Source organism: Anas platyrhynchos, chromosome 13 (assembly GCF_047663525.1).
Source record: "Anas platyrhynchos isolate ZD024472 breed Pekin duck chromosome 13, IASCAAS_PekinDuck_T2T, whole genome shotgun sequence".
Taxonomy (NCBI): domain Eukaryota; kingdom Metazoa; phylum Chordata; class Aves; order Anseriformes; family Anatidae; genus Anas; species Anas platyrhynchos.
In genome coordinates this window covers 12194790-12434525 of record NC_092599.1, presented here as the reverse complement: position 1 = coordinate 12434525, position 239736 = coordinate 12194790, and the positions used below count along the sequence as shown (strand labels likewise).

General features: G+C 57.0%; 12 protein-coding genes across 32 annotated transcripts in view; 10 read left to right on the top strand and 2 right to left on the bottom strand.

Moving 5' to 3' along the window:
• Positions 1-2289: 2289 nt before the first annotated feature.
• On the top strand, positions 2290-12760 carry ABHD6 (abhydrolase domain containing 6, acylglycerol lipase). Of its 3 annotated transcripts, XM_072044625.1 has the most exons (11): positions 2290-2422; positions 4751-4826; positions 5662-5728; positions 6438-6581; positions 8062-8218; positions 8616-8729; positions 8986-9118; positions 9726-9883; positions 10514-10568; positions 10890-10990; positions 11447-12760. In XM_072044625.1, the coding sequence occupies exons 4-11, from the start codon at positions 6463-6465 to the stop codon at positions 11621-11623; spliced, it is 1014 nt and encodes a 337-aa protein (XP_071900726.1). In that variant the 5' UTR covers positions 2290-2422; positions 4751-4826; positions 5662-5728; positions 6438-6462; the 3' UTR covers positions 11624-12760. The 3 variants fall into 3 exon arrangements, with proteins under 3 accessions (XP_071900726.1, XP_027323180.1, XP_027323181.1); XM_027467379.3 differs by lacking the exon at positions 5662-5728 and having other exon boundaries at positions 2291-2422; XM_027467380.3 differs by lacking the exons at positions 2290-2422; positions 4751-4826 and having other exon boundaries at positions 5662-5797.
• Positions 12761-29921: 17161 nt separating this feature from the next.
• IP6K2 (inositol hexakisphosphate kinase 2) lies at positions 29922-49912 on the top strand. Its single transcript, XM_027467522.3, has 6 exons — positions 29922-30076; positions 42858-43142; positions 45249-45471; positions 46133-46308; positions 47584-47759; positions 49128-49912. The coding sequence occupies exons 2-6, from the start codon at positions 42941-42943 to the stop codon at positions 49623-49625; spliced, it is 1275 nt and encodes a 424-aa protein (XP_027323323.1). The 5' UTR covers positions 29922-30076; positions 42858-42940; the 3' UTR covers positions 49626-49912.
• A 7308-nt stretch (positions 49913-57220) lies between these two features.
• On the top strand, positions 57221-103368 carry NCKIPSD (NCK interacting protein with SH3 domain). Of its 4 annotated transcripts, XM_027467518.3 has the most exons (14): positions 57361-57495; positions 69553-69736; positions 75390-75502; positions 76253-76454; positions 80123-80210; positions 81942-82570; positions 88889-89059; positions 90094-90180; positions 90987-91125; positions 96089-96169; positions 97455-97583; positions 99487-99579; positions 101052-101224; positions 101770-103368. In XM_027467518.3, the coding sequence occupies exons 2-14, from the start codon at positions 69698-69700 to the stop codon at positions 101971-101973; spliced, it is 2148 nt and encodes a 715-aa protein (XP_027323319.2). In that variant the 5' UTR covers positions 57361-57495; positions 69553-69697; the 3' UTR covers positions 101974-103368. The 4 variants fall into 4 exon arrangements, with proteins under 4 accessions (XP_027323318.2, XP_027323319.2, XP_021131018.2 ...); XM_027467517.3 differs by lacking the exon at positions 69553-69736 and having other exon boundaries at positions 57221-57495; XM_021275343.4 differs by lacking the exons at positions 57361-57495; positions 69553-69736 and adding an exon at positions 69369-69491.
• Positions 103369-104801: 1433 nt separating this feature from the next.
• Positions 104802-130055, top strand: CELSR3 (cadherin EGF LAG seven-pass G-type receptor 3). Of its 3 annotated transcripts, XM_072044605.1 has the most exons (36): positions 104805-108038; positions 111859-112491; positions 113395-113617; positions 113741-113856; positions 114099-114187; positions 114387-114544; positions 114743-114906; positions 115062-115187; positions 115277-115446; positions 115645-115830; positions 115905-116015; positions 116160-116328; positions 116585-116726; positions 116887-117007; positions 117279-117462; positions 117555-117656; positions 118161-118175; positions 119462-119556; positions 119760-119969; positions 120374-120557; positions 120689-120838; positions 121118-121298; positions 121482-121649; positions 121985-122111; positions 122265-122471; positions 122557-122731; positions 122933-123045; positions 123307-123386; positions 124010-124136; positions 124709-124822; positions 124944-125080; positions 125177-125283; positions 125978-126151; positions 126277-126477; positions 126656-127736; positions 128130-130055. In XM_072044605.1, the coding sequence occupies exons 1-36, from the start codon at positions 104957-104959 to the stop codon at positions 128155-128157; spliced, it is 9450 nt and encodes a 3149-aa protein (XP_071900706.1). In that variant the 5' UTR covers positions 104805-104956; the 3' UTR covers positions 128158-130055. The 3 variants fall into 3 exon arrangements, 2 of the variants coding, with proteins under 2 accessions (XP_071900706.1, XP_038041853.2); XR_011812623.1 differs by lacking the exon at positions 124010-124136 and having other exon boundaries at positions 104802-108038; XM_038185925.2 differs by lacking the exon at positions 118161-118175.
• A 363-nt stretch (positions 130056-130418) lies between these two features.
• On the top strand, positions 130419-137517 carry SLC26A6 (solute carrier family 26 member 6). 5 transcript variants are annotated; one of them, XM_072044607.1, is made up of 20 exons: positions 130419-130451; positions 132113-132267; positions 132358-132497; positions 132602-132712; positions 132992-133167; positions 133267-133431; positions 133585-133737; positions 133947-134029; positions 134127-134274; positions 134367-134480; positions 134555-134632; positions 134742-134837; positions 134943-135049; positions 135163-135232; positions 135397-135489; positions 135656-135760; positions 136350-136535; positions 136629-136683; positions 136991-137112; positions 137188-137517. In XM_072044607.1, the coding sequence occupies exons 1-20, from the start codon at positions 130434-130436 to the stop codon at positions 137218-137220; spliced, it is 2208 nt and encodes a 735-aa protein (XP_071900708.1). In that variant the 5' UTR covers positions 130419-130433; the 3' UTR covers positions 137221-137517. The 5 variants fall into 5 exon arrangements, with proteins under 5 accessions (XP_071900708.1, XP_071900711.1, XP_071900710.1 ...); XM_072044610.1 differs by lacking the exon at positions 130419-130451 and adding an exon at positions 131239-131255; XM_072044609.1 differs by lacking the exon at positions 130419-130451 and adding an exon at positions 131393-131535.
• A 519-nt stretch (positions 137518-138036) lies between these two features.
• Positions 138037-146246, top strand: UQCRC1 (ubiquinol-cytochrome c reductase core protein 1). Its single transcript, XM_027467521.3, has 13 exons — positions 138037-138196; positions 138523-138663; positions 139143-139229; positions 140224-140353; positions 140836-141034; positions 141490-141569; positions 141672-141787; positions 142168-142311; positions 143032-143192; positions 144224-144309; positions 144794-144882; positions 145120-145195; positions 146012-146246. The coding sequence occupies exons 1-13, from the start codon at positions 138044-138046 to the stop codon at positions 146074-146076; spliced, it is 1527 nt and encodes a 508-aa protein (XP_027323322.1). The 5' UTR covers positions 138037-138043; the 3' UTR covers positions 146077-146246.
• A 9512-nt stretch (positions 146247-155758) lies between these two features.
• Positions 155759-181841, top strand: COL7A1 (collagen type VII alpha 1 chain). 8 transcript variants are annotated; one of them, XM_072044627.1, is made up of 121 exons: positions 155759-155935; positions 156667-156748; positions 156902-157082; positions 157166-157325; positions 157407-157500; positions 157600-157758; positions 157890-158053; positions 158128-158257; positions 158373-158492; positions 158833-158982; positions 159607-159726; positions 159821-159967; positions 160068-160184; positions 160264-160413; positions 160570-160698; positions 160792-160938; positions 161043-161168; positions 161240-161383; positions 161467-161592; positions 161670-161816; positions 161895-162023; positions 162097-162243; positions 162354-162473; positions 162587-162733; positions 162817-162953; positions 163205-163331; positions 163431-163574; positions 163669-163829; positions 163930-163971; positions 164088-164114; positions 164221-164256; positions 164355-164447; positions 164679-164750; positions 165063-165098; positions 165178-165231; positions 165447-165515; positions 165645-165758; positions 165915-165941; positions 166048-166101; positions 166196-166258; positions 166348-166407; positions 166487-166522; positions 166664-166708; positions 166895-166930; positions 167025-167069; positions 167168-167203; positions 167280-167315; positions 167405-167437; positions 167599-167670; positions 167799-167858; positions 167972-168007; positions 168173-168253; positions 168388-168423; positions 168506-168550; positions 168640-168711; positions 168867-168911; positions 169005-169031; positions 169108-169149; positions 169250-169330; positions 169404-169439; positions 169535-169570; positions 169667-169747; positions 169885-169920; positions 170028-170099; positions 170217-170261; positions 170418-170453; positions 170577-170612; positions 170703-170807; positions 170926-170961; positions 171076-171111; positions 171275-171313; positions 171413-171448; positions 171557-171688; positions 171844-172053; positions 172138-172173; positions 172347-172391; positions 172528-172599; positions 172767-172811; positions 173060-173122; positions 173509-173553; positions 173679-173714; positions 173846-173881; positions 174073-174108; positions 174240-174284; positions 174511-174543; positions 174666-174728; positions 174817-174852; positions 174958-175038; positions 175113-175181; positions 175272-175307; positions 175398-175439; positions 175544-175588; positions 175699-175743; positions 175873-175908; positions 176000-176059; positions 176198-176323; positions 176444-176515; positions 176636-176671; positions 176828-176887; positions 176990-177034; positions 177115-177150; positions 177247-177282; positions 177362-177418; positions 177502-177573; positions 177662-177733; positions 177837-177872; positions 177955-178035; positions 178122-178175; positions 178331-178384; positions 178460-178522; positions 178642-178704; positions 178968-179084; positions 179195-179272; positions 179348-179401; positions 179609-179657; positions 179766-179813; positions 180035-180124; positions 180337-180432; positions 180579-180701; positions 180788-180967; positions 181045-181841. In XM_072044627.1, the coding sequence occupies exons 1-121, from the start codon at positions 155762-155764 to the stop codon at positions 181074-181076; spliced, it is 9297 nt and encodes a 3098-aa protein (XP_071900728.1). In that variant the 5' UTR covers positions 155759-155761; the 3' UTR covers positions 181077-181841. The 8 variants fall into 8 exon arrangements, with proteins under 8 accessions (XP_071900728.1, XP_038041693.2, XP_038041692.2 ...); XM_038185765.2 differs by having other exon boundaries at positions 162584-162733; XM_038185764.2 differs by having other exon boundaries at positions 159818-159967.
• Positions 181842-183758: 1917 nt separating this feature from the next.
• On the top strand, positions 183759-204782 carry COPG1 (COPI coat complex subunit gamma 1). 3 transcript variants are annotated; one of them, XM_072044628.1, is made up of 25 exons: positions 183816-183858; positions 185180-185269; positions 187292-187344; positions 187502-187582; positions 188332-188403; positions 188829-188908; positions 189199-189274; positions 189411-189503; positions 190719-190805; positions 190904-191061; positions 191645-191778; positions 191986-192053; positions 192488-192676; positions 193174-193269; positions 194739-194982; positions 195363-195438; positions 197832-197935; positions 198040-198165; positions 198573-198641; positions 199017-199159; positions 200161-200332; positions 201299-201396; positions 202715-202853; positions 203809-203907; positions 204489-204782. In XM_072044628.1, the coding sequence occupies exons 1-25, from the start codon at positions 183831-183833 to the stop codon at positions 204617-204619; spliced, it is 2706 nt and encodes a 901-aa protein (XP_071900729.1). In that variant the 5' UTR covers positions 183816-183830; the 3' UTR covers positions 204620-204782. The 3 variants fall into 3 exon arrangements, with proteins under 3 accessions (XP_038041698.1, XP_071900729.1, XP_038041697.1); XM_038185770.2 differs by lacking the exon at positions 185180-185269 and having other exon boundaries at positions 183759-183858; XM_038185769.2 differs by lacking the exons at positions 183816-183858; positions 185180-185269 and adding an exon at positions 184894-185035.
• Positions 204783-205123: 341 nt separating this feature from the next.
• Positions 205124-209629, top strand: HMCES (5-hydroxymethylcytosine binding, ES cell specific). Its single transcript, XM_005023921.6, has 6 exons — positions 205124-205404; positions 206832-206975; positions 207136-207255; positions 207787-207947; positions 208050-208242; positions 208658-209629. Exons 1-6 carry the CDS (start codon positions 205222-205224, stop codon positions 208862-208864), a joined length of 1008 nt encoding a protein of 335 aa, XP_005023978.2. The 5' UTR covers positions 205124-205221; the 3' UTR covers positions 208865-209629.
• Positions 209630-210852: 1223 nt separating this feature from the next.
• LOC101801533 (histone H2A type 2-B) lies at positions 210853-213280 on the top strand. The gene is made up of 2 exons (XM_027467653.3): positions 210853-210955; positions 211067-213280. Exon 2 carries the CDS (start codon positions 211127-211129, stop codon positions 211505-211507), a length of 381 nt encoding a protein of 126 aa, XP_027323454.3. The 5' UTR covers positions 210853-210955; positions 211067-211126; the 3' UTR covers positions 211508-213280.
• Positions 213281-215901: 2621 nt separating this feature from the next.
• On the bottom strand, positions 215902-216851 carry H1-10 (H1.10 linker histone). The gene has a single exon (XM_027467651.3). The coding sequence runs from the start codon at positions 216706-216708 to the stop codon at positions 216037-216039; it is 672 nt and encodes a 223-aa protein (XP_027323452.3). The 5' UTR covers positions 216709-216851; the 3' UTR covers positions 215902-216036.
• Positions 216852-224007: 7156 nt separating this feature from the next.
• The window catches only part of RAB7A (RAB7A, member RAS oncogene family), a 16113-nt gene continuing 384 nt past the window's right edge, over positions 224008-239736 (bottom strand). The window contains exons 2-6 of the mRNA XM_027467612.3: positions 228030-228090; positions 226858-226984; positions 225899-226117; positions 225146-225274; positions 224008-224958 (exon numbers count right to left, since the gene is read on the bottom strand). Coding sequence (XP_027323413.1) covers positions 224863-224958; positions 225146-225274; positions 225899-226117; positions 226858-226984; positions 228030-228082 — 624 coding nt within the window. The 5' untranslated portion in view covers positions 228083-228090 and the 3' untranslated portion in view covers positions 224008-224862. The remainder of the gene's footprint in view (positions 224959-225145; positions 225275-225898; positions 226118-226857; positions 226985-228029; positions 228091-239736) is intronic.

Below are 239736 nucleotides of genomic sequence, written 5' to 3'. Positions count from 1 at the left end.
CGCTGTGGAAGCCAGGTACGCTTGTTGCCGTGCTCCCTGGTGGTGCGATGAAGGTGCTGGGGGCTGAGCCGGGAGCCTGCCCCTGCCTCTGGGCTGCATTTTGGCCGCTTGTCATTACAGGCTGCCAGCAGCAGGTCCTGGGGTGTCCCTGGGGCTGCTGGCAGCACCGTGCGGTGAGTGGGATCAGGCAGGGAGGATTCATCCTGGGAAGGTGACTCACATCGCCGGAGCAGCGTGCGGTTGCTTGTTGTGGTTGCAAGTAATCGCGCTGTGCTCTCTGCGGATGCGTGACCCAGCGGTGGAAAATAGCGTGGAAGCCTTTTATCTGGTGAAGGCAGTGCTGCTCTCCAGCTTGGTGAAGCCAGAGCTTTGGTTATCCGTAGCTCCCCAGGCCTGGGTACAGCCAGAGTTTCCACTTTCCTATGGGAAACAAGATGGTTTGTGGTTGTCCTGCTGCCTCCTTTCTGAGGGCAAAGGCCAGCCAACTCTGATTTATTTTTTTCCTGGCTGCAATCCTGTGGCTATTCTGATTTAGAAATGTGTTTTTGTTTCTGACTACTCGCTAAGTCATCTGCCCCTCTCCTCACAACATCACAGTCGTGCTCCTGCCCCGGTGGGGTGCACCGCTCCTGACGCTGGGACCAGGAATGAGGAATTTTGGCTGAGGGAGGGGGTGGCCAGCACCTGGCTACGAAACACCACCACCAGCCATGGGGTGAGATGGGGGTGACCCCATCCTGTTCAGCTGCCAAAATAGGCTGTGTCTGTGCTGAGAGGAGACACCAGGCATACAGGGCAGGTTAGTGCACACACCAGTCCTCAACGTGAGCACCAGTGCTGGGATTGCTGGAGCAGGCCAGAACAGGGTAGGTGGGCTCCCAGCTAGCTCCCACCATGATTCAGCACAAAACCATTGCAAGTTTCTGTTTCAGCTTCTCTATTTAAGTGTGGCGGTTCATCACGGCTGTTTGCGGGGGGTTCCTGCCAGGTGACTTGCACCAAACACCCCCTTTGTAACTCACTGCCCGCACGTGTCCTGCGGGAGGTGCCTCGGGCTGCTCCAGCCCCGTGCCTGGCACAGCAGGCGTGGACAAACAAATATGATGCAAACAGCGCTGAGAAACTCATGAAATGACTCACGTCTGCTTAGGTCACCTTAGTTGGAGCTCTTCTTTGCTTAGCCTCACTTGGCTGGGAATTCCTTTAAATGAAACCCCTAAAACAGCTGTGCCTTGGCTTCACCAGCCCAGCTGGAAACCAGGATTTTGGTTACTGACACCATCCTGAGCTGGCAGCACAGCTGGATCATGTCTGCTTTAACTTGCCTGTACTTGGTTCGATGAATGTCTTCTGACAGCTCATGGTATCAAAAGCTTTGGGTTATTGGAGTAAACTCTGACCCGTAAGGCTGTGTGCGCCAGTTCTTGCAGCTTTTCCAGCCAGGCAGGCCAAAGGGACATGCTTTATCAAAGCACAGATACGGTGAGAATTTGATGCGCTGTGCTTGCAGGAGCTGGTGTTATTTCCAATTTAATTATCTCATATTTTTGGGCCTGGTGCAAGAGGGCAGTGCCGCCTCTGTTTAGGGTGCAGCACTGGATTTTGCCCTTGTATCCCTGCAGCTGCTATACTGCATCCCATTGACATCCCTGATGTAACCCATTGCATCCACCTCTGTACGTGCTTGTTGTAACCCTGTTGCAGCCACACCACATCCCCTCCTATAGCCCTATTGCAACCCGTCTATCTCTACTGCATCCTCGCTGCACCCCCCTTGCACCCCAGCTGTATTTACTTTGTATACCTCCATATGTCCCCAGCATGCCTCCCTTGCACCGTACCCACTGCAGGCTCATTGCAGCCCCCTCCCACCCCATTGCAGCCCCCCTGGGAGCCCCTTTGCAACCTGTTGTAACCCCGCTGCCCTCCCATTGCATCACCTCGCGCGCTCCCATTGCAGTACCCCTTGTACCCCCATGGAAGCCCCGTGATGTTGCATCCCTACTGCATCCCTATTGCATGGCCCCTTGCACCACGCTTACAATCCCATTGCAACTCCACTATATCCTCCCCTTTCACCCCATTGTATCCCCCGGAGACCCCCCCTGCAACCCAATCGCACCCCCTCCAAACAACTCAATTGAAGCGCCACTGCATCCCCCCTTGCACCCCTAATACATCCCCTCCTTGCACCCCATTTCACCCCATTCCCACCCCACCTGAACCCCTTTCCTCTCCCACTGCAGCTCCTTTTGCACCTCCCCGTTGCATCGCCCCCCCCCCGCCTCTCCATCACCGCCGGTGCGCTCCGCTGCGCCCCCGCGGAGCCTCGCCGGTACCGGCGCGGAAGGGAGGGCGCAGCGCAGCGCAGCCGCCTCGTTTCGCCCGGCGCTGCCATTGCAGCACGGCTCGGCTCGGCACGGTAAGCGGAGGGGGGGCCAGGAGCTGATGGAGGCAATGCTGGGGCCGGGGGGCACCGTTCCGCCGTCTGCCCCCCCCCCTCTCCCCCTCTCCAACCTCCCTCCCCGGTGCCTCCCGGCCCTGGTGTTGAGGGAGGCGGGGAGGGAGGAGGAGACTGGGGGAGAAGGCGAAAGGCCTTGGTTGGGAGGCGAGAGGCAATTTTTAACGATTTATTTGAAAATCGTAAGGGATTTGCTTTCAAATTAAAATAATAATACTAATAATCGGGAAGCAGGGCACGAAGGGGAGGAGAGCGGTGATGCTGCTCGGGCACCGCTGCCCAGAGGATGCCGTCATTGTGCTGGGGCAGGTTTCGGGTGTGTGGAGATGTAGGGGGGGGCTGTGTGCCAGCAGGGGGGTCCAGGAGGTGGCCCCCAACACCCCAACCCCATCCCTGGGGGGGGCTGAGTTTGGGCACACTCGTGACATGAGCAGTGCCGAGCATCCGCGTGTGCAGCGGGATGGGGACGGTGGCAGGGTCTGGTGTGGGGACAGACCCGTTATGGGTTCCTGAGCCAGCAGCTGGCTGGTGGCACGGCTCCGGCTGTCCCCAGGTCGCTGGTGGTGACGCCGATGGCTCGTCCCCGGGTGCAGCACGGGGGCCGGGGGCTCTCCCACGCACGTTGGCGAGCCGCGCCGTGCAGATGCAAGTGGGTCAGAGATGGGCGCTTTATGAAGCAGCGCTGCAGAAATAATGATCTCATTCCTGCCGTCTATAAATAAGTGAAGGTGAAAGGGCACATTTCCTATTCCCAGCCCTCCGGAGACTGGATTAAGACAGAGAGCTGGCTGATGGACAGAGATCATACAAATACCAACAGATCTGAAATTATATTTGCACCCTGACTGGTGTCCGAAAGGTCACGCTGTGAAATGTCCCTCTGAGGAGCTGTAATGTTAGGGGTGTCACAGATTATGATCAGTGGTGTTTTGCTGGGTGTTGAGGCTGGCAAGGGGGAGGTGGTTTCCAAGGGAAATGTTCATTTGCATGCTGCTGGGTTTTCCTACCTGGGTAGTGGTGTGCCAGGGCTCCTGGGGCATTGTTTCAGCTGCTGAGGCCCACCAAAGCCCCCTGTTTCTGCAGTGGGAACTTGAAATTGCTTGATGTTTGCTCTTCAAGCAAAAATTAGAGCAGGCTTAAACGTGCTGCTTGTCTTTTGGATGTTTGGAGATTTAAAATTGGTTGGTCTGCAGGTCAGAAACCAGCAGCTGTGGGCACGGGGAGCAGCGTGCAGGGGAGCAGCCCTGCGTGCGCGGCACAGACCCGTAACCTTTACACTTGGATGTTGACACATCTGATTAGTGAGTGTGCACAGGGGATTTCTCCGGGTGAAAATTCTCCCCAGCCTTACACACAGTGCGGTGCATCCCTTCCCAGCCAGAGCCTGCTGAACCAGGCTGCACTGTGAGGCCACAGCCCCCCGGCACCCCCGTGCAGCCCCCCCAGCCCTCGTCCCATCAGAGAGGTTCTCCCTGTGCCTGTTGCAGCCGAGACCTGCTCCGTGAGCAGCACCGATCCTATTGCAAAGCCTCCTGGTCTCCCTGGGTAACGAGCTGAGCTGCTTTCACATTTGTGGGTTTGGGTGTTGTTTTTTTTTTTTTTTTCTTTTGAGCTAAATGCAGGTTTCTAATCCCACACACTGGCGTGTGCTGCTGCTGCGTCTTACACGGGGCTTGAAAAAAATCAATATGTCCATCTGAGCTGCACCGTTAGATCTTCTCCAGCCTCATTTGGTGATCCAACAGGCTTGAAAGAGAAAAAAATATTGATGGGGATTCCAACCTTGCCCACAGTAACTTGTCCCTTTGGCCAGTGGCCCTGGGGACTGTCACCAGCATCCATCAGTGGTCACCCCATTAGCTGCGGGGGCTTGGCGGGGTTGGGGGCGCCCCTCCAGCCTGCCTGGACCCCTGGCTCTGGAGCATCCCTCAGCCTGTTTCCAGAAGCTGTAGGATGCCGGGCCCTGTTTCAGCATCCTGTGCCCTGCCACGAGCTCAGCCTTATCACTGCCATCCTCTTGTGCCCCACACTTGCACTGCTCAGCTTTCCTTTTGGCTCCGCCGGCAGCTCGCACTTTGGTCCTGCTGGGAACGGGCGCCCTGATAGCGCCGTATTGCACAAAACACCCTATTTACACATACAGGGGAAAGGTTGGTCAGAAGGCAGCGATGATGTATCTGGAAGGGGAGCCGCTTCCTTAAATACCCTGAAGTGGCCGCCTTCCGTGCCTGCAGGGTCAGAAAGAAGGCAAGCAGGAGAGCTCCTAACCTGGTTTTCCTCTTCTGACAGTGCTTGCGGGCGCCGCCGACACCCACAGCAAGCGGGACCTGTGCCGAGAGGAGGAGCAGGAGGGGATCTCTGCAGAGTAAGCTGGGCTTTCCAACGCCTCTCCCCTTGGTGTTTTGCTTTCCAAGAGCTTCAGAGGTGGAGGAGCCGAGGTGGTGACCTGGGGGCAGTGGCCCCTGGCCTGTGCTCGGTCCCTGCACCAACCCTGCTGCGGGCTTCTTGTCCTTGTGGGTTGTTGTCTGCTTTCTGTGCCTCATTTCTTCCCTATTTTAGTGGTGTAGCCAAAGGCAACAAGTGCTCGCGGGTGGGTCTGGGTGCCACAGCCCTGCTCCCGGGCACAAGGTGGACCCGCTGCAGAAAATGTGGGCTTACGAGCAGGCTGCGCAGGGAACAAAGGTCTTTCTAGAAAATATTAATTAAACAAATAACGTGTGTTGTCGAGGCTTGAAGAAGTAACCGATGTTTGGTTTTGTTAAGGAGGTATCTAATGCAAATATTTACTGTATTCGCCAAATTTCCGTGACTCCCTTTTCTCTCTGGGGAAGAGGGATAATCTGGATTTTGCTACAGAGCTTCTCTAAACTTTATATCTCGGCCATATGCAATTTGTGTTTTTAATGTGACCCAGGGTTACGGTGTCGGTGTGGGAGAGGATATCACTGTGGTGTCTTGGTTCCTGTTTCACAGCGTAACACGACGGTTAAAGGAAGCAGAAATACCCTGCCTGCGCTGACGGGGGGAAACGTGGGGGGCAGGAGGAGAGGTGTGGGAGGGGAGATGAGGTGCTGGAAATGTTTTGTTTTGTAACTGTGACCAAAGAGCTAGCACCAAGGAAACGGACGAGGCATATGTTGGTCAGCAGCAGGAATTAAACGCTCTGTGTGTGTGTGTAATAGGGTTTAATCTCTTAATAGGAAAAATATGCCCATGCTGCCCGTGGTCAGGAGAGCGGAGCAAGGAGCTGCCTGAACGCTTGTCCTTGTGAGCGATACCTGCTGCAGACTTTGTCCTGAGGACACTCGGGAGCTGGGATGCGACCTGGGAATGGCAGCAAGGGCAAAATGCTTCTAGGGCAGGGGGAAGGACGGGGATATTTCGGTGCCGTATCAGGGACGGGGATGAATTTGTCTCAGATGAGGGCGGGTGGCCAAAGAGCACCCTGCCAGGTTTCTTCCATCACTTCCCCAGAGCACTAATAGGCTCTGCTCCCTTGATTAGTTGGTGGCTGTGCGGAGCGGTAATGAGTCTGGAGCCGAGCTCAAGCCGCCAATTCTAGGTCAGTGGTTGTGTGCCGGGGATTTGGGAGCGGGCAGGGGAGGGGGGTGGGAGCTGGGCGCCCTAAAGGAACGTGGAGCTGGCGTGGGGGCAGCCCTGTGGGGCCCCCAGCATCTCATGGGTGCGGGGCTGCGTTTGGTGGGTTTGCCAGGCGCTGCAAAACCTGAACCCCATCAACCCTGCCTTGGTCCGTGCCCATCTGGAGGCTTATTGCCCCCTTGGGATGGGCTCTCTGAGAGGATAACACTGCAGTAGACATCATTCAGGAGCCGGAAGAAATATTGAGCTTTAAAACTGAAAGGCACCTTGCTGCTCTGCTTTTTGCTCTCCTTTGCCTCTTGCGCTGCCACTTTCCTCTTCTCCTGGCTGCGGAGATGTCATTTAGGGCTGACTGACCCTCACTCGGTGCACGCAGGTAGGGCCGGGCCGTGAGGAGCAGCATGGACCTGGACGTGCTGAACATGTTCGTCATCGCCGGCGGCACCCTGGCCATCCCCATCCTGGCCTTCGTGGCCTCCTTCCTCCTCTGGCCCTCGGCGCTCATCCGGATCTACTACTGGTGAGTGAGTTACTCCGGCTGCTCGCATTTCAGCGCGGGGGCTCGGGCGTTTTAGGAAGGACGGGGCCATGGCTGGGCCAAGCATCGCTGTTCCTGCCCTCGGCCCCATCAGGCTGGGGGCCTCACAGCCTCCCCGAGGCCACCCGCTCCCTCCTGCTCTGGGATCTGCTCCGAGGGCAAGGCCTCTCCTTGCACCAGCAGTTATGGAGGGGGCTCTTCCCGTTCTCCCCTTCTCTTCTGGGCTGGTCCCGGTGTCTCGCCCGGCCTCCCTCATGGGCTGCCGGCACGTGCCGGTGGCAGATGGTGGCTCCTGCAGCCCTGCTCGCGGGTGTCCCCAACCAAAGCCACCTCCAGGCCGCTGTCCTGCCCCGCTGCTCGGCCATTCGGGCCATCTTCCTGAGCTCCCTCCACCAGCAGCACGTTGATCAAAGCGGCTGGGAGCTGTCCTTCAAGGGCTGAATGAGGGGAGAAAGCAGTGGCACATCCCGGGACACCTCTCCCTTCTCCCATCTCTCACTTTCCTCCCTCTCATTACCCCTGCAGCACACATCCTCAGCTGCCATGCCATGGGTCCACGCGGGGACCTCGGTGGCTGATCGTGGCCCCCCCGCCGCTAATGGGGGCTGGGAGGCACCCGGGGCCACCGGCCTCTGCTCCCCGCGGGGTTAATCGGTTTAGCTGCTGCCACTAAGCCTGTTAACACCTTGCAAGGGATCAGTTCAGCTTTGCGCAGATTATTTTGTCTTCTGCTGAATTGATCCATCGGGATCAGTTGCTAAAAATGTTATCATCTTGCCCATCGGTAGTTTACACCGGTGCCTTTGAGGCGAGCACCCTTAAGACACTTATTCAGGGAGAAATTCACTTCTCCTGGTAGGACCGGCACACGGCCACGATGCTGCCTAAGTCCCCCTAACTCCCTCAAAAAAGGGATTATGATAAAAGAGGATTGCGCTATGCATAAGCTTTGAGTGGGCAGAGAGCTAGGACAGCCCGGCGCAGTGTTGGTGACCTTGCTCTTGTGTCTCGTGTAAATTTTGATATCGTGTACAAAAGCATCTGGAAGCATCTTGGCAGCCAGGAGTCGCCCAGCAGCTGCCCTGATAAGGGTCACTTTTGGCCATAAGGGGAAATGCAGAGAAACCGTGCCTGCTCCTCAGTCCTGGACCGCACGTACACATCATGTGTCCAAAGTGTCACCGATAATCTCTGCCCAGGTCCCCTCTGGCTGGTAATTTCACTGCATCATCCTTCACCAGGCTGCAAGCCTGCTCTGCTGGGAGCTGTCTGCATCTGCTCTCAGAGAAACAGCCCCATTTTCCTTGGGGTCAGGCTGGTATCATCTGAGTAGGGATGGCTGCCTCTGATCTTTGTGTGGCTGTAAGCACGTTTTTAAAGATCATTGAGATAGCATATGGGGAAGAGGTCCTCGTGCCCTGGCCTTGCCTTGCTTCTGGAGTTATTTTCTCCTCGTTTCCAGGTACTGGCGTCGAGCGCTGGGTATGCAGGTCCGATACGTCAACTATGAAGACTACCAGTTTTGTTACTCCTACAGAGGGAGACCTGGCTACCGGCCGTCTATCCTGATGCTCCACGGCTTCTCAGCCCACAAGGACATGTGGCTGTCCATAGTCAAGGTGGGGTTCTGCTCCTCCTGTCACTGCGTAGGGAATCAGTGGTCCTGGGCTTGGGGGCAGTGCAGGGACCACACGGCTGCACGCATGCTGTGGGATGGTGTCTGTAAGGTGCCAGGAGTACCCCCAGCTCCGTGCTCAGTGTTTGTTGGATCCTTTGCATCCCTGTGACGTGCAGGGCAAGAGTGGTAGTGAGTCTTGCCTGTGTTTTCTCAGTGTTTCACCCCTGGCATGTGAGCTGATTTATTCTACAGCAAGAATAACCGAGGGCTGCTGGAAGGAAAAAAAAAAAAGAAAAAGAAAAAACCATTCCCACTGCAGTTACCAGCCCCCATCCTTCCCTCCGTGGTTTTCCCAGCAGTTCCCCAGCGGTGTAACCACCCCCGTTTTGTTCCGGCAGTTCCTCCCCAAGAACCTGCACTTGGTGTGCGTTGACATGCCTGGCCACGAGGGCACGACCCGCTCGGCCTTGGACGATTACTCCATTATGGGACAAGCAAAGAGGATCCACCAGGTAAAGCCCTGTCAGTGCCTGGTCTCACTCCTTGTGCCTGCCCTGTGATGTTCCGGCACTGATGCTCTCGGTGCTGTGTTCCTGCTGTGCCTGGCCTGAAGCCACTTGGGGACGTGAGGGATGTGAGGGATGCTGGTCCCTGCGTGGCCCTGCTCGCTGCCAGGACCACTGGCCTCAAGGTTTTGAGGTGAATTTCTCTAATGACCCCACAACTTTCTTCCCCTGCCCTAACTACGCTCCTTCTGCCCCCGTGCAGTTCGTGGAGTGCATCAAGCTGAACAAGAGGCCCTTCCACCTGGTCGGCACCTCCATGGGTGGGAACGTCGCCGGAGTTTACGCCGCGCAGTACCCAGAGGATATCTGCAGCCTGACTCTTATCTGCCCCGCGGGTACGTAACACGAGGAGGGGGAAAATGGAAGAGAGAGAGAGAGCAGGAGCTGGTGCAAAAGCCCAGAGCAGTGCTGAGGGCAAAGCAGACCTTGCCTGTTAGTGCAAAAATTTGGGGTATAATTAATACGTATAGTCTGAAATTCTCTGGCAGGGCACGCTGCCAGGGCACAGAGCACACAGGAGGCAATCCCAGCCCTGCCCAGATCGCTGCTCAAGGCTTTGGAGTTTGCCCTGCTGTGCCACACGGCTAGAGCTGAGCCGGGGGCAAATGGGTACAGGGCAGAGGGCTTCCACCAGGGGCTGTGCTGCAGCTGTGCTGCTCCAGCAGCTCCTTCCTGCACCGGATCCGCTCCAAGATGAGAAATCAGTAATGGAGCAAAGCAAAACATCACCAGGCCCCCACGAGCCCCACTCCTCCCTTCTCTGGAGGGGCTTTGGCTGATGCCTCCTGCGTTACTGGATGCGTGACCCCTCTGCGGTGTCTGCACTGCTGCCAGATTTCCAGCCCCTTGGGAATAGCCCTGGCAGAGGGGCTACACATCTCCTGTAGCACCAACCCGTCTCGTGTGGGTTTCAGCCTGTGCACCCCTTCTCCTTTGGCCCAGGTCTGCCGAGTACCAACGACAGCAAATTCATCAAGCAGCTCCGGGAGCTGCAGGAGTCTGAGTGCATCGACAGGATCCCTTTAATTCCCTCGACGCCCGAGGAGATGGCCGACATGCTGAAGCTCTGCTCCTACGTTCGCTTCAAGGTGCCGCAGCAGGTGAGGAGCAAGAAGGGGATTTTGGGGTGGGAGTGGGGTTGCTTCTGCCCAGCTCTGAGCTCGCTTCTCGCCCCGTCCTCAGGCAGCACCAGCTGAAATATCCCCACGTGAGGCACGCAGGAGCTTGGGCAGTGGGCTGGGCTGTACAAGTGTTTTTCAATAAATATGGCTGGCAGGAAGCGCTAAATAAATAAAGAAGAAGGCTATTGTCTGGCCCGGAGGGGGATTGTTTGTTGCTTTTTTAGCAGAAGCAATGGGGATGTTAATCATCACATTGTGAGGTGAGAGGAACTTGGCAAGGGGCTCGCTATTTAGCTGGTTTTCCTTAGGAAATCTGGGATGAGTAGATTGGAGAATAAGAAAAAAAAAACAGTAAGATAATGCCAAAACCAATTTTTTTGGCAAAAAAATAAAAGAAGGAAGAAAAGCAGAGTCATGGCTGAGACAGACAGCCTGCCAGCCATCGGAGGAAAAATGCCATTTTGCATCATAAAAGACCGAAATAGTTGGTGCTGAAAGGCGTGTTCCCTTAGTGCCCTGCGACAGCCGGGCGTGCTGGGGCTGAGCGATGCTCCTGGCCGCCTGCCCCGTGCCCGGCCCCACCGGCAGGTCTCTGTGCTCTCCCTGCAGATCCTCCAGGGCCTGGTTGACGTCCGCATCCCACACAACGATTTCTATCGGAAATGTAAGTGCGTGGTGAGAGCTGCGCCCCCGGGGCTGGTGCCCTGGCTCCATGTTCCTGTGCTGAGGGCCCTTGGGAACAAGGGGAGAGTGGATTTGGGGCTGCTGCTCTGCCCTCGTCCTCCCAGCTGGTCCAACTCCTAGCGGTGTCCGTGGGGAGGTGGGGTGGGAGGAGGATGACTCTGTCACACCTTTGCAAGGACAGCCCTTCAGGGCTCACCCCATCGCCCCTGCCCATGGGCTGGTTCCCACTGGTGTTACGGGGGCTCCCTGCAGCGTGTGCTTCCCACATAGGACTGACTCTCCCCCTGCCCACCCACCCTAGTGTTTTTAGAAATCGTGGATGAGAAATCCAGGCACTCCCTCCAGGAGAACATGGGCAAGATCAAAGCGCCGACGCAGGTCATCTGGGGCAAGCAGGACCAGGTACGTAGACACCTCTTGGCTTCGGGCTCTTGGGGACCGCATCTGCATCCCTGCCCACGTCAACGCTGCTGAGGCTGGTGCGGAATAACGAGCCAGCAGAGTTGTCTTGGCAACTGGGGAGAGATGTGCTGCTCTGTGCTGGTCCGTGGGTAGGCGGCGAGGGAAAAGTGTGGGGCTCCATCTCCTTGGGTGTCTGTGCAGTTACAGGGGGAGGAGCGAAGAGATTTGGAGGGTGGGGAAGGGGGCAAGACACTGGCATGTGAAGGAATGGGCTGGCACCCAGTGCTGAGCCCTGGAGAGGGGGGCAGAGCATGGCCCCAGCCCCCAAAGGCATTGCAAGGACCACGTTCCTGCCCAGCATCTCACCTGAGCTTGCAAGGCATCTCCAGCAGGGTTTCTACCATGACCAGTAAAGCCCAGCTCCGTGGCGGTGACATTTTTTAACCCAATGCCCAGGTCCTGGATGTTTCTGGTGCCCAGCTCTTAGCGAGCGCCATCCCGGACTGCCACGTGTCCATCCTGGAGAACTGCGGCCACTCGGTGGTGGTGGAGCGGCCGCGGAAGACGGCGAACCTCATGCTGGAGTTCCTGGCGCTGCTGCACAACGCGGGCAACAGCAAGAAGCAGGCGTGACGGGGCCGACGCCGTGCCTGGGAGTCGGAACCTACCGAAGCGTTGATGAGTTCTCAGGGATCTTGTACAAACCGTGGTGAACGTGCCAAAGTCCCTGAGGCAGGCAGAGCCACCGCTAACACGAACCTATAGCACTACCGACGCACTGATCTAGGACCTCTGAGCAACCTTCGTAGACGCAGGACCAGGACCCGCACCTTTTCTACTCCTAGGTAAAAGCGAGCTGAAATGACAAAACGCTAGCCATGCAGCGCGCTGAAGCTCCCTGTGCAGCCCACGTTATCCCGGTTACCTGCAGATAGCTGTTAATGACCTTCACCCGAGGATATAAAAGTGCAGAAAGGGGGGAAGCGCCCCGGGCCGAGACTCGCTGTGCCCCCTGCCCCCAGACCCCGCGTTGCATGCCGCCGTGCTGCGAGAAGCCGTGCTCCAGCGCAGCGCCCTCCTCGTCGTGTAGCTCCTCACCTCGTCGGTCACGCAGAACACAGGAGAAAAAGGCGTGGAAGGCAGACGGCTGCGTGTGCAAACCTGTTTACACTTCTGGCGAGCGGATTTTTTTCTCCAGTCCCCGAGCAGCTCCTGTGCATGTGTGATGCCTTAACAGCCCCCGGGCAGCCTCCGCGTGCGGCCAGCGCGGGGGCGAGCGCGTGTCTCGGCTCTTTTCTATCCCGTCGTGCTGCTGAACGCTCCAATGTAAATAATGAACTCCTTAATGAATTCCGTGAATTCTGTGAGTGGTGACGGTGCTGGAAACGTGTGGAAGAGGGGGAAGCGTGGTCGCACTAACGGGTGGCTCCAGCATGCCCGCGAGGCTCCCAGCGCTTGTATTTCTGAGCCATCTTCTCGCCGTCGCTCCGAGGTACTACGACCTGTACATATATTTGAAACTCCCCGGTGGTTTCTCTGCTCTTTTTGAGAGAAGAAACATTTGTTCTTTTAGAAAATTAGAAATTTGATGTTAATTGCTTGGTTATTGTTTCTACTACAGGAGTTGATTTAAAAAAAAAATAAATCATGGATAGTTTTATGTGGTAAAAGGCAGAAAAAAATGTTGGATCTCTATGGTTTCTCATATGCCACAGATTGCTGTATTCAGGGGATTTATATGGCTATTAAAATCTAGTAATTTAAAGAGTGCTCCATGCGGTGATTTCTTTTTCCTTTGGGCTCGCGTGGGATGGCAGCACCGGGGCCTTGCTTGTTTCCTTCTTTTCTCTCCACATTTCTGCAAGTTCCACATTTTGCCACGAGGATGCTTGGTAATATCAGGAGACAAACACTCAAGAAGCGCAATAAAACCTCAAAGGTCAGGAGATTTAGGCTTTAAGTGCAGAGATTGACTTTAAGACATGTCAAAAGCGTGCTCAGAGCAGCTCCTGGCTGTAGCTGGATGTCTCTGCAGGAGGAGCTGCAGGGAAAGGGGTTGGGGGCAGCAGGTCCCTGGGTGATAGAAACCCTTGGCCTCTAGGGGAGGGAGCTGGCAGCAGCTGAGCCCACTGATGAGCAGCAGGAAATGGAGCAGAAACACCTGGGAATGGGGTTTGCCCCTCATTTCCTGCTGGGAGCCAGCAAAGCCCAGCACTGCCCAACTTTTAGGGCTGCTCCAGCGTTTTCAGCTGCCCCTTGGCACTGGACTCCTCACCCCAAGGTAGGGCAGCGTCTCCACAATGGGGCTGGGGAAGGGGCAGGGGGGCTCCTGCTGCTCACCGGGGCTGTGGGAGCCCAGTGGGTCCCAGTAAGGGTGAGCCTGGGCAGTGGGAGGGGAGGATGGAGCTGGCAGTGGCTGCTCCTGGGTGTTCAGTTCGGGAAAAAAGGGGCATCCTGCTGCTGGCCTGGGCTGTTTGCAGGCCTCCCTACGCGGTGGATAAGCACGTGGGGCTGGGTGCTCAGCTCGAAGCCTTTGTAGCGCTCTGCAGGCTGTGTTTAAGAACACAACTTGGGGCTCTGCCAGCTGCTGGCCCCATCCCGTGGTGGGTGCTGTGGTTTGGGTGCTGCTGGCACCCGGGAGCAGGAGCGAGTGGCTCAGGGTGCCACTGGGGAGCTGCCCCGCTCCCCCCGAGTCCTTCACCCGGCTCTGCAAACAGGCCACTGAACCTTCCTCTGACTCAACGCGTTTCGCAACCTCCTTGGCCGCAAAATGTGTTTATCCCGGGGAAGCCGGGATGGGAGCACCCTGGGACACGGCCGTGTGCCCGTGTGGGACAGGGTGCCCGCGGAGAGGCACTGCGCCCTGCCAGCCCTACCCTGCTGCCCGGCTGAAACTGGCATGGAGGAACTCAAAGAAAACTCGTAGGATCTGTGTTTGGGTTGGTTTTGGGCTTTTTACAGTGTTTTTTGTTTGGTTGTTGGGTGTTTTATTTTTTTTGGTTGGTTTTGGTGTTTTTCCCCCTTCTGGCAGGCCCTTTTTGGGGCTGCCCAATATGTCCCGGGGGGCAGCAGCCGCCGTCTTTTTATTATTATGCTAGGGCACAGCAAATAGCTGTGAGATTGCTGCTCCGAAGGCAGTGGCGCTGCATTGAGCTGCTTCCTGGAAACCCTTGGTTTGCCCTGGAAAATGGGACCCACGCGCAGCCTTGACGTACTGCTCTATTGATTCTTTTATTATTATTTTTTTTAATGTGTATTCAGGGAAAAGCTGTGTGGGAGCACTGGGTGAGCCGTCGGATTTCTGCTCACAGAGCAGGGATTCGTGTTTTTTTTCCCAACTGTGCTGGCCGGCGCCGCGCTGCTCCCACCAGGGCAGCGTTTGCTTCTGATCAGTCGTCTTCCTCTCATGCAGAATTCAAATTAAGGATCGATAGGGTCAGTGGTGCCTTTTTTTTGCCAGGTACTCTTATTCCAAGTCTAGAGAAGTGACAAATGTGCTTTGTCCCAGCAAAGAGGACAGGCTGTGTTCTTTATCACACGGGGGCTGTGAGACCAAAGAGCCCCGAGGTCTGTCACCTTGGCATGGGCTGCCTGGGCGCAGGGTGACCGCATTCCTGGGGCACACAGCGTGAAGCCCTCGCGAGGCAGGACTCCAGGAGTGTCTTCATAGCTCCCCGCGGCTCCCTCTTGCATGTCTGCGGGACAAAATCTCCCCGACCCTGCACGCTCTGCCAGCTGCCCCTCATGTACCTGGCGGGGCGATGCACGGAGCTGGAACAAACCTGTTCCCAGTGGGGGACTCACTTCACCAGCATGCTAAGAACAAACGCACCAGCCAGCATGGTTTAAACTAAAACTCCTGACCAACACCCCAAGCCCCCCAAATGACATTGCTCAGCCGTGATTCACCCCCTGACAGTTCATCTTTTTCTGCAGTTTTGCTTTTGAGCCTTTGCGCAACTGGTTATTCATACTGAAGAACAGAGCTTCACCTTTGTTTTTCCAGAATTACCCCCCCTACACTTTCTTTTCCTCCTTTTTATGTTCTATTTGCCAGGATCCCGAGTCCCAGCACCTTTTGGATGGCTGCTGAGCTCCCTCCCACAGCTCAGGCAGGGATCTAAGTCCTGCTGGAGCTGCGAGATGTTGTGCGTCTCTGCGGGCTGGTGTAAGCTGGGGGTCCCTCCTTTTAATTGGGAATGAGGTTGTCCTGCATGATAAAAACACCACCAAAGCAATACTGCTCCTGTAGCTCTTTCTTTGCCCTGTTGCAAGAGGTTTATGAGCAACGTGGACAAATGCCCCCTGCTTTGGCCAGCTCCATGCGCAGCACTTGTGGTGTGGTGGCACCAGGTGGCAGCAAGTGACCGGCGTGGGGAGAGGCTGCAGCACCCGGGGGAGCAGGGGTGGCCTCGGGGCTCCTGCACCCGCTGCACCCTCAGCAGCAGGGCCCCCGGACCCCCCCCAAACACCCAGGCACCGTTTGTGGGTCCCCCTGGAGCCTGTTTGGTGTTTGGTCCTTGTTGCATGCCCCGGCTGGGCTGGCTCTTGGGGGCGCGTTTGCAGCGTGGAGGAAGCAACGTGATGTCAACAAGCAGATCTAAGATGTTGCCCAAATCTATTTTTGTAGGGGTCAGAAATATTTCCCTCTGGCCGGGGGAAGGCAGAGCACGTGTGTGCTTGGCGCTGTGCGTTGCTGCTGGGGAGGAGGAGCTGGCCCTGTCCCCGTGCCCACTCCCCACGCTCTCCTGGCTGGGTGCCGGTGCCCTACAAGAGCGCAGGGTCCGGCTGGGCTCTGCCAGGAGCTGGGTGCCCCATGGCAAAGCCCAGCTCCTGCCTCGCCTTCGAAGCTGTCTGCACTCGGGGTCAAATTCTGTCCTTCCACGAGACGTCCAGATTTTGAAGTTTAAGGACAAGTCAGCTCTGACAGGGGTTAACTCATTAACTTGTTGTGCAGAGACCGAAAGCAAATCCCTCGGTGCTCCTGGGGCACGAAGGCTGCTTCTCCAAGCTCTGGGTCAGGTGCAGGGCACCAGGATGGGTGGGAGGCTGTGAGCAGGGGGTGCTGGCCCAAAGCAAAATTTTGGCTTCAGCTTAACCCCAGACCTGGGCCGGCCCAGCTCTGGAGCATTTGTGCACAGAGCTGGCACGCGGCAAATGTGATCAACAGCCTCTTCCTGTTGTGCAACCACCGCCAGCAGCCCACGTAGAGAATTTTTGGGAGCTTTGTCAGGCCTTTTGTGCTTCCAGATAGTGTTTATTTGCCTGTTTCAGGTCTTGCTTTCAGAAGGGAGGGGATTCAAACAGCGCAGGCCGAGGCACGAAGCGCTGCTGTGAGCCCCGCCGCCCTCCTGGCCACGGTGTCCCCGCGCGTGGCTCTGTGCTCCTGCTGGCCCCGCGGCTGAGCTTTGGCACCAACGGTATTTACATTTTCACCAGGCAGCCTTCACGTGGTCCTGCCATTATATAAGAGTTTAACCTGGGATATGGGGCTGCTCAGCCATCCCTGCCCACGCTGGGGGACCCTGGGCTTTGGGACTGGCCCCCCACACCCCAGGTCCTGCGTGGCACTGCCGAGCTCGGGGTTGGGTGAGCTCTCAGCCTAGGGCAGGCTCTTTTTTGGAGTTCACACCTGTAGTAACCAGACCTTGCCCTCGTGCGGGGCACGTTGGAAACCCTGCGTTTGTCACTTGACTCCAGCGAGCAGCCGGGCACTGCTCCCGCTCGGTTTTCTTTTAATCGAGCCAAAGAGCTGCCTGCCAGCAGCGCGGCTGGGGCCACATCCAGCTCTCTGCTCTGCTGCCCGTGCCGGGGGCGCAGGGAGGACAGGACCTCCCGCCCGCCACCACCAGCACCACCACCCCGGGGAAAACAGCCTCACAAGCCTCTGTGCGGCTGCTTTTTGCCCATTATAAGGAGCACGGTTTCCTTGATAAGCGTGGCTGTAAATCAGAAGCTGAACCGCCACCAGGAGCTCTCCTGGGAGGTGTCCCCATGTCCCAGCCGGTGGGGACAGGAGGTGACACCGCACCAAGGCCAGGGCTGCTCCTGTCATTTGCGGGTGCCAGGAGCGGGGTGGCTCTGCTCCCCTTCCAGCCACCGGGAGTGATGAGTTTTTCACAGCTCCTGCTGGGCAGTGAGGGTTTATCCAAGATTTTATCACCCGGGGGTCATTTTCTGTGGCCGTGCCTGTGGTTGCAGCACCCCCCCCCCCCCTGCTTGCTGCTGGCTCCGTGCTTCCAGGCTCTGCACCGCTCCCGTCCTTCCTGAGCACAATGCACTTGCATAACGTGCCCGAAGGTTCATTGTCGCTGCCGTGGCCTTCCTGATCCTTCCCTAGGGTTCCTGCGAGCGTGCTCGAGCAGAGGGATCAAAGAGCTGGCGCTGAACCCCATGAGATCAGGTTTTGGCCATTAGAGCCCTTCTGAGCGCTCACAAACACAGCTGCTGCAGGCGGGACACGCTGGTGCCGTTGTTAGTAAAATTGCCCAGTGGTTCCTTTTAGGAAGCTCAGCTCTCAGCTGCTCATTTTATACATGGTCCTGGCCATGTGGGCTGATGTTTTATGTGACCCGTGGCCTGCCTGGGGTGGCTGTTACTGAAGATATTGTTAATTCCCAATGTCACAAAGGTCCCCGCAGTGTGGGTTTGGGCTCCAGGGGAAGGGACCGGGCTCATCCTGCCCCATCCTCAGGCACGGTGCCAGCTCGGGCCATGCCCTGCCTCTGTCCCCTGTCCCAGAGCCCGGCCATGCCCCGGCAGGTAGGACAGAGCCTGCCTGAGCCAGCAGAGCATGTTGCCCTGCACCTAAAAATAACCTGGTTATCTCCCACTTCATCCAAATCAACACCAGCCCAAGCTATAAATAGCCTCGTCTGTGCTGACCGGGATTGCTGCTGGGAGGGGGCCTGTCTGGGGGGGATTCAGGGGTGGGATGTGGGGGACCCTCTGTGGGACAGCACCCAGGTGTCCCCCCAGTGGTCGTCCACCCCAGACCTGCATCGAGGTGAGGGCTGGTTGGGGTGGGAAGGATGCTCCTCGCGGTGAACACATGTGGACGGCGTGAGGGGGGGCTGTCCCCTTGCAAAACAGCTGCCAAAAATAGTCTGGGTAAATAACGCCCCGCATGCCCTTGCTGACTCAGGGCCTTGTGCAAGTCTTCACCTGAACCCCTCCACGCTGTTCGGGCTGTGGGACCCTGCGTGGGTCTGAGCTGGTGTCGTCCTGCCCGTGCTGTGCCATCCTGTGCCAGCCAGGGCTTGCTGCAGGCCCTGCTTTAACACCTGCACCCCCGTCTGGCTGCTCCCCCGGGTCGGTGGGTGAGCACGGGTGGGAAGTAAACACGCTCAGGAAACGGGAATGTGAGGCAGCGCCGGTTCCCCGCAGGTTAAATAGGAATTACTGCACCCGCTAATCCCTTGGCTCGGCCACCAGGAACAGCCCAGGCAGGACAAATCCTGCATTTCACAACCCTGTGTGTGTGCTGGAAATAGGTTGTGTTTTCCCCCTGTCCATGCAGCCACCCCTCCTGGTCCCCCGTGCTTGGGATCTGCACCTTGTGCCTGTTCCAGGGTCTGGTTTCTCATGGCCGTGGTGTCTCCTGCTGGGCCAGGCTGCTCCGCATGGAAAGTCCCCAAAGCTGGGAAACGAAACAGAAATGGCTCTGGAGCAGAGTCACAAAGGGACAGAAGGGCAGGAGGGGTGTTAGGCACCCCGGTACCACTCCTACAGGTTTGGAGATGGTGCTCCAAGCACTGGTGCTCGCTCTGGTGCCTTTGGGGCATTTTCCTGGTGGCTGCTGCCCGTGGAAGCCCCCAGCCAGGGCGGTTTTGGAGCTTGGAGGCACGTGTGGCCCTGGCAGCGGTGCCCAGGCAGGGCTGGCAGCATCGGGTGTCCCCGGTGCCCTGCGCTGGGCCCTGGCCAGTGCCCTTGGGATCACTCATCTGAGAAGTAAAATTAGCCACGACATGAAAGCGGGGAGGAAAAAAAAAAAAAAGAAAGAGAGAGACTTTGTTTACTTTAATCAAAAATAATTTGCGGCAATGCATCTTCTTCCAAAGCAAACAGAGCAGGAGCCCGTCCTTACTAATTTGGGAAGCTGAAAGGGAGTTAAAAAAAAAACCCGGACCTGTGACAGGGAAATGACCAGTCTGCCGCGCGGAAATAGAGCCGCAGGAGCCAGGCAGCTTGGCCGGGGGAGCGGGCAGGGCAGGGGAAGGGGAGAGCCAGGAGGGAGGTGCGGCCGCGCTCCAGCATCGGGCATGAAATGACAATAACATGGGGCCCCCTGTGCCAGGAGCCCAGGGCAGGGCGCCTGACTTGTGCTTGTGTACGAGGGCAATACACAATGTGTGGTACTAAAACGTGTGGCTGTGTTTAGGTGTGATCACACACCTAAAACCTCGCAGCTGGCACTGGAAGGAGGCTAGAGGAGCATGGAGGAGTGTGTGATGGGCACTGCAGCTGTCTGCTGGATATGCTGAGCCATTTTGCTCCGTGAGGGATGGGGCTGGGGACGAGCTTGTCCCCCTGCCCCATGCTGAATCCCCTCCGTGTGCTGCAGGTGGGTGACAAACCATCATTTTGGGTGCCGTGGCTGAGGTTGGGGATGTTCCCCTTGCCCGCAGGATGGGAGCCGGGCCAGGCAGCGTGCTGGGCTGCAGAGCTGAGCACCGAGGAAAACAAGCACAAGGGCAAACCCCACAGCAAACGCGAACACCCAGAGCACCCACACCCTAATGACAGGGCGGGCTCCCTGCCGCCGCGGCCGCCTCTCAAAGACAAAGCCATGCACGTCTGCCCCGGCTGGCTGCTTGAAATGGATGGATAGAAAGTGGCTTTGAGGCAGGGAGCCCGAAACAAAAGCAGTTTTCCCTGTGGTTTGGTCCCCAGCGGAGGGCTCTGTACGAGCGGCACAGCCCTGCGTGCAGAGGTGCAGAATTGCCCCATCGGTATCGCCACTGGAAAAGGCGTTTTGCAATGCTGGCGGCCTGAAAAAACAACCAGCTCCCACGGCTGCCCGTGCCAGCCCGACTTTCTCACCCGGGGTGAATGCAGGCTGATAGCATCTCCGGTGATACAACGTGTTTTTTCCCCCGAGGGCATTTCTTTAATTGGAAAATTGGGCAGAGGAGAGCCCTTCCACCGGGCGCAGGTGATCGCTGACAGTAGCAGGCGTTTTGCTGGGTGCCAGCCCTGACTCAGGGTAATCCGGCACTCCCCACCCAGCCAGCTAAATTGGCAACACTAAAAGAAAATAGAATAAATAAAATAGCTGGAGTGTTCATAAGGGCCTCGCCGCAGCAATGCTTGGCAGAGCCTCTTGAGAGCTGGGTCACAGCCGGCCCCATGGGGACGGGTGCCCCCGGCCGGGTGCCAGCCCTGTGAGCATCTCCCTCGGGTTGTCCCCGTGTCCCTGCTCCTCGTGTCCCCACCCCAGGGCTCACTTCTGGGGTTTCTCTCCATCACGCTGACAGATTTTGGCCAATTCTGCTTGCGGCCCCCCAAGCAGTGTGTAGCCACAGGGGAGAGGAGGGCTTGTATCATCTTCCTCTCTGAATTTCAGTCTGCTTTTTCAGCAGGCTGAGGGTTTGGATGGCTGAAAGCAGCACAGCCGGACACAGAAATGTCCCCCAGCACTGTGGGAGCCCTGCTTGGTGCCCCCACCTCTGCCTGTAGCTCATTCAGAGACCCCTGGGGGCTGGCAAATGGCCATAATCACGGGACAGAAGTTGTGGCAGCTAACTGGAGGCTCTTTGATTATTTTAACCTTTATTTTTATATTTTTTCTGGGCCCTGTGAAGACCCTGGGGACTGATCCGCCCCACCTCTCCCGGGTTAATTTCCTCGGGCAGGTTATGATCTGTTAATTCAGTAAGAGACACCATGGGTGAGGTTTGGGTTTCACAGCCGGGAGGCCAAGCGAAGGTCGGGCTCTTGGCTCGTCCCCAGCCTGGTGGCTCCCCATGGCCACCGCTCTGCAGCATCTCAGCGGCGTGGGGCTGGGTGCCGGAGGGGGCATTTTGGGGGGTTTTGGTGGAGCTGATTGTGGTCTGTATGCACGGCTGACACCTCAGGGGCTGGTGGCCTGACTGGGGACCCCAATGAGCAGGTCCTGGGGTCCCTGGACACCCAACCATTATAGGGGATTCTCCTTGGGGACAGTTCTCCTTCAGGAGGTCACTCTGTGCCCGAGCCACAGGATGGCGGGGGGCTGCCCCTCCGTGCTCCCCAGCTCTGCTGCAAGCAGGCCTCTCCCCTCCTCCCCCTTTTATTCCAGCACTTTGATGTCCTTATAATTTATTTTTTGCAGCCCAGTTGTTTTCATGATAAAATGGAAATGCTTCCCGTGGGCGGCTTTAAAACGAAAGGCTGAGTGAAGAGGCTAAAAATAAGCCCGGGGAGCCGCTGGCTGCCAGAGCTGCTGGGCCTTGAGCTCCTGGGGAGGGGACCTGGTGGCACAGTCACCAGGCCGGGGAGGGGACCCTCACCAACATTTAACCCTGGAGCTTGCAGGCTGGTCCCAGAGCCAAGCTCTGGTCTGCTTTCCCCTGGAGCTTAGGCTTGGGAAGGCCTCATTTTGGGCAGAGGTGTCCCCACCATGACGGCTGGTGGCCCTTGGTGGGGTGAGGACATGAGTGGTCCCCACAGGACCGTGGGTGACAGCGTGTCACGGGGGTGCTCTGCGCCCCCCATGCTGCCTGAGGCAAGGTTGGAGGTGGTGAGCAGGGGCTGGTGGTCACCGTGGCGGGGTGGTCACCGTGAGTTGGGCACAGAGGCAGGACGGGGCTGGCAGCCGCCATTTTCTGGAAGTGGCGGTGCTGGCAGTGGCACAGGCCCCAGCTCTGCGTGAAACAACTGCCCCCTTAGTGGGAACGCTCAGCCCTGCTGACGCATCACCTTCCCTCCCATATTCTCTCAGATGTAGCTCATTATATGGGCTATAAATAGGTTTTTCTCCTCATGGCCCTGCTGTCACCGTCCCCCTCGTCCCCATGACGTGAGCTCCTGGCGGGGAATCAAGTGGCGGTGGGTGAGTGGCCCTGTCTGGGGCTGCCGCCTCTTTGCCTTATTTTGGGTGATTTCTTGGCAACGGCCTCCCCCTGACATGTCTGAATGTCCCTGGGTCACCCCTTCCTGCAACATCCTGAGCCCTGGTGACAGGCGCTTGGTGATCTCAGGGAACTCTGCTGGGGTGGCCATGCAGGAGGAGCCAAGCAGGAGCCCGTGCCTTGTGTATCTCCAGCCCCAGGCTTCTACGGGTTTGGTTTCCAGTGCTGGGTGCCAACGGCAGATTTTTAGGGCCAAGAAGAACAATGGTCCCCATTTAGTGCCATCTCCTCCGTAACAGGGACCATTGTGACTCTGACATTCCTTGGCAGCCCTTTGCGCGGTTAATTACCCTTGCTCTTAAGCAAAGGGGTAATTGTGCCTTGCTGAGGGGTGGAGGCTGCTGACAGAAGAGGTTGGGTGCTGGAGCTGCTTCCACCTTGAGGAGCCCAACTCTGTGAGCCCAGACAGCTTTGGGATGAATTTTGGTGTGTTATGAGTTGACCATTTAGTGGATTGAGGGGAATGTGAGGGCACCACCCAGGAGCTGTCAAAGAGCTGCCATCAGAAGGGAGAGACAGCCTGGGACCTCCAAAATGGGTCCTGTCCCAGGGGAGGCAGCTGGGGACCTCTGCAAAGAGGTGTGGGCACGACTCAGCCCAATTTCCAGAGCCTGTGCTGCCCTCAGACGACTCCTGGTGTCTGCCTGCAGACTCACAAAGACCTTCTTGCCCCAATTACTGCCGTGCCCTGGTGTCTAGGTGCTCCTTGCATTAATGGCCGGGGACATAATGGTTTTAAAGTCAGGGCTGAGATGCTGGAAGCTGAGGAGCCCATCACGGCAAGGCTGTGCCAGCTCTGTGATGACCCCAGCTCTTACCGAGCAGCACGGAGCTCGTTCCTGCGGGATGACGGAGGTAACGGCTAATGATAATAATAACTGTAATAATAATCCCTCCCAGCTCTCAGCAGGGGTGCTCTGCGTGCTTCATGGGCAGGGAGGAACTAAGCCTCTTGTCGCCTTCGCAAGGACGGGAAACCCAAAGCGAGCCCGGGTGCGTGCCCGGCTCTGGCCTTGCGCCTCCCCGTGACGCCAGTCTGCCCACGGCGAGGGAACCAGAACGCTGCGGCCAGCAGGATTTTGCAGGCTTTTTCATTAACCTTGGCCCAGATAGTTTGCTCGAATAATCCCTGCATGCATTGCCCAGATCAGGGCAACGTCTGCCTCATCTCTGAGATGAGAGAGAATCACTGGGAATATTTTTATTAAAAAAAAACAAAACAAAACAAAAAAAAACACCAGCACCGTGCCCCTGCTGGCAGATTGGGACCAAGAAGGGGGCAGCAGCACTTGCTCCGTTCCAGGTAAAGCTGCCACATTCTTCCCTGGCTTTGCTCACGAGCCTGCCCTGCTCCAGATCAGCCCACAGCATCTTTTATTTTGAGGTCAGTGGCAGCTGCTGGCACGCCTGGCCTTGCTCCCTGTTTACTTTTTAAGCAGCTCAATGCAAATACAAAATTAACCGCTTCTTTGGGGCGCTTTAACCGTTTCATTATTCCCCTGGAGGAATTGAGGACGACTTAACATGGTGCTGGTGGCCTCTGCGCAGCTGTGTCCGTTTGCACCGGATGAGGCTTTGGTCCTTCTGCTTAATCCCGGGCTTGGTCATTGAGCCCTCGCTAATCGCTGCCTTGCCCTGTGCTCACGTACAACCTGCAGCGTGACTCTGCCTTTGCTTTCCTCCGGAGGATGGAGGAGAAGGGGAGAGGGGTCTGTGCAGCTCTCCGGTGACCGTCTGCATCCTCTGACCCCTCAGGGACTTGGGGGGGGCCCTAGAGGAGGCGTTTGTCCCCCAGCCCCCCGCCACGGCCCTGCAGGGACAACAGCCAGGAGTGGCGGGCGGCCAGCAAGACGTCATCTGTGTGCTGGGAGCACACGCTGTTCCCTTTCTGCAAGTGACTCGGGAGGAAGGAATTTAATGCAGAATTTCCTCCTTAAGGGCTCTGGCCCTCATTCTGGGTACAGTCTCCCAGGGGAAGGATTTTGGCCGGCTGGGAGGCAGGGGGCCAGGGGGGCTGTGTGGGATGCTGCTGAGGGGCCATGCAGGGGTCCCCCAGTTTTCCCCTTTCTGCTGATCTCTCCTTCAGAGCTTTCAGTAATTAGCAGGGGAGGCTGGAAGATGGGGCAGCTGGGAGCAGTGCAATGGTGGTGACAATGCCAGACACACCGAGGGCTCGCTGCCCTGCACATGGCAAGCCTGTGGCAGGCTCGCAGCCGAGCCACGTGGCCGGCCAGCACGTGAACTGCTCTCACCCAAAAGCAAGAGCCTCTCGCCAGGCTGGAAATCGTGAGCTCTTTGCAGGAGCAGCGCTCTGTTACGTGCCCTGCAGCCGTGATATTTGGCTTTCGCTCCCCGCTGTTTTGTCCCCGCAGTGGTCAGGGTGCTGGGAATGGGCAGCAGCAGCGCTTGCAGTGCCACCCACTTGTCACGGGCACCGAAGCCCTTTGCAAATTCCCCTTTAAGAAGTAGGTCAGCATCAAATCTCTCTTTGGAAAGAGGAGAAGCGGAGACGATTAATTAACGTGCTTGGTATCTCACAGCCAGGCCATAGCGATGCTGCCAGAAAGCATCCCCTGGTGCCAGGGGGAGCTGGGCTCTTTCGGTGGGCACTGCTCGGGGTGCCAGCAGCATGGGGGTGCTCCTTGCTTCTTCTTCTTCCCCGGTGGGTGCAGCCTGGTCACCTTCCAGCTGCTGTCACGGCAGCAATGCGGCTTGCTGGAGCTGATGCCTGGATGTTCGCAGCCAGCTCCTGTTTAAAAGCAGTACGGCTGGCGGTGATGTAACCCAGCACCAAAAATAGCTGCAGGAAGAGTCCCTGGAGCAGCAGGAGAAGCTGCCAGGGAGGGCGATATGGGCAGGCTGGATCCACAAGAAATGACATTTCCAATCAGCGCTGCTTCGCCCTGACCCTTTGGCATTGCCAGTCCTGCCTCCTCCCCGATGGCTGCATCTTAGGGCAGGCAAGAGAAAATAACAGGAGGAAAAATGCATAAACAGGAGGAGAAAATGGGGGCTGCCTCCGGGGAAAGTTGGCTAAAGGGAGGAGGACAGAGGGGCTTTGGTCCCTGCTGCAGCAGGTTAGTGCCTGCACACCCTTGGCATGAGCCCCGTGGTTATTCGGTCGCTGCAGGTTTGGCTGGCAAGGAGAGGAGCTGCCGGCGAGCCTGATGAGCAGGAGTCATGCTGAATTTCTGCAGGGAAGCAGAAATTCATGTAGCACTCGGCCCATCTGCAGCAAGAGCGATGAGCGAGGAGTCACAAGCCCTTTTCTTCCTGGCTTGGCTGCACAAAGGCACCCTGTGATGTGTGAAATACAGACAGTCTCCTCTGAACCGCTATTTTTGCCAGCGTTTCTTTCTCTCGGTTGATTTACTTGTGCAGAACCTTGCGAGCATTATATGGGCTTGAATGGGGACGAGAAGTTCTCTGCAAAACTGGTTCTTCACCGGGGTGGCTCAGTGAGGGACATCTGCAGCTCTGACCTCCTCTCGCTTAAAGGCAGGGTCTGCTGGGACCCTGGTCCCGCAGAAACGCAAGGGGAGCAGAATTTGGGGGGCGCATCTCCGAGTAAAACCCGGCTGTGCAGAGCAGTTGCAGAGAAGCTGGTAATTGGAGGGTGCGGATGGCAAGCTGGCAGTGGTTGAAGGACGAGCTCTCTCATTTTGATTGATATTTTTTATCTGAAGTGGCTTTTCCCTGCCCTAAATAGCCCGCACGGCTGAGCTCATCCAAGCAGTGACGGTGATGTCTGTGTGGGGAGCGTGGCACATTGACCAAACCCCGGTGTCAGCCGGTGTGGGAGGTTCTCAAATGTCACCCCAAGGAGCTTCACCTCCCAGCCGTGCTCCTCCGCACCCCTGGGAGCTGGGCTTTGCTGGGGTGAGACCACGGCAGGGTGAATGCTCAGAGGGCAGAGAGCCGCTTGGCACAGGCTGGGTGCTGAGGTGGCCTTTGTGCCACTGCCTGTCCCCACTGGGATGCGGAGACGAGCAGAAGAGCAGGGATTAATTCACTGAGAAACGTCTGAGGGAGGCTCAGAAAAAGCAGAAATAGAAAGTGAGGTTGCAGGAGGGCGTACAGAGGGGGCTGGAGCTGCCTGAGCAGAGAAGCGAGAAGAGGAAACCAAAACCACCGGTGCTTTCCTGTCGGGACGGCCACCCTGCACCGAAACAGCTGAGCTCGCCCACGGTAATGCACCCCTGTGCTAGGGCTGCAAGCCCCGGCAAGGTGGCACGCACAGGACTGCAGGCACTAGAAAACAGAAAAATTGCAAGGAAAAAAATTCTTCTGGCCTGCCCTAACCTTTGGGCTGTCTACACATTGTTCTGCTCGTGTGTTTTTTGACAAGTAATGGTTTTATCTTGTGAGAGCGCAGAGGAATTGTGCTGTGCCAGCAGCTCACTAGGGAAGAGAGAGTCCTGCTGGAGACGTGCAGCTTCAAGAGACATGGTTGATAAAGGCTGGGGAAGGAGAGGCACGGCAGTAGCTCGTGGCATGTTATCAGGAGCCCAAGCTGGATCTGTGTAACACCCAGATCTCTGAAGGGGGCACGCATCTCTGCGGGAAGAGGCAGGGAGCAGTGTGCCCGTATTACTGGCTCACAGCTCTTTTCCTGGTCACTCTCCTGCTGCTTTCCCAGGCACAAGCAGGTCCCAGCAGGACCCTGGCACACACACGTAGGGCACACGAGGCTTTGCAGGCCATGGAGAGGCACAGCGGGGTCGGTGAATACAGCTGCGCTGTGCCGCTCGGTGCCCGCTCTGCCTGGCCGGGCACTGGTGCTGCTCACGGCTTCAGCACTGCCGTGTCCTCCCCGCTCGCCTGCAGCCAGCAAACCGAGCCCGTAAACCATAAGCTACAGATGTTTTTTCCTTGTGGTGCCTGGATCTGATCAAATCGGTTAAAAGGAACTTGGAGGGGAGAATAAAAAACATTCCATTAATCACAGCCTCCTGCAGGAAAGCGCGGATCCATCACCTGCGACCCCTCGCGCCCTGGCTCATCAGGCAGTGGCTGTCAGCTCCCCATCCCCGCGGCTCTTGAGAAATCCCAGAGCAGAGCTTCCACCCTGGTAAACAGAGCCCGGCCGTGTTTCTGCGGTGTTTATCCCCTCTGCCTCAGCCTGTATCTGCTCAGGGGTGACAGAAGGTGCTTGGCAAGGCCGGCAGCAGAGCTGCCGAGGCTCTGGCAACCAGCTCTGCTGCCCACGCACAGAAATCCCCCCATCGCTAGCATTCTCCTTCCAGCTCCGTTCTCCTAATATTATTATTTTTGACCCCGCCAGGACTGAGGAGAGAGCATGGAATCTATTTCCGTGCAAGGCATCTTTAAAGCATGACATTTCCCATCTTCCTTATTAAATTAAGTGCTGTCCTCCTTTAGTGGCCTGGCTTTTTGTGCACTGAATCAGACACAGCATCTGATGAAATGTTTTGCAAGTAAGTAATGAGAACCATGTGCATTAATTTGAACTAATGGAGGCACAACAAAAATGGCACAGACCACAGGCTGAAGACTGAGTGTCAGGATTGTGCAGTGGGAAGAACACTGTTGGAACTGGGCAGATCTGGTGAGAAGTGACTGCATTTTTTTGGCTTACATCTTCTGATTCAGGGTCTCAGTTTTCAGTTATATAATAAAATTTTCAGCCTTTACCCTGGCAAAGGTCGTATTGAACCGTGGAATTTCAGAGCATTCCTCCGCCGCTCCCTGTAAAAGGAACTGGTCCTTGGTCAAGACAACAAAAATAAACATGCATGAACTTTATGTTCAGGGTTTTTTTTCTCTGGGTCGTGGATTTGACACAGCCCGGCAAAAAGGAGTTTTCTCTGCTGCTTCCTATATTGTACGAGTCCTGTTAATAAAGGGAAGCTCTTGTTCCTTTAAACTGTCAGCCTGGTGCTTTGCAAAGGCTCTTTAAAAATGCGAGCATAGATATACACGCACACACAAGGGAGAGGAGGGTGTTTAGGGAAGCAGGATGTTTATTGCCTATTTACTTTGTGCAGGGTTTTGGCAGTGTGACAGGCACCTTTCCACTGCCTGCCTGAGCAGATCCCTAAAGGCTCCAGTGCGGCACCTCTGCTGTCTCTGCGAGAGGCTCCGGGACCTTGGGGTGCGATGTTCCCAAGCTGTTCCCAAGCAGCTCGGTGCTGGGCAGCCCCGGGATCAGCCCCGTGTCTGTTTCTGGGAGTGGGGCTGGCTGCAGGCTGGTGGCAGGGAAGTGACCGTGAGCCACGTGCGGTCAGGGGCAGCGGAGGAACGAAAGGGGCAGTGAGAGCTGAGCAACAACACAGCCCTGCCAAGCCACGCTCGGTGTCAATGTCTTCTCGTTACAGGCATGACCCGGATCGGGGAAGCTGATCGCAGGGAGGCAGGGGATGTCTGAGTGACTCGCGTAGCCTGGAATTGCTCCCTGGCTAATTAAGAGGGACGGAAAGAAGAGTGGCAAGAAGCAAGGCTTGAGGAAACCTAATGCTTCCGTGATCCCGTGGGAACATCCCAGCGCTTGGAAGGACTGTGCTGCCACACAACGGGACCATAAATCAGGCAGGAGCTGGGACCGGCTCTGGGCTGTTGGTAGTACTCCTGGGCTTGCAAACACAGATTAAAACTGGTAGCGTGTAGTGATAACCTCCAGCCGTAACTGCCAATGTCTTGAGTCAATTACTGACCTGGTCACTCATGGCCAGCTCCAGCCCAAAGAGATTGGACTTAAAACCTTTAAAAACCCAAGGAAGGTCACCAATTGTGAATGGTGAGATGCATAAGGAAATGCGTTTTGAAATTAAGATAATTCTGATAGCAACAACCAGACAAATCAGAAACCTGTCAACAGGAAGCCCTGCTTGGCTTCAACTGTTACCCGAGCGAGACTGATGTATTTTAAGCAGTAAGAACCAGCATATGTCATCATATCTTATAGAAAAATGTACACATGATAGTGTTTTGGTACAAGGAGAAACCAGAGACCCCCTGTCCTCTGAATCTCTCTCATGAACCTAGGCTCAGACCTCTGGACCGAGCAGCATTCCCAGGCCCTGTGGAAAGTGTTTGCACCCCAAACCCGTGCTCGGCGGTGGGAGCTGTGCAGGGTGCGTGTCCCCGGGGACACGCTGTGCTCCCAGCCCCGCAGCTGCTCGCCAGAAATGCCAGCCTGCCCCCGCAGACAAAGGCTGCCTTTTGCTGAGCGTTGTGCAAAGCAGAGCTGTGGCGGCTTGCGCAGCTTTTAGCTCTCTGACCTTTGTTTAAATGAAACGCGGAGTAATTTGTATCTGAGAGGAGTTGTTCTGTCTCATTAACGTGATTAAATAGATGGCAGGGCGTCACTAAGTTCATTGCCAGAGAGACTGTCGCTTAGTAATTTCAACCGCAGCGATCCCATTATTCAGCCTTTTTCCTTCCCAAGCCTGCGTTGTCACAGGCCCTCGAGCAGGCTGGGTGCCACAGCGGCACCACCAAACCCCTCAGGGCGAACTGGGGCAGGGTCTCCCCTATAAGACCTGTGCAACCCTACAGACGTTTAGGGGCAGATATTTAGGGTGAGCCTGACACACACAGCCCCATGGGCCTGTGTGGCCTCAGGGCTGGGGCTCCTCCTTGATGGGGAGGCCGGGGAGCCACCGAGGGGGCATTATTTGAGTGTATTTGGCCACTTTCACTGATTTTGGGCAACAAACAGGGGCAGGACCCCATCCACCTCAGCGGGGCCCTGAGGGAGCCGAACCCCCGCCCCCCCCCCCCGTCCTTCCCGCCCCGCTCCCCTAGCAACAGCGGCAGCTGGCGGCCGCCCAATCAGCGCGCGGCGTCGCGGGCGGAGCCAATGGCGAGGCGAGCCCGGGGGAGGGGCGGGGCCTCGGGCCGGGGTGGGGATGGGAGCGGGGAGCCGGGAGGGGGAGCCCGGCCCCGCGCCGCCATTTTGGCGTGTGAGAAACAAAAGAGGCGAAGCCGCCGCCGGCGCCGGCCCTGACAGCAGGTAACGGCCCGGCCGCCGCTCCTCGGCCCTCTTCTGGCTCCGTGCCTTCCTCAGAGTCCCGGGGGTGGGCTCTGAGGGGTGTGTGGGGGTCCCCTTTTAACCCTCTGGGGTGTGTGGTGGGGGCTGGGGCTGGCTGTGGGGTGAGGGTGGGATGGGATGAGGTGAGGTGAGGATGGGATGGGATGGGATGGGGTGAGTGGGATGGGATGGGATGGGATGGGAGGGGGTGAGTGGGGTGGGATGGGATGGGATGGGAGGGGGTGAGTGGGTGGGATGTAATGGGATGGGAGGGGGGTTCCTGCCCTGGTGTCACCCTATTTATGCCCTGCGCTGAGCTTTCAGCCTCATTCAGCCCCGTCCCACCTCGTCCTGCCTCGTAGTGCCCTGTCCTGCCTCATCCTGCATCGCTGCCCCCACCGGTGCAGGGCTTGTGGAGTGGGAGGCCGCGGTGGTGTGGGTGTAGGTGTTGGTCTGGCTCACGGAGCCCCTAAGGTCAGAAATTCCCCCCCTGACACGGTCTGGTGTTGGTTTGTGAGGTGTCATCCCTGTGTGGGACGTGCTGCAGGTTTGGGGGCCGCTGTAGGAAATTGCGGCATGACAAAACGGCAGGTTGGGGAGCGTTGCGTAACGGGATGCGCCGCTCAGCAACGCCGCCGCGCCAAGCGGGAAGCGCTCGGGGCTGGCTGGCGGTGTGGGGGCCCTCGGCCCCAGCAAAAACACCGGGGTTGGGGCTCTGGATGTCGGCGTTCAGCTAAAGGAAATAAACGTTATCGCTGTTGATGGAATAACAGCCTCTCGGTAGCTACGCCCTGATACGTCCTTGGCCTGAATTGCACCGTGAAAAAGTACACATGTTGGAGGCAGATACCTTCCCCGATAGCAGCTGGAGCCTAATTGCCCTTACTTCTAGGCGGTCGGCTTTTATTTTTTTGCCGTGGTGCCTTCTGTGTCCCATAGCTGCTCAGATATTTAAAAAATGCATCCAGTGTGTGTGTGTTTCTTGTCCTCATGGACGTCTACGGGGCTCTTCTGTGCTAAGTAATGAAATGGGAATTTTAGTATTTAGCTCTGGAATGGTTAAGCTAATGCTGATCTGAGTTGAGCTAATGCAGCTCTGAGTTCCTCTAACTTTTGAGTTAGTTGCCGTGGGATATGTTACTGGTGTTCAACATGTGAAATTAACTGGGAATAGTACAGATCCAATTTGATCCTTGAGAATAAAAAGATCAGGGTTATTTTGGCTTTTAAATGGCTCAAACAGTTGGTATCCATGCTCATAGCTTTGTTTATGTCAGATGAGTTAATTTGTAACATTTAAAATTGCCTTTCAGTTGTATTTGGGTATTTTCAGGATATATAATATCCTGGAATGGAAACTTCTTTTGTATACACATGCAGGAGCACAGCAGTATGTGTGCTTTAAAATGGGTTTGCTACCTAACGCTTGCTTCTGTTTGGGTCCTTGAGCATCTTCCAGACAGTTGATGTAATTTGTGAATGGAGGGGGGGAGGGAGAACAACAGGGAGAAACCATTGAACAGTAAACATCCAGGATTGTTTCTTCTCCTAAAATAATCTCAAGTGACCAGAAATGTAGCCTGGTTAAGCCTTGCAGGAGGGATTTCAGGGAAGGACTGTAAGATGTTGGCAAGGATTATAGCCATTCATGTATACTTCTTTCTAAAAAATTAGAACCTTAAATGGGGCCAAGTAGCTTTTCATAAATTCAGATTCATTAATGTAATTGAAAGGCTCTTTTTCTCTCTCTTCTGCGTTTGCTGTTTATAGCTTTCTGGAGTAATCTGTTAACTTGTCTGCAGTACTTTGGTTGTACAAATAACATAAAATTTATTTTGCTATCTCTTCTCGAAACAAGGTAGATCGGAACCAGCATAATGGTGTGCCACAGAAACTTGGGATGGAGCTGGAAAGCTGGATAGCGGTCAGGCATGTGAACGCGAGGCTGTGCTCTCTGAAAAATTCCTTCCCTACCAGTTGCTTGCAAAGAATACTTCAGATTTGTCGGGCGTGAGGTTTTGTAAAAGCAGGATGAGAAAAGATGTTAAAGAAAGAAACTCTCAGCCTCCTGTCAGCGGTTGGGACCGCAGCCAGATCAGCGGTGTGGTGACACTTTCTAATTGTCCTCTGACCAGCTGGGGGGTGAGAGAGGATGTTTTCGGGATGACATTTTTTCTTCTGAAGGGTGGGGAGAGCAGGCATGCCTTGTCATGAGGGAGAGTGCCTCGGTCTGTCAGCAGCGTTGCTGTGGTCACAGATGTCTGCCTAGGTTAGGGAAAGGTGGTGGCACAGGGTGTGCTGTCGGGCTGATGGTGAAAGACCCACTGGTGATAGAGACTCCACAAAGAAATCTCACCTAAAGGGATGAATTAAACAGTAGTCACTCTTAATCTTTAAATCTTCACTGTCTAAATTCAGGGAACTCAGGTAAAGGTTGGGAATTTGGGGCTGGCTGGTGTTAAATGTCACTTATGTTGTGATCCTCTTCTGAGGGCGTTTGGAAATCAGGAGAGCCGGGTGAGCTGGTGCTTCCCTGAGCTCTGGAGCTGCTCCAGACCCACAGCATGTGAAGTAAGTGCCTCTGTGGTGTCCCTTTGATGCTGCCCTGCCTGGGGGAGCCGCGCTTCGCATGGGAGAGACGTGGGGCAGCCGTGGCCAAGGCGGGGGTTTGGAGCGAGGCATGGTTTGATGTGGCTTGTGATGCTGAGCCAAGGTGCAGCTTCCTCCTTTTGAAGCCGTCGGTTGTTTTCCTTCATATTTCTGTGCTGGTGAACACAAACTAGACACAAACGGACACAAACTAGAGGCACAGCAGCAGGGCAGGCAGGTATCTCTCTCTGGGGAGGACAAACTCGCTGCCTCCACGCTCTGGATGTGCTGACGCTCGGCTCGGCCCCGTTGGCAGGCGGCTGCGCTCGGTGCCTAGGCAACGCGGGTCCGGCCGAGCATCCCCGTGCCTCGCTCCCAGAGCTGAAAATTTTCCATTGCAGGGGAGAGGATTTTTCCTCTGTCTCTAATTCTTTTATCTGGCTTTCCGTCGTGCCCAAGGTGAATGTATCTTTGAAACGGTATAGGGATGGTTTTCAGGTATTAAGAAGCCACACTATGTGGTTTTAAGGTATAATTGTAGGTGGACATTTCTCTAGCTTTTCTTAGAAATGCCTCATACAATGTTATCCGTGGGCTTTTCATAATAACGATTTGGTTTCAAAATAATTCTTTTTCTTCCCCTTTGCAAAAAGCCCTGTGACACGACATAACGAGCTGGAAGCAGCCAGAATATTTCTGTCCCTGCAAAGCCTGAAATTCTGCTGATGCAGTGGAAGCAAAATTGTTCAAATGAAGGTTGCTTGCTGATGGTTAATCAAGTGTTTAGGAGCTCAGAACCATGACTGGGTCCTCTTGACTTGTGTAGGGCTAAGTCTCTGAGGTCCTGAGCCTGCCTCTGAAAGCCAGGGTGTGTTGGAATAGGGTAGTGATAACCTTCATAATGGGTACAGAAAGTACTCTCGCTGTGCTGGCCATCAGGTTCTTAAATTATCTTTGATGACTCCGCACCTGGATTGCTGGTGCGGATGGAAGGTCTTTTTCTGGAGGTAGCTGGAGCCAGCGAGTGCCCGGGTTTGCGTTGTTTTACTGGAAAAAGTCAAGGTTTGCCCATAAAATGGCTTGGGTCTCTGAGAGCCCTGCTGGGACTAGCTGCGTGATGGATGGTTGGGAGGCAGTGCACGAGCTGGGGTTGGTTTGGGGCTGTGATGTGCTGATCGGCCAATTAGTAGGCCCCACAGAACCGCTAATTAGTGACCTCACACAGCAGCCTTTTGGGGTGCTGCAAGCCTTGGTCCCTGTGTTCTCACCCTGCTGTGCTGACAGAGCTGGAAGGAGCTGCCGAGATGGGGACGACTCGCTGAAACTGATGGTGCCCCGGGTTGTGGATGGGGCAAGCAACCCCAAGGGCAGCAGATCCAATTACGGGGGCTGTCCTTCCTCGGAAGATGGCATTAGGAAGAAGGAAGGGTTTGGGGGCTTTATGCCAGAACGAGACTGGGATCACAAGTCCCGTCGAGTCCGTGATAGAACAGGCACAGCAGAAATGTTGATTTTCTTCCTGAGGCACAGATGGCTCTGACGACAGTACCCAAATAGCAGCGCGGTGCTGTGATGCAGAAAACTTCAACAGTGCCTGAAAGCCTATCAGGGATTGTGGGTGCTGCCTAATTTTATGCTTATGGAGGATGGCAGCTTCCTTCTAACGATTGCTCTTTTGCTTTTCACATATTTTTCCAGAAGAACAGCACATTAGCTGTCTTGTGCCTTGGATATACGTTAAGAACATGATGGCAAATTACCCTTTTAATCTGACGTCAGCCTACAGATGATTATTTAGTACCTTATCCTGAAGTGGAACTGCGGGCACAATAGGCACCGTTTGGTATCTCTGAGGTGTTAGCTCTTTCAGAAGGTTGGTTCCATTCAACTAAAGGTTTGAGGTTAAATTTGGGGGATGTGTTCGTACTGAAATAATCAGCTTTGCAACAGGGAATAATGCAGGTAAGCAAATGAGGAAAAATTGGGTTTAGCTCAATATAATTAGCTGGTTTTATGGAGAGAAGCCTGTGAACATTAAACCAAAGAGAAAGTTCTAGATGAGGGAACAATGTGTTGCAGAATCACTTCAGAATTCACAGAATTAAGTAGTCTCCCAAGGATGAGGGGTAAATTGAATAAAGGCTGATGGAGGCACAGCAAGCGGAGTGGTGAGAGGAGGGCTGGCTGAGGCTCGTTCAGTTGAAACAAAGCCTTGTACGTATTTAACTGTAAATGCCTAATGGTGGTTTCTTGTGTTGAAGAGTGAATAATGATCTAACATCACGGCACAGTTTGATTTGAAAAAAAAAAAAAGGTCTATCGTGAGCTTGATTTTTCCCTGACACGTTTTTTTCTGACAGTAGGCTGTTTCTCGGAAATGCAGAATTGGAACATGAGCACAGCATGGATGGTGGTGCAGTATTGCAGGGTTTTGAAGAGAAAATAGTTTTTTGGCAGTCATTCGGTCTGAGCCTCCCCTTTTGGGTTCGTGATGGTCTCTTTTTGAAGGCACTTGTGCCAATCATGCTTACTCATGCTCTAAAAATTTCCTGTAAAGCAGCAAAGGTCTTTGAGGGCGTAAAAATTATCCTTGTTGTGTCCCAGGCTAATAAAATTTGCTCTCTTTTTTGCATTATTGAATGTATTTCAGCCTGCTGAGGCATGAGAGCAGGGCAGCCAAGCTCCTGTGAAAAAGCTTTCTTTTGTGGATTACTGAAATTGATAAGATTGTTTTCAAGTGTTTCTGTAGGGCTGTTTGCGTATGTAAACTGTGCGAGATGAGGATGGATTAATTCTTTGACAGTAATTAGTATGGTGAGCCTGTAATTGGTCCCAGATGGTGTATTGGGAGATCGCTGAAAGATGAAAAACATAAATATTTTTTTAAAGAAACATTTTTTTAATGTTAGCGGGCATACTTGTACAAAAGGCCCTTGTCCCTTTTTATACTGTAAATAAAATATTATTGTGGTTTTACTGTGCTGTGTTGGAGTCCTTCTTGTAAGACTCCTGTCCTGTCCTTACCTGCTAGTGTCCAATCTATACTTGAGCAAGAAGCGTGGTGAAATCACTCTTCTTGTGTTCTGGAATTAAATTTCTGTAGTGCTTGGGCATCCTGGAAGGAGCTCATGTTCAAGGTCTTAGGACCTAGTTTATTTCGTTATCCCTTCAAGCAGCATGGAAAGGGGAAGAAGAGCGTGTAAAATTGCTGAATCATGTATCACCTCCCTTTGGGAGGCTGTTAGTTGGTTAGGGATGTGTTTTCAGTAGCTTGAAGTGTTTTGAAACAAAGGCAGTTTCAAAAGATCTGTGAAATGCATCTCGTGAACTTCAGCTGCTGGGAAGAGAAAACTCCATCTGTCATGAGCACCAGAAGTAACGCCTCAAAGCCAACACTTGGGGAACCATGGCCGGAACTGTGGATGAGCATTTCGGGTCTGCTTCCTGGCTCTGTCTGGGTTGTTTCTGACCAGTTTCTTCTACAACAGGTTCCTTTTTTTTGACCAGTTTCTCCAAAAAGGGACTAAACGTTGTTTGGAGTATGTTGATGGTAGCAATGAGTATGTGTATAATTAGGAGGCATGAAATAGGTAACTGTAGGTTGTTGGCACCATTCTCCTTGTACTTTATTTATAGATTATCGTTGTTTGGCATGGCATTCCTGGAAATTTTGGCTCAAGGAGTTGGACTGGATTTGGGCATGGAAGCTTGAGTTTTGCAGCCTTATCCACTTGTCAGGCGCATGGCTTGAATATTAGGGGCTGGGATTTCTGGAGGGCATGCAGACAGAAAATCCTTTCTGTAGGTAAGCAGGTAAGACCTTTGGAAGGGACTTGATAGCTGCACTTCAGAGCAATTCTCATTTAGGGCGACTTGGTCACAGCTTCAAGGGCCAGCCCGAAAGGTGCCGTGTCCTTTGGTGGAGGGGTTGGAAACACAGCTACCAGGCTGCTGGCTTCATGGCAGTGAGAAAGGTGTGGACGTGAATTTATTTTAACTTCAGTGCTTGAATTTTGCTTTCTTTTGTGTCTTGAATAACACTTTCACAAGTGCAATCCGTGCAATTTAGCTCTTGCTGTCATATTTTCGGAAGATTAAAGGCCGAATGCTATTCTGGCTTCTCCATTACAAAGGGCAGCATTGTCTTGTTATAGCAACTGGTGTTTTTAGCCACTGGTGCCAGAATGCTGTTTTAAGATGGATCAGTTTCTAAATAGGAAGTTTAAGTAGCTTAGCTTTGGTGGTTCGGGTTTCTTAGTTTCCATGGCATTTTTTACTTGGAAAAGAGGCTAGTTGTTAAATTACACAATCCCTGGAAAAACTGCACGGGTCAGAATTGTGTGTTCTTTTCTGGCTGGGTATGCTTAGTAACCTGTAACTTGGCTCTATTTTAGTTTTAGGGAGATAAAATAGCTTTGAGGAGTAAATCTGGCATTTCTCTGCAGCTTTGTGTCTGTGGTTGTTAAGCTTGCAGATTACAAAGGGTGTAGGGAAAGCCAAAAGTGTTGCTTTTGGGTACTTTGTACTCTTTGCTCAGAAAATCCTCATTGAGGTTGGAGAAACTGCCTCCCTGGCTGAGTGGCTACCCTACCTGCTCCTGGTAATGAGAAGCCAGAAGCTCTTGGAGGCTGCCTTGGTTACGGCCTCGCTTTCTAAGACAAAATGTAGGGGAACTGGGCTCTCCTAGAGGTGTAGGGCTGGTTTAAGGGAGGGATGATGCTCCTGCATGAGGAGCAGTGCTGGAACATGATGCATGTCGGGCTGTTGTGTTTGTTTGGTGAGGTTGTGTTCAGAAGTCCTGTTGAGAGCTGCCACAAGACATGGTCTGCAGCTGTGGGGTTACATTCATGGATGTGAATGACTCTTAATTTGTGGGGCAGCGGCTTTCTCTCGTCATAAATATTGCTGGGATTGGGGTATATTTAAAGGAAAACATCAGAACTCCGTGTTTAGAGAATAAAAGGAGATAGTAAAAATATTGATGGTTTTTATTTAAAAAGTCCATTATATGCTGAAAATGTACTTCTTTCTGTATGTTTGTCAATACTGGAATGCTTCATCTTTTATTTGCATGTTACAGGTGAACCTGGTGTTGGCCAGGAAGGGCCCGGCGCTCTCCCTGCAGAAGGGGCTCTCTGTAAGAGGTGCTGGCTTTCTCCTGGCTGTGGGTATTTCAGGGGGTTCTCCTGCACATCCGAGTTGTTTGAAACACCCCTGAACTTCTTTGATTTGTTCAGCACTAATTTTGCAGAGCTGTAAAACTGGTAAAGGCTTAAAAAAAAATGGCGAAACTTTTTTAGAACTAACTGCTTCCAGCTGTGTTTTGCTTGTCATGTGCCAGTGATGGATGAGCCCTGGCACAGAGCACAGGATTTTCTTAAAAGCTGCTGCCAGTGGGTGTGTTCCAGGATTTGTTGCTGTGTTCCTCCAATAGCCCAGCAGGAAAAGTGTACACAGCTTGGAATGGGAGTGCCTGTAACCGTGTGGAGGAGGGCTGCTGCCGCTGTAGTTTGTTGAGCTGCTGAGCAGGTACTTTCCACCTGATCATAAGTCTGCTTTTTTTGTTGGTGGGAGTCTTTTGTTTGTCTAAAGTTAAAAACAGGATGGGATTTCTGCCTCAGTGGGCCAAGATTGGTAGCTGGTTGGTTCTGTCATCTTCCCAGAAGGGCTTTGCAAGCTTCTTTTGTGTAAACTGTGTTCCAGAATTCCTGACTAATTCTGGCTCCCTAGGTCCATCTATTTCGTGTGATTTAGTAAACAGCTTCAAGGAATCTTTTTTCTTTTCCTGGTGATTTTTTTTTCATTGTTCCTACCTACCTCAGTGTGCCACTGCAATCACCACCTGTTTGATAAGGACAGGTTAGAAGAAAATACATCCTGTGTCAGTACTTCTAAGAAGACTTTCTTCTCTTGGCCTGCCCCAAGCACCTTGCTCTCCACAAGCACGATTTGCTTTTTTGGATTTTTTTTGGTGGGGATGAGCCCGTCATTGCAGTGCCTGACTCCCAGTGCCCTTGTGGCTTCGTGGCAAAGGATAGAGCAGAAATATTTCTGCCTGGGGAATGAGCACACTCCTCGCTGTGGAGGAGTTGATAGCTCACTCCTTGAAGTGTTCCTGTTTTTTTACAAAGCCTCATCCTTGCTCATCTCTGAGTACATGTCCTGGAGACAACGTAATTGTCCTTAGATTGATGAATTTGCTGCAGAGGAGCTGAAGTAACTTGGCTTGCATAGAAACTTGTGGCTCAGCTTTTTTTTTTTAGTGGGTTCAATACGTGGTGTAGTGAGAAGCATCACAGTCTCTTGGCCCAACGCTGCACTTAACAAAAAGTTTTTTTTTCCAAAGTAATCTTTGTTTAAAAGAGAGCTCAGCTGAGAAGTTCTCTGGAATATAGGGTGGAGTATTGGGATATGCTGTCCAAATTTGTGTCTTTGCTCCTGTGTTTAGGAAAAACAAAATGAGAACTAGGAAGCAGTATGCTCGCCTGTCGGGTCTCCCCCTCCTAATTCTGTGGCTCTTCCCCCAGTGCTGGAAGCAACATTAAATCTGCTGTGCTCCACTTGCGTTCCTGCTCTTTGGGGAAGGGCTTTTTGTTTACAGCGAGAAACATTTTTGGAGACTTTACAGTGCTAGCACACACATGTAGTGAAGATGACCTTTTCCCTAAAAATCAGTTACCAGAATAAGCGATTGCTTTCTGTAAGCACGCAGGATGTCAGGCTGGGCTCAGCACTTCTATCCTAACGAGAAAAAAATGCCAGAAAGTAGCTTTTACTGTTTAACCTTAATTACTTTGTTGTTATTCAAGATGGGAAAGGTTTCAAAAGCATGCTGCGGGTCTGTTTTTACCTTATTTAGAGGTATAATGATCCTGAGAGCTAGGAATCTGGTAAAACAGTTGTGATAAAAGAATGCAGAAGGTTGTTTTTTTGCATCGAGACACAGTCAGCTGTGCAGGGCTTGGTTCCTATTCTGTGTGCAGCTTATTTCTAAACGTTTTGTGTTTCTGATACTGTGCTAAGGTAGCTGGAGGGTTGGGGTATCCCCGTTCCTGTCTTAAGGTCTCGTGGAGTAAAACACAGCAGAGCAGCTTCAGTTCATGAGCCAAGCAGCGAGTGAAGTGAATGTTAGAAGCAGTTCTTCACTGCTCCTGGATTGGGTACGTGTGCTAGTAGATAAAATAGTGCTGTGTGGAGGAACAGCACTGGTTTCCGTCACGATGAGCCACAAGTTGAGCAGGAACTTTGAGCCTGGGCCCATTTAACCAGCCTCATGGCTCTGATATCCCACCGCCGGGTGCCCCGTGCTGTTTGGTTCACGTCCCTCACTGCTGGTGACAGAGCAGGAGAGGAGGCTGGCCGCCTGTGCTACACAGGGACTTGTAGCATGCCCGTAAGCACTGCAGCTCGTTAGGGATGTGGTAGCTCGTTAGGGATGTGGTAGGTTCTTGGTGTGCTTGTTTCAGCTGTGAAGGGTCGTTCTCTCTGGGCACTGCCGTGACTTAGCATCAAGATCTGAGGTATCATCCCAGCCCTGTGCACAAGGCAGGTGTTGGTCTCACCAGCTCTCTGTAACTCTCCAACACTGATATTTGCATGTTCCTCCATCCCTTTTCAGCTGGCATTCATTTCTTTGAGTATTCTTCAAGTTGAGCCAGCTTTGGCTGCTTTATTGGGCCATGGATTTTCCTTTTCTGTGGCTGGCTGTGTGATTTGCTCTTTCCTCAGAACCACGGTGGCTCAGCAGGGCTATCACATCGTGCAGAAGCTGTGCCGTGCACCAGCTGTCAGCTCCCCCTTTGCACTGCCCAGCGAGCTGTGGGAAGGCAGGCAGAAAGCTGCCTTGCTGCAGAGCTGACTCGAGTCTCTTGGGAGCTGCGGGTGGCCACCTGACGTAGAAGTCTGCATTTGGGGAACCAAATTCAAGCAGACTGCTTCGGAGGGCAGCTCTGCATCAGAAAGCCTGCTGTCACAGGGGCTGGGGGAAGAAAGGAGGTTGTTTTTGTGAGCTGGTTGTGCAGGGAGCAGTCGCTGCCTAATTGAGAGCTGCGCTCTCCAGAGGCTGCCCTCGTTAACGCAATCCCATGCGGGACGCCGTGGAGAATCTGTAAGGCCACGAAATACCTGCCAAAGGATCACCTGGGATCAATTTTAATTTTTAAAACTCTGCAAGGATGAGTTCATCGTGGTGTTCTGCCGCTGGTTGCCTGTCATGCGAGGATGGGAATAAGATGTCATCACACAGCACTCTTGTTTTATAGATTGGGGTTTGTAACATCTTTTGCTGCTTACTGTGAGAATGGCATTGCTCAAGCTATTGTTGTGTCTAGACAAGTTTGTTTGCCTCCTCCGAGTTACGTCAGGTTTTTCTTAAAATGCTCGACGCTTGTGAAGGAATTGCACATCTGTTTGTTTTTTTTCTTTCCCCCGATGTGTTTTTCTGAACAAAAGGCTCCATCAAAGGCGCTTTAAAGCGTGTGGTGGCGGGGTAAAGGGCAGAGTACACCGAGCCTGAGTGTAGCGTCTGGGAAAATGCTGGAAAACAGCTGGTCTGTGCGCTTTTTGCTCTGAAGAGCGTTGAAAACAAGCTGGGTATAGAATCAGGGGATGTACTACAAGACTCTAGGATATCATTTGAGAGTTGTGCTGTGTTTCTGGAAGACAAACCCAGCAGGGCTCGTTAATGCAGGCACAGTGAAGCTGTCTTTTCTGATGAGATTTCCCTGCTTCCTCTCGGTATTCCCGTTTGCCTTGTGGTCACGCAGCCCAAGCACTCTGTGTTTGACTGGTGTAGATGTTTCTAACATTTCTCGAAGCCTGCCTAAATATTGCGTAACGGCTATTTTTGTAATATCAGAACTATAAATAGCCCTCGCTTCGCGGGCCCTTGAATGGGAGCCAGGTCCGGGTCTTTCAGGAAAGCGAAGTGGTGCGAGCAGTCGGGCTGTGCTCCGGGAGCCCATGGGGTGAGGGTGGTGCACACAGCGAGGGATGTTGTCCATGCTGCTTGGGCACCTGTTAAAACAAACACCCTGAGCTGCTGCTAATGAGCTCCCTGAAGACGTGTTGGGTAAACCAGGTGCCGGAGGTGCTTTTTGCCAGGACAGGGGTGTTGCAAGCTGCTTTCTAGGTCTGAGCAGGTGCCAGTCGGTGTCTGTACCCCGGGGTAAGCAGGAAGGTGGCCTCAGGATCAGGGGCCACGTGCTGCGGTGCTGGTGCTGTTACAGTCACGGCTGTGCCGGTGTGAGGCTCCCTCTGCACAGGGTCTCGCCGTGAGTGCCTAGCATCCAAACTCCCGAGTCCTAAAATCACTGCTGTGTTACACAAGCACAGACACACAGCAGTTCCCTGGCAGCACGTAGCAGGGCCTGCCCCTCTCCCTGCTTCTCACGGGCACTTCAGGCTGTAGCCAGACGGTTTTGGCAGTGGCAGGTGTTTGGGGTGAGGCTGGGGGGCTTTCCCTGCCCGCTGCTTGGTGTTTGGGGTGAGGGTGCCCTGGGAGGAGCTGCACGGGATGAAAAACACCAGGAAAGCAGCTGGGGAGGGAGGGGAGGATTTCGCTGGTTTGGTGCTGTTTTTAAGGGCCTTAAAAATAAAGGGCGAGGAAAAAAAAAAACAACTAGCGGGTGTGTAGTAAGCCGCTATCGATCCGCGACCTGTGGGCAAACATTCCGGGAGCTGCGCTGATCGATGAGCTTCCCCGAGCAGCTGCTGGTTTCCAGTAACACCCCCGTAGACCTGCAGGCTGTGCTGCTAGCGGGTCTGCTGCAGCCCTGCGGCCTCTGCTCCCCACCCTGGGAGGCCGAGCAGTGCCCTGCGAGCTGGGCGATACCCACGGGGTAGGGGGCGATACCCGGGGGTACCCCCGGGTATCGCCCCCTACCCCGTGGGTATCGCCCCATATCCCATGGGTATGGCCCCGCAGCCCCATAGCCCGGGGGCAGTGCCCACGTGGCCACGCCCCCTCTCTCTGGCCACGCCCCCTCCATCGCCATAACCACGCCCCCCCTTATTTACATAACCCCGCCCTCCTACTCTCAAACCGCGCTCCCCATTGGCTGGCGGGCGGTGGGCGGGGCCAGCCGTGGCGCCCTTCTGGGCGCTCCCCCCGGTGCGGCCGCAGTGGTGCGGCGGTGCGCGGGGCTGAGCGGGCGCCCTGTGCTTTGCTCCACAGCCGGCCGCGCTGCAGCCAACTCCTCGCCACCGCCACCGCCACCGCAGCCGCCGTCCCCTGCCTCTGTCTAATGCGCTACAAGGATGAGCCCAGCGTTCGGAGCCATGGAAGTGGAGCACTATTCCAAGGGAGTGTTGCTCGAGCCCTTTGTCCACCAGGTCGGGGGCCACTCCTGCGTCCTGCGGTTTAACGACAAGACCATCTGCAAGCCCCTCATCCAGCGGGAGCACCAGTTCTATGAGACCCTCCCGACGGAAATGCGTAAATTCACTCCGCAGTACGAGGGTAAGTCGGCGGCGCAGGGCTGGGCGCTTCTTCCTGTAACTGCGAGCGTGCCGGGCTCTCTGTTGGCTCTGAAGTCTCTTCTGCAGGAAGAGATTTTAGGGTTCTCTTTTCATGTATTTTGATGTTGTCTGAGGCAGGGTGGAAATGCTTGCCAAGTTGGTGTTTGGGCTGACTAACAGCATTAGAGTAGAGCAGCTCTGCTGGTGATAGCCCATATATCTCCCTTAGGCACAGGTAAGTAGCTAACAGCTTGTAAATGTTCTCAGTAATCCTCTGCCGCTTTTCTTGTGGATTCATATTTTTTTTTGCCACTTGTTTAATGTCTGTTTACAGGGATTTAATAAGATCGGTTGCTGGTGTTTTGTGTGAGCTTAGTTGTGGTCTCTCTTATTTTTGGATGTGTCCTCTCTCTCTCTCTCATTTTGATCACAATAAATAAATGTCGGTAAAGTGTCTTGTTAAATGTGTGCAGTGTTGTTTCTGCCATTAAGGAAATGAAAATTCATGGCATTGAGGTAGGCAAGGATCAAGTAGCCGTGATGAGGCTGAGTCAGATGTTATGTAGGAGTGGAAATTCCAGTTCTCCTGAGCGTTGCGCTAGTTAACAGAAATACTTCTCTTTCCCTGTGGTATTCCATCCACTGCTGCCCAGTGATTAATAAATAATGACCGAAGCATTTTTTAAACGGAGTTGCTTTTTAAAGCACACTGACTTGAACAGCTGTTAAGGGTGACCGAGTTTTGCATACTGTTTGTAAAACTGGTGGAAGACTTCAGAGGAGATGTTGCACAGTTATGCTCCCTGCGTGCTTACAGAGACGTTTTGGCACTACATGTTCTGTTGGACTGGAAGAAAATGTGGTCATTGAATGATACTTTTCACCATGTAATAGAACAATTGTACCAGTGTGTGTGGCTTTTGGGGGAGTGTGGGGAGGGATAAGGGGCCTCACTTGGTCCTTCTCTGTTATTTTTTTTCCAGGATAAAGCCAAAGGCCACTTGCTGGCTGGTTTTTCCCCCTTTTTTTCCTGTTGCCCTTTCCTTTGTGGCAGCAGGACTATCAGTCAGAGCTTCTGCGCTCCCTGCCCCAGCTACTGTAGGTCTCAGAGCCGCCTGCCCAGCTCAGAAGTGCCAATCTCTCGCCGAGACCTCTCCCCTCTGGCCTAGTGATGAGCTGCAAGAACTGTGCAGATTGATTGATTTGAGAATAAAGAGAGAGGACTGAAAAATAAAATTAACAGACAATTCAATCGTTCTGGCTCCTTTGCTAAGCGTTGAAATGTGCTAATGTGGCACTAAGGGCATCTGTCAGAGCGCTCTGCTAAGACTCCTAAGACGCAGTGTAGTGCTCTAGAGACTCTTGAGAGGGAGGGTGAGTGAGAAGTGCTCTCAAGGTTCACCTTGTTTCTGTGTACCACAGTCAGATTTGTTCTGTATTGCATTCTGTTATTTATTTCACGAGACTGCTGCGTTACCAGTATCAATAAAATATATTCCAAAACAGAGGGGAAAATGTATAATTAAAGATGGTGGTTCTAAGGGGGGAGCGTTTGGACTAGTTTCTTTTGTAATGCGATGTTTTCTTGTGTTGTTACTCTGCTTGCAAGTCTTTCCTGTCCCCTGGGGTTCAATTAACCAGATCTTGTTTGGATAAGTGTTCTTTGTTTTGCTGCCATGCAAAACTTGCAGCTTTTGGTGTTTTTTTTTTGTGCAGGTCACTTCTCATTGCAAGATGTTAACACATGCTTTACATCTCACTTAGGGTCAGACCAGTCAGGTTTTTCAAATTAATAAAAGCTTTTATTAATTGAAATTGTCTCCTGTTATTATTTGGTTCTTAATTCTGTATCAGAGAGAGAAAAGAACCTTTTGTATTGTTGTCTTGTTAATGTGATGAATTGTCTTTTGTGGGGTGTTATTTTTGTCTAGGTCTTTTGATATTTGTTAGGTTGGCCGATGAGGTTTGGCCTGTGGCAAGATAGAAACTAAGGATGAGGGTAAGAGAAACCAAAAGTTGCTCTATTCTCAGTGTAACATTGTGTTATAACAGGCTCGCTTATCACTTCAGCAGTTGACAGCTTCTTTTGTTTTCTCTCTCTCTTCAGGTGTGGTGTCAGTGAGCTTTGAAGAGGATGAAGATGGAAACTTATGTCTAATAGCATATCCGTTAAATGGGGACCACGATAACTTGGAAAACTTAGATAATTCTGACTGTGAACCCAAAAGTAAGCTGTTGCGATGGACTAACAAAAAGACAATGTTGTTAGAAAACGAAAAGATATCTAAGGAATGGGTACGACAGCACAGGAAAGAGGAAAAAATGAAAAGGTAGGTTTGCTGAGGAGAACCGGACTGCAAAGTGTTAGAGCAAAACATATTTTTCCTGCCAAACTGGGATGCGATCTCCAGAACTCTAGAGAATTCTCCAGACCTCTAGCTTTCAGTTTCTTTTCTCGTGTTGTTTTTCCTGATCTCAGTGTGGTCAGGTTCAGTAGTGAAACTACTTTGTGCTCAGCCTGTGTAGCATATTGAGTCCTTTTCGCTGCAATCAGTTGAGAAAGGCTTTCCAGTGTTGGACAACATCTATGACAAACAAGCCACCACATTTCAGCTCTGCTGAGGGACCCTGTTAGTGATGTATTCCTGTTGTGATGCATTGTGCTAAACCACTGTCCTTAGCAAAGGGTAGACCTCAGAGTATTGCTTATTTCTGCTGAAGTAACTCAGGTGAAGAATGTACAAATAGAATTACTAAATGTTCTGTAACGTGACTCGGCTGTATGCTAATCTGTACTAATTTGGAAGTAGCTTTACAAAGGTTGATACATTACTGATTTGGAAGTTGTCCAGTTGTCCGTAAAGCAAAACAAAACTTAGGCTAGCTGGTGGTGAAGGTGAGCAAAATAGATGGAAAAGTTGAACCCACTGATGAACCTTTCAAGGAGCTTGTTTTGGGATTTGACTCTAATTTGCTGCTTCTGTTTTCTAGTCACAAATTGGAAGAAGAATTTGAGTGGCTGAAGAAGTCTGAAGTTTTATATTATACTGTAGAGAAAAAAGGAAATGTCAGTTCACAGTTTAAACTCCATAATCCTTGGAGCATGAAATGTCATCAGCAACAGTTACAACGGATGAAGGAAAATGCAAAACATCGGAATCAGTATAGTATCCTTTCCTGAAAAGACCTCATGACAATGGAATGAGAAGGGCTCTGCTTTTTATTTCTTGGATGTGACAGATAAAAAACTCAGCGCAGGCTTAACTGTAATCCAGAGAGACTCTGTGAAGCAGGCGTTTACTTGGTGACTTTGAAGGGATTGCCAGCTCCAGAACACAGTCTCTTGCAGCATGTAGTAAAGTAGCTAGGCTACAAAATCCAAATAACTTGACTTAAATCTACATACTGTGCATTAATGGAAAGGCTTTATAGTATGCTGTGTTTGGGATCTTCCACAAAACCAGTTTATTAGTGTAAGCTTTCAAGGGAGAAGGGGAGTGCTGTGGCTTTTTTTCATTGGCAAGAACCACGAATATTTGTGTGTGGTATTGGTGATCTTAAAAACTAGCTTCCTCTCTGCCTTTTCAGCAACTTCTCAGTGTTGCTTTAAATATAAGGGGTAGGATGTTCTGATGCAAGGAGTCATCTGCCTCTAGTAGTCTCTTCATAGTGAGACTTTTTGATAAAGAAAAGCTGGATATAAACTGTCAGGATGGGAGTAAAGAAAGAAGTGACAATGTGCAAAACCTGAAGCACATGTCCGGGCTCTGCAGCTGTAGGTAAACATCTCCCCCCCGTGCATTCTTGGGGGTTATTGCATGCAAGCCTGCATACAGCAACGAGTAAATCCTGCAAAAATATTAGTATCTATATGCTGTGGTAAGCAAATTTCCCTGTGTGAGGAGTTCTGGTGAATGAATTACCAGAACAGCTCGGTGACTAAAACTGTTCAGAATGGTAGAAGGTACTTGATGGCTGATATCGTCATGGCTTCACTGTCGGTGATTATTGAATTATCTAAGTACTAGTGTGTAATGTCTCTGAAGCATATCTCAAATGTTCTGAAGTACTTTTGAACTTTGGCATTTCAGATGTGGAAATGCTTCAGCATTTTTTCAGTGGGAACTGAAGCACATGCAATCTTAATTTCCCACAAAGGAAGAGAGGTCTTCTCTTAAGTAGGCAGTACTTCATAATTCTGAGTCTGGCTCTTCTGCCAGATCATGTTGCTGTGTGACCTAGTTACATTTTTCCCACTTAATGTAGAAAATCATTTGTCTTCTCTAGAGACCATTGTTACTGGGAATAGATATCCACTGTGATACCAAGTGTTACCAAAGTTTTGGTAGGCTACTGGGTATGCTTAGAATGAAGATTGTGACGCTAAAATCTGTCTCTGCTAAGCTGTATTCTGCTGTGAGTGTTGTTCCTTAACTAGCCAGAATTCATTTTGCTGGAAAACCTGACATCTCGATATGAAGTACCATGCGTGTTGGACCTTAAAATGGGAACCCGACAGCACGGAGATGATGCATCAGAGGAGAAGAAGGCCAATCAGATTCGCAAATGTCAGCAGAGTACATCGGCTGTTATTGGAGTCCGAGTTTGTGGCATGCAGGTGAGAGGAATTACATGCAAGGGGACAGGCTTGCATCTGTTTCTCTTGGTGTTTTTTTGGCTTGTGTAGTAATCCTGTGCTTCATTTCCTTCTATGAGGGCAGTGAAGCTTTTGAGTATCACTTAGCAGTTGGTGGCAGCAGCTGCAGGAGCAGCCTGTAACACCTTCTGCATCCCAGTGGTTGTGTTCTGTGAGCAAGGAAACAGACCCCTGCTCCATAACAGTAACTGAAAAATGTGTAGTAAAATTATCGATGTGATTAACATCTTAGGAGAGCATAAGAAACAATCAAAGGTCTGTTGGCACACGTGTTTTAAATAAAATGTGGAAATTTGCCAAAATATTAACTAGCAGTCAGGTCTGTCTGGCAGACTTCGCAAAGCCATGGGTCTTTCACTGCTTAAAGTGGAGCTGTTGTGAAGTGTTGACAAGAAGAGGATTAATAAGCATGGTAGGACTATTGGTCAAACAAGATAGTTGCGTGGACTTTCACCCGAGTTGTTTACTTGTTTCTGTATTCCTAGAGTGACAAGTGGGAAACAACTTGTTTGTTTTTGAGGCTTTTCCGAAGCCTCTCTCCTCCCATCCAGTAGATTCCAGGAATGCCGGCAGTGTTTGCTAGGACTTGTTCCCCAGCATGACTCTTGGCATGGTTGGTGTTCAGCTCCCTGTTTCAATTCGGAGAAAAGCACGAGGCAAAAACAGAAGTGTGGGAGCTGCATTCCTAACCACAGCGCTGGGATTTGAGCAGGGCTGGCTTGTCAGTTCGTTTTCCAGTATAGACCTGTGGAGGAAAACAGAGGCACCTGCAATCCTTACGTGATGCAGATCCTTTGGCATTACTGAGCTGTGTGATGTATGGAACACTCCCCTGTAGGAAGGAATCTTCCTGCAGGAGCAATTCTGACTTCTTTGAAATTCAGAGGATTAAGGGGCACACCTTGTCTTGTGAAGAGCTGGGTGCTGTCACTTAGAGCCCAGCGTTCTGGGCCTCGTGGTGTGCCCCTGAGCTGGGGCAGGTAACGAGCTGAGCGAGTGGCTGTGGTACAAGCCAGAGCTTGACTTTGGAGATCTTGGCCACAGCTTTCCTAATCTCACTTAACCTCCCCACTCTTACATTCCAAGTGGAAAAGCTCAAATCTAAACTGAAGGAATTTTCCACTTCCTCTGTGCTTCCAAGCTCCACAGACACGGCTGGATCTGTTGTTGCTAACAGTTTCTGTAACTACAAGAGCAGTTTTAAGAGCAGTACATTGCCTTGTAAGAGCTTTGCATAGCATTGTCTCCCACACCTTGCCCCCATGTCTTCGCCTCAGTGTCGCCAACAATTTTAACTCTTCTTTTCTCTTGTGTCCTTGAAACTTGCAGGTCTACCAGGCAGGCACTGGCCAGCTGATGTTCATGAATAAATACCATGGAAGAAAACTCTCAGTCCAAGGATTTAAAGAAGCACTTTACCAGTTCTTTCATAACGGCAAATACCTGCGCAGGGAACTCTTTGAGTCTGTTATTAAAAAACTGACTGAACTCAAGTCTGTCCTGGAGAAACAGGAGTCGTACCGCTTCTATTCGAGCTCCTTGCTGATCATTTACGATGGGAAGGAAAGGCAGGAAGTCGCTGTTGACTCAGACCCAGAGGACTTAGAGGACCTTTCAGAGGAGTCTTCGGATGAGTCAGCGGGAGCATATGCCTACAAACCCACCGCTAGTACTGTTGATGTTCGCATGATAGACTTTGCCCACACAACCTGCAAGTACTATGGAGAAGATAGCGTGGTACATGAGGGCCAAGACACGGGTTATGTTTTTGGACTTCAGAATTTAATAGATATTATTAAAGAAATAAGAGACGAAAGTAGCGAATAAACAGTGTGAATGCACAGCGGTAGAAAGCACTATTGTGACTCTTTGTATTCCAAAATTATTGGCCACTTTCTGGTGGTAGGAATCCTTACAGGCTCTGCAGGGATGGTCCCATCAGAGTCAGACTTGTTCGGAGGGCATTTACTTACATTGGTGCTGGACCTAGCACTGGCAAAACTTGGTATCCTTATTTATTTTAACTTTCTTAAACATTCCATATTTGATTACTCAGATACCTCTGTTATCCCTGTGTGTATACGTTCCAATAAAATTCTTTTTGGTCATTGTAAGCACTGCTTCTGTCCTTGCTGCTAGCTGAGGAAGAGGTGAAGTTCCGAGACCTTCTTGGGTGCGTAATGCAAAGGCAGTGTAAGAGCAGCACCTGGCTCGTTACGCTGCGTGTGGAATAACATCGCTGCTGGGCTTCCTCTCAAGAGCCACGAGCAAGTCCAGTGGAGAGCTGCCAGCCTGGCTGGGGGCCGGAGCACCTGCCTTTGAGGAGAGGCCAAGGAACAGGGCCTCTGTAGGTCAGGGAAAAAGAGACAGCTCAGAGCAACCAAATGCACAAAGGCTGGATGGAGACCTCCAGAGGTCTCCTGGCCAGAAAAAAAAATGTGACTTCAAGTGAGAACTTGTCTTTTAAAATAGCCAACAAGCTGTTTCCAATTTCAGGACCTTGTAAACTGAATCCCCTGCTGTGTAACCCGTTTCTATATACATTTTCTTAATCTAGGCTGAGCCAAGACATACGTAAAAGACTCCTACAGGATTAGCTGTTACAGCAGCTCCCAGGGCAGGGCTGCAGAGCCTGAAAGTTACCCTAAGTAGCTTAAAATCTTACTCGGGACAAATAGGTGGGAAGAAGTGTCAAAAGGTGAGAAAACAGCAAATAATGGGAAGAAAGATAAGAATAACTCCACTTTTTCTTTTGGAAGAGGCCTGTTTATTTACCTAGGTGTTATTTATCTGGCCCTTTTTCGCTGGCTGACTTCTCCCCTTGGGCAGCTTGCAAGTCATCGTGATGGGGCAAGTGGGAAGCGAGCTGTGAGCACAGGAGCACAGGAACGCTGCTGCTCATTGCAGCTGTCCGGGATAAAGCGGCGAGGGCACGCAGAAATGAAGGGGCTGGGGATGTGGGTGCTGCTGGGGTCCTCTCCCCAGCCCATCCTCTGCCCACAGGTGTGCCGAGGCAGGGGGACACGGGGAAAGCTGCAGGTACAGAGCAGCGAGGTCGCCCTCCTGAGCCCCTGGGTACCCCTCAGTGTCTGCAGGGAGCATGTGATCGGCGGGGCGACGGCCTGGCTGTTGCTATCAGCTTCTGTTCAAAGTCTGCCTGCTGCCTGTCCTGTGCTCTTTTGTACTTTTCTGAGAGGTTTTTTACCTTTACTCTTGCAACATGAGTCGGTGGCGGTTGCTTTTCTTGTTTGTTCCATAGTGTCCGTGCCCAATCTGGTGTCAGTACTAAACATTTTTTTTTTACGTTCTGCGGTCACCCTGCTGTTCCGTGGCCACGCTTGGAGGTGGGCGGATTCCACATGAGCCAGGTTTGTCCATCACCCACTTGCCATTTTGTGCTTCGTGGGGCTTAATGCTCAGCCCCGCTAAGCTGCTCCTGCCCCGAGCTGTGAAAATACCCAGGGAGGCGCTGGGTCCGTGGGCTCCGGGCATTTTGGTTGCAAAATACTTTGGGCAGTGATCAGCAAAACTTCCTGCTGGCTCTCCACGCTGTGCCCAGGTGTGAGTCAGTGCCGGGAAGCAGGAGGAGGATCGCTGGCAGCAACGTGACGTTTCCCTTCGGGTTCTGCGGTGCCCTCTGCTAACGCCGAGCTCCTGGCAGGCGCTGCAGCCACCCAGCACCGCTGCAGAATATAAATAAGCCCGCCTGTGCGGATCCATCCGATACACGGTTTGACTTTGTAGTCTGAAATTAGCAGGGATAAAGTCCTCTAATGCACTCGCGTTACGTCTGAACTCGGGAGGGAACTCATCAAATCCGATGAGAACAATCGCATTTGCTCTGATGCAAGCTGCCTCCGCAACAAGCCCTCTTTGTTCTGCTGCTCGCAGGCAGGGCTCTGCCCGGGAGGGCGGCGTGACGGGGCTGCAGACTGCTCCGAGCCCCATGGAGCAGTTGGGGTGTGCGATGGCAATTATTGGGGTGCAGCGGGTGCGTGAGAACGGGGGGAGACAGAGCTCACTTCTGTTACCCCGCTTAAATCCTTTTGCCACCCATTTTGCTTGCCAGAGCAGCAAAAGCACAGTCAGGGAGCGGGACAGGGCGAGCAGGGACAGCGCAGGGACAGCTCTTCTTTTAGATGCTTTAAAAGGAGCAAGATCAAAGCGTTGGGAGGAGGACATCCCTCGCCGGCCCGTGATCTAAGCCCCTTCTGGTGCTGGCGCTTGGCCCAGCCCGCGTCCTGCAGGGTTAAGGCGGGGGCGACCCAGCCAGCGAGCGGCTCTGAATGGAACATTATCCTGCAAAGTTCAAGAGCAGGGCTCTTTGCCTTCCATGCTGCTCTGCACAAATCCCTCCGAGCGGTTCCTTGTGTTTGTGGAAAGGGAATTACGTAAAGCCGGGCCTCGGCACGGCACCGGCGGGGCTCCTGCTGGCACCCCTGGGTGCGGGGCTGCCCTGCCTTCCCCTGGGGCCGTGCACGCAGGACACTTGTCCTGCCTTGCTCCCTTGGGACCTCTGCCCTGGGGCTGTGTGTTTGTGCGAGGCTTTTCTTCCAATACTCCTGTTTTGCTCCTGTTTTGCTCCTGTTTTTCCACCAGCAGCGCAGGGTCGATGCTGGCAGGCAGCAGCAGGCTGACCTTGTGCTCCGGAGATGTCCCCTCCTGGCCGGAGGGACACCCGCGGGTCACTGCAGGTACCGGGGAGGAAACCTAAAGCAGAACAACCCCTTCCCGTGGCTGTAGGGCACGGAGAGCTGCAGATCGAGCTCTACTTTGGCTGAGGGTGATGCTGAGCGCACGTCCCTGCTCCCCTGACCCCTTCCTCGTGGCGCCGCCGGCTCCCCGGTGTCTGGTCCCCTCCCCGGCCGCTTCCTGACGCTCGGAGGGGACCCACCTTTTCCTGCCAGCCCTCCTGAGCACCCCGCCTTCCCTCCGTGATGGCATTTCGAGGGGAAAAGCAAGGTGCAGCGCCCAGTCCGGGAGCTGGGCACCCGCAGCCCTTCTGCCTCCCAGCACGATGCTGCGCCGGGCTCACGGGGACCTCTCGTTACACAAATAGCTCACTTTTAGCCCAAAAACTGGGGCAGGAGGCGGCTGCTGGGACTCTCCACGGGGTGGCTGGATGGAGATGAATCGCATTCCTGTGGCCGGAGCTGCAAACTGAGCCCCGCTTTGACGGCAGGGACCTGCCAGCAGCGTGTCCCTGGCACTCGTGGCCTGAGGAGAGCCTGGCGGGTCCCCGGGCTGCGGAGGAGGTCCCTTGGCACAGGGCAGCCCCGGGGATGAGCTGGGGCATCACGGCTGCGTGTGGCAAGCCCTGAGGGAATCCACGAGCACCCACAGCCACAGTGGGACTGGGGTGTCCGTCTGTCCCACACAAATCTGTCTGTGGCACTGGGAGCCGAGGGTCCTGTGCTGGTGCTTGCCCAGAGTCCCCGGGGCTGGGTGGGGAGGACACGGAGCAGCGCGTGGTGTCCCGGGCCAGGCCGGGAGCTGCCAGGAGGCGAAGCCGCCTTCCCTGCATTGTATGGAAATGAGGGCGAGGCCAGCGGCCTCCCGCAGCCTTCGGCCTCCCGCAGCCTTCCCTCGCGGCCTGCGGCTCGGCGGAGGCAGCACGAGGCCCACAGCGAGGCCTGGCAGCCGCCACGCCGGGCTGACAGCTCCTGGTGGGCCCGTGGGCTCCGTCCCACCGCCCTTTTTTCCATCTGGGACTCAGCTGCACGGAGCCGAGGGGTTGTTTTTTTCCGAGCGGAGCCGCCCGTCGCAAAACCCACGGCGTGTCCGCGCGTGCAGGCAGAGCCCCCGGCTGTCCGCGCCCGCCGCGCTCCCTCCACCCGTCCGACCTTCTGTCTTGGTCGTTTCTAGGAACTGCAGCTGTTGACAGCAGCTGGATGTTCCTTCCCCACAGCCGAAGGAGGGGCCCTGGGTCCCGGCCAGGCTGTCCATAGGCTCCATGCACCAGCGTTGCGCAAGGCAGCCCCGGCCGCTCGGCTCCTTGCTGCTGCTTCCCATTTGGGGCCCCCCAGCTGCCTCACACAGCCCCAGTCTGGCTGTTCCCTGCTGCTGGCCGTGTTTGGGGGCTTCTCTTTGCCCTGATTTAGGGGAGCAGGGTCCCACGGGGCACACAATGGGGATAGTGGCAAGAGCCAGGTGTCCCTGGTGGCTGTCCCCCTCCTGCCATCCCCTCCGGGGTGCCCACCAACAATGTGGCCTGGACCAGGGAGTGTTGAGCCTCCTGCTCCCAATGCTAATGATTTTTTTTTTCCACGAGGACAGGTACTTGAGATGCCATCAAACACCAGGCTGGCAGAGCAGCCTCCCAGGTGCCACCTCCCGGTGCCATCCACGGCCACCCCGCTTCCCGGTGGCCTCGCCCGGTTTCCGGAGCCCGGGGTCCCCACGGAGCCTCCCTCCCTTCCTGACTTTTCACCCGGAGAGGCCCCGCGGGAGCACAATAATATTTGCACACCTAAAAGTGGCAGGATCGATCCCGCTGCCGTTTCGCAACGTGTTGACGACGCGGAGCCGTAGGAGCGTGGGCAGCGCCCGCGCGGTTGCCCTGCGATCCTATAAGCGCCCTTGGGCCTCTGCGCAGCACCAAACCCCTGCCGGAGCAGCCCTCTGCCCTTGTTAGGGGCTCTGGGGGTGCTGCAGAGGGGGTTGAAGGCCTCGTGCCTCCTCCCTGCTCCACGTCCAGGCCTGGGAAGTGTTTTTTCACGGTGGCGGATGGCGGTGCTGTTATCGGGGGGGGGCTGAAGGTCACCTCCCGAGTGACGCAGCGGGATCCGTACTCGCTGCCCCTAGATAAATCACCTGCGGCTCGTAATTAAGAGCCGGTTCCTCACAGCCACGGGCAGCAGGCGCTCGCCCCGCTCTCGGGATGCCATCAGGGGCTTTATGGGGCGGGCAGAGCAGTGCCTCGGCTTCCCCACCCCGGGGGAGGAAATCCAGGCCCCTTCCTTGTGCGCCAAGCACAGGGAGCTCCCGTGGTGCCACGAGGCTCGTGCGGGAGGTGGAGGCCTCCACGTCCTGGTGCTGATCCAGAGGTTCCAGCACTCCTCACCCTGCCCTGAACCCCAAATACCCGCACCCCTGTGCCCCCGGGTGTTGGGCATTCGCTGCCCGGCCCCTTGGGGCTAACTGCAGGGCTGCAGCGAGCGGCGGTGCTGTGGGGCTCCTGGAGGGGCTCAGGAGGAACACCCAGAGCTCGAATATTGTCCAGAGCAAGGAAACCTCACCCTGCAATCCCGCTAATCTCTACGGAAACACCAAACCACTCCTGTTTCGGAGCGCTGCCTCTCCACCTATTCTTTCCGTGCCCTCGGCTGGCGCCGGGTGATTTCCATGCCCCCCCCCCCCCCCCCCCCCAGCCGGGCAGTGACCTGTGTCCTGGGGGAGCACGGCCCCGCTGGGACCCCGTGGGGTCAGGGCAGCCCCAGCTGTGTCCCGGCAAGGTGCTGCTTTTCCAGACACGTCCTAATCACCTTCCCAAACATCCGTCCTCGAACTCGGGTTGGAAACCGCCCCGAGGGTGGCTCTGCAGCACCAGGGTGCTCTCATGCTCTCACACCTGGGTGTCCCCGTGCTTTGGGACAACGCACGCAGCAGAGGGTTTTTTTTTGGGGTGTCGCATGCCGGAGGGCACCGTGCATGCCCTGGGGTCAGGTAGAAGCACCCCATAGCCGTGCTGCGTGGCCTCCCCAGCCGGCGGTGCTGCAGGGGGGTGCTGAGGGCTGTGGGTGCTGCAGTGCCCGGCCCTGCAGCCCTCGCAGCGCTGCTGCATGCAAATCTGCAGCCGAAATGCGGCCGGGTGGATTCGCGAGCCATTGGTGCCCTCTGCTGAGCAGCTGCCTGCTGGGGAGCACCTGCACCGGGCACCTGCAAACTGCAAATTGCTGCACCCCTGCACCCTGCATTTATATCCTGCACCCTGCAACCCTAAACTCTATATCACTGCACCCCTGCACTTATATCCTACACCCTGCACCCCTGAACCCTCCATCCTGCACTTTGCAGCCTGTATCACTGCACCCCAGCCCCGCACTCTACATCTGTACCTGCATCCCACACCCTATGTCCCTGCACCCTGCAGCCTCGCATCCCCACCCCTGCTCCCCCAAATCCTCACCCTGCACCCTGAAATCCTCACTCTGCACCCCCAAACCCAACCCCTGCACCCCCAAATCCTCACCCCGTACCCCAAATCCCCAACCTGTACCCCCAAATCCCACTCCTGAACCCCCAAATCCCCACCCTGTACCCCCAAATCCCCACCCAGTATCCCCAAATCCCCTTGTACCCCCAAATCGTCACCCTGCACCCCCAAATCCCCACCCTGTACCCCAAACCCAACTCCTGCATGCCCAAATCCCCACCCCGTACCCCCAAACCTCACCCCTGTACCCACAAATCCCCATCCCAGTACCCCCAAATCCCCACCCTGCACCCCAAATCCCCACCCCGTACCCCAAATCCCCACTCTGCACACCCAAATCCCCACCTCGTACCCCAAATCCCCACCCCAGTACTCCCAAATCCCCTTGTACCCCCAAATCGTCACCCTGCACCCCCAAATCCCCACCCTGTACCCCCAAACCTCACCCCTGTACCCCCAAATCCCCAACCTGTACCCCCCAAATCGTCATCCTGCACCCGCAAATCTTTACCCCGTACCCCCAAATCCCCACCCCGTACCCCAAATCCCCACCCCAGTACCCCCAAATCCCCACCCAGTACCCCCAAATCCCCACCCCATACCCCCAAACCCAACCCCTGCACCCCCAAATCCCCACTCCATACCCCCAAACCTCACCCCTGTACCCCCAAATTCTCACCCCTATACCCCCAAATCCCCACCCAGTACCCCCAAATCGTCACCCTGCACCCTGAAATCCTCACTCTGCACCCCAAACCCAACCCCTTCACCCCCAAATCCTCACCCCGTACCCCAAATTCCCACCCTGCACACCCAAATCCTCACTCTGTACCCAAATCCCCACCCTGCACCCCGAAATCCCCACCCTGTACCCCCAAACCTCACCCTACACCCCAAATCCTTACCCTATACCCCCAAATCCTCACCCAGTACCCCCAAATCCCCTTGTACCCCCAAATCGTCACCCTGCACCCCCAAACCTCACCCTGTGCCCCAAACCCAACCCCTGCACCCCAAAATCCTCACCCCGTACCCCAAAATCCCCACCCCAATACCCCCAAATCCCCAGCACCCTCCCCGTGCCCTCCGTGCCGCCAGGGGGCGCTGCAGCACGGCCCCGCGCGGGGAGGGGGCGTGGCCTCCACCAGAGTGGGCGTGGCCACAAGGGGCTGCGACAATGGGCGTGACCTCGGAGGGGGCGTGTCCTCTAAGGGGGGGGGGGGGGGGCGTGGCCTCTGAGGGGGCGTGGCCTCAGTGAGGGGGCGTGGCCTCGCGGTGACGCGCGGTGGGCGTGGCGCGTGGGGGCGCGCGCGCGCGGCGGTGGTGGCGGGAGGGCGGCGCGGCGCGGTGCGGGAGCGCGGCGGTGTCGCCATGTACCGGGCCCTGTACAGCTTCCGCTCCGCCGAGCCCAACTCGCTGCCCTTCGCCGCCGGGGAGACCTTCCTGCTGCTGGAGCGCAGCAACCAGCACTGGTGGCTCGTCACCCGGGCGGGCTCCGGGGAGACGGGCTACGCGCCGGCCTCCTACCTCCAGCGGCTGCAGGTGGGCAGAGGGAGAGGGGCACCGGGGGTGGGAACCGGGGTGGGGGGCACCGGGATGGGAACCGGGACGGGCACCGGGAACAGGACCGGGAGCAGCACCGGGAACGGCACCGGCACCGGGAGTGTAACCGGGAGCCACCGGGACTGGGACCGGGAACGGCACCGGCACCGGCGGTGGGACCGGGAACGGCACCGGGAACGGGACCCACCAGGACCGGGAACGGGGCTGGGACCGGGACCCACCGGGACTGGAACCGGCACCGCCACGGGGAGCGGCTCGGGGCACCGGGACCCACCGTGGGGACCTCCCCGCGCTGCGGTCGGGCCCCGGGGTCCAGCCCCGTCCCCTCCTGGTGGGGCTCTGCAGGGCTGAGCCCCGGTATCCCGGTGGGATGGTGCTGGTGGTGCTGGTGCTGGTCCCTGGGGCGCTGCCCCAGCCCGTGCAGACCCAGCAGCCCCCCCGCAAAAAGCCAGGCGATCCCTGGCCTCTGCTGCACCGCAGGTCAGGCAGCCAGGAGGGGCCATCCCTGGGTAAATAAGCCCTTAAGCTCCTTACGGGGGCTGTTTGCTTGCAGGGCACGGACCCTGTTAAACGCCAGGTCGTAAACCCCCGCGGTGGCATTGCTGCTCTGCAGCCCCCTCTCTGCAGCCCCCGCTCCGTTTGTGTGCCGTGACGCCTTCCAACTGCTGTGGGTGCGGGAGGCTTCTCCCTCGCAGCAGCTCTTTTTGGAGCAGCCTCCCCTGTGTCGTCCTGGTTGCAAAATCTTACAGGAGAAGTGTGTTTTGCTGAGCTTGCAGTCATTTTAATGTGCTTAACGTTAACGCTTCGAGTGCTCCGAGGTCGCTTGCAGCGTGCCGTGGGTAACTCCTGCCAGTCGGTTGCTTCCCTGCTGTAGGATTGCTGGTGACTCCGTGGGCGCTCTCCTCTCGTGCAGATGCAACTTTCCCAAATGCCCTTGGACCTGGTGGCAGGAAGCAGAAGAGCCTTTCCTGCATCCTCCTATCATGTTTTGGTGGTTAGGTTTCCGGAGCTAGAACTGGTGCGTGAGGCAGCGCAGGACCTCGTTTGCTGCTCTGCAGCTGCAGTCGTGCCCGGCGTGCCAGGCTGCTTCCCGCTGTAGCATCCTGCTGGCTCTGAAATCAGAACCTGCTTTTATTTGTGGTAAGCCAGCAGGCCCAGCCTGGGAGCCAGCATCTTCTACCTGAAAGCTTGCTTGTGTCCATCCGAGTGTCCGGATGGGAGTACAAGCAATTTGTCACCCAGCCTTGCTTTAAAAAGGACACCGATACCAATTAGCAACAGTGATTTGGGAGGCAATTAGCGCTGCCCCATACATCACAGGAAAAGCAGGGATAACGAGGACTGTTAGCATGCTTAGCAGGGAGAGCGAGTGGCCAACAGGAGTCACCATTGTAAAGGTAAGCCCAGGGCTCGTTAGCAGTGCAGTCAGGTTTCAGGTAAGCACCAGGTTGTGCAGCAGTCGCATGCAGCAGCAAATCTCCCGAAAGCCCCTCGCAGCAGCCTGCCCAAGTGGTGCTCGTGGGAGAGGATTGGGCTGCTCTCGCTGCTGCCATCCTCTATTAGGGGCATTAGCTTTCTTCCAGGCTCCTCTCAATTTTCAGGTTTTTTGCTCAGCTTTCATAGAGATAGGTAACTCATGCCGTGGCGTTTCTAGAGGAAAAAATAATTCTCGTTTATTATTGAAAGCTTATCCTTGGCTGGTGTCTTCTCGTCACAAATGCCGCAGAAGTTTGTGCTGAAATTCTTGTGGCTCAGCAGTGCTGCTATTCAGAGAGCTGTATGGGAAGAAAACCAGACCCTCCAGAAGCACATAATGCCTCTAAGAAGCGAGTTGGGCCCCAGCCAGGGCACGTGGAGCTGCAGATGATGCGACGTTAATTGTGGTCAATTAGGAAGGCCCAGCTTCAGCCGGTATTCCTGCTGATCTTACTCTTCCGTGGTTTGCTTTTGGCTGTGTTATTAAGAGTCGTTTCAAGTCGAGCGTGGCTCCGGGGATAAATACTGAAGGCACTGAGCAGCACGAGGGGAGGATCAGGCCGTGGGCTGCTGCGTGAGGGTGGCATGTGAATGAAAAGCAGAGAGGTGCCTGCCCAGAGCAAGCTGGGTGCTGTGGAGAGGTGTCTGTCTGCACGAGGTTGGTCTGGAGTCTCCGACTGTGTGCTGGTGCTTATGTGATGGATGGTGGAAAAATGGGGAGGTTAAAACGGAGCTCGGGGTTCCTCTGGAGTCAGAAAGTCTCCAGGGGATGGACCTTATGGTGCTTTGTGGGAGGCAGTAAAAGGTTCGGCTCAGGAAGCTTCCTTAGGAGCAGGGGGTGACTCAGTGTCAGGATGGGGGGAATGCCAAGCCTAGCAAGTTAGGGTCCTGTGACTGGCTTAAATAGTACATACATTACCATGATTATAGTGAGCCATGTAATTTCATAACAGGAATCAGGATTACTCCAGCTTCGGCTGAAAGCTGCAGCAGTTTGATCCTGGATATAGGATCCGCATGGGGAGCAGCGTCTGTGTTGGCCCTCATCTTCTCTACGTAACACAGCTGGTTTTGCCCTGGCCCAGGCTGTGTTCCCCCATCAACAGCAGTGTTGATATGACATACTGAGGGGTGGGACAGCAGCTGGAAACCACCAGGCTTTGTTGGTGTATGGTGGTGGTGCAAAAATAAGCGGCAAGCTGTGGGGCTGGTTTCACGTGCTGCCCGATGGAGGCAGGTCAGCTGCTCAGCTGTGCTGAACCGTTAGGAAATAGCTCTGAAATTATTAATAGCCTCTTCAAAATTCCGTAAAGTTTATTTGTAACAACTGAAAAATGGCTGGAAACGTTGATTCTCCCATTGGTTGAGGCCTTCTCGGAGCTCTTGCACATCCCCGTTGTAGCTCTGGAAGAGCAAGAAGGGAGCTGTCTAGGTAGGAAGGTGCTCGTGCTGGTTGCCAAGAAGCTTCGGACCATCTGGTTAGAAAATGGACACAGCCAAGAGTACAGCAAGCATTTTAAGGATGCCTCGGGTTGCTATTTGCTGTATCTTCTGCAAGAACAAACAGGCATGTGATAAAAATAAGAGGCTGCTTCCTGCAGCCTAGCAACAACCGAGAATCCCCCTGCAGCAGAAGCAGAGGCACAGCGCAGGTACTGCCGGCTGCTTTGATGGGCACAGGAGTGATTTCGCTTCCCGAGCCGCAGAGAGAAGCGAGGGTTTTGTCCAGGAGCGAGCCGTGAGCTCCATTTGCCTGCAGGAAACTCCTGATTCATTTTGTGGCGTTGACGCAACGCTCTGGGCTAATCTGGCTGCTTTTCTGCCGAGGTAGCGAACGCCGTGGTTCAGCAGCGAAGCAGCACGTGCTGCCCTGCTCAGATGCTCCGTTCGTAATGCTTCTTAGGAGGCAAATCCCCAGCCACTGGAAACCTGAGCTCTAGCAATTGTTCTTGGCTGTAAGGGCTCTACGTGGTAGAGCTGTGCTCCCTCATCTGCACCAACTCTGGTGCTGGCTGCTGGCAGGTTTCTGCCCTTGCTCCTGCACAGAAAACCCAAGTGCGGGGTGTTGTACCTACAGACCACCCCCTGCACTGCTCTGGAGCCTCAATCGCCATTTGTCATCTGTTTTGGATTTGACAGAGCTTTTAATGGGCGTGAGAGCTTAATCAGAGCGCTCGGATCCTGAATAAGCACTTAGACTAAAAATAAAGTTTTATTTTGGAGAATAAGCAGCTGGCAGTGCTTTGCAGCTGAGGCTGTGTTTCTTGACACACGTAAGAAACTGAAAGAATGAGTCTTTTTTTTTTCCCTGGGCTGTGGAAATAACAGAGATGCTATCGTATCGGAGCTGCTAATGCTTCGAGATCAAGTTTTGTTCTTGAAATGAAATTACCCAGTCAGGGGAATTATAACCATTTCTAATTACTGTAGCTAAAGACTGGAAATTTTAGCCAGAAGTTCGGCAATCTTCCGCAGCTCAGAATGATTAAAGTAGAAATGCGCTAATGATCTTCAGCTTTTGCTTCGCCACGAAGATACGTTCTTACTTAGGGTACTTTGACTAAAAATAATTGGGATAATTGGGCATTTTGGTATCAGATGCAGTCTGCCCCTGGGAGCTGGACTCCCCCATTTGAGCAGTAGGGGCAGGCTGTGCTTATGAGTGCCTAATAGTACTTTCCATCAGGAGGGGAAGGTTGAACTTTCTTGTTTACTCAAGGAAAATGACTGATTTGTCACCAAAAAAGGGAAGAACTGCTGGGTTTGGACAAAGACAAGAAGGGTCTGCTCAAAATGGCGGGCGAGGTGCTGAGCCCTGTGGGCAGAAAACGCAAACACCCTCCCTCTCACCCATTTGCAGGGAAAAGACTTCAGTAACAACTGAGTTGTGTACATTTATCGAGTGAGGTGCTTCTGTGATTAACATACGGGGTGCAGGAGCTGGTTTCTGCTTAAATCCCCCATCAACTCGCCGTGGGGCTTTCTCTGCCTGATCTCGATCCCCGGCCTGTAAGCGAGGAGGGAGGCGAGAGGCCGCAAGGCTGAAACGTAGTGGATGCAAATTGAAGGTGATTGACTCTGCTGTCAGCCCACGGGAAGGAAGGAGCTGTGAAGAGCAGGGAGAAGAAATGTGTATTGCTTTATCTTGAAGGAAAACCTGGAAACCAGCTGAATCTGCCTGCTAAGAGAGCTCTGTTGGAACAGGAACAGCCTCCTCTTCCTCGTTTAGCTCAGATGTGCATAAAAATAAACAGATTTTTTAAGAGCATCCAAGCTTTACTCCCTCATGGAGGATTTAAGTTTCGGCATTCCTGTTCAAGATCATTTATTCAGTGTTTGAACTGTCAGTCTGGGCCTTGGAAAAAGGGTAAAAAAATGCCAGAAAGGGTTTATAGGGAGAGAGGGACCAGTAGCCCTTGTGTGTGGCTGTAGCCTTAGATAGTCTGTAAGAAAATTGGGCTTCATGGATGCTGCCATCCTACGTGGTCAGTGCTATAACCAAAATTTTACAAGGCACAGATCTGACAGAGCTCTGCGTGCTGGCTCACAAGTCAGGCTTGACCTTTACTTGTTGAGCCTGATGTGCCTTGATCCTTATCACAGGGCAAAACCTCTGCTGTAAAAACAAACAAACAAAACAACCCTTTGAACCTGTCATAAGCGAAGTGGATCCGAGGACGTGATTCACAGCTCTGTTTCTCTCTGCTCCCCTGCAGCCTGCCGTTGCTTTCTTGCTGTGGGGACATGAAGAGCTGGTTTGGGCCAAGCTCCCTCGCCACTAGCAGAGGAGTGGAGTTGTCCCAAACACAAGATCTGCAAACCTGCAGCGAGAGAGGAAAAGGAGCTTCATTTCAGCTTCATCTCTGTGTTCAGGCCCTGCTGTGCCGAGCTGGCTTGGCAGAGCTGTGTGCTTTCCTTGCAAGGGAACAAAATACTTCTTCTCTTTTCGAGTAAGGCTCAGACAAGAAGGGGAAGTAAAACTCTGGCAGCGTGGGCTTTTTAGAATGGGATGGAAAGTTCCCGGCTTTGTGTTTCCTGGTTATTTGTTTGCCTGTGCGAGTTGTTTATAAGAAGCTGTCACTGCCTTCCTCCTTGGCAGCTAGGTGGCTTTGATTGCTTGCAGGCTGTCCCCGTCCTCCTGTCTGTCCGCAGCAGCTATGGAGCCAGTGGCACGCAGCTGTGAGCATATTGAACCCACACCCCAAGCTTGGGCTGGTGCCTTTTGTTCCAGCAACGTGAGTCCCATCTATACCACGTTGTCCCCGTGTCCTGCTCAGATTGCTGGGCTTGAGCTTGTGCGCATGAAAGCAGTCTGAGGCACTGACTTTTGTGCCCGGCATCTGGAAATGCCAACACACTGATATTTCACCTTGTTCATTCAGCTGCTCAAGAGGTTTAATTCAAAATAAAAATAAAAATAAAAATGAAGCTGTCGGACTAAGTGTGCTAGATAATTCCAGGCTGTAGGTTGTGTCTTGCTAAATCACTGGTTCCGTATTCAGATTAGATCCAAGCAATAGCTATTATTTCTCTTTATTTTTCTTCCCCTGGCACAAGTTGGGTAGCGCATTGCCAGATGGAAATCCAAGGGCAGGCCCCAGCTCCAAAGCTTTTATTATATTAGTTAAAAAAAGGTGAGGGGGAGATGTTGGCAAGACCTGCAAAAATAGTGACTTGCCTACGAGGAGAAAGGGCTCGGGTGGGGTGGACAGGAACGGCCCTCAGTGCCTGTCACGATCCTGTCTTTGTTCTTCAAAGCTGCTTCAGGACCTGGGGCTGCCTGGCTCAGTGAGTCACCTGCAGATGAGATCTGTGGTGCTTTTGTTGGAGCAAGGTCTCTGTCCATCCCACCAGCGACGGGCAGGAGGCTGAGCCAAGCCGCAGGGCTGCATCCTCCCACCTCTGGAGGAGGAGGAGGTAGGAAGGAAGCCTTGGCAGGCCAAGCAGGCGATTTTCATCCTCTTGCAAGTGGAAGATCAGAATTGTGGCTGACAGATTTTCAAAGTCAGTGCTGGTTGAGTTCAGCGCAGTGTCTGTGTGCTGAGAGCCACGGCAGCGCCTGGAAAAAGCAGATGGCTGCCTGAAGACATCAAACTGAAGCTCCCTACAAAGCAGACAAACGCAACCCTCCACAGCCTCTCGGTCTAATATGGTGACACTTCCATTTTGGGTGAACTCGGTGAGTTCTGGGGCTTTCCAGGCTGCTTGAAGTTCGCCTTTTTTCCTCCCCTCCCGAGGAAAGGATGTGTGTTTGCAAGAGGAAGAGGGGCTAATGCGATTTGACCATCTGAGACGAAGTGCGGTGTGCCCGGTGGATAAATCACAGGACCGTGGTCTGCTCCTTTTGGTCCTGCTCCCAAGGAGCATGTGGAAGAAGCAGGCAGCAGCTGTCGGGAGTCTTTGTGTCAAGTGCTGCTGTCAGTGGAAGCCCACGTTTGTTGACAAGTAAAAATAATCGCTGCACTCAAACCCGATACCTTAACTAGGAACAATAAGCATAAAAATTCTTTACATACTTAATGCATAAGCTTAGGGATTTCCCTGAGCCTTGCGGAATCAAAGTGTTTGTAGCTGAAGACTTTTTCCAGTTGACATCACGTCCCTTGAAGTGCTGTGTTCAAAGTGATGAAGTTTTTGTCTGCCCTAGAATCACCTTTATTGGCTTAGCCTAAAAAATTCATCCCCTCTAACTTGTTTTTGGAATTGATTTAGGGCGTCTGTCTTCAGTAGCTTGGTTACAAGAGAGAACTGCAATGAAATAATTAGTTATTATTAAAAGGCCTGTGCAATGTAATACATGTACTTTACATCAGGGGTGGAAAGAAACCCCTCCAGCAACCAGGAAAGCATCATCTTGCCTGTGGTCTCAGGCTCTCTTAGAAGCCTTCTCTTTGTGTTATGGGCTGGCATCTGAGACTTTGACCTACGTGAACCATGTTTGAACTGGGCGTACTCTTGAGCTCTCACACAGAGGCCTAAGGTCTCACGATGGTATTGAGCTCTGATTGCTTCAAAAGCTTTTAAATACACTATGCTATTAATGGCTGAGCAAAAAAATTCTCCTGACCAAACCGCTGTTGACAATGTTTGGTCTTGCATAGCTCCAGAGATGTGGAGGAACACCCGACCATCTGGCAGCTGGGCCATGGGGTCTGCAGAACCATCTAGGCTGGAAAAGACCTTCCAGAGCATCAAGTCCACCGCTAACCACCAGCTTGGCCTACTGAGTCCCATCACTAAATCATGAATATGTGAGGAAGAGCGGTCAGCTCAACCTGTAGGTGTTTGGAGGGCAAAAGAAGGGAGAAGCAGTCAGCGTGGGCTGCCCAAAGCACGCACATGAGAGCTCCTCTTGCCTCTTGCTTGCTATCAGGCAGCTTCCACCCATGTCTTGGGGTCTTGGGCAGCAGAGGGTCCTTCTCCAGGTCCCCCCATGTAGGGGCCACCAGCTGGCTCTTGGAGATGAGCTAAGTCCTGGCCATCTCCCTTCCCATGGGATTTGTTGTGCTGGAGATGGGCTGGAAAGGCTTCCTGCAACGTGTTTGTTTTAATTTGCTCTCGTGCTGTTGAGCAAAGTGGAAGCTGACAAGGGTGAACGGGGCATGTGAGAAGGTGGACGTGAGAAATCAATACTGTAATAAGGCAAATGAGTCGGGGTGAAAGTTTTGTGCCTGAGAAGTGAGCAGCGCAACAAATGTAGGTTTTTCTTATCCACTGCCTTGGGAAGTGAGGAAAACAGGATTATGGCTGTTCTGCTGCCTTTAGCACAATGTCCTAAGAGGACATTTCCCTCCTGTTCCAATTTCTTCGTGTTTTCTGGGGAGCCAGTGCCATTCGAAGCTGCAAAAGGAGATGGGATTATAACTTGCAGCTAGGGCAGGAGGCTATTTTTTTCCTGCAGATAGTGTGGGACACTAATGAATTGCTTTTCTTCCGTGACCCACCTCCTACTTCACTATGGGTGAAATGTCAGCAAATCTAGTTGAACCCTTTAATCTTCTCTATGGGGGGGGAGAAGAACACTAAACAACCCACGGATTTGTTCTTGAACTGGAGCTGACGATAACAGCAAGTTAGCCTCATTCCACTGATAAACATAGCTAAACTTGCAATTCTCAAGATACTTTTGTAGGTCAATGTGGAAACTGTCACTGTGTTTAAGCTTTGCAGCACAGAAAAATAGTGCATTGTCCACTCCCACCATCTGCCAGTCAAAAAGCAACTCACAAGGCTGCAGGGTCTTTATTTCACAGATTTCTGACTTTTTTTTGGCTTATGCTGTAAATTTATGGTCATGCACATAACAGTTCTAGTTGTAAAATGCAGCTATGGATCTTGACGGTGTCTTTGTTCCTTTTGGGGCAAGAGTTCACGTTAGATTTATCATTGTCCCAAGATAGCTCGATTGCGTCGACTCCCTGAATTTGGGTAGTGGCTCGGTGCTGATTGCTTCAGCAGAAGCATCCCCTTTACCAGGAATAAATGTGCTTGCAGCAGCAGCTCTTAACTAATAAGCATGTTGGCATACTTGGGATTTTTGTGTATGGCCAATTAACGTGATCCACCTCTTGACAATGCAGCCTGGGGCATATTTCAGCCCTTCCGATGCCTTTTCTCTCGCTGCCCTGCACCTGCACCCTCAATGGTCTTTAAATGGCTTTGCTATAATTAGCCAGCACGGTTAACTTCGGGTAGGTTTTGTGTGTATTGTGCTAATAAGGCAGTCGTGTGAGTAGCATCCCCTGCTGGGTAGTGCAGCTTGGAGTGTGCCAGTACATCTATTTGCCAGAGTCTGTGGTGATGGGGGAAAAGGGTGATGCCCATCGTCATTCAGGTGTTCCTAATGGCCCACCTGAGAGCAAATGAGCATTTGAGTCTGTACTGTAAGGTATCCTGGTCTCTCTCCTACTACTGATACTTCAGATACCTATGCCTGTGACCCAGGGAGGCTGCGGACAGTAAAGGCGTTGCTGGTGAGATCTGCGGTGAGGGAGCGTTATATAGAAATGAGCTGTGTTTTTTGGGGTACCTACTTTGGAAAAACTTCATAAGTGTGCTTGGTCTCCTGGGTCCCTGGCCTGAAATATCATTAGCAGGAGAAGCCCTCAAGGATCTCGGTCTACCTGATGTGCTCGGGGTTGTTAGAAAGGATGATGGTAAGAGGATTATTTACCATCCCTCTGCCTTGGAACAGAGCCTTGCTCCTTGGGAGGGTGGCACTGCTCTATCTGGGCATGGTGACACTGCAGGCCTGGCTTTTCTGGTTGCTGTTGCGTGGAGCAATTCCACTCCTCGTGACAAATGTTCAGGGATTTTTGCATGGTGTTTTGGGGGCTGTTCTATCTCACAGTATAGGTGTCATATCTGATCCCATTACCGCGATAAGCTGCACTTCCAAAAGGACGTGCAGGTATCCTGAAGACAAGAGGTGCTTGCTGCAGAGGAAAGTACTGGGGTTTCTGGGTGACGTAATGTGGTTTCTGATCCTACCCTACTGGCTTTCTTTTGATTTTTGGGGCTAGAAGGGGAAACCACATCCCTTCGCAGCAGAAGAGGCAGCTCTTGCTCTGCACACCGAGCCTGGGACGCTGGAAAATCGTTTTCTTGCCAGACTGCCAGCTGATCCTGCGGCAGGCAGGCTGCCTTTCATCCTCCCGACCAGAATAATTCTTGTTTGGGGAGAGCTTTGCGAGGCCTCTCTCAGGTCTGCTGCTGGTAACACGAGGCAGGTTCCCATCCTGCGGTGACAGCTTTGTGGGAAGGAGCTGCTAAAAAGATCCTGGGGACCGGTGTTTGGTTTATGATTTTGTGCAATTTGTACCTGTCTGGGAATAAACCGAGCTGAGGACTTCCCTGTGCTTGCCCCGTGAGGATGGCAACTCCTTTCCCTCGTTAGTGCCTTTATTAAAGTCCGTGTGGCTGTTTGTGCAGCAGGCACCCGAAAGCCGCTCTTGTTCTCTGCGTGACAGGCCTGAATTGTTCGAGCCCGAATCTGTCGGCTCTGTGTTGCCTCAGATCTGGAGCTGTCAGCCCTCCTCTCCCCGCTCCCTTCATCCCTGGCCAGCACTGCTGGCAGCCGCCGTGCCTCTGACTCCTCTGTCCGATGTTCCCCGCTGCTCCAGCGTGGGCTGCGAGGGCAGCTGGGCGCTCTGTCACAGCCCCCTCTTCTGCTCCATCGCTCAGAGGAGCTTCACACTCTGTCTGCCGTTTTGGCTTTTGGCAGTGCATTAATTATGCCCAGAGAGCAGCGTCGCTGCAGTTTGCCTCCTCCCTCTGCCATTCCACAGGAGAGGAAGGATTTTGGAAGAAAAGCTGGTAAATCAGAAATGGAGATGAACCACAAGTTATTATCTCCGTCTCACGGAGCTGTCTGAAATCTGTGTCAGGCTGGGGGATGCGGTAGGAAAGTCCCCTTCAGTTAACAGGCACGTACATGTTCTCCTCTCGCATCTGGCTTTATGCATCAGTGGCATCGACAACTTGTTTGCAGATTTTTGTGCTTGACCTCTGAAAACCTTGCTTAGTCGATTCTTGTGTGCTGGAAATGTACTCCATGGCAGAAACTTGGATTTCCTGGTCCTGCCTCTTGTACTACTGTTACCTTCCCAGCGTTTTGCTACGATCCCTTCTATAGAGACAGATTTTGAGAAAGCAGAACCTTCTTGAACGAGGAACCAGGAACTCATGTGGTTTCCCAGGCTTGTTTCTTCTGGGCTCCTTCTTTGCCTCTTGTCTAAGCAACACTTAGCAAACGTGATCAGCTGCAAAGAGCATTTCTGCACCTGGGTTTTTGACTCACATCTATGTCTTTGATCAAAATAAATATGGCCTGACACTTGTAGTCTGCCCTGCATGTCTCCAACGCTCTGGGAAGTCACGAATTAGTTGCATTTTTGATCATGCTTCATGTAGATTCTTCTTAATGCTCTTGCAATAACCGCATGCATATAATCTAGGAGCTGTACTGAATCTCCCTGAGAAACGAGGGGCATCTGCCGTGGGTATTTTTGGGCTACCAAACTGGAGACTAAAGATGACTGCGAAGAACTAGCACAACTGTTGTATATTTTTTTTCTTTTACTGCTAATATGTCAAAAGTCCTGGAATAGCTTCTTGCACTTCACTGCAGCAGCTTTCCTTCCACCTTTATATATCCTCGTTCGTAGTCCTGAACTTTCTGCAGCGTAGAGACTATATCTGCAGTTTTCTTTTTCAGTAAGTAGCAGATGGTAGCTCTAAAATATATATTAAATATATATATACACACACATATGTAAGTGGAAACATGTTTGCCTTGCACAGATGCAGTGATTGTTACTTGATCATGCCTGATATTTTCCCTTCTTGACAATTGTGTGCCAAAAGGATATTAAGCAGCTAAACCTTAAAGAGAGGGGGAGCTCTGTTGTCTGGCAGCTATTCGCCTGGGACAGAGACAGAGAAGTCCCCCAAAGCATTGGGAGCTGTAGGAATTAAGGCATCAGGGAATGGCAAGATATGTAAGTAAGTGTTGACTGCTTTGTTTTAAAAACCTGTGTCTCTGTGCTTTTATTCACTTAGCATGTTTTGGCTTAAGAGACGTGTTCTGGTTACTGGAGGGCACAGAATTGCAAAGGGAAGAAAGCAGGGGCTGATTCTGCTGATCAGCTGCACGGGATCATCGTGGCCAGTAAGCAGGGTCTGAGCATGGCTGGAGAGACTCTGGATGAAGCGTTGGCACCTTCGGAAGTGCACGTGTGCAGTGGTGGGTTGCATGCATTTCGTTGTCCCTCAGTGTCTCTGCCACCTTCTCTCTGACTGCAGAGTTGCCTGCTGCCGAGGGAGAAACCGGCCTCTGGCTGCAGACCAGTTGAAGCTTGGTTGCTGTGCATCCCTCTGCTGCCTCTGGGATTTTGTGTATTCCAAGTGCCACTTGTGCCTCTGCTGTCCCCAGTTAGTACATCTCCCTTGCCAGGGACTCTGGCTTCTGCTTTAGCATGATTTGCACAACTTAAGCCCTTTCCCCGGCTATCCTTTCTCTTCATTTCTCATTTGTGCACGCTGTCCGCTTCAGCAGCTGCTGTCAGCGTACAGCAGAAAACACTGATCTGGTAAAAACACCGATCAGTAAAACACTATGGCATGTATCAGCAGGAATTCAGGCTCCGTTTCTGGGCTGACTCTTTGTCAGAAGAGCTCAGCCATGCCTTTGTTTGCTCACTAGCTAGAAAGAGATGCTGCAGGTTATTTAGGAGCATTTCTCATGGTATTTGCTCAGTAACCAGGACAGTTGCCCATTGTTCCACTTGCATTTTTATCATGCGTTTTTAAGTGCTGCAAGGCACAGCATATTCATACCGATGAGAATAAGTTAATGCCTATCTCTTGGCCAACAGCCTTGGGACTAAAAATTCTGATTGGGGCTGTAAGAAGGGGAAGAGGAAAGAGCTGAATTTCCAGAAGTGATACAAATGAGCTGAGTTTTTGTTTTTTTTTTTATTTTTTTTTTTTGATGAGCTGTGTGTTTCAGAAGCAGGAACTCGTATTGGGTACATCCCTCTGTCACAGGCCTGGCAGAACAAAGGCTGGTTGATTTTTTTTGTAAATTGCTGCAGCGATCATGTAAATCTGGAAGGATTACAGTGTGCAGACAGTCGGGCGGTGACTGGGGACGAACTGTGCGTGACCTAAGAGGTGGTGTTTGTCCCTGATTTGAGCAACAAAGACCCAGTCTGTGCCTGTGTATGCTAGCGGGATAAATATCCTAATTTCAGCAGTAGTCCGTGTCAGTGCAGCTGCATGAAAACTGAGCTGTCACTGGAGACAAAACTTTGTCTGTCTTGTTATGAGAGCCGGAGCAATGACATGAAGGTAAAAATCAGCAGCCCTGCTTGGGCGCTGCTATTATGGCAAAAGCTGCTGCTGGCAGCTGCTGAAATGAGGGCACCGATTCCTGCACATGCTGAAGAGCAAGCGCCTTTGATCATGAAAAACTGGGGAGGCAAGGGAAGAAATTCTGTTTTCCTTGGATCAGCCTCCTGCAGAGGCAAAGAAAAGCCTGCCATACATTAATGGGCCACTTTCAGAAAATGTAGGAGTCTTGCATACGCAGGGTGGCTCAGCCTGTGTTTGCTGCGCTGATGCAGCTGTCAACCTGTTTGTCTAGAAAATGCTTTTCTGAAAGGTATGATTATTCTAGACTGCTGAGCAAGTTCTTCCATGTGACTGCATTTAAACAACACAGGTGCTGAGCCGGGCCATGCACGTGGAAGAAATCAAAACAAGGAGGGAGAGGGACGATGTTTTGGGTACCCTGGGGAGACCAGGGGAGGAGATGGTGCTACCTGCCTGGCCAGGACACTGGCGGTCTTGGTGTTTTCTGAATGGCTCAGTTTTCTCCTCAGCCTGTTCCTCTGCACACGGGGAAGGCAGAGGCATGTGAAGGAGGCATCCTGTGCACGTCTCCTCTCTGGGGAGGCTTCTCCTGAGGCAGTGTTTTTCCAGCGTGCGGAAGATGAAAGCAACACAAGCTGCAGGGCCAAACAGATCCTCACTCATACACATACATCCGCACCCTCAGCGTGGCTGTGCCCAGCATTGGTCACACTCAGGTACTGCAAAATGTGCTGGAAAGATGCTTTTTGAAAGCATCTGTGGTGCTGGGAGAGGCATCTGTCCCCTCCCGGCTGGGGAGCGGGGAGGGAGGCGCGAGGAGCTGAGGCCTGGTCCTGCCCCTCCTCACGTGGGGAGTCTCCTGTGGATGGGGGCAGAAGGAAATTGGCAGGCGGCTCTGGGGAGAGCCTCTGTTTGCTCATGTTATTAGCAAGGAGAGAGGAAATAATGATTTATTGATGCTGCTGTAATTCTTCTTCGCTGGGCTATGAAGGAAGAAATTCAGATTTCTCTGTGATATTCCTGGGTCTAATTGAGATGTAACTCCTTCCTGGAGGGGAGCTCACCTGCAGGGGGGAGCTGTTGGGTGCTGGAAGTGCCCTTGATTCTCTACCACAACTCGGGCTGTGTGCGAGGCATCCCATTAACCAGTCTAGCTGGTGATTGCTCTTCCTCAGCCCCATGGTATATCCAGACTGGCCTTGGCAGGCTGCTCATAGAGCCCAGGGTTTCTCTGCTGCAGCACGTTTGATGAGACCAGGGGTATCTCACAGCAGGGTGATGGCTGCTCCTCTGCAGAATTAGATGCAGTGGGAATGGCTCTTCAGAGGTATTGTTGCATCACCCAAATACCCCTCTCTTTTCACTTACTTTGGGCAGAAAAAAATCCTGCTGCTTCCAATCGCACAGATGTCTGTGCCACCCCTGCTGAACAAGAGCCTGCGGCTGCCACCACGCACCTTCATCCCATGTGGGCCTGCCCTTCAGACACTGTCCCCACAGGATCTCCGCTGCCTTGCCAACCCTGTGCCTTTTAGGGGATTTGTTAAGGTGTACAGTTAACAGCTAGCCTGATGCAGCGGCTGCTCAGGGCTCCTCCAGCCCCCATTACCAGCACACTACAATAAATCTGGCTGAATTCCTGGGCTTTGTGCGGCGTCTCCTCTGACAGCGTGCCATACAGCCGTGCCCTTTTCATCTGCTCCCGTCTGAGCCAGAGCTTAGCTTGCGATGAGCAGGGTTTCATCTCTGTGTATCCTCGAGTGCGGGAGGGGACAGGGCTGTTTGTAGTAAAGGACCCTGTGGGGACAGTGGTGTGAGTTTCCCTTGCATCAGCTTGCTGGCTCTGCTCCCTGTCCTTAGTGTCCATGTTCTGCAGGCCGTAGGGGGGTGACAAAGCCATAGGTCTCCAGAATGGCACATAAGTGTGCAAGGAGGTGCAGGAGTGCACTGTGTGACCAGGATCTGTGCCTGTGTGTGTCCAGTGAGCTCTGAGCTTCCTCAAGAGCGGGTGCCAGGCCCAGCAGGTGAGTGAGTCTCTGCTGGAGCTGGCAGTGTGGGGTCTCTGGTCCCCAGCCACTGCAGGAGAGTGCCCGTGAGCTGGTCACCCTACGAGCCCTCAGCAAAGGGAAGCAGTTGCTGAGGTGTTGGCAGACCTGGCTTTTACCTCCATGCACTCTGTGCTCCTTTTAACTGCAGTGGGCTTGTTTTTTCCACCCCCCATCCTCTTCAGACAAAGCAGTGCTGTTTTGGTTAACCTCCAGGAGCAAGTGGCTGACTCGTTCCTTCTAATTGCTGATTTATGCAGGATGTTGATTTGTATTTTTTTTGAGTTGATTAGCATAGTGCTGCATATCCCAAAAACCCCGAGTGTGAGTTGCGCCTGTGCTTGAAGATCTGCCATCTGAACAGACCAGCGGGCAAGGGAAAGGGACACAGTTTATGAGCAGCATGAACATCATCATAAAGTGCAAGTGGCAAGTTAATGCTGCTTTTTTATTCAATCCCTTTTTGACAGGGCTGCGTTAATAGAGGGTTGGGTGGTGAAAACAAAGGAAAGAGCACAGCGGCAAAAAGCCAGTTGTCACAGCACTGTTGCATCAGTGTGAAACTGCTGTGCTTTATCAGAAAAGAAGCACCGTCTCCGTAACAAATGGCATCACGCAGAGCGAGCAGCGGCACCAGCCTGCGGGTTTCTGTGGCTGTGGTGCCAGGGGCAGCTGTGTTATGGGTACGCCGAGTGCTGCCCTCGCTGATCTATGTGGGCTTTCAGTCAAGGGTGGGAAGTAGGGTTCGCTTAAACCATGGGGAAGTCAGCAAAAGCTGTGTAATAACGTGCCTTTCCTTCCAACACCCCTTTGAATGCACTGAAATGAGCTGTGCTGCATTTCCTTACTTAGAGCTGCAGTCAGAGGTGGTGAAATTCTCACCATGATGGGGCCGCTTGGAGGCTTTATCCTCAAGCTGAATTCACAGTGGTTTTTTGGCCTTGCTTAGATACCTTAATGAATTTCATAGGTTTATTTTAACATACCTGCTTTTTAAATTTATTTTAAGACTTCCCACATTGCTTTCTTCTTTCTTTCTTTCCTGGGGAAACAGCCAACAAAAATTGCTCCTAAATTTTTCATTTTCAAAGCTGAATATTGCAGAGAAGGCCTCTCATCCTCACCTTGTTTGGTTTGTTTTTTCTTTTCCACAGTCTGCAGTCGTTGTTAATTCACGTTTGGTTTAGTAATTAATCAGGATATAAATAATACATAGCGTATTTATCAGGAAGCTGCATGCCAGTGCTACGGAGGCAGGCACTTTTGGCCCCTGCAGGGAGGGGTTGCCTTCTGCTGCTCGGCAGCCCCCTAAGGCCAATTAAGGTGCATCCTTGATGAGATTCCAGCCGCTCCTTGGCTGGATAAATGGCTGCTGTGATGTGGGGAGGGGGGCACAGCAAGTGAAGATAAAGGGGATTTTGGCCTTCAAACAGCTGTGGCGGGTGTTGGAGCCCAAGCTCCCCCCTCTGCCCCTGCTCACCCCCTGTGTGCAGGGGCTGAGGCCATGAGAGGAGATGGCAGTGGAGAGGAGATGGCGCTGGTGGCCTGTGGCTCTGCTAAACACAGGGCAAAGGCCCAGTGGCACGTCCTTTGCCTTCAGCCTCTTTCTTGTAAAGGTCTTTTCTTCTGAAGAAGTGTCAACTGTTGTTAAAGCCTTGGAGAACATCCCAGGCACAGAAACCAGCTTCATACTCCCCTGCCCCTTCACCACAGCTCTCGCCCAGCCTCCCCCATAAGCTCGGGGAATGACGCCTTTTGGTATTTCTTGTTTCAAGGCTGGTGTTTATTTCGGCTGCAGCAACGAGTGCTAAGCTGGCTGGCAGGAGGAATAAATGTTGCTATGACAGTTTGGGTGGAGATTTGGAAAAGCCGCTTCAAGTTGCAAAACAACCGTCAAGAAAAACAGCAAGCAAAGATGCCAGCCCAGAGCCGGGTGGCTCTGAAGGCCACCAGCTTGTGGCTGGGCCTGTGATATTCATGGCTGCCTGTCTGCTCTAGCCGGGGCAGTGAGAGCAGCCAGAGCTGAGCTTGCAGTAATGGGGTCTCAAAGGCTTAATGGGGTCTCAAAGGCTCCCTGTAGCAGGCCGAGTACCCGGGGCTGCTGCGTGCTGCTGGAGCTCTGCCCTGGTTTTCCTGCAGTGATGGTGGCACTGCAGTGCCCGAGGGGTGAGGGAGACAGCAGGGCCGCGCTGTGCTTGCTGGAGCTCCACACAGGGACTTTACCCTCTCCAGGCTTATGGTTGAAAAGCAAACTCCGTAAGAAGCACGGAGTGATATATGCTCCCTGTGGAGGGAAGAGGGAGAAGTGAGTCCGTCACGAGATAGATTCAAACTCTGCCTGTTGACCTTTCGGCTCACGCGGTGTCTGGTCTGTGGGCTTTGTGTACTGCTCTCTCTCCTGCTATAATCTCTGATGCTCCCCCCAAAACAGTCACAGCCGAAGCAGTACAGTAACGTGCAGGATGTTGTGTTTCTCAGGTGCTGGAGCAAGATGTGGTTCTCCAGTCTATCGACCGTGCCATCGAGGCCGTGCACAATGCGGCTATGAAGAATGGAGGGAAGTACAACCTGGAGCAGAGGGATGTCCTTCAGTAAGTAGGACGGGAGTCTGGGTGAGGTGCAGGTGGACAGTGCTCACCGTGTGATGGGTGTTTTGTCTGTTCCTGGAGGAGAAGTTGGATATCACTGATCTGAGTCACTCTGCTGCAAAGTGCTGATGTGCTCTGAGCTGGCCAGTGTTTGAGCTGATGCTACTCCTGTTGCCCATGTCCAGTATAGCAGTGCTTTGGTCTTGCCACTCTCTCCCTGTACATATAAAGAAGAGGGAACGTTTAGCTGCACTGTAGGCTTAGAAGAGCAATCCAAAACCTCTCTGGCTATATTTTCTCTTCTCCACCAGCCAAGAATTGTGGAGGTTGTCGGCTATGTGGCACAGAGCCCTTAAAATGTTCTCAAATAATTGCTTGTGAGGAGAATTTTATTTTTTTCCTCCTCTGACACCTTGCACTCTGCACTGAGGCACACTGGTTTAATCTCAGTTGAACAGTGATTCTAAAGTGCAGGCAATTTCTGAAGCTTGCAATGCAATATGTGACTCTCCCTTGAGGAAGAAGCATTTTTCTCCTGTGAAGTGATGAATAAATCATAGGCTTCTTGCAAAGCCTCTTCCTTCCTCCCCCAAAAGTGCTTCCTTAGTTGTTAATGAAACTGGAGTCGGTACTCAGAGTAATATAACCCATTCTGGTATATATAACCCCAAAGCAATACATCATTTAAATGTTTCAGCACAGTCGCTCCCGTCCTTTAGCTTTGCTGTCCCTGATGTCGTCATTCCATTTCAGAAAACTGATCCATCACCGGAAGGAGACCGTGTCCCGCAAAAGTCACTCTCCCACCCCGCAGGGGATGGTTATGACACAGTCCTCCAGCGATCACCATCTGGATGTGGCACGGCAGCCCAACGGGGTGTGCCGGACGGGATACGAGCGACACCACAGTCTTCCGAACACAGAGTTCGAGGAGGAGGATGAAGGTCCCTACCAGGTAACAGCAGCTGGATACCTTCTAGGTCCCTCCTTCAGTGCTGTGATATTGCTTTTCTTGTTTAATAAAATGCCTTTGTAGCTGAAGTGTATCAGGTGTTGTGTTGCTTGCCTGGGGCTGTTGCAGTGTGTCCCTGGGTGCTCTAAATTGATCCTGTGCTCTATCCAAGAAGCCTGGAACAGTTCCTCCGTCGTTTACACTTGTAATGGCTTTTGGGATCCTTGATGAGATCCAGGATCTTTTGGTGATGTGCAAGTGCTGCTCTAGATTGCGTGACTGTTTCCTGATCACTTTTCTAAAAGAGTTGCAAGCTCCCCAGAGAATACTTTGCAAAACAGCTTTGATGTAAGCAAGCAGAACTCCCTCCAAGGACTGAGCACTGCTTTGTTTCCCCCTTGTTAAATCTGCACAATACCATCTTTGGTTCTTAAGTGTTTATCTGCTGTGGCTGCCAATGTTTACTACTTTTTTTTTTTTTTTTTTAAAAAAAAAAAAAAGATCCTTTGTCTGCATATTCCTTGTCATGCTGAATTAAAGATAAAATGCAGGGAATATGATTTAGAGCGGATTTTGTATTTTTAATCTAAGTGGTATACAATTCCAAGGTTACCGTGTGGCGTCAATGAGGCTTCAGAGAAATAGCCAAGGACGAGGATGGATGCAGCAGTTGTTCAGGAAGAATGATGGGGCAGATTATGCTCTGTGGGTACTGCTGGATGTTAGGGCTAAAGGCTAAGCAGGGATGAGCGCAAAGATTTTTTTTTTTCTCCTATAGATGATGATATACACCATAGTTTGTCTTCATCTCCACGCAGTTATCTTAAATGGGCAGTGTTTATAAGGTACTGATACACTGTCACTCCTAGCAGATGAGGCTTCTTTTACACATAAAGAATTGCAAGTTTACAGAGATGAAAGGTAGCTCTGCCTCGTGCAGAAGGCAGCGATCCCTACAAACCCTATTTTTCTTCTTAGTTTTCTTTTCTGGGCAGCCAAACCAGCTCTATTCTCAAGCCTCCGCATTCTAAGCTAAGAAAATGGAGCACCTTAAGGCCTATTCACTGTGCTGATTTTCCTTCTTTATCTGGCCTGTGGTTTGGTTGCTTGCCAAAAAGGAGCAAGGCTGACTCCTTGGCTAACAGAGCTGTTTCTGTCCGGGTGGCATTGAGGGTGCAGTCGTAGGGATCCTAGCTTTGCCCTGTGCTGAAAGGGCTCATTGATCTTATAACTGCTCGGTAGAGGAATTTCCTGTACGCTTTGAAAATACGAAAATGGAGGAAGCATCATAGCTTTCTTCCACTGTATCTGGTTATGCAGCTGCCTAAGAGACCTACCGAAATCTGCATTTTTATCAGTAACTCCAGAAAAGCAGAAGTCTCAGGATGTGCTTTTCGTTGCTTTGGATTTTCAGGTGCGTTTCATGTTTGCATATAAAAACTTGAGCAGGATTTTTGAAGTGCAAATTTCAGTGTTGGTAGCTTTGCTCCCCTGGGACTGAACTAGATAAAAGTCCTTGGTGATGGCACCCGTGCTGAGTCTCTCCTCTGCAGTTAGCATGGGGCAGCTCTACACCAGCTGCCAAAGGAGCAGGTTGGGCTCTTGGAATATTCTCCCTGCTCCCTTGGCAAGCTCCATCCTCTCTTCTCACCTCTGGACAGGAGACGTCAGAGCTGCAAGGACTCCTGTACGGCCACAGCAGCTGCACAGAGTGTGTTCTCTCCCCTTTCTTCCCCTTCCCTTGAGGATTTTGGTGTTGTACACCTCTGCTTGAACCCACTCGGTGGCTGGAGCATAGGGCCAAGGGAGCAGGCAGCCATCTGTCACCCCCCAACGCCTGTCCGTGCCACGGCTCGCAGCTTGGGCAGGCATTAATGCTGCGAAATTCACTTGATGCTTCACATTCCCATTGCAGCCGCTCGGGCTGCGGCACGGGGCTGGAGAGCTGCTGGCATGAGGCTATGTAGGGCTCTGAGCTAACAGCAGCCGTACATCTATTAATTTACACGCTAATCTGTAATAGTTGTGTTCAACTTGCGTGGTAAATTTGGAAGGGAGGCTGAAGCTGTGGAAATACTCCAGAATGACCCAGCCCTAGCAGTCTCCAAATAATGTCATGCTGCTGCTCTAAACTCCGCGCCCGCCTGCCTGCTAAATCCTGCTGCTTCTGGAATTGTGGCTGTGCTGTGCCAAGCAGCTCGGACACGTGCTGGTAGCTCTGCCCGTTGGGGGAGAGGGGTCTGCTTTTAGCACAGCTGAGCTTTCCAGATTTCGGACCAGCCTTCCAGCTGCAGGCTGCAGAGCCCCTCCTGATCAGTTTTGGTGCTCTCAGCTGTGCGGTCTCTTTTTTGGATGGCTTTTAAAAAGGCCAAGTACCTGCTTGCTGGATTCCATCTGGTTCTGTGTGCGAGTATCATATAGCACTTTGCCCAGATAACAGTGAGAGGTGGATTGACAATAACAGCAGAGCTCAGCCTGGGAGTTTGCAGCACTGTCTCGTTGTCATCTGCTGGCTAAAGGCACTTGTGAAGAAGTGCCTTGCTATGAGACGTAGTGAAAGGTTGGGTACGTTAGGTGTTAGGTGGGAGAAGGGGGTCACCAAACCCCTTTCTAAAGGTTCCTCTGTCCAGTTCACAGAAAGGCTTCTCTTTCAGGGCTAAAGAAACCTAGAAAACCATCAGTGTGTGATGGCAGATTCCAGCTGGTGCCAGCCTGGGCTGTCAGAGACGTTCACCCATCACCTCCTCTCCCTTCCCGTTCGGAGCCGAATGGTTTTGCTGCGGGCAGCAACCGCAATATCCCATAAAAACAGAGGCACGTTTCAGGCAGAAGTCCCTCGAGACCCAGATGTGCATCTCCTGACCCAGGGCACGAGGGTACTGATGCGATGTGCTTCTGCTTAGTTTGGCCGCTGTGTTCAGCTTCCTGCTGAGCAGAGGTTAAACCTGAGGTTGCAGCTCACCGGGGAAATTCGGAGAGAGGTGTCGGGGATCACGGCATCTGAATCAGAGCATGGGAACTTGCACATTCCTCTCTCCGCATTCCTAGCAGAGGAGACGTGCAGCAGGGACAGCAGCGTTAGTGCAGCTCCCCAGCAAAAGCCTCTCCCCGCGGGTTTTGTTCTAGGTAGTGTAGGATTGCACAGAGGGTCCAGCCCTGTTTTCTCCCTCCTGCGTGAGCCAGAATAGCAATGAAAGCATGGAAAAGGCATTTACACATCTCCAGCCCTTGGCTTTGTCTTTCTGCAAGGGTATTTGTAGCTGATGTAATGGATCTCTCCAGAAGAGTGTCTAAATACACGCGGTGTTTGCAGCCTCTGCGGAGCTATTGAGAGTAATGTAAAGTCACGGTGAGTGTGTGGGACTGCATTTGGAAGAAAGGAGGAGTAAATGCTTGACAGGTCTACACGACGTGTGTGCTGTGTGCTGCTGAACACAGCAATTAAACAAGGGCTGCTTTTCCCGTCACGGGGAGGGGATGAAGCAGGTTTGAGTCCTGCTTTGTTCTTCTAGGAAGCCGCCTATTAATATCTGTCCTCCCGAGGAAACTTCCCGGAATGATGAGAGAGATGTAAGGACAAATTTACACACGCACACAAGAAAGGAGGTTTCATAACAGAGAATGTCTTTATTGTCTGCCTCCTTTGATTGCTCTGAAATCTTCCCTTACAGATCCCACCGCAGCCTCGGCGCGCTGCTCCTATCACGCCCCCACCTCCAGAGAAACGCAAGAACGCCCAGCTTGCTGCGCCCGCCAAAAGTAAGGACAGCCTGCTGTGGGGATCGTGGGCAAGAAACAGGCACGGTGACCAGCTGCTATTGCTTTCTGCTTAGAAATACATCCTTCTGCTGCCAGCAGGATGGCTGGGGAATAAATTCCTACAGGTTTCAGCCCCAGAGGTGTCGAGCTGGTGGCCAGTGCTCCTCTGGGTGTCTTCTGGCTCAATGGGGGCCCTGGCAGCCTGGCACGGTGCTTTCTCCTGCTGGCTGCAGAGGGATGCCAGGTATGGTGTCCCCCTGGGACTCAGACCAGCCTTTCTGACTGCTCACCCAGCTGATCTGGCCAGTGCACTGCCTCGGGGTCCAGGAACCTGGTGGCTGTGTCTCTCCCGACGAGGCACTGGGACTTCTCCAGGCTGTGCTAAGTGCGGTGGTTCACCAGGGGGAGCTCACTGGTAGTGCTTTTGGGACAGGCTGAGGTCTGCTTTTGGCTCCCTGCCTGCCGGGTGCTTTCTTTGTGCAGCGGTCAGATGAGATTTTCACGAAATCAGCAGCCGGTCTCCATAAGAAGCAGCAGTAATGCCAAGGGCACGTGCGTGCTGCCAGCAGGCAGGGGGACCACGACTTGTGAACACTTCTGAGCAGAGCCAGACGTCAGGGCCAGCACAGGAGCTTCACCTTCAGCAGAAGGGGGCTGGCAGAGGGAAGGAGCCGTCCTTTTGGCAAGGAGCAGTCCTTTTGCTGAGATGCTGTCAGCTTGCCCAAGGGCTCTCCTGTGCTGTGATAGATACGCAGCTAGTGACACAGCTCGTTTCAAGCTCGCTCCCCTGCTGAGAAGCAGGGCAGATCTGTTGAGTTGTACGTAGATGATGGAAACTTGAGGCTGGCACCAGCTTCCGTAATGGTATTGAGCCATTTTCACCGTGGTAGTGGGAATTGGCAAAGGTCAGTTCCCTTGAACTCATTATCTTGATTTAATGAAACATCGTGGGAGCTGTAATTTGTGTGTGCTCCTCTGTGAAAGGGAGGAGGAGGAAGAAAGGGGTGATAACCCCCACTGTGGGAGGGAGGGGTCCATCCTTTCTGCATAGCTGGTGCTTAGCCATGAGATGGAGCCTTCCTACCGGTGGCTGGACAAGTGGAGGGCTTCCAGAAAAAAAGGGCAGGAGGACTGGGGTCAGGTCAGCAAAGGAGCAGCAAAGGGTGTGATTTGTGCTGGCCGTGAGACACACGGGAGGTGTTTCATGTGCCTGTCCCACAGGTCCCTCATCTGGTGCAGAAGAAGAATTTTTTGCCCGAAGGCAAGGACGAAAGCAGTTGTATCAAACCAAACAAACCCTGCAAGGTAGCAGGGATACTTGTGCAGGTGACATCCCTAAGCTCTAGGTGAAGATATTCCAGTGTTTGCCCAAGCGAGCGTCTGTTTTCATAGTTGGGGGGGGGGCAGACTTTTTCTGTCCCTTAGCCCTGTTTCTGCCTCCCTCCTTTCCCCTGCGTAAAACACTAAGCCCTTTGAAGGGTATTCATCTCAATAGGGTAGTTTTCCCCTTTCTAAAGAGGTGATTGTGCGGGAATGCTCCAGAGGGAACTTGATACAATTTTGCTTTGAGATAAGTGAGGCAGGAAGAGGAGTTAAACTGCTCTGGTAGCATGCACAATGAACCTTTTAATGGACCGCACTGTAGCAATTTGTTTTTTTCTTTCCTTTTTTTTAATTTTTTTTCCCTTTGATGCTGTTGCTAAGGCATTTTTAATCGTTTCCCTTTTTCAGACGCTGTTGAAATCATCCCCGGGTCAGCTTCTAGTGCCTCGTCCATGAGCACCACGTCCCTGGATACCTTGTACACCGCTTCCTCTGCCTCGGAGACCGCTCTGCCCACGGCTACCTCCAGCCCTGCCAACACGCCGCCCCCCGTGCCCAGCCGCAGCGTGCACACCACCATCACGCGCAATTTGGATGCCGGCTCCGTGACCCACTCCCGTTACGGGACCTCCTCGAAGGATGGGGCCAGCAAATCTCCCCAGAGCAAGCGGGCTGCCCCGGCTCCACCATCTGAAGGGGGCGTCCAGAGATCCCACACCGTGGACGGGGAGAAGGCCCCGCAGGGGAAGAAAGCCGCCCCGGCGGCCCCCGCAAGCCTGGATGCTTTCAGCTCCCTCTGCCTCGAGGATAAGAAGGCGGCTGCGGTGGAGCCGGTGCCACCAGAACCCAGTGGGCTGGTGGCATCCGTTCCCAAGACGATAGGAGCCGAGCTGATCGAGCTGGTCCGCAGGAACACCCACCTCAGCTACGAGCTGTCCCGCGTGGCCATCGGCGTGGTGATCGGCCACATCCAGAGCTCCGTGCCGGTAACCAGCGGCATCATGGAGCAGATTCTCATCTCCGTGGTGGAGAGTAAGGTAACGCATGCAGGGCGCTGCTCTGAAAGGCCACAGCACCCACAAGAGCTCAGGAGAAATTCTCTCCTGGAGAATGGAAGGCAGAGAGGTTTATTCCCCAAACGAGCTGCAGGTGTCCTGCTTAAACCTGGATTTGGAGCTGGGAGGTGGTGGTGGAGGGGTGGGTGCTTTGGAGGAGGGTACAGCAGGAGGAGAGGTGATGAGGTGGGCAGCAGTGAATTGAACCACATGAGTGCATCGCTGGGAGATGACAGCCTCCCAGGTCCCAAGGGCAGTGCTGGTGACCGAGCAGCCGTGGGGGGGATGCAGCAGGATTTGATGTGCTCTGAGAAAATGAGTAGGGTTTATTTGGGAGTGTTTTGTGATCTGATGGGAAGGGGAGATCATGAAGTCTGTGCTAAGCAGTCATGGTTGTTGTTAATGAGTGAAAGCTTGCAGAGGGACACTAAAGAACTCAAAAAATTAAAAGGGAAAAATAAATAAAATTGCAAGAGGCTTATTATCAAAGACCGGGGAAGAACCCAGTGAGGCTATGTTGAATGTTCAGCATTAAGTCACTGTACCTGTGCAGAAACAAGAAGGAGAGGAACTATTCCAGCATGTGGCTGTGGCAAAAAGATAGATGGGGACTGAAATAAATAAGCAAATTTACTCTTTTTGCTTCTCTTTTTACTCTGACGCATGTTGTTGACCGCTGATTGTGAAAGCTTACGGAGAGCAATTGTGGCAGCATAAAATCAGGGAGAAATTAACAGTGACTTTTTAAAGTATTTTCTGCTATGGATGCAACACATAGAAGCTGTGGAAAATGAAGCCATAGTATTAAGTGCTTTTTAGTAAAAGCCTTTAATAAAATAAGGCACTGTATAAAACTTCCTCTTCTTCTACTGTAGAAAAACTTTCTCTGCTTCTACTTATACTCTGCATAGATTCAGCATGCCTGTGTACAGTATAAATCCGTGTGGTTTTTGTCTCTCCTGACTGTGGAGTACCCAAAGCCTCTCTTTGTCTGGCTTGGTCTTTCATCAGAGTGATAAAAACTCGTTTTCCGCAGATGTGTACTTCACGTCTCTATTATTACATTAAAACATTCCTCAGCCCTATTTTTTTTCCCAAACAACTGCCAAAGAGTAGTTTTTCATCCACTGGAGGAAGAGAACTACCTTGACCTTGTTCTAAACCTTATACCAAATGATCACATCGTTCCTCCTTCCTCTGGTACAGACAGAAGGGGGAAATGAGAGTACTTCTTGCAGCAGTCGTTGAAACAGCAAAGCACATCTAGGCTGCTTTAGTTGAAGGGATAATAAGTTTTAGCTCCCACTTGTTAAATACAGCCCCAAGGAGTGCGTTCCCTATCAACATCTAAGATTGGAGTTCCATTGCTGATGGCAAAATTATAATGAACTGCTCGGAGGCATTTGAATATGAAAACTACTGGCATTCAAATTTCAGATCAAATCATGATCTAGTTAAACGTCTCCTGGAATAGTGTCCTGTAAGCAATCAGCAGCCCTCAGTTTGTGGCTATAACCCGATGGTTAATTGCTTCCTGCTTCAATAACAATGCAGGGTAATGTGTGGGCTAGATTCAGCAAAAAAAAAAAAAGAGCTGTTTCACACAAATGCTTTGGCTCTGACTCTGTTCCTAGGATCGCGGACAAGATGTGGATATTATTTTTATCTTTATTGTATCCTGAGAACAGGTGTTGAACGTAATGCCACAGAAGTCCCGTTGGGGAAGGTGTTGGTGTGCCAGGTTTCTGCAGCTGGGATTTGAGAATCTGCTCCATGGCCATCGCTGCAACCAGCTTGGAAGGCATGGGAAGAACTTCTGACGGTGGTGCAGGGGAGAGAATGGCTCTAAGAGACCTGATAGATAGGTCTCTTAGGACATCTGTGAGGCTTAAAAATGCCTGGCACATTCTGCCGGTATCTGCTGATGTCAATGTCGTGGTTAGGGTGTGCGTTTTTCCTGAGCATCCCACAGAGATGTCTCTGCTGAAGGACAGCAGCCTGGTACTGGGAGGGGTTACTCCTAGAGTAAAAGAGCAGCTCTAGCTGCAAGGTGGCTGTGCTGCTGTGGCTCCGAGCAGCCCAGGTTAATGGTATAAATCATTGCTGAAGACTTTGTGGTGTTCAGTATGCCAAATCATTCCACCATCTCAGGGGCTTCCGTGTAGATTTGTTGCTGAGTCGTCTGTTCTAGGTCAAGGGCGTTTTTTCTTTAATTTGTAACTTTTGAAATCCCTCTGCACCCCAATCCATGCAAATACGCTGTTGATATTTTTGCATATTTTCTCAAGGTTTTTTTTTTCTACCCCCGAAAACAAAGTGAGATTTTATCCTTGATTAAAACTTCATTGTGGTGATAGTAAATATACCTGTTTCAACCTCTTATATCACAGCCTTTAATTAGTTGTATCCTTTCTGCTCTTGTTCCAGTCTTAATTTGAAGTCAAATCACTGGTTTACTAAATCAATTTCAGGAATCCATTACCTCGCTCTTATTCCCAGTGCTCTCAGAAGGTTGAATCGTGGTGGCATTTCCCTTTTATTTACCTCGCTCCTCCTCGACCATGGAATCTGCACAACCCAGAAGTGGGTTTTATGGAGGGAGAAAAGACCTCTCTGCTGGGGCAACCTTGCACCCCAGCTCCTGGGTACTGCAGAGGTAGGCTGGGAAAACAGCTCAGGCAAGGAGAGCCCCGAGGGGCTCATTTCTTTTAAAAGAGATCTCAGAAATATGGGAAGCCTGGCCCATGGGAGCAGAAGTGCCCAATTGGCCTGGCCTTGGCAATGTCCCCTCCTCGTGAGCAGGGTGGTGGCTGGGCAAAATGAGCCAAGGGAGCTGACAGCTTCCTTTTCTTCCTTCTCTTTTCAAATGCATCGCCACAGCGACCGTGTAAGCGATAAAGTGGAGCTGGCTTTCATGGGAACTCTTTGAAATTTGGCTGTAGCTGAAGGTAGTGTAGATGCTGCCTGATTTCCAAGCATCTAGAGAATCGTTGGAATTAGTATGTATCGGCGATGTCTGATCGCGGTCGGCTCTGCAGAATTATCTCCCCTCTGAGAGGAGGGGAGAGCACCGCGGCTGTCTTGTCGAGGGAGGTCGATTTCGGGATTTGTTAAGCTGAGTGTGAGGCAAGAAGAATCGCCTAATAAGATAGCTACACCTTGAGTGAGCGTGCTTAGAAATCACTTCCCTGCTTTTTATTGAATTAGCGGTGCCGTGTGCCACTTGTGACTCAGCCATCTCTGGTTGCCTCCGATTGAAGCTCGGAAGCTGCTGACACAGCCCTGGCGTTCAGCTGGGGCTTGGAGATCTGCCCAGGCTGCTGGGTGAGGTCAAACGGCTCTTGGCCGTGCTGGAGACAGAGGAGCAAGGTAGGGGGTCAGGGTGGGAGGTGAGAGGGCTTCCCTTGCAGGGCTGGGCTGTGCCACATCACCGGTGTGTGCTCATGATCCAGCTGCTGGCCCCAATGAGTCGTGGCCGTGCTCCTCCAGCTCTGCCCCGAGTCTTCGCCGCCTCTCGCCTTCAGTTCCCCTTCTTAGTTCTTTGGCTTGGCTCTGTTTAAAGAAGAAATTGCTTTTAACGAGACACAAATGCTTCTCTGGGGTTTGGCTTTTCTCTGAGGGAGCCTTTGTCCCTTTGCTTCCCTGGGATAATGGGGAAGTCAGCGGGGTGAGTGCTTTCAAGGCTGACTCATCTGGCTGTGCTGTTAGCGTATCTAAGCAGGGCTCCTCCTCGGTGAGATATTGTAAGAAACGTGAATGTGGAGGGGGGAGGAATGCATTAGTGCTTAGGCAAGTCCTTTGCTCGCTAATTGCTAGAGGAGCAGCCTTCACAGGGCCCGTGCCAGCCTGCAGGCAGCCGTCTGCGCTCAGCGCTGGATGGGCTGCGGTCACCCGAAGAGAGACCAGAACATCTGCGGAGCAAACATTTGCTGGGCTGCAGATGGCACACCTGGAAAGCAAAGGCTGTGAAGACTTTACCAAAGCATGGCCAGCGTGGTGGGAGCCAGCCCAGCTCCCCTCTGTTCCCTTAGCACCTGTGTGTGGCAGCCGTGCAGCACCGCGTCCCGGCGGGGACCAGGTTTGCTGCCCCAGCGAAGGGAATTCCCAAAGCGGTCCCCCTCAAGTGTGGGGAGGACTCCACTTTTATACAGATTTGTCTCAGATCTGTATAAAAAGCTGCTGTACGACTTCATCGACTGCACGACTGTTCATCTCCTCTGAGTCCTGTAGGAGCTCGACGCTTGGTGGAGGTGTAAGGGCTGCAGGTGAGGGGTCGGAGGAACCAGGTTGGTGATACGAGGCTGAATCAAGCCTCTTATCACCAATTAAAACAGGTAATTGTGAAGTGCTCACCCCAAGACATCCCGGCAGTGGACCAGGAGGCGATGCTGCGGTGCTGCAGGTCCTCCTGCAGAGGGTGGTGGCAGGGCCAAGCGAGCCCTTAGCAAAACCTGCTCGGTGCTCAAACACCACTCAGCAGGGACTTGTCTGTGTTCCCTTCCTGAAATCTGTCTGTCCCATCTCGCTGCTGGCTGCCCGGTTAGCTGCTTGGCCATCCGCAGCTCCCCATTAGTTTAAGAAAGAGTTGTTAAAATTAAGGGAGATGTTTAAAATTAAACTTCTGTGTGTGTGCTCCTTCATTATCTGCTGGCAAAGATTATGTAATGAGCAGCCGCAACAAAAATATTTTCCTATTATATAATTGAGGCATTGAATCAAAGTCTTAATTAGTTCACACCCCAAATACCACGGAGCAAATTACTAACAATCCTGTCGCTAATAAAGCAGATTAAACGTTACAGTTAATAAACTTGGAGCCGTTCTCCCAAGAAGGCTGCAGGGCTGTGGATGCACGGGAGGGGTGCGTGCTCCTTCACTTGGCAGGCGCCTGCTGCTCTTATTTTGGGTGTGTGGCTGTTTGTTGTCCCTGACGGAGGACACAGGCTCGTTTTTTCTGTGCAAAGTCACTCTGCTGGTAACGTGAGGTCTGCTGAAAGCTCGCTGCCACCAGCTGTGCGGCCGACCTGCTGCAAGGAGCTGTGCCAGGGCAGGATTTAATCCGCTCTGGGTGTTAGGGGGGTGAAGATGCTTCGTGGCAGCGGGGTGCCCTGGCTGATAGCAGGGCAGGCCTCTTCACACCGAGTGCTCGTGACTTGTCACCGCGTGCTGCAAGACAGCTTCATCCCAAAATTGCTCAGGCTTTGGTCTCAGTGAGTTGGTTAGCCCCGTTGTCTGGATTTCTCAGCTCGTTTCTCCTCCACCTTGCTGATCTCCTGCTGTTTGTTGTCACTGCTGCCAAGCCCTTGTGTGTGTAATTTAGGTTCTTCTGCAAATTACTTCTTACCTCTCCTAATGCTGCCTAAGCTCATCATCTGTAATCAGCCCCATTCCCTGTGCTGGTTCCAGATCTTGCTCTGCTTTCAGGAAACCAGGTGGTTCTTATGATACCCTTACATCATTCAACATCTTGCTTGTTTTGCAGGGAATAACCCTGGGGCTCAGTGAGGTTGGGGTGCCTGATGCTCGTGGGGCACACTGAGCTGCTTTTGTGAAGCTGCAGCAATGTTTTGCTGCCCCGTGGGAATCAGGGTTTGGCTGGTGCTGGTGGTAGGGCCGTGGCCAAGTGTCTTGAATCTCCTTTTAAATGTTTAAAAACGTGCGGAGGGCTGTAGTCATCTGAGCTGGCTTCTTGCCTTCAGTTTGTCTTGTAGTACGTGGGCATTCCCTTTCGTGCAGCGTTCACCCCCTGCGCAGGGAGACGGCTGCTGCTGTTTCTGAGCACGCTGCCCTGCTGCTGAGGGAAGTGGGAAGTTTGTGGTGTGTGAGTGTCTGCTACGTTACCGTTTTGTCACCCAGAAAAGAGCTGGGAACGTTGGCATGACTGGCGTGGAGATAGGCTAATATGGGCAGTGAGGAAAAAAAGGGTGTGAGTGGTTTAAATGAAGCTTCTTGGATATCTCAGCATCCTTGGAAGCCAGCTAAAGCTCCAGCAGGGTGATGACAGCTTGGATTTAAAGACTTTGTGACCGTGCACCAGTCCTGGCACCTATTTAAAGGGCAGGAGTCCAATTTGGTTCACTGTCTGCGCTAGCTGTGCAAGGAAAGGAAGGGAAATAGACACCCCAAAAAGTAGGAAAGCTGAAATAATGGCCAGGTCTGAAATTCACTGCCTTTTGCTGCCAGTTCTTGACTGAATGAGGCCAACTGCCAGTCCTGAGACGAAGATTGCATGAAACAATCACCTGAACAACAGCTCTACCTGTCAGGACCCCAGTGACCACTGACTGTGTCCTCTTGCAGGATCTGAGCTCAGGGCTGCCCTCGGGACAGATCTGCCACGATGAGCAGCGGCTGGAGGTGATCTTCGCAGACCTGGCCAGGCACAAGGACGATGCTCAGCAGCGCAGCTGGGCTCTCTACGAGGACGAGAATGTCATCTGCTGCTACCTGGAGGAGCTGCTTCGCATCCTGGTGAGTAAATTGCTCTTTGTAGGCGTAGCACAGCAGACAGATGCTGGTGAAGTTCATTTTTTTCTGGTTTCCTTTGTCCTCGTATTGCCATCAGATTTGCTGTTTCAGGGAGTGTGGGCTTCTCGTGCGTCTCTTACAGTTGATGTGAAGCCTTGCCCCTTCTGCTGTAAGTCTTTATTTCTCAAATATACAGCGTGTCCAGGTAGACCAAGTTATTTTCTCCCTGCCTTTATTCATGCAAGTACTTGGAGGGTGCTTGCCCAGTAAATGCAGAGATGTGAAAGTTCTTCAGTTCTCATGAAAGAGAGCTTCAAAGCTGTTTCCGCGAGCAAGTATAAAACATTTATAAATGTATAAAACGTTTGTGTGTATGGGAGAGGTACATCCCTGCGGTGCACAGCAGGGGAAATGCTGTCCTGGTGCTGTCTCTAGCCCATATAAACCCACCTGTATATGGGGAGCTCAACTGTATGGGAGCTGACACTCAGTGCAGTGCCATGACCTGTGTTACAGGTGCCAGCACTGACTTTGCTGTGGCACCTTTTCCATATTCCTCTCTGCTTCTGACATAAGCAGAATAAATTATTATTTTTTTGCATAGTGAATGCTGTTGTCATTTAGCTCAAATCATCAGCTACCTTCTCACTGCGGGGCCTGCTTCTTTGTGTAATGATTTCCTCTAAATTTGTTGTGGGGGGAGGTAGAGTGCTTCTCAGTACAGGCCCAGCACTGGAGCTGCCATACAGAACTGCAGGATGCGCTCATCCAGGTACTGCTCGGGTCAAGGGGTTTTTAGATGTTTTCAGCCCAAGACGCGCTGTACGGCAGAGATGTTTCTTAAGAATTCGCTTTGATGCAGAATCTCCAGGGTGGCGGGTTTGGAGCTGTTTGTGCTCTAGCTTTGGTTGCTTTGTCAGGTGGTTGAGCTGGGGCTACTGAAATCCAAGAGCAGCTAGCCTGCCTGGAGCTCTCTGCAGCAGCTGCCTCGCTGCTTTGATGTGTCGCTGTGCTGACCAGTTCATTCCTGCTTCCAGACAGATGCAGACCCAGAAGTTTGCAAGAAGATGTGCAAGAAGAATGAGTTTGAATCCGTCCTGTCCCTTGTGGCATATTATCAGATGGTAAGGTGGCAGCGTGCATTGAATCTCTCTTCTTTTTGAGGCTTCCCTGAAGATGCAAAAGAGCAGGGTTGCTCTGATGAATGTATGAAACGCGTTCCCCCTGGATAGGGCAGTTCTGTGAACTTGTTGAAATTGTAGCACGTCTCTTCCCCGTGCTGGCAAATCTCGTGTTATGCATGCACGCTGCATGGAAGAGCAGAGGATGCTGCAGACTCCGAAGCGGAAGCTAGCCCTGTGAAGGGGAAAGCTTGCTGCTTTTATTAGCTCCGTTGAGGGACAGAATCACCATCTCTAATGTCTAGAGAATGGATATCCGAGGATGCCTTGGGTAAGCTGACAGGCTGTGACTGCTCCTCATTTAATTGATGCACTCCTGTGCATTAGTAAATGGCTTTGCTTAGGAAAGTAGGTTGTGAGCCGAAGCCTCGGGAGTGAGGAAGAAAATCAGTATTCACAGGAAGAATGGAAGTTTTGCCTTCGGTGGCTATGCAGCATTGCTTTGCCCCGCTCTTTCCTGGACCTTGCTGTCACAGGATGCTGCGGGGCTTGGAGGCTTCCCCCCATCCTGCCTGAGTCCCCAGCTACAGCACATCAAGCCTCGCTGCATTTAGCTTTCATCTGGCACAGCTGGATCTGAACCAGAGCTCAACACTGGGTTCAGTGTTACCCAGGGAGGAGCTGTAGCTTTCCCAGCAGCAGGAACTTCTGGCCAGTTATGTCTCTCACCTTTGGGTAAGCCCTCATCTGGGGCATGATTTGATCTAACAAATTGTGTTTTTTTTTTTGGTTTTTTTTTTTTTTTTCAGGAACACAGGGTGCCACTGCGGCTGCTGCTGCTGAAATGCTTTGGAGCCATGTGCAACTTGGATGCTGCAGTTATCTCAACACTTGTCAACTCCGTGCTGCCCATGGAGCTGGCCCGCGACATGCAGACTCACACGCAAGGTGAGCCACAGCTGCTGCGCTCGGCTCTCCAGGGACATCTTTCCATTAGATGGGTGGATTACAGCAGCACCAGTTGCCTGTCACTGCCTGACTGCTCTACATGCCCAGTGCTCTGGGGATAAGGGTGTCTGTTTTTACAGTTTTTCAGGTTATTACAGATGTAAGTGGAGAATGCATGGGAGAGGATGTTTCAGTCCAATGGTGCAAGGCCCTCTAGCTCTTGAACGTGCCACTGGTGATCCATGTCACTGCTTGTGCATGCATTGAGCTGTTCCAGTTTGATTCATGATGCTGACCAGAGACACCTGCAGACCTGGTGGTTGTGTTGCCAAATACTGCTATTGTCACCCAGAGCTTCTACTTATCTCGGTATCCTTTATCTCCCAGCAGCCAGGAGCTCAGGAAGAACTAAAGAGCAAGGTGAACGTGTGGTAATACTGCCATGACATTATGCTCCAGCCCCTTATGCATCCATGGTGCTGGGGAGTCACAACTTAGCTTCTCGTTTTGAAGTCAGTCTGTAGGCCACCAGTGCTGGCAGTATATACATTTTCCCTTAAGTGGATATTGAAAATGTGTTGTTTTAATTGTATTAAAGTAGCTGTGGAGTGACTGTGTGGCTCAAAGCAGAAGAATCTGAATATTGGGGTCTTGCTGCTTGTGCACTGATAGCAGCCTGCACCCTGTTGGCTTGCTGTGTGTCCTGGGGCCAATGGAGAAATGAAATTTGGAGATGAACCTGTAGGTTGATGGTTCTGCTCAGAACAGGACCATCACACTCATTTCATGTGAGCCAGGGAAATGTCCAAGATGACTGCATTGGACGTGTTGTCCCTGTCCCCAGCATGCTGCTACAGCCTGTGCCAAGCAGCCTCTGTGGTGGACAGGACTAACGGGGTTAATCTGGGGTCTGAATAGGGTATGGGGGGTGAAAGCCAAGCCGCAAGGCTTTGTGCTCACCTTTGCTTAGACGGAGTGCAGATCTTTCTCGTGTGGCGACTGACTGAAAAATCCTCTTTGAGCTGAGGGCTGCACAAAGCGCGCTGGGTTAGCGTGGAGAGGGACTGAGATCATTACGGCTGTGTTGGCTAAGCTTTCTCCTTGTGTTACCGCAGCATATCAATTATACGCAGTGAACCTGTCACACTGTTGGTGTTTTTTCTGAGTATATGTGTGAGAAGCCTCTTCCCTAGGCGGAGGTATTTCTGCCTGAGAAGCAAATAATACTCGGTTACAGAGCTCTGACTGTGCTTCTCTGACAACACCACTGATTTCGTGCTGCCAAAAATAAACTTTATTATGCACCTGTCACTAACTTGTAAAGATCGTCTCCAGGTGAACCTCTCCAGTGCCATGCAAGCAGCCTTCAGTCTTCTGCTCTGCTCCTTCAGTCTTCTGCTCTGTTCAGCTGATCCTGAGCTGTCTCAGAGCCCTTTATGTCCCACTGGGTCATGGTGTAGCTGTCCAGAACATTTTCCTAGGGGCTGCATCATCCCAAGTAGCAGAGCTACCTCTGTCTGTTGCTTGTGCTGGAGCACCAAGCTTTGGCATAGGTGACTTCTGTACACCCTTGCTGATCTACACGTGGTATTTCTGGCTGAATCAGGCCAGTCTCCTAGCAAGTGTGTGAGGCTCTGCTTTGGGGACCTAAAAGCATCGCAGTGGAAGCAAGTGGAAAGTGACTCTGCTGCGTCCCCAGGACTTCTAACCTGCAGCTGTGTGGTGTCCCTTCTCTCCTTACCTGTCTCAAGTGAGATGCTATTTGCCCTCCTCACTGTAATATGTAGGCAACACAGTTGAACAGTTAAAAGCTGCTCTTCTTTGGTTACAGGAGCCTTTCAAAGTGATGTCCTGAGGCTGTGCTGCCCTCCTTGTGCTAATGCTTGCAAGCATTTCGTCTGTGCAGCATCCAATCCTCCCAGCCTTCGCGGCAGGGCTGCAGCGAAGTAACCATCCTTGACCCAGACGTATCTGTCCTTCAGAGGTGACTCAGGGCATTAGTAGTTCCCTCCTGCCATTCTGGTGCTTACTGCTTCATGTCCTGCTGCCAAATGGCAAGCAGTGCCTCGTGTGAGCACACGACCTTGAATGCTGGAATGACTTGAGCGTATTTTGGTACTAGGAACTGGGGAATAGCAGCTGATCCGTGACATACCGTGCAATAGCTAATCCCTTCTGCGGATGGCAGGGGCTGGAGCAATCAGTGCCAGCACGGAGCCACCCGGGACCAGCAAACTGGCTGCAGCAGCTCCGTGGGATCCCTCCTGGCTTGTTACTGAAGAGCAGCCGAGGCCGAAGCTCTGCGCGGGGATGCTGGGTGCCTTTGATGAGAAGGAGCTTTACCCTGGGGTCGAGGCAGGCGTGTTGGCTGCTGGCCAGTTCTCCTGCCAGATGCTTGGGTCTTATTGCTTCTGGACAGCCACTTCCCTCTGATGCGCCTGGCCTGCACATCTATCAGTGTTAGAAGAGCTTATGATAAGACACAGCGAGGCAGAATTAGCCAGAACAATTCCATAGAAAGACGGGGATAATCCACTCAGTCATTGTGACTTTCTCCCCTGTTGCAGCTCAGTGTGCGTGCGAGTCAGCTGTCAGACTCCTTTTATTTGAGTTGTAGACAGCTGCGGCTGCTCCCAGTGCCTGGATTTGTGCTGCTGTGTTTAGAGGAGGAAGCCAAGGTCTTTGAAGGCCTCTGAGAAATTCCTGTCACACATTATAGCAGCTTTCTTGCCACTACCTCAGCAGGCTCAGGAGGTGCAGGCCGGTGAGTAAACAGCCACATCTCTGCCACCTTTCACGGCCACGTGAGTGACACTCATCAGCCTGACGTCAGCAGAGTCCCTCTGCTTCAGGAGAGTTGTGTTAATGCTATTTACGTGCTTGCAGCCACGCGTGCTGCTCTGGAAGGAAAAAAGGCTGTGCTTCGGCTGGCAATGACTCTGTTCTTCAGCACGTTGAAGGGCACAGCCTTGGATGAGGCTTGTCACAGCAGGAGCACTCCAAAAACTCGCAGAGTCTGTGGTGAGTGAGTGCACCAGGTTAATCCAGATTTGCTCTGAGTTCAGCTCTCAGACTGCTGTCATCACCCTTTCGTTCAGCATTCTTAGGCAAATCCAACAAGATTTGCTGCCTAGGAGTGAGTCTGCTGTCAGCCAAGATGAATGGACATTAGTTCATGGCAGATGGGCCAAGGACATGTGAAACCACCCTCCCCATCCACGTCTAATTAATCTCTGTGTTTTCTACAACTGAGTGTTTATCACTGGCTTCTAGTTCTCAGATCATCATTTTATTGGTCCTGATGTGATGAGAAAATGTTTTGATTGTGAAAAACTTATTAAAAACATGGGAACAGCAGGTCCCTGTATCTGCTGCAGCATCCCGCCTCTGGTACCAGCTCCAAATGTCTTGGAGGAAGGAGTGAAGAGACCATGTAGTGAAAAATTAGGAAAAAGTCACTCCCAAATGCGGTAACATGACCACAGTAACTGGTTGGTTATGCCTAGGAGCAGCTTTTAGCCGTCAGCTGTAACTGTGCAGGTTCCTGCTACCTTTGGTAGATTCTTTTCCTACTGCAGTGAGCTTTGGCACCACTGACACCTTATAGCTGGGAGGTCCTTATGTAAGCATGAAATATAGTTAACTTATTGGATGTCCTCCCTCTCTATTTAGCAGGAATAACCAGCAGTTCCCAGCTTTCTTTGCTGCCACGTGGTCCGGACTGCTCTCATACAAACTCTTAATCTCGTTAATGCATAAAGCCCCAAATGGTACGTTCTTACTGAAGTATTTGCTGTTTGAAACCTCGAGCATCTTGTGGAGCTTCAGCAAAGTCTGCACGTTCTTTATTTATAGCAACTCTGCTTATTGAGATGACTTCTCAGGATTATCAGGCAGATAGGATTTAATTTTTCCCCGTGTACTAACAGTGAGTCTGGATTGATCTGTGCACAGAGCAGTGCAATGTCTTAATGGGTGGGTGGGGGAACTGGAACCAGTATGTCTTGCAGGGGAAGATCAAACATCGAAAGGACTTTGTTTTCTGGTTTGATAAGGAGTACTCTTTTGGTCTTTTAATAACAAAACACATGCTTTTCTTGTAACAACTGCCTGTAGGCTATTTGGGCAGATGTACTGGCTAAATAAAGTTCAGCTACGTCTAGTAACCTGCTTTATACAAATAATACAACTTTTCCTATCATCTTCAGACTCGCTGAAATGGATGGAGGCTGCCTTTTGTTTTAACACAGATCGTGTTCTGTGACTTTTTTTCCCCTCCTGCAAATATCTACTGAGGTGTATCGGTTAATTAAAATTCTGGGAAGGCACCGGCTGTGGTTCTGTGGGATATTTACATATAGCTGCTGCCAGCAAAAAATTGTGTTGGACTAGCAGGCTGCAGGATGTGCTAGCGCTGGAGATGCGTGTGGCCTGGGCAGCGGGCAGATGCACAGCCGGAGTCGTGAGCGGGGATCTGGGCTCCCCAGAGACCTCTCGTACCTCCAGGCAGAGCTGAGGTAGCACAGGAGCAGTGCAGAGATGGTAACAAGCAGCACAGCGGTCCGGGGGTGGTGCTGCTTGGAACAGGCGGTGTTTGGAGGTGGCCAGATGGATGCTTTTTTGGGTTCAGTAATTGCATAACTATGGAACGCGTCCTGGGACTGTGCAGGGGAGGTTTTTAATTATTCAGCTCGAGTTTGCCCAGATCCTCGTACGTGGAGGGGGGAAAAAAAAATTGAGAATTTTGCTGTGATTATTTTTAAATTGATTTAGAAATTCATGGCACAGAAGGCATGAGCTTAAACAAGGGGAAAACACCCTTATAGTTCAATAAACACGGGAGCAAAGAGCGGTCTAATCAGTGTTAAATGTATGAAATGTGTGACTGTCCCTCTGCAGCTGGGGAGTAGCGTGTTACACCCGCAGAAGAATTAATGGCAGGGCCTCTGGGTTTGTCTTGCAGACCATCAGAAGATGTGCTACTCTGCCCTGGTGCTGGCGATGATATTCTCCATGGGGGAGCCCCTTCCGTATCATCACTACGGTAAGAGCAGCACGTGCTCGTGGCTGGGCAGGGTGGCAGAGCTGATGCTGGGATGTTTAGGGTACATCAGCAAGCACGGGGGAAGGAGCTTTTCTGGTGGCCAAAGCTAGGGGACAGCCAGGGGAGAGCTCAGCAACAGCGAGGCAAGAATTGGGTCTGCTTTTTACCACTAGAGCCTGCCTGCTGGAAACACTGAGCTGAGCTGACAGATTTTGAGAGAGAGCAGCACAAATCAGAGTTGGAGCAGCTGATGCCGTGCTGCAGAAGATGCAGCTTGGCTCATCACTACGGCTGAGTGGCATACTTACCCATACTTACCCAAATATTTTTTATTACTGCTGTCCTTCACGACAACACGCGCCTCATTTGTCTGAGACGTTCTGTCTGCTGATGAGGCTGAGTCCAGATTGTTCCACGAAAGCCCACTAAATCCATCAGCTGCATAACGTGGCCTCTCCCTGCTCTCCCTTGTAACACTGCGGTGCAGCCCTGCGAATTTCGAGCTCTTAGTGAGAGCAGAGATGATTGAGAGTATTGCAATCAATAGGGAAGTGCAAATGTTCCAGATCTGTTTTATCCGTTGTCCTTTCCTTCCAACCTTCAGCTACAAAGCGCTCTCTGCCTGTTTCTTTCCCTGGCCAAGTGTTGTTTTCCCAATACTTGGGAAGCTCTGGGCTCAGTTTTCCTATGGAAACACTGTAGAGATTTTCATAATCATCTCCTCAGCAGCTTCACCTTAACACCCCAATAAACACGTACAAGATTTAAGCCAGTGCAGCAGGGACTGAGGAGTGAGTCTCCACATCTCCTGCTTTTCTCTCCTGAAGAAACCCTGGCAATTATTTCCAGCAGGTGGACTTATTTGCATGAGCTCCTGAGCTTTCTTAATAGCTAAATTGAAAAATGGGTTATTACTAATGATCTGGATGATTATTCTTTTTTAAACAGAAGGATTAGACCAGTGGTCAAGAATACAAATCTCTTCCTATCTGAAGCCTTCATTGGTAGCAGTGATGCTGGAACAGCAGCTAAAGCAGAATTTGGCTTTTTATTTACTCCCCAAAATTGCCAGTGGGAGACCAACATTCAGCATTTGTCTGGACTGTGGGTAGTTCTCTGAGTCATTTGTCTCTTGCACAAAGACATTTGTTAATTCCCTGGTGGCTGACACTGGCACTCCACTAATGGTTTTAAGCTTAAAAGCACGGGGAAGTGGTTTCCATGGTCCCTTGTTGCTTGGTGTATTTTCACAGTGCTGTAAATGCCCATCTTTCTCCTTGTGCAGAACATCTCAACTCTCAGTTTGTGCAGTTCTTGCTGGACGTGATCGAGGACGGGCTGCCCTCAGACACCACTGACCAGCTGCCTGACTTGTTTGTCAACGTCCTTCTGGCCTTCAATCTCCACATTCCAGGTTGGTTTGGTGCTCTTCTGCCTTGGCAGCATTTCAGTGGTCTGGAGCAGCAAGGGGATGCAGAATGGGGATGCAGAATCTCCCTGGGACTTGAAGGTGCTGTGATAGCCTGTGCAGCTCCCACAGCCTCTGGCAGTACCCTGTTTCTCCCAAGGCTTTTGTCTTGTTAAATATTGTTCAAAACCTCATAGGAAAGAACAGCCTGAGAGCCCATGTCCAGCCAGCTGACCCTCTGAAGCCTGGTGGATTTCTGTCCATACTTGCAAGCTGGCTGGATCAAAGCAATTGCTGGCCTGTACTTGCAGAGCATGTGTGTGGCTAATTCAGGCACAGCTAATTTGGAGGAGAAGATGCTTCAATGAGCATTTCTTGGTATCAGTCCAATAAGAAAGTGGTCTGCTTTTTGTAGGTCTTTACAGACCTGCTCACCTCACTGCACCTCTTGCACTTCATTCAGTGCTCATGCACTGGGGCCAGGCTCTTCAACCTCAGCCTGAGCTGCACGCTCTCCTGGCTCCCCTCGTTCTCAATCCTCCCTTCCCTGCTGAGCTCCTTAACAGACAAAACCTCTGGTCCCCAGAGAAGGGCATTTGCCCTCTCCCTGCCAGGGCTGTCTGTGAGCTTCGGAGCCTGGTGTTGGAAGGCTGGGGTAGTGCCATGCCCTGGTAAGAGAGGCCACTTGTTCACCCTGAGCGTGTAAAACCTGTTTAATTATTTCCTCGTGGTCAGCTTCGTGCCTTTATCCTTGGCTTTGTGGAGAGAAGGGAGGATAAAGGAACAAGGACATGTCCAGTAATTTACCTGTTATCTTGAGTTGTGCTTCATTAATATTTGGGTGAAAGTTTCTAATTTCATGTGCAAGTTGATTGCACGGAGACTGATTAAGCACAGTGTCTGCTGCTCTCATTCATTACACCTTCTCACAGCTACCCATATACTTTCTGACTGCAGTAATTAGGCAATAATGCATGACAGGCGGTGTGTTTCTGGGGGATTACTGCCCACCTGGGGTGTAGCCGAGAGCAGTGACTTGTTCTCTGATGCTAAGGACATGTTAAATGATTTTCAGGTTGCTTATTAGTGGATGGAATTTTTATTCCTCTATCCATGAGGTTCATCTGTCTTGTATTTCAGTTGTGAAGAGTTAAGTTTTAAAAAAAAAAAAAAAAAACTTTCTAAAATGAATTATATTGATGCCTTTCAATGTGAAGGATCCTAAAGCCCTTCACAGCCCATGAAATATTATAGGGTCGCCCATCCTGACACAGGAGTAGCCACGCTGTGCTGTTTGGATGCTTCTCAGTGTGCACACTCATGTGCATGTGGTCTGCTGGGGTGAGTGTATTTTAGCTACGAGAAGTCGCCCCCAAAGCAGGCTGGGGACATCTCCTGGAGGAACTCTTCAACCCATCCTGTGGCACAGCCCAGTGCTGAGCATTGGGAAGTACTTTTCCCTTCTGGCATGATTCTAGGAGCTGGTCTTCACTTCTTGTGAGAGCTTGCAAGGCAATAAATTCCAGCAGGGCCCTGCTGATACAGAGTGTAAAGATGCTGGAGAGAGGAGCCCTTGGCTTCAGAGGGCTGTGAGCAGAGGCCACGTACCACAGTATAAAGCCTCTGCAAGGTATTTTGGCTTGCAGGACTGAAGCCTGCGTGTGAATCTGATACACACAAAGACCTCATTATCTAATGCATTGCTTCCAGACTTGTTTCACCTCTCCTATCAGTCCCTCTCCCTGCTTGCTCGTTCTGGGAGGCTGAAACTTTTCGGTTCAGGCTGGTTCCCCGTAGCTCCCCAGAGCAGCGGTATGAAGTAGGAGCCCTCTGCTGCTTTCTGTTGGTGGTGGTGTTACTGGGGTCTTGGCAAACAAAGGCATTGTGCTGAACGGGATTTCTTCCCTAGTTCCAGAGCACAGTGTGATCATGACTACCATCAGCAAGCACTCGAATGTCAAGACGTTCACGGAGAAGCTGCTGCTGCTGCTGAACAGGGGAGGTGAGTTTGTGGTGTTATTATGGGGCCGGTGCAGGGTGCAGCTAATGGTGACTCAGGGAGAGGAGCCCGGTGCTCCTGAAGGGCTGGGATGTGGCATGCGGGGAGCTGGGGAGCTGGAGGCTCGGGCAGGATGCTTTGCTTCCCGGTGGGTTTGTGAGGGTGACGCATTGCCGAGGACGGAGCTGTGTAAAGAATGAAGCGATGCTGACTGCAGCAGGGAAGGGAGGAGAGGCCTCTGGGGCAGCTTTTCCATGCAAACTGGTGTTCCTGTGTCAGACCAGCCCCGTCTCGCAGTGCAGCTGCCCCTAGGCAAGCTCTTGTCGGGAGGAAAGCTGGTGCTGGGCCACTGCTGTCCTCGGACAGACGGGGCTCCGTCAGCGCTGGCACACAACCCGCAGCGTGTGCTGGCAATCAGCTGCCCGGGGGGACAAATCCAGAGGGAGATCTTGCTTTCCAGCAGCCCGTTTAGAGTGAAACTTCCCAGCTCAAAATTACCAGCGGAGGGTTAGCTCCATGCCCGCTCCAGGCGTGGAGTGAAAGCCGCTGTATGTGCAGAGCCTTTTGCACGGCAGATTGCTGGAAAGCTGGAGGTCGCTGCAGGCAGAACAGTGCCAGGTATTTCTGCCTGTGCTGCATGCCACTATTGTGCTTTCTAATACCTCCTGGATCACCGGGGCTTTGCTGCCTGAGATTTGTTTTGTTGATTCGCTGGTAAATAACTCATCCTGTGATGCTTGCAGCTCACCTTACTCAGGCTTTAGTTCTCTTTGGGGTTGCAAATCAGTCTCCACGCTGTATCAGTGTGAGGACAGCCTTGCATCTCCGTGCTCCTCTGTCTGGCCTCATCCCAAAGCCTTTGTTTAGCCTTTTCCATGCCAGATTCCCTACAGGGATCACCTTACCGTGAGGGGCTGGGGGAAGAAAGAGGGGGGCAAAAACCTAATGAAGATGCTTCTCTTGTGCCCTCCTTCTGCTGGAGCCCCTCTTGGGGTCTGCAGGGGTGTGTTTTGGTGGAAAACAGGACATGACGGCTAATTTAAACTTGGAGGTGTTTCTTTTCCTGCTTCCTGGATGGTGTCAGCCTTGTCTCCATGGTGAAAGCTTGTCTCTGACACAGGCTCTGGTGGGCTTTTCAGAGGGGTCATTCGACCAGACTTAATAAACCAGGGAGAAAATGAGTGGTAGCTGTTGAGTGAGGAGGGGAAGCACTGGGAGGAGGTGGTGCACTAATGAGCTTTCACCTGGGATGTTAGGTGAAACATAAACAATGATTAATGCTAATGCTAATGAATTTGGACTCTGCTCGGTGCCCTGCAGAGCTGCCATCCTGATTACACAGCTTTGTGTGAGGCACCGAGGTCTGCCGGCACAAAAGCTAGCTCACAGAGGTCAGGGGCAGCCTCCTCCAAATCCTGGGGAAGGTGGAGGTGGGAGGAGTGCGTGCCTTAACGCGGTCTCTCTGCCACCTCCAGATGATCCGGTCTGTATCTTCAAGCATCAGCCTCAGCCGCCGCACTCAGTGCTGAAGTTTCTGCAGGACATCTTTGCCAGCAAGGATACAGCCAGCATCTTCTACCACACAGACATGATGGTCCTGATAGACATCCTGGTGCGGCAGATTGCTGATCTCTCCCCTGGAGACAAGGTGCTCACAGGCTTTGAGGAAGGGAGCACAGTCCCAAAGCAATAGCGTTTCTCCTTGCTCTCTCTGTGAGGTCTGCTGGTGCAGGCAGGAGTGGAGTCCTGGGGTGGGCACAACATTTCTGGGTGCCCAAATCTGTCTTGGGGTCTGAACGGGAGGAGGGGGGACTTATCTTGCCTGGCACACAGCTTTAGAAAGGTGTATTTGAAGAAACATCTGACAGGCTTCTGTCCAGCAACCTTTGGGCCCCTCTGTGAGTAGTAGAAGTAGGAGGGATCTCTTGGGTTTTGTTAGTAGAAGAGACAGGACATGTCTCTGTCTGAGTGGATCAAGAGCAATATTAGGGTGCTGTGGGAAAAGTGCAGTTTGCCATAGCTCCTAACGAGGCCTTAAGCAAAGCAGGTGCCTTTTGGAGTTGCTCTCTGGCTGGTCATGCAGCAGCAGCTGTTCCTGTGCTCATGCTGTAATGGAGGCTGGCACGCTTGTTTATCTCACTTTGAATCTTTCATTGTGCTCTCTGTTTTTTTTTCTCCCCTCCCACTTGGCAGCTGAGGATGGAGTATCTGTCTCTGATGCACGCCATCATCCGCTCCACGCCGTATCTGCAGCACCAGCACCGCCTCTCTGACCTGCAGGGCATCTTGCAGCGCATCCTAGGGGAGGAGGAGGAGGGGCAGCAGTGCCAGATGGACAAACTGATCATCTTGGAGATTTACAAGGAGTTCCCAGAAATCTCCCCTGGTACCAGCTAACTGCCCCTCGGCTCGGACTGGAGTTCGAACCGCTCGGATCAAAGACGTCTCTTGTTGACACTTTCTCCCCGTTTCCTTCCAGTACAGCTCATACCTTATATTCCTCCGTGCGAGGCCTAGGTTCGGACAGTGTTCACCGGCCCTTCAGAAACGCCAGCGGCAGAGAGGGGGAGGGCATGGGGTGCCCCGGGGCCTGGAGCTCCGGGAGGTTGGCGCTGGGCAGAGCGGGGTGGGGGCTGGCACGTGGTTTGCCTCCAGCACTCGGGCAGGAGGCGTTTAACGGGCACGAGGGGCAGAGAGCTCGAGAGGGACTTAGCCAGGGTGGCCAGTCCCGAAGCGAAAGGCCCTTGCCTTCGAGTATCACTTCTTTTCCATGTGCATCTCCCTGCAGTGTCCAAGTGGAGTCCGCTGGTGCTTGGAAGAAGCTTTCGTAACATCTGTTTTGTTCGCTGCTGCTAGTGCCAATGTGCTGCAGCCCTGCCACGGGAGGCAGCCTGCTCGCTGTCAAACGCCTTGTCTAGTGAGCCTTCCCCTCCCTCCCGGCCCTCAGCTTCGACTCGGGGTAGCAGTCCACGTAGGGTCATAGAGGTCTTATCGCAGCAGCTGCTTTTTTTCAACCTGCTTTCTCTAGCGATGTTTAAATCTGAATTTCTTGCCCACTTGTGGCAGCCTACAACTAACGGCCGCCTGGGCGACGCTGCTCTTAGGAAGCCTTTGGCGTGGACACAGTGCAAAGCCACGTCCTGCCAAGCAGAAGCTGCTGCTTGCTGCCTCTCTGGCATCGCTGCCCCGGGCAGAGGGGCTGCGTGTGGGCAGGGGCACTCTCTTCGTAAAGCCTGTGGATTTTCTTGCCTTGAGCTTCGTAGCAGCTCTGCCTCGCTGCCCTTCCTCTCCATGCGGCAGCGCTCAGAGGCAGCGTGAGCCTGGTGTCCAGTAGCTGTTTGTGACTATGCACGAGTGTGGGGAACCCTTATTTATATTTCCTCTATGTTTCTAGCAAATGGGATTAACCTGTTTCCCTGTTACAGATGGTCACACACACACTAACATGGGTCTCTTCAATATTCGTGTCTGCAGTCTGGTCACTCCCTGTCCCCAGCTGTTCCTTTGCAGTATCCCGGTAGGAGCTATTGGCATTTGGAACTGGAAGTACTGGGCATTGTGTTTTACAGCTTGAGGAGACAACACCTGGGCTCTGGGCACAGGGGCAGCGATGCTCAGGAACAGAGGGCTGAGGACCCCCTCAAGTCAGCCTGGGAATGCCCAAAGCTTAATAACCGCCCTCATAGAGAAACCTATTTTTCCCCTGTAAAAATGTATGAATGTCAGAAGGGATCCTGTATTTTCTTAAACACTACGTGTAACATGCAGAGGAATAAAATGTCTTAAACTGGACTTGTGTGAACGTAGCCCCGTCTGTCCCAGCGTGGTGTGGGTGAGCCCTGGTGCGTGGGGACCGAGGCAGGGTGGTGGCTGGGTGCCTGCTGCCTGGAAAACAAAGCACTGGCTGCTCACCCCAAATGGGAGTGGTGCCGCAGTCACTTTTCCTACACTTGGCTTCCAACACTGACACACGTGTTTCCATGAGCCATTTCAGGCCATTATTAGGGTGCTATCTCCTCTTATCAACGTCTTTGCGACAGCTCGGGGTGTTGGGGGGCTGGTGCAGCGGAAGCAATCTGCGACCTGCACCTCTGGTTTATTGTCTGGAATGATTCAATTACGCCTATTTTGTGGCAGTAATACCCCGATGACTTCCTCATCCTCCCGAGCTGTCAGCTGGGTAATTAGAGCAAATAAACTTAAAAGCTTTCATCTTTTTTTTTTTAAAGCGTCACCTCTCTTCTGATTGGGTTTCTTGATGGTAAATGCTGTGGTTAAGGAGCCACGATGCCTAAGGAGATGATGGCAGAGGCTGGCGTGAGGCCGGGACGTTCGGGTGGGGAGGTGACAGCGCCCGGGCAGCGGTGCTGGCCTGAGGGCTGTGGCACTTCCCCGAAGTAGGTCAGGCTGTCACCGGGCCGGGGCAGCTCTGCCACTTGCTGTTAGGCTAACGGGGCTGGTGGGGAATGTGAATCCCCCTGGGCACTGCACGCAGCTTGGTGCTGACACACAGCCTGGCCTGTTATAAGCTCACTTTCCAGCTTTTTGGGGGATTGGAAACCTGCACCCACCACATGCTGTCCTGAGGGCTGGTGGCCATGCTTGGTGTGCTAACAGGGGTTAGGGATGGGTCTGACAGTGGGGTTCTTGCTGCAGCAGCAGCACGGGGGGTGGCACAAGAGGTGCTGTGGCCCCGTCTACAGCTGCTATGGGGCTGCTGATCCCCCCCAAACCCCCAGGTGGCCCCCAGCCTGCTGTGCCCAGGGGCTGGCAGCGTCTCCTTGCCTTCCTCCAGGCGTGTCGCCCAGCTTGGCTGGGCTGTGCATGGAGGCACCGGGTGCACCCAGGGTGCTCCCTGCCCTGCTGTGCCCCCACGTCTCCCCACACACCTCCTATAATTACTCTCATTAATGTCTCCCTTTCTCCCCCACGGTGCCCCAAATCACCTCACCCCGGTGCTGGGCGCTATCGGCACCATAAAGCCCTGTTACCGGGCAGCCCATTACAAGCCGCAGCACCTCATGCCGCGCTGTTCGGCACCGAGATGAGGTGACAACGACAACACCGAGCGGCTTTCGCTTCGGCACAACCCGAGGGTAGCGAAGTGTGTGTGTGTGTGTGAGGAGGGGGGGGATGAAGAACCCGAAGCCGCCTCCCCGCCGCCCCCCGCCCTCCTCAAGATGGCGGCGGCGGGCGGAGCGGGGCGGGGCGGCGGGAGCCATGTTGGGGCTGCGGGAGGAGCCGCCGCCACCCCCGGCCGCGGCGGAGCGGAGCGGAGCGGAGCGGGGCGGGGGGCGCCCATCGCCGCCGCTAGGCGGGGGCGGCTCCGAGCCTCAGCCGCCGAGCGCCCGGCCCGGGCGGCGGCCGCCGAGCCAGCACCATGGCGGCGGAGCGGCAGCAACCGGCTGCTCCGAGCCGCCTCCAGCGGGGACTGCAGCCGCTTCTCCTCCTTCTCCTGCTGCTGCTGCTCCCTTTGTTCCCCCCCGGGCTCGGGGCCGCCGAGCCGCCGGGCAGCGGGGGGTGCCCCGCCGCCTCGCCCTGCTGGCTGGCGGGGGGTGCCGCCGCCGCTTCCCCACCCCCCGGGGGGCTGCCCCCGGGGCTCCGCCGCCGCTCCCCTCAGCGCTGCCCGCCCCGCAGCGCCCCGCCGCCGGCCCCGGTGTGGAGGGGGAGGCGAGCGGCCCCCAACCGGCACCCGCTGTTCCCGCAGTACAACTACCAGGCGGAGGTGGCCGAGAACCAGCCGGCGGGGACGGCGGTGGTGGCGGTGGCGGCGCAAGACCCCGACGGGGGCGAAGCGGGGCGCTTGGTGTACTCCATGGACGCCCTGATGAACAGCCGCTCGCGGGAGCTCTTCAGCATCGACCCGCGAGCCGGGCTCATCACCACCACCCAAGCCCTCGACCGGGAGAGCATGGAGCTGCATTACTTCCGAGTGACGGCCGCCGACCACGGGGCGCCGCGGTTGTCCGCCACCACCATGGTGGCCATCGCCGTGGCCGACCGCAACGATCACGACCCGGTGTTCGAGCAGGGCGAGTACCGGGAGACCATCCGGGAGAATGTGGAGGAAGGCTACCCCATCCTGCAGCTGCGGGCCACCGATGTTGACTCGCCGCCCAACGCCAACATCCGCTACCGCTTCGTCAACGAGCGGGCCGCCCACGCCGTCTTCGAGATCGACCCCCGCTCCGGCCTCATCACCACCAGCGGGCCGGTGGACAGGGAGAAGATGGAGAGGTACTCGCTGGTGGTGGAGGCCAACGACCAGGGGAGGGAGCCGGGGCCTCGCTCCGCCACCGTCAAGGTCTACATCACGGTGCTGGATGAGAACGACAACACCCCGCAGTTCAGCGAGAAGCGCTACATCGTCCAGGTGAGGGAGGACATACGGCCCCACACGGAAATCCTGCGCGTCACCGCCACCGACTTGGACAAGGACAACAACGCCCTCGTCCACTACAACATCATCAGCGGGAACAGCCGGGGCCAGTTCTCCATCGACAGCGTCACCGGGGAGATACAGGTGGTGGCCCCGCTGGATTTCGAGGTGGAGCGGGAGTACGCCCTGAGGATCCGGGCGCAGGACGCGGGGCGCCCTCCCCTCTCCAACAACACCGGCATGGCCAGCATCCAAGTGGTGGACATCAACGACCATGCCCCCATCTTCGTCAGCACCCCCTTCCAAATCTCCGTCCTGGAGAACGCCCCGCTCGGCCACTCCGTCATCCACATCCAGGCCGTGGACGCGGACTATGGCGAGAATGCGCGCCTGGAGTACAAACTGACGGGGGTCTCGGCCGACACCCCCTTCGTGGTGAACAGTGCCACGGGGTGGATCACGGTCAGCGGGCCCTTGGACCGGGAGTCGGTAGAGCACTATTTCTTTGGGGTAGAGGCTCGGGATCACGGCTCCCCGTCTTTGTCTGCGTCTGCCAGCGTCACCATCACGGTGATGGATGTCAACGACAACCGCCCCGAGTTCACCCAGAAGGAGTACTTCATCCGCCTGAACGAGGACGCGGCGGTGGGGACCAGCGTCCTCAGTGTCACAGCGATTGATCGGGACGTGAACAGCGCCATCACCTACCAGATCACGGGGGGCAACACGCGGAACCGCTTCTCCATCAGCACGCAGGGTGGGGTGGGGATCATCACTCTGTCCCTGCCGCTGGACTACAAGCAGGAGAGGCGCTACGTGCTCACCGTCACGGCCTCCGACCGCACCCTGCGTGACAACTGCCACGTTCACATCAACATCACCGATGCCAACACGCACCGGCCCGTCTTCCAGAGCGCCCACTACTCCGTGAGCATCAACGAGGACCGGCCTGTGGGCAGCACTGTGGTGGTGATCAGTGCCACGGATGATGATGTGGGGGAAAACGCCCGCATCACGTACTACCTAGAAGACAACGTCCCTCAGTTTCGCATCGATCCAGACTCCGGGGCCATCACTCTCCAGGCAGAACTGGACTACGAGGACCAGGTCACCTACACGTTGGCTATCACTGCCAAGGACAATGGGATCCCGCAGAAAGCAGACACTACCTACGTTGAAATCATGGTGAATGATGTTAATGACAACGCGCCCCAGTTCGTCAGCACTCATTACCAGGGCATGATCTCTGAGGACGCGCCTCCCTTCACCAGCGTGCTCCAGATCTCTGCCACCGACCGGGATGCCCACACCAACGGGCGAGTGCAGTACACCTTCCAGAACGGGGAGGACGGGGATGGAGACTTCACCATAGAGCCCACCTCAGGCATCATTCGCACCGTCCGCAGGCTGGACCGCGAGAACGTCCCCGTCTATGAGTTGACTGCGTACGCTGTGGACAGGGGCATCCCTCCGCAGCGAACTCCTGTCCATATCCAGGTTACCATTCAGGATGTGAATGACAATGCCCCTGTCTTCCCAGCCGAAGAGTTTGAGGTCTTGGTAAAGGAGAACAGCATCGTAGGCTCTGTCGTGGCCCAGATCACAGCCGTCGACCCGGATGAGGGACCCAACGCCCAAATCATGTACCAGATTGTGGAAGGCAACATCCCCGAGATCTTCCAGATGGACATCTTTTCTGGGGAGCTCACAGCCTTGATAGACCTGGATTACGAGACAAAACCAGAGTACGTGATTGTAGTGCAAGCCACCTCTGCCCCTTTGGTCAGCAGAGCCACGGTGCACATCAAACTCATTGACCAGAACGACAACAGCCCCGTTCTCAAGAACTTCCAGATCCTGTTCAATAACTACGTGTCCAATAAGTCCAACACCTTCCCCTCGGGGGTCATCGGGAAGGTCCCAGCCTATGACCCCGATGTGTCCGACCGCCTCTTCTACACCTTCGAACGGGGAAACGAGCTGCACTTGTTGATTGTGAATCAGTCGAGCGGGGAGCTGAGGCTGAGCCGCAAGCTGGACAACAACCGCCCGCTCGTGGCCTCCATGCTGGTGACCGTCACAGGTAGGCTGTGAAAATCTTTCCGTGCCTTGTTGCTCTGGGTTCGTTAACGCCTGCGGGCTTTGCGTGGTCCCCGTGGGCAGCCCCTTCCGCACCCGGGGTGTCGGGGACCGGCAGCGAGGTTCGGATGGGGACGTGCTCCAAACCGGGAAATCCCGGAGGGACTGGGAATGGTGGGAGGGGAGCCGTGCTGTATGAGAGCATTTTGTAAGGGGGGCTGAGATCGGTGGTGGTCTGTAAGAACAAAGCCTCGTTACTCGGCTGCGAGGATCTCACGCAGCTGCCAGTCAGGCGCCTTTGGAGGTGCTGTCACCAGCAAAGCCGTGCCGTGGGGCGCCGGCCGGGCGGGCAGTGGGTTTTTGGGGTGGCTGCTGCTCCCCGTGCCCCCAGCGGGTGTGCTTCCCTTCCTGGGAAGCCACGGGGCCGGGCTGCTGGAGGCTGCTGTTAACAAGCAGCTCGGGACTGGGTGCTGGCCGTGGTACCTAACGGTGGCTGGGGCTTCCAAAACGCGGCGCCGCCTTTCCAAAGCCAGCTCGGTGTTGCGGATGATGGCTGGAACAGACCTCAGGTGCCTAAAGCTCCCGCATCGTGTGTGTTGCTGGGCAAGCCGAACGCTCCCGGTAGCTCCCCGGGGTGGTTTGGGATGTGCTGGGGTTGCCTCCAGCCAAGCTGGGGATGGGGTGAAGATGGACAGGGCTGGGCTGCGCCTTGGAGCCCCCCGCTGCCCGAGCTCCGCCGGCACCACGGGCCTTTCTTTGCCTGCGGGTGCGTGATCTGAAATGGAGGCATCCAGCCCTCCATCCATCCCTCGCTGAACCGAGGAGGGCAGGAGCCCTTTTCGGAGCCACCAAGTGCCAAATTCCCAAGCGTGCCTGGGGAGGGAGCGGTGCGTTACATCGCGGTTCTCCCCTGGCCGCCAGCTGACACCCGCTCTCCACCCAGCTCATTCAGCAGGAGGAGGATTTCTTTCAGGAGACGGAGCGATGGAAGCAGAGCTGCTCGAGGCAATCCACCACGGCCAGCTCCATCCTTTCAGCGGGTCGGGGCAATTTGGGGACTAATTGTAGCCGCGGGGCTGGCTGGCACCGCGCGCCCTGCGCTGTGTGCGTGCGGGGTGCCGGAGGTGGGGGCTGCTTTTGACCTTTCCAGCTTCTTGCCCCGCTGTTTGCAGGAGCCCTGCCTCCTCGCGGGCTTAACCCCGCACAAAGGCAGGAGGAAATCACGTCCTGAAGTCCTGCGCCGAGCCGCCTGGCAGCGAGAGGGCCCCTGCAATTAGCGTGTCGTCATCTGCCAGCGGGAAGGGAGAGCCGGGAGAGGTGCGCCGGTGGAGGGGAAGAGCTGTGCCGGGGGGATGCGTGCAGCCAGGAAAAGCTGGCCTTTTGTTGGCTGTGCTGGAGCTGCGGGGGTCTGCCTTGGGTTTTTCCTTCCCTCCCAGCCGGCTGCCCCTTTGCTGTGGCTGCTCACAGGGGTGGGGGCTTGCAGAGAGGACCTGGCTGCATTGTCTGCCCGGCCAGCTCCTGCCTCTTGTGGGAAGGCGACAAAAGCACGTAGCTGGGTGCACCCCAAGGGGTTCAAGATTCGTAAAAGCAGGGGGCCACCAGAAATGGGCCCCTTTTTGGGGGACTGATGGGCTCAGAACTGCCCGCAGCTCCTCGCAGACCCGCGGGCACCGGTGTCTGCTCTAAAGGGCTGTGCCTGCGGCCAGCAGCAAGGCGTGAGGTCGGTGTGTGGCTGGGGGCTGGAGAGGTGTTGAGAGGAGCCCGAGTGCTTGTCCTGGTGTCCCCCTGTGCCGGCCTGGGCTCCTCCTGGCTGCTGGTCCCCTGTCCGTGATGGGGACCCCGAGGTCCTCAGGGTGGGTTTCGTGGGCTGGATCCGCGCCTTTGTGCCACCCAGGAGGAGAGGGGTGACAGGAGGGATGCGCTGCCCCCCTGTAGCCACCCCCCTGCTGCTTTTGGAGGTGGTGGGTGTCTCTCCTGGACATGCAGCCACGACGCCCTGGTGCTGCTCGGCACCGGGGTCAGAGCCTCCTGCAGCCTCCTGCTCCCTGTGGGCATGTTTCGGGGCTCCTCGCCCTGCCGCATGAATATTCACCAGGCACCAGCTCTCCAGCCCCAGGATTTAATCAGAAAGGGTGAGCGTCCGTGATTAAAATGCCTCCCAAGGGGGGTCAGCGCCTCCAGCCAGATTTGGGCTTTCTTTTGGTAGCCTTTTTCTCCTTTCCTTTTTCTTTTTTTCCCCCTCCTTATTTACAGAGGGTCATTCTCCCAGCCATCTGCTTCCCCTCGCACGGAGCCGGCGGGGAGGCAGCCCTGGGTGCGGGGTGGAAGCTGGGCAAGGAGTTACAGGGGAAAAGCTGCTCTGCTGGGGCAGGACCTCACACTGCAGGGGGATTTGCCCCCCGTCCCTGTAGAGGATAGCACCAGAGGTGCCCAGCACCCCGCAGCACGACCTGTTCCCAGCCTGCAGCCTCCATCCTCCTCGGAGACTTTGCTGCTCCCTGGCCTGCCTCAGACCTTAGCGTGGCGTTAGCTGAGGCTGGATAACGGCCATAAATCAGGCAGACGCCTGCCTGCCGGCTTCCACGTCGGCGTGGAGCAGTTTGGGGTCAGAGGGAAGCGCCCCCCCCTCCAGCAGATGAGCCCTGGATGGCTGCTGGCACCTCCGCCCCACGCCTGCCTTATCTGCAGAGCGCCAGCCCGGGGATTTGCGGGGTGGCTGGAGAGCTGTCACCTTCTGAAGATGGAGCGAGAGGAAAGGGAGACGTTTCATGCCTTAAATCTTCCAGCACCGCAAGCTTCAAACGGGGTTGGGGGAAATCAAAAGGCTTTGCAGCGCGTGAAGCAGCGAGGACAGAGCCGCGGCGCGGGCAGGAGGTGGAGGCTGCATCCCCAGGGGAACCTCATCCGTGGGACATGTGTATGGGATGTGCTGGTCTGGGGAGGTGACGGTGATGGAGAGCTGGGTTTCCAAAGAAATTCGGACACTTCAGGCTCCCCAGGTGGGAGAAGGAGCCGTGGGTGCCCACCACGAGCTGCTGGCGCACGTGGGGATGGTGGGGATGGGCTGGGAGGTGGCTCACCCCGATTCCTCGTTCCTCAGGAGCTGTGGGGCTCTTGGTGAGCCTCATCAGACGTTTCTGGTGGTGGGGTGCTTCTGGGGTGGCCGAGCGAGGGGGATGTTGGCTGTTTTGTGGCTGTTTTGGTGGCTGCTGCCAACAGCCCCGGCGCTGGCGGAGCGCGGCCGCGCTCGGAGGTGGCTCATGTGGTGCGGGGTCCCCAGGGGCAGGGAGTTTGTTTCCAAGGAAAATAAAGATTAAAGGGAATTAAACAAACCAGAGACGGGCCCAGGGAGGAAGGGATGTGGAGCAGATGGTGGAGAAGGGGGGAAGCAGGGAGCGGGGTACAAAAGGCTCGGAGGCCCTGGAGGAGAGAGGAAGGAGGCGGCAGGAAGAGAGCGCGGGGAAAGGCAGCGTGGAGGGGGCACGGGGCACAGCGGGGGTGGAAAACACCCCGGGTGCTGGCATCGGGCTCCGGTGTTTGCCCAGCCTCCTGCTGGGACCTCCTTCTGCCTGTTTCTCACCACCATCCTCGCTCAGTTTGCTGCCCAGAGCCAGGGCTGGATGGAAACCTGGGAATTATCTCGGTGGAGGTCCTGGCGTGGGGGACAAAGCTTGGGCACGCGTGTGGGGACGCCCTGGGGCAGGTGGCACCTGGCTGGCTCCCAGGGCCGTGGCTTCAAGCTTCCTTAGCTGAAGACTCGGGCCTTTTGGGGCTGTTTTGGGGTCGGAAGGAGAGCTGCAGCGTGTCCCCATTCCCTCCCCCAGACGGCATCCACAGCGTGACGGCCCAGTGCGTCCTGCGGGTGCTCATCATCACGGAGGACATGCTGGCCAACAGCATCACGGTGCGGCTGGAGAACATGTGGCAGGAGCGCTTCCTCTCCCCGCTGCTGGCCACCTTCCTGGAAGGGGTGGCCACCGTGCTGGCGACGCCCAAGGAGGACGTCTTCATCTTCAACATCCAGAACGACACGGACGTGGGGGGCACGGTGCTCAACGTCAGCTTCTCGGCGCTGGCGCCGCGGGGCGGGCGCTACTTCAGCTCGGAGGAGCTGCAGGAGCAGCTCTACATGAAGCGCATGGCCCTGACGGGCGCCTCCATGCTGGAGGTGCTGCCCTTCGACGACAACGTCTGCCTGCGGGAGCCCTGCCAGAACTACATGAAGTGCATCTCCGTCCTCAAATTCGACAGCTCGGCCCCCTTCATCGCCTCGCCCTCCACCCTTTTCCGCCCCATCCACCCCATCGCCGGCCTGCGCTGCCGCTGCCCGCAGGGCTTCACCGGCGACTACTGCGAGACGGAGATCAACCTCTGCTACTCCAACCCCTGCCTCCACGGCGGCACCTGCACCCGCAGGGAAGGGGGCTACACCTGCGTGTGTCGCCAGCACTTCAGCGGTGAGTGCCGGGCACAGGGAGGGGGGCTCGGGCTCGCCGACGAGGTCCGGCCGCGCTCCCCATCTCTCCTGTTTCCATGGTGTTGGATGCGCAGGGCTGAGGTTGCCATAGAAATGCGAGGAGGGGAGGTGGGGATGGAGGGCTCCCGGGGCTCCCGGGGACCTTTGGCAGAGCGGGAGGAGCGAGCTGGGCTTCGCCCGGCTGGGGTGCAGGGTTGCCGAGACCTGTGCCCAGCCACCATCAGCTTGGGGTCGGGTGAAGGAGGCCTGTGGCTATCGAGGAAGAGGAGGAGGAGGAGGAGGAGGAGGAGGAGGAGGAGGAGGAGGAGGAGGAGGAGGAAGCCCTGCCCTGCCCTGCCCTCCCCGCCAGGACGGGTGCTGGGGAGGCAGGGGAGCGCGGCAGCAGATGGCTGCCTTGGAGCCACGGTGGCTCCTGGTGAGATAAGCAGAGTCGGTGGTAATTAACCCCTGGCATTTGAAGCGTGAACAGCCATTAGCAGAAGGGTTAATGAGCTCGTTTCCCTGTCACTTCGGGCTGTCTCCGCATCCTCCTCCTCCTCGGGTGCCTCCGAGCAAGTAATGGGATCCGAGCCGGGGGTGTAGGGCTGCGGCTGAGCCATTCGGGGCGCTCTGTGGGGCCAGCACAGCCCCTTGTGCCATGCTGCTGCTGCATCAGCCTCAGCAGGGGCTTTTGGGGTGGACAGAGCCAGCTGAAAAGGAAAAGGCTGGGCCCTGAGGTCAGCTGTGGATGTGGGGGAGAGGAGATCCCAGCCCTCTGCTGGAGCTGAGCGATCCGGATCATAAAATCCTTCCCGTCCTCAGCTGCCCTACAGCTGGACCTGTGCCCTGGGGCAAGGAGCATCCGAGGGGCCGTGTCCCAGCCCCTTTTATTTTACTCCCACAGGCGAGAACTGCGAGGTGGACAGCCGCTCGGGGCGCTGCCAGCCCGGCGTGTGCCGCAACGGGGGCACCTGCACCGACGGCACCGACGGGGGCTTCCGCTGCCAGTGCCCGGCGGGCGGCTTCGAGGCGCCCTTCTGCGAGGTGTCCGTGCGCTCCTTCCCTCCCCGCTCCTTCGTCATGTTCCGGGGCCTGCGCCAACGCTTCCACCTCACCCTCGCCCTCTCGTGAGTGCTCTCCCCCCTCCTCGGGACCCTGCGTGCCTCCCTTGGTCCCCGTGCGGGGACACTGGGGTTTTTCTGCACTTGCCCCGTGCACACCCCGTGCTCCCGTTCTCTCTCCCTGCCCAGGTTCAGCACGGTGGAGCCCAGCGGGCTCCTGCTCTACAACGGGCGCCTGAACGAGCGGCACGACTTCCTGGCCGTGGAGATCATCCAGGGGCAGCTGCAGCTGAAATACTCCACAGGTAGGCTCAGCCCCTGCCCGTCGCGGGATGTGGGGCGGCCACGAGCCGCTCTGGGGATAAGGACCCTCCTGGGTGGGTGCTGCTCGTCCTCGTGGCCCCATTGCCTTGCCTGCCCCAAGGGGTGCCAGGATCAGCAGCGGGGAGTGCTGGGCACTGCCCCAAGCCTGCTGTCCCCTACCTGGAGGATCTGGCACACTGCAGGGCGGCCGGGCTCCCCGCTGCACTTATCCCTGTCTCCGCAGGGGAATCCAGCACGGTGGTGAGCCCCTACCTGCCTGGGGGCGTGAGCGACGGGCAGTGGCACACGCTGCAGCTCCGCTACTACAACAAGGTACTGTCCTACTGTCCCCTGCCATCCCCCTGTGCCCGTGGGTCTGTCTGCCCGGGGTCTGTCTGTCTGCACCGCTTGCTGTCCTCGGCCAGAGGTGTCCCTCGTGGCTCCCCTGTGCCCTTTCCCTGCTGTCGTGGGAGCCGTGGGGTGTCTGGTTTCGGGGGGCCGTGCGCTTCTGACGCCCCACCGTCGGTTTCAGCCCAAGGTCAGCGCCCTGGGGGTGGTGCAGGGCCCCTCCAAGGACAAGGTGGCCATCCTGACGGTGGACGAGTGCGACGCTTCGGTGGCCCTGCAGTTCGGCAGCGAGATCGGGAACTACTCCTGTGCCGCCGAGGGAGTGCAGACCAGCTCCAAAAAGTGAGTGCCTCGGGGGCTGCTGGGCGCTGCTGCGGTGGAGAGAGAGGAATGGGGCAATGGGGTCCCCTGCTGAGCCTGCCCTACATCTGGGGCAGCTCCAGGGCTGTGTGTGCCTGTCCCCGGGGATGTCAGCCTCACAGCCCCTCTCCGAGGGAGCCATCCGGCCACCCTGAGCTAAATGGGTTTCTCTCCTTGCAGGTCCCTGGACCTCACAGGTCCCTTGCTCCTCGGAGGGGTCCCCAACCTGCCGGAGAACTTCCCCGTCACTCACCGGGACTTTGTGGGCTGCATGAGAGACCTCTACATCGACAGCAAACGCATCGACCTGGCCTCCTACATCGCCAACAACGGGACCACGACAGGTACTGGTGCCTCTGCCCCCTGCCAGCGCCTGTCCTCTGGTGTAAGGGGCAGGAGCTGTGCCGAGCAGCTGGGGCTGCCCCTCGGGCAGCGGGGCAGGGCTGGAGGGAGGAGGTGAGTGGGTCGAGGTTGACGTGGGCGACTTTGTTGTCCCCAGGCTGCCACGCCAAGCACACCTTCTGCGACTCCAACCCCTGCAAGAACGGCGGCACCTGCTCGGTCAGCTGGGGGACCTACTCCTGCCTCTGCCCCGTGGGCTTCGGGGGCAAAGACTGCCGCCACAGTGAGTGAGGGGGTGGCCCTTTGCCCTGCAGTGCAGGAGGGCAGAAGCAGGTGCTCCCCGTCCCTTCTCACCTCTGCTTTCCTTTCCAGCCATGCACCATGCCCACTATTTCCAGGGCAACAGTGTCCTCACCTGGGACTTCAAGACGGACGTGAAGATCTCGGTGCCGTGGTACCTGGGGCTGGCGTTTCGGACGCGCCAGCCCGACGGGGTGCTCCTGCAGGCACACGCCGGGCAGTACACAACCCTGCTCTGCCAGGTAGGGCCTCAGCACCCCTGCCATCCTCCCCGGGGGGGCTCTGCCCTCCTTGCTGACCCCAGCCCGAGCAGAGCGTGCTGTTTGGCAGGGCTGGGTTCCCTTCCCCATGCTCAGAGCACGCGGGGAAGGTAGGCTGGAGGCATCTGGAGAGGGTCAGGGCTTTGCTCACTGCTGCCTTTGGTGATTCTCTCCCTGCAGCTGGCAGGGGGGCTGCTGTCCTTCATGGTGAGCAGGGGCTCGGGGCGCAGCACCAGCCTGGTGCTGGACCAGCTGCAGCTCAGCGACGGGCGATGGCACGACCTGCAGCTGGAGCTGCGCGACGTCCGCAGCGGGCGAGACTCGCGCTACGTCATCACCCTCACCCTGGATTTTGGGCTCTACCAGGTACGTGCTGCACATGAAACCCCAGCAGCAGGGATGGTGGCAGTCGGCCCACGTGAGTCCCTTTTGCCGTGCAGGATACGGTGGTTGTCGGGAACGAACTGCACGGCCTGAAGGTGAAACATCTGCACGTGGGGGGAGTCCTGGGCTCTGGCGAGGTGCAGAACGGGCTGAGGGGCTGCATACAGGTGAGTCCATTGCTCCGAGCCTTCCCTTTCCACCGGGTCTGTTAGCTGGAGAGGTGGGAACGCAGCCTTAAATCCACGGAGCGGGGTCCAGGGGTTGTGGGTCAGGCAGACCGGGGCGCTGTGTGACTCTCCCCTGTGCCGCAGGGTGTGCGACTGGGTGACAGCGTCACCGGGACCGTGCTGCCCAAGCCCAGCCATGCCCTGAGGGTGGAGGCTGGCTGCAGCGTGCCGAGCCCCTGCGACTCCAGCCCCTGCCCGGCCAACAGCATCTGCAAGGACGAGTGGCAGAGCTACTCCTGCGTGTGCCTGCCAGGTAGGGCCTGCAGAGCCCTTGGCTCTCTGCACTGTACGTCTTCTCCTCTGCCCCTGGGGCTCCCACAGCCTGGCTGTCACTGCTCTCCTGCCCCTTCCCCGGGCAATTCACGTGCCCAGAAATCCCCACCAGACATGCGGTGGTTTTTGTGGAGGGCAAAATCCCTCCTGAGCCCCTTGAATCCACTCCTGGGTGCTCTGTCTGCTCCTGGGGGGAGGGTGCTTTCCTTACGTGGTGCTCTCCGTCCACACCTCAGGGTATTACGGAGGGGACTGCGTGGATGCCTGTCACCTCAACCCCTGCAAGAACAAGTCCGTGTGTCGCCGCAAGCCGGGCTCCCCCCTGGGCTACGTGTGCGAGTGTGCAGGGAACTTTTTTGGGCAGTACTGCGAGCACAGGTGAGATGCAGGGCACATAGCAGGGCCTTGGCCTCCGGTGCCTGGCTCTGTGCTGCTCGCCCATCCCAGCTGTGCGACACCTCGGTGCCACCCTTGGAGCTGCTGGGAGAAGGCCCAGGAGATGCGGTCGGTGTAACAGCGAGGATGTTTCTGTCCCCAGGATGGACCAGCAGTGTCCGAAGGGCTGGTGGGGGAACCCCAGCTGCGGGCCGTGTAACTGCGACGTCAACAAGGGCTTCGATCCCGACTGCAACAAAACCAACGGGCAGTGCCACTGCAAGGTGAGGGGCAGCTGTGCCCGTGGGGACGTGGCCTGCCTGTGCCTTGTCCTTTTCTCAGGCCTGGCAGCTGCCTGGGCGCTGCTTTGCGTCCTCACCTCCTTGTGGCCCTACTGGCCCAGCAAGGTGACGATGGGGGCAGCCAGCGGTGCTCGCAAGTGGGGATCTCTGTGACGAGTCCCCAGCGGGCAGCCCCGGCTCCTGCAGTTCCCCAGCCCCCTGCTTTGGCTGCTGTCCCCGTGGGCAGCCTGACGGCCGTCCCCATCTCCCCCAGGACTTCCACTACCGCCCGAAAGGCAGCGACACCTGCCTGCCTTGCGACTGCTACCCCGTGGGCTCGTCCTCGCGCTCCTGCGACAAGGAAACCGGCCGTTGCCACTGCAGGCCCGGCGTCATCGGCCGCCAGTGCAACAGCTGTGACAGCCCCTTCGCCGAGGTGACACCCAGCGGCTGCGAGGGTGAGCGGGGACGTGGCAGCGGGGTGCTGGCACCACGGGGCTGGGCGCGAGCGGCCCCGCCGTGACCGGCCCCGGGCCGCCTGTCTCCACAGTGCTCTACGACGGATGCCCCAAAAGCCTGAAAGCAGGCGTGTGGTGGCCCCAGACCAAATTCGGGCTCTCGGCTGTGGTGCTGTGCCCCAAAGGCTCCTTGGGTGAGTGGGGGATGTGGTGGGGAGGGGAGAATCCGGGTGTCGTGCAGGGGGTGTCGCAGCCCCAGCAAGGTCACCGCCTCGCAGTGCTGTCCCCGGCCCCTTTAGCTGGGCTGGAGGGCTGGGAGGAGGAAGCACCCAGCCTGAGGGCGAGCAGAGGGGGCTGGGAGCAGGCTGTAGGGTCAGTGCCATCACCCAGCCTCCGCGCCCACCTTCTCCCTGCTGCCTTTCGCTTTCATCGAGGCTGGGCTCAGGCCTGGCAGGGCGAGCGCTGTGCGGGGAGCAGGGCACGGCGTTTGGTGAGTGCCTCGGGTGGAAGAGGCTGGAGAAAGCCGTCCTTGGGTGATGGCAGAGGTGCGAGCAGGGCGTCTGGGACTGCAGGGCAGGGCGAGCCCCGGGGGACAATACAAACCCTGTCCTTCTCCAGCCGTTCGCTCCGGGAGGAGGCAGGTTCGGCTCCTAACTGTTGTCGCTTCTCTCCCCGGTTCTCTCGCCACCCGTGCTCAGGTTTGAGGGGCGCAGGTAAGGTTGTTCCCACCTCCCTCCCTCCTCCCCCCCTGCTCTAAGGACCGTGCCACGTGGCTTTCCCCTCCCTGCACCCTGCCTGGCACCCTGCACCCCCCTGCGCTTTCCCTGCCGCTTCTGGAGCTGCCGAGTGTCTCCCCAACGCTTTGCCTGGCCTCACCGCTCCTCCACGCCGCTTCCCTGCTCCCGGCACACTCACCAGCACAAACCCGGCTCCCGCTGTCCTCAGCCTGCAGCATGGGCTCTGGGGGGCTGCCAAGAGGGGGCTGCACTCCTTGCCCCGGCCGGGATGGCTGCTGCCTGCCCTGGGCTGCTTGCTTAGGCTGGGAGGGGAAGGAGCTGGGGATGTGCGCTGCGTGGATGGCAAGGGGGGGAGGGACGGCTGCGGGGTGGCAGAACGGGGAGCTTGGTGTGGTGGAACAGGGCAGGAGCTGTGCGAGGTCCTGTTCCTGCTGCCCAGAGGCACACGGGGGCCGGATTCTGCCCGGTTCTGCAGCTGGGCATCCACAGGCGTGGATGAAGGCCTGTTCCCTGCTGGGGGAAAGCCAGAAGCAAGGAGGTTTCTTTGTTCTGTTGGCCCCCAGCTGCAGTGGTGCCGGTCCCTGTGCTTATGCAGCTGGGGAGGGGGTGGTGGGGATACGCAGCGGGGAGCTGGGCTCTGCCCCAAGCCCCCTCTCCCCTCCCTGGGCACGCTGCTGCCTTCTGCCAGCCGTGGGCACTCGGTGAGCTCCCCTGCCCCGGCACCTTCCCTGGGACCTTGGTGCTGTTCACAGCCGATCCCGTTCCCTGCTGGTACCTCTGCTCCTGCCCCGGGCAGGGTCGGGGTGTTGCAGTGGGAGCTGTGCCCGTGCTGCTGAGCGGGTTGTCCTCCACCGCCATGGAGCGGTGAGCTCCAGGGGCCTCTGGAGGTTGGGGTCAGATGTGTCCTGAGGACACGGACACGGCCCCACCAGGAGCCACAGGGTTCAGCCTTACCCTGCCACGTCGCTTCTTGCTCTTTGCAACCCTGTGTGGTGGTGCCTGCTGCCGTGCAGGCTGTGGGAGCCACACGAGGAACCAGCTCCCAGAGAGAGGGGTGGCAGCAGCTCGCAGAGGTGATGCAGACCAGAGGTGAAGCTGGTGCACAGCAGGAGGACAGCTCTGGAGTGCCACAGGCCCTCCCCATCACTCGCTGGTGCTGCTCTTGGGGGTTACCTGGTGCACTGTTCTGCTTGGGGGGGATAAAAAGCGGGGGGGAGCTGCATGTCCTACACCCTTTGATGCGCTTTTCCTCCCGGCTTCAGGCGCAGCTGTCAGACACTGTGACGAGGAGAAGGGCTGGCTGGAGCCAGACCTCTTCAACTGCACCTCGCCTGCCTTCAAGGAGCTCTCCATCCTGGTAATGCCCTGCTGCATGCCCCTTTCTCTGCTCCCTGCCCAAGTGACCACCACTGCGAGCGTCCCTGGCTTGTGCCGTGGTTTCACAAATCATGCCTGGGCCCCACAGCACCCCCAGCACCCCACAACTTGCTCGCTGGGAGCCACGGGGTTCCTTGGGGAGGAACCCAAGGAACAAACCCCCTCCTCTCTCCCTGCCGGCAGCTGGAGGGCTTGGAGAGGAACGAGACCGAGCTCAACACCATCGAAGCCAAGAAGCTGGCCCACCGGCTGCGGGCGGTGACGGACCACATGGAGCACTACTTTGGGAACGACGTGCACATCACCTACCGCCTGCTGTCTCGCCTGATGGCCTTCGAGAGCCGGCAGCGCGGCTTTGGGCTGACGGCCACACAGGATGCCCACTTCAACGAGGTGAGGCCTCCCCCTGCGTCGGGGCAGTGGTTGCTGCTGCTCCTCTGTCAGCTACCCGGCTCCCTGGGGGGTTTGGGGAGGTTGTGAGGCTGCTTCGTGGGTGCTGGGCTCCCCAGCACTGCGCAGGCATCGAGTCCTAGGAGGGAGAACAGCAGAAGCCATCTGCGTGGCCAGGGCTGGAGCACAGGAGGGGTGAGGAGAGGCAGAGAGGGGTTTGCTCACCCCTACTGGGGTGGTGCAGAGATGTCTCTGCAGGACACTCACTGATGAGCATTGAGGTGGGCATCCATCAAAGGGAAACCACCACGCTGGGCAAAAGGGTGCAGTGCTGGGGAGCAGGATGTGTCCCAAAAGCTCTTCTTCCCTCACCCCGTGCTCCCCCGTGCCCCGTTTCTCCCGTGCAGAACCTGCTGCGCGCGGGCAGCTCCGTGCTGGCCCCCGAGAACCGTGAGCACTGGGCCATGCTGCCGCACAGCGAGCACGGCAGCGCCAGCCTGATGGAGCAGCTGCGGGACTACTCGGGCACGCTGGCCAGCAACATGAAGCTCACCTACCTCAACCCCGTCGGCGTCGTCACCCCCAACATCAGTGAGTAGGAGGGGCTGGCCGCGGCTCCTGCACTCCCTTTGCCGGAGACACCAAACCTGGGGTGCCCCGCAGCGTGGTCGCTCCCCCGGTGGCCGTCCTGGAGCTGGCTTTCACCGACATCTCCTCCGCAGTGCTGAGCATCGACCGCATGGAGAACCACTCGCACGTCCGCCGGCGCTACCCGCGCTACCACAGCAGCCTCTTCCGTGGCCAGCCCGCCTGGGACCCCCACACCCACGTCGTGCTGCCGCTGTCGGTGCTCAGCCCCCCGAAAACCGAAGGTGAGCATCGCCTGGGGCACAGCGCATACAGGCATGGTTGGCAGGGAGCCCTGCCGCTGCTGGCAAACCCCAGCACTGCTTCCCTCTGCGGTCCTCACCAGCTTTGGGTGAAGATTGTGGAGAAAAGCCCCCAGATCCCGTGGGCTCATGAACACAGAGGGCACTGGCTGCCTCCTTCAGCCTGCCCAGAGCCCAGGGCACCGCTAGGGTCCCCCGAGAAGGCGCAAGGCCATTTGTGTGTGTCCATCCCCATTCTTACCGTCCCCTCGTGTGCCTCAGCTGCCCCCACAGCAGTGCCAACGCTTGTTGGGGGCGAAGGGAACTACACCGTGGAGAGCTCCTCCCCGAGGCAGGCGCTGCCGGAGCCCGAGCCTGCCCTCACCGTCATCATCCTCATCATGTACCGCACCCTGGGGGGGCTGCTCCCCGCCCGCTACCAGGTGGATCGCCGCAGCGTCAGGTACGTCCTGCTCCCCTTCCTCTTCTGTGAGCATTGGTGGCGAGAGGCTGCCTGGATTCCACTAAATTTGGGGGCTGGGGCTGGGGTGGGCAGAGCTGTTCCTCCCGAGGTGTCAGCACGGGGCCTTAGGGAGCCCTGCAGCCCCCGGGCACGGTGACGGCAGGGCTCTGTCGCTCCTTGCAGGCTCCCCAAGAATCCCGTGATGAACTCCCCCATCGTCAGCGTCTCCGTGTTCAGCAATCACACCTTCCTGCGGGGGCCCCTGGACACCCCCCTCGTGCTGGAGTTTCGCCTGCTGGAGACGGCCAACAGGAGCAAACCCCTCTGCGTCCAGTGGAACCACTCCAGCCCGTGAGTTGGGCACGACTGAGCCCACGAGCCGCTTGCTTTGAGCTGCTTTCCGCAGACAGCTCCTGCTTCCCAAAGCCTCCCTGCCCACGACAGGCTGTGTGCCTGGGCAGCAGTGGGGTGTGGGGCTTTCTGCCCTCTCCTAGGGGATTTATTCCTACTGGGAGGGCACGGTGGGGTCCCTGCAGGGCTCTGGCTCCAGTATTTCAGCTGTGGGAGCGCAGCTGCATCTTCTGGTAGAAAAACTTCACTGCTGGCCCCTCTGCAGTTCCTTCCCCACGCACCAAGCTCAATCTGCCCTCTCTCCTAAGCGCTCTCTGCTTTTTTGGTGGCTGCAGGACCAACCCGTCGGGCTTCTGGACAGCCAGAGACTGTGAGCTGGTGTACCGCAACACCACGCACGTGCATTGCCAGTGCTCCCAGTTTGGCACCTTTGGGGTTCTGATGGACAGCTCGCACCGAGAGGTAACCGCAGGGCTGGGGGCAGCGGGGGGGGGGACTTAGCCACCAGAACAAGCAGGCACAGGCAGAAAATTCCCTGTGGGACACAGATACTTGGAGGGCTTCCCAGGTCTCCCCCTGACACCACCGTTTGCCTTTGCTTCTCTGCTGCTGCAGCAACTGGAAGGTGACCTGGAGACGCTGGCAATTGTCACCTACTCCTTGGTGTCCCTCTCCCTGGTGGCCCTGCTGCTCACCTTCTCCTTCCTGACCTGCCTCAAAGGCCTCAAGTCCAACACGCGTGGCATCCACTCCAACATAGCAGTCACCCTCTTTTTCTCCGAGCTGCTCTTCCTGCTGGGCATCAACCGCACCGAGAACCAGGTCCGTGGGGTTGGGGCCAACGTGTGGCTGGGGCAACGAGCGCTGGCACAGCGGGGCTGTCTCTGAGTGCCTTTTGTCTCCCCAGTTCCTCTGCACCGTGATCGCCATCCTCCTCCACTGCTTCTTCCTCTCCACCTTCGCCTGGCTCTTCGTTCAGGGCCTCCACATCTACCGCATGCAGACGGAAGCCCGCAACGTCAACTTCGGGGCCATGCGTTTCTACTATGCCATCGGCTGGGGGGTGCCCGCCATCATCACCGGTAGGAGCCCCGGAGATGAGGATGTGACAGGGAGAGTGTGCAGGCACTGAGCAGTGCCCTGTTGTCCAGCTGGGGATGGGCATCACGGGCTTTTTCCTTGCTTCCTGGGGACGAGCAGTCCCTCGGTGTGTTTCTGTGGCCCCCTGGATGTGCACGGGGCACCTGCTGGGTCTGGAGCCGGCTTTTCCCTTCCTTCCCCAGGGCTGGCTGTTGGCCTGGATCCCGAGGGCTACGGGAACCCTGACTTCTGCTGGATTTCCATTCATGATAAGCTGGTCTGGAGCTTTGCAGGCCCCATTACTGTCGTCGTTGTGGTAAAACCCTGTCCTGTTTCACCCGCAGCCCTCTCCTACCTCCCTTCTCTGCACCGCGGGCACTGCCTGCCCTTCTCTGTGCTCTCCTCCCTCCTCTAGAGCCCCTCTCTCTGTCCCTGCTGGCTCCAAGCAGACCTGGGGGAGGCCAGGGCTTGGGTTTTAAGGGGAAAGGAGGGGAGCTTCCCGTGGGCCTGGTGGACCTGGTAGATTGGGTCAGAGACAGCCCTCGGCACAGCTTCTAATCAGTGCCACCGCTTTCAGATGAACGGGGTGATGTTCCTGCTTGTGGCCAAGATGTCCTGTTCCCCAGGCCAAAAGGAGACCAAGAAGAAATCGGTTCTGTGAGTATTAGTGGCCGAATCCCCAGCAGAGCTCCCGTGGCTCCTGGTTTCCAGCATTTTCAGTGATCATCCCCCCCTCTTCCACCATCGCAGAGCGCATCAGTGTCAGCCTTGCGGCTGCTCTCCTCTCCCACCTGGTGGCCACGTTAACTCTTCCTAAACTTCATCCTTTCCTCCTGATCCTTCACCCCTGTCCTCACACTGTCCTGCCAGCCTGTCCCTTCCCCTGCCTGCCCTCACAGCCACCCCTCACGTCTGCTCATGCCAGCTCTCAGCGCCAGCTTCTGCTCCTAAATGCTCTTTGCGAAACCTTTCCCCACTCACCCTCCTCCTGGGCCAGCCCCGGAGCTCGGCTCAGCTCTCTGCGGCTCCAAATAATTTGTGTTTGGGCCCTGTGTTTGCCGTGTGTGATCCAGAAGGGAAGGCTCCGGGCACGGGGGGAAGCAGAGCGGCTGCGTGGCGACGTGCCCGCGGCGGGGAGCAGCCCGTGGCGCAGCGAGGAGGGCTGGGCAGGAGGCACCTTCCCCTCTGGATCTGTCTGCGAGAGCTAACCTGTAGATTAACAACACGCACTAACCTCTGGGTGTGTGTGTGTGCCTGTCTGTCTCTCTCTCTCCCTCCAGCATGACGTTACGGAGCTCCTTTGTTCTGCTTCTAGTTATTAGCACTACCTGGCTCTTTGGCCTCTTGGCTGTCAACAACAGTGTCCTGGCTTTCCACTACCTCTACACTGTCCTCTGCAGCCTCCAGGTAACTGCCCAGCCTCTGCCAAGGGAGGCCTGGGGGGCAAAGGTGCTTTTTGGTGCCTCCTCCACCCCACTCTGGGGCTGCGGGGGGTCCCCGCAGAGACTGCGACGGCCTTCGGTGAGGCTGGGGTGCGAGGGCCACGTGTGGGCACGAGGTGCTGAGCTCAGAGCTGGCACCCACGGGGCAGCGAGGGCCATCTTGAAGGGATGTCCCTGCTCTCGGAGGGCTGAGCAAGAGAACAGCCTGCAAAAAGAGGTGTCGCACCCCAAAGGTGACCTGCAGCCACACCACCACGGTTGCTCTGAGGCTCCTCGCTGGGGATACCCGCGTGGGGCTGCAGGGACCTGCCTGCCCCTCCTCGGGCACTGCCTGCCCTTGGGACACCCCATCCCTTCCTCCTGCACCCACAGCCGCTGGCCCAGGGGCTCGTGGTGATAACTCTTGTGGGGGACAACCCTTTAGAGTCCCAAGAGGGCCACCACACAGCCAGCCACCCTCCTGGCCCTGCTGCAGGGAGTACAAACCCACTGGGGGGGCTCCCCGCGGCCCGCAGGCTCACGCTTTTTTCCCCCCAGGGCCTGGCCGTGCTGATCCTCTTCTGCGTGCTGAACGAGGAGGTGCAGGAGGCCTGGAAGCTGGCCTGTCTCGGCAAGAAAGGGCCGAGCGAGGAGGCAACGAGGAGCACACAGGTGGGGAGAGCAAGAGCAGCCCCAGCTGGGCGCCTGGAGGTGTGGGAGGGAGGGAAGGAAGGAAGGTCATCCCCTGGGCTGCATCTAACAGAGCCCTGTGCTTCTCTCCGTGCCTTAACAGGGCCCCAACGCCTACAACAACACGGCGCTGTTCGAGGAGAGCGGCCTCATCCGCATCACGCTGGGGGCCTCCACCATCTCCTCGGTGAGCAGCGTGCGCTCTGCCCGCACCCACTCCAGCCAGCGGGGCTACCTCAGGTAGGGGAGCAGCACCGAGGATCCGGGGTGCCTGGGGTGCCTGGGCAGAGCTCAGGGCTCGTGGCAGTGTCACCACTGGGGCCCTGTGTCTTTCAGAGAGAACGTGACGGCGCGGCAGGGCTCGGCCCTGGATCACAGCCTGCTGGGTCACGCCGGCCCCACCGACATCGACGTGGCCATGTTCCACCGGGATGCTGGGGGAGGTGAGGCTTTGGGGCTGAGCCGGCACATCCTGAATTCATTCGGGCTTAAAGAAATCACTCCCTGTGTAGGCTGTGGCTGCGTGGTTATGTCCTTCAGCTGGTGCTTGGCTGTGGCTCCCCAGCAGGCTGCAGATAGGAGGGAGAGGCAGCAGCTGTGTCGCTTAGCGCAGCCTCTCCCTGGGCAGATAGGAAAGGGCATAATTAGCCCCCAGGGAGCTAAAGACAGAGGCAAGAATTGCCCTGGGAGCTGTTGGGGGGGTCCCTGGGGACATGCGTTGTTCCCAGGCAGTGATACAGGACGGGAAGAGGAGGGAGCTGGGTTTGCTCAGCCTGGAGGAGGAGGAGGGGGCAAAAGGGACCTTAGGGCTATTTGCAGCTCCCGTATGGAAGGGTGTGGAGAGATGGAGCCGGGCTCTTCTCATGGGTGCCTGGTGGTAGGGCAGAGGCAGCAGGCACAGGCTGCACCCGAGGGATGGCCAGGAAGCTGCGAGAGGGCAGTCAGCCCTGCTGCAGCTGGTTCTGTGTTCCTGGAGGCAGTCGGAGCCCAGCTGGCCCTGCCCTGGGAGCAGAGCCCCCCGATCCCCCCCCTGCCTCCGTCACTCGGTGTCCCTGTCACCTAACCTCCCGCAGGCACTGCTCTGCCCTTCCTCACCCACTCTCTTCCCAAATATCTCCCCCACACACCTCCCTCCAGACCAGGACTCGGATTCGGACAGCGACCTGTCCCTGGACGAGGAGCGCAGCCTCTCCATCCCGTCCTCGGAGAGCGAGGAGAACGTGCGCCTGCGGGGCCGCTTCCAGCGCCAGTTCAAGCGGGCGGCGCACAGCGAGCGCCTCCTCACCAACCCCGCCAACACCACCCCCAAAGGCAAGGCACAAGGGCTTTGGGAAGGGGCGGCCTCGGGCCTCGTGGCTTCGTTCACCCCTCACAGAAATGTTTTTTCTCTCTCTTTCTCTCTTCCCCTGGGCCCGTTTTGCCGCGTCCTCCACCAGACGTGGATGGCAACGACCTGATGTCCTACTGGCCGGCGCTGGGCGAGTGCGAGGTTCACCCCTGCTCCCTGCAGAAGTGGGGCTCCGAGAGGAAGCTGGGGTTTGATGTCAACAAGGATGCGGCCAACAACAACCAGCCGGACCTGGCCCTGACCAGCGGGGATGAGAACTCCCTCACCCAGACCCAGCGGCAAAGGAAAGGTAACAAAAAAAAGCCTGCAGCAGGCGGGCGAGGGCGGTCTGAAGTCATTGTGGTCCCAGAGGCTCGGCGTCAGATCCATCTTGGCACCCCCCCAGGGAGCTGCAATGCATCTCCCGCAGCTTTCCTGCTGGTTTCTGTGCTCTGCAGAGATCTGACTTCTCTTTCTGTCTGGCGCAGGGATCTTGAAGAACCGCCTGCAGTACCCTCCGACTATCCAAGGCTTGCCGTCCGTGGGCAGGATGACCAACGAGCTGTCGTGGTACAAAACCTCCACGCTGGGTCACAGGGCTGTGCCCGCTGCCTCCTACGGCAGGATTTACTCCGGGGCGGGCAGCCTGTCGCAGCCGGCCAGCCGCTACTCGTCGCGGGAGCAGCTCGACATGCTGATGAGGAGACAGATGTCCCGGGAACAGCTGAGCAGGAACAACTCGGGGGAGTGCTTGGAAACGGTGCCCAGCCGGCACGGCTCCAGGGAGGAGCTGGACACCATCCCCAGCAGGCACGGGTCTACCGAACACCTAGAAAATATCTCCAGCAGGCACGGGTCGAGAGAAAACTTGGATCTGCTCACCCCTCGGCCCAGTCAGAGAGATCACGGGAACACGCTGCCCCGGAGGCAGGGCTCCAGAGACCACCTTGAAACTTTACCCTGCAGATTTGGGTCAAGAGAGCAGCTAGACTGTGGGCTGGTAAGAGAGGTCTCGAGAGAGTGGCTAAACACATTGCCGAGCAGGCAAGTGTCCAGAGACCGAATAGATACGTTGCCGAGTCGAGATACGTCTCGAGAACAATTGGATTTGCTTTCTCGAAGACAGCCTTCAAGGGACCAGCTAGCATCGGCTAGGCAAACTTCAAGAGAGCAGCTGGACTTTCTCTCCAGAAGATCTAATTCCAGAGAGCCGCTGGGTACGGTGCCCAGCAGGCAGCCCTCGCAGGAGAATCTGGGGAGTCTCTCTCGGAGACAGCTGTCTAGGGAAAGCCTAGAGCCGCTGTCCAGGAGGCAGCCTTCCAGAGAGAACCTGGAGGCCATCCCCAGCCGCCACCCTTCCACCGAACAGTTAGATATCCTTTCTTCCATCCTTGCTTCTTTTAACACCTCCGTCCTGTCCTCGGTGCAATCTTCCAGCACGCCTTCGGGCCCCCAGACCACCGCCACCCCCTCTGCTGTGCAGACCTCCTCGCCGCCCTCCGCGGCGTGTCCCTCGACGCCTCGCTCCACCACCTCCCACAGCATCTCGGAGCTGTCGCCGGACTCAGAGTAAGTGCACCCCTTCCTCAGCCAGGCCTCGCGCATCGTGTGGCCGCCTGGCTTGGGGTTTTGGCTTTTTGGGGGGAGGGACACTTACAAGTGAGCCCCCAGGGTGGGTGGCAGATGTCTCCTGGCCCCAAAAGGTGCCAGGAGCTTTGGGATGTCGCAGTGCACAAGCAGAAACACCCAGCTCCGTGCCCTGCTGGCACTGCCCCCATCCGTTCCTGTTCCATCCCCCTTTTCCTTGTCCCTGAACGCAGGGATTTGGACTCGGTGCTTCCTGCCCTGACCCAGGAGCAGGTTTCTGTCCCCATCTGACAGAGCCGGGAGGCAGTGGGGAGTGCAGCTGGAGCCCTGGGGAGGTGCCGTGGCTTAACGCTGTGTTTTCTTTCCTCCGAGAAGAATAATGAGAAACGAGGGCCATTCCTGAGGGGCCGAAGCCGTCCACAAGAGAAACAGAAGAGGCAGGGCCCTTTGCCTAGCCGGACGCTGCCAGCTGAGGTTTGGTGTCCCCAGGGGCGGGGGCCAGAACTGATGGTGCTCAGAGGCCCCAAAAAACCAACCCTGCCTTTCCCTGCCCTCCGGGCTGAGGGGCCAGCGAGCCCACCACCCGCCTCCGGGAGCCCCCGGGCTCCCTGCCGCCGTGCTCCCCTCGCCTGCCCGCTGTGAGAGGCATCGCAGGAGCCCGCTCAGGCGAGGGTCTGTCACTGACCCCCCCCCGGGGCTGAACTCTTCCTTTGCAACCCGTTCCCAGGCGGGGGGCACGTACGTGCGTGCGTGTGTCCGTGTGTGTGTGTGTGCGCGTGCGGGCAGGGGGATAGAAAGGGAGCCCAGGACACGGGGGCAGGGGAGGGTTTTCTACCTTTTTGTATCTTTGTAAGCAGAGAGCAGAGAAATTTCTATGGTTATTTTTTGCGGATGGTCTGTTCCCGGCACCCGGGGCGCCTGGCTCACCCTTTTCTGGCATCCCTGGGGTACCAGAGGGCTGCAGAGACAGCTCCGGGCAGCCCTCGGGGCTTTGCCAGCACCGCTCCTTCCCCTCCCCAGGGCAGGCAGTGAGTGCCCAGCCAGCCCCGCTGCCCCCCTCACCCTACAGCTCCCCACAGGGTCTCAGCGGGGTCCCCCTGCTGTCACGGTGTCCCTCAGCCCCCTGCAGCCCTGCTGGCCCCGCAGCCAGGGCTGCACGAGCAAGAGGGCTCCGGGCAAGGAGCTGGATAGCCACGGTCCTTTTTGGGGCAGCTCAGCAGTAGGTGAGGCTGTCTCAGAGACTGTGGAGGATGAGCGAGACGTGGCTGTGGTCTCCCTGTGCTGGCATTGCCCGCAGAAATTATTCCCAACCCGTTTTGCAGGCTCTGTACGCACGCACACATCCCTGCGCCCCCCTGCTGGCGGAAACCCCCAGCTCAGAGCAGCCTGGATTTCAGCAGACGAAGAAAAAAAACAGCACTTTGCCCCCTCTGGGAATCCAAACTGCTCTGCGGGCTTCTCCGTGAGCCGGGGGGGCTTGCCCCGTCCCCAGCCTCCCCCTGCCAGGCAGCTCGTTCTGTGCCTACACCGGCCTGGGAGCGGGGGCCCCCGGCTCGGGGGTCCGGCACGCTCCTCCCGGCCCCTCCGAGGCCGTGTCCCCGCGGTGCTACCGGGGTCCCTCACTGCCTTTCTGCCGCCTCGCCGCCCGGGATGTTTACACGGGGGGACTCGTGCTCGTGCCGCCGTCCTCTGGGGCTCTGCCCGGGCAGCAGAGGGAAGGGCTGAGCTCCAGCCCGCTCCTGGCCCCGAGCCGAGCGGCTCCGTGGGTTTTGGGGGGGCTGCGAGCCCTCTTCCCGCGGCGGGGAGGCTCGCTGACATGTTTACACGCCCTACGGGACCACTCGTTTACACGCATTTCTCTCCAGCTCGGGCAAGGGGACCATAGCCTGCTAGTGCCAAACGGAGAGCAAGTGACAAGTGCCAAAAAAAAAAAAAAAAACACACAAAAAAAACAGGAAAATAAGGAGCGTGCAGCGGAGCTGAGGGTGTCCGGGTGGCTTTCCCCGCAGCACGGGGCCGGGCAGGGAGCAGGGGCAGCCTGTGGGGCTGCAGCCCTGTCCCAGAGCTGTGGCCTGGGCTCCAGGGAGCGTCCTCCTGGGGTTTGGGTTTGTTCCCTTTTTGGGGGTTTTTGGTTGTTTTAATTATTATTATTATTATTTTCTGTTTTTGTTTTTCTTTGGTTGTTGTTCTCTCTCCGTATCCCGACTCTGTGGGCAGGGAGATGCCCGCCCTCCCTCCCTGGCTGTGTAAAAGTGTATCATGGAAGCGCCAGATTTGGAAATAAAAAGTCTATAAAACGCCGTCGGGCTCCCCGCTGTCTCTCTCCCTGCGCCTGGAACCACAGAGGATCCACACCGGGGCCTCGGCAGTGGCTCGCAGCCACCACCGCCACCTCGGTGGCCCTGGGTGAGGTGACGGGAGGTGACGGGGACCCTGCCAGCGGGTGGAGAGCTTCAGGCCAGGTCACCCGGAGATGGAGTCAGCTGCTCCGGTGCCCCGTGGCTCTGGCTGGCATCCCACAGGCCGTGTGTGTGTGTGGTTATCTGTGGGGTCCCGGCAGCAGCCTGGGTGAGGCCAGCGGGAGGAAACCTGAAGGCAACGGCGCTGGTCTCGTGCCACGAGGAAGGAAAGGAGGCAGCGAGCGCGGTCCCGTGTCTCCCGTCCCTCCCTTTCTTACTGATGGAGGGGAAAGAGCAGGTGAGCAAAGGGCGCTATTGACCCAAACACCCCGAGCAAGGTTTGCTCTCCAGGAGCTCCGTCCCTCCCCCTGCGCCCTCCTCATGAGCCCTGAGCCCAGGCAGCCCCCGAGCTGGGGGGCTGCAGCGCTGCCGTCGCTCGCATCCCTCGAGGAGTCCCTGAGGCTGAAAAAAAAGGGCTGGGGGCGGCCGGGTGGCCGGGGCTCGGGTGGGAGGCTGTGGGCAGAGAGAGCACCAGGGTGGGGCAGGGTCAGCAGCTGGGGTACAAGAGGCAGCGATAAGCAGGCGCTGAATAATACCCGCTGCTATCAGCAGCTACCGAACGGAAACCCTGCGATGACCTCTGGTGTGGTGCCAGGTGAGCAAATAAAACCCCGGGGAGGCAGCGGGGGAGAGGGCACCCAGCACAGCATCTGGCAGAGCTGCCCCGGGCTGCAGCAACGGGGCCAAGGATGCTGCGTGCGATGGCCGTGGCTGTGCTGACACTGGGGAGGGCTGGGACCCCCAGGGGCTGCCTCCCCGCCCAGCCAAACGGGCCCTGACCCCAAGGATTGTGGCCCCGTGTGTCCCCCCCAGGTGCCCACGTTCCCGCTGCTGCATGGCGGTAAATCCAGGCTGGGTGTGGCTCAGAAATATTCCCGAATAACGGCGATAGCAGGCGGTGGCAAAGAGCAGGGGGGGTGTGAAAGGGTTCAGCGGTGCTCAGGTGCCCGCCGGGGAACTTTGGAACAAGATAACGGCCGGCTCCGCTCACGCTGGGGGAAGCGGGGCAGTCCACAGGGCACAGCGCGCCCGTCCCCAGCAGGTAAAGAGGGGCTGCAGCGAGCACGAAATATTTGGGGTGATGCAGCCAAAGGCACCCCTGTGCCTGGCCACAGCTCCTGCTCTGGGACGTGACGGATCACCCGAGGGAGCTCCGCGGACACGGGAGGGTGACGGTGTCCGAGGAAGCCGGCAATTCCTTGGCAGGGCAGGAGGAGGGCACTGGGGAGGGAGCGGTGTCTCAAAGATCACGGGCAGGTATTAATAGCAGGGAGCAGAGCGTGCGCCCGGCTGGCGGCACCCGACCGGCGTGGGCACAGCAGGTAGGAGGGCTGGGGGTGATGTGGGGAGCGGGGCAGGCACAGCCCCATGCCCTCCGTGTCCGGTGAGCATCCTTGGGATGGAGGCGCCTCAGCACGAGCCCCGAGCTGCGGGTCTGCACGGGGACACCACTGTCCCGCCGTGCTGATGCCCCCAGCTCACCCCCTGCTCTGCAGCACAGGGGGGCTGGGGCACTGGAGAGCCCGTGAGGCTTGCCAAGGGTTGAAATTCCTGCTCCCCTCATGTGTAAAGGGGCAAAGTCTGCGGACGAGGCTGGGGGGGGGCTGGCCGGGGCTCTGCTCCGCAGCAGCGCTGCCCCGGCCGTGCCGCAGTACGTACGGGCTCCGGGCTGGATGGAGAAGGAGGGTGGGTGGCACCGGGGGGGCCTGCAGGTGGATGGGGACCCCCCGCTGCGCCCCAGGGTGACAGATGGGGTGCCACCACCCCGGTGCCATCCAGCGCCGCCTTCGTGCAGCGGCACCGTCCCCGTTAGCGCCGCTTCCCGCGACCTTGGAGCCCTCCCTGCTCCTTGGCCCCGGCTCCCCAGGCGCGGCTGAGCCTGTCCTCGTCTGCCCGCAGCGTGGGGGGCCGGGGGCCATGGCGGCGGAGATGGTGCTGAGCCACCGGCCTGGGGTGCCCCGCAACGAGGTGCTGAGCGAGGCCGAGCTGGAGGAGCTGGCACAGAGGAAACCTCCCAGCAAGACCTCGGTGCGCGGCTGTCTCCGGAAGGCGAGGTAGGGCTGGGCTGGATGGAGCTGGATGCTCCCCGGTGGCGCTGGTGCCCCCCACGCTGGTTTTTCAGCTCCTGCTCCTTCCCCCGGCAGATGCTCAGCCTCCACCGCCAAGTCCCTGCTCTTCCGCTTCTTGCCCATCCTGCGCTGGCTGCCCCGGTACCCGGTGAAGGACTGGCTGCTGGGGGACATCGCCTCGGGTTTCAGCGTGGGCATCATGCACCTGCCCCAGGGTGAGTGAGGCGTCCCCGGGCTGTGCCCTTCCCGGGGTTTTCCCCACAGCCGGGGGTTGGGGCTCACCCATCCGTGACGTTTGTCCCCGCTCTGCTGTGCCCAGGGCTCGCCTACGCGCTGCTGGCCGGGCTGCCACCCGTCACTGGCCTCTATTCCTCCTTCTACCCCGTCTTCCTCTACTTCTTCTTCGGGACGTCCAGGCACAACTCCGTGGGTGAGCCGAGGGGCGGTGTGCTCCCACGGGGATGGAGGGGAGGGAGGATGAGGGGGGGAGAGCCTTCATCCTACAGCACGGCATCGCCACGCCAATTGGGGGATCCGGGGGGGAGTTCCTTCTGCTTTTACTTTGCCCCATGGGGAAGGTGTTTGGGGGAAGCACCACGGGCACGCCGAGCCCAGCCCAGGCATTCGGGTGCCCGTGTGCCTCAGGGAGGTGCTGCCTGGGTGCCGGTGCTGACCTCAGGCTCTCTGCCTGCACCCTGCGCGTCCCCAGGCCCCTTTGCTGTCATCTCCGTCATGATCGGCAGCGTGACCGAATCCCTGCTGCCCAGCGAGGACTTCTTGGTGTCTGTCGACGGCGGCAACACCACGATAGTCGATGAGAAGGCGCGGGACGCAGCCAGGGTGGATCTGGTGGCCACCATCACCATCCTGTCGGGCATCTTCCAGGTAAGGGGCCGGTGCCAGCCCAGCCTGGCAGGGACTGAGGGGCACTGGTTCCCTGTGGCCATGCGCCGTGGGTGCTCCTCCTGTCACCTATCCTTCCAGGTGGCCCTGGGGCTCCTGCAGTTTGGTTTCGTGGTTACCTACCTCTCGGACCCGCTGGTGCGTGGTTACACCACCGCCGCCTCCGTGCACGTCCTCATCTCCCAGCTCAAGAACGTTTTTGGGGTCTCCGTGGGCGAGTACTCGGGGCCGCTCTCTCTGTTCAAGGTGAGCGAGGGGCTCATTGCCCCCCCCGGGACCCTTGTGGTGCTGCTGGAGTGGCGCATGCTCACCTGTGGGACTCATGAAAACCCCCCCAAAAAAACTACCAGCGAGGAGTCTGCTTTTGCTCCTGTGCCTATTCCCTCCTGCATCTTCCAGACCTTCATTGAGATCTGCAAGAAGCTGCCGCAGACCAACGTGGGCACCCTGGTGACATCCATCATCGCCATGTTGGCCATCTTCATCGTGAAGGAGCTCAACCACAAGTTCTCCTCCAAGCTCCCCATGCCCATCCCCATCGAGCTCATCACGGTACCTAGAGCTGTCCCAGCTCCCCGTGGGGACGCAGAGGTGGCCCGGGGCTGGTGCCATCACCCATGGGTGGCCCTGTCCCCCATAGGGTTGGCAGGAGTGGGACAGGATGCCCTGGTGGGGTGGGTTCCAGGACATGCATCCCCTCCTTCTCCTGCACCACGGTCCCCAAGCAGGGACACCCTGCCTCACCCCAGCCTCCCCCACAGATCATCATCTCCACCGGCATCTCCTACGGCGTCAACCTGAAATCCAAGTTCGGCATCTCCGTGGTGGGCGACATCCCCAGCGGGTGAGCGGGGGGGCCGGGCAGCGAGGCCGGCCGTGCCGGGGCACCGCACTGCCCACGGGACCCCCTCCTGAGCTCCATCTCCCTGCCTTGGCCTTAGGTTGAAGCCTCCTACGCTCCCTAGCACCACGTATTTTGGGCAGGTGGTGGGCAACGCCTTCGCCATCGCCATAGTGGGTTACGCCATCTGCATCTCGCTGGGTAAGATTTTTGCCCTGAAGCATGGCTACAAAGTGGACAGCAACCAGGTGATGCTCCGATACGCGCGGATCCTTCCCCGTTGGGGGGGGGGGCTGACGGCTTGCAGAGCTTTTCCCCGACCGCCGCTCTGTCCTCGCAGGAGCTGATCGCCCTGGGCCTCAGCAACTTCCTGGGGGGCTTCTTCGAGTGCTTCGCCATCAGCTGCTCCATGTCGCGCAGCCTGGTGCAGGAGGGCACGGGGGGCAACAGCCAGGTGGGTGCGGGCGGCACGGCCTCCCTCTGCTCTCCAAAATCCCTCCCCGCCCTCACCTCCGGCTGTCCCCGCAGGTGGCTGGCGTCATCTCATCCCTGGTCATCCTGGTGACCATCCTGAAGATCGGAGAGCTTTTCCGGGACCTCCCCAAGGTGCGGCCGGTCCCACGGCCTCCGTGCCCCGTCCCAGCCCCCTGGCTCCGTCCTGGGTGCCCCTCAAAGGTGCCTTCACCATCCTCACAGCTTCAGCCTTCTCTCCTAGGCCATCTTGTCTGCCATCATCATCGTCAACCTCAAGGGCATGTTCAAGCAGTTCTCAGACTTCAGCACGCTCTGGAAGTCCAACCGTGTGGACCTGGTAGGGCACCAACTGGCCCCGGGGCTTTGCTCTTGCTTTTTGCTCTCCTCCACACCATGGTGCCACGGGGAGACCGTGCCACGGCTGAAATGTCCCCTTCTCCAGATGATCTGGATCGTGACGTTTGTGGCCACCCTCTTGCTGAACCTGGACATTGGCCTGGCGGCCTCGGTGGCCTTTGCGCTGCTCACCGTCATCTTCCGGACCCAGCTGTGAGTAACCCCGGGGGGACGCGGGGAGGGGAGGCAGTGCTGGGGACCCGGTGCTGCTCCCCGAGGGCAGGGGAAGCCCACAGTAATGTGGCTTGTTGCTCTGCTCTCTGCAGCCCCCACTACTCCCTTCTGGGACGCATTCCTGACACCGAAGTCTACAAAGATGTGGCTGAATATGAGAAGGTAAAAGTGCCAAGTTGCCAGCGTGGTGGGGGGAGAGGCAGGGGTGGTTTGGAGCACTCCCGGGGGCTTTGAGTCGTGATGAAGATCGGGGGACACTTTGAAGGAGGGCAAGGAGGGGCACATCCCCGTCCCCAGGGTAGCACATGCTCCCCCTCCGTCCCCAGGCACTGGAGATCCCTGGTGTGAAGATCTTCCGCTCCTCCTCCACGCTCTATTTTGCCAATGTGGAGATGTACGCCGAGGCGCTGAAGAAGAAGGTAGGAGAAGCAGCCTGCTCCCTGGGCACAACCCCAGCATCCCCACAGCCCTGCCAGGGGGATGTAGTTCTCCCCCCAGCAAGATCTGGGGGGAGAAAAGGACAGAGCCCCCTCCCCAGCCCCTCGAGCTCTGCCCCTCATGCCATGGGGCTGTGTGGTTTTGTAGAGTGGCATCAACGTGGATCGCCTGATCGAGAAGAAGAAGAAGGCGCTCAAGAAGCTGAAGAAACAGCAGAAGAAAGCGGAGAAGGAGAAGGCGAAGAGGAAAAAGGTGCTTCCTAGGAAAAAAAAAAAAAAAAAAAAAAAAAGATAAAACGGGGCCTTCCCTGCCTCCCTCAGCACACTCCTCTGATGCACACCCACATCACCAGGCTGCCCAGCCCAGCCCCAGCCCTCGTGCTCGTGCTCGGGGCTCCAGGTTCAGTCTGTGGCCACTGAGCAGGGAGAGGCACTGGCACCGATCCGCGCCACCAGGGTTGCTTCCCAGATTGGCAGGGGAGGCGACAGTCATTAATGATTAAGTAGCGGAGCCCAGTGAGTCATTAGTGGTCTGTGGCAAGTTAATCATCAGAATTAAGTGTGAGAGCAAAGGCTGACTTAGGGCAGCAGACTAATGAGGCCAGTTCCAGAAAGAGTCATTAGGGAGAGACCCTGAGGTGACAGCAGACCCGGAAAGAGCCCAGAAGTGGGGCATAGGTGTGAGCAAGGTGCCCTAATGCAGCCAGAGCCTCCCCAAACCCCCCTGCTCTATAGGACAGGACAAACCTGGGGTCTTTGGGGGGTGACACCACCCTGCCAGCCCGACCCAGGGGGCAACCAGCACCCACATGGTGAAGCCATGTCTCCCTCCCTCCCTGCAGGACATGGAGGCTGAATGCAACGGGCCTGGTGTTGCGGTGATCGAGCTGAGCGGGGAGGAGAACAGCGCGCCTGCCGAGCCCACCCTGCGCTCCCTGGGGCTGCCCCAGCCCGACTTCCATGCTGTCATCCTGGACTTCAGCTCCCTCAATTTCGTGGACACCGTTTCCATCAAGATCGTGAAGAATGTGAGGGGCCAGGGCGTCCCCAGTGCTGGTGCAGGGCGGCTGGATGACAGCTGCCCCGTTCCTTTTCCCTGACGTGTTTTCTGCCACTTGCAGATCTTCAGGGATTTCCATGAGATAGAAGTGGACGTTTTTGTTGCCAGCTGCCCGGGTGAGGATACACTGCGGAGCGGTCATCCCCTGCTGGGCACAGCCACTCTTTTAGGACACAGCTGCCGGCCGCAGGGCTTCTGTCCCGTCGGTGGTGTCCTCATCCCCAGGCTTCCCCCAGGAGCCAGCAACTGCAGAGCCACAGCACGGGGCGCCACTGCCCCTGGCTGCAGCTTGTCCTGAGGGTGCAGCCCGAGCTCTGCAGCCCCCCGTGTCCCTCACAGAGCAGGGGGAGGGAGGTGTGTTTGGGTAGGGACTGGAGAGCTCAGCCGGCTGCCATAATTTTGGGTGCTTCTCCCTCTGCACAGCGTCTGTCCTCGCCCAGCTGGAGCGGGGCAACTTCTTCAGCTCGACCATCACCAAGCAATGCTTCTTCCCCTCGGTGCACGACGCAGTGCTCCACATCTCTGGGGAGCAGCACACAGCCCCGGTGAGGACCTGTCCCTGCTGTCCCCACCGCCGCCGTGCAGAAGGGCAGCCCAGCCGACCCCTTCCTTCCTCTCAGTCCCTACAGGCGCAGCGCAGCACCAAGCTGTAGCCCTGTGAGCGGAGACGTCTCCCGGAGGAGCAGGACCACGCTGCTGGGGAGGCTTCGCCGCTCACCTGCACTGGGGCCTGGAGCCCCCATCCCACTGCCAGCCCCTCCGGGTGCCAGGACCCGGGGGCCGTGACAGCGAGGGGACAGCGGCATGGCCTGTCCTGTCTCCGGGGCTGAGCCCGCTGTGGGGGCACCATGCAGCCCCCAGCCAACAGGGGCGGCAGGCTGTCAGCGGGCTGTCAGCGGGCTCACTGCCCCATTTTGGCAAACTTTTGCTCAATAAAACAGTCACAGCCAGCGCTGCCTCGTCTCTGCGTGAAGGGGAGTTTTAGGTTAGACGTTAGGAAGAACTTCTTTACTGAAAGGGTTGTTAGGCACTGGAACGGGCTGCCCAGGGAGGTGGTGGAGTCACCATCCCTGGAGGTCTTTAAAAGACGTTTAGATGTAGAGCTTAGGGATATGGTTTAGTGGGGACTGTTAGCATTAGGTCAGAGGTTGGACTCGATGATCTTGAGGTCTCTTCCAACCTAGAAATTCTGTGATTCTGTGATTCTGTGAAGGGCGGGTGGGGACAGGACAGGACAGGACAGGACAGGACAGGGTCTCCCAGGGCTTCTCTCCCCACCCTTGGGCTCCCCCAGCCGGGCCCGGCCGCCATTTTGTCTCCCCCACCGCCAGGGGGCGCCGCCATTTTGTCTGCCCCCACCACCAGAGGGCGCCGCCATTTTGTCTCCCCCACCGCTAGAGGGCGCCGCCATTTTGTCTCTCCACCAGGGGGCGCCGCCATTTTGTCTCTCCACCAGGGGGCGCCGTACACCTCCCTATGCACATGCGCGGGGGGGGCCGGCCGGGCTCGCCCAGGCGCAGCGCGCATGCGCACCTCCCCTCCAGCCCGGTCAGCGGCGGCAGGGACAAGATGGCGGCGTCCTCCCTGTGCCGGGCGGCCGGGCGGGCCCTGGTGCGCCGCCCTCACAGTGTGGGTGCCCGAGGCCGCAGGGGGGTTGTGGTGGCCGGGAGCGGGGCTGGGAGGCTCGGCACGGCCCGGCAAGGCCCGGCGGGGCGGTGGGGGCGCGGGGCGCAGCGCGTCTGCAGGCCTGGGAAGGTCACGGGGACGCGGCGGGTGGCGGCGGGTGAGGGCTGGGGGTGAGGCGGCAGCGCCCGGTGTGGGCCCGGGGCGGCTCCGCGCAGCCGGCTGTGAGCGCTCGTGGGCCGAGGAGAGGGGACTGGGGGGTTACTGGCATCCAGGAGGGTTGTTTTACGGAGGGCGGTTGGTGTCTGGTAGTGACGGTGCCTTTCCTCCAGGCACCCCTGCTGGGCTTGACGAGGAGCCGAGGCGCCGCCACCTACGCGCAGACACTCCACAATATTCCCGAGACGCAAGTCACCACCCTGGATAACGGCCTCCGTGTGGCTTCCGAGGAGTCCAGCCAGCCAACGTGTACGGTAAGGTTAGGAAAGGGTAAGGCCTTGCTTGAAACAATCGTCCTTACCTAACGTGTGCCTGATTTTCCAGAAGTGACACGCAAGCATTTGAACTGAGGTATCTGACAGAGACCATCCCAATTTACTTTGTTAATTGGTCAGAGTAACATAGCAATAGAAAGGCTGGCCTAGCTCTGTGCAAGTCTATAGCCGAGCTTTCATGCTTTACCAATTTCCTCAGCTCTACAGTTTTTACATAGGCTCATATGTAAGTAGTAACCAACCAGCAGTAGTTATATCTTTGGCAAACGTTTCAAAAAGCTTTTGTTAAGCTGCTAGGTAAAAAGATAAAATGTATGCTGGAAACAGTTGCTGGTGCTTGTTTCTACTTTGATGCTACCGGTGGAGTGGACTTGTTTTCCCTGCTGTCATATTTGTGGCACGAGGCTTGAACGTGTAGTTTGTGTTCTAATACGGGTGCTTGATGCCTTTGCTGTTAGGTGGGCGTGTGGATCGGGGCGGGGAGCCGCTATGAAAATGAGAAGAACAATGGGGCCGGTTACTTCGTGGAACATCTGGCATTTAAGGTAAGCTTAAGGCAGCGTGCTAGGTCTGGCACAGGACTTCATGGAGGTAATGTTCTAGATATTTGCTGGCATATTAAGCTCTCACTGTAGAGGCTCTGGGTGATAAAGGAGACTGTACATCTGTTCACTGAATCTCAGAGACTTTGCACATGGTATAAAAATATCCTTAAAAGGACTCCTAGTATGGTGCTCTTTGTTTGAATATCGGGCAACTCCTAAACATACTTGAATTAAAGCAGCTCTTACTTACCAGCTGGTATTTCCCATCATAAAGGAAAAAACTTCTGAGCAACAAGTCAGACTGAATCTCTGATGCTGTGGTTCCTGACTATCCCAGCTGCTATCTAGCATGCTCATAAGACTCTTACAAAGCCTGTTTCTTCAGGATAGCAGAGCTGAAAGCAGCATTTCATCATAGACGTTTATTTGTCTTTGGTTTTGTTAGTGGATCAGAGTTTGGAGAACACACCTCTTACTTTGCTAATAAAGTGTCTGCTGGGCAGGCCTGGGACAAAAGGCATCTGAACCTGGGCCTTGCTGACTCAAACCCAGTCCATGCAATCGCAGGCAACTGCAGCAAATGGTTTGCTCCTTAAGGGATGAGCTATGTTGTAGAAGTCATTTTCTGCTCCTGTTCTGGCTTCTTCAGAATATTTCTATTTGGATAGCTGGAAACCCACTTCTTATTTCAGTGTTGGCTTGTTCTTGGTTTGCTTGCACTGATGTGATCTTCAGCTGCTGTTATACCTTGGCATACGTCTTCTCCTTCCCTGTTGGGTTTCAGCTGGTGTTTCGGAATATATTTCAGTCTACCTTTAGCTAGAGTAAACAAACCAAGTTCTAAATCTCTTGCTTTCTGTGCTTGCTCTTGGCTTTATGAATCAAATGACAGCTTTTATTGTTTTAGGTCTTTATTGTTCTTTTTTTACTGGTTTAGTTCTGCCCCTGGGGAAACCTGTTCGTTTTGTAACCGTGTATTCCTGCTTTCTTTTAGGGCACAAAGAAGCGTTCTTGCGCTGCCTTTGAGAAGGAAGTGGAGAGCATGGGTGCTCACCTGAACGGGTACACCTCGCGTGAGCAGACTGCCTATTACATAAAAGCCCTGTCCAAGGACATGCCCAAAGGTAGGCTGGCAGAGTTACGGAGGTTAAGGATAAAGCCTTGTTTCTCCCCCACCAGCAGACTTCCTAACAATTGACCAGGGAATGAGGTTGTGGCTGAGCAGTAAATTGGAGGTTGTAGTTGGCAGTTGAAGAGAGCACTGCCAAGAAATGGTGCCTCAAGGCTGCAAGCTCACTTGTTCCTAAAACCAGGAACTTTGGTTTTAGGAACTTTGCAAAGCTCTCGTGTCAGTCTGTGCTGTATGCCAGAAGGGAGAAGGCGAGGAGTGGGGGTTCAGCAGTGTGTGGATTTATGGAGCTGACAAAATAAGCTCAGCAACAGCTACTGTGTCAGGAGTGCCCAGTGCAGCTTTTGCAGCACAAACTGACCTGGAGATGTTTTCGTGCTAAAACAGCGATGGTTTTCCTTCTCTGGTGTGGGAACAGGTAGCGCTCCTGACTGTTAGGCAGGCAGCAGGGTTGCTAACGCAGTAAACGTCTTGCAGTGGTGGAGCTTCTGGCTGACATCGTGCAGAACTGTGCGCTGGAGGAGTCTCAGATTGAGAAGGAGCGTGGCGTCATCCTGCAGGAGATGAAGGAAACCGACAGCAACCTGGCCGATGTCACCTTTGATTACCTCCACGCCACTGCTTACCAGGGCACGCCGCTGGCCCGCACCGTCGAGGGGACCACGGAGAACGTCAAGTGAGCAGCAGGCTGGGTGCACTGCGCAGCTCGTGGTAGTAGCTTCATCAGGAGGAATTCGTCTTCAGGCAAGATCTGATGCTGCTAGGGCCTGGGCAAACCTTTCCCCGTGCTTTAGACTAAGAGCTAGGGGTGCTCAGGAAAGCCTTGAGCACACACACCTGTTTGGGTGTCGGTAGCCCAGTGGCCAGGGGTTGATACTCTCTAGTCTGCATTTGAACTCTCCTTAACTTTTCTTTTGACCACCTGTTTCGTTCTCTGTGCTCTGGAATTAGAGCACAGGGGAACCAGGCAGTGTAACTGAAACCAGGCAGTGTAATTATGCTTCTAAAAGGCACTGTTACCCCATAACAAGCAGAATCAACACCATCACTGCTGTCTCTGCGCTTTGAACTAAGCCTCTTGTCCCTCCAGCTATGAGAAGCTGATGTTTTACCTCTCTGTGTGTTCTCTAGGCATCTGACTCGGGCGGATCTAGCTTCGTATGTTGAAACTCACTTCAAGGCACCTCGTATGGTCCTGGCAGCTGCTGGAGGTAAGACCCAGATCCTTGTACTGCTGGGAAGCCTGTTTTTTTTTTCTTTTTTTTTTGTAATGGAGCTGTTTAAAACTACACTTCTCTCGTTGTTGTTGCCAGGTATTTCCCACAAAGAGCTGGTAGATGCAGCTAGGCAGCACTTCAGTGGGTTGCCCTTTGCGTACAAGGAGGATGCTGTGCCTGTTCTGCCGCGCTGTCGTTTCACAGGGAGCGAGGTAAAGTTGTTTGGGTCCCTAACAAAACAAGCCAGTGGTGCCAAACTGCTGAATGAATGTGACACCAGCTGTAGGTGCCTCCCAGGAGAAAAATCGGTGTATCTCAGAAGCTGATGATGCTGTACCTCGGTACTGCCCTCGTGTTCTGTTCTTTAGGCTTGTTGCCACAACGCGTTGGGTTTTAGAAACCAAATCCACTAAGAATGTGAAGCTATTGCTTACATCATCTCTTTGTAAAGCCCGTATTGGAGCAACTGGCTCCAAAACCAGATGAATTTCACTGCGATAATATCAAGCCCTCCGATTTCTCAGCCTGGCGCTGCAGCAGACAAATGCACAGTGCTCACTCAGTTCTCCCCTGCTGCTTGGTGACGTTGCAGATCCGTGCCAGAGACGATGGTCTGCCCGTTGCCCACGTTGCTCTCGCTGTGGAGGGGCCCGGATGGGCCGATCCGGACAACGTCGTCCTCCACGTGGCCAATGCCATCATTGGATGCTACGACCGCACCTTTGGAGGTGGCAAGGTGAGAGACCTGGGGGTGTGCCAGGGAGAGCCCGGAGCCTTGCACTGTGAAATATTCCGGAGGCCTTGGGGAAGGTGATTTGTGGGAGGCTGCTGTGGTTCCCAACTGGGAAGTGATAGGAACCTGGAAAATAGGACAGAAGGCTGGGCCAGGGCACTTCTAGAGATGTGATGCTGGGAGATGAGTTGAGCCTTCTCTCCTAATTCTTAAGAAATTCAGGTGATGAATTCTCAGCAGCTTTTCCTACCTGCGTGAGCTGAGCAGTCAGCGGGGATGGGGATGGAAGCAGGGCAGAGAAGCTGTCTTCTCACGGTGCGAGCGTGCCTTGCAACTATAAAGCAGTTGGAACTTGTTTAAAACCCACTGTTACATCTGTTCTCGTCTATAACTTGTTTTGTCTGCATAACTGTGCTAACCCCTGCTGAGAGGCCTTGTACTTGCCATGTTCTCCCACTCCTACGCTGCTGCGTATACCAGCTCCTCATCTGCTGCTGGGAAGGGAAGGGGTTTTGCTGTATGGACTCTTAGGCCATTGTGTGTGACTTTTCCAACTGTTACCCTCATCTGTTGACCACCTGAGGGGCCTAAATTAAGCTCTCCTTTGAAAAGCGTTACGCTCAGTCATGTCTGCGGTCGCTGTGCGAGCAGCTCAGCTGGAAAGAATTTGAGCTCTGAGGAAGCTGTCAGATTGAAGGTCTGATGCTATCTCCTTATTTACAGAATCTGTCCAGCAGGCTAGGGGCGCTTGCAGTGGAGCATAAACTCTGCCACAGTTTCCAGACGTTCAACACCTCCTACTCTGATACCGGCCTCTTTGGTTTCCATTTTGTTTCTGATCCTCTGTGCGTAGATGATATGATGTTTTGCGCTCAGGGCGAGTGGTAAGTACAAGTTTGGCAAACATTTTTGTTTAAGATCAGGTTTTCTTGTAGGTGATTGAGCTGGTGGAGGTCGTGTTAGGTCCGCAGAGCGCTGTGTCTGCATGAATGTCTGGGTAACTCGCCTTCTGGTTGGGTGATCCTGTCGGTGCTTTCTGCAACTGTCAGGATGTGACTTGGGAGGAGCTGGTTTGATCCCTTGGGGTTCTTCAGGTCTTTGGCTCATGGCTTGAAAATTAACTCTGACCTAAGTGAAACCAGGACACACACATTAACGCCGAGGCTTTGGCTCTTTATATCCGAGTGGGACCATTCCTTAGAGCCGAGGCTCCCCTGCGTGCCTGACAGATGCAGCTCCGTTGTCCCGTTAAGTCTGAGCAAAGCCAGCAGAGCTCCTGCCTTCCAAAGGCTGTGCTGTGACTGATGTGTGCCCTGCTGCTGGAGCCATGCCAGCACTCAGGGGCCTTCTGCTGGTCCAGCTTTATGCTCACACATCCCAGCGGGGGTTCAGGGCTACGTCTGAGGTTCAGAGCCGAGCCGCACTGTGCGTGGAGCAGATGGAGCTAGCCCTTGCCCTAGAGACATTGCAGTTGGCAGGGGAGAAAGGGATTTAGCAGCTGGAGTCCAAACAGGCTCTTTAGAACTGCCTCGTTCTTTCAGCGTCAGTTTCCATAGCAGCTTGCTGTGTTTGGGAATAGCTGACACGCCTTTCTTCTCCTGAGCTCGCTTGCTGCTGTGCCTGGTGGGCGATCCGCAGTCAGCACAGAGCTGTTCGGGTCTCTGTGAGCGTAACTCAGCACGTGACTGCTGGCTGACGCTCCCTACCTGTGAGCTTGAGCTTTTTCCTCTTGCCTCCTGCTGTTCGTTGCTTCACCAGTTCTTAGCTGCTCTGCAGCGGCCAGGAATGAATCTCAGGCCTGCAGCACAAGGGCTGTTAACAGCTTATTTCTGCAGAGCCTTGGGAAAGGGAGAAATGCTCCCTGTCAGTACAGACGTCTTTAACAGCATTGATGGGCATCCCGTCTCTTCTGCAGGATGCGTCTGTGCACCAGCACCACGGAGTCAGAGGTGAAGAGAGCCAAGAACTATCTCCGAAACGCCATGGTAGCTCAGCTGGATGGTACGTCCTGCTTTATGGATGCAGCTTGCAGAGGGTTAACCACTGATGTCTCCAGTGGGAAGAAGGAGCTCTGCTAGATGATACGGTCCTACTAGTAGATGCTGTGCAAAATTCCAGTTCCCCTGCTCTTTGTTCTTCTTCCCTTGTTGTCAAAGGCAGCCTCTTGTGCTCTAGACTAGCTCTGACTGTAAACCTCTGGTCATTTTCTTGCTGCAAGTGAATAATCATTTGCATGCTGCTTGCTAAACTTAGAATTTGAAATCTGCCAGCTCGTCTGCTTTGGCAGTAACACTTTGGAGACCAGGGAGAATGTCCGTATTGCTTGCTTTCTGCTGGAGCTGCTTGGTGTAGTAACGATGCCCGAGACTTCATTAGAACCTGGTTAATGGCTAGAGTTGCTTCTGTCTGCTTTGGCTCATGATCAGTCTGTGAAATTTGAGAAACGTTTCTACTTTGCTGACAGCGTGATATCTTCAACACCTAGGTACCACTCCAGTGTGCGAAACGATTGGAAGCCACCTCTTAAACTATGGGCGCCGCATCCCTCTGGAGGAGTGGGACGCCAGGATTTCGGTAGGTATCCCTTTGTTTTGCGTGCGTGTCCTGAGCACACTGCCACATCTCCTGTACCCTCAGAGGGCACAGCTGTGCAGAACACGAGCCTTCCTTGCAGACAAGGGCTAGACTGTTGGTACAGACACCTCCCAAGCGTCTGCCAGCATGTTTTTAATCATCCTGATATGTCATGGCAATAGTAACTTCCAGCTTTGAGAAACCTAAGTCATTAATTGCTTGTTTGTTACTCATTAGGCTGTTGATGCAAGAATGGTGCGGGAGGTCTGCAGTAAATACATCTATGACAAATGCCCGGCGCTTGCAGCGGTTGGTAAGTGACCAGGCAATTAGTAGACGATAGCTCAGAAAACAAGAGGGGGTCAAGAGCTGAGCGGAAGCGAGGTACGGGCACTTCTTACATGTCTGTTCTGGCCTCGTAACCGCTCTGGTTCTTTGCTCTTACCCTCCTACCTCCGAACACGAGCTGTGCCAGAGCACGTCTGCCAGGAGATCAAAGGTGCAGGTGATGGAGGCGCGGTGGCAGCGAGCTGCTGGCTGTCCTCCCACCCCTGCCTGCTGTGGAGCTGTGACTAAGGCTGGGAGTCCCGCAGCGGGGCGTGGGCCCCGTGGGATCTGCCAGGTGTCCTTACCCTGGGGTCATGGTGGTTTATGTAAGGGAAGTGAAGGGGCCCGATTCTCTTGCGCTGCTCTGGCATGTCTGTCTGGCCAAGGACAAATTCCTCTCGGGAAGCCTGCCTGAGCAGCTCAGCTCAGCTCCGCTGCCTTCTCCTTCCTGCGTGTTGTGGATTCCCCTCCTCCACGCAGCTGTTTCCTCTGGGCCTTCAAAGCGGAGCAGTGGGAGAGGGTTTTTGAAAAGGGAGATGGAACAAATTAGTCAAAATCTCTGTAACTTGGTGGCTCCCTGAATGGGAACCGACTCGGAGGAAACCAGTAGGGATTTTTATGTCAGGAGATGGCATCTGCCAGTTCTCCTGATTTAGGTTTGAGCTGAAGTTGCCTGGTTTTGTGTGTAGCTGCTCTGGATTGTGAGCACAGTCTGCTCTGCCACCATCTCCTTTACAGTCATGCAAAGTCACACAGTGTTTTTAACGACAACCCCAGTGATTCTCTTCTTCTGCTCACTCAGGTCCCATTGAACAGCTCTTGGATTACAACCGTATCCGCAGTGGCATGTACTGGGTCCGTTTCTAGGACGGGTACCTGCTGGATGGACGTAACGAAGCTCTGGACCATGGAAGGGCTCCCGGTGTTGTCTGACTCTGAATGTCTTGTGTACCGGGGCGAGGAGGAGTCCCATCAAATGGCTGTCTTCTCGGTATTAAGTGTATAATATAAAAATAAATAAACATATCCTACGTGGAGTTGGCTCTGCTGGGTGTAGTCCTTGTCTTGCTGGGCCATGTGTGTAGGCATTGTTAATCTTGTCAGACTGGTGAGGTAATGGACCAGGAAGTTGTGGTTTGTCAGGGCTCGTGCTAGAAACCTGTCTGTCTGTCTGCACCCTTCCTGAGTGGGCTCTGTCCTGCCAGGCGTTGCTTTAGGCTGGTTAAAGGAACCTTTCCTTGGTACAAGGCTGCTGGGGTAGCTCTGGCCATTTCCTCCGTGCCCTTCTGTGGAGCAGCAGCATGGTCAGGCAGGGGTTGCAGCATTCCTGTTTGTGCAGACCTGAGGATTAAGGGTCTTGAGAAAACTTCTGTGCTCTCCTTCCTGCCTGTCAAGGAGATCAGGCTGTATCTACAGAAAGGTTGCCACCTTCCTGTTCTCTGGGGTGTGCTGGTAAACTCCCAGAAGGACAGTCTGTAATGTCACCTTGATCACCTTCAGGCCAAACTGGCCAGCTGGGCTCCCGTCAGCTGTTTAAATTGACGGTGATCCGGTGATCCCGGAGCCTGTAGCGGGACACAGTACCTCTCATCTGGAGTTTCTTGGTTTCTTAGTTCTTCAGTGACAAGCAGGGACTGCTGAGGAGCTGGTTGGTGTCTGTCTGAAGATGATCTGAGAGTTGGAAGAGCTCTGCAGCCCCTTCTGCTTCGGTGGTGTTCAGTGGGTGTTCCCATGTCCTGCCTCTGGGGAACGAACGTGGAGCTGAGAGCAGACGGGATGAAACAGCAAGGATTTGGGGGAAAAGCTTCCCACCAGGTGGCACCAGTCCCACAGCTACACCGGGAAGCTGCGAGGTGCTCCTTGATTCTCGCCTTTGGAACAAATCTCGCAGGGATTCTCGTTTAATTTCCAGGTGCTGTCCTGACAAGTGGGATTTAAAAATAGTGTAAAAGTTTCTAAGAGTTAGTCATTGCACTTGAGACTAATCCAGTGTACTAAATCATTTGTGCTGAATCTGGATTCTTGATGAGAGAGTCAGTGTGTCTGAACTCATTGCGTACACTAGGCAAGTTTGAAACTGTTAAATGTTCTTGATGCAATTTGGATTTAACTATCGTCGCAAGCTCTGGCTCGTTATACGTGCACTGAGGGCTGAACAAACTAAACAAGCTCGCTTACGCCTCAAGCCTCGCGGAACCAGTAAATGGTTCTGTCTTGGTTTTGTGATGGCAATTAGGCTGTAATCCTGCTTTCCATTGCTAGATAGACTTCTGCTCCTCGGTGAGCTTCCAGGGCACTTTACAGTTGGTGGGAAGCACAAGGAAGGGAAGGCGTGCATCCTTGCCTCAGCATTTCCTACACGTTTTCTCTGCGGGTATCTTCTCGGTCATTCTTGTATAATTCCCCAGCCCCTCCTGAACCACTTTGTACTGAGGAAGAGATTCAGCCCCCTCTGCAGCTGTCGCTTTCCAGAGCGCTTTGGTTCTGTGCAGAAGAAGCAGGCTGCATGGGGCTTTCAGATGCTCTTATCCATGCAAAAACCTGAGGCTCTGGGCTGATGCAGGCTGAACAGCGTTGGGTGCTGCTGGGGGTTGCTGAGGGCCGTGCCCTCGTGTTTGTTGGCACCTTCTGGCTGCAGCTCCCCGTGGCACTCTGCCTTGCAGTGCCTGTTGTGTTTGGGTGCTGGGGAAGTCTGCGCTTCCAGAAACGCGGGCGCTGCACCAACTTCAAGAAGCGCGAGGTTTGTGGTGCCACACGGGTGATATTTTCCTTGGTAAGCAGCCTTTGCAAGCAGCCAGAGCGGGGAGCGAGGAGGGGAAACCCATTGAGGAGGCTGGAGTATTAGTGCTTGGCAAAGCTACCCTCACGCTGAGCCTTAGTGAGGGGCTTGGGGTGCATAAATGGGAGTTTGTGCAGAGTCGTCAGGTATTTGGCAGCTGAGCCCCTCAGTGCTGGAGGAAGCGAAGCTCTGATCTAGTTGGCAGGTCCCTCGCTGTTAGAGCCGTAGGTGTGTGGTTTTGTTCCTCCATCAGAGCAGCCTGGGTCCAAGGGAATCCACACTGGGAAACGTCTGGCACGAAGGAAGCGCCTTACCTAAATGATTTTCCTGAACCTTGAAAAAGGGATATCCTCTGCTGGGGCTCTCCCCTCCCCTTCCTGTGGTCGCCTCTGCCCGGCAAAGGGCAGTGGCAGTGCCAAAGGAGGGAGTTGGAACCGTCCCTAGAACAGGGCAATTTCACTGAAACTGGAGATGGCCTGGGTGACCTAATAAATCTGCTTCCTGGCTGCCCGGACAATGCAGGATTGTTCAGCGGGGCTCTTTGACCAGTCTAGTTTTCAATGGCTTAAGTGTTTTATTTTGCTACTTCCCTTGGAAGGTTAGTTGGGATCCCATTAGGCTGCGCCGATAAAACCTAGCTGGGTGTTCACGTTGGCCTTTGCCCCCTCCCTTTTTGCGCAGTGTAACTGTCTCATCCTCTCTGTGTGAAGTTCCCTCTTTGAAGCCTACACCCTCTGCCTACCTCTAGGCGATCCTTTTCCCTCCCTGCCACCTTGGCTCTCCCTCCCTTGGCTGGAGGAGAGGAAGCCTGGGGAAGGAGGATGCTGCGCCTCGCTTTGCACCCTCACCCGAGGCTCCTCCAAGCCACCTTCAGCAGCTTTCCACCACGTGGAGCTCTTCCAGGAGCACAAAACCCAGCAGCGAAAGCGGGGAGCCCTCGCTAGAGATTTATGCTGGGGGTCTCCGACGGGAAGAGCTCTCCATGTCCCCCAGCAGTGGGTTGTGGGGCCGGGGCAGATGCTCTGGGTGGGTCTGCCCGTGGAGCAGGCAGCCCCTTTGATATGTGAGCTGCTTGCTTGGGAGCCGGGCGCCTGCCAAGAGCCGGGCCGCAGCAGCCAACTGTTGGTAGTTGCCTCACCTGAACTAATTACCCCCCCCCCCCCCCACCTGGAAAGTACAGTTGATACTAATCATAGGTGCTGAGCCAAGCCTGTCCTCAGGGGACCAGCGAGCTGCGGAGAGGCTTTCACACAAACACGACTTGGAGCCGTGCCTCCCCTCGGTGCCAGCGAGCTTCTGGGAGGAGAGCCCTCAGCCCTGGGGGCCTGGTTCCCGACCAGCTCTCCCGCTGGGGGTGCGGTAGGTGAGCGGGGTTTGTAGGATGGGGTTGAAATGTGGCTCTGCTGGCGCTTTGCGTGGCCGCATCCTCGTCCTGCTTGAACCCCTTGGTGCGGGGATGGAACTGAGGTGGCTGCGACCAGGGGTCTGTTCCCCAAAATGTCCCCTGTATGATGTGGTTTGCTCAGAGGAAGGCTTGGTTTTCCTTAAAATGAGGTGTCACCGCAGTAGGGCTGAGGGTTATTGGGGTGAGGGTGGTGCCTGGCTCCCAGCTTGGCCTCCTGTGCTTCTCCTCACCGCTCTGTGCACGCCAGGAGGCAGCGGTGTCTGGATCCAGAAATCCAGTGTGGAAACGGCTCATCTAAAGCCTCAGCGCATTCATTGCTTGGAAAAGAAGCGGACAAAGGGCCCATCCAGGCCTGACTGCCAGCGCCGGCCGTCCCAGACGGTATGAGATTGAGTGGGGCACAGTGACGGGACCGCTCCTCATTGTCTCGGCGCTTTCTTCCACAGCCTGTGTGGAAGGGGATGAGTCTGAGCGCTGGGCCTCCTCATTAAAAGCTGCCCTACCCCACACGCCACCCGAAGAGGACGAGTGGTTCTCACTTCTCCACGCGTCTCCTTTCCCTTGTGTGTTTGCTGGACGGGCTGAATCACCCGCCTGGGCCTCCTGCGTGCTCGCTGAGCCTCTCGCATGCTCCTGGGTCATTTAGGGCTCCGCACACGATTCTGGCATGAGATTGACATAGCACAGACCACACAAGGACAGCAGAGGAAGTTGGGTCAAATACCACGTGGCCTGATTCGAGCGAGGCTAATTGTGTAATTAAGACACTGGAACAGGAGCCCGAGCACTCGAGCGCTGCTCCTGGTTTCTCCAGGAGCCCCCAGTGGGATGTGGAGCCTTCGGCTTGGCCGGGCACTGCTTTGTCCAGAGGGGTGGTGACATTCAAAGCCTGACAGGCAAATGGTGCTGCCCTGGGTGCCCTGCCCTCAGCACGGTGATTCAGGTGGGCAACGTGTTTGTAAAACAGCTCCAGGTGCTATTTCTGATGCGTTTGGAGCAGGCACTGGGATAAAGCTGTGAAGGAAATGCGCTGCCTGGCCTTTATTTGCTACCTTTAGGTTAAGAGTGAGGTGATTTTTTTGCGGGGAGGGGGTAGAAAGGGGGGATTTTTTCCTCTGTTATTTGAATAATGAAGTTTCACCTCAGGAATTGCATCTGTGCTGCTTTGAGATTTAGGATTTGACGTATATTCAGGGACAAGCAGCAGCGACTCGGGGACCCGGAGCAGGCCGAGCCCAGCAGCTGTGTCCCCGCAGAGAGCTGCTGCCTTGGCTCGCCAGGCGTGGAGGAACTCCCCGGCGTGCCAAGGAGCCTTCCAGGAAGATAAGGCATGCTCCAGCCCCGTGCGTGTCCCACACCCGGGCTCCACGTGGCAGCTCAGCACCTCCACCCCTTGTCCCTGCGCTGGCTGCCGCAAGGCTGAAGGTCCCCCTGCGCCCAGCTGCGGCTCTCCTGCTTCCCCTGTTTACTGCTTCCAGCTGTGTGCCGCGCTTGGCTGGGATCCCCGTGACATGGGGACACAAATATCTCCTGTCACCGCCTCGCACGCGTGGCTGGGGCTCCCAGGTGAACTCGGTTTGGTTTGCTGAGGAGAATTGAGGGGCTGAGGGTCACGGGCTGGTGGGGGCAGGATCCCGTGTTCTTCCCACCTCCCAGTGGACAGGAGGTGCTGGAGGAAAGCTTTCTGCAACAAACCAGAGCTCTGCCAGCCCCGGGGTGTTCCTCTGGGGTCGACCTGCTCGGGTGCAGCCCTCGTCCATGCCCTGTGCTGTGGAGATCCTTGTGTGAGGCCCGCGGCCGGCGGCCCCGTGCCATGGCGCTGACGCAGCCTCCTGCTCGCGGAGATGTGGAGTCATCTCGGATGGGTCCGCGCAGGGGAGGAGTTCCCATGGTGACAGACAGCCGGGGCAGGGGCGGATGTTTTGTCCTCTCTCTTCTTTTCTTCTGCAGTCGGGCACCCAGCCAAAGAGCCCAAGGAGCAATGGCACAGCCTCTCGGGGGGAGAGCGCTGAGGACAAGTCTGGTCTCGTGAGCGGCACAGAGCCCTCCGGGAGCAGTCCCCCTGTGCCCGGGCGGTGGCTCCCGTCCTTCCCTCAGCCCCCATCCTCTGACCATGGGGCTGTCTTTGTGCCCCTCGCCACCCAAACACGTGCCCACGGCTGCCCACCAGGCTGTGGTGTCCCCCCTCACGTCTCCCACCGGTGGTGATGCACGGGGGGGGGCCTTGTGCAAGGAGCAGCCAAGCCCCGGGCAGAGCAGGACGGGGGCTCTTTTATGAGCACTGCCAGAAATCTGTGTTTTAGAGGGGCGTGGGGTGTTGCTGCAGATTGTGAAACACTTGAATCGAGGCAGAGAGGAAGCGTTGAGCAACCACCCCGTCCTCCCAGCGCTTAGATCTGCATCCCAGACTGGAAAGCGGGGAAATTAGAGCGGGATTGTCCCAGAGGGGAGGAGATGCAGGAGGGCAGCTTTTGGACGAGCTGCTGTGTGTTTCCAGAGCAGGTTCCCAGCAGTAAGCACTTTAGGTCTCTGCTGCTGTTTGAAGGAAGGACAAACACTGGGAGCCCCATAAAACCGGGCAGCTCCTCCTCGAGGCGCTGCTGCTCGGCTGGCAGCACTGGGGCACGGCCGCCTTCTCCTTTCTCATCTCCCTGCCCAGCAAGCAGCCGTGTGGCAGGGATCTTCTCCTCCCTCCCAGGTTTGTGGGGTCCTACAGGGTGGGGAGAGCTGTTTTCCGGGCCCTGATGGGGCGGAATACCTGGGCACCAGCTCCTCCATGCTTGGAGGGATGGAGCAGAGATGCTCACACAGCGCTCACCCACCTCTAACAGGACCCGGGGGTGCTGCAGGAGCCCCAGCCTGGCCCCGTGAAGCCCACAGCAGTACCACCCTCGTGCCCTGCGTCCCACAGACTTTTGACAGTGCCCCGGGGCTCCTTTGGCACGGGGCAGGGCGGTGCTGGCGTGCGCGGGGAGCCGGGTGCTGGCGGGCACGGCCTGTCCCAGCCGCCCGGCGTGTCGAGTCACGCTCAGCGCATCGCTGCGTGCCCTGCGTGTGCCGGGGGCTGGCGGCTCGCCCCCCGCTCCCCTTCTCCTTCTGCAGGCAGCTGGGGGGAAAAAAAATGCACTGCTCTGCCCTGCCAGCTCCAGCACCGCCGATGGGTCCCCATGTCCCTTATCGTGCAGGGAATCACCCCAAGAGGGTGCTTGCAAGCACCCAGCGAGGGCTTGGCAGTCCCAGCTGCACTGAGGTGCCCCCAGGGCAGGCAATTTGCTGCCACGGAGAAGGCTGAGGTTTGGTTTTGGGGCTGCACGGAGCCAGGTGTGCCAGGAGGGCTGGGGATGTGCGCCCCACCGGCTCCACGCAGGGCTGCTGGGGGAGCTTTGTGCACCCTGTCCCTGCAGTCCCCCCCCCTGCCCCACATCCCCATCACCGTCAGCAGGTCTCATTGCTTTGCAGAGCCCGCTCCCTGCTGCGGGTGGGGGCTGCGGGGCCGGGAGCAGCCTGTGCCCCGGGGCTGGATTCCTCTGGGATGAGCCAGGCTGTGTGGGTGGTCGCTCCCTGCAGCCTGGGCACGTCCCCTCCTGGGACCCTTCAGCCTCTGCCTGTGCCCCCCCAGAGCCCCAGCCACCTCTCTGGACATCCCACTAGCTGGTGGCACCCCCCCGAGACCCCTTGTGGGAAGCAGCTGGTGACATAGGCTGTGACACTGGGACCCTGCAGCCAGCTGGATGTCACCAGCTCCCACTGCTGCTGCCCCCACTGCCCCATTTCCCTCCCCAGCACGTTGCAAACCCCCCTGGTGCTCAGCGGGACCCTTGCATGCTCCCATCGCTGCTTCGCTTCCCCTCCCTTGCTGTCCCGGAGAGCCAGCACAGCCCACGCCTCTGCGGTCAGCCCGACCCGGGGCTGCTTCATCCCTCCTGACTCAGCCACGGGGGGGGTCCCGGCCCCGCTGTCACCGTGTCCACGTCGGCGGCGGGGCTGGCTGGGGTCCAGCGCAGCTCCGTGAGAGGCTGGTGTGCGGCAGCATCTGGGCTGCAGCCTCCAGACACAACAGTTTAGGGGCAGGGACACACACACGGCCTGAAACGGGGACCTAAATAGGGCCACGTCCCTGTCACCCTTCATCCACATCCCACTGCTGCTCCTGGGGTGCCGGTGACCCCACAGCCGGGCGCATCCCTCGTCCCGCAGCCGCCGGGCAGGGAGGGGGCTCTCCGTCTGCCCCCTGAGCAGCAACACCCGAGATGCTCCCCGGGGTGTGGAAGAGCTGTGCCCGGGTTTCTTTGGGGCTGGTGCTGGGAGACATTCCTGGAGCCTGTCCCAACCAGCCCCGCCGCGGGCGCCTTCCCCTGCGGCCCGGCCAGCTCCTCCTCCTCCCCGCTCTGCTTCCCGGCCCCACAGCCCCCTGCTTTAGGGCCGCAGCTCTCCCAGCCCCGTGCACCCAGCTTGGGTGCAGGTAGCCGAGCCCCGAAGAGCTGCAGCCCCCGGTTCAGCCTCATCCCGGTGCCAAAAGCCCCAAATCTTGCAGCGTGTGTGGATGGGGTGGGCAGAGGGGCGCAGCTGGCTCGGCCCCATCCAGCTGTGCCGCGTGAGTCACTGATCCTGTAGGGCTGCAGCTTCACCTGGGGCTGCAGGGAAGGGAGCTGCTCTGCTTTCCCACCACACTGCTCCCAGCCTGGAGCCCGGCAGGCACGGGGTGAGGGGCTGGGATTAGAAATAGGGTTGGAATTAGGGTTAACCTTGCACATTTTGATTGTGGAAGGGGATCCACGTGCTCCCCTTTGGGGCCAGCCCAGCTGGGATTTGGGGAACCCCGAGCGTGGGCTGTAGGAGCAAGCGCTGGCTGCATGCCCTGAGGTTTGGGAAAGGACCAGCAGCCTTTTAGGATAATCCCAGCGGGGCTGCGAGGCACAGGCCAGGCCGGGGGTTGCGGGGACAAAGCCTGGAAGGAGGCAGGGAGCAGAAAGCAGCCTGGGGTGGGTTTGGGGTGTGGGGGCTGCCTGCAGCAGGGTCCTGGGGGGGGGAAAGGGGCTCGTGTAGCCTGAGCAACGTGGGTCACTCACACCCGGTGCTCGCCCTACACAGAGGCAGATTCCTCTCCCCGTGTGCCGGGGCGACCCCAAACCGCCTGTGCCCACTGCTCCGCCAGCGCCGGGCCCGGGGCCAGACACAGAGCCCTTGGCAGCCCCCTCGGCTCCCTGGTTAACGAAGCCCCTTGACTAATTGGGACAGGCCGCCCTGCCTTCATTAAGCGAGCTCTGGCGGGAGGAGGGTTTGGGGACGGGCTTGACCGGGGGACGCCGGACCTGCAGCAGGACCCCAGACATGGGTTGGGCAGGGGGAAACCCGAGGCCACGGTGGTTTTCGGGGCCGTTTGGCCTGGTTTTGGGGCTGGGGCTGGGGTCCAATGAGGGGATGGCTGATGAAGAGGAGGGGATGCGCTGCTGGCTGCGCCTTTAAGAGGAGAGGGGGCATCCCCGCTCCTCCCCGGCTTGGGAACAGCCTGTGCTGGGAAAGTTGCCTGCAGCCGGCCCTGGAGCATCCTCGCTGGGTGGCAGGTGGCCCTGTCCCCGGCCCCCAGCTGCAAGGTGGCCCCGGGGACCCCTTCGCCACCCGCGGGAAGATGCCCCTGGAGCTGCCCCCTGCCCCCCTGCAGTCAGAGGGGAGCCCCTGGGCTGCTGGCCCCGAGTGGGGCAGCGAGGGCGCAGGTACGTGGGGCACTGGGGACGTGGGGAGGTGGCACGGGGCACGCTGGTGCCCATCAGTATGGGTAAGCACGGGTAGGGACAGGCACTGACAGGAGGATGGGGTCCTGTAAGAGCGTCCATCGGGGCAGGACCTGAGCCCAAACCCCAACCCGTGGTCCTACAGTGGGCAGGAGGTGAGGCTGCGGCACTGTGGGGTGCCAGGGTCCCCAGAGCCATTGTCCCCCAGCCTGCCCACCTTGCTGGCATCCTCTCCCTTTGCCCAGCAGCAGTTTTCCTGCTGGGGGTTCTCTGTTTTGGGGCAGCTCTCGGCCACCAGCATCCTCTGCCCTTGGCACCAAGGAGATGTGGGGCAGGAGGGACCCCAAAAGCTGGCCCTTCCAGGAGAGCTGTGCCCGGGCTGCCACAACCCTGCCCTCTGCCAAGGACCTTCCCGGGGCCGGGACCCCCCAGCAGCTACCGGGGGGGGGCCGTTCCCATCTCTCCTTCCCCCATCCCGGGGCATTTTGGGGTGGAAAAGGAGAAAAAAAAAAAAAAAAAAAGAAAAAAAAGAAAAGAAAAAACTTCCTCCCCAAACCCCTCTGCGCCCCCTCCCTCCCAAGGGAGCGGGTGGGAAAAGCCCTTTTTTTTGGGGATAGGCGGGACGGGGCGGGGGCCATGGCTCTCCCCCCGTTTCCCCCCCCCACCCCAGGCGGCGGCACCGAGCTCCGGGCCGCCCCGATTAAAGGGGGCGGGAGCGCCGGGGGCCGCCTGCGCTCGGCTCGGCACGGAGCGGCACGGAGCGGCTCGGCACGGCGCCCCCGGGAGGAGCTGGGGGCTCGCAGCCCGCAGGTTGGGAGCTGAGGGTGTGGGGAGGGCTCCAGGGGGGGTCGAGGAGGACGGGCTGTGCCCCCCCGCTGCCCCCCAGGGTTCCCAGGCTGGCCCCCGCGGAGAGGTGCGCGGGGGGCTTGGGTACCCGAGGGTGCCTGCTGCGCTCGGACGGGTCGTGGTGGGGGTCCCATGGGGTCAGGCTGGGTGCTGCGCCCTGTTATGGGGTCGGTGCTGAGCCCCCCCAACACCATTAATAGCTCTGCACCCAGCTGGGAGCGCAGGGAGCAGCGGGGTGAGGGTGCTGGTGGGCACCTCCAGCCCCCCGCGTCCCCACGCTGCCCTTCTCGGGGGCGAGCACCCACGAGGTGCCGGCGAGCAGGAGCAGCGGGGCGAGCAGCCCCCAAGGCATGGGGGAGGCTCGGGACGGGCCTGTGGAGGCAGGAGCCCGAGCACACCCCGCCTGGCAGCCTCCTGCCCGCTCTGGGCACCATCCTGCTGGTCCTGGGCACTGCCAGCCAGCGGGGCCACGGGGAGGGTGGCACGGGGAGGGCTGGAGCGGGGCCAGGCACCGGGCACGCACGTGGCTGTGAGCTCCCACGCGGGGGCTGCTCCCTGGCGTGGTTTTCCCCACGGAGCAGTTTTCCCATCCGCGGGGTTTGGCTTTTATTGCGTTTTGCTGCTTTTGCTTGCTCCTGCCCCACCCGCCGTGCCCAGAGGCACGGAGCGGCACCCTGTCCCCCGCTGTCCCGCAGGCTCCCACGATGAGCGGCCGCCTCCTGCTCCTCGCCGTGCTCCTGGCCCCCCCGGCTGTATTGGCACAGAAAAGGAGCCAAGGTGGGTGCTGAGCACCGGGCACCGAGCTACAGGGGGGCAGAGGAGCCCGGCTTCTCCTCCCCAAGACGCTCTGCAGCACCCCAAACCCTTGAGTACCCTTGGGTACGGGGTGCACGGAGGGCAGGCGCCCTGAGCCCCGGTGCCGTCCCGCAGTGGTGTGCGAGGACGTGCTGGAGGCTGACATCGCCTTCCTGGTGGACGGCTCGTCCAGCATCGGCAGGAACAATTTCCGCGCCGTCCGTGCCTTCATGGAGGACCTGGTGGCCCCCTTCGTGCACGCCGTGGGCGAGAGGGCCGTGCGCTTCGCCGCCGTGCAGTACAGCGACGATCCGCGGTGAGCCAGATGGGGCACGGGGTGGAGCTGGGGGGACAACAGGGGTCAAAGGGGTGACCTGTCCCCTCCTGTGCCCCCCCCAGGGTGGAGTTCACCTTCTCCCAACACGCCAACGGCACGGGTGTCCGGAGGGCCATCCAGCAGCTGAGCTACAAAGGTGGCAACACTCGGACCGGTGCTGGCCTTCGCTACGTCTCTGACAACTTCTTCGGTCCCACGCATGTCCGGCCCGGGGTCCCGAAGGTACATGGGGTTAGGGGGGGGTATGTGGGATGTCCCAGGGGGTGCACGGGCATGGGCTGAGCCTCACGGCTCTCCCCTCAGATCTGCATCCTCATCACGGACGGCAAGTCCCAGGATGATGCTGAGCAGGCGGCCGTGAAGCTGAAGAGCCAGGGCATCAAGGTCTTCGCCGTGGGTGAGCGAGCGCCCAGCGTGCCAGCTGCTGCCCCCACCACCGGCTGAGGAGGGCTGGGGGCTGCGCCCTCACCCTCTGCCCCCCCGACCACCTCCCCAGGGATCAAGAACGCCGATGAGACGGAGCTGATCCGCGTGGCCTCAACACCCACCGACTTCTTCTTCTACTACGTCGGCGACTTCAAGCTGCTGGGCACTCTGGTGCCGCTGATGACGCGCCGGGTGTGCACCAGCTCCGGGGGCACCCTGCGCACCCTGGGTACGGGACCCCCCGCCTCCTCCTCCTCCTCGTTTTTGGGATGGGGCTGCTGGCGTGCAGCTCTGGGTGCAGCTGACGTGGTGCTGCATTAACGCCCTTGTCCCCATCCCCTGGGGGTCGGTCCCCCACAGACGGTCCAGGCCACGCTGGCCCCTCCAACTTGGAGATCCTGGAGCGAGGCCCCGACCTGCTGCGCATCCGCTGGAGCCCGGCCAGCGGCCCCGTCACCGGCTATAGGGTGCAGCACGTCCCGCTGACGGGGCTGGGGCAGCCCGTGGTGGCCGAGAGGCAGGAGGTGAGCCCCGCGCCGGTTTAGGGTCCCCCTGGGGTCCGCTGCCTGGCTGTGGGGGTGACGCTGCCCCTGCCCAGGTGAGCCTGGGGCCCCGGGAGACCAGCGCCGTGCTGCGGGGGCTGCGTGTGGGGACGGAGTACCTGGTCACCGTCATCGCCCAGTACGCCAACAGCCTTGGCGAGTCGGTGTCGGGACGGGCGCGCACCCGTGAGTACCCCTAAATCCCCCTGGGCACCCGTGGGTACCCCCGAGCACCCACCTGGGGGCACGGCGGGGTGCCTGCGCTCCATGGGGGCTCATCCCCATCCCCGCGTGTCCCCAGAGAGCCGTGCGGGCGTGCTGGATTTCCGCGTGGTGGAGGCTGGAGCGTCCTTCCTGCGCCTGGCCTGGCAGCCCGGCCCCGAGCCACCGCAGGGCTACGTCCTCAGCTACACGGCACAAGGTGAGGGGACACATCCCCCCCCTGGAGAGGGGACGGTGCCACCCGGCCACCCTTAGGTGTCCCCCAAGGGCTCGGGGAATGTATCTGGGGTGCTCGCGACCTATGGGTGCGCACGGGGGGTGGGTGGCAGCCCCCCACCCGGTGCCGCTGCACCTGGCGGGCCCTCCCTGCCCCCGGGCGCTGCAGTGCCCGTGCCTGGCCCCCGTCCCAGCCTCGCCCCGTGCTCCCCACCCCTGGCACCGCCTGGCATCCCCGGGGCGAGGAGCCGGCCCACGGACACCCCTTCCCTGCCGGGCCGTGTCCCCTGCTCCTGCCCGGACCCCTCCGTGTCCCCGTGCAGGAGCAGCCCAGGGTGAGGAGAGGAGCCTGGGGGCCGGCGTGCTCTCAGCCACCCTCAGCAACCTGCGCCCCGACACCGAGTACCTGGTGACGCTGCGGGCACGCCACGCGCAGCACCCCACAGCCACGGCCACCCTCACTGCAAGGACACGTAAGCACCGTGCGCCCGTCCCCAGGTGTCCCCAGCTCCTTGGGGACAGCTCCTTGGGGACCCCCGGGGATGGATAAGGCCCCCCAGCCTGTTGCTGCCTCGGTGGTGAGGGGTGAGCACGGCTGGTGGCTGCAGGGTGATGCTCGGAGCCCCCAAAGCTCCTGGCGCAACCCTTCAGCTCCCTCGCGGCTTTCCGGAGGCATCTCCACAGGAGCTTTCCCCCAAGTGATGTAAAAATGGGGATGAGAAACCCCCACAGTTTCTTGTTTAAGTCCTGAGCTTTCTGGGAAGAAACCGCGGTTTCCACCAGGGAAGAGGGTGGTGAAAGCATCTCCGGGCAGGGCTGGGGATGGGGCCCTGGGGAAACACCTTCTGAAATCCTCCAGCTTTGCCAACCCAACCCCTGCAGCCGCCCCAGCCAGCCTTAACCCGCAGAAAGCATTCCAGGCCCTAAAAACCAGGCGCTGGGGGCCCGGCACCGCCTGCTCGGGAGGGGAGCTCTGCGGGGCGGGGCGGCACCTGGGGGCGCAGCGCTCTGCGCCATCCCAAAACGGGGTGGTTTGGGTGAAAAGCGGAGCTCGGCGGCACCCCCCGCGGGGTACCACGGCCTCATCCCGCCCGCAGAGCGCCCGGTGGGCGTGCAGCACGTGGCCGTGCACAACGTGTCGGCGCAGAGCATGCTGCTGGCCTGGCAGCCCGTCACCGGTGCCACCGGCTACCGCCTCTCCTGGGCTGCCCTGGCAGGTAGGTGACGGCCCCTTCCCGCTGTCCCCGAGGGAGGGATGGGGACGGGAGGGTGGTGGTGGCACCAATGCTCTTCCTCCTCCTCCTCCAGCAGGGCAGGAGCGGCGCAAGGTGGAGCTGGACGCCAGGCAGACGTCGCACGTGCTGGGGGGGCTGCAGCCTGGCACGGACTACGTGGTGACGGTGGCCCCGCTTTTTGGGCAGCTGGAGGGGCCCGCGGCCTCCGTCCGGCAGAGGACGGGTACGGGGTGGGCTCTGCCCCTGCCCTTGGTCCTTCTGGCCTCGTCCCGAAGCAGGGACGAGGGGACGGGGTGGCACAGCCCCACCGGGTCTGTTTGCAGAGGCGGGCGCGGAGCAGACGCTGCGGACCAACATCCTGGGCCCCACGGCCATCCAGGTGCTCTGGGTCGCCCTCCGCGAGGCCCGCGGCTACCGCCTGGAGTGGAAAAGAGCCACAGGTTGGGTTCGGGGCGCCCCGTCCCCGATGTCACCCTGGGGAGGTGGCGGCACACGGTGACACCGCCCTCCTCCCCGCAGGACCGGAGCCCCCCAGGACGGTGTCGCTGCCCAGCAGTGTCAGCAGCTACCAGCTGACGGGGCTGCAGCCGGGCACCGAGTACCGCATCACCCTCTACACGCTGTATGACGGCGGGGAGGTGGCCACCCCCGTCACCACCTTCCAAACGGGTGAGAGAATGGCTCCAGGGATGTCCCCAGCCTCGTTAGCAGTTGCTTGAGCTGGGACCAGAGCCACACGACGCCCAGCTCAGCGGTCCCAGCCCGGGGTTAAGGGCAGGGTGATGGCAGTGCCACCTGGCTCCGGCTCACCGCGTCCCCTCGCAGGCGTGGAGGTGCCCGTGGGCGCCGTGACCGACCTGCGGCTCCTCGAGGATTCGGGCAGGAGGGTGCGGCTGGGCTGGACCGGCGTCCCCAGCGCCACCGAGTACAAAGTGACAGTGCGCAACACCCAGGGTGAGCCGGAGGGATGGAGACGGGGTTGGCACCACTTGGGGGGCACCATGGGGACCCCAGAGGGTGCTGAGGCTCCTGCCCTGCTCCTGGCAGACGGCACGGAGAGGACGAGGCGCGTCCCGGGCAGCCAGACGGCGCTGGAGCTGGGTGACCTCCGAGAAGGTGTCACCTACCTGGTGCGTGTCTCGGCCCTCATGGGTGGCCGGGAGGGCAGTGCCACCACGCTCAGCGTCCGTGTCAGTAAGTCCACGCTGCCTGCTCCCCCACCCGGGCTGCACCGCGGTGGCCGTGGGGCCCTTTGGGGTGTCCCCGTGCTGATGCCCCGGTGCCGTCGGGCTCTGCAGAGTCCCCGGCCGTGGGCAGCGTCTCCGAGCTGCGGGTGGCAGAGGCCGGTCCCAGCCAGCTGCAGGTCACCTGGAGGGGACTACCAGGAGCCGGGGGCTACCGGCTGACGTGGAGGGCCAGTGACGGTGAGTGTGGGGGCTGCGGGGTGCGGCGGTGATGCTGTGGGAGCCCTCCCTACCCCGTCTGACTCTCCTAGGCCAGGAGCAATCCCGCTTCCTCCCCGCCGACCCCACCACCTTCACCATCGAGGGGCTGCGAGCTGGGACCGTCTATGCCATCGGTGTCTCTGCCATCGTCGACGGCCGCGAGGGTCCCCCTGTCACCACCACGGGGCGGACAGGTGAGGCAGCTCCTTGCCTGCTGGTGCTGGCTGTGCCGTTTGCCCCGGGCACAGGTGACAGCGGCCTTCCCCTTGTCACACAGCGCCTGAGCAGGTGGGGACGGTGACCCGGCTGGAGGTGCAGTCGTCCAGGAGCAACGTTGCCCGCGTCACCTGGGTCGGCGTGCCGGGAGCCACCGCCTACCGTGTGGTGTGGAGCCGCCGGGACGGTACCAGGGGATGGAAACGGGATGGGGACAGGCTGCGATGCTGGCAGGGGCCAGGGCTGACGCGTGGTGCTCGGCAGGGGGCTCGGAGAGCAGCCAGCGTGTCCCCGGCCACATCAGCTCCTTCGACATCCCCGACCTGGAGGGAGGCGTCTCCTACACCGTGAAGGTCACGGCGCTCGTCGGCAACCGGGAGGGCAACCCCGTCTCCATCATCGTCACCACCCGTGAGCTCCGGGGCACGGGGACAGCTCTCCGGCGGGGTGCCCTAACCCCTGCCCTAACGCCTGCCCCTCTCCCTGCAGCGGAGGCAGCCCCGGTGTCCCCCGTCAGCGGGTTCCAGGTGACGGAGGCCTCAGAGCAGCGCCTGCGCCTCGCCTGGGTGCCGGTGGCCGGCAGCACCGGGTACCGCTTGGCCTGGCGCCCGGCTGAAGGTGAGTGTGGATTTGTCCCCGTCCTGCATGGCCACGCTGTCCCCCAGCCCCTCACCTCTCTGTCCCCACACAGGAGGGCCCCAGCGCAGCCAGCAGCTCCCGGCCACCTCCAACTCCTATGATCTGGGGGGGCTGGAGCCCAGCCGGCGTTACCACATCAGCATCACCAGCCTGGTGGGCGGCCGGGAGAGCTCGCCCGTCACCGTCACCGCCGTCACCGGTAAGGGGCCGAGGGAGCATCACCCCTCCACCATGGGGACCCTGCCTCAGGACGGAGGAGGGTGGGGGCTACCCCGTGGGGCCGGGCCACCCCATTCTCCCCCTCGGCAGCTGCCCCCGGCCGTGTCACCAGCCTGCGGGTGAGCGACGTGCGCAGAGACTCGGTGACGCTCACCTGGACCCCCGTCCCCAGTGCCTCGGGGTACGTCCTGTCCTGGAGCCCCGCTGCAGGTGAGGAGGGCACGTGGCTTGGGGGAAGGCTCGCTGCCCAAATGGGGGCTCGCTGTCCCCAGGGGGGCTCCCTGTCCCCATCCCCATCCCCGCTGACTCTCTTTGGCCAGCAGCCGGCGGCGAGGCACGGCGGACGCTGCCGGGCACTGCCAGCTCCCAGCAGGTCTCCGGGCTGCGCCTGGGCCAGCGCTACACCTTCACCATCCGCCCGCTCCTCGGCAGCTCGCCGGGGGCCGAGACCTCCGTCAGCGAGCGCCCAGGTACCATTTGTTGCCGGTGGGGGGGTGACACGGGGCCGGTGATGGCCCTGTATTGGTGGTCACCTCACCCTTTCCCCTGGCAGTCTGCAGGGACGCCCGAGGTGACATCGTTTTCCTGGTGCACGGCACCCGTGACAGCTCCTCCGGCGCCGAGGCCGTGCGCAGCCTCCTCTCCAACACCGTCACCGCCCTGGGGCGCTTGGGCCCTGATGGCACCCAGGTTAGGGGTCTGCCATGGGGGGTGCCGCCCCTGTCCCTTTCGGTCCTGAAAATGAGGCTTATAAAAAAGGTTTTAACCAGGAGTTTAGATATTAGGAGGAAATTTTGGGCTCGGAAGGTGGTGAGGCACCGTCACGGGGGAGCCGGATGGGGCCGGTGGGAGGTGCCGTGCCCATGGCAGGGGGTTGGAGCCAGGTGGGGGTGGTTTTAGGGCCCCAACCTGATCCGTTCTGTGGTTCCCACACCCCGCAGGTGGGCCTGGCCACCTACAGCTACCGCAGCCTGCCCTGGCTGCTCCTCAACCGCTCCAGCGACCTGCCCGCCGTGCTGGAGCAGATCCGCACCATGCGCTACGAGGAGCCCAGCGGCAACGCCATCGGTGAGGGGAACGAGCTGGGACCTGACCCGAGGGACCCGCGGGACCTTCCTAACACCCCCACCATCCTTTTTTTTATTTTTTTTTGTGTTTTTTCCCCAGGGGCAGCCATCACCTTCGCCAGGACCTACCTGCTGAGCCCCGGTGCGGGGCGCCGGCCCGGTGTGCCGGCGGTGCTGGTGGTCCTGGCCGACGGCCCCTCGGGGGACGATGCCATCGCTGCGGCCAGGGACGTCAAGGCTGCGGGTGAGGGGGACGGGGTGCCCTCAGGACGGGGTCCCCACGGGATGAGGACCCCCAGGGTGCTCCGGTTTGGGCACTGAGGGTGCTGCTGGCGCAGGGGTGCGGGTGCTGGCGGTGGGCTTGGAGGGGGCGGACCGGGAGCAGCTGCGGCGCGTGGTGACGGCCGAGGACCCCCGCTTCGTCTTCCCCCGCCGTGGCGCGCTGCAGGAGCTGGAGGGGGAGCTCACCGACGACCTCTGCACCATCATCTCCACCAGGGTGAGGGGTTGGGCAGCCTCAAGGGGGAGCAGCCCCCATGGGGGGGTGGTTTTAGGGTTTTCCCTCCCCGGGTTGATGCGTCCTCCCCTTGTCTCGCCAGCCGGAGCCGGAGCCAAAGCCCTGCGCCGTGCCGTGCCCCAAGGTGAGCGGCCCTGTGCCGGGGGGGGCTGAGCGGGCACCGGGGGCTCCTCGTCTTGCCCACGCGTGGGGCTGGCAGAGGGGTGCAGCCCCTCACCCCTTTTCTCTGTCCCCTCACAGGGCGATAAAGGGGACCCTGGAGAGGCGGTAAGTGTTTCGGGTACCCCCCTGCAGCTGGGGGGGGGCTTCGTGCCCCCAAATCCTGCCCGTGGCAGCCCGCGGAGGATGCTGATCGCTGGATTTGTCTCCACAGGGGCGGCCGGGGCAGCCGGGCCCTCCCGGAGAGCCGGTAATGTCCTGCGTGGGGGTGCAGGGGGTCCACAGCAGAGGGGACAAGCGTCCCTCAGCCACCACCTGCCACCAAGCCTGTCCCCTCTGCTGTCCCAGGGCCGCCACGGGCTGCCGGGCCCCCCGGGACCTGTAGGACCACGGGGACCACCAGGAGAGAGCGTCGAGCAGCCAGGAAAGAAGGGGGACAGAGTGAGTGACCCCACTGAACCCACAGCCTGGGGTCCCCAGGCACAGGGTCCTGGTCCCCAGGGGCCTCTTCCTGCCCCTCCAGCCTCTCCCCCAAATTTGTCTGGTGAGGGGGAGCTGGGGGGAGCTGCGCTGCCCCAGCACACCCCTGTTGGGTGTGCAGAGGGGAGGTGGCACTGGGGTCAGCTTCTGGGGACACCTGTGGCACTGCCGTGACCCTTTTTTCCCCCACAGGGATTCCCTGGAACTGATGGGGTGCCAGGAAGCCCTGGCCGCCCTGGGAACCCCGGGTCCCCCGGCCAGCCGGTGAGTGCGGGTGTCCCCGTGGGTGTCCCCGTGGGTGTCCCCATAGGTGTGCCGGCACCGATCCGGCCCCGACTGATGGCTGTGCCCATCACCCAGCCCCCCCTGCCTGCTCCCTAAGCTCTCTGCCCACCCTTTTCTGGCACCTGGGGGTCTCCTTGGCTGGTGGGGGCACCGCTGTCCCCAATGCGTGCCCCCCAGGCCAAGAGTTCTGGGCAGTCCTGCCTTGTCTGGAGCCCCCATCCCCATCCCATCCCCATCCCATCCCCATCCCATTAGGGCCGTGCTTTCACCTCCTGAGCTGTTCTTTTCCAGGGCACCCAGGGCGTCCCCGGCCCCCGGGGGGATCCCGTGAGTATGGCCCCCTCCTCCCCAACCCCTCACTGCCCCCCCACACGCCCCCCTGCTCACTCCCACCTTTCACCCCCAGGGCCCGCGGGGACCGACGGGGCTTCCTGGCCTGAAAGGGGAAAAAGGCGAGCCGGTAGGTGAGGGGCACGGGGCTGGGGGGGGGGGGACATCTCCTCACCTGCACCTCCTGGGGCTGGGGAGACCCCAGGGTGCCTTGCCCCAGGGGCACGGTGGGGATGCTGATTTATTTTATTTTATTTTATTTTAATTACTTAACATTTATTTTATTTTAATTATGTTAATTTTATTTAATTTTAATTATTTTCTTTTTTTTTTCTCCTCGTTCAGGGAGAGCCCAGGGTGATTGTGGATGGAGGCCAGGGGCTGCCCGGACGGAAAGGGGAGCCGGGCACGCCGGTACGGATGGGGCTGTGGATGCTGGGGGGGGGTCCCCACCCTCACCCCGTGCCCCTCACCCCGTGCCCCTCACCCCGTGCCCCCCCTAATGCTGATGGAGCATCTCTGATGGGGATCTCTCTCCTCCAGGGCAGCCCTGGGCCCCCCGGCAGCCCTGGCCCACGGGGACCCTTTGGAGATCCAGGCCCTCTGGGTCCTACGGGGCCCATGGGGCCACCGGGACCTCCGGGAGACTTCGTAAAGGTACGGGGACAGGGGGACAGCCCGCGGCTTGAACCTCTTCCCCCATGCAATGCTCCTGGTGCTGCACGGCTCCTTCCTTGCCCCATCATTTTGGGGTGGGGTGAGGCACGAGGAGAGCCCAGACCCACCCTTACCCTCTCGCTTTTACCCTTGCAGGGGGAAAAGGGTGACCGAGGGGAGAGGGTAAGTGGCCCCACGTGCCCCTGGCGCCTTGCTGGGGGTGAAGTTGTCCCCCTGGGAGGGGCTGAGCCGTGGGGCTGTCCCACCAAGCCCACCCCTGTCTCCGCAGGGCCCCCCAGGACTTGTGGATGGGGCAGCGCCCCGAGGGGAGCCAGGTCCCCCGGTGAGTCCGGCCCCTGGGCCAGCAAAAAGGAGCGGGGCCACGGGCAGCCGGGTGCTCCCAGGGGCTGAGCTGCCCCCTCGCTGCTCTCTTGTAGGGTCTGCCTGGGGATCCTGGCCCTCGGGGACCTGCTGGCACCCCTGGACCCAAGGGCGAGAAGGTAAGAGGGTGGTGGGCACCCCCCCAGCTCTGCGGTGGGGACGCACGTCCCCATCTCACGGTGTCCTGCTGCCTTTCCTGCCCCCTCAGGGTGATGGTGAGGACGGTTTGCCAGGGCCACCCGGCCGCCCAGGGGACCCAGGGGACCGGGTGAGTGTCCCGGGATGGGGCAAGGTGGGAGGTGACGCGCTCCCCCCACGGGAGGTGACATCTCTGCCCTCCTCTGCAGGGCCCGCGGGGACCGCCCGGGGAGCAGGGCAGGAAGGTGAGTGCGGCGAGGGTGCTCCTATGGTGTGCCTGCATCCCCCGGCACCTTTTGGGGGAGAAAAGGGGTTCAGGGGCTGTGCCAGGACCTGTGCCACCCCCTGTGGGTCCTGCCAGCCCCCAACCCCATCTTCTGTGCCAGGGAGACCGCGGGGCGCCGGGCGAGCTGGGAGAGACGGGCGAGAAGGTGAGGTGGGGCTGGGGGCTGCCTGCCCCGGGGATCTTTGGGGTCCCCATGGCCCTGGGGTGGCTGCCAGGGGTCTGGGGGTGGGATTTGGGATCAGCATGGCTCCCTGCCTCATCCGTGGGGCCTGGGGCAGCGTGTGGGGTGGGAGGAAGGCTGCCTGAGACGTTCCTCTGCTTCGCTCCGCAGGGGGACCGTGGTGCGCCGGGCCCCGAGGGCGAGAAGGTAGGGGCTGGGGGCTGGGGGCTGGGGGCTGCCTGCCCTCCCTGGGAGATGCACTCCCCGGCACCTTCCTCTTCCTCTTTTTCCCCTCCTCCAGGGTGAAGTTGGAGCCCCGGGGCGGCCAGGGCCATCGGGCAGAGAGGTGAGTAGGGGTGGCGGTGACGGTGACGCAGCCCTGAGGACAGCGGGGTGGCCGTGCCCAGGCGCTGCCGCCCCCCTGAGCTCTCCTCTCCTCACCAGGGAGCTCCGGGACCAGCAGGACCGCGGGGGGAGAAGGTGAGGATGAAGCAGGGTGCCTGGGGGGCCGGGGGCTGTGGGGAGGGGGCTGGCCCTGACAGCCGTGTCTCCCCAGGGTGAGCCAGGAGCGCCCGGCGAGCCCGGCCAGCCGGTAAGCGGTGCCCCCCGGCACCTCGCCCCGTTCCCGTGCCCAGGGAGCTCCCGAAGCACCCAGCACTGGCCCCACTGCTTCTCCTGCAGGCAACCAGCGTGGCTAGTGCCAGAGGAGAGAAGGTAGCCCTGTCCCTGTCCCTATCCCTGTCCCTTGCTGGTGTCCCCACGGCACAACCAGGCTGGATGTCGGCACCGTGGGGACGCCCGCGCTGCTCCCCAGCTATGGGGTGGGGAAAGGGGGAGGTGTAGGGGGGCTGATGGTGCCACTCGGTGTGCTGCAGGGTGACAGAGGCTTCCCGGGACCAGAAGGGCCTCCTGGCCCCAAGGGCGATGTGGGGGAGAGAGGAACCCGCGTGAGTACTGCTGGGGCTGGGCACGGGGGCACGCAGCCCCCTGAGGCTCCCCCAGCCCCCCCGGGCACCCCGTTTGCTGTCACACGGTGCCGGTCCCGTTGCCCCAAGCTGCTCCCCTTCGTGTTTAGGGTGCCCCTGGTCTGAGCATCCCAGGCCCGGCCGGCCCCAAAGGCGAGCAGGGCGAGCGGGTGAGTCCGGGTGAGCCCGCGGGGTTGGGGTTGGGGCTTGGGGTGGGGGGTCCAACCCCGACACCCTCCCCGTCCCCCCGTAACACCGCGTGCTGTCCTTCTGCGACCCCCAGGGCATCCCCGGCCTCGCTGGCAGGAGCGGCCCCAAGGTAAGGGCATTGCAGGAGGCATCACCCCTCTGTCCATCCATCCGTCTGGAAGGGCACTGCTCGGGGGAGCAGAGGGTGCCGTGCTGAGCCCCTTTTCCCCCCTTTTCCCCCCTTTTCCCCCCAAAACCCACCCTGACCCTCTCCCCGCTTTCCTCCCCAACCTAGGGGGACCCGGGGGAGCCGGGCGAGAAGGGCGAGCCGGGCCGAGCGGGCACACCGGGGCAGACGGGGCTGCGTGGCAAGGAGGTACGTGGGGCTGGGGGCTTGGGGGGGGGACACTGCGGGGGTGCCATGGCCCCGATTTGGGGCAGGTTGTGGGGTGGGGACGTCGGTGACTTGTCCTTTTGTCCCCCGGCCGCTGCTGCTGACCTGCGCCGCAGGGCGAGCGTGGAGAGAAAGGTGACGAAGGCACCCCGGTGAGTGAGGGTCCTGATGGGGCACTGCCCCCCCCGTGTCCCCCCCGTGTCCCCAACCCCTTTCATCCCCTCTGTCCCGCAGGGTGAAGCAGGCCTGCCTGGCAAACCCGGAGACAGGGGCCCGCGGGTAAGCACCGGGTCAGCGGGGAGACCGGGGCTGGGTAAGACCCCCGGGTGGCTCAGCCTGACGTGTGTGTGTCCCCACCCCATATTTAGGGGCTGCCCGGGTACCGCGGCCCCCCCGGGGAGAAAGGCGACCTCGGAGACCCAGGGCCTGAAGGCAGAAACGTGAGTGGCACCGCGGGCGTGCGCTTGGCACCCTCTCCATGGGGGCACCCTCGTCCCTTCTCCACCTGGGTACCCCCATCCCATGGGGATATCCTCATCCCATGGGGGCACCCTCATCCCATGGGGACACCCTCACCCCGTCCCCTCTCCCGCAGGGCGCCCCAGGAGCACCAGGGACCAAGGGTGACCGCGGCGAGCCGGTGAGTGACGCTGTCCCCCCCCCGCCATCCCCTCCGTCCCCTCCTGGCTCTCAGCAGCTCCTGCTGAGCCCCCTCCTCTCTCCCTTCTCGCAGGGACCTCCTGGACCCCCGGGACGAGCAGTAAGACCTTCCCAAACCCCTTTTTCCTTGCTGGCGTGGTGGGTGCCGGCTCTGACGACCCCTCTCCGCCCCGCAGGTGGATGCGGGGCTCGGAGGAGCAGGGGAGAAGGGCGAGAAGGTAACAAAAAACCCACACGGGGTGCTCGGCGTCACGCTGCGGGACCCCTGCCTGTGGGGTCTCCCTCTGAGCACGGCTCCTCAGCTTCTTCCCCCCGCAGGGGGACCCCGGGGACCCTGGTGAGGATGGTGCGAAGGGTGCCAGGGGTGACCCCGGCCCCCCCGGCCTGCCAGGAGAGAGGGTACGTGTGGGGTGTGTGGGGGGCAATGGGGCAGCGCTGCCCCTGCCCCCCCTGAGCAGCTCTTTTTTTGCAGGGCATCGAGGGTCCCCGCGGCCCCCCTGGCACACGGGTAAGTGCCCCCTGCCCCACGGCGGGGTCCGTGCCCTGCTCAGCCCCCGGTTGGGGGTGACAAGGGGTTTATTCCCTCCTCTTCCCACCCCACAGGGTGACCCCGGGGACCGAGGCTCGCCAGGAGAGAAGGTGAGGGGCTGGGGGCTGCCCCGGGACACCCCCATCCCTGCCCGTGTTGGGGAAAAGCATCTTCTGAGTCTTTTTTTTCCTTTTTTTTCTTTATAGGGTGAGCGTGGCCCGCCGGGGCTGGATGGCCGCAATGGGTTGGAAGGGAAACCCGGGCCCCCAGGGCCCCCCGGGCTGAGGGTGAGTGTGGGGCCGGGCGGGGGGCACCGGGAACGGGGGCTGGGGGAGGTGGTGGGGCAGAAGAACCGTCCCACTGATTTGGGATGGGGATGCTCGTGGGATAAAGCCACATCCCTCACGTCCTTCCTCATCCACAGGGGGACCCGGGGAAGCAGGGGGACCCCGGTCGGGATGTAAGTACCTTGTAGGGCTGTGCTCCTGCCCCGTGCACCATCCCCAGCCCTGCTCCCTCCTCCCAAATTGGGCTGCAGAGGCCTCCCCCCGTCTCCTCTCCCCACAGGGGCTGCCGGGGCTGCGTGGGGAGCAGGGCCCCCCTGGCGCCGTGGGACCCTTGGGGCCGCCCGGCCTCCCCGTGAGTACCCAACACCAAACCCCGTGCCCTGCCCCGTGCCCTATAGATGCTCCCAGCCCTCTCCATCCCCCGAATGCCTGTTTTGGGGGGGCTCTCACCGCCTCTTCTTCCCCCCAGGGCAAACCCGGTGACGATGGCAAGCCCGGCCTCAACGGCAAGAACGTGAGTAGGGCAGCAGGGCTTGGCTTCAGGGCACCCCGAGGGCTGGAAACCCCAAAGGAGAGGGAGGTGTGGGGTGAAGGGCCCCAGCCCTGTGCCTCCCAGTCCCAAGGCAGGGGCACTGGGGTTTTGGCACTGGTTCACAGCCTCCTTCTGCAGGGAGAAGACGGGACACCAGGAGAGGACGGGAGGAAGGTGAGGAGCAGAGCCCCGGGCCGACCCCATAACCGCGGTGGTAACCCCCTGGCAGGGCTCTGGGGCTGGGGACGCGTCTTTCTGAGTCTTTTTCTCTCTCTCTTTTTTTTTTCCCCTCTCCAGGGCGATAAAGGCGACGCCGGGGCTCCTGGCAGAGATGTGAGTACCTCCGAGTGTGGCCGTGGGGTGTCCCCACTGGGGACAGCTCCTGGGCACCCACACCCCGGGGTGACACCGCTCTCCTGGCAGGGCCGCAGCGGTGCCAAGGGCGAGCAGGGGGACAGCGGCGTGCCCGGACCCCCTGGTCCCCCCGGTCTGCCCGGCGTTCCCGGGCAGCTCGGCCCCCCAGGCCAGGTTTGTAGTCCCCAAGCCCTCGGTGCCACATGGGGCCAGCAGGACCCGTGCCCCACAGCTCCCCTGGGGCACTGCCCCGTGTCCGTGGGTGCCATCGTGTCCCCTCCGTGTCTTCTAGGGGTCACCGGGCCTCCGTGGGGTTGCGGGACCCAAGGTAGGTGTGTTCCTGAGCCCAGCCCTCCGTGGCAGAGCTCTGGGGGGACCAAACCCCAAGGAATGAGTCCTTTGGGGTCCCTGCTCCCCCCTGACACCTTTTGCTGTATTTCAGGGGGACCCAGGGGAGCCTGGACCGCGAGGGGAGCCGGTGAGTACCCAGCACTGAGCCCGGCCAGCTGGGAGCACCCCAGAGGACCGCAGCCCTTTCCTAGGCAGCGCCCAGTGGCGTTAACTCTGAAACCTACTGAGGGCAGCTGCATCCCGCTCCCCTTCCTCACCCTACATCTCATTCCCTCTCACCCTAAATACAGGGGCGACCTGGCGTCCGCGGCGACCCTGGCACTGCAGTGGTGAGTTTTCCACCCCCCATGGGGCTGGTGAGTCTTCCACCCCCCCGGAGCCCCAGCAGCACTACGCCAGCTCCTTTTTTTCCTGTCCTTCTGTTGCAGAACATCGAGCGCAGCCTGGAAGCCCTTGGCATCAAGGTGGGCAGGCCGGGGGCTGCCCTGTGCTCGGCGGGTCCGGGGACGGTGCCGTGAGCGGGGAGCACGGCCCCTGAGCCCCCTGAGCCGTGCCTCGTGCCTCCCTCCCAGGTCTCATCCCTGAAGGAGCTCACGGGTGCCTACGACGGGAGCTCGGACTCCTTTCTGCCCGTGGCCGAGCGGCTGCGGGGGCAGAAGGGCAGCCGGGGGGAGCCAGGAGAGAGGGGACCCCCGGGACGGGAGGTGAGTGCTGCCGGGCTCCGGGGACCCCCGTGGGCACCTCCCCATCCCCGTGCTGTGCCCAAATTCATGGCCTTGCATCCCCCTTCCCGGCTAGCTCGGAGACCCAGCCGATCTTGGGATGTAGTTATTTTGTTTTTGTTTTTTTTTTCTTGCAGGGCTCTTTAGGCTTCCCCGGTGAGCGAGGACCCAAAGGTGACAAAGGGGACCAAGGTGCCCCCGGCCCCCAGGGTCCCATGGGCCGGGCTGTGGGCGAGCGGGGCCCCGAGGGTCCACCCGGGCAGCCGGGGGAGCCTGGCAAGCCGGGCATCCCGGGGGTACCGGGCCGGGCCGGGGAGCTGGGGGAGGCCGGACGGCCCGGGGAGAAGGTGAGTGGGGGGCTACGGGCTGGGGGAGACCCGGCCCTGGGCTTGGGGACAGCTCCGTGACCTCCCACTGCCTCCTTTCCCCAGGGTGACCGGGGTGAGAAGGGCGACCGGGGCGAGCAGGTGAGCCCAAACGGGGACAGTGTCCCCCCTCTGTCCCCTCTCTGCCCCCCGCTGATGTGATGGGGGCTCTCTGGGGAGCCCCATGGGGGCCAGGGTCAGCCGGGCAGGGGCTGGCTCTGCCCCATTTCCCTCCGCTGTCCCTTTGATGCTCCACCTCTCTTCCTTATGGCTAGGGCAGGGATGGCTTGCCGGGCCCCCCCGGCCCCCCAGGGCCCAAGGTAGGTGACGGGTGCTGCCGGGGACTCTCTCCAAGAGGCATCCACATCCAGCCCCCTGGCACGGGGGGCTCGGGGAGGACTTGGGGACCTCCAGGGGGTCCCCCGGGTGCCAGCCCTGATGGTGCTGTGCCCACAGGCAGACGTGATGGAGGGCAGCCTGATGGGCTTCCCAGGGGAGCGCGGCCCCCCCGGACTCAAGGGAGCGAAGGTGGGTGTCTGGGGAGAAAAGAGCAGGGCAACAACGGGGCCAGCCCTCCAGGGGCTGTTTGGGGACGATGTGACAGCCCCACAGCTGCCACGAGCTGGGCTGGGGCAGCACGTGAGGCTGGCAACATCCCTTCTTCTTCCTCCTCCTCCTCCTCCTCCTCCCTGCAGGGTGAGCCGGGTGCCGAGGGCGAGCGAGGACCCAAAGGAGATAAGGTCTGCGTGTAGTAAGTCTCCCGTGGCTCCTCCGCTTCTCTCTTCCTCCTGAGCTCCCTTTTCGGGGCTGGGCACCAGCTCTCTGCTCTCCCCTCTCCGTGTGCTGCCGGCCAAGCCCCGGGCAGGGGCGCAGCCGGGGACGCCCCTCACTGGGGGCAAGCGGCTGTGGAGGCGGGCGGGAGGACGGGGATGGGAACGGCCCTGCCTGCAGCGCTGGCCCCACAACCCCATGCCTCTCCCCACGGCAGGGTGAAGGCGGGCAGCGGGGCGAGCGAGGAGAGCCTGGAGAGAAAGGCAGGGATGGGTCCCCGGTGAGTATGGCACTGCGCCTCCGTCCCCATCGTCCCCGTGGTCTCCATCCCCATCTCCATGGTCTCCAACCCCATCCCCATCATCCCCACGGTCCCTATCCCCATCCTCATCCCCATGGTCTCCACCCCCATGGTCTCCAACCCCATCTCCATCATCCCCGTTCTCCTCATCCCCATAGTCTCCACCTCTGTTTCCATCATCCTCCTCATCATCCCCATGGTTTCTATCCCCATCCTCATCCTCATGGTCTCCATTTCCATGGTCTCCATCCATCCTCATCCTCATCCCCATCCCCATGGTCTCCATCTCCATTCCCATCTCCATCCCCATCCCCACCATCCCCACGGCCCCATCTCCACCCCACTGCCTCCACCTCTTCTTCCAGGGCCTCCCAGGAGAGAGGGGTCTGGCCGGCCCCGAGGGGAAACCGGTGAGTGGGGGATACAGGGGGGCTGCGTTCCGAGAGGGGTGGGAAGTTCCCGTGGCCCCACAGCAGCTGCCACCAGCCCCAACGGGAGCATTCATGTCTTGTTTGCCTCCTTCCCTCCCCCACAGGGCCCCCAGGGCTTTAGAGGGCCCCCCGGCCCCCCAGTAAGTACCCCACAGCCGGGTACTGCGCGGTGGCACCGTGCTCATCCCCTGGGGAGCTTTTGGGGCAAGCGGGGCTGCTTGGGGGTGCCGGGTTCCCGCTTACCCCCTGGCTCTAACGTGCTTCTTTGCAGGGCTTGCCAGGCTTCCCCGGCGTGCTGGGACGCCCGGTAGGTCCCCGTGTCCCCCTGCGTGTCCCCGTGTCCCCCTGCATGTCCCCGTTCCCCTGGTTCTTGCCCCGTGGGCGCTTGGCACGGCGCATCCTGGTGGGATCTGGCGGTGCTTGTCCCTGCTTGGCGCGGGTGCCCAGAGCCGCCGTGTAGGGGGGACCCGCTGCCCACATCTCTTCCTCCCCCTCCAGGGCAACCAGGGAGAGCCGGGACCACCAGGACCTCCGGTAAGGGCCCCCCCCAGTGTCCCCGTTGTCCCCGTGCTGGGACCGCACTGTCCTGTTACCCCCTCCTCGTCCCGAGGAGCCGTGCCACCAGCGGGCACCACGAGGACGAAATGTCCCCTTGTTCCCTGCAGGGCACCGCTGGCCCCCCGGGGACCCAGGGCCCAGCTGGGATGAAGGTAAATCATCATCATCATCATCATCACCATCACCATCACCATCATCACCATCACCATATTTGACCCTGCAGAGGAACGCGCGGTGCCCTGCAGGCACCAGGGGCTGTGGGGAAAAACGTGGGGCTGGTCCCCTGCTGGAGCCAGCCCCTGGGGGGCTCAGGGGACATGGGGACATGGTGGCACGGCTGTTGGGGTGGTGGGACCGACGCGGGTGCTGTCTCCACAGGGCGACCCCGGGGAGCCTGGTGCCAGCATCCGGGTGAGCCTCCACTCCCCCCTACCCGGCCCCCGACCCCAAATCCCTTCCCAGGGGACAGCTGATGTCCCGGCGAGATGTCCCAGCGTGGCATCTCCCCTCTGACCCCACTCTTCCCACTGCAGGGCTTGCCTGGTCCCCAGGGCAGCATAGGGCTGCCCGGCCCCCCTGGCCCCCCCGGTTTGGCGGTAGGTACCCGCAGGGACCCACACCTTGCGAGCTGCCGGTCCCTGTACCCATGCCCTGAGTTAATTTTCGGCTGTGTCCCCATTACAGGGTCCTCCGGGTGCCCCCGGGCTGCCAGGACAAGTGGTGAGCGTGCCTTCCCCACCCCTCACCCCATGGGAAAACCAGCCCCCAGGGGCTGGGGGGCCATGGGGTGCTCACAGCCCCATATCCCCGCCGTGCCATCCGCAGGGGGAGAGCGGCAAGCCGGGCGTGCCGGGTCGGGACGGCGTGTCGGGGAAGGACGGAGAGCCCGGGATGCCCGGCAAGATGGTAACGGGGTCGGGCAGCCCCCTGCCAGCCCCCCGGGGCTGAGCACGGGCTGAGGGCTGCCTGCTTTGTGCCAGGGTGTGCCGGGACCTTCGGGCCCCGCCGGCCCCAAAGGGGAACCAGGGGACGCCGGAGCCCCGGGGCAGGTGAGCGCAGGGCTCCCCGCGGCTTTTCCCTGATCACTGGGATGCAGCAGAGCCCCCCCTAACCTCACACCTCTCTCCCCTGTGCCCCAGGCCATCGCCGGCCCCCCCGGTGCCAAGGGCGAGAAGGTAAGGAGCTGGGGAGCCTGGGGGGACCCCACAGACCCCACATGAGCTCCCCATGGGCTCTGTAGGGTGCTGAGCCTCGTGTCGCTGCAGGGCGAGCCGGCGCTGCTGGAGGGCGTGCTGCTGGGCGAGCCCGTGAGTTGCTGCCCCCAATTTCTGCCCTGTGCCCCCCCCTTTGGGGTGCTGCAGCCCCCCCGGTGCTGCTGTCCCATCCCTAACGCCTTTTCCCCCCTCCCCAGGGATCCAAGGGTGCCCGGGGCTTGCCTGGCCCCAAGGGAGAGAAGGTGAGGAGCTGCCCCGGGCACAGAGGGGGCCGTGGGGGTCCCATCGCCTTTGTCCCCCACCCCACCCCAAAGTCACCTCCCCCCGCTGTCTGCTTGTGTCCCCTTACCAGGGGGAGCCCGGAGGAGCCGGAGAGCCGGGAGACCCCGGAGAAGACGTGAGTAGGGGGCACGGGGGGGGGTGAAGGTGAAGGCAGCGCCGTCACCTCCCCAAGGGGAGCCCCACCCTTTTACCCCGTGCCCCAGCCACCCCCCAAAACCCTTCTGACGGCTCCGTGTCCTTGCAGGGAGCCAAGGGGGCGTCCGGAGCCAAGGGGGAGAAGGTGAGCGTCCCCGCCACGGGGACACGCTGCCCGGCCACCCCGTGTCCCCCGGGGGTGACCCCATCCCCGTGCTCTCTGCCCCCCCACGCAGGGCTCTCCGGGTGTCGGTGTGCGGGGACCACCAGGACAGGACGGGCCTCAGGGCCTGAAGGTAACCCCTGTCCCCGTCCCTGCCCCCGTCCCCGTCCCTGTGTCCCCCGGCTCTGTCCGTGTCCCTGGTGCCACCCGGACAAGGCAGCAGCACGCCCCCATTTCCCTGGACCCCATCTCTTTTCTCTCTCCTCTGTAGGGTGACATCGGCCTGCCGGGACCCCCAGGACCCCCGGGCTCAGCGGGCATCGCGGGGGCACCGGGACAGCCGGGCCTGAGAGGGGACAGCGGGCAGCCTGGCGCTCCGGGGGCCCCGGGCGAGCGGGTAACAGCACCCGGCCGGCACCCGGCCTCGATCCCCACCCCAAGAGGGGTCTGAGCAGCCCCAATCCCTGCCCCAATCCCTGCCCCAATCCCTGCCCGCTCAGCACCGTGTCCCCCCCAGGGGCTGATCGGTTTTCCCGGGAGGGACGGTGCCGCCGGACCACCAGGACCCCTGGGACCCCCGGGACCAGCGGTGAGGACAGGGGGGCTGCGGTGCCCCCAGGGAGGGGGAAGGACCTGTCCTTGCTCCCATCCTGGCCCAGGCAGGGTGACAACGGGGTCCTGGCACCACCTTCCCTCTCCTCTCTTTTAGGGCACACCCGGGGTCTCTGGCCAGAAGGGGGACAAGGTAAGATTTGGGGGACGGCCCTATAACACGGGTGCTGAGCCCGCTCAGGCTTTTGGGGCAGCACAGGGGGGTCACAGGATGTCCCCTGGGCATGGTGGGGGGGACACAGCCCAGCAGGGGCCATAGGGACGAGATCTTGTCCCCCCCCCCCCACAGGGTGACCCCGGGGCCGGGCTGCCAGGAGCCAGAGGGGAGCGCGGCGACCCAGGACCGCGGGTAGGCACCACCACAGCCCCCCCATCCCACCCCCCAAGCCCCACATGGGGTGCCCCCATCCCACACCCCTTCCCTCACACCCCCTTTTTCTCCCCCCCATAGGGTGAAGACGGGCGCCCGGGGCTGGCAGGCGACCGCGGGCCAACGGTACGTACCCACAGCCCGCTGCCCCCCCAGCTGGGTGTCCCTCCCCCCCCCCAAAAAAAACCCTCTCCTCTGTCCCATAGGGCTTGCCGGGGGTCCGAGGGGAGCGTGGGGACAAGGTAAGGGGTCTGGGGAGCTGGGAGGGGGGGGGAAACCCCCCAGGGAGGTGCTGCCCCCTCCCATTTTCATGATATCTCGCCGCCCTGTCCCCGCAGGGAGACGTCGGGGCCATGGGGCCCAAAGGAGACAAGGTGAGACCCCGAGGTTGGGGTGGGGTGGGGGGCACAGCGGGGCCGTGCCCCCACCCTGCTCACCCCAAATCTCTCCCAGGGTGACACCGTCGTGGTGGAGGGGCCCGCTGGAGCACGGGGCAGCAAGGGGGAGCCGGTAAGTGCCGGGGGGGGCACGGTGTCCCCACTGTCCTGCCCTGGCATCTCCCTGACCCCATCCCTCTGCCTCCCCCTCTGCAGGGAGACCGTGGCCCGAAGGGCTCAGAAGGGGACAAGGGGGACAAAGGCGAGCAGGGCACGCCCGGAGAGAAGGTACGGGGTTGGGGGGGACATGGGGACACGCAGGGCTGGGGGGACCCGGGCACGTCGGCGTCCCCGTGCCCCACGTTTCTGCTTGCAGGGGGCGAGGGGCGAGCAGGGCGAGAAGGGCTCCACGGGATTCCCCGGGGCACGCGGCCCCGGCGGGCAGAAGGTAAGGAAAGGGCTGGGAACCCACTGGGAACCCACTGGGGGGGATACTGGGAGTACTGGGGGCACCGTCCCCATGGCCTGAGCCCGGACTTTGTGTTCTCCAGGGAGAAGTGGGTGCGCCGGGGGAGCCGGGAGAGCCGGTGAGGAGCCGTGTCCCAATGCCACTGCCCCACTGCCAGGGGGCAGGGACGGGTCCCAAACCACGCTGTGCGCTTCCCATAGGGCCAGCCCGGCCGGGACGGCATCGCTGGAGCCCGGGGAGAGAAGGGGGACGTGGGGCACCTGGGCTTGCGTGGCCCCAAGGTGGGTTGGGGTCCCCGCTGCGTGATGGCACCCACATGGGCCGGGCAGGGCTGTGACTGTCCCTGTCCCTATCCCTGTCCCCATAGGGTGACCGTGGCATCAAAGGCGCCTGCGGCCTCGACGGGGACAAGGGGGAGAAGGTGAGTGGGTGCCCACGCCGTGCGGCCCCTCCGTCCATCCCAAAACCAGCAGGGATGGCTGAGCACGGACCCCGACCCCGCTGAGGGTCCCCTGCTGGGGGTGACCCCAAAGGTGAGCTCTGACGCCCTCCCTGCCTCTGTCCTGCCCGCTGTAGGGAGAGCCGGGGCTGCCGGGGCGCTCGGGGCTGCCGGGGAGGAAAGGAGAGCCGGTGAGTGGTGGCACTGGGGTATGGGGTGGGGGGGATGCACGGCGGGGGCTCACCGATGTCTGCTTCGTCCCGCAGGGAGAGCTGGGGCTGTCAGGGGTGCCGGGGGTCCCCGGGAAGGAGGGGCTCATGGGACCCAAGGTAGGGTCACAGTGGGACCTCGGGGACGTGTTGGGACCTTGGGGACGTGTGGGGACCTTGGGGACGGTCCTAGGGCTGCTCCCCGTGGTCCCCCACTGCCTGCACCTTCCTCCCCCCAGGGTGATCGGGGATTCGACGGGCAGCAGGGAGCCAAAGGAGACCAGGGGGAGAAAGGAGACCGGGTGAGTGGCTGGGGGGGGACGCATCCATCGTCCCCTCCTCTGCCGTCACCAGCACCAAGCCTCACCCCGTGGGGCACTGGAGCCTGACGATCCCAAAAGAGCCACCCAGGGCTCTGCTCTGTCACTGAGCTGGGTGACAAATCATTTTTTAAAATGCTCCTGGAGGACCTGAGGGGCAGCTGGTGCTTTGGGGACACCCCATTGTGGGGCCAGGGCATGCGCCCCATGGGACGTCCCCAGCCCATCCCTCTGCTCTCCCGCAGGGTTCCCCAGGTGTTATCGGTGCCCCCGGTCCCCGGGGCAGTGATGGGGCTCCCGGCCCCCCCGGCCCCCCGGGCAGCGTTGGCCCGCGAGGTCCCGAGGGCATGCAGGGCCAGAAGGTGAGTCCGTGCCATGGGGAGAGGGGGCTCAGGACCTATCCCTGGAGAAACCAAGGGGTTGGTGGCACCAGGAGCCGTGTCCCAGCTCCCTGATCCCGTATCCTTGGCAGGGGGAGAGGGGCCCCCCCGGGCAGGCGGTGATGGGGGCTCGCGGCGTGCCCGGCGTCCCCGGCGAGCGAGGAGAGCAGGTGGGTGAGCGGGCACCCGGCACTGCCCCGGGGAGCCCCGGGCACGGCTCCCAGCTCTGCTCTGCTTCCCCCTAGGGCAGTCCCGGCGCCGAGGGGCTCCGCGGGGAGAAGGGGGAGCCGGGCATGACGGTAAGGGGCTGCGGGACCCCCCCCCCGGCACAGGGGCTGCGGGACCCCCCCCCCGGCACAGGGGGAAGGGCACCGGGGCTGTCCCGCTGATGGATGCTGATGGAGGAGGGTGCCCCATCTCTGGGGAGCCCGAGGGTGAATTTTTCCTCCTCTCTAATCCTAATTTCCCCTGGGATGTGCGTTGTTCCCCCCCCTGCTCGTCGGCAGGAGGAGGAGATCCGAGCCTATGTCAGGCAGGAGATGAGCCAGCACTGCGGTGAGCATCCCCTGCCCACCCCGGGGCTGGGGTCTGTCCCCTACAGCCCCAAATCCCCCACATCCCTGACCCCCCCAGCCCCTAACCCCTGCCCCGTCTGTCCCACAGCGTGCGGAGGGCAGCTCCCGCGGCGCCTGGATTCCCGTGAGCACTCAGGTTGTGTCCCCGTCCCTTTCCCTGCGCTCCCAGATAAGCCACCAGATTTTTTTGGGGGGGGGGGCTGGAGGCCACCGGGACCCCCTGGGATCCTCTGGGACCCCTTGGTCCTTGCTGTGGTGCTGGAACCGGCGAGCTGATGGGGCTGGGGGCGCAGCAGTGGGTGGGATGGGGCTGGGGGCTGCGGGGGGCACGGGAAGAGCTGGGGGTTTGTCTCCAAGGAGGCTGGGGGAGCCAGGCCAGGAGAATCCTTCACGCTGCCCACGGAGGAGGAAGGAGCGTCCGCCAGGAGAGGGAACACGGCCAGACAGGTGATGGAGAGCCTGGGACCCCCCCAAATCCCTGCCGCCTCCCCCGAGGAGCCGTGTGGCATCCCTGCTGTGCACCTCCGAGCCCTGGGGGGACGCGGTGTCCCCAGGACCCCATCCCTGGCCTCAGGGTGAAGGTTTCCCTCGAGGATTGGGGAAAAAGCTCCCCAGCTTCTGCTCGCATCCCTCTGATGCCGGTGCCGTCCTCCCCCCAGCTCTCTTCCCCCAGCCGCTCCCCGCTCCCGGTGCTCCCCTCGTCCCCGTGCTGAAGCTGTCACACGCCGAGGAGGAGGAGGAGGAGGAAGAGGAGGGTGAGTGCCATCCACGTGCGTTTTGTCACCGTCCCTTTTACCCCTGCTCTCCGCTCCCCAGCACCCGGAGGTGCCCAAATGGGGCTGCGAAGGGCCGGGTAGGGGGGTGCCGGGGGGGGGCTGCTCACAGCGGGTGCTGCCTGCAGGGCAGGACGGGCACCCCCTCACCGCCACCACCACCCTGGAGTACGACAGCACCTACGCGGATGAGGAAGAGGAGGAGGAGGAGGAAGACTACGAGGCCACCCCGGAGCATCCTGCTGCGGACGGTGAGCTCCGGAGGCACCGCGGTGCGGGGCTGCGCCGTGCCACGAGCACCACCTCACCGCGTCCCCGTGTCCCTGCGTCCCCACAGCCTCTCCCTGCGGGCAGCCCCTGGAGGAGGGGGGCTGCGAGCGCTACACGCTGCGCTGGTACTACAGCCAGAGAGGCGCCGAGTGCCGGCCCTTCGTCTACAGCGGCTGCGGGGGCAACGCCAACCGCTTCGGCAGCCGCCAGGACTGCGAGCTGCGCTGCGGGGGGCACGCGGGGACAGGTAGGCACGGCACAACACGGGTTGTGTCAGCACCGAGAGGGGAAAACGCTCTGATTCCCCCTCGCCTCTCTCCATAGGTGCCCCCCGGGACGGGCGGCCGGAGGTGTAGGGTGGGCAGCGTGTCCCCCCCCCTCTCCACCCCGACCCGCGGGGGCTGCCCGGCTGCTGTTGGGGTTGGAGCGGGGCTGCCCCGTGCGCACCCCTCCTGCAGGAACCTGGTGCTATTTCTGATGTCTCTTTTTGTTGCTCATGGGTTCTTCCCTTCGCCTTCCCTTGTCGTCGCCCGCTAAGGTGAAATCTTTATCAAATCGGAGAGCGAGCCCTTTGCAAGCCTTTCGCCCCCCCCCTCGCCCCCTCCCCGTCTCCAAACCCCAGCCTCCTCAGGCTGCTGCTGGTTTGGGTTTTAACTTATTTGCGGCCGCTGGGACAGCTCCTGGCCCCGCGTCCCCTCTTGGGCTGCCTGGAGCAGGGACTTGGGCATGGCTGGGCCCCCTCCCCAAATCCTACACCCTCACCCCAAGCTCGCAGGCTCCCCTGCTCCGTCCCTGGCCGAGGCGGTGCCTCCCTGCACCCCCCTGCCCGCCCCAGCCCCCCCCGCTCCGTTTGACCCAATTTCACCTCGCCAGGACCTGGTTCCCCTTGGGGCTGGCTTGGCAGCGCCCTGCCCCCCAAAAAACCCGGGGAGCCATCAGGGAAACCCTGAGGATGGTGCTAAATTCGAGGAGGTTCCTGCCCGCCTGCGCGCCCCCCCCATGAAGCTGTGGGAAGGCGACGCCGGGCTCCTCCGCGTGCTGCTGCTCTGTGTGTGGCTGGAGACAGCGACTGGATGTGTGTACCGCTGCGGGGCGGGACAATAAAGCTGTGCTCACGGAAAGGTGCCCTGTTTTTTGGTGTTTGTTCCCCCCCCGGGGGACTGTCCCCACCCCGGGGACCCCGGCGTGCCCCCGGGTGACGCACGCGGGCACGTGGGGCTGCGGTTCCGCGCGATGTGCGGGGTGAATCAGTGCCTCCGTCTAATTTTGGCTGCTCTGACCAACTTGGGGGGGTGAGTTCCTGCCCCCGTCTCCTGGAGAAGGAACAGAGCCCCCGTTATTTCCTCTCTCCGCAGGGGGGGAGCCCTGGGCGGGCAGCTCCGCCGCTCGGCACCCTTGGGTGCTCCCGGGGTGATTTCATCTGCGATTAGGCAAAATGTCTTCATAACAGCCCCCGCCGGGGGGGGGCGGGAGGTGGAGCTGGGGCAAGATAAGAGCCAGGGCTCGGCGGGGACCGGGGCAAACCCCCAGCTGCCACCCCTGCACCCCGAGAGCCTCAGGGGGGGGACGAGGAGCTGCTGGAAATGGTGAGGCTGCACCCCCGCGGTGCTGCTTTCGGGGGGGATTTACCTGGGAAACGGGTCCCGGGGGGGGGGGCTCGGATGCTTTTTGCCACCCTTCTATCCAGATAATCCAGCTGCCGGCTCCGGTGCTTTCCAAAGGCTTTCACCCAGGAGATGCGCTGCAGGAGGCTGGGTGCTTTTTGCTGTCCTCTTCCCAGTTTTTTTTTTTTTTTGTTTTTTTTTTTAATCCATCCAACCCCGGGAGGAGCGTGGGGTCCCGGGCAGAGGAGGATGCTGAGGATGCGGCGCACGTGGCCGCGCTGGCGCCCTCGTCACCCCGCTGCTTAATTTAGCCCAAATTACCTCATGTCCCATCCGGCAGCTTCTGCCCTGGATAGCCGGGCACCCCCCCCGGCAGGGGGGGTGACACCCACTGGGGACAGCGGGCGAGGAGGTGGCGGTGGCGTGAGCCCCACGGCCCACGTCACGCGTCCCCGGCCAAAGGGCAGGCGCTGCGGGACGGGGAGCGGCTGCGGGAGGAGACGCCGCCGGGTGGAAAAGGGGTGATTGGGGAGAAAGGGAGGGGACAGCGGGCATCGGGATGGGGACAGGGACAGGGAAAAGTCCTAGGGGTGATGCTGAACGCGGGCTCTGTGCTCCCCGCAGGCTGTGCTGTGCTGTGGGGTGCTGCTGCCCGTCCTGCTGCTGCCCTGGGTGGGCACGGGGCAGGGGCTGAGCCTCCCGTGGGATCCGGCGGTGCCCGAAGCCCCCGAACCTTTCCCCTGGGCTGGGGGCGAGGCGGCTGTATGGGACAGCAAGGGGCTGCTGCAGGGTGTCCCCAAAAGAAGCGAGCACAACGCCGTGGAAAGCTCGGAGGCGGACCAAGCCACCCTGCTGCTGGAGGAATCGCTGAGGAAAACCTTGCCCTGGCTGGCGAGCCCCGGGGCCAACGGGCAGGCGGCGGCGATAAAAAAGAGCAGCGGGGCCAAAAAGGTGGCCCTGTCCCTCGACGTCCCCACCCACATCCTAAAAATCCTCCTCGACCTGGCCCGGGAGAAGGAGCTGCAAGCCAAGGCGGCCGCCAACGCCGAGCTGATGGCCCGCATCGGGCGCAGGAGGTGACGGCACCCGCAGCCGTCCCTAGCCCCGACCTCAAAGCAAACTCATCAACGGGACGTGGGGGAGTGCTACCGACCCCAAAATCGGGGAAAGGAGCAGCTGGGGTGACACCACGCCGGGCGAGGTGGCCTCATCGTCCCCGTGCCACCACCACTGGGGCACCCCAAAAGGACACAGGCGCGGCGCGGCCACGCGGGTTCCCCATGTACCTCCTGTCCATCCGCCCTTTCCCATCCCATAAAATCCACCCCAAACATCCCCGAGCGTGTGGTGAAGGTGGCAGGAGCGCCGCCCTGCCTCGGCGGGGCCCAGATAAGCCGGGCCGCGGGCGGCCGCCCCGTGCAAAGTACAGGGCCACGGGGCTCGCAACGGGGCCGCGGCCCGGGGAAAGGCCTTGTGGGGCCGCTGGAGCTGGCGGCGGACGCGGCCATGCTCTTCGAGGAGTACCTGGCCCACGGTGAGCGGGGCCCGGTGGTGTGGGGGGGGTAGGATTTGGGGACGGGGAGGTCCCGGTGTGGCCCCCGGGTGGGTTTTTGGCCCCGCAGGGTGCTTGGGAAGCCGGGGATGGGGAGCGGTGGTGGGCACGGGGGGGACATCCCGGTGATAGGGCTGCATCCAGGGGGGCTCGGCAGTGGTGCCCCCACCCCGCTGTCCCTGCTGTCCCCATCCCAGTGCTCCCAGTCCCGGCATCGCCCCCGTGCGGTCTCTCCTCTATATGCCCCCCCCCCCCAGTCCCGGTGTCTCCCAGTGCCCTCCCCAGCCCCGCTGTGCCCTGCTCCCAGTCCCAGTATGCCCCCTGCCCATCCCAGTATGCCCCCAGTCCTGGGGTGCCCCTCCATCCCAGTGCCCCCAGAGCCACCATGTGCCCCATACACGTCCCAGTGCCCCCTTCCATCCCAGTGCCCCCCCATCCTGGCGTGTCCCCTCCATCCCAGTATGCCCCCGTCCATCCCAGTATGCCCCCCTCCATCCCAGTATACCCTCCTGCATCCCAGTATGCTCCCCTGCAGCCCAGTATGCTCCCCTGCAGCCCAGTATGCTTCCATCCCAGTATGTCCCCCTGAATCCCAGTGCCTGCATCCCAGTATGTCACCCTCCATCCCAGTATGTCCCCTCTATCCCAGTATGCTCCCGTCCATCCCAGTATGTCACCCTCCATCCCAGTATGACTCCATCCCAGTATGTCCCCTCCATCCCGGTATAACTCCATCCCAGTATGCCTTCATCCCAGTATGTCCCCTCCATCCCAATTCCCTCCAGTCCCCCCCCCAGCCACCCCAGTGCCCCCATCCCAGTCCCCCCAGTCCCGCCTCCCCCCCACCCCAGTACCCCAAGCCCCGTACCCCAAGCCCCGCCCCTTTCCCCCTCCCCACCAATCACACCTCCCCCTCCCCCCTTTGTCCCGCCCCCTTCCACGTCAATCACTCCCCGATCGCCCCGCCCCTCCCGGGCCCGAGCCGCCACGTCGGGCGGGGGCCGGGCCGCGCCTGCGCAGTGCGGCGAGTGAGGGCGGCCGGGCCGAGCTGGCAGGAAGGGGAGGGGCGGGCAGCGGGCCGGGCACCGGGAGCGGTACCGGGGGCGCAGCGGGGGGGGCGCCATGCTGAAGAAATTCGACAAAAAGGACGAGGAATCGGGTGAGGGAGCGGCGGGGAGCGGGAGGGGACACCCCGGTGCCGTCCCGGTGCGTGGGGGTTGGGGGTTGTGGGGGGGGGGGGGCTCCGTGAGGCGAATCCCGCCGCCCCCCCCCCCCCTCTCACCGCCCCCCTCACCCCTCGCAGAGGCCGCCCTGGGGCCCGCCGCCTGTCCGGAGCCTGCAGGCCGCTCCCCGGGGGTCACCGGGCACCGGGGCCGGGCGGCGGGCGCGGAGGGTAACGGAGGGGCTGTGGGGGTGGTGGTGGGGGCGGTGGGGTCACCCCTGGGGGGGTGGGGGGGGGCCCGGTGGTGGTTGTGGGGGGGGGGGGGACCCCCAGGTTTGCTCCTCGCAGCCCTCCCCCGGTTGTCCCGGGGCTGTTCCCCGCTGCTCTGCTCGCTTCACGGTGTGAAAAGTCCTGGGGGATTTTTGGGGTTTTGCCCCCCTTTGCGCCTGCCCCAGGTCTCCAGGTGCTGCCTGTGCCTCTTCCAGCTCCAGCCACTTCCTCATAGGGTGGTGTCGTGGTGGTTGTGTTCACACCAAAAGCTCACAGAGCTCTTTTTCCCTTCCACCTTCATTCCTTGCACATTTCCTAATGCTTCTCCTTCACCACCGTGTCATTCTGAGCCCTTGTTTCTGTGCGGAATGAGGACACTCAGCACCTGCTGCACCGTCTGCTGGGGCCTCTCTGTGTCCCTTGTCAGTCCTGCTATTGCCTGGAGTGTACCACCCCTGAATTCACAGCCCTTGCCTATTTCTTGTCTATTCCACGGGGTGGCTAACAGGACAGTCTGGTAGTTGAGATGAGCATCTGCTTGCTTGGGCCCTGTTTCTCTGCCTGTCACGGACGATTTAGGTAGCTCTGGATGAGCTTCCATCGGCTCTCAGAAATGCGCTCAGAGATGTTATTGTGGGCATGTAGCTGCTGTAAGATCACTTGGTCAGTGATTATTTCTCTGCAAAGCAGTACGAATTGTTGTTAGTCATCAATGCTGGGAGCTTTCTGGAGACGCTGCCTTCACTGCTTCTGTTCCTCCTCTGATCAGAAGAGTGCTTTGACACAGCACGCTGTGAAGACCAAGGCATGGTGTGCAGTGTATTTCAAGATGCTCAGTGCTATGAGATTTGCAGAGGTGATACTGTGCTGATGGCAGATTCAAGACTGTAGACATATTGGGCTGCTAGGAAGGTTTTTTCCAACCATTTTCTTCAAGTATCCAAGAAGCTGGTACTAGAAACGTTGTTTTTGTTCTTTCCCCTCGTTTTCTTTTCTTCCCAATGCCACCTAAGTGCCCATGCTTTGTTCAGCCGCCTGCTGCACTTGCAAATTTCATTCGGAGCCAGAGGAGGGCAGTTCCTGAACCTGAAAGGAGCCAGGGTGCAGATGCATTTGCCTTTTAAATGTAAGAGTTTTGCAAAGGCTCCTGGCAGCAGCGCATGATGCTTCAAGCACAGGTCAGACCGGAGCTGGACCTGGGGCTGAGCTCTCCCAATCAGGCTTGTGAAGTGGAGGGGCAGCACTGCAAGTGGCTCTCTGTTGTCCCAGGTCAGGCTGAGCATAGGTACTAATTAAAACCTGGTCATCAATAACTGGCAGCTTTTGAGAAGCTGCAGCTCGCGGGTGCTTCGGAGGAGGCGAGTTAATAGGGCCCATGCAGAATAATAGTGCTTTTCCCGCTGATTATTTCGTCCTTAATTGGTGATTTTTTTTCATTATTTAATATAATTTATTCTATTAAGTGGGACAATGGAAGTTACTCTGTGTCCAGGCTCTCTCGTCTGCTGTCTTGTTCTCTTAATTAGTGACAAAGAATGCATTACTGGTGGATTCCTGATTGCTTTATAGCAGGGGTAAAGCGCTCCTGACTCGCCAGCCTGGCAAGCAGTGTCTCCTCTTGTCTGTGGCTCTCTGAGCTTTTGTTTCTAGGCTGGCCTTAGTGATGCTCGAACTGGCACAAGATCCCAGCCCTGCAGTTGGAGATGGGTCTTTGGGGGTAGTGGGGGAGCACAGTTACTTTGCAGCCTGTCAGCCTACCTTAGCTCATGGCTGGTGACTCCTTGGGGTGATAAATCAGAGATTGTCCCGTCTGCTCTGCCTTCCCTAATTGCTCTAAAGTCACTCCATTGATGCTGATTGCTTGGTGTTCATGCAAAAACTACCCCCAAATGCTCTGCCTATTATTAAACTACAGGCATGTTTAGAAAGTCACTTTCCCATAGTGCTGTTCCTGTAAAGACTCTTGTTATCTTTATTTTGCAGGTGGGGGCTCCAACCCGTTCCAGCACCTGGAGAAGAGTGCAGTCTTGCAAGAGGTAAACCCTTAAAAGCTCTCCTTTGCTACCCTTTCTGGGTAGAGTCTCTCCCTCTCTTGAGGACCTCACTGCAGAACTTTCGCAGGGAAGTGGGAGTTTGTTGCGGTTTTTTAGGGGGGTGTTGGTATCAGCATCCTTGTCTGTGCTTTGTTTCCAGGCACGGGTGTTTAACGAGACTCCCATAAACCCACGAAAATGTGCTCACATCCTCACCAAGATTCTATATCTCATAAACCAGGTAAGTGAGAAAAAAATGAGCTGACAAGCACTTTTGATAGGTTTTCTCTAACTAAACTTTTCTGAATGTTTCTAATGCATATCCAGTACAAAATTTCAGTAAGCACACTTGCTGTGCTGCCAAGCTCCTGCTCACTTTCCTGTTGTCTGAAAAAATCTGTGGGCTATGGAGGGCAGGAATGAGGAAATACAAAGAGGCTGATACTTATGATTTATGATTCCTTGGGAGCTGTTAGCTTACAACTCTGCGGTGCCAAGGGTGGTTTTGAACCCAGTTCTTAGCCTTCAGGACTTAAAATCTGTGTGCTCTAAGGATCAGCTTTGTAAAGGCATTTACTGGTCTTGTGGGGTTTCCCTGCCCCAGGGCCTCTGCATCTTGTAGTAACTGCAGCTGGCTCCGATGAGCTGTGGTGCCTATGGGGAGTATGACATAAGCTTGCCTTACATAAGCCGTGGAAATCCAACCCATTTCTCCCCAAAGCTGCATTGTCACAAGCCATTTTTTGGTAACGTAATAAAGCGTGCTGTCATCTGGATCAACAACTAAGCCGATTTCAGCCATGGCTGGAGGATTTCTCAGGCAGCGTGTTACTCTGCTGAAATACGCTGGCAAGGGAGAGACCTTGTGGTTTCCAGCCACATCGTGCCTGTTCTTATGCATGTGAGGCTGAGCCTTGTACCTGCAGCAGGCCCGACTCTGGTTGTGGTTAACTGTGATTTCCTTCCTTCCTTCTTCCAAACATCTTCTAGGGGGAGCACCTTGGTGTCATGGAAGCCACCGAGTCCTTCTTTGCCATGACAAAGCTGTTTCAGTCCAACGATGTAAGTCTGCTTGCTGAGTTCTGCTGTCTTTATTTGTTGGGCAAGTTGTCACCGGTGTCTTTTTCAGCCTTGAGGTGTCTTTTTATGGAATCGACTTTTCCCTCCTGCCTGGATGCATTTTCCCCTACATGATCTGAGTGAGAAGAATAGGATGGAAGTTTAGAAACAGGTCAGCTTTGTAGCCCTTCCCTTGTAGCAGCTTAACTCAAGTATTCCCTCAGGAACAGAGAAGAGCCAAGGCTGAAGGGTTTAGAAGAGGAAGGGATGTTTTGTTAATGAATATTATTTTTGTACACCTTTTTTGCTTGGGCACTGTGGCTCTCTGAAAGTATCAGCTTATGTGATAAAGTCATGGAGGTAGAAAAAACAGATCCCTTCTACCTGGGATCCTCTCAGCTGATGTGTCTTCCCTCTCTCCTTGCTAGCCAACTCTTCGCAGGATGTGTTACCTGACCATCAAAGAGATGTCTTCTATTGCAGAAGACGTGATCATTGTTACTAGCAGGTCAGTCACTTTGGTTTTCCCACTCTTACCTTCATGCGTCCTCCAGTAATGCCCTTCGAGCCTCTTGGAGATAACTGTAGTCTGCAAGCAATGTGAAGACAAGGAATGCTCTTGGTGAGGAAGAAAATCTCCTTTAAAAGAGGCTGTTAAAATACAGACACTGAACTCCTGGTGATGTGTTTGAAATGTGCTTGTGGTGCTTTTACTTGGGTGGGCAGCCAAGTTCATTGTTCAGTGTTAGTAATGCTGGCTTGGGAGTGCAGCACTGAGAGCTTCCTGTTTCCCACCAGCTTAACCAAAGACATGACCGGGAAGGACGACAATTACCGAGGCCCTGCAGTGAGAGCGCTCTGTCAAATCACCGATGTAAGTGCAGCTTCCCTTTTGGGGCTGCCCCAAGCCCTTCACCCCACCTTTCACCCTGCTTCCCATCTCTTTGCGTCTCCTCTTTCACACTCCTGACAGCTTTTCTGTACCAGCTGTTGTTCCTCTCTCCCTGCAGAGTACCATGTTGCAGGCCATCGAGCGTTACATGAAGCAGGCAATTGTTGACAAAGTGCCAAGCGTATCCAGCTCTGCTCTGGTGTCCTCACTGGTAGGTGCTGCCTCAGGGACAGTCTAACTGGGAAGCTGTGTGACTGGAAATCTTGGGAGTTTCACGTGGGAGCTGTCCTTTGGTAGAGGATACATGAGGGAGAAAAAGAGGAGAGGAAAGAGAACTAATTTTATACAGTGCAATACAATTCAGTGTCAGAGTAATTTAATCCCAAAGACTTAGTGCTCCATTAGAAAACAGCCCACCCTTTCTCGCTGTCTTCAGGGAGAAAAATTACCCCCAGTTTGCTGTGGCTGGCAGTGCCTCCTGGCAGCCCAGGCTGTCGGTGTGTTGGTACAGAGGATGAGAAGTGCTGCATGCACATGCTGCACAAAGCAGCAGGCAGGGTGGCTGCTGTCTGGACCAAAATGTGCAGGGGGGGAAGCTTGCCCAAGGGCTACCCACACTGCACTTATTAAAAGCAATACCGTGGCCACAAGCCTTTGGATTGCTCCAGTTAATTAAGTAGATTTGTGGCTGGGTGCATCTTTGAGTGGAGAATTAATGACCAGCTTATGAGCGCAGATGTCTCTGTGATGCTCCCAAGTGTCCTATTTAACACCAACCTGCAGATTTAGGAACTTCAAGGTTTAAAATGGGATGTGGGTGAGAATCCAGTGGCGTTTCTGTGGTAGTAACCTGGATAGGAAAGCTCTCCCTGACGATTGCAGAATTGTGGGGGCTGCATGATATTTGTGTAGGCACCGTGGCAAAAATGCTGGTGGTCCAACACTCATGATAGCACACACACTCTTCTTCCTGTTAACGAAGGTGCTAAATGTACCCTGAGGAGCTTTGGTCTGCTGAGTTCTTGTTAGGAGATGAAAGCTCTGCAGGCAAGACTGGAGGGGTTTGTGTGTCTGTGGTACGTGGCCACTCCAACTCTAACCACAGTGCAATTTCACAGCATTATTTCTAGTCCAACTGTTTCTTTTCATACAATACAGGAGTGTTTCTGCAGGATGGGGTTTAATTGTTGCTGTTCCCTCCCTTTGTGAAGTGAGGAACTGGTGCTGGCTTTGTGGGAGGTGTTTAACCTCTTGACAGCACAGCCGACACGGGCAGGTCTCTGCATCCAAGTCCTCTCCTCTTTTATAAGTTGCTGCCTCCAGCGCCCTCATGGGGAAGGCTAGCTTCTTCCTAATACGAGCTGTAATTCCCAAAGCTTCCTCCATCCTTCTCTCATGGGCTGTCTGTGCCTTTGTCTCTACCCAGCACCTGCTGAAGACCAGTTACGATGTGGTGAAGCGCTGGGTGAACGAGGCTCAGGAGGCAGCTTCCAGTGACAACATCATGGTGCAGGTAGGAAACCCACCTGCTGGTGCTCAGCCAGCCATCTCCGGGCCACAGAGGCGGGTGAAGAGCCCAAGGTGGGTCGGTGACACTCTTTCCCTGCACAGTATCATGCTCTGGGCTTGCTCTACCACGTGCGGAAGAACGATCGCCTGGCAGTCAACAAGATGCTCAGCAAGTTCACCCGCCACGGCCTCAAGTCGCCATTTGCCTACTGCATGATGATCCGAGTAGCCAGCAAGCTGCTGGAGGAGGAGGCTGGCAGGTGAGGGGGCTCTTTTGCCCTGCTAGAAGAATTTCCTCAGGTCTTGCTTCCATCTCCTCTTGCGGGCTAACTTTTCATCTGATGAGAGTGATTATTTCGGTCTTTGAAGAGCAGTGTACGACTTCTAAGTTATTGATGGTTAAAAGGCGGCAGAATAAATGCCAGGGTGCTTTCATGTTATGGGATCGCTTCTGCAAGTCTTGTCTGTGTATGTGCTTGCCCATCTTGTTTCTCTTTCCTGCTTTGTGTATCTGTTCTTTATCGAGATAATCTTTCATTTTGTCTTCTGTAACTCTTTGGCTAGCATGTGTGCGCTGGGGCTTCCTGGTGGATAAGATCTTTGGAGCTCTGAGTAAGAATTAGGGGAGATTCCTGTTAGCCTGTAAAGCAAAGGCTGTTGTCTCAGGTGGCAGCCAAATATGTTGGAAGTACAGTGTAATGACTACTGCAAAAAATGAAGACATGGTTTATGGCTGTTTTTACCTTCCCAGAGGCAATGGGACCTGTCCAATTCTGCTCCTGAACTCTTTATTTCTGTTAGCGTTCTTGTTTTAATTCATTCTTGTGTTTTTTTGTCCCTCAGCCGTGATAGCCCCCTGTTCGACTTCATCGAGAGCTGCCTAAGAAACAAGCACGAGATGGTGGTCTACGAAGCTGCTTCTGCCATCGTTAACCTGCCCAACTGCACTGCCAAGGAGCTGGCACCGGCTGTCTCAGGTAAATGCGGTGCTTGCAGCAGTGCTGAGGGAGTTATGGGTTGGTGTGGTGAAGCCTGCTGATTACCCTGGGTAAATTGAGGGCTGCTTCTTAAGCGTGCTTCTAGCTATCTTCAGTCTCTTCATTTAATCTCATGCTTTAGGTAGGAAATGCTTCCCATCATAGGTTGTCTAAATGTCTGCCTTTGTTGGTTTCCCCACCTCGCAGTTTTGCAGCTGTTCTGCAGCTCCCCGAAGGCAGCGCTGAGATACGCAGCCGTCCGTACCCTCAACAAGGTAGGAGCTGAGTCTCCTGGGAGCTGTAATCATTTCTCACGCAGAGGGAGGTGCAGACTTTAAAAGAGAAAGGAGGTCAGATTGGGTGATGATTTTGTGTAAATAACTTCTACTTCCGGATACAGCCTTACATGTCATAGCTTATGTGTGGAATAAAGCCTCAAGGAGCGCTTTACAGAAGGAAAAAGAGCAAAAGGGATCCTGTTCACAAATCTTTGAGAGTGTGTCACTGGTCTTGTGTGTTATTCCTGACCCTTCTGAGCTTCCTGGGGTGAAGGAGCTCCTTATAAAAACATAGATCAAACCTTGATGCTAACTGGACTGCTCCCTGACAGTCTTTGCTTCAGCTTTTCCCTTGACCAGGGTTGTGTTTTTAGCTAGCTGGGCTTTTTGCATGCATACAGTGACCTTCCACTTTTCCCCTTCCTCTCCAGGTGGCCATGAAACACCCATCCGCTGTGACTGCCTGTAACCTGGACCTGGAGAACCTTGTGACAGACTCCAACCGCAGCATAGCCACCCTGGCCATCACCACGCTGCTGAAAACCGGCAGCGAGAGCAGCATTGACCGGCTCATGAAGCAGATCTCCTCTTTCATGTCGGAAATCTCCGATGAGTTCAAAGTAAGGATGTGTGTGAGAAGGTGGTACACAGGTTGCTGAAGAAAACCCTCGGTCTCTGTCCATGTTTGTGTGTGCTTTCTGAAACCGTGGATGGAGCCCCTTCCAGCACCTGGGCTGCAGCGTTTTTGCTGGGAAGAGAAAGAATCTGAGGCTATCAGACCCAGCCAGGCCTCAGTCATACAGTACCCAGCTCCAAAGTCTGGGGAGAAGCCCTTTGAGTATTAAATCTTTCTTTCTTGCCCCCCAGTGGACATGGGCTTTTGCTAGGGGCTGACCAGCACATTAAAAATCATTCTTCTTGGTCAATTACATTAAAGATGAATCTTCTTGTCTAATTCCTAAGTTTATATCCTCCTGGAACTGCCTTTGTTGGATAACTAAAGGCAAAGCTGTAGCTTCCAGGCCAGGGACCAGCACCAAATCGACAAAATTCAACCTTTTTTTTTTTTCTGCCCAGCTTGACAGTCCTCTTTCTGACCTGCCCCTCTTTCCTCTAGGTTGTAGTAGTACAGGCCATCAACGCGCTGTGTCAGAAGTACCCTCGCAAACATGCTGTCCTCATGAACTTTCTTTTCACTATGCTTCGGGAAGAGGTAAGTTTGCAAGTAACTGCTTTGTGCTTCTTTTTTGTACTGTCAGAGATCTAGGGAGAACTCCAAATGCGTAATAATGCAAATACAGTTCAGGATGTGTCAGACAGAAGCTTTTTATTAACAGTGAGCATATCAGGAATATACATAAACTGCAGGACTGCACGGTAGCCTCTGTGAGAGTGAAGTTTTTACTGGTAATGCTGTGCAGTAAGACTCTCTACCTGTCCTAAAAAGCTTGCAGTGTGACAGAAATGACCAGCTATGCATGACAGCGTACACATCCTGGCATGTTTTCAATGTGGTTCCCATTCTTCAATTTTTCTGGGGGTTTACAGACTCAAAGCAAACGCAGGCAACAGTAGATGTGCTGGCAGCCCTTGTGTGTTTCACATTTGAACCAGCCTTCTTTTATACTTTGACAGCAAATTCCAAGAAGTTTTGCCTTGTACCAAAAGATTATGTAACAACTTATTTATTGATGACACAGGACCGCTTTTGTTCTGTTCTCTGAGCTGTGACAGTGAAGGAATCACGAGTACCTATAACCATTCTCTGCATTCAGTCAGACAGTTGCAGAAAGACAGCTTTACAGAGGTTTGCTGAATTTCTAAATGAGCTAACACGCCAGCAACACTGCTTGCTCTGACGTCACCTGCCAATTACAGCCTCTTGTTTGGGAACAAACCAGAGCCCCTCTCTCTGCTCCTGAGAAAAATGGACTGTTCTACTTTCCCAGATTTTCTGTGGGTGGATGGCATCATTTCGAATGTGGTTTTGTAGTTCAAACCACTCTGTTTTACTTTTTTTTTTTAAATCTAAAGTAGCTACAGAAAGATCCCCCAAATGCCTGGAACTGTGCACGTAATTGGCAGAGGATAACGTGCAGTTTAATCCCATGGTGTGTATCGAGGACGCTAGTAAATAACGTCTGAAGATAACTGAGCATTACTGGCATGTCAGGTTATAGGGTGTGCCTGGGGAGGTATTGATTGCCTGTCTTCCCACACTAATAGGGCCATTTGCTGGGTCCTGCTGTGGCAGATACGATCCTTAATATATTTCTCTTGTGATTCATCCTCAGATGTCTGGTGCTAAAGGGGAGAGGGTTGAAATTTTCTCCTCCTCCCACATGGCTGTTTTTTATGTGCTAATTCTAGCAGCAGAGAATTTTGAAGGAGACATAAACCCTTCAGGCTGATGGATTCCGTTTCCCTCTCTACGATCTGTTTTTTTCTTAACTGCAGCCATTCTGAAGGATGCTGGCAGGCGAGCTTGAATATTAGCTGGTCCTCTGGGACTAAAGAGGGTCAGAAGAGGTGGGCAGCATTACTGCCCTGCTCCTTTCAAACACAGATTAAAAGCGCTGGGTGTGAGTGACCTTTTCAAAGGGATTTTTTTCCTGCCTGGCTAATTCAGAGAGTCTAACGTGCTTTGAGCTTTCCAGCTGAGCCGTTCCCTTTGCTCCCTAGGGTGGCTTTGAGTACAAGCGAGCCATTGTGGACTGCATCATCAGCATTATTGAGGAGAACTCGGAGAGCAAAGAGACAGGCCTGTCTCACCTCTGCGAATTCATCGAGGACTGCGAATTCACCGTGCTGGCTACTCGTATCCTCCACCTCTTGGGCCAAGAAGGGCCCAAAACCAATAACCCCTCCAAATACATTCGCTTCATCTACAACAGGGTTGTCCTGGAGCATGAAGAAGTCCGGGCAGGTAAGAGGCAGACCTGGAAAATCTGTCTGGCCTGTGACAGATTGTCAAGGAAATACAGTGCGTGAACACCTCTGCTTTTGATGGTTGTGGTTTGCTCTGGTTCTGAGTGGATATTTTTACACAGCAAAGACCCTGCAGTAATATTGATGGAGGAGTTGGCAGGCAGCTGAGAAATGGAGGGGGGGATGCAGTGACTCCATGGAACTAGACAGAGGAGATTTGCCAGCACTTCGCTGTAATACATCTGCCTCTCTTGTTACAGTAATGCTATATACTGGGGCTGGTGTCTCTGATGTGACATTTGAACACAGCCAGGAAATGGAAGAAACTTCAGCTGATTTCCTTGTTTGCTAATTCTGTTTTTACGACTTGTGCTATAGGTGCTGTAAGTGCCCTGGCCAAATTTGGAGCCCAGAATGAGGAGATGTTACCCAGCATCTTGGTGTTACTGAAAAGGTGGGTGTCACCCAATGGTATGGGGACAAACAGGTTCTTTAGGGATCCTGCTCAGAATGAGGGTGCTATGAAGCTGTAGTTATAATTAGAATTCTGTGAAATAATAAAGATTATAGTAGCCCAGGATTTTATTATCAGTGTTATCATGGGTTAGTGTTTGTTCTAGTCACCTGAACCCTCTGCAGGTCAAGTCAAATCTAAATTCTTGGCACACGAGATAATCTAGGCTTGGAATATGCTTGAAGTTGCTTAGGGTAGAGTGTCGCGTTAAAGGGGTGTAGCTGATTAACCGTTACGGGCCCGGTTGGATTCAGAGTACTGAACCAGTCGGACATTCACCAAAACTGGGGGTCCGTTCGGACATTCACCAAAAACGTAATAACCACCTGGGGGTCCGCTCAGACATTCACCAACAATGCATTAACCGTCTGGGGGTCTGGTTAGATTCAGAACACTGAACTATCACGGATAACCACCCTCACCCTAGTTGCATTAATGAGAGCTATCACAATGCAATCAAGTATGGTTTATTACAGCAACAGATAATCAGGTTCTTTTGGATTGCCGGTGATAGTGACTATCTGCAAAAGCAAGCTAGTATGCATGAAATACACAGGGGTTCTAGGTGTTGGGTTCTAGGTGTTGGGTTCTAGGTGTTGGGTTCTAGGTGTTGGGTTCTAGGTGTTGGGTTCTAGGTGTTGGGTTCTAGGTGTTGGGTTCTAGGTGTTGGGTTCTAGGTGTTGGGTTCTAGGTGTTGGGTTCTAGGTGTGGGTTCTAGGTGTGGGTTCTAGGTGTGGGTTCTAGGTGTGGGTTCTAGGTGTGGGTTCTAGGTGTGGGTTCTAGGTGTTGGGTTCTAGGTGCGGGTTCTAGGTGTTGGGTTCTAGGTGTGGGTTCTAGGTGTGGGTTCTAGGTGTGGGTTCTAGGTGTGGGTTCTAGGTGCGCAGCCTAGAAATAAACGCGTTAAAAGGATCAAAGACTCTATAGAGATTTATAAGCAAATATTCAGATCTCACCCAAAGGCGTCCCAATGGGGGGGGAAGAGAGGCTCAGCCCGTCGACTGATCCCAGGAGTCAGGAGGTCCTAAGGATGTTGTATGTCCTTGGGATGGTATCTCCCCTGACGATGGTATCTTCCCTAACATCCCCTCTCTCTTGGGCCAATTTATATTATTTTCTATCTTTTAGGTGGAGCTTGAGTGGCTCTAGTCAAGCATATCTTAGTTATGATTGGTGTAAAGTTTTCCCGTTTCCGTTTAAAGTAATAGGCTCCGAGAAATTCAGGGCGCATGCTCAGTGAGGGGTGGTCGCACCTTGGAGGCGGGTAGCTTTTGGGATGGAGGTGTGTTTTGGTATTATAATGATATTATAATGAGCAAAAAGTACACTAGGGTACAGCATTTGTCAAAACATGACAGGTCTTTGGCTTAGGGTGGCAAAAAGTGCAGCTTTGTGCACAAGAACAATCGAGGCCCCACCTGATTACAGAGCCTAGCCGTGGTGTCTCCACTCCACTCTACGCTCCGTGGTGTTCCTTAGAGCTAGCACACCAAGTTTCCCCAGCACGATAGCATCTAAGGTTGGGAGCCTAGGGAATGCTCAGATAATGCAGTTATGCCCTACCCTGAAAGCCTCTTCAATGCTGTACCTTTTCCTTAAAAGTGTGAATGTTAGTTTTATTTTCCTAGTTACTTCAGGCATTTACACCACATAGAGGCATCCCTGATCACTGGAGGATCACTGGTTTTGCCATCCAGCAGCAGTTCCAGTCCAAGTCTCACTTAAACTTTCAGCTGGTTGGCTTTACAGGCAGGGTTCCAAGTGCAGTTACACTTCCTTGTTCTGTGACAGCCAGAACGAGGGTTGGCCTGGTGCCTGGGATATTATCGGCTGGTGGGGAGGGAAATGTTGGCCTGGCACGCAGGGTCTTCCAGGCTGGTAAGGAGAGGGAAAAGGGAAGCTGACACATGACCAGCTCACGTACAAATAATGAGCACTTACTTTACAAAAATGGCATTGGTTATGCTAACGTTATTGCCAGGAGTCAGGAGCAAGGGGTACCGTGAGTTGCACTGAGTTGTACCTCAAAAGTTTCTCAGCGTCATAGGTGACACCCCTGTTTGCTTGAGAGAGCTTGTCAACATCCACGTGTGTCTGCTCCCTTCTATCTGGGTCTGATGAGGTGCAGCAGGTACCTGGAATCCTGTGATGGGATCACCAACTGCATTCAGTACTGCCAAGCGTGGTGGATGGTTGCTTGTCTGATACAATTGCTAGTAGGCTACTTGTCTCTATAGCCTGTTCTTTCTAGCCCTGGAAGGTGGCTTAGTCACCTGGATTTGTTCATGTGGACTCAGCAGCCTCGTGCTGAAGCAAATTTTCTGCTTTCTTCTCAGGTGTGTGATGGATGATGACAACGAAGTGAGAGACAGAGCCACCTTCTACCTGAACGTTCTGGAGCAAAAGCAGAAAGCCCTCAATGCTGGCTACATCCTGAATGGTAATACAAGTCCTCAAACAAGCCTGCACTTACTTCCTGCTTTAACACTCCACAAAGAGCTGGTGTTGGCTGTGGTTTCAGTGACCTGTCCCTTCTGTCCCCAGGTTTAACAGTGTCCATCCCTGGCCTGGAGAGGGCTCTGCACCAGTACACCCTGGAGCCCTCTGAAAAACCCTTTGATCTGAAGTCTGTTCCTTTGGCGACAGCTCCTATTGTTGAGCAGAGGGCAGGTAAGGCACAGTCCCCTGAGTGCTGGCCCAAGCCCTTGGTTAGTAGTCTGCATCGGGCTTGCTAGGAGTTGCTGAGATCCATCCTATTTAAATTTTGTGGAATTTTATCTTCTGTAAAGACTAAAGTCAGCAAATCTAGTTGCTCCCACGTTAGTATTTCAATTCCTAGTTAGTCCAGCTGCTAATAATAGTAATAGCTGGAACTGCAGTAGCTCCGGTGAGGATTACCAAAGGTATTTAGGAAGCTAAATACAGGTCTGTAATCCATAGCAAGATGAGAAATGAGCTCCCTTCCTTTCCTTAGTCAAATCTCTCTCCAGATATTGATTTATTTTCTGGCTTAGTTACTTATTACCATTCACCTTCACATCTTGTTTGTATCTTTTTTTTTTTGTTTTCCTTTGTAGAAAACGTCCCTGTTGCTGTAGTCAAACAGCCAGAGAAGGTGGCAGCAACACGGCAAGAAATATTCCAAGGTAAACTGATGCAAGAACTCTCCTGCACATCTATGTGAGAACCATGTAGCTACCTGCTGAGCCTGCCTAGCCCCTCTAACTTCTCCCACCTCCTCTTGGGGAGCACACAGGCACCCAGCTGCAAGTCAGGTGTTGACCCCTGGGCTGTGGGGGTGCTCGTAGTCCTCCTGTGTCCAGCTTGCAGTAGATGTGGGCAAATGGCAGCTGACTCTGCCTTTAATTTTAGAAGCCCCAAGTGAATGCTTTGAATGCTTACGGATGTTTGGGGAATGCTTCCTTGCTGCAGCAGCTTCTGGCTGTTTAACTGAGGGCTTTGAAACTAGTAACCCTTTTCTGTGGGTTGGGGAAGGCAATGGTTTGTGTCCTCTGTTCCAGAGCAACTGGGGGCAATCCCAGAGTTTCGGGGACTGGGCCCGCTCTTCAAGTCTTCCCCAGAGCCTGTTGCCCTGACGGAGCTGGAGACAGAATATGTGGTTCGTTGCACCAAGCACACGTTTGTCAGCCACATGGTGTTCCAGGTGGGTAGCTATGGCATGTGGTGCCAAAAGAGGATTGGGAAATAAGCTCATGACAAGTTTAAAAAAAAAAAAAAAAGCCCAAAACAAATAATAATAAAAAGAATAAATACCTCAGGGTTATCTGTGCTCAAAGCGTATCACTGAAATGAATCGTTAGTTTCTCATCCAGGGCAGCAGAACCCCGGAAAAAAATTAAGGGAGTGCTTGCAGTTTTGGCTCAGCAATGCACACGTGTACAGTCAAAATAACAGTCAGACAGGCACTAGGTGGGGCTGTTCTCATCGAGTAGTTGGCAAGAGGAGCTGTATTCTTTCCTGAGGGTCCCAAGCATGTGCTTTGGATATGGGAGAGTGAAGCTTGCTATATCTGAAAGGCTGAAAACGTTACCAGAGAAAGTCGCATGGTGGTAGAGAGCTCCCACCCCTTGCATTTTGTCTTAGCCTTTGCAGTACAGGTGCTTGTTTCTGTGAGTCTTGGCCTTGCTTGTGCCACCCTGCTGCTGTATGTGAGGAGATGTAGGCAAGAGAGTCGTAATATTTCCTTACAGCAAAGAGTTAACCTGGGAATTATCTTCCTGGGAGGAAGGACAAAGTACATTTAGAGAGAAAGTTCCACGCTGATTGGTGAAATGAAACAAGCAGAGGCTGATACACCCCTGCCCTCACTGGATTTGTGTTCCTGCCTGGGTTGCAGAGGACAGACATTGTATAGTTTTGTGCTGGTGTGAGTGCTGTTTTCTTTAATAAAATATATATATAATTTTGCTGGAGCACTGGAGTACCCTGAAAGTTTTTAGCTTCCCCCCTAAAGCATTTTTATTTCCAGTTCCTCTGTGACTAAACTGAAACGTGAGCCCTATGAGCATCGAGCTGACAGCCAGATTGGTTGTTGAGATAGAGGCAGGAGTTCACAAACTGACACCATGCTCCAGCTATGCCTACAGTGAGCCTGCTGTTACAGCTGAGAGCTTCAAGCTGTCTTTGTTCTCCCCTCCCGTTCAGTTTGACTGCACGAACACCCTGAACGATCAGATCCTGGAGAATGTCACGGTGCAGATGGAGCCAACAGAGGGCTATGAGGTCATTGGCTACGTCCCTGCCAAAAGCCTGGTGTACAACCAGCCGGGTACCTGCTACACGCTGGTGGCACTGTCTGAAGAGGATCCGACAGCAGGTAAACAGTTTGTGCTCTGTTTTTCCTGAGATCCCCCAAACGAAGCACACCGTATTGCTCACGCCCACACACATTCTACCTTGCATCCTAGCCAGGTATTTTTAGCCTGTGTGTGGGTGCAGCCCTGAGTGATGCTGAGCATGACTTCTCCTCGCTGTTTGAGGGCTGTCAGGTCCTTTCTCCTCTCTTCTCCTCCTTGTGCTATGGCATTGTCGAGTTGGGCTGTGGGAACTGGCAGCTGAGCATTCAGATCTGCTGAGTTATCTCCTGGGCACTCTAGCACGTCCTTTAGCCTCCTGTTTTTGTGTTAGCATGTGGGGAGGCGGGTGGTTGTCTGCCTGTCTGTGAGGTGCGTTGAGCGCCCAGACACTGAGTAGAAAAAAATATTTCAGACAAATGGCCAGAATTTCAGCGATGCCTCTTTTAAACTGAACACAAACCAGGCCCTACCTGTGCTTTGTTCTTGCTGGTTTGTGCTGAGGCTGCTCACTGGTGTGTGGCTGCCCTTCATCCAGCAGTGCCCGTCTTCAGAGCTGAGTTGCTGCTTCCTCTCCCAGCCGTGTGGTATTCATCATCTGCTGCGTTACGGTGCAAGGTGGTTTCGTTTCCGATGTGCATGAGCTGATGATCCCTAGATGAAAGGATCTTGGCCCCTTTGCAAGATGCTAGTGGGATGTGTTTAGTTAATATGCCCAACGCAACCTGAGGTTCATCAGTAATAGTACTCGATCTGAGGATTATGTTTGGTACAGCTATCAGGAGCCTGTATTTATCAGTGTGACGAAGAAATACTTCATCTTTGAGAGAAAGAAGCTGTCAGAGTGCTCTCTGGGTCGTGTGCTAAGCCCGTGCTGCTGGCTGTGAGGAGGGAATCCAGCTGCCCCCAGCTCCCCAGCCCCATTCTGTGGCAGAGGAGCACAGCTCTGGTGGTAACGTGAGCTTTGCCTTTTCCTCCCCCATCTCCAGTGGCCTGTACGTTCAGCTGCATGATGAAGTTCACTGTCAAGGACTGCGATCCCAACACGGGCGAGGCGGATGAAGAGGGTTACGAGGATGAATATGTGGTAAGGAGCTGGGCATGTGCCCGGTCATGGAAACTGCAGTTGTTTTAAGGGACTTTGTGATCTGTGCCCACTAACATGCCATGCAAGTGGCGATGTAACTGGCACTGCTGTGGACAGAAGCACAAGATGAGGAGGGTCTTGCTGCCTCTGGTTTCTGTCCAAAGGAGCGAGATGTGGGCTTGGAGATCTTGTCTGTCTCAGCTGGGCTGCTGGCTGTCTCTTGCTCTCTGCAGGTTGCTCTCTGTGGTTGCACTGTTAATTGCCCAGTGGCTTGCCTGATGCAGAGAGACTTCCAGCTGTGCCCTTCCTCTGGGGAAGGTTGGGCTTTTCTCTCCCCAGCACTGAGACCGATGAAAGCACTGATGCTGTGTAAACACCTCTGTTGGCTGTTTTACCACACAGGAAGAAGCTCAGCTTATGCTTGATCAGAAACTGGGACTGCCTCTCAGAGGGTGGTGCTCGCCCTCCAGAGACAAAGCGATGTTGTGAGACCACCTCAGCCTGTCCTGGTAGCTCCAGAAGCTGTTTTCTATGCGTTGCCTGTCACTGCTGCGAAGCTGATTAGAGGCACTGCTGTGCAGTGAATCACTGAGGACACAGCGTCCTCCCAGGAGTGGGGAGGGTTTTTTCCAAAGGAACACACAAGGGTGACCCCTCTGCCTGCCTCCCACCAGTCACCAGGGCGTTTAAGTGATATTTAAGCAAACTCTTCCATCTGTTTCAACTATACTCAGCAGCAATTGCTGAAATGAATGCAGGCTGGTGTCTGGCTGGTTCTGGCACTGCCTGCTCCTAGATACATACTCGAGGGGGACAAACCTCGTTGTGCCTCACATAGGCATCACAGCAGCAGTTCAGCTAACCTGGCACGTGGTGTTGGGTGATAGCAAGCACCTGACAGCATCTCACCAGCTACAAAACAACGGGCTGGAAAGGCAAAATACAAGCTTAAGGGCAAATGGTACATCTGAGGGAGCACCAGCAACAGTTCCTTAATTTTGTTTTGTCCTCTGTTTTGGATGTTTGCCCGGTGCTTTGCTCCTTGTCAGGCTGAGGGCTGTGCTCAGAATGGAAACCTGCTCTGTGAACCCTGGCATGGCATGACGTGGCTCTCCTGGGCCAAGCAGTTTCTCAATCAACTGTTTGCTTGAGCAAACTCAAAGGGGCAGGGCTTGCTGTGATATTCTCATGAGCAGAAGTGGAGGCTGCCTCCTACATTCACCAGATCTCAAAGAATCCAGTCTAAAACTAAAACTCTCTCTAGAGAGAGCAGGGTGAGTAACGAGCGTGTTTCACTTGAGCCTCTTCTTATCATCAGCTTGAAGACCTTGAGGTAACAGTGGCTGATCACATCCAGCGAGTTCTGAAGCCAAACTTTGGAGCAGCGTGGGATGAAGTGGGTGATGAGTTTGAAAAGGAGGAAACCTTTACTCTATCTGCTATTAAAACCCTTGAAGGTAAGGTAGTGCCTGAACCCCCCAGCAGGGCTCTTAACATCTCTCTCCCTCCAGCAGGCACAGACTGGAGATGCAGTCTGGTTCCTGTTACATCTCTCACGGAAAGGCAAATAGGGCAAAACCCTTCACAAGTGATTCCACCACAGCTGTTAAGTGTGGGCCTGCAGTTAGTGTGATAACAAGATAGTTCAGGCTTCAACAAACAAGAGAGAGACCAGGCTGGACTGTGGGAGGGAACAGAACACTTGCACTCTGCCCTCCCAAACAGCTGACAGTTAACCTGTGAGCTCCCACTTTCCCTCTGTGAAAGGAAGAGCTGCTCTGACCTTGGGAATCAGAAAAAAAGATGCAAAAAGCAGAAGATACAAAGTTGGCAGGCAGACTTCTGGTATAAACCCTCTTCTTTCACCATTTATTAAAGATTTATTGTTCCTGAGAAACCCTTAACAACATGGTCTTTCTGATGGCTTAGAGAGGTGTCTTTTGTCTGTAGCCATGTCCTGTTTCCTTGCACAGCACCTTGGGCTTGAAGTATCCTCCCTGAGGCCTTTTCAAATTCCTCCTAAAGACCTGTAATGCCTGTGAGGTGTTGCCTCCCTTCTGCGTCCATCTCCAGAGAAGCGAGCTTGCTGTCAGGGCTGTGCAGTGAGCATGCAGCCAGCTGCACTCCATTTCCTGACTCATTCATTCTCTCGTTTCGGTTGCACTGGTGCCTTTGCTGCATCAGATAACAGAACTGCCGTGTGGTGGTGGCTTTTTGTTGTTGTTTTTGCTTGTGTGGGTTGCTTTTGCCTTCCTGGTAGCCTCTAAAAGCACAACCCTGGCCAATGCCTCAGGGCAAGGAACATGAGTTACAACATGCAGTCAGGGCTTTTATCACCTTTTGATGCTCTCTTTGTGTCCTTGTCAAGACACCCATGAAATGGAGTCTGTTCTACTTACTTTTTTTTAACAGAGGCAGTTAGTAATATCGTGAAGTTCCTGGGGATGCAGCCCTGTGAACGATCGGATAAAGTGCCAGATAACAAGAACTCCCACACGTTGTACCTGGCAGGTGAGCTGTGGGCTGAGGTCTCTGCTCAAGCAGCAGCCCTGGGAGGTCGCACAGAACCGATTGAAAATCAGAGCAGGAGTTCATGATGGAACCTGTTGTGCTCAGGGCAGGGTTTGGAGGCTTGTCCCTACTGTGGTTTCTGTCCCTGCAAGTGCAGGGCAACTGATACTGGAATCGGGAGGGTGTTAGGGTGGGGGGCAGTGTTGGGATCAGGCTCAGCTGGGTGGAAATTGCTGTCCTGGTGACCTGACATTCTGGTTTGGAGTGAGGCTGAAGGGAAAAGTACACTACCCTTGTGCTGCAAAGTCAATATGTGCAGGAGGTTGGAGGTGAGTGACTGGTAGTTGCTGGAGGAGTGCCTCTCCTCTCAGCTAGAGTTTATTTTAAACTTCCATGAGGTTTGATAGGGCAGAGTCCCAGGTACAGTGTAGTGAATTAAAAATACCCCCACTTAGTGTCTCTTCTGGTCCCCTGGGGAGTTACTGGACCACATCCACCAAGCATCAGCCTTCATTTTGGGGCTTTTGGCGTGCCGGGGAGCACAGCCTGTGGACTACTCACTCCTTCCTTCTGCCTTTCAGGTGTGTTCCGGGGTGGCCATGACCTCCTGGTACGCTCTCGCCTCGTCCTGACCGACACAGTGACGATGCAGGTCACTGCCCGCAGTGGAGAGGAGCTCCCTGTGGACGTGATCATGGCCTCTGTGGGATAACTGCCTCCTGCTCCACTGCCTCCCAGCCTCCAGCAGGGCCATGCTTCCTCCTCTCTGCCAGCAGAATAGGGGTTGTGTTCACTACAGCAGCTTTTGTGTCCCATTAATTACACCTAGGAACTGGATGTAGGGTTCTGTCTATTAAAGATAACGCTGTTTTTAAGGTCTGGTTTTGTTTTTATTAAGCACTTTAAAATAAAAGAATATTAAAGCAGGCTTTTTTTTAAGGTCTGCTTTGTTCCTGCTCTGGAGGGTTTCATGGGTGCTTGCCACACCGAGTGTGTCTGCACCTCCCTTTTCTCCACCAAACCCTTTCCAACACCCCTCCCCGTGCCTGTAACCCCTCTGCCAGCTGCAGAGGAGGCGACACCAGCGCTGCCCTGCTCTGTTTCGGAGGTTCCGAGCTCACAATACCTCCCTCTACCCTCTCGGGGGAGGCTGGCTCCAGGCGGAGCCTCCCTTCGCCTCCTCCCCGACGGCGGGGCCAACCTTGGCCGGCCTCGGGGCGGAGCAGGGGGCTGGCCCGGCCCTTCCCGGGGCTGTCCAAGCCCTTCCCGGTGCTGGCCGTGCCGTTCCGTTCCGTTCCGTGCCATCTCTGCGGGATGTGCGGCCGCACCGCCTGCTCGCTGGGCGCCGAGCTCCTCCGCCGTGCCTGCGCCTACCGGGACCGGCGGGGCAGGCAGCGGCAGCCCGAGTGGGTGCGGGAGGAGCGCTACCGACCCTCCTACAACAAGGGCCCGCAGTCCAGCAGCCCCGTCCTGCTGTCCCGCAAGCATCTCCAGCAGGTAGCCCCCCCCCCGGCCGGGTGCAATGCTTCGCTTTGCTACGAGGGGAACGGGGATGGGGGCGCCCGGCTGCACCCTGGGGTGCTCCCCGGGGTGCTGGGCTGGGTGCTCGCTGCTTGGGTTGCTCCGTGCTCAGCCTGGGTGTTGGATGGGCTAAGGGCAGGGATTTCTCTTCTGGGTAATGTTTACAGGGTGCTACCAGTGTGGTGCTTTCGGTGCAGGTTTGTGTGAGTAACTCGTGTTTGTAGGGTTTTGTCCCAGCTCTCTGAAGGTACCCCATGGGTTTGGTTGTGCTGTGCCCAGACTTGCTTTCGTTTCGTAGCGCTGCTGAACGGCCACGTCGCTTCGCAGGGGAGAGCAGAGAGGAAAAAAAATTATCTCAAAAAAATATATATTTCAGCTTCAGGGCTGTAAAATGCCCCCACACCTGTGCTGGCCGTTATCCGGCTAATTAAAGCCTCAACAGCCCGAACCTTCCCCGGCCAACCTGCGCGGTAAAACTGCTGGTGCATCTCGCTGGGTTTCGCACAGCCGGGTGCCCACCGACCTGCTGCTCTTCGGTGTTCAGCGGGGCAAGGACGGGGGCACTGGGCTGAAACACCCCTCCTGCCGCTCCTCCTGCCCGCTCAGCGGGGCAGCTGCAGCAACCCCAAACTGGGAACGGGCTAGGTTCACCCAGGGCTTCCTTGGGGAAATCACAAGTATTGCTTTGATACCATAAAACACCCTTTGCACCCTGCTTCCCTGCCTCTGGGGTCCCGTGTCTCCTCTGCAGCAGGTGTTGAGCCTCCAGAGCAAAAGGGGAGGCCCTATAAAATATTTATATATGTGTATATATATATATATGTATAATATATATATAAGGGTCCTATAAATATAATAAATACAATAATAACAAATATAATAATAAAATATAATTTAAAATAAAAATAAATATAATAACGTAACACAGACCCTATAATACTCCTATACACATCCTGTACCACCCCGTAGCTCTTTGGGCACAGTCGTGCCCCGCTGTGCCCCTGCGGGGCTGGCGGCCGCTAAGGGCGGAAAGTGAGAGCGAGCTGGGGGAGAAGTGAAAGCCACCGAGGCGTTTCCATTGTCCAAACTGAGACAATATGCAAAGAGTGAAAGTGAAGCGGGTCAGCAGAAATCACGTTATTAAAATGAAGGTGAGATTCGGGCCCTTTGGGACGCGCTCTTTGAATGGGGGAGTTCAGAGAACCTCAGCGCCGGCCCGGTGGTTGTTAAACGCAGCGGGGACGGAGTGCTCGGATCGCCAGGCTCTTGCTGCTGCAGAAAAGCTGCATTCATCACTCTGGATAGATACCTGGGGCAGGTGAATTTTTAGGGTGAACAGCACTGAGAACGTCGTTGTGATTTGTGGGCGCACTGACACGGGTGTCTCTCTGCTTGTCCGTAAGGACGCGGACTCCTCCGAGCGGGTCCTCATGGACATGCGGTGGGGCCTGGTTCCCTCCTGGTTCAAAGAGAACGACCCCTCCAAAATGCAGTTTAAGACCTCCAACTGCCGCAGCGACACCATGCTGAGCAAGTTCTCCTACAAGGTGGGTGAGCTGCGCCCCCCCCGTGCCGTTCCCAATCATTGGGGGCCGTCCTCCTACGTGCGCCCAGGTCCGGGTGCCGGTGGTCGCAGCAGTGCCCGTCCCCCCTCTCGTGCTGCCCGGGGCTGTGGGTCACGGCTCTCTCTTGTTTTCTCTCCCCCAGGGCCCTCTCCTCAAGGGCAAGCGCTGCGTGGTGCTGGCGGATGGCTTCTACGAGTGGCAGCAGTGCGGCGGGGGCAAGCAGCCCTACTTCATTTACTTCCCCCAGAGCAAGGACGACCAGGTACTGAGCCTGGGCGCTGAGCTCTGCCCCCCCTGCTCCCTCCGAGCAGCCTGGGGATATGCATGAGGAGCCCTTATTGACCTGGCGTGGGGCACCGGGTGTTGGAGGGGCTGAAACCGGGAAGTGCAGCTGGGAATTCCCTTTGGAGGGCATTTTGCTGCTGCTCCCCATGAATCGGGGTCCCCGATTCTGTGGTCCTGTGGCCATCCCCGGTCCCGCGGCGTGCCCCCGTCACGCTGCCTGCTCCCCTATTTGCATGGGCGGGTGATGTGTTTCCCAGGGGACTCGGCCGTGAGTTTCACTGCCTCTTTTGCTTCGTCCGGGCTGGTGGCCGGGATGCAGAGAAGGGGAGGAAGGTTTGGATTTGGAAAGGTGAAGCTTTGGTAACTGTCCTTCCCAGGGAGCCCCTGGTTAGTTTGGATCAGGAATGATCCAGAACCACGGCAGGGCAACGACTCGCAGGGCTGCAGTGCTTTGGCTGCCCAGGAGCTGGCATGGGATGGGAACGATGGGGCCGTGTCTCTCCTCCAGGCCGAGGGGGAAGATGGAGACAAGGAGTGGAAGGGCTGGAGGCCGCTCACCATGGCCGGGATTTTCGACTGCTGGGAGCCGCCGGCGGGAGGAGAAGCGCTGTACACCTACACCATCATCACCGTGGATGCCTCCAAGGACCTGAGCTTCATCCACCACAGGCAAGTGAGGCGCACGGCAGGGCCAGGGGCTGCCTTTAAACACCCCTCAGCTGGGCTGAGCTCAGCAGCGCCGTGACCGCGCGGTCCCCTCCTTGTGCCTAGGATGCCGGCCATCCTGGACGGGGAAGAGGCCATCAGGAAATGGCTGGACTTCGCTGAAGTGCCCACCCAGGAGGCGGTTAAACTCATCCAGCCCACCGAGAACATCGTCTTCCACCCCGTGTCCACCTTTGTCAACAGCGTGCGCAACGACACGCCCAAGTGCCTCGCGCCCATCGAGCTGGGAGCCAAGAAGGTGAGCGCTGGGGTGGGCTCGGCCAGGATCTTCTGGGGAGGGGACAGTACCTGGGGTGTCCCCGAGCAGGGACAGTGCTGCCAGGCTCTCCGAGGGGCTGCAGCCACCACGTGGGCACGTGTTGGATGCTGGAGAGCAGCGGTCCCGAACGGATTCCCATCCCTCCGCTTCCAGAAATAAATCGTGTCACCCCGTGCCAGGGTTTTTGTGCCAAATGAGGTGAATTCCGTGTGAAACGGGGCTTGGAACAAGCTTGTTCACAGCAGCCCCGGGAGCCTCCTGCAGACGTGCTGGCTGCCCTCGCTCCAGCACCCGCATCCCGCTCTGGACCAGCTCTGAGTCGGCTGCTGTGCGCGCATCCTTCCCGGCCCTCGTGGGCATCTCACTCCTCTCCTGCTGCCTTTTGTCTCTCCAGGAGGTCAAAGCCACCGCCAGCAGCAAAATGATGCTGGGCTGGTTAAAAAACTCCCAGGAGGCCTCCCCCAAGAAGAAAGAAAATGAATTGCCCAGGTGGACGAGCCAGTTCATCCACAGCCCTTCGCCCAAGAAAAGCAGCGCGGATATCCTGCAGCAGTGGCTGGGGAAGGAGGGAGAGCCGGCCGCGAAGAAGCGCAAGGTGTAGCGGCAGCTGGGGTGGCTGGCCATCCCTTTCTCTCCTGATTTCCTCGAGCAGAACGAGGGATGTTTGTTGGAAGGCTTCGCAGAGTGCTGCTGAGATTCTCCAAGCCTCTCAGGTGTTGATCTGATGTTCTGGGTTGTTGTCTCTGTTCTTTGTGTGTTCTCAAAGGCTACTGTTTGCCTCCTCTCGTTTCCTTTTGTTTGTGCCTTTTTTTTTTTTGTATTAAACTCATGCCTCTTTTCCATTTCATTCCATGTTGCTCCTGTACAAACTTCTTCCTAATGCTTCCACCCTCAAAAAGCGCTGGCAGTGCAGAGACACGTGCGATAAGTGCTAAGAGGAAACCCAAGGCCAGGAGGCTCCACCAGAGGCATCCTGCAGCAGCCGGCATCCATGGGCCTCAGGGAACGGGTTAAAAATCCTCCCTGGAGGAACTGGACTTTGCCTGGGTTTCCCTGCGGGGAGCGGGGTGGGCGAACGCCTCGGTCACGTTGCTCGTACAATCATTTGTTAATGGGATTGGAAGCCTTAGCGAGGATTTCCTTGATCTGTGGATGGGTGCACTCTGCCTTGCCCATAAAGGTCACTCGTTAAAGCCCAGATAACCACAGTGCCCCCGCAGAGCAGCACGGGGCCGCTGCTTTTGAGGTCAGGGATTTTGTAAACGGAGCCAGATGTTGCAGGCCAAAAGCCGTACGTTTTGGGGCCCTCGCTGGAAAGCGGTTCTTAATTTATACTGGAAGCAATAAAATGGGATTGACTGGTGGATGTGTGCGTGTCTGCGCCCCCGTTCCCCACCGCAGCGCCGCTGCCTCCGTTTGCCAGGCACGGCCGTGTTCCCCTGCCAGCTGCTGCGGGGACAGCAGCCAGCAGCAGCTGAGCTGCCAGGGCACGGGCAGGATGCTGCTGGTGAAGAGCTGCTCTTTGCCAGTGAAAAATATTCCAAATATTCCCCGGGGACCTGTTCTGGGGCTGCTCTCGATGATCTGTCCCTGGGGAGCGGCCGGGGTGGTCCTAGCAGGGACCTGTCTGTGGAGAAGGGACCGGGATGGGCAGGCAGGGAGCCCAGAGAGCTCTCAGGGCCAAATCTGTACCCAAATCCCTCACGTGCCTCGGGGGTGGCTGAGCCCAGAAGGTCTCCTGGCTTACGGGAAGCTGGGTTGGGATTAGGATTTCCAGCCAGAAGCCTGTTGCCGGCTGGCTCCTCGCCGCTCCCACGGTGACTCAAGGCCAGCGAGTCGCGGCATTGGCAGCTCCTGACAGAATCCATCAGTCTGCACCGGGGCTGTCACCTCCGCGCCTGCCCTTGGAGGTTTCTCTCCTCATCCCACAGCTCCCCAAGGGCGAGCAGACGGCTCAGGCAGCCCCAGAGCAGGCGTTTCCAGCGGGCAAGCATTTCCAAAGGTCACCGTCTCATTGCAAATTTACACCAGGGTCCCAGGTGCCGTGCAGACAAGGAGGATGCTCCGAGCACAGGAGGACACTCACCTCCCCCTGCTCTTGTGCTCTTGCCCCTGGCAGCCACCAGCAGGAGGACGGCACCTCCCTGTCCTCCATCCCCACACCTGGGAGCCCAACGCTCCCTGGGGAGCTGAGGGTGCGGTTCTCTCCCTGCAGGCTTAGAGCAGGGGCAGCGCCACCCCCACCTACAGCCTCTGCTGGGGGCTCCGTGGGGCAGCGCTGCTGCAGGGGGCCCCCCAGGGGGGTCAGCCCCACAGAGGGGTCAGCCCCACCATCCCCGGCTCGGCCCCAGACTCCCGCCCCGGCCTCTCCCCGGGCACAACGCGGGCCGGGAGCGCTGCGGGGGCTCCGCTCCGACCCCACCGCCCCGGGGGCTCCCCGCGGGCACCGAGCGGCCGCGCCCCGCCGGGCGCTGCCCTGGGCGGCCCCGCCGCGGAGCCGGGGCGCGGGGAGCCCTATGCAAATCAGGGATCGGCGCGGCGGCCAATGGGAGCCGCGCCGCCCGCGGCGCCAGCCAATGGGGAGCGGCGGCGGCGGGGCGGGCAGCGATATCCGCGGCGCGGCGGCGGTGGAGCGGGCAGTGCGGCGGCGGGCGGCGGGCAGGGAGGAGCAGACCGGCGGTGGGCGGCAGCGGTAAGGGCGGCGGGGGGACGGCGTTTAGCGGCCCGGTAGCGCTCGGAGCGGCCCGGTACAGCTCGGTACGACCCGGCTCTTTGCGTTTTAACGGCGTTTGTCTCTCCGCAGGCGCCCGGACCGTCAGTGCGCGGCGCTGCAGGGCGGCTGAGCGGCCGCTGCCTGCCGGCCATGTCGGGCCGCGGCAAGTCCGGCGGCAAGGCGCGGGCCAAGGCCAAGTCGCGCTCGTCGCGGGCCGGGCTGCAGTTCCCGGTGGGCCGCGTGCACCGGCTGCTGCGCAAGGGGAACTACGCGGAGCGGGTGGGCGCCGGGGCGCCGGTATACCTGGCGGCCGTGCTGGAGTACCTCTCGGCCGAGATCCTGGAGCTGGCGGGCAACGCGGCCCGCGACAACAAGAAGACGCGCATCATCCCGCGGCACCTGCAGCTGGCCATCCGCAACGACGAGGAGCTCAACAAGCTGCTGGGCGGCGTGACCATCGCGCAGGGCGGCGTCCTGCCCAACATCCAGGCCGTGCTGCTGCCCAAGAAGACGCAGAGCTCCAAGAAGTGAGCGCTGGGCGCCCCTCCCCTGCTCCTGGTCCCCCCCTGCCTCGCTGCTGCCCGCCCTGCTGTCCCCGTGGGGATGGGGGTCCCCTTCCTGCCCCTCCAGCCTATCTGGGCGACCGGCCCTGGCTGCAGCCCGCCAGCCCTCCGCTAGCCCCCCGTCCTGGGCTGTGGCGGGGTGCTGGGTGAGGTCTGCTTGTGCCCCCGCCCTACCCCTCTTCCCTCTGGAAGAAGCGTTGTTGGAGGAGATGACAGGAGCGTGGCCGGTGGTGGCACCCAGAGCCGTGCGGTCGGGTCGCTGTGCGGAGCTGCTGCTAGCTGCTGAGGACTGTTTTGGCTGGGGTGGGGATGGACGTGGGTCCCCCCAGCTGCCTCTGGCAGCCCTGGGGCTCTGCGGGGCCCCCCCCGGCTGGCCCTGCTCACCCCGGTGCGAGGATGGGACTCGCCCCCGCTGCGCACCCCCGTCAACACCATCCTGGCTGCACTGCAGTGGGGAGGTCAGGGGGCTGGAAAATGTGAAAAGGAGAAGTTTCTCCGTCAGCAAGAAGTGACTGTTAGTCTTAGTTCTGTTCATGGTAAAGCTCGTGCGTTGCCTACTGTGAAGAAGCTCTGGTCCTATTTATTTTGAGGTCTCCTATTTTCGGGGTCCCTCCCTGCCAAGGCACCTTCCTGCAGCTCCCCCGGCTCGGTGGGCACCGAGGGCTCTGCGGTGTCGGGGGGATGCGGTGACAAATCCCCTCGGAGCGTCGCAAGGTCAGGCGCCCGCCGCGGGGAGCGGGAGCTGCCATCTTCTGCCGTGGCTCCGCTCTTCTCCCGGCGCGGAGCGGCTCCCGGCTGCAGAAGCCCTTCGTGTCACCGGGAGCTACCTTGCACCCTGGTTGCACTTCTGGAAATGACATGCTGTGTCTCCTTTCTGTTTGTTCGACATGATTCCTGGGTTCTGAGAAATAAAAGTGACGATGCTGTCTGTTAACTGTAACCCTCCATGGATTAATATTTATTTTAAAAGATGCTAGAATTTGTATTAAAGCCCACTCCTAGCTAGTACGGTATTTATTTAATGGCTGTGTGGATAATGTATGAGCATGGGGTCAGGCTGGCTGTCCCGTGACACCAGGAATAGCTGATGCAGAGACAGCTTTTCCTCGCTGCCCGGAGCAGCCTGCTTCTGTGGAGGCCGATTGTCATGTGCATGCAGCAGTGTCTGGGCAATCGGGCTGTTCATAACCTGTTTTTTTTTTAATTAAAATGGGCAACTTCTCTTTCTGTGCTGTAAGTAGCATGTGTTCAACCTATTGACTCCGCTGTTAATCGTGTGGATGCAGTAACGTAGCCGGGCTCTGGCTTTATTATTACCTAGAGTAGAAGAACCTGGATGCTTGGCAGCCGGTTGTACGAGGGGGTTTTACGCTCTGTTGTAGGACGTGGAAGCGGTGTGCTTGTTCATGTTGTGCTCGTGGGGGTGCAGACGGGTCCCTGGGTTGTGCTGTGGTCCCCTGGCCTCAGGGTGGGGGGGACACCTGGCTGCAGCCCCCCTGCTGGGGTCCCCCTTCTGTAACGGGACCGCTGCCAGGTGGGGATGGGGGGCTCCTCACACAGGGTGCTGCATGGCGGTCACCGTGGCTGCATCCAAGGGGCTTCTCTCTGCCTCCTGTTTTCTCCAGGGCCGGTGTTCTGTACATCTCGGGAGTGCTTTGTATTTCTTAGCAAACGCGGGATTTGTGATACTGAAAAAGAATGGTGCAACCCCCATGTCTGATTAAACTGGCTCCCTGTCGAACGCTGTTGGACGTGCTGTGTCTGTCACCTCACCAACGCCGCTCGGTCCGCTGCTGGCTGCAGGAGCCGGCTCTGCTGGTGGCTGGGCTCGTCTCCAAGCAGGAGGGACCAGAGCAGGCCTGGAACTTCTTGTGCTTGGCCCCTATGAAGTCTTTTACCAGCCTGGGAGCAGGTCAAGCCCTTCTCCAGCTCCACCCTGCCTTGGCAGTGGCGTATTGCCCCGTTAGTGTGTTGTGGGCGTCTGGAAGGCTGAGGTGCTGGGAGGGAGGGGTGCACCCAGGCCCTTCCCTGGGTGCTGGAGGTGCGCTCACCACCTTGAGGACCCTCAGGGAGACCCAGCAGGCAAAGGGTGGTGGGCTTGTGGTGGTCGGAGGGGAGAAGCTGACCCAGATGGGGAGGGTGGAGGCCTGGGGCTAATGGGGCTGGGTTTCTTTTGCTCTTACACCTTCCTCTGGACGTCTTGGGCTTGCCAGAGCTGCTCAGTGCCATCCCTGCCTGCAGGAGGGGCCCCAGGAGGCTCAGCTGCTGCCCAGCACTGTCAGGGCTGGATGCCAACAAGAGCTGAGCTGTGCTATCCAGGTTGTGCTTCAGGACTGGAGGTGCTGGGCTGGTTGTTACGGGGGGTACACCTCCCACCCCACAAGAGAGAGAGAAAACCCAAATAATGAAAGGCACGGGTGAGTGCCTGCAGCTCCAGAGATGGGCTTGATGGAGATGGGCCTGGTGGCTCCTTGGAGGTGGAGGGAAACAGGGGGACCCCACCAGCACACGCAGCCCCTGGAGTTGTGCTGGCCCCATGTGTGGATCTGCTTGTGCCTGAGCCCAGCCAGGTCCCGGAGTTAGCAGCCCCCCAACCTGCAGTGTCACCTGCTGTCACTGCTGGGGCACAGCAGCTCCCCTGCAGTACCAGGCCTGTGGGGCAGATGCTGATGCTTGGTGGGACTTGCATGGGGGGGAGGACAGTGCCTGGCCTGACCCAGCAGCTGTGCCCTAAATACGGGCTGGGGGAGGCTGCAGCCTCCTGGTCAGGGCACTGATGCTCTTTTCCAGGCTGGATTTGGCTGCTGGAACGGTCTGTGGGGAGTAAAACTTGCTGCCCTCCTGCCTCTGCCCCCAGCACAGCAACAAAGCAGCTCCATGGGCAGCTGCACCCTGGGGAGGAGGCTGCTCCTGGCTGCTCCTTTTCCATCCGCAGGGAGTGCCGGGGGGGGGGGACTCTTGGGGGGGCTGCCTGAGTTGCCACACCCCCCCCGGGGGCACAGTGAGCTGCTGCCTTCCCCCTGCTCCTTGCAGGGCCCCCTTGGCCTTGCCTGCAGAACTACAAGGTACGGCAGGGCTCCTCCACCTCCCCTCGGCTCCTCCACCTCCCTTCACTCCCTCCCCTGCAGTGGAATGCGCTGGGCCCCTCACCCATCCTGCAACCCCCTCGGGGGTGCTGCTGCCCCCTGCAGCCCCCGAGCTGCGGGCTCGCCCCTTGCCCCGCACGCACCAGAGGTGGAACAAAATGGCCCAGCTCCCTGGCGCTGCTTTATGCAACCTCACTGGGGCGAGCTATAAATAGGCGCAGCTGATGCCAGGGGTGGCTCCGAGGGGTGTGCGCTGCGATGAGCTGCGCTGCTGGAGCCGTGCGTGCACGCAGCAGGCAGCTGAAGCTCCTGGGGGGGCTCAAAGGGAAGGGGCTCACCCTGGGAGGTGCCCGTTTACCCTGAGGCTGGCTGCAGGGTGGGCGAGGGCCCCTCCGTGGCACTGCCAGCTGCAGCAGCGCAGGGGCTGCTCTCCTGCCTCTGTGCCAGGAGACCCCCGCCCCCCTCCTGCACACAATCTTGGCTGCAGAGCCCCCTCGCCCCCCCCCCTTCCTTCCCCACGACAGCTCCATTTATTTTTTATTTTTTTATCAATTTATTTGAAACGACGACAAATGAAAAGAGAAAAAAAAAATAATAAAAAAAAACAACCTCCCAACCCACAAAAATACGTAACCAAACCCACCCCTAAAACGCATTAAAAAAAAAAAAAAAAAAGACAAAAAAAAAAAGAACGTAAAGGCCATCGGAGATGCGACCTCAACGGCAGCCGCGGGGCCCTGCGCCGGGCCCCCACCCCCCCCCCCCGCCCCCTCCCCGGGCTCACCCCGCCCGCCGCCAGGGGAGCCCCGGCCCTTTAAGAGCGCCAGACGCCGCGGCAGCCAATTGGCGCCCGCCGGGCCGTTGCCATGGCGCCGGGGGCCGGGAGCCAATAGGGGGCGCCGTGGCTTTTCGAAATGGCCGCGAGCAGGCACGGGGCGCCCGGCGGGAGGGGCGGGGAGGGGGGCGCGGGCGGCGGGAGCCGGCCCACGTGGCGCGGGGGCGCCGCAGAGCGGCTGCTATGGGAACCGGGCGGGAAGGGGCCCGGCGGGAGGGAGGGTGGGGGGGAGACCGGAGGGGATGGGGGGGGCACCAGAAACCGTCGACGAGCGGGGAGGGGCACGGCTGAAAACAAAGGGGCGCGATGGGGGGGAAGCCGCGGGGATGGGGGGCGGGGGAGGGAAGGCGCCGAGGGGACGGGGAAAAAGGGGGGGGTGGTGGGTAAATGGGGGGGGCTGGGGCAGCCGCAGCCCCGCTCACCGCGCACGGCGGCGGCTGAGGAGTCGGCGACACAAAGCGGGTCCCCGGGGGGCTGTCCTCAGAGCAGTCCGTGCCGTGGGGCTCCCAGTCCTGGCGGGGAGGGGGGGCCCCCCCCCCGCCCCCCCCCCAGCCCGGGGCTCCCCGCGCCCCGCTCTCATGCCTTCCTGCTCTTGAGCGCCTTGGGCTTTGCGGACTTCTTCACCTTCTTGCCCCCCGGGGACGCGGCTCCCTTCTTGGTGGCCTTCTTGGCTTTGCCTTTGTCCTTCTTCGCCGCCGCGCTGCTCGCTCCCTTCTTGTGGGATTTCTTCTCGGGCTTCTTGCTCTTGGCCGCGGGTTTCTTCTCCGCCCGCCGCGACGCGGAGGCCGCCGCCTTCTTGTGGGACTTGTGGGCGCTGCTGCCCGCGCCCCCGTCCCCACCGCCCTCCAGCTTCTTCCTGTTGAGCTTGAAGGAGCCGTTGGCGCCGGTGCCCTTGACCTGGAGCAGCGTGTCGTTCTGCACCAGCGCCTTGATGGAGTACTTCAGGTAGGTCCTGCCATTCTGCTGGTCGAACCAGGCCACCTTCTTGGCCTCGTTGTAGATCTTGGCCAACGAGGAACCATTACGCTCGCCCAGCTTGCGGATCGTCTCCACCACCAGCTGGCTGTATTTGCCCGGCTGGTTCTTCTTCTTGTTGTTCTTTTTCTTCTTCGACGGCGACAGCGAGGAGGAGCTGCCGCCGCCGCCGGCGCTCTTCGCTTTCTTGGCGGCCGCCTTCTTGTCGGCCGCGATCGGCACCTCCTCCGCTTCGGTCAGGGGCAGATCGGCTTCTTCCAGCTCCACCGACATGGTGCCGACAAGAGAACGAGCGGGCGGCGGCGGGCGGGGGGCTGCAGGCGCGGCGTGGCGGAGGCCGGGCGGAGGGGCAGCTGCTCTCCTGCTCCGCTCCGCGCCGCCGCCGCCGCGCTCTGGCGGGGCAGGCGCCGCCTCCCGCCTTTATATGGGCGCGGGCCGGACCACGTTGAGAACAACAACAGCGCGGTCCGCCGGCCAGCCCCGACTTGTGCTTCTTGGGGCCCTTTCGCGGGGCTCCCGCGCCGCCGCCCGGCCCCCCCGCGCCCCGCCGCCCGCCCCGCGCCCCGCGCCCCGCCGCCCCCCGCCCCGCCGCCGCCCCCGCGCCCCCCGCTGCCCGCCGCCCGCCGCCCCCCGCCGCGATTTCGGGAGCTCTCCCGGCGCGGCGGAGGGAACGAGGAGGGGGGCGCCCGGTGCGGCGGCGGCTGGAGCCCGACCGCGACCCCCCCGCCCCGCGCCGCCGCCGCCCCCGGCCGCCGAAAAGGGGCCGCCGCGGCCGGGGGGCGACGGAGGGCGGCGGGGGGGGGCGGCGGCGGCGCTGGCCCCGGGTTCTCCGGAGGGAACTAACACAGGCGACGCCCTCCCGCGGCCGCCGGCAGCAGCGCGGAGACGCCGAGCCCAGAGCGGGGGTCCCCGCCCCGGCGATGGGGGCCGCGCCCCCCACCGCCCCCCAGCCCCGCTGCAGCCCGGACGGGGCCCCCCCGGTGGGGGGGGGGTCCTGAGGGACTCGTGTATTGTGCCCCCCCCAACAGATCGAGCATCAAGGGGTGGGGGCAACGCGGCGGGACCCGGGGGGCTGGTGGGAGGGGGGAGGGGGGGGCACCCCCGGATTGATAGATTTGGGGGGGGGGGCGCAACGTTGTCGTCTCCGGAGCCCGTCCGCCCTGAAGGGGTGGGGGGCGGCTCCTCGCTGCAGGCCGCAGCTCTGCAGGGCCGGGGGGGGCAACAGCGGTGCGAGGAACACCCCCTGCGGCCCCCACTTTACACCCTCCCCCCCAAAAAAAAATCCCACGGGGGAAACGAGGATGCAGGGGGGTGGGGGGGAGGGGGAGGGGGAGACACACGAATGGGGCCCCCTTGCAGAGCCGTGGGGCGGGCCTGGAGGAGCCCCGAGCCCCAGCACCCGGGGAATCAAAGGGGGGGGTGTGCGGGGTGGGGGGTGTCCATGTGCCCCCCAGTGTCGCTGGGCCGGGGGCGAGTGCGTGGGGGCACCCCCGTGCCCTGGGAGGCCGCACGCGTGTGGCTGGACACGGAGCACACCCCCCACACCCCGTGTGTGTCCCCCCCCCCCCTTACACACACACACACGTGTGCCCCCCCCCCCGCTCACACACATGTGCACACGCACCCGCGGCACGCCCCCTGCCCACGCACACCGCGCCGAGCCCGCACCGCCTCCTCCCCTCCTCCTCCTCCTCCTCCTCCTCCTCCTCCTCCTCCTCCCCCATCCCCCGGCTCCTCTCCGCCATTTCCCTCTCCCTGGCCCCCCACCGCCGGCCCGAGGCTCCCCGCCCCCGTTCTCCCCCCCCAGTCCCCTCTGGAGCCCTCCCAGGGAGGTCCCCGCGCCCCAAAAAATCACGGGGGGGGATCCCCAGCATCCTCCCCCCCTTCCTGGGGCCAGATCCTGCCCCACGCCCCCCAGCCCGCAGCGGGTGCCCACCGCCGAGCCCCCTCCCCGAGGCCCCCCCGCAGCATCCCTGCGATGAGTTGCGGCCGGGCTCAGCCTCCGGTGGGGAAATACGTGCGTGCACACATAGACACGCACACCCAGGTGTGTTTTTTTAATAGAAATCTACATATAAAGTACACATAAAATACAGAGGGGAGATATAAATTGTGCCTGCGTGCACGTCGGGGGGGGGGGGCAGCACGCCGCTTGCACACCCCTGTGGCTGTGGGTGCCTGCGGTGAGAGCAATGAGGATGCACACACGCGTGATGAGGGGCTGGGGCAGCCGGGTGAGCACGCTCAGGCCCCAAGGAGAGGGTGGAGAACAGGAGCAGAAGCGTGTCAGTACATGGGGGTGTAAAAATTTAAGTAAAAAATGGGGGGGGGGGGGAGAGGGTGAGGGTCTGTGTTTGTGTGTGCGTGATCATCCCGCCCACCCCCAAAAAAAAAAGGATAATGGAAAACTACACAAATGGATAAAAATAAATATAAAAGTGGATATAATTATATTAATTTGGACCCAGTTGAAAAAAAAAATACATGGGGAAGGGGAGGAGGGGAGGTGTGTATGCATGTGTGCACGGCTCCAAGAGGGGTCTGCACAGAGCCGGGGTGCAGCCAGAACCCACCACACGGACACACAACTACACACATGGATACATGCACACACACACACACACACACAGATTTTTGGCTGCACACAGCAGCTGTACAGGTATGTGCACGGTGTGGTCACGCAGTTCTCATCCTGTTTAGCTGGGTGCCTACAGTACAGACATGCACACAGAGCTGTGCACACGCTGTTCTCTCTCTGCATATGCTGATATCCTGAGCGAGCTGCTCCCAGACACGTCTCTTGCTATATAATATATATATATTTTACCTTTATATGGCTAATGTAGCTACAGAACTGCACACACACACACAAAACCACCCATGTTTGCCACACTTACAGACAACTGCTCACATGCCACATACAGGGAATGTGAGCAGCATTCTTTCTCTTCCCTGCTCCCCTCTCTCTTTGCCCCTGGCTATATACACAGTGCATCTACATTTATACAGGCACGCAGAGGGAGGGAGCTGCTCTGTCTCTCACAGACACACACTTCTCACCATATATATGTGTGTGTGTGTGCATAGGGGCTGAGCTGTTCACACAAACACGACACACTCACCCTGTGTATGAATATGGCTGTTCACACAGCAGCATTTACACAGTTCACTCTCTCTCTCTGCAAATATATAGAGAAAACACGCTAATCTCACACACTGTTCTGTCAATAAGGCTATACACACGTACATGTGCACACAGAGACCTGCACGCAGGCACACCCCTCTCACTGTATATGTATGCTTATATATACAGCTATGCTAGGAGAGCTGGTCACACACACACAATTTCTCTCTCTATACACATATATAATGAATCGTATATACACACTGCTTTATATAGCTATGCTCTGTGAATAGGTACTTACACACAGAGCCGTCTCGAGGTATGTATGCACCTATACATACATGCTGAGAGCTGGTCACAACTCGACACATCGCTTTATTGACACTTTACAAACATATATAATTAGTGCTGCACACACACGTTGTCTCTAGCTCTGTACAATGCATATACACTGAAAGGGAATGCTGTTCTCACACACACACAGCATGTCCTTTCACCATATAGCTCCATGTGCACATACAGACACAGAGCGAGCTGTTCACACACAGACACACACTCGTGTCTTGCCCTCTCTGCATGTGTACATCTGTGCCACGAGACAGCGTGCTTGTCACAGGCACACGCTGCTTTTCCTCCCTCTCAGTAAATACATGTAATTTAGATGTGTGTCCTTACAGACACAGGGAGAGCTCTCCACACACAAGCACTAACTAATCTCTCCCCATCTTTCCATACACACCTATATCTGTACACACACAGAGGGTGAGAGCTGGTAACGCATTATTCCCTCTCTTACTATGTATATACACACACATTCGTACACCCACAGGTATCATCCACTATAGGCACTATTTATATACGTAATTGTGTGTGCACATGTGTATGTATCCCCTGTGTGTGTGTGTATTTGGGGAGAGAGAGCTGCTCTCACACAAATACTGTCTTGCTCTACACACATGCACTTTTACATATTAACACGGAGACTGTCCATGCATGCAATTTGCTATATCGACCTAGATGCAGAGACAGGGCTGTTTATGCACACATCTCTATGCATGTCCACTTCTATCCTGAGGTTGTCTCACATACTTCTCTCTTGCTATACCTATAATCTGTATCTATGCAGAGCATATACATGTGTGCTACATAGACAGATGGTCACACACATAATTCTCTTGATTTTTATACGTATGTGTAAATGTATGTGCATATACACTCTCTATGTGTATCTAGCTGTATGTGCATGTGTATACATAGACTTGCAGATGAAGGGAGGGAACCTGACCTCTCACTTTCTCTCTTAGCACACATATATAATGCTAGAGAAAGAGCTCACAGAATCCCAGAATCATCTAGGTTGGAAGAGACCTCAAGATCATCGAGGCCAACCTCTGACCTAACACTAACAAGTCCTCCACTAAACCATATCGCTAAGTTCAACATCTAAACATCTTTTAAAGACTTCCAGGGATGGCGAATCCACCACTTCCCTGGGCAGCCCGTTCCAGTGCCTCACAACCCTTTCCATAAAGAAGTTCTTCCTAACATCTAACCTAAAACTCCCCTGGCGTAACTTTAGCCCATTCCCCCTCGTCCTGTCACCAGGCACATGGGAGAACAGGCCAACCCCCACCTCTCTACAGCCTCCTTTAAGGTATCTGTAGAGAGCAATAAGGTCACCCGAGCCTCCTCTTCTCTAGGCTGAACAAGCCCAGCTCCTTCAGCCGCTCCTCATAGGACTTGCTCTCCAGGCCCCTCACCAGCTTTGTCGCCCTTCTCTGGACCCGCTCAAGCACCTCGATGTCCTTCTTGTAGCGAGGGGCCCAAAACTGAACACAGTACTCGAGGTGCGGCCTCACCAGAGCCGAGTACAGGGGGACGATCACCTCCCTAGCCCTGCTGGTCACAGTGTTTCTGATACAAGCCAGGATGCCGTTGGCCTTCTTGGCCACCTGAGCACACTGCTGGCTCATATTCAGCCGACAGTGTGTTCGTGTCAATGTAGCTCAGCAAATAAATGCCTGCCCACAATTAAACCTCAGTGCTCTCGTGCTGTGTCCGTGTAAGTACCTGGCCAAACCCACACAGCTGTGCCCCCTGGACCTACCAGCATGTCCATGCCCTGCTTCCTCGAGCTCTCTCGCTCTCCAAGTACGCACAGCCACACGTACACACTTGATAGTTTGTGTAAATGTATTTATAAATGTAAATCATGCACAAATACTCAGCGAGAACCAGCTCTGTGCACCCATACAGCTGCGAGATGTGTTTACGTGCTGCTGTGCCCACATCCCCCTGTGCACCTGGGGGCTGCGGGCAGGGGGCTGGCAGCGGGGTGATGCTCGTGGGGGGCTGGCGGCCGTTTGGGGTCGCAGGTGCACGGGGCCGGGGCTGGCTCCCAGCCTAGGTACGGGCTGAGCTCTCCCACCCTGACACCGCAGTTCGGCCTTCGTGCTGGCAGCAAGGGTGGAGGTCGGCTGCTCTTTGCTTCGATGATGGGGGTGGTGGCATTTTGCCCCATTTCTGCCCCCGAGGGCAGCAGGGTGAGTGAGGCTCTGGGGGGTGAGGGTCCTGCTGTGCAAGAGGCAGCTGCTGGCGCTGCTCCCCGCAGCAGGGCCGAGCAGGAGGCTGCCCGTGGTGGCAGGGTCCTCGTTGTGATGGATGGGAAGGGAGGGGAGTTTTTCAAAAAGCTTGAATGAATTTTGAATCCACTTCAAAGCAAATGTAAAAAGAAATGCTGGCACACTCCTGCTCCCAGCAGGGCATTCCTTGGGTCTCCTCTTCCCACCCTGACCAGCAAGCCCAGGGCAGCTCACCCTAAAATTGCTGTACCCTGCAGGGACCATCAGTCCAGGCAGCATCCGCCTCCCTGGGCTCCTTCAGAGCATGGTGATGGCTCCGTCCTGCAGGAGCATCTCTGCCAGCATCAGCTTCTCCACCCCTTTAGCATCCGTAACATCCTGTGTCTAGGAGCACTGCAGCTGACCGACCGATGTGGAGCTCTGTTTGCTTTGTGCAGCTGTTTGGTTGATGTGATAGAGGTTAAGCAGTGTCTGCACAGGGCTCTTCCAGAGCTGCAACGCGCAGCCCTTCTCATGGCCCTCGGCTCCAGGAGCCCCAAGCAGCAGGCTGTACGTGCAGAACTAACACCCCCTTCCCCAAAATGTCATGGTGCAGTTACTGCTCCCACCTCCCTCAGCCTTTCTCCCTGCTAAAACTGTACAGAAAACAAATGCAGTGATGCTTTCAGTGGAGCAAGCTGGAGCCTTTCAGAGATGCAGAGAGGAAAGTGGCCCCATGAGGACATGGCCCTGCCGCAGCACAGCTGTTTGAAAGGCATGTGGACAGCAAAAGCCCAGTCAAGCAGGAGAAAAAGTGTACAAGGATGAAGCCATAAAGTAGGATACAGAGCACAAAACCTGTTAAAAGGCTCTTGAAATAACTGGCCTAATTTCTCTACGCTTTGTTTTCCATTTGGCTGCAGGCACAGCAGCGAGCTGGGCGCTGCTGAGTGCAAGCAGAGGGTCATGCCCAGGCACTGGGAACCGAAGGCCTGGGCTTGGCTAAACCATACCAAGGAGGGGTCCCTGTACCAGGGCAACCAACACCGAAGGCTTTGCTAGAGCAGAGCCACTGCAGGTAGCCTGCTCCTCCTGCAGGAAGCCTTCGAGCTGCAGCAGGTACCAGTGAGCTGCTCTTCACACACTGCCCTCCTTTCCCCACTGCCAAGGGTTTTTGCACACCCGGGAGAGGGATGTGGGACTGTGCCAATAAACAGTGACCAGCTGCAGCACTGTTCCTGCCACTGCAAGCAGCTCCAAGCAGAGCAGAGCAGTGTTTGCCCTACCACCACTTCTAGGGTCACCCAAGCAAGCAGCATCTGCCAACCCCCCTCTTAAGAAGCTATGTAGAAGGCACAGACAGCACAGGAAGGGAAAAGCACAGACAGGCTGTGATGTGCAGGCAGCAGCTTGCTAAGAGGGTCACCAAACAAGAGGAAAGAGGTATGTTAGTGCAGGGAAAAAAAGAGAGTCAGAAACAGGAGTAAACAAGGAGGTTTGTTCTTGTTAAGTTTATTGGCATCATGTTTGTCTCTTTACATAAGAGCTCAGCCTACGTACTAGAATGTAGACCTCTGGAAAACAGGTAGAAGGGCTCCATTTAAGCAAGCTACAAACGCAAGAACAAATACCAGGAGGAAAGGAAGAGAGGAAAGGGACTAGATTGCCAAGTTTTTCCATACCAAAAAATCCAGATTAGCAGTCAGTAAGAAGAAAGGGAAGGTTCGTAGTCCAGGTAATTCATTGAGAAACAGCTACCACAACCCAGGTGGGAGAGGTGCTCCTTCCACAGTACAAAGAGCCACTGACACACCTCAGCTCTGGCTCCTTCCCATATTCGCTCCAAGATGTTAGGAGTTAAGCAGTAGGGGAGGTGAACAAATGAGGTCATTTCATAGCTGTATTTAATTTCAAATCCAATAATCCAGTGTGCATATCAATGCTGTTATGCAAATCTGAGAATTTAGATACAAGGAAGCCAGACAGATTTTCCAGAAGATGAAGCCTCTTGGCCTCAGAACAAGAAGGCTTATGTAGTTCATCTCTACTGTACAGAATACTGCCTCTATCTGGACTCTGTGTTGCTAGCACACCACAGTTCACAAGTGTCCTCCTCACTTTCTACACAATCTGTGTTTCAGTACTTGAACATGTAATTCAGGAATTTTACACTAATTTATACATTTTTAATTGGTTGCATATATTAACATGTACTATAAGATTTTTCCTAAAGAAGCATTACATAATACATGGATACTGTAAAAAGATCTGATTAGTTAAAAGTAACAAGCATTAACAGAGATACATACAAAACTCAACCTAGTTGGACTGAGTGCTGAGCTTGCAATGAACTATAGGTAATCAGCCTTTCCAGTTGCAGCCTTCACAGGGGAAAACACAAGACAGTTAAAAATGTATGTAACTTGTTACACAGATTACCTGTAAACAGTTCCTCTCCGTTGGACACCTGGAATCAGATTCAGTTCCAAACATACATAAGAGTTTCCATTTTAAACTAAGAGAAAGGTCTGTTACCATGAAGTGTGATGTGGATGGTGCGGGGATGTGAGCTCTGAAGTGCTGGACTCTCAGATGCTCGTGGGAGATGGGTGGATTTTGGCAGCTGGAGATGGAATTTTTTTTTTTAATTTTGTTTTTAAACACAGAAGAGGGGCTGTGTGTTTGAAGGCCTAAGTGTGATATTTGTTTGTGAAGGACTGTGCTCAACCCCTCCCTCTTCCCTCAGCAGCTGCAGCTCTCCGCAGAAGCCTTCACTCGGTCATTCTTGTCTAGTTTGATGGGTTCGGGGAATTCATTGTAAAGCTCCACTTCGGTTTCCTAGCAGGAGGGAAGGGAAGAAAGGCAAGAGTTAGTGCCACAGCTCTACGGACAGTCCCTGGCATGCACGGGGCCATTCTCAGCTGGGGAAAGCTGTGGGAGAGCCCAAACCTCCCCAGCTGCCCACACGGGCTGAACTCGAGGCAGAGCCAGCACCAGCAGAGGGCAGCCACCAGCCCCTTCCTACCTGTTTAAGTGCATTTCGTGCAATCGTCTGGAAAGCTTGTTCCACATTAATGGCCTCCTTGGCACTGGTTTCAAAGTAGGGGATGTTGTTTTTACTGTAGCACCAGGCTTGCGCCCGTTTTGTGGTGACCTGGGTGGACAGAGAGCAGCGTCACCACCTTCAGCCTGACACAGAGGGGGCTTGGTTTCCAGGTCAAGGCCAGGGACCACCCCCTGGAATCCCACCCGAGCTAGGACAAGGGTTCTGGTCTCTTTAGAGCTATAGCCTTGACACAGAGCTGTTCCACACACTCAACAGTTCCAGTTCTAGAAGCAGAACAAGGGCTGAGCAGCTTTTCCACAGGCTTGAGCCTGCCATAGGCAGGGCCAGCCCCTGCTGGAGCACAGGAGGCAGCTGCCTGCACCAGGTACGCTCAGCCCATGGCAGAGAGGATGAGACCACAGGCATGGACTGCTCAGGCACCATCAGCACAGGGAGTTCCTCCCACAGTGGTTACTCAGCAATACCAGAGGAGAATCTGATCTTTAATCTACTCAAGGAGCTGCTGCAGGCTCTCTACTGCTGGGCAGGAGCATGTTATGCACAGGGGTTGAAACCCCTCTAGGTAGAACAGCCTGAAGAAACTCTCCCCCAGTGCAATGCAACAGCAGAGCCACACATGCACCTTCCACTCAGGTAACCCTCCCGTGTTCCTACAAGGTCTCACACTCCAGCAATTTCTTAAAAAGGCAGCTAGCAAGTCACAGTACTCACTTGTCTGTTTTCTAGGTCAATCTTGTTTCCCAGCACAACAAAAGGAAAGTTCTCAGGATCCCTTGGACTGGCCTGAATGAGGAATTCATCCCTCCAGCTGTCTAGGGTTTTGAATGTGTTAGGGGCCGTGACATCGAACACCAGCACACAGCAGTCTGCTCCCCTGTAGAAGGCAACTCCCAGAGACTGAAACCGTTCTTGTCCCGCTGTATCCCATATCTGCAGCAAAAGACAGGGTAGGTGAGCCAGCCCTGCTCCAAGACACCCAGACCACAATGAGGGCTCCCCACTAGGCATCTAGAGCCCCTACCCCTCCAGAGAGAAGGAACACCTAAAGGTTTGGGATCTTCTGCAGGAACTGAGTCTCATAAGCAAGAAATGCCCTTCTAAAAGTAGAGATAACCATTTGCATGTCCAGCCTTATCAGTGGATCACTCTTTGGACAAACAGGACTTAGGGATTGGGGCAGGCAGGGACCTGCCTGCAGCACTGGGGTACCAGCACAGCCCAAACTCTCTGCTGCTGGCTACAACAGGGCTTCTGCTGCCTTGCTGTCAGCCTCACCGTGGATAGATGGAAGTGTCAACACTAGGCATTCACAGGCTGGCAGGTTAACACTATACCCACAGGAATCAGGGTGGCATGAGTATGGCCTGAAGAGCCCTTTCCCAGCCTTTCCCAGTTCCTGAAGGCTAGGGGAGTGCACCTTTCTACCAAGAGAACGTACACTGACAGGAACAAACACTTCAAACTGGGCAAAGCTTCCCTTTGCTGAGCCCAGGCAAGCTGATCTTTGATTTCCCTTGTCAAGCCCCTGTACAGATTTGTGGAGAAGCCCAGCAGCAGCAGCTCAGTGCAGGCAGGATTCATACCCCGTGCACTGCCCTGGGCCACCCTGGAGCAGATGCTTCCACACAAGCGTGGTCCAAACACCCCTTGCAGCAGGAGTTGCTCCTTACCTGCATTGTCACTAGCCTGTCATCCACCATGACTTCTTTTGTCAGGAAGTCTGCGCCTATCGTAGCCTTGTACTGGTTACTGAATTTCTTGTTCACATACTGGTTCATGAGCGATGTCTTCCCCACCCTGTACAGAAAGACAAAAAGATAAGTAGGCTGCTTGTATAACAGAGCTCGCATTAACCACTCTGAAGAAAACATCCCTCTGCCCTTCACCTTCCATCAGAGCCTCCTGGCCAAAAGGGGGGGGGGGGGGGGGGAAGTCAGGGGAAACACACCTACCCCGGCAAGGAGGGGCTTTCACAGCAACAGATGCTGGGGCCACATAAGAATTTGTGGAATTAAGGTCTTGAGAAACCCTGCTTCCCCCATCAGTGATCAGATCACTGGTAAGCAGTGTGCTTATCATGAGAGCAACCTTGGAAGACGAGGTGCCCCACCAAATGATGAAACCCACTGAAAATAATCAGCCTTTTCAGAAGGAGCTGGAGGAACAGGGCAGGCTCAGCATGGTAACAGCTGACACACACATCTGCAGGGGCCTGGAGGTGGAGATCCTCCTGAGAACCAGCTCAGAGGGCTCACATGCACTCTGTGGCTGAGCAGCACTCCCTGATCAACAGCTTGCTGGGCACAGTGGTGTAAATAAGCCAGGTGTCAGGGGAGCAGGTTGCAGCCTGCACAGCAAACCCATCACCTGCACCAGAGGAGCAGCCTCCTTGCTCAAGCGAACAGGACAACAGAGCCTTACTCCAAGGGACGGCTCTACCCAGATCAGATAGCAGCTCAGCAGGTGGCTTCAGTAGAAACTTCACCTCTGGCAGAGGTAACATTTTAATAGTCGCCAAAATTGACTATTAGGTGTATCTTCCCCCCCTAATAAAGTTAAAGGTTAATTTAACACCATGCTGATCCTCCTTGCAGAGAAGCTATCCAGTTCTGCTCCCATAGTCTGCCTTCATTTCTCCTGTTCAATACCAGGGAAAGGCTTCAAGGTGTTAAATTCTGGGGACACATTCAGGACAGGGGGTTGCGACATGCTTAGAGCCACAAGGTAACACCACGATGCACAGTGGCAGTAACCTCTCCTCCCAGCACTGCTGCCTTCCCACCATACAGCTGGACTCCCCCCAGCAGGATGCAGGTCGGCAGCTGAAAGCTCCCCCACTTACCCGGAGTCTCCAAGGATGATGACTTTCAGTAACACTTTCTTCCTAGAAGTCATCTTTTAAACTGGAAAGGAAGAAGAACACCGCCATCAGACTCCACTGGCACACCACTCCTCAAGGCAGCAGGCTCAGAGGCCGGGCAGCCAGACTCCCAGCAAGGGACCAGCAGCTGGCACAGCCCAGCACTGCTGAAGCTGGGCTTCTTGATTCAAGGCTTCACTCAAGCAGTACCATGTGTTTGCCCACTTCACTGGCAAGGCCATGTCAGAGCCACTCTATGGGCAAGTGGCTCTGGACTTGCCACTAATGGTCCATCCAATTAGTGAGTGAGAGTTGAGCTCTCACTGTTACTTGTCCCCAGGTCTCACCCAGATCTGGGAAGCTACAGCAGGCCCCCAAAATATTCCTGGATGCTTTAGCACAGCAAGAACAAGCATGAAGCCTTGCTACCAGCAGTTGAGCATGACTGCAGCCTAGCATGCCCTTCTCCCCACCTACAGGGAAGGGATAGGACAAGACATTCATTCTCTTGATGCTCAGGCTTGATCAGGTCCCAAATCCCAGTCTGCTTCTCCTTGGCTTTCCCTAGGGAGCTGTGCAGGCTCCCTCCAGAGCGAGGAGCCAGAGGATGGTTATGGCTGTGCTACTTTGAATGCAGAGACCTTTGACACAGGCTCCGTGTTCCAATCCCTTAAATAGGGACTTGGCTGCCCGAAAACTCTCATCCTGCCACACCAACTCACATTCATTCTACTACACAACTCCTACTCCTCGGGAGCTATTCCTGACTTTCACAGCTTAAGGAGGCCTCTGCTTTGAGAGCAGCAGGGATTGGAGCCTCTTCTGAGCAGCTTGGTCCTGTGCACTGCCTGGGATGTGCGAGAGCCTCGGCTGAGAGAGACCTGCAGCCTGCTCCATCCCACTGACGGGGGAAACAACATGCTCCAAGCTGCAGAAGCTTCCTATTAGATAAAGAACTGGCTGCACAAAGCCTTAATCATCAGGCTTTGAGCATTAGAGGGGCAGAGCTCACCATTTCAGAGCTCACCACCGGGGAGGGCAGCAGAAGGCCTCCTGCTGCCGTTACGGGCAGCGGTGCACTCACAGCTCAGCCCTGTGGGACTGAGCGGGGAGAGCAGCCCATGTGAACTCCACGCAGACAGCACCTCCTGTGTTTTCAGAGCCTGCAGCACAAGCAACACTGGTGCTAGCCAAGCCAGAGACTCCGGCAGCACAGTTGGCCCAGATGGAGCAAGAACAGCAAGCAGGGCCCCGAAACCACTTCAAAATACCACGCAGTGAGCCGTCATGGAAAACATCTGCACAGGTTCGAGCCCCGGGTGAGAGTCACCTGTTTCCCTCGAGACAGGGGGTAAACAACTCACCCCGAGGTGGCTGTGCCAGCACCCAGCACGTCCTGCTTCTATTTTTCCTCCGAGTGTTTTTAGCCTCGCCTGCCATCAGCTGCTGCCTGCTGGTATTCAAAGCAGCTTTCGACAAGCTGGCAGCCGTTCCCGTGCTCGGGGAGGGATTTGTAGGGCCCTGAATTGCAACACTCAGGCACAGGGGAGCCTCGGTGCCCAGGTGCAAGGTGGCTTCAAGTTCCACCACCAAGCGAGGGGGAAATGCTCTGTTAAGTCTCATTACCTGGGAAGCAGCTCAGCTGAGGAAGGAAGCTGAATCAGCCCCCGCACCGCCTGCCTGTCATAGTTTGCTGTCCACCCAGCGGTGTGCAGGGCCGTTCCTGCCTGACAAAGACCTCGGGTGATGCATCGGATGTGAGCCACAGCACCGCTGGGCTGCTCAGCTCCGTGCCTGCCTTGGGGCATGAGACAACACGAGGAGCTCGGCTCTGCCACACACCCGCAGTGCCCAGCTTCCCCACCCCGTCCTACTAAGCCTGCCCCACACTTTTTAAGCGCAGTCAGCTGAAGGAGCGAGCCCTCTTATTAATCTTCTCATCACAGGTAGAAACAGACCTGCCACCAAGTTACCAGAGGAAACCACGTCTCCCGGAGCCTTCCTAGAGAAGAAAACCCTTCTAGTTTACATAGCATTAAGTTGCTCTCTCCAGCACTGCTTTTGCTGTTTCCCTGATCCTTATCACAGCCTGCATGGCTGAGCAGGTCTCCAACACCAACACCAGCCTTAGAGCAGCTATTTGTGCTAAACAGAGCTTTGACTCATCCCAGCAAGATCTGAGATCCAGATGGATCTGAGATCCATGAAGAGTGAAGAAACCCCATTGCTTTACCCAGGGTTTCTGATGATTTTACCTGGGGTTTCTGATGAAGCAAGCCAAAGGGACAAACTACTCCAAGGACAGGACACCGTAACTCTCACGTTGCTCCCAGCCACAATAAAGAGGCTGGTGTGCTGGAAACAAAAGCCACAGGACCTTCAGCCCACCCCAGCAGTAAGAAAAGCCTTACCACAGCCTCCTGTAACACCATGCAGAGGATTTGGGGCCTTCAGCCCACGCTAAGCCAGCAGCAGACACATGATCTTCCAGCCAGAGGATGCTTCCACATGTGGCAGCTCAGGTACGCCCAGAGCTACCTCAGCTGCTCGTGGTTACGGTGCCGTTGCTGTCAGTACAACGGGGCACACAGCCCACCCCGGGCCAGGCTCAGCACTCAAGGATTTGCTCGCCTGGAGTCAGAGGCAATTTGTGATGGCTCACGTGGGAACACGGGCTGCTTTCTGCATTGCACAGCGCTGAGTAGACGGGCTCATCACTGCCTTGTGTCCCAGAAACAGAGCCCGCATTCCTGCTCTAAGCTACACGGATCTCATTTCTGATGAGCACGGCTAGTACGAGACGAAGGGAGGCTCAGGACACAGCCTCCAAACAGACGGGCAGGTTTGAATACCTGAACCTGTCGGGTTCAAGCTGTCAGAGGAGTTTCTCCAGACACACCTGCAAGAAACATCGAGTTACTGAGTCAGCCTGAGATGGGGGCTGTGCAGGGCTCCCCCTGCTCCTGCACAGAGCAAGCTCAGCGTAATCATCACCGCTTTTGATCTCAGCCAAGTCAGTGGCATCCAAGTCCCAGGCTATTTTGCACTCCATGTGCAGCTTGCCTTGCTTTATGGTATGATTATTCTAGAGCAGCATCCTGCAAGAGACACGTAAGCCCTTAAGATGGCAGTGTGTGAGCTCACACGGGGCTCCCATCCAGTCCCAGGAGCATTTCTGAACAAACACTTCCTCTTCAGAGAAAATCTTGAAGAAAAACCTGCTTGCTAAGATTAGATCCGAGACACCGGTTTTGTTTTTACACCGTGCAGTCTCTTGGAGAGAAGTCACCCGCACAGCAGCCTCCAGCACACTCACCCAGCCCTGTGCAGGGGCTGTCAGAGGCCTCCTGGCAGAGCCCAGTCAGCATCATCCCTCCTCCTGGCCTTACTGGTGCCAGAGGAATGACACAGCTGCCTCTAGCACAGCAGAGGAGTCCTCCTGCGCAGTGTTTAATGCCTGCCCCTCTGAGGAAGCCATCCACTGGCAGCGTGGTGACCCTCAGGGGATGAAGCCTGGTGTAGCACGCCTCCTGGTAAGGTTATTTATTACCTGGAGCAGCACGGGAGAATCCCTCACATCCAACTTGCACATGTTACTGGCTTGGCAGAGCTGGGGGAGAACCAAGAACTGTCCAACAAAGCTGTGCGGCAGCAATTGTTCAGATGCAAGAGCAAAGAGTCCGTGCCAAACCTAATTAGACTTCCCTCGTTGCTTCAAAGGCCATGACAATTGTCCTTTCTTCTGCTCCATTACGGCAGCTGGTTCAGCTCAGAGCAGAGATGGATGGGTAAGGACTCCTCAGAGGCATTCACATACGTCAAGTGACAGTGCAGGCACCTCGATGTTAATTAGCAACAGCAGGAGCGTGCACTGGTGGCCCACCAGATCTCAGCTTCACGGGATGCTCCTGTCCCAGGCCTGCTGCTGAAGGTGCTCAGGAGCAGCCCTGGGTGGGGAGGACGCTCACCTCCATGGAAGGAAGACAACAGCTCCCTGCACCCCAGCTTTAAAGCTGCTGGAGCAGGCTGCACTGCCGCAGCTTTGCTATTAAACAGCACATATCCCAACCTGAACTAAAGCAGAGCACCCCAAGCAGAAGATAGAAGATCTGGGCCAGCTGATCAGAAGTTCTCTCCTCCTGTGCCTGCGAGCCTGCCGCCTGCACCTCCCACCAGAAGCCAGCAGAGCTGGAACACAGCTGCTGGACCGCACGGCTCCCCTCGTGCCCTCTGCCAGGGACATCTAGCACTACCCAGCAGTAGGTGAGCATCGAGCAGGGCTCACCTCACAGCACCTGGAAATGCAGAATTCCACTCTTTCCCTTCTCCAGGGCATCACAGGGCCTTCAGCAAAGGGCTACACCATCAGGAAGTCAGTCAGGATAAGGCAGTACCCCACAAAGGTACTGATAACCACAACGGGCTCAGCATAGAGCAGACTGTGCTGAGGAAGAGCCATCCCTGAGGGCTGGAAAAGCAGTCTTGAAAAAACCTTAGTCCTGGAGTGCAGGCTCAGTGTCCTGAAAAGCAGCTCCATGCATTTCCGACACAGGAACGCTACCCCTGCTCGCTCCTTTCTCGCATGGGGGAGGCTGCCAAGCATTAAGCCTCTGTACTACACCAAAGAGTTATTTTTATTCCCTCTTCCAATGCTTCTGCATTTCCTCAAGGAGGCTGAAGCTAGAGAAATGCTTCGGGACCAGCTCAGCTTGAACCAGCTTCTTCCCAGAAGGGGGAAGCTCCCCGGGATGTGTGGCACCCCAGGAGGCCGTGCTCAGACCTCTGTCCCCTGAGGGGAGATGCTCCTGGGTGTTTAATCTGCTCTTACAGGACCTGGCACAGATGTGCTGTCTCCTGCTGGCACTTACCATGAGCAGGCGTTTCCTTTCCACCAAGGAAAACCCCACATTTAGTGGGGCCACGAGCTGGCTTCATGCCCGCAGCAAAAGCAGCTGGCAAGGTATCGCTGCAGCAGCTCCCCAGAAGGGTTCGCTCCGCTGCCTGCTGTATCAGGAGCATCTCAGAGCTGCTTCCCACCTCCTTCCTCCCCACACGTTGCTGTTCTAGCACACATTCTCTCCTGCTGGTGCCCGGCCAAGAGCTGAAGCACAGCTCCTCGTTTCCCTGCTCAGGAGAAGCAGCCAGGCTGCCTGCTGCTCGCTGCACTTTCTGCAGGAGCAGGCTCCTGTCCACTTGGTGCCTTTCCCAGCCAGTCCTAGGAGACAGGAATTACCTCTTTCAGGAGCCGGGAGTCTCAGCTCCACTTTATTTTCTGATACCTTGTTTAAAACATCACATGGCGAGCTGTCAGGTGTGGGTATGATGGTTCTCAGGGGTAGGAAACACTACAGAAGCCTCACCTTTGTGAAGGAAGCCCACAGCCCCACGTGCTGCCTAGCACAGTGACACAGCTGGGATCAAAATAACCTTGAAACACATTTCAGGAGCCCACAGGAACCAGCTTTTTAGACTCCAGCTGCCTGCAGTGAATTCCCCTCATCTGGAGGGTGGAGCTGCAGCCTCCAGCGCAGCTGCTGTAGGACCGAGCTGAAGAACCAGCCCCAGCTCTCCACCAGCAGCTTCAGGGGGAGCACCAAGCTGGGGCAAGAAGCCAACTGGCCTGCGAGCTGGCTGCTGGGTGGGTGTGATGCCTGCACACACCGCAGCCTGCTCCTAAACACCAGGCTAGGACAGCTCCGTGCTGAAGAAAGAATGATGGGGACAACTCGGGGAGACACGCAGGAAGCCTCGCTAAAATACAGGAGCTTGGGAACAGCCCTGAGCAGAACGAGCTCACGGTGTGACCAAACAAGTGGCAGAGCAGAAGCTTTTTGCTCCTTCCACTGGCAATAAGGTTTGAGCTCCTTGAAGCACAGACATACCCTCACTGCCCAGCTCCGGGGGCTGCAGGCCTCCCCCAGCCATGAAGGCTGACCCCCAGAAAGGGTCAGCCCTCCCTGAGCGGGGTCCCAGCTCCTGGGACACACACAATTAGTCAGGCTCAGAGCCCAAGCTCTCAAAGCCAAGGTCTCCAATCCAAGCCTCACTGCTTCACAGCCCTGCTACACCTCCGGGCACTCCCCCAGCTCGGAGCTGTTCTGTGTCTGGGTGCGAGATCTGGAACCGAAGAAGTTTTGTTGCTCCAGAACCGCCGCTGAGCTGTGACTGCCCTAGGAAATGCCAAAGAAGGGAGGACTGACCCCCACCCCAACAAGCCAGCAGTGGAGCACAGAAACTGATCTGATGGTTTAGGTATCACCTCTTATGAGGGTATCACGTTGATCTGATTACATGGGTAGAAAGTGGGAGTGAAACAGGCACAGTTTGCTTACAGAACTGAGGCAGATGCCTCCCTGTGTTTTGTCAGCCCTCCCTAAAGGTCTGGCAGCTACAGGAGGACTTCACCGAGGCTGCTTCACCGAGACAGCAGCAGCACACGCAGGCTGAGAGATGCCCTGAGCCCAAGGAAGGCAGAACACAGCATCCCCAGTGATGAAGGCAGCCTTCCCAGGAGGATCGTGCTGCTCCTCAGCAGCCTGGGGATGACCACCACCACCTCCAGAGCCAGCAGCAGGTATTTTGAGGCTGTTGTGCACAGGACAGGACTGCATGCAGGCCAACAGCACAACACCAGGTCCAGGACACTGTAGGTCTGAGGTGTGCTGTCACCCAGGGACCTCACTGTGCCCCTTCCTCCCAGGGGAAGCAGTCCCCCGTGAGTCCTTCAGGATTTCAGGTAGTTCCCAGCCAACGCCGCTCCTCCCCAAGGACCGGGCTGCTACAAGAGCAGGCATGCTTGCTTTAACTCCCCTCCCCCTTTATCAGAGCGAGCTCAACTTCCCCTATTCTGCCCTGGGGGAGACAATCTCAGGATGTGGGAGGAGAGTTGAGCACATTTGCTGGCTGCTGGGAGACACCAGGCAGCAAGCCATGCGTCTTGACTAAGGGCCTTGCCTACGCAGAGCCCTTCAGCTCCACCAGCACAGGTCCACGTTGCCGGGCCTCTCCCGGAGCAGATCTCACACAACCCAGCCATGGTGCCCACACAGCCCGATCCATGAGGCCACAGCCACCCAGCCAGGAGAGCCAGACAGGTCCCAGCAGCCCAAACAAACGGGGACAGCCCTGCACCCTTCCCACCCCACACACTGCTGGGTTTGAGGCTTCCCAGCAGAAGCTGAGCCTGAGAAGTCAGAGCTGCAGGTGGGCCAGGCCGTCGAGGAGCAGCGATGTTGTGAGGTCTTTATCCACCAATATTTTTCAAGCTCTCGGATTAACTCCTCATTTTGTCTCCAACTCACTGAGATTTTACACATTCCTGGCGTGCTTTCAGTTTTAGGGACACAAATAGGAGGTGTTAGATAACCTTTGCATTGAAGGCGCAGCCCTGAGACCTTGTCAGTGGTAAACAAGCCTCGTTTATCTAGTCCTGCCTGCAGTTTTCCCCAGTTCCTAGAAACTGGGCAGGAAACAAGTGACTGAGGGGAGGATTTGCAGGTTCAGGCCTTGGAGTCCCAAACCTCAGAAGGACTGCCAGACCCCACAGCTGAATATTGACTCTCCTTCAGCACCAGGAGCCTGGTAAGAGAGAGGGAAAAGCTGACAGGAGGCCCCAAATCCAGGCAGATGTGAAGGAACACCACGGAGACTTACCCCGAGCAGCTACTGCAGGTCTGTGTCCTCGGGACCGAGCCTGCTCCTGGAGCTGCCTAACTCCAGACCCCGCAGCCTAAGAACTGCGCCCGGGGTGGCGCCCAGCCCCGATCCTGCACATACCCCACACCTCTGGCTGTGCTCACGGGGTTGGCAGGGCAGGAAGGACGAGTATTTCAGTCCTGGTCGGCGAGGGCAGCAGGCAGCTCACCGCGACAGCTGAGTCAGGGCCTAGCAAGGAATTCCTGCCGGAGACTTGGTTTCAGGCTCGCGCTTCACACCCCGGTGCCTCTCACCCAGCTCCTGGTGCAGGAGTTTGCCAGATCACTTCTTTATCCCCCACAGAGGAGCAGAACAACCTCACAGAGGTGATTCGCAGAGCGGTGCTGGTGAACTGTGGCCCCTCCAAGGGGGAAGGGGAGAGCTGGAGACACCTCGCTGGGTCGCAGCCGTCTCGCTGCTGATGCTTGAGACAATGCTATCGCCGAGCCAGATCCTAGTGCTGATAGCATTATCGGCGTCTGGAGCCACGAGGAGACACCTGCAGAGCCCAGTGACTCAGTCCACTTGAAGGAGGTGAGCACGGAGCAGGTTATCCCTCCAGGAGATGCTGCTGCCCAGCAGGGACCATGGGCTCCGTGCAGACTCCCTGCAGGGCAGAGCCAGCTGTGGGGGCCCAGGCACTCCAGCCAGCAGCCCCTGAAGGCACTGCCCAGCTACCTGTGTCACTCTCACACACCCCCTAAACAGCACAAGTGACCAAAGCTGCAGCACGCATGGAGTGAGGACAGACTGCAGAAAAACGCTGCTCTCCTTCAGTGAGGATATAAAGATCCACTCCATTTCTTTTAGGAATTCCTGCTTGAAACTCAAGCAGCTGCAGCTCGCTATAGTAAGTCACCTGAAGCTGACATTTTAAGTAGTTACAGGTGGGCAGGAGAGCAGAGCACTCACTGCATGGAGTGCCTTTAAACCGCACCAACAGGACCATGCCACAAGTTTACACTTCAATCCAGCTCAAACAGCACGCCCCTCCCCAAGTCACACCGCCCTGAGAGCAGCCACAGCCTCAAGAGCAGGTTCCCTAGCGCAGGAATCCCAGACTCTTCAAGCCCAGCTCCACACCAACACACTCCCGCAGCCCTGGCCAGCTCCTTTCCCTGTCCCCAAGCGTGAGTTAGCAGCAGCGGTGTTGACACAGCTCCTCACTGGGGGCTGGCACCCAGGAGGAGGAGCGGTGGCAGCAATGACATCAGCGCAGCGCAGGGCGCAGCAGCACGCCGAGGGCCGGAGCAGCACGCACACCGCCAGCAGCCATGTGATAGGGGGGGATCCCTGCACCGCCTGCTATTTCGGAGCGGTGCAGGCGGAGCCGCTGACCTTGGGAGCCCCTCTGGAAGTTGGAGTTGAGCCGTATGTGAAAGGGAGCGCAGCCGGAGGGCTCTCTGCTGGCTCTCGGTTTGTTCCCCGTGCACAGCCCATGTTTGTCGGGGTGCACAGCCCAGGTTTGGGTCAGCACCAAAAAAAACGTGCCTGTTATCCCCAGCCCTGGGTCACCACCCAGCCCAGGAGGCCACTTCAGAAGGCTGTGAGGGGAAGGCAACTGAACTCCAACTGCAGCAATTAACCAGCAGTTATCAGAACAATGCTGCATGAGGAAACGTTTCAGCAATCCAGCCCCCAATAGTGTCAGACACATAGCACACAAGGCGCAGGCTGCTAGTGCCCAGCCAAACCCAGCACAAATTCCTCCTCACCTGGACCCCATTATGCTGAGGCAAGAAGCCCCAAGCCCCTACAGCTCTGCGGGGGATCTCAGCAGCAGACCCTAGGAGGGAGGACTGCAGAGGGGTTCAGGTCACAGTCGAGAAGCCCACAGGACATCAGGGAACACAGCACATGAGGTGAGAGAGTCCTGTGCCTATCAAGTGACCAGCTTACTCCAGCACTGAAAGCACTGATTCTAACAGGCTGGACAGCAGCAAGTGTGTGATCTGTGATCCCAAACGCCCAGCAGCGTGTTCAGAGGATGCAAACACCCCGGTGCCCTGTGCTACAGCCTTGGTTCCTAAGCCTGGGCTTGCCAGGCACTGAAGCATTCAGCAGTGCATCCCGATCCAGCCCAGGCAGCTTTGTTTACAGCCAAACGGTAAGTTCTGCACCAACCAGTCTCATTTTCACAGAGAAGTCAGACAAAATCCCATCCATGTTGGAGACAGAGCTATAAATAGTTGTGCACAGATGGTTTGATACTAATTGTCATGTTTCCTCAAGGACAAGCCCTGCCAGAGATTTGCTCCGACAGGTAACTCGTGTGACCTTCTGAGCCAGGAGCCCTAAGAAGGTGCCTCAGAAACTCCACCTGATAACCCTGCTGTCCCCGGGCACTCATTTTGGGTAGGAAAGCAAGGAAAACATCTTCTGTGGGTGAATACAGGGGAGAGGCTATGGCAGAGCTGGTACATTTTTCACTTCCAGGTTACAATGGGGATGTTTCCCTGACTGCCTGGGCTGTTCAGGGTAGCCTCTGACCCATGGGATTTGGCAGAAGGGCAAGGATGCTCGCAGTGTAGGCACTGCAACAGTTATTTAGGCATTTAACTTGGACCTTAAAAGGCAAAGGGGCCAAGTCTTATTCTGCCTGTAGGGTATTTCCATGTAGGACATGGACCACTGCATAACACCAGACGCAAGAGGCAAGTTTAACATAACAGCAGCACGAAAAACAGCCACTCTTTCAGGCTGTATTGGTTAAGAACAAGAAACTGCTACTGGATTTTAAGTTTCCCCTATTAAGGGGTCAAATTAGCCTCTTCTTACAGCTCTCCTACCCCGGGAAGATTAACCCAACAGCACAGGGAAGGAAGGGCAGCCCTTGAAGCAGCAGTTCAGGGCTACTTTGACTCAGGCTGGGCACGGTGGGCCTGCTCACAGCTCAGGGAGAGCAGGTCATGTGTTCAGTCAGCTGTTGGAAGTCACAAGGAGGGGGGGGGAGAGACAAGTATACTTGTTCTTCCTGAATACGTACAGCGATGAAGCCCTGATTATTAAACAAGAAATATTCAAATGACTCCACCCACTGCAACCTCAAATACAGCTGCTGAGAACTGAGCACATTCACTTGGGCAGCCCAGCCCTGCTGGAAGTACAGCAAGGCTCCAGCCTCTCTCATATTCTCCCTGTAGCACCAGAACTGCCACAAACCATGAGAGCCTTTAAACCATGGCCAGGCAGGAGTTGTTCCCAGCCAGTTAGGTACTGCTCCCTCAGACAGGGAACTTCAGCCCGGCCCAAGGCCCACACCAGCAAGCCGAGTCCCAGGCACAGGCCAGAGGTGGCAGGTGCTGGGAGTTTTAAAGCTTCCAATTAGCAGTTATCAAACAAAGGACGGATTGCTTACAGTGGGGAGGACTTTGTTCTGTCATGTGTTCCCAGTTTACATATACAGAGCTGATACACATCCCGGCAGCTCTGCTTATCAGCAGGTGTTTGTTGCTTTCAGGAAAACAGCACTGAGAACTCCAGCTCTGCCTCAGAGATTTCGGAGTCACTGGGTAACACGGACTGGTGCAGATGCTGAGGTTACCTCTCTTACTTCTGACTACGGGGGTATTTTTTAGCAGTCCCACTACCAGAACAACTCCACTATTTACAGGAAAGCAAGCACAGTTACCCTAAACACTACACCCAGGCACCTCCACGTTTATTACCCTCAATACGCTCGGAGCTCACTGCCATACCTATGGCTGAATTCACCCTGTCACCCACCCGCAGCCAGAGGCGCCCCCCCATCCCCTCTCAGCCCTGACTCAGGCTTCGCACACGCCGAGCGCCCCTTTCGCAATAACTGCCAGCCTGCCAGCTTCACCCCACAAACCGCTCCGAGCGCCCCCGCTCCCCCTACAAGCGGCCCCCAGCGCCCACCCCCGGCCCTTAACACCCCCGGGCAGCCCCAAAAATCCCCCTAACAACGCCCCCCCGGAGCCGAGGCCGCCCCCAAAACCTCCCCGGCGGCTCCAGGCCCCGGCACCGCCGC

Excerpts from the sequence above, each read along its gene's own strand:
- SLC26A6 (XM_072044607.1), top strand. Across the intron at positions 133,738-133,946 it reads TCCCCATCGAGCTCATCACG|ATCATCATCTCCACCGGCAT; the intron begins GTACCTAGAGCT and ends CCTCCCCCACAG. Across the intron at positions 137,113-137,187 it reads GGGAGCAGCACACAGCCCCG|TCCCTACAGGCGCAGCGCAG; the intron begins GTGAGGACCTGT and ends CCTTCCTCTCAG.
- ABHD6 (XM_072044625.1), top strand. The coding sequence starts at position 6,463 with ATGGACCTGGACGTGCTGAACATGTTCGTCATCGCCGGCGGCACCCTG. Across the intron at positions 8,730-8,985 it reads AAGCAAAGAGGATCCACCAG|TTCGTGGAGTGCATCAAGCT; the intron begins GTAAAGCCCTGT and ends GCCCCCGTGCAG. Across the intron at positions 10,991-11,446 it reads TCTGGGGCAAGCAGGACCAG|GTCCTGGATGTTTCTGGTGC; the intron begins GTACGTAGACAC and ends CCCAATGCCCAG.
- H1-10 (XM_027467651.3), bottom strand. The coding sequence starts at position 216,708 with ATGTCGGTGGAGCTGGAAGAAGCCGATCTGCCCCTGACCGAAGCGGAG.
- IP6K2 (XM_027467522.3), top strand. The coding sequence starts at position 42,941 with ATGAGCCCAGCGTTCGGAGCCATGGAAGTGGAGCACTATTCCAAGGGA. Across the intron at positions 46,309-47,583 it reads AAAACATCGGAATCAGTATA|AATTCATTTTGCTGGAAAAC; the intron begins GTATCCTTTCCT and ends TTAACTAGCCAG. Across the intron at positions 47,760-49,127 it reads TCCGAGTTTGTGGCATGCAG|GTCTACCAGGCAGGCACTGG; the intron begins GTGAGAGGAATT and ends TGAAACTTGCAG.
- COL7A1 (XM_038185763.2), top strand. The coding sequence starts at position 155,762 with ATGGCTCTCCCCCCGTTTCCCCCCCCCACCCCAGGCGGCGGCACCGAG. Across the intron at positions 160,185-160,263 it reads GGAGTGGAAAAGAGCCACAG|GACCGGAGCCCCCCAGGACG; the intron begins GTTGGGTTCGGG and ends TCCTCCCCGCAG. Across the intron at positions 175,182-175,271 it reads ACGCCGGAGCCCCGGGGCAG|GCCATCGCCGGCCCCCCCGG; the intron begins GTGAGCGCAGGG and ends CCTGTGCCCCAG.
- HMCES (XM_005023921.6), top strand. The coding sequence starts at position 205,222 with ATGTGCGGCCGCACCGCCTGCTCGCTGGGCGCCGAGCTCCTCCGCCGT. Across the intron at positions 206,976-207,135 it reads TGAGCAAGTTCTCCTACAAG|GGCCCTCTCCTCAAGGGCAA; the intron begins GTGGGTGAGCTG and ends TCTCTCCCCCAG. Across the intron at positions 207,256-207,786 it reads CCCAGAGCAAGGACGACCAG|GCCGAGGGGGAAGATGGAGA; the intron begins GTACTGAGCCTG and ends TCTCTCCTCCAG.
- LOC101801533 (XM_027467653.3), top strand. The coding sequence starts at position 211,127 with ATGTCGGGCCGCGGCAAGTCCGGCGGCAAGGCGCGGGCCAAGGCCAAG.
- NCKIPSD (XM_027467517.3), top strand. The coding sequence starts at position 57,325 with ATGTACCGGGCCCTGTACAGCTTCCGCTCCGCCGAGCCCAACTCGCTG. Across the intron at positions 82,571-88,888 it reads TCTCCGTGGTGGAGAGTAAG|GATCTGAGCTCAGGGCTGCC; the intron begins GTAACGCATGCA and ends GTCCTCTTGCAG. Across the intron at positions 99,580-101,051 it reads GCTGCTGCTGAACAGGGGAG|ATGATCCGGTCTGTATCTTC; the intron begins GTGAGTTTGTGG and ends TGCCACCTCCAG.
- UQCRC1 (XM_027467521.3), top strand. The coding sequence starts at position 138,044 with ATGCACATGCGCGGGGGGGGCCGGCCGGGCTCGCCCAGGCGCAGCGCG. Across the intron at positions 138,664-139,142 it reads CCAGCCAGCCAACGTGTACG|GTGGGCGTGTGGATCGGGGC; the intron begins GTAAGGTTAGGA and ends CTTTGCTGTTAG. Across the intron at positions 141,035-141,489 it reads GGGACCACGGAGAACGTCAA|GCATCTGACTCGGGCGGATC; the intron begins GTGAGCAGCAGG and ends TGTGTTCTCTAG.
- COPG1 (XM_072044628.1), top strand. The coding sequence starts at position 183,831 with ATGCTCTTCGAGGAGTACCTGGCCCACG. Across the intron at positions 183,859-185,179 it reads CGAGGAGTACCTGGCCCACG|AGGCCGCCCTGGGGCCCGCC; the intron begins GTGAGCGGGGCC and ends CACCCCTCGCAG. Across the intron at positions 187,583-188,331 it reads TTCTATATCTCATAAACCAG|GGGGAGCACCTTGGTGTCAT; the intron begins GTAAGTGAGAAA and ends AACATCTTCTAG.
- CELSR3 (XM_072044605.1), top strand. The coding sequence starts at position 104,957 with ATGGCGGCGGAGCGGCAGCAACCGGCTGCTCCGAGCCGCCTCCAGCGG. Across the intron at positions 116,016-116,159 it reads GGCTGAGGGGCTGCATACAG|GGTGTGCGACTGGGTGACAG; the intron begins GTGAGTCCATTG and ends CCTGTGCCGCAG. Across the intron at positions 116,329-116,584 it reads CTCCTGCGTGTGCCTGCCAG|GGTATTACGGAGGGGACTGC; the intron begins GTAGGGCCTGCA and ends TCCACACCTCAG.